Source organism: Rhinolophus ferrumequinum, chromosome 20, assembly GCF_004115265.2.
Source record: "Rhinolophus ferrumequinum isolate MPI-CBG mRhiFer1 chromosome 20, mRhiFer1_v1.p, whole genome shotgun sequence".
In the NCBI taxonomy this organism is placed as follows: Eukaryota; Metazoa; Chordata; class Mammalia; order Chiroptera; family Rhinolophidae; genus Rhinolophus; species Rhinolophus ferrumequinum.
The window spans coordinates 30,592,923-30,836,715 of record NC_046303.1 but is presented as its reverse complement, the minus strand read 5'-3'; the positions used below and the strand labels follow the sequence as shown (position 1 = coordinate 30,836,715).

At 39.4% G+C, this 243,793-nt stretch overlaps 1 protein-coding gene and 1 non-coding gene across 3 annotated transcripts; both read right to left on the bottom strand.

Annotated features, from left to right (window-relative positions):
* Positions 1 to 5,458: 5,458 nt before the first annotated feature.
* Positions 5,459 to 178,956, bottom strand: SLC25A13 (solute carrier family 25 member 13). 2 transcript variants are annotated; one of them, XM_033088547.1, is made up of 18 exons: positions 178,736 to 178,956; positions 152,099 to 152,152; positions 144,044 to 144,186; positions 110,379 to 110,494; positions 89,712 to 89,851; positions 73,603 to 73,749; positions 71,638 to 71,776; positions 70,794 to 70,887; positions 70,493 to 70,577; positions 66,970 to 67,057; positions 66,326 to 66,484; positions 54,097 to 54,149; positions 52,338 to 52,418; positions 34,095 to 34,235; positions 17,783 to 17,921; positions 7,067 to 7,225; positions 6,883 to 6,973; positions 5,459 to 6,601 (listed from the first exon to the last, which is right to left on the bottom strand). In XM_033088547.1, the coding sequence occupies exons 1-18, from the start codon at positions 178,931 to 178,933 to the stop codon at positions 6,415 to 6,417; spliced, it is 2,214 nt and encodes a 737-aa protein (XP_032944438.1). In that variant the 5' UTR covers positions 178,934 to 178,956; the 3' UTR covers positions 5,459 to 6,414. The 2 variants fall into 2 exon arrangements, with proteins under 2 accessions (XP_032944438.1, XP_032944440.1); XM_033088549.1 differs by having other exon boundaries at positions 66,970 to 67,054; positions 178,736 to 178,955.
* A 36,213-nt stretch (positions 178,957 to 215,169) lies between these two features.
* Positions 215,170 to 215,243, bottom strand: TRNAI-UAU (transfer RNA isoleucine (anticodon UAU)). Its single transcript has one exon. It is a non-coding gene; the product is annotated as a tRNA-Ile (tRNA).
* Positions 215,244 to 243,793: the final 28,550 nt, after the last annotated feature.

Genomic DNA, 243,793 nt, shown 5'->3' with positions numbered 1-243,793 from the left:
ACACCATGTTCAACTTCAAGTACCAAAAAGAGACAGATTGCTGGTTTCTCTACATTCATTCTCAAAGAGGCAAACTATTAAAGAAAAGCGAGAAATCACTTTACAAGTAGGGGTCCCAGGTAACTTGAAGTTCCAGGTCAAGTGTGAACTGCCTCTTCAATTAAGAAGAACAAATGCATGGGCTACATAGTGAGGCAGGACAAAGGCTGAGACTGAAAGTGTGAAAAAAAATCTCTATTTTCCACAGTAATAAAATTCAACAGACATCAGCAATGACTTCACTTCTGTTTTCGGAAGAAAAAAAGAATGCCTGTTTCAATTTTCCTCATCCCCAATTTTTCATTTTTCTGATTTTACTCGAACAGAGTGAAGGTCTCTTATAATACCAAACCTGGCCCGAATGAAGAGGTTATCATAAAAAGCAGCCACTTACATGGAGTGGCTAATTGTCAGGAGACATAAATTCTCAAATTGATAAAGCATGTCTCTCTACTTAGAACTTATGTAGGTAAATTCTGCTTCAAAACAGAAATTCACACTTTGAAATATATCACTCTTGAAAAGGAAATAGAACATGACATTTTTACATACATATACATAAAGAAAATGCTGTATATTTTTGGTGTGAATTAGTCAGTAATCTGCTTTCATTTATATAAGAATGGGGGAGAGGGCAGCAAAATGGGCAGCAATAGTAGATAACCTCTTCTTTAACTTTAGGGCTAGCAGGAAACTTGTTGGGAATAGAATAAGACTTTTCCACCATTAGTGGTGACAGAGATTTTATGTCTAAAAGTAATTCCAGCAAATCCCACATTCTGTAAACTGTCTCCATTCCCTCCAGACACACTTTGAGGCCAAATACCCATAGATATTTACTTTTAACTTGGTTTTCCATTATTTCCAACTTCTGTTGAAGAATGGCATTTTCTAATTATAGTAGAGATTTTAAAGATGGTCCAGTTCAGTTCGCATCATATCACGTTGCACGGTAACAGTTTGTAAATTTACCTCTGCTTTTTCCACATTACCTTTCAATTTCAAACCCGTGGGGCAAATGCTTCAAGTTTACCTTAATATTCTCTTTACCGACTTTAATAAGCTGTAAAATAGTTTAAGATGAACCTCAAAAGGCTTGTCAGGATTTACCTGGTCCTCAGGCTCTGGAATTCTCTGAGATAACAAATGCACTTACTGTGGTAAATAACCAGAGATCACCCTTTCCTTCTATTCTAAGCTGGAAATGATACATCTGATACTGAGAATTGGGGACAGTAAGAATTTCTGGGCATAGACTGTTATAAGAATTTTCTGTACTTTGTTGAGAAACCCTCACTGGGAAAGAACAGGGCTTAGGTGGCCATCAGACTTGGATTCAAATCCTAGCACCCTCAATTACTAGTAGCTGACAGACCATGAGCAAGATACGACCACTTAATCTCTCTGGGTCTTGGTTCCCTCATTTGTAGCACGGGGAAAAGAATAGTACAGCAGGTCCTTGAATAATGTTTCATTCAATGTCATTTCATTATAACATTGATAAGATGCCGTAGGAACTTAACTCTTGTTTTTATCAATTAGTCTGTGGTAAAATTTGTTTCATTATATGTCGTTCTGCTTAAAGTTGCCGAACCTATCGGTAATGTTAAGTGAGGACTTACTGTACCCACTTTAAGGGTTGTGGGGAAGATTTAATGAGATCATGCCTGGCATGTAATATCTCATATTTAATGAGTCCCGACTGGCCAAAGAACTCCAGGGTGGGGCAGAGCTACTTGCCCCTTTCTCATTTGAAAGCCGCCAATAAGAGACCAGAGCCAGAACTGGGATAAGTAGCAAAGGATGGTAGAGGAGGGTGATGAGGGATAAGGAAGAGTGCTTTAATCCGTCTTTTTTCATTAATTTGTACTTTCCTCTCCCCCACCATATAGGACAGACTGTAGTGTGCTTGCACAAGTCTGTTCTGAGAGCTTGAGTCCATTTTAAAATCACCTTAAGAACTGCTCCACTGCAAAATCAAGCATTCTCCAACGGGGCAGGAATCAAAGCGCAGTGGGCACTGGAGCCCTGGTGGCCAGACCAGTGTGTGGGGGTGTGTCTGTGACCTGGAGAAGCAGCCTCAGACAGGCACAATTAGTGTGTCTTCTTAACTTTCCTTCTAAAGTTATTCGAGGGGACTGTGGTTTTGCCTTGAGCAAAACCCCCTTAACAGCCAGGAATCTAAAAACAAACAATATTATTTTATTAGGTTACCCCAGCAGATGAAAGCAGAGTGTTCCATTTGGACGCTTTTGGAGTCAATTAATGCATTAGCTAAAAACAAACCCTTCTGAAAGAGAGTTCCTGGTGTCCTCCGCAGCTTCTAAAGCAAAGCTTGCCACTGTGCTTCTAAGGACACATAGGCAGTGAGAGGAACAGAGGGAATTAGTTGTAAATAATTAATAGTAAATAATTAGTTGTAAATAACTAATCGGAAAAACTATTTTAATCATATATCTTAACCCCAATGTAACACTGATCTCAAAGGATATGATTTTTTAAAGCTTTATTTTTAACCATGACCAGAAAATTTAAATACCATATAAGTTACATGACAGTTCCTGACTCAAAGTCACCAACTAATTAAAACCAATTTTAAATAACTGTAGTTGCTTTAATAAAAGATATATTTATGGCTTTTGAAAGTAACTGAATAATGCTTAAGATTGTGACTGTTTTCAGTTATGGTTTTAACGCAGCAGCAGAAAAGGCCTTGTAAAGAAGGAAAATAATAGAGATTGCTCATTGAAAAACAAAATTCTCCAAATTCCCATGCATGCATCCATCCATCCATCCATCCAGCCATCCTTCAAAATAGTAACGGAGAGCCCACTAAGTTTTAAAGACACAGTTCCTGCCCTCATGAAGCCCAGTCTAGGTTTTCAATATGAAGATTGCCACTGTTTTAAAAGAGAGAGGTGGCAATGCTTTTAGCTGCCTCAGACTTTAAAATGAAGCGGTGAACCCCGTGGTCTGCATAACATGGAAAGTAGAACTCTTTGGTGAGGGTTGAGTTATTCTCAAAAGGTAAAACAAAAGGCACACGCCTCTGTGGGCAGTACCCCCTTTTGTGGAAAGAACATTTCACTGCTCTTAACAGGGAACGTGTCTTTTAAAAATCTTTGGAAAAATCCACATCCTGAAATCATTTGATTACCCTGCATTTAAAATGAGATTTTGCTCAGTGGCAAAGACACAAATTCATCCCCACAAGTATGGCTTCTGCGGTAAAAGGCACATGACTTTTAGAGAGGGTTTATCTAAAAGGTTGATAAATGGGGCTACAGAACAGGATTCATCAAATTGCATTATTGGAGATTTCCCTCTCTCTACCTGAAGAATTCTAATGTGCCTTGCTGAATACCTAGCTGGAGGAGGTTACAAACAGTTTCAAGCACAATTTGTTCCCGTTTTTATTCCCTGCTTGCTGAGTTATGTGCTGTTAAACATTTCCAGAAGACTGTCAAAATGTAAGCATCCTGAGGTTTACATAGGCCACACCATTAAATAACATATAAGCACAAAATTTTAAACATTGTTTTCCAGCAATGGTAAATATTTTAGCTAAGTAAAAACTGAAGCTTGAAATGCAATAAGCATTTAAATTACTCCTTTTTGTGCCAGAATTCTTATTTTCCCCTGTGCAACCCTGGCTGCTGGGATTAAGGCGACCCCAGGGAGCTCAGCAAATGGTTGTGGGTTATGAGGTGTAGCATGAGCTTGGCGACAGCGTGCCACCCAGCCTCAAGAAACCCAGCCACGACTGGAACCCAAGAATCAGTGTGTTCACTTTGTGGTCAGCTTCACATTTTTTCCCCTCCTAGCAAAAAAAAAAAAAAAAAAAAAAAAAAAAGCTGCTACAAAAGTCAGGCCTCTCTCCCACCCCTCAAGCAATCACGAGGTGGAGCAAGGGCAGAGCTGAAAGACTCCAGGGCTGGCAGAGCAGAGGGGGATGGGTGGGCAGGCAAGTGTGTGGCAGTTACACGTCTTCCAGTTCCTCAGCGTTAAGGAGGGAAACGGCTGGCTGCACGAACAGCAGCCGCAGCACTGGCGACGTACTGTGCTGTCACTTCAGGAAGAAGGAAAACCCAGAACAAATTTGACGTGGTTTTCACCACAGGGTGATTGCAGTCCTGTTCAAGGATGTCACAGTCACGCCACCCACTGAGCAGAACTCCAGATGGAAATTAGACCTCTTTCAAAGTGTCTCAAATCGGGGCTGATCCCTGAACAGTATAAGCCAAGGATTTTAAAGAAACATAACCCTTTGGGCCTGTCTCCTTCTGCTTCTTAGTACTTCTGGTATCTCATTTACTAAGTGCCCTCACCTACAGATTAAGTCTAAGTGAAGCCAAGACGCTAGCCCACCAAACGTAACAGCTCTTAAAGAAGCAGACAGAGCAATGCACCATTCATGAGATTTTGCGTCAGTGTTTATCGCATGAAAATTTGATCTGTATAATTTCATGCAAGTGAAAAAAAGGAATGCAGAGATTTACACTCAGGGACTTTTCTCCACATTCAAAAGACCAAAGGTTTGAGTGCCTTATTATAACACCATCCACATTTCTAAGACCTATTTGGAGTTTTGTGACTGGTCTTTGAGGTTAAAATGTAAACATTGATCACTTATCACATTGAGTGGGAATAGGGGTGTGGAGGATGGGTAGAAGGAGGGGTTTTCTCTTGGTTTTGCCAAACCAAAACCATGGAGGGAGCCATGTAGGTATGTGTGCTGTTTCTGGGGAGGGTAACAAAGCTTTTCTTCACTTAAAAAAAAAAAAAATCAGACTTTGTGGATGGCACTGACTCCTCCCAATTTTTAACAGTAATTGAATGTCAACCTATCGATCCACAGCGAGACAGAGCTTGATAAATGGCTGTTATGTATGAGAATGTTCAATCTGACTACCAATAGATTAATCAGTAGTCTCTTCAGGAGCATGACTGTAGTCTAAGAAAACTAGCCCTAAATTCTGTTCTAGACTAGCTTCTCTCCCCAGACCATTATAGTGTTGGCCAAACATTACCAAATGTCAGATACAGTGGTATATGGTTTTGGTATGAGGAAGAGTCAGAGAAAATATAATTGCCATCATTTCATACCAGTTTTCATGCCCAATTTCCAGTGAAACTTTAATTCTTATGATAAGCAACTATAGACAGTGCTAGAGATGAAGAGAATGAAAGTGTTACTTTGCTAGGTTCTTTGCTTATTTATTTATCAATGGTTAAATGTAGTTTCTCTTAACTGTGAAAATGGCATACTGGCATACTGAAAATGATGGTACACATTACTTTAAAAGACCAAGATATATCCAGGCTGATATGAATAAAATCCCCCTCAAAACGAAACAGAGAGAGTCCAATAATGTCAATTATTCACCATGTGACATGCAAAGAAAAAAGAATTCAATAGCTTTAAAAATAGTTTATTTCCTCCTTCACAAACACACAAGCCTTCTGACCACTATGCAAGGGACCACAAATTAAATAGAAACTTACATTAGAACATATTTGTCTCACATGATTCAAGATAAAGTGGGTTTTCAAAGCAAATGGGTGCCAACTGAGGGGGATCAGGAGGGAATTAGCACAGATACCAGGCACAGGGGGCATGCGTTTTTCTAAAGTTTATTGAAATAGGCAGTAATCAGCACATGTGTGTCCTAGGGGCAGTTACCTAAAATTAGCACATCCAGAAGAGGTGCTAATAAACAACAAAATTCCAAGAGTACGCCCCTAACGTACAAAGACTTCTCATTCGTAGTCTTGGTACCAGTAACAGTATATGATTATTAAACATCTTCAATATGGTTTTCATTACAAACAAAACAAAAAACCACGTTTCACAAAAAAGCTCCATAATATAATCCAGAGGCACAATTAGTGCATGTTTAAAATCTGAAGCCGGGCTAGCTATTTCTGATCATGTTTTCATTGCTTCCAGTGCTTTTTACTTTTATAAAAATGTACCCAGTTTTCTACCAGTTTAAACATGTGGAATACTGTGCTCTGGACAGCATGACTGCCTTTCAGTAGCCTCTTTGGGATTATAATCCTACTCCAAGTAGAACAGCTCCAATTTCTATTCAGATGTGCTCTTTCTCCCTAATCCTGTGTTAACCAAATCGCAGCAAATGTCTGATACAACCCAAGGTTTGTGAGCAGAGCCCTAAAGAATAATTAACGAATACTTTTACAATGATCTGGTTAAGAAAACACAAAGAAAACGAATGATTTCACTTTATAAAAAGCCTGGACTTGAATTTCAACAAGATATAGACGTGCAAGGAATAAAATATTGCTTCAATCCAAAACGGGGCGTTCTCTCCCCATGTCACAACAGGGCTATGGCAACATCCCAGGTCCCTCCTAGGAGCCTCCAGTAGGACGTTTTGAGGTAGATGCTGACGGCTTGAAGAGAGGTAGGTAAAGTCCAAATTTGTTTTCAATCCCTGCGAACGTTGCAACTGCCAGTTTGTAGCCCCCAACGTGATCAGGGTTGGGAGCAGGCAGTGTGATCCGGGACTTAGGAACTGGCTCTGACCCCACGGGTTTCCTAAAAGAAGAAAACAGAGGGAGAATCTGAGGTTTGTTTTATTTTTTGTTTTAACTTGGTAAAAACAACATTCAACAACTGAAAATCTGTATCATCCAGGAGTTGTGGAATTCTAGTCAGTTGTATGTTTCCCTTGGAAATGGGTTTGATAACATGATTTGAATATTTTCCTGCATCTTCTCTTATTTCATCCTAGGGCATAGGCTGATGCACCTTTTTCCATGATGACTGAGTATGAGAAGCCGCTGACATTTAGCTGCAGGTTTAGCAATGATACTTACACTCCTCCAAAATCAACGTAGAACCACTGCTGTAGCAATTCATATGTCAGCAAAGTTACACCAAATTGGGGTGAGGATCGAAACACACGAGCTTCAAAAAAAATGGGGAAATAACAGATATAATTAGATTTTTAAAAGTTTACCTAATACCAAAGGTTTAGTTAAGGACAAATTATTTCCATACCCCCAGCTCCCTTCCAGAAAGCTTTTGGGCCTTCTTCCCGCAGTATCTTCCTAAAGCAGTCCATCACTCCGCTGTAAGTGGTTTGGCCGGCTCTGGCAGCCACCTGTAATCGAGTCTTGATAACATCAGCAGGGGTCACTAAAGATGCCGCCGGCATACCTGCAGGAAAGACAACACCAACGCAGTGCGGTCACATTCTCACTATATAAAAATAACTGTGCTTTGAACTACTGGCTGTGGAAAGAAAGTTAAGAATCCGACGAAACCAAATGCCTATTTCACTGTCCACTCTGGGAAGTACAGCCGGGACTACCTCGTCGGTAGTGACACACCTACACTCTTCACCTCTGCTTCCCCAAATCACCCGACCTCCATTTGTTATGCTTTTATTCTTTTCTTGAATGGTTTTAAGAAATTATTTATCAATAACCGTACTTCAAGTAGTTGAGAACAAACGGAGAAAGATTTTTTTTTTTTTTTTTTTTGCTTTCCTTCTGAAATCAGAAACCCGAAAAGTTATTAGCTCCGATTTTTCAGAGGTGAAGCTTGTTATGCGTTTCCTCTTCATGCTTTTCTGCGGCTGCTGGCAGTCCCAGGAGGTGCATTCTCGTACACATTCATCCACCCCCTATCCTCCAAACCCTAACCTCTCCAGTTACACCAGAAAAAGACTTTACTGATAGCTAAACAAACACTGTGTGTGAGTGCCTGTATGTGTGTGGGGGAGACCAGAGGGGAAGACTTCCACAGATAACACTTTAGGATTCCTTTTTCTTAAGACTGACATCTCCAGAAAAAAATATTTGACAGAATGTTTAAAATTTATACTGGCTGATAATCAATGAAAAGGGAACACCACCACCACCACCAACAAACCCTCCCAAAATTACCAATGGGAAATTTTTCTACAGTCATTTTATCCAAAATGGGGCAGCCCATGTTTAGATATTTTAAAAGCGAGACTGTACTCAGAAGACACTGTCTCTTATGGTTTTATTACTTTTCCATTATGAACCTATTCCAAACCAAATTGGTCAAATGCAGATGCATAAATCTCCTTTGCTTTTTTTAAGGCTTAATAATTCTGTAAGAATTTCTGTCCAAACCAACGTGGTCTGGCTCACAACTACATCTCATCCTTCTAACAGACAGCTTTAAAGTTACAGAGTGTGCATGTGTGTCTGGGGAAATGTGCATGGTACACGTTTGCATTTTTATTACTAAGCTGAATCTCTTCCACTTCCATCTTGACTGAGCTCCTCAAACATTCATCTTGAGTAACCATTTTTTATAAAACGCATCACATTTTTGCATGTGAAAAAGCTTCCTTTATATCCGCTGCTTCACTGGATAGGTCATACCGAATTTCCTATTAGCTTGGAGGAATTATTTTAACTTTGCGCCAGAAATTTATTCTCCAACAAAATGGAAGGAAACATGAAAAATGCTTAGAAACCCAGTGTTCACACCACCAATTTTGTTTTACTTCCTGGTTTAGAAAGAGTTTAGCAAGGCCGTGTGCTTTAGACATGTAATAAAATCCTCCTCACAAGAGTGGGCAGGCATGTCCAAGTGTGACTGTGAAAGACACACCAGCAGTAAAAGGGGTAAAAAGTTTCCTTTAGTTAGGGTAGTTTTCATAAATAGTTCATTATGAAAAAAGAGAGAAGTATGGGGTGGGGAAAGGAGGAATGATACTGATTAGTGGAATAAAAATGCCAAAAGAAATGTTTAAGATGTTTAGTAAGCTGTGTGGCAAAACTGGTGTGTGTGTGTGTGTGTGTGTGTGTGTGTGTGTGTTGAGGTGGGGAGACTATGGTAGCCTGTACAAGACTCTCATCCTCCCATCCCAGGTTCCCATCTCTCCTAACCAGACAGCTGTGAGGGTCTCAGGGAAACTGGACATCTCTGTAGACAGGGGATTTCTAGTGAACCCGGAGAACAGAAAACAGGCAGCTGGAAAGCAAGGTTGAGAAAGCAGCATCTACTGGGAAGAGCTTGGCCACCAGACATCTGTTGATTTTTGGGGCCAGGGTTGGCAAAGACTCTTGAGTGAATTTGCCTGGTCCCTACTGGCTTCCAAAAGGCTAAGACAACACTGATCAAGAGGTCAAGTTTTCTCTTCCCAAAGATGGGGTGGGAGGCTGGGGCAAGAGGCTAGGAAATGGAGGCTTCTTCTAGGTTCCTCAGGAGGGAGGGGACTGGCAGCCTACCTGACGCTTGGTGCTAGACAAGCTTGGGACCACCCCACTACCAGTGAGACAAGAACAATTTGGGGTGCTCTCCAGCCAACAAAAATGTCACTCTTTAAGGGGGTCCACCAACTAGAGAGTAGAAAAAGCAAGCATAACTGGCAAAGTACAACGTCAGGCGGGTCATTCTTAATTTTCATAAATATCCCGTTAATATTTGTAAAGACTGTGCTTCTCGGTTTATAGGTTGCACAGTTAATCTATTTATTTTGGATCAAGCTTAAGAATTTTATCTAACTTACCTATTTGCTGTATCAGCTTTTATAGAAGTGTAAAGATTCTCATTTAGCATAAGAATCATGTTCTTGTCTCACAGTTTTAAGTTTAGGTTTTATAAGACAATATTATGTTGACACTGTATAGAGGTTGATGACAATCTACCTTCTTAGTGAATTTTATCTTTTGTAAGTGTGAAATATGCCACTGTGCTTCTGAATGCTATTTTTAATCCCCAAATTCCATTTAGTCTGACATAATATCGCTAAACTTGCTTATTGTTGGTATTTGCCCGGTACATGTTTTTCAATCCATTCTCTTTCAATTTTTCTCTGTTTTCTCAAACTTCAGGTGACTAGATTTCCTTTCACAACTCGTCTAAAAATATCTCTTTTTTTATCAGGGGCATTGAATCCATTCAATCGTGGATGTTATTGTGGTTATTTCCGCTATCCTCTATTATGATTTTTGTTTTTTCTGTTTCTAGTTGTTTCCCTTTTGATCTCCACCTTTTCCTCACTATTTAAATATTTTATGCATTTATTACATAGGTGTAATATTTACAATGTGTACCATTCATTAACATTTACATCCTTCACCAGCAAGTTGAGGACTTCAGCACACTACTTTTGTCTTTCCTTTATCTGCCTCCCAACGACCTTCTTGTAAAAAAATACATGTATGACACAGCAGTTATTTCAACCTACTCTCAGGTTGAACTTTATTTGCTGTTTCATCTATCCTACATTTCCCTCTTAAGTTCATTTTTCATTTTGCCTCAGAGAGGTCTGAGGGGTAACCTTTGAGTCCTGGCACGGGAGAAAGTCACTTGAATTTGGCCCTCCCTCCCAAAATACTAGGTGTGTTTCAGAATGTAATCCAGGTTTAAAACACCCTCCCCTTGGCACTCTGAAGGTATTCAGTACTGCAGATGAGAAGTCAGTCTTTTATTACTGATTGTGTGTTGTCTCCCTTCCCTTATTACTTCTCCCGAAGGAACTCCTATTCAATGAATGTTAGGCCTCCTGGATCAATCCTACACGTCTCTAAAACTTTTTGATTTGTCATCTCTGTATTTCTGCTCGATATTCTAGAGTGCTGTTGGTTCCTCCCCCCAACCCCCATGATTTTATTTTCCAGATGTCTAGTTTGGTCTTTGATCATATCCATTCTATCATTCAGACCATCTATGGATTTTTAATTTTGGCAATCCTGTTATTAGTTTTCAAGAAAGCTTCTTTACTGATTGTTCCTTTAAAATCCGAGGACCCTAATTATAGTTCTTAAAAGTTCTTCTCTGTTCCGTGAATTGCCTGTTTTCTCTGTAATTCTTCTGTTTACTTACCTTATTGCTCCGTCTTGTCTTGTCTGAGGACCTCTGGCTGTCTATTGATATTGAAGTTCAAAGGACAGGCTGATTAGTGCTGTGGATGGCGTCTATCTTACCCTAGGCCAGGCTCACCCACAGGCTTCTCTCCTGAATGGGTGGGCTGTCTGAGGGCTTTCTGAGGTGGGTGAGGCCTGTTAACTGGATACGAGGGGCTAAGTTAGCTGGCGGAGTGCAGATCTCCAAATGTGAAATATGGAAGGCTTCATTCAGGAAGTAGAAGGAATTATTTTCTACCCAGCTTGTGAAAAGCAGCCATTAGTTTATTTTTTTTCTGCATCGGTGGTAAAGGCCTGCAATTACCTTAAGCCTTGCGCTACTTTCTTTCAGTCCCTTACAACTGCCCTCTCCTGGTAAGTAGTCCCTTTCTTTAGAACACAGCTCTGAGCTTTTAGCCTGGATTCAAGTGTTACCTAAACTCCTTATAAAAAAGAAGAGAGGACCAAGTCTGACCTTCCTGCAGTAAATGCAATTCTTTAACTCTTGTTAATGATTTACCCTAAAACCTCCATCCCTCCCCATCTCTAGGCGTTCTATTGCTCACTCAAAGGTTAAAATTCTCTGGTTCTGCTCTTAAATTAATAAAAGTAGTGTTTCCTGCCAGTGTTGTGGGCTGGAGCATCCTGCAGTCCAGTTTCAGAGTCAATATGAATATGGTTCTGTTTCCTGCTTTCTGAGGGCTGGTGCTAACATTTTCTAGTGCCAATAAGGAGTTTTTAAAAATGTATTTCCTGACATTTTAAGGTATTTGGGAGCCGAGGAGAGATGGTGAATGTGCCAGTCCATTCCCTTAATCCAACCTCTCCATTATATCATATTTTTAAGGATCTTAAGCTTTACGGCGACATAATTAACAAATATGTGCCAACAGTACTCTTCTATCTTAATTCTTGGAATACGTTTGTGAAAGCATCATGGTCAGTCACACACACATAATACTTCTATGTCTGTGATGTGAACAGCTTTTAAAGATATTCCTGAATTACAACTTAGTCTAAGCTAATTAATTCAAAGATAAGACAGTCACTATAGAATGACGTGTTCATCGTTCTGACAATTAAGACCATCTGGCATGATAGATCATTCTATAAAATTTGAGAAGTATTAGATATCCTTTATTTCATATTATCTATAATCCATATTGAAATGCTCTACATTAATTAAAAAGCAACATGTTAATCAGAAGGAATTAGAATTTGGTTTCTTAATTTCAGGCTCCTTCCTTCAGACCTACTGGGGTACTTTTTTGTCTTTTTTTAAAGATTTTATTGGGGGAGGGGAACAGGACTTTCTTGGGGAACAGTGTGTACTTCTGGGACTTTTCCATGTCAAGTTGTTGTCCTTTCAATCTTAGCTGTGGAAGGTGCAGCTCAGCTCCAGTTGCCGTTGTTAGTTGCAAGGGGTGCAGCCCACCATCCCTTACAGGAGTCAAACCGGCAACCTTGTGGTTGAGAGGATGCGTTCCAATCAACTGAGCCATCCAGGAGCTCAGCGGCAGCTCAGCTCAAGATGCCGTGTTCAATCTTAGTTGCAGGGGGCGCAGCCCTCCATCCCTTGCGGGAGTCGAGGAGACGAACTGGTAATTTTGTGGTTGAGAGCCCACGCTCCAACCAACTGAGCCATCTGGCCACCCGGGAGCTTAGGGGCAGCTCATTGACTTCATTCTAGTTGTGGAGGGCGCAGCTTGCTGGCCCATGTGGGAATCGAACTGGCAGCCCCGTTGCCCAGAGCTCATGCTCTAACCAACTGAGCCACCCGTCCACCCACACTGGGGTACTTTGGATCATGAACATAAATTCAAATATTGGTTAGTCTTACTCTACCCCTGTGAATTAATGCGGTAGATATTCCCAATATTTAAATATATTCCCAATTTATAAATAGATATATAAATCTTTAAAAACAGTATTTTCTAGGTTTTGAGATAGCAACAACCGTTAAAAAGTTGCATATTGCTAAAGTAATCTAACTTTAAATCAAATTTTTGGAAAAAGATAGTACTTACTGAATAACTGAAATTACTATCAAAACATAGAGAGCATAATCACATTCATTTAATTCCAGACCCATCTTATTTATAATAGGATTATTCAATAAAAAATATTCTGTGTATTCTGTATAAGAGACCAATTTATATATAAAATAAACAATTATATTTTATACAAAATGTGTTTTATATAAAATAATCATGAAGACATTTCTGTCTTATAATAAATAACTTAGTGGTCAACTACTATTCATTATAGCTTATTTTGAGATAAGCTTTTCTCCTTTCTCTTTCTCTCTTGGTTTTTTGTTTGGTTTTTTGATGGCTTAGGTGCATTTTATTGATTTTCTTTCAGAATTTGCTCCTATCTCTGAATGGAAACAAAGATCACTTTGGCTTTGGGATATGCTTCCTTGGATCCTGCACATACTCCATCTGTGCGTTCTCTCCACAGGAAATACTTTTGCTCTCACTGGTATTCACAAGAGAAATTGGGGGCAGGGGGATGACCTATCTTCCACCCTACAGCCCAAACAGGTGTGCATTTTTGTGCTCGCTGCCCTGCGTGATGCTGTAGCACATGGAACACTTCTGGATGAAAGTCTTCTTGCCCTTGTCCACACTGAAATCCGCAGTGTGGCCCAGCATGCCAGCGAAGTTCTACAGTTGGTGGCTGGTTGCCCTAATTCCTGCCATGGCACCTGCTTACCACTGGATACAGATTTCCATGTCCATCTTATAGCAAAATATGTTACTAATCTTTCTCATTAATTCGGATACATGTTAGGCATTTTAATTTGGATTTTCAGGTAAGCAATATCTGCAAATAATGATAGTTTCATTTCTTCTTATATTTTTTGCCTCTTACTTCTTTTCCTTATTTTACCACTCTGACAGGAAACTCCAAAATAAGGCTGAAAAACAAGGATGATAGACATCCTTGTTTTATCCCTACTGTTAATAAGAATGGTAGTTATGGCATTTGCCATTGGCTTCTAAGTATCTGTTATTAGATTAAGAAGGTAGTTGAGTTCTCATTACATAGTTTATACAGATTTGTGGAATATACAAGACCGTCAAGCTTTGCAGCTGATCTGCTCTTTGAAGAAAAAAAACCAATATGACAAAAAGTGTCTTCTGTTTTCCCACCTTACATGGAAGTGGAAGAATAAGCGGAAGATAAATGAAAGTAAATGTTCCATAGTAAGTGTGACAGCTAGCTCCCCAAATGGCCCTCAATGATCTTCACCTTCTGGTATTCACAGTTCTGCCCCTGTATCATCATCTCATGGCCTATAACACAGTGCTAATCACTGCAACCAATAAGACAGTGTGAAAATGCAGGAGTGTGACCTCCAAGGCCAGATAATGAAAGATATCGCAGCTACTGCTTTGCTTCTCTCTATCCCTCTCCCTTCCCTCCACACTACCTCCCACTCCCCCTCCTTTCTCACCTCCCTCCCCATCTCCCTTTCCTTCTCTCTTCTCCTCTCTCTCCTTCATTTTGCTCTGGGAGAAGCCAGCTGCTGGCATGAGGACATCCAAGGTGAACTAAGGAGAAATCATATGGCACGGAACTGAGGCCTCCTGCCAACGGCCAGGTGATTGAACCATCTTGAAAGTGCATCATCCAACTCCAGTCAAGCCTTCTAGTGACCTGGCTGACATCTTGACTGCAACCTCATGACAGACCTGGAACCCAGAGGCACTGATTAGCTGCTCCTGACCCACGGAAACTGTGAAATAATAAATGTTTGCTGTGTTATGCTGGTTAGTTTTGGTGTAATTTGTTAATGCATCAATAAATACCAAATATAGAAGGTATCTGGAAACCAATTCTAAAGACAATAGGGCTAAAAAAACAGCAGCATGGGGGATGTAAGCTAGCTAAGAATAGCTTTCTTTCAAGCTTTCTTTCAATAGCACACTTTCAAGAATAGTGTGGCAATGCCTTAAAAACAATCTTATTTTAAAATTTTTTTTCAGTTTGATCTTTTTTTTTTATTATTGTTTTTTAAATTTATTGGGGTGACAATTGTTAGTAAAATTACATAGATTTCAGGTGTGCAATTCTGTATCACATCATCTATAAATTACATTGTGTGTTCACCACCCAGAGTCAGTTCCCCTTCCATCACCATATATTTGATCCCCCTTACCCTCATCTCCCACCCCCCAACCCCCTTACCCTCTGGTAACCACTAAATTACGTTCCCCAGATTAATTTTCAAACCCCGTGGCCATCCTGTGGTCACCGACTGCCCTCCAATCCCCTCACCCTCCCCCCACCCCCATTATTTTTAAATTTTTTTAATCAGCAAACTCACTTAAGAGAATGTTTCTCCAAAATAGGGGGAAAGCCTTTAAGCACAAAGATATTTTTTTACACCATGTATTTAAATTTTTTTGAAAAAAAATTGTTATCTAAGATTGAAGATTAGATAAGTATTCAGCAATTAAAACTATGTTTGCAAAGTTTTAAATGATATCCAATAAAATTAATATTATTATCAAACATTTAAAAATACTTATGTGCCAGGTACCTTCTGGATCTTTATATCTATTAATTCAGTTAATCCCCATAATAATCTTGTGAGACAAAGACTATTCTTATCCTCATATATAGGAGGAACAAGTAGAGGATTAAATAACTTGTGCAGGTGACACAGTTCTAAGTGAACAAACTGGAATTTGAACCTGGGTAGTCTGACCCCACAGCCTATGCCATGAACCATTTTGCTGTGATGGCTAACAATGCTTCAGATATGATATTAAGTGAAAACCACATATGTGTAGTGTGATAGCAACTCTTAAAAACCATCAAGGGGGAGAAAATTAGTAAAAAATGTTAAAAAGTGTTAAATATCTTAAAGTCGTAGAATAATGGATAGTATTTCCTATTTACCCTTTCTGGTACTTTCCAAATATTTTATGATGTGCAAGATTATTTTCATAATCATAAAAAAATAGAAGAAAATAAACCTTAAAAGACAAAAACATCTACTCATAATTTTTATAACTCTGGTGGTAAGGATTACCTAGGAAACCCTTACCCAGAAATGAAATTACATCTGAGGAGTTATCTTCTCCAAAGGAAGAATGAAAGGCAATCATTTTTGTGGTGTGAAGAAAACAAAGCTTGGAGAGAGTCCTAGACTTTGATCTGAGTTCTAATACTTATCTTCTGATTTCATAATTGATTTTTGGAGTGATTAACAGACAGATTCTTTTGGATTCAATGAACTACTGCCTACCATTTACTAAATATTTACTCCATGCTCGGCCTTAAGTCCTCACACGGGCACTCTCACTAAGGCCATCACACTTTCTAGTCAGGACAGTTATCATCTCCATTTATAGCCGAGGAAACCAAGACGTAGGGGAAGTTAAGTGACTTGGCCAAAGTCACACACTACTAAGTGGTATGTTGATTCTTCCCATTAGGTCCTACCTTATTTCAAGTGAGTAATTTGAAACAAATTGTATTCTAACCTTTCGGTTCAAAAATATTATCATTTATACATATGTACATGACATATAAAAGCACAGGGAGTCAATAGCTAAATTGGCATTAAAACCAAGAATTTTTATATTCTAGTCTTGAAATCGTGATTTCCTGATATAGGTAGAGTGGTCTTATTGCGACTCATACGAGTATAGAGTTCCTGAGCAGCCAGGAATGTACAATCCAGCCTCATGTGCCAACATTAAAGAAAAAGAATTAATTAAGAATGAAAGAGAAGCTACCTTGGTTCCTTTCTCCAGGGGCTCCCCAGGCCACAGGCAGGACATGGGGCCCACAAAACAACAAGCAACTTCTCAAAGCAGGGGGTTGTTCTCAGGAGACTTAAGCCACATATCTGAGGAGAACAACACCTGTATCAAAACTGTTTGGACCCAGGCATCCCATGACTGCCTTAGGGTTTGTTAACTCATTAAATGTTTGTCACCACCTGGAGAGCTAATCCAGATTGTTCCGGCCTTTAGGATCTCTGGACAAGGAGGAGCATCAAAGAACAAACTGATTCCTGCTGTGGCTATAATCAAATTTCCTCTAGGGATTTATACTGGGATGTAGAAGCCAAGGTCCACATCTATTTTTTTTTTCTTCTATTGATATTTTCACTACTGTAACACTGAAAAAAAGATACCAGTCATTTCACTCTGGGATTTAATTAACACACACACCCAGTGCCTATAACCTTACACAGCAAGGAGGAATCAGGTTTCTAATAAGGACCAAGTTATTTTCGGTTGTTCTATATTTCTTTTCTCTAAAGCAGGGGTGTCCAAACTTTTTTCAACGTTTTTCACCCAGGGCCATATGCGGTAAAATACACAAACAGCCGGGCCACTCACTCGAGGTGAAGTACGTATTGCCTCACCTGGTTTATTTAAGTAAACGAAATATATTTTTGGAATTTGCTGCGGGCCAATTAACAATGGATTGGCCCGCGGGCCGCAGTTTTGACACCCCTGCTCTAAATGATAATAATTATCGCTTCAATTCTGGACAAGCTTTTATACACTATTTTCCTTAGACACCATGAAGGCACAGGCATTACAGATTTTTAATACTTTTCACTTAATAGTTCTCATCCTATGAAGTTAAACTATGGATTGGTATGGAACTTGAACTGGAATCCAACAATACCCGCAAGTGCACCAATTTTTACTGAGACTTTTCTGGAGTTACGAAATTAAACGAATAGTCTACTTTGCCAGCAGGAAGATTAATTTCTTTCCCTTTCTTTTCAGTAGCCCTTCAACGCCATCTATGGCCATCTCGTATGTGCCGTCAGAACTATCAGCGAAAACTCTCATGCGGGGCGTGGGGGTGGGGGTGGTAACAGAGCTCTGCGAGGGACACTCACCAGCTACGGCGCCAGCTAAGAGCAGGCTTCCAGGGCTAACCTGCCCATCTTCATTTGCAAAGGAAGCCTTCACATGAGCATAGCAGGGGAAGTAGATGGCCGAGAAAGGAATGTCCCGCAGAAAGCATGCTTTGGCACCCTGTCCATTTGAAAAGAAAAACCACATGAAACACATATCCCATTGAGAAGATCAAGCTTCTTTGGAACTTACCTCAGAACAAAATATTCCTGGAGAAGACTGAATTGTACTCCCAAGTTAAAAGAGAAAGGGGGAAAAAAAAATTACCCAAATTCTGCAAGTAATAAATCTGAATTTTCTTTTCAAAACGAAAACTAATTTTATTGTGTGGGTCAGGATGAGGGGGTAATTCTCATTTATTCTAATGGTAAGATTTCAATTAAAACGGTTTTGTTACGTTGCCTGCAATGTCCTTTAAAATCCCTACTGATGGCAGGTCACTGGCATTTCAAGGAGGATCTGTTCTCAGAAGATGGTCAGCAACAAGCAAGGTGCCTCTCCGTTTACACACTAGGAAGCAGACAAATTACATAGGTGGTGGGGGAAGGGATTTGTTTTTGAATTGTTTGAGACTCTGATGAAAGCGTTGGACCTTTTCCCAGACAAAAGTGACACATACGTAAAAAATTATATACCTTTCCTAGGGGTTCATGGGTCCCCTAATTTATTCACATACTTAACCCCACTGCCCAGGATTTATGGAACATTGATAAATGCCTGCTCTAAAGCCTTACAATATTTGCAATAATTCCTACACATTTAAGAGCTGTATGTAGAACAATTAACAACTAGAGCAGTATCTGCATCAGGTAATTTCTGGTGCCTCCAAGGGGAGGCCTTGAGAATTGACGCATGCCCAGAACCATGATGAAACAGTTAATCAACTAATGAAAACCACAGGACATGTATTGTGTTTTGGGAAGGCTGAATGGGAAGGAAGTCACCCCTTTTCGACACTTAATGATTTAATACCATTTCTTTTACATATTTCTTACACCCAAAAATTTCCACCAAATGCAGAGCTTTTTCAGAGAAAACAATGAATCCATCCAGATTCAACAGATGTAGCCACACCCAGTGACATTTATTGAGGGCCAGTGATGTTGGAGTTTGGGTTTTTTTTTGACTGATGCTAGGCTCCAATCTGTCAAACTTCCTTAACACTACACACCAGTTACTGTAACCTTTGCTTTTCTGACACCCTCTTTACACTCCTGACTCAAACTGAGTTTGTGAGTAACAAAAGCCTGAGTCCTTTCCATAGGAACTGCTATTAACCTAGGTCTCCTGTAACTTAATTCGTTGCCTTAAAGAAGTAACATAAGGAGGACTTTATGTTTAATCCTATTAAACTTCTTCCTAGTTTGGCCCATCCTTCCAACCAGAATAAAAGCTTGAGATCTGGATCCTGTCATGTTGCCTGTTCCTCAGTCAGCTCACCCAGGGATGTGTTCCGACGCCTCTGTCCACTGTGAGTACAGATATTTCAAGAGAAGGCGAGAGCCACATCATGTACTGCCAACCTGCCCACACTTCTGTATCTTGTCTACCCCAAATTGTTACATGCCTGACTGAGAAGAGGAACCACAAAAGCCACCGCACCCAAGTCCCTCATTTTCTATGCGAACAAATGGATGCCCAGGACAGTTAACCGGTTAACTGCATGCTTAGTAAGCGCCATGCTGTTGGCTTGCTCAGGTCCAGAGGCAGGTCCCAAACTCAGGACGCTCCAGTTCTTCCTCCCCCTCTCAGCTTTTCAAGGGGGAAAAGTACAGTCTAACTCCAGTGTCCATGTGTGGCATCCAATCTATTCCTTATGATTGTTTTTTAAAAAGTCATATATAATGCAGGTAGTTACATGTAAGGGTAACACTATCTTCCATTTGTTTCTCTACTTTTACTTCCTTTTCCTTAGGTTGCCTCCAAACTTTCCAGTTGAGTTTGGCCAGCCATTTGCCCACATATGGACTCTGTCCAGGCAATATCCATATTCGATACCAAGTACCAACTCAAATTAAGATCAATTAAATCTTCTTCATGTCGGTTTCTCCTAAGTATAGCAAAAAACATTGCCACGTTACCGACTGTCCAAATAAATCACTTTGGAGTAATTTTTAAGGCTGATTTAATTCCTTCACCAACAAATCTTGCTTCTTACTAAATCCGTTTTTACTTTTAACCTCATCACCCACATCTTCAGATGTTTAAGCTAAACTTCAGTCTGTATGCTCTGCTCATTTTTTTGCTGGTAATACTTCCTCTTTAAAATGTTTTTTTCCCCCTGGTTATAAAACATTAAGTGTTTATGATAGACAATACAGAAAAGTATTGAAAATTTAAATTGCTCTTGATTTTCACCAATCTGAATAACCACTACAACTACTATATACGTTTTGGAGCATTTCCTTCAACAGTGATATTAACAACCATTCCATAGTTGGGACCATGCTTCTGTGGCTCTGAGTTACACCTTTTCTTCTCCTAAAATTCATGGTATATGGTTGGTTTTTTGGGGGGTGTGTGTGTGTGTGTTGGGGGGGGTGGGCAGTATGGTCTAACACCTTCATTTCTTAGCCATATTGTCTAAATTTCCTTTCTATTTGTTATTTCGAAAACTCTTTTGCCATCTCTGATCTTGGCTGTCCTGTAGGTGAGGCCTGGTAATTCTCACAGCGTGGTAATGACTTAACTTTCCCACTTCCCTCGCCTCGGTCAGCTTGATTCCTCTCAGGTAAAGCTACTCAATGCCCCCATTCATCTGATCAATCAAGGCACAGCTATCACTCTGCATCTTCTTTGATGATTGCTACGCTGGGAACATCAACCTCTTAAATACCACCTCTTCATTCATGTAAACCCAAGTACCACCCTTTCCACTGAGGCTCCTTTACCGAGACGATAGGCAGGGAGTGGATTCCACACGGCTCCACCTTGTCTACACTTTTCTCAATGCGGTCCTGAGTTTTCTTCATGCTCTTCTATCTGCCTACGTCAGTATTGCCGATTTCAGACTGTAAGCAACCAGGGGCCAGGAACTACTACTGTCTGATTTAATTTAGAAAACACTTAGCAAAATCTTAGGCTGTCAGTTGGGGCCTAAGACATGTTTCTGGTGACAGTGATTTGGCTTTGCCAATTCACACAGAAAAAAACCACAACTGAAACGAGAAATGAGAGGCTTCGGAATACGCTGTCAGGTTTCTGCAAGGAAAACTAACTCATTTCTTGGAAAACTATACTAGAAACCAAAACCAAGCCTTTTGTTTTTCAAACAAAGATATATATAATTTACTGGGGATACAACAGAGCTTAGGAGGAAGTAGTGGATAATTTTGTACTAGAATGTTAACATTAAGAGAAAAAGGAGGCGAGAAAGACAGTAATTATCCTCTCTTATGCGATGTGGCTTCCATACGATCAGAAGGCCATGAGAAGATGTGATCTGAAATTACAAACATCCTTGTGACACAAAAAGAGTAAGGCCACATGAAGAAGCAACTGGGTCTTCCCAAGAAGGAACTCTCTCCCTTTTCCTGAACTCATGATAATCGTTCACGTGTCAGTGTGAGAACACGTGCCTAGAGAGGGGTGTGTGTGATGTGCTTTAAGAGATGTTTGAAAACAGCTCCAGACGACTGAGAAGAAAAATGCCATAATCAAAACACAAGAGAACAAACAAATAAAAAAGAACAAATCTAAGGAAAAGGTGGAGCTGCACTCACTGCGAAACATGAAAGGAAACTGGATAGGAATATGTTGTAGTCTTCCTACCAGGGATCAGACGATGCATAATAAAAATCAAGTAATTTACCCATACTACGGCAAATGTCAAGACTGTGTAATAAGTCTTAGGTTTCTGACTATATGAGAAAAAGGAAAAGTCAAGGCAGAAAGATAACAAGTGAACAGCCACGCTCTCTTCTCCACAGAAGCCAGCAAGTTAAAACACTTAAAAACTCAAATTTCCACTGATCCAGGTATGAAGAACCTCTGGTACAACCCTCCTCTCTATCTCTGCATAGCTGCGTGATGAGCACTGGGAGAAATCGAGCTCTGAATCTTCCTTACTTACCAAACGTACCAACCAAAGGCTACCTTCTTGTAGGGTTGAGAGGAGGGAGCAGGGGTTTAGGAATAAATGAGGTAATAACTGTGAGAGTCCCACGTATAGTGTATAAACGTAAGGGGCGGTCGGGACAAGGAGGTGCGTGTCTCCCTGTCTCTTCCGGTGCCTGCATCCTCCCACAGCCCAGCACCTGCTCAGTCATCTCCACGCAGCAAATCACACTCTCCGGAGTCATGAGGTGCCTCAAGCCTCTCTCACACACCAGGCATCAAAGCCCAATTTCCAAGGAAAGCTAACTTTGCAGAAGGCTGGAGAAAAAGGCACAGACTTATTAAATTTCCCTGGCCTCCTTTCCTTACCACTTCCTTCAGGTCTAAGGCACAAAGGCAGGTGCCAATTTGTAAGGCTGCCCCAGGCAATACCTGACCTGTTGCTCCCACACAATGAAAAAGGAAGCAGGATGTGAAAAAGGCTTTTAAAGTTCCAACAGTGAGAATGTTTCTCTCCCAGATTCCTTGATAAATCCTTCACTTTGTGGTGAACACCCATTCTCCAGGCCTACATCAAAATATAAACCTGTTTGACTTGAATTGTACGGGACTCATGTATAATTTTTACTAGGTGATCAGCCATTCCGAACAGGCAACTTCATAATAAAGGGAAACATTCTGTGTGGCCCAAGAGCCTGCGTCAGCAACACCAAAATAATTACTTTGGCCATTAAAAAATTAATACGTTACAAAATGTGTGCCACCTAAAATAAATCTTTGAATGTTCTCGTCCCATAACAAAACTCCCCACATTTTCCTGCCTTTCTCACTGGTTCTCTAAGCAGCCCTGTCGCCGACACTCTCTGGTTAGCCCTGAATTGCCTTGGTACACAGTAAAATCACTTGGGGGAAATTAATAAATGCAAAATGCAATCATCTAATCTCTTACTATTCATTAAAGCACTCTTTCTCCAAAGAGGGGAAATTACTGGTGTTTTTTTCCTTTTTAATAAAAGGCCCACTAATAACAGACAGGAACAATAAAAGGCATCTCAGGGGAGACCTATATGTAAATAAACTAGAATCAAAACTGAGATCTACTTTAATTATCGACTCTGGCTCCATTCCAATTCTGTATCATTCTGAAGTCTCTCTGTCATCATTCTATTTAAGGTCTAGGAAATCTTCTTTAAGGGTAGGCCTCACTTAACTTCAAGTTAATAGTCCACGATCGACACAAGCCAATTAGACAGGCTTGGAGACGCTGGCCACAGGATCACCATGGCAAAGGAATTATTTATTTTGCTTCTCATGGTTTTTTGGATGTGGACACTGTGTTGAAAGCCCAAGGGAGCTTTAATCAATTCATAAGTTGCTGGACTCATCCACTCAAATTTACTCTGGCAACTCTGTTTGGCATGAAACTGTCAAAAGATGTAACACAACAGGAATCATATCTTACACACACACACACACACACACACATCTCCAACGTCTTTTTTCCTTCTTTTAAAATTCTTCATCTCAGCTGGTATCACACCTGCCCAATAGATTTAAGGGGGGATAAAAAAAAAAACCAGTCCTGAAGGATGGTTGCTGATAAAGAAGTCAGGGCCAGGGCAGGTCTTTTCGCATGCTAATTCCTGCTTATTCTAGCTGTACCTGCAAACACAGCTCTAAACAGATGATTTCTAATACAGGGGAAGGTAATTACACTCACAAAGGCACCTCTGTGTCAGGGCCGGGCCCCAGGAGCCAGCAGGTCTGGGAGACGGAGGCTTAACAGAGACTCCTGCAGTGAATGCACATTGTCTAGCATGGGGGAAAATGCCAGACTGGGGGACCCTGCAGCCTTCAAGACAACAGTGGTGCACCTTGTCTGAGAATGTTATTTAATGCTTCTGGCACCTGTAGGCAGAGCCACCCCTCTTTTCCTAACTTACAGGTTTAGAATTTATTTGGCATGTATAATTGTATATTTTGATCCTGGAGCTACAAACAATGGGCAGCATGTCATGTCTTGATCCCTTAGCATTCCTCTTGGTTTCTCCCAAGCAAGTTAACCCTTGTATACACAGCCTGGCAGCACCTCTCCTGCCCAGTCAAGGGACAGGTAGGGCCACGTGGCTGGGGATTGAACAGGGAGCGTTTCAGTGTCTTGCTGAGAAGTATCACTGGTGCCAAGACCTGTTTGTTACGTGATTGTGTCATTGGTGTTAAAAACAAACCAGCCAACAACTGGAGGCTCGATACCAGTGACACTGAAATGACTTCAATGTGAATATAAAATATCAATGCCTACTATTTAGTCTGGGACTTTTAGGATATTGGTTTTTCCTTAATTTCATCACAATTCTATCAAAAGCATCTTAGCAACTCAAGGTTTTTTGGTAGGAAACGCCACTCCTGTGTCAATTCTAATTCTCTACTGTTCTACTAGTGTATGCAGCTTTGCCATCAACAATGCTCATTGGCCAATGGCCAGAAACCCTATAAAGAGAACTTAATGCCTTGTTGAGTAGATGCTCAAGCTGGCTTCCGCGACTCCTTCTCTTGACAAGTTTCTTTCAAAATGTGCAATATTATGCAGGCAATGCCCCTGACAGAATTCTTTTTTCCCTTTTCTCCTCAGTGGAGATCTCAAAGTCCAGGGAGAAAGAAAAAAGCTTTTTATTCCAATCTCCTTCAACACAATCAATGAAGGTCATTTCTCTGCAACATTCACCACTACGGCTGATGGGTTAGCTGAGCTGGGTACTGCCTTCGTGTTTCACCTTCCTGTGTGCAATTCTTCTTGAAGAGGATGACCTTTCAGAGAAGAAGCAGACTGCATTCAAAGAAGTAGTCCAAAGGTATCATCTGAAATACCAATCTCTATCTAAATTCTGCCACTCCACGTCAACAGCAGGACTGTAGGAGCAAAAATAGGCCTTGGAGTCAAGAGACCCGGGCTCAAATTATTGCTCTGCCACTTAGCTTTCTGATGGTGGGTAAAATTCTTAAAATCTCTGTCCCTCCAATTCCTCATCTCTAAAATGTAACATTTGTATCGACGTAAGAATTTAAACCCAATGATTAATATAAAGTACCTAATACAATGCCTAGCACAAGGATTTTTAATAAAGGGTGATGGTATAAAGGTAACTACTGCTATCAGTGAAAAGCACACTGTCCTGTTGGAACAGAAAATAGAAGTAGCTAATATAGTCTTTAAACAACTAGCATCTGGGGTGTGACTCCTACGTGCTTTCATACCTGAATCACGGTAGAGTTCTCCATTTATCAGGCGAGGCGCCAACCTTCTATTTGGTGGAAGACCTAATCCTATCAAATAAGCTTATACTTGTTTGCTAAATTGATCACACCCCACATGGGACTCTCTGGCTGTCACAAGACATATCTCCTTAACTTCATAGTCAAAAAACATTTCTTAAACTGGCCACCTTTTGAATGTGGACCTTGGTCACAATTAGAAACCAGAGAAACGTCAGGATAGATTAGTAGAAATATATCTGTCATATCTGGGCAATATATTCAGAGCACTAAGAACAGTAGATTAGTGGCAGCATTTTCAATACTTTTAAACACGAAGGACAGCATATTACACAAGTTTACACAAGTTAAAGTAGAAAAATGTTGTGTTCAAACTAATGGCTCAAGCACTTAGCAAAAAACAAAAGCAAAAGAAACAAACCAAGAAAACAGAACACTCGCTTGATAAAAATGTTGGCCTCTGGAAAGGTAGGATATCTGCAACACGGGGCTAGGAAACGAATGCTTTATTGTTACATACTCTTTTATATCCGAATTTTCTTCTCAAAACTATACTGCCTATTACAATTAATTTTTAATGTATGGCGCCAGAATATGTGGTGATAGTCTCTCACCATCCTCAACACCCATCAATTTGAGGGCAATGATACGGTACTCACGTTTGTAACTCTCGCACCTACTAGACTTAACCCTCAACAAATATTTGATGAATCAATGGAAGAATGACCACCACCACCACCAACAAAAAATATTAACCATTTTCTAAATTTTTAAAGAACCTTTTCTAGCCCCTTCCGCATACTCAACTCTTGGGGCATTGTTTTACGAAAACATTATTTTTCAAGATGTTCTCCTTCCCAAATCCAAAGTAGAATGCCTGACCTGAAGGGGCTTTTGACCACACAGCATCAGAAACGACCTAGGAGTGGGGCTGAGTGCTAGCAGCGAGGTATTTCTACATGAATCCATTAGTTGACATCCTATAATTTAAAATCAGTAACTGACACATCATGCATATTATGTGCTAAGTTCTATCCTACGTCCTTTACATGCATTATTTTAGTAAGCCCCACAACAGTCCTATGAATATACAGGTACTAGTACTATCTTTTTTCTGCAGATGATGCATTTGAAACATAGGGGCAGAAAGATTAAAAAAAAAAAAAAAAGTCCTTTCCTCCCCCTGACCCCCCGTTTTTCTTTTAATATAACCTTTAAGCAGAATACTACGGACAATATCACATGACTTCCGATATTTATCACAGGTTCATACCATACTAGATACAAAACCTGGACCCTTGAGGTACTTGATATACTCCTTAATTTCTAAAATTCTGCCTTTTAATAAGATAAAATGTCCAAAATGGTCATTTTATGGCAGATGTTTTTGACAAAGCTATCAGGAAGGCACAAAGTTATTTTGTAATGATCACACACAGACAGAATTTGGAGTGGCGACACGGCCCACCCATCCGGTTTTGACGCTGCTCTGCATAGCATCTGTGGTCTGCTCTGCTACTCCGGCTAATGTTAAGAGTTAGGAAAACAGAAGGGCCTTACTGCCTCTCAATGGATAAAAAATGTTTAATTTCTATAATTTAAAGAGTTGACATAAGAGGTAATGTAACATGTCCTTATTCTAAAAAAAAAAAAAAAAGCAAAATTGAGTTATTTTCTTATAATATCTAACATTTAAAAATAGCACTGGGTACTACAAGCAATTAGGCTAAACAGTAACTACCTGGACTAAGCTATCACATATTCATGGCGTCTAATGTCATCTCGATTCTTTTCATCTCCATTTCCCTAACACGTTCACTGTCAACAATGACACCAAACCTGCCAACCGCTCAATGTCAATGCTTAGCATATAACTTTGGTTTTAAACTTCCCTGAATTATCAGGCATGTATGTGCTCTCTCCTATCTAGCTCAACATATCTTTATGTGATAGCTCCCAATTACTTACAAGGTATGTGACCTTAGACAAATTACTTAAACCCATCAAGCCTTCCTTTCCTTGGAGGTGTCACTTGGAGCTAAAACAAAACAAAACAAAACAAAACAACAAAACTATCTGTCTCATAGGCTGTATATGGTAAGAATTAAATGGAGGGGCAGCTGGATGGCTCAGTTGGTTAGAGCAAGAACTCTCAACAGCAAGGTTGCCAGTTCAATTCTCACGTGGGATGGTGGGCTGCACCTCCTGCAACTAAAGATTGAAAACGGCGACTGGACTTGGAGCTGAGCTGCACCCTCCACAATTAGATTGAAGGACAATGACTTGGAGCTGATGGGCCCTGGAGAAACACACTGTTCCCCAACGTTCCCCAATAAAAATTAAAAAAAAAAAAAAAAAAAGAATTAAATGGAAAGCCAGGACTCTTGTTTCTAAGTCCGTCCTGAAAGTGCTAGCACCATATTCGATCTTGCTAGCTTCAGATGCTTCAAATCCTTCCATCTTCAGTGACTCTTTTTCTGCTCTGTATACAGACAGGCATGGTTCTCCCAACAAAATTAAAAGAATCAATAAATCTCTCAAGCTCCTTGCCCCAATACCATTACTGCGTGACTCTACCTTTTCTTCCAGTTGCTGTACTCTTTTCTTTTTTTTCTTTCACAGTAAAAGATAGTGGTTTGTGCCTGCTAATATTTTCTCATAAGGTTTCTATTTCTGCCATCTTACTTAAATTGATTTCTTAAAAATAATCACTGACTCCCATCTTTAAGTTCAAAGACTTTTTCTTGGCCTTTATCCCCCTTGATCTCTGCAGCATTTAATACCACTCATGTCTCCCTGTCCCCACTCTATCTCATCCCTCTACTAGCTCCCACACACTGTTCATTCCAGTTCTCCACCTGACAACTCCTTCTGCTTTTTCTCCACCTATACTTCTTCCTGCCACCGAAATGTGGGTGGTCTCTGAGTTCTCTCATTGGTGCCGCATCAGCTTGGAGACCTTACCCACTCTCATAGCTCCAGGCATGTGGACAACCCTTTAAAGAGCATCTATAGTCCCCATCCTACAAGGCCCTACTCCTTCATTCAACATTGGTAGAATAAGAAAAAAACACTGTACAGGGAGTCAGGAGACAGTCTCGGTCTCAGCCCTGCCCTGGCCTACCTAAGTCACCCAGTTAAATCTCACACGACTGCGAGGCTTCTATTCCTCAATTATAAAGGCAACGTCAGACAGAACGTCTTTTCGTGTTTCGTGCAGCTTCTCAAATATTATGAAATCTAAAATTTAAAGTAGTATCATCCACCAGAAATATGAGATTCCTCTTCCAATCTTCCTTTTCACCTTTTAATCACCTTTCAAGACGTTGCGAGACTAACTCTCAAACACCCTTCAAGTGTATCCCGCCTCTGCATCCCACCATCCTGGGCCAAGCATAGGTCAATGCCATCTCTCCTCTCCGCCCATTCCCAGCACAAATCCTCCTAAGTGGCCTCCCGGCCTTCAGTCCTGCTCTCCCGCAGGCCATTCTCCATTCTGAAGCTGAATTATCCTTTCCCAAACACCAAGCTGATCATGCCATGTGTCTTTGTCTCCCACCTGGTTGACTGCCATCTCCCTTCAGAAAGCCCCCCTGGTCTTCTTGCTATGAGTCAGCTCCACAGCCCTGAGCACCCTCTGCACCCCCCTCTGACAGCCCTTCTCAGCCACACCTGTGTTGTATTCCAAGGGTATGTCTACTTGTCTGACTGCCCCCATGAGATGATAAACGCCTTATAAAAACCATGCGTTACGGAGTTTTTTCGTATCCCCAGATCCCGGGGCAGAGCTTGCTGGGTAAGTTAGTAGATGCCTCTGAAACTGGAAAAGTAATCTGTCATACAATTAGCTCCTTTCTTTACAGTTGACTTCCAATACCGTGGTCTTCTTTGATCATTACTTGTCAATGCCCTCACTTTCTTTGCTCTAATAGTCTTGTGTATAGATTGGGAAGATGTGGCTTTTGCTCACTATTCACTGGCTCAACAAATACGTATCAAATGTCTAATTATGTGCCAGAAACTGTAACAAACAGTGTGAACAAGACAGGTCTCTAGTATCAAAATACACTCTAGATAAGGGAGATATACACACGGAGAGAAAAGTATTGGATGGTGATGGGTGCTACCGTGTTTCTCCAAAAATAAGACCTAGCCAGACCATCAGCTCTAATGAGTCTTTTGGAGCAAAACTTAATATAAGACCCGGTCTTATTTTAATATAATATAAGACTGGGTTTTATATAATATAATATAATATAATATAATATAATATAATATAATATAATATAATATGATATTAATATAATATACCAGGTCTTATTTTAATATAAGACTGGGTATAATATAATATAATACAATAATATAATACCGGGTCTCATATTAATTTTTGCTCCAAAAGACGCATTAGAGCTGATGGCCTAGCTAGGTCTTATTTTCGGGGAAACATGGTAGGTAAAGAATGGGAAGAGGGGATATGACAGTGAGGACATGGTTGTCTTTGTAAGCAGGCATCTGTGGAGCTAAGACGTGAGGGGAAGAGACTTTAGACAGACTGAAAAGCAAGAGGGAATGAGCTTGGAGTATCTGAAGAAAGGAGAGGCAGCCAGTGTATCCAGCAGAGCATAAGGTGGTACAAAATGGGGGGTGCAGGGGACAGGGCCAGCAGTGAAGGACTTGGGGTTCTGTTCTGAGTGCAGCAGGAAGCTGCTGGATGGTTTCTCACCAGGGAGACACAGTTTCTGTAGGGGCACACTAATTTCTCATTTCCTTTGGTTTCTGCTCAAATATCATCTGACCGGAGAGGTCTTCCCGGACCAACCCACTGAAATGTACCCCTTCCAATTCCATCCTGCCTTGGCCCTTCTCCATACCCTCACCCGACCTAGCCTTTCTTCTTCTTCAAGGTTTTTTTTTTAACACCACCTGATGTCATGTATTTTTTTTTTTTTTTTGATGGTTGGTTTTTTCTACCCACCAAACTGTGAGCAGGGACTTAGACTTCACAGCCATATCCTAAATGGCTAGAACAGGGCACACAGGCAGCTCTCAATAGAAGTGTATTGAGTGACTAAATTAATCTGATTTACATTTTAAATAGATCAATCAATCTGGCTGCTGTGGGAACAAAACAAGATTTGGGAGAGTCAAAAGTCAAAATAAAGAAACCCCATGAGGAGGCTTTCCCAGAGATCCAGATGAAAGTCAAATGTGGGAGAAGAAGGGTGAGAACTACCACTGTGGTGGTGGTAAAACCATACAATGTGCCTTGGTGTTAGAAAATTAGCATGGCACCATGTCCTCAAAGTATTGACTCCACAGTTGTTTTCTTCATGTGGGGCTATGAGCTTATAAAAAGAGATATTGTTTAAAGCTGCTACATCAAGACATTAGTCGTAAGTACTTATATGTTACCAAGATAAAATTGATAAACTGGTGTAATTTAACAAAATTCTATTAACACTAAAAAAATGCACATGCCCCTTGACCTAACAACTTCATTAGTAGGAATTTACCATTGGTGTATACTCACAAAAGTATGTCACAACATATGCAGGGATGTTCACCCTGTCATTGCTTGTCATATCCCCAACTACAAACAATATAAATACCCATCAGTAGTCAACTGCTTAAAAAAATTAAAAAAAAATTTATCACAGCTATTAAAATGAGGAAAGAGCTTTAAGATATATTGTGTGCTTAGAAAGATTCTATTTTTGTTAAAACAAGATATTGATATGGGTACAATTCGTGATATACAGAGAGAAAGAAAGGAAAGGGAGAGGAGAGAGATAAATATTGATCTTAGTAGAAAGTTTTTCTTTTCTTAAAAATATATTAAAAAAACATGTAGTGGTTATCCTTTGAAGAGAGAATGAAGCGGTAAGGGGTAAAGAGAGAATTTTACTTTCTTTCAGACATTTCTAAATGTTACCAAAAGAGGGGTCTTTGTTTACAGGGTTCACTATATCTGTTCTAAACTATTTCTAACCTCAGGAATGTGAAATGTTTACCACATCCACGTTTTCTTTTTTTTTTTCAGTTGTAAATGTATTTCTAAAGCAAGTATTCTAATTACCACTGGGAAGCTACAGAATAGTAGGGTATTTTGCAAGTCAATTCAGGAGAAAAATAGAAGACCACCAGGTTAAGTCCAATTTAGGTGAGGTTAAGCACTGCAGGCCTAAACACACAAGACAGAGCCAACTACTCCCCCTCCTGGGTCTGGCATTGTTATGTTAACAACAGCAAACAAAAGGACACAGGGAAGGAGAAGAAGATTACCTGTCCCAACTAAAACTAGGACAGCAGTCCTCTTTTTAAAGACCCACGTGGAGGGATGCATTTAAAAGTATTAGGTCACTTCAGGTCACTTGCATTTTTCTACTCAAGCAAGACAAGAAACAGTGAAAAGCTTTATTACTAAAAGGTGCTATCCGGAATCAAAAACAGAGTAAACTGCACAGCAATGCTAAAGCTGTGATGCCCCTAAAAGGATGGATCTTGAATTGCTAAAGTGATTTCTGACTATGAAGGGGTGGTTTAAGGTGGGTGATCTTGGAGTAGAGAAAGTCACAGGAAACCAAACCTGAGGCTGGAAGCTGGGATAATATAAATGAGAGTAAGCTAGGGAGGCAATAAAGACCAACCACACTGAACAGAGAGGTGAATTCTGCTGACTGAAGTCCAGGTTCACAGATCTCAGTGAATTTAGCGACGACACCAATGACCAGAAGAAAGCAGGGGACACCCAGGTCACGTTCTTGCAATGAACAGAAGTTTCCAGAAGCTCAAAGTGTTAGCGACTTCACTTGGTAATTACCAATGCACCCAAAGCAGCACCAAGCTCTGTGGAATGCCTCTGAACTAGATTAAACCACCAGGCTAGTAATTAAACTAACTTTATATGGGAGAGGTCTCTTGCTCAAACTTGAGCAATCCTGCTCATTTCAGGAAAGCAATTTTAGCACGAAAGTGGAAACAAGACACTTCTGAGCCTCAATTTCAGCTCAGATACTATCGTTGGCAGCTTCTATTCTCCGAACTATAAAATCAGGAGACCAGCGATTTCCAGGGGGTGTTAAAGGGGATTAAGATTATGAAATACTACGAAGATGAAAAGGACTAAGTCTCAGTCTTATATCATTTGCAGGTAGTTTAACAGTCTCTGTTTCTGTGTAGCAAACAAGTTTGTACCATTTTATCCATCTAGACATTTCAATAGCAGCCATAGCCATAGTACCTAAAAGTACCTAAATGTTTAGTACCAGACAACCTGTTGAAAGACTGCTTGGCATCTTGTCAAAATGACATGCTGCGACATCGTGTTCTAGTCTGCATGAGCCCCAGAATTTAGAAAAGCAGATGATTTTTCTTCCGATTGATCAACACGATCCCTCATGACAATACTGTTTATTTCTTACAGCTTGCATCATTGGTCAATGAAATAGCTAGAACATTGCGACCACTGCACAACCACAGAGTGAGCATTTTAAGAGCTGCTTTTAAAAATTAGATGTTGATTCCAAAACACCACAGATTCCTACATATAAGTCAAGGTTCTCCCCACCTTAAAACTAACCCCAGAAAAAAAGCATGTCACATAATATTTGATCCTTACAAAATCTCAGATCATGGGGTACTCTTCCAATCACTTGACCTTGAGAAGTACAGAGCACCATTTGGGAAAAGCAGATTTGCCTGAAACAACCTCAGTGACTACACTGGATGTTTACCAAAGTCACCTGCAAACGTTCAGTTAAAAAGAAAAGGGTGAAAATGTAGGAGAGGAGATCCTGGGGGTAGGATCTCACAAATGCTGTGTTGAATGTCAAAACAAGGCATTTCAAGTTCTCTTTAAAAAGCAATATGGTAAGTTGTTACATTATGGGACCAGTTATATCCATTCAGGGTGAACTGGGAGTAGGAAAAAAGAAAACGTCTGTCCTAATGCTATGTGTCCGTGGGATAAAACTTCCAAGGAAAATACTGCACCCAGAGTGCAAAGGTACTTCATTTTGCCAGCTTGGGATAAAAATGAAAATCATGTACTCTTGTAAAACCATGTAAATGGCTGATTCAAAACGTGGATTAAGTGATAATCAAGAAACTGATTCAAAATTCATATGGAGAATATGAGTACTTATTGATATTGTGTTTAGGAAAAACAGTATTAATTTTATATAATATGATTTTACATATTTATGTGTAAATAAACGAAAACTATTTTAAGTAGATATTTGACTTCTCCTATATCCCTAAATGTTTACGTATTCAAGTTGGCCATGAAATATTTTTTTAAAAATGTTCACATTGTAAGATGATGAACACCTTATGTTTAAGAAAGTCTTAGAGCCGGGCATATAAGAAGCTAATTCTAGTATATTCCATTATAACTTCCTTGGTAGAGGAGCATGAATAACAAATTTTAAGAATTTTTGAAAAGTTTGGTTTTGTAATCATTCTGAAAAACTACTTTCTAAATGAAAAAGGGTTAAGATTCCAAATAGGATGACAAAGCACACATATGGATAAGGCTGGGAGGTACAGGATCAGAAAATAAATTGTAGGCCTCTTCTTAAACTGAGCTCAGCACATCCTCCGACGGTGCCCTATGATCTCTGCATCTGTCTTTCCCGGAGGACAACATTGAGAATCAGGTTTTTGTATCGTAACCAATCCAAATAAAGCTCCAGCCAGAGGTGCTGCAAAGAGCTGTGCATGGAACAAGGCGAGAGGGCGCCAGTCACATCACAGTCACCCCTGATTTGTGGATTTCTAAGGCTGGTTTTTTGGCAGGTGGCAGGAAGGGGCACCTCCTTCTAAATGGCATGAAGATACAATAGGGGCTTCAGCAGAGCATCTACTCCAGGTGTAGAAACGCGAGGAACTGATTTCATGTTGGTGAGCAGTTACTAGTTTAGTAGATGAGCATACACTCAAATAAATGACCCAAGGGAAAGTTACCTTGTAGATGCCAAAGAACCCCAGGTCCCTTACGACAGAAAGAGCACTGACTCGGGGACCAGTGGTGATTTCCCCAGCCACCTGCAAACGGATCTTGACAATTTCCAAAGGATTTGTGAAAATCACCTGGGAGCCTCCTGCCTAAAAAGGAGAAAAAGAAAAGATTTAGTATCAAAGCAGGGTAATGGTAAGGTTGGGTTCAGGAAGAAATGAGTGATTATCCTCAATGAAGCTCAGAGTATCCTATTCTCAAGAGACTGTAGTTTCAATCCTTGTCCCATCGATTAAAACAGAGACTATGAGTTTAAATCAAAATACAGTCACTGCTTCGGAGATCTTGGGTAAAGAGACCCTACCGCCTTCATGCAGAGCTTGAAAGACGGCAAAACTAGAGACGACTTTGCCAAAAGCAGAAAGACTTCTGTTGGCCTTACCAATGTCCTCACACTAAAATGCCAAAGATACCCTGAAGCACAATCAACTGCCACCTAGGGCTCAAAGCTGAGGATACAAAGGCAGCAATAAAATGAAAATCAAACCCAATATATGGTGATGGAAAGAGAATTGACTCTCGGTGGCAAACATACAATGTGATGCATCACAGAATTGTACACCTGAAGTCTATGTAAGTTTACTAACAATTGTCACCCCAATAAACTTTCATTAAAAAAAAAAAAGAAAAAGAAAATCAAACAGTATCCAACTAAAGAGATCCAGATCTGCTTGTCAGAGTAGGAGAGCACAGGAAAGACAGAGCTTCTCCCATGATGGACTTCGTGATTCTGTCAATAGTTCAAAATTAACAGAAAGCATGTAAACTTAGGTGAAAGCTATTTTTATTTCTCTTAAAAACTCGAGTAGATCATCAAACACCATTTTCTGAAGTTAAATATTATTAGAATTTTATTTATGTATTACTGTGTATAGAAATACTCTTTTCATATAAGATAAATGTCAAAGTAGTAAAAATATGCATTAAATCAATTATGGCCCAAACTTTGAACAACGTGTGTTATTTCATTCCAGCAATGGCTGGGTGCCATACCTCCGAGATCATCAGTGGAAATCTTTCAAGTGCACTATAAGGGAAATTTTAAGCTAGCTATTTTGAAGCTAAGCCTATATTTATCATAAGCAATTACATTCTTTCTTACTGTACTTCAACTTGTTATTCCTTGTCACAAATATATTAAAATTTTTGTATCTTTCGAACTAAGATTGACACAGAATCTTCACTATGTAGTGATTGCACGAAACTGGACCACAGACATAGCAGTGACATTCTACAGCTTAGTAAATGCCATCACAGCAACAGGCTCAATTTGGGTCAAAAATCACACAAAACTACTTCTTGCTAGATACTTTGATCCTATTAACTAATGTATGCACCCTCACAAAATGGCCTGTACTACTGAAAACCAGGTACACAGATGGTCTTTGAAATGTCGTTTATAATACCTGGAAATAAAAATTAGAAATACGCAAATATCCAATGGTAAGAAATGGATTAAATGAATTGGAGTATGTTTGTGCAATGAGATTCTATGCTGCTAATAGAAATATTGTGGAAAAGGTTCAACATATACTATGAAGTAAAAACTCTCATATGTTTAAATGCATGTACACCTTTCCCTACTGTCCTTAAATCATGTGGAAGAGATACGCCAGTATAGTGCTTTTGAGGTAGTAGGATTACAAGGGGTTTATTTTCTTTTCTGCTGTATTTTTTAAAAAGTTCTTCTATATAGATCATGTGTTACTTCTATAAGTAAAAATAAATACTTCTGCCTAACTTATCTAATATACATAGCAATGCTAACCAAAAAAAAAAAGTTCACCCACTCTCTAAATCAAATTTTTTTCATTTTTATAAACTTGATACTTTATTCAAGACACACGTGTTCTTAAAAACAGACTGAGACTTTCCCTCATTCCACTCATTAAAACTGTTTAGAAGGCAGTAGTATTCCCGTGTCTAGATTGCCACCCCGACTACCTGTCCTTACCTGTTTCTACCATGTTTTGCCCATCCCCCATCTTAGGTGACTCAAAGGAGGCACCAAGTGGTACCATTATTAAAGGGCATAATTCTTATGTATAGAATTGCCATCTCATTCATTACCACATATCTATACTAATGTCTGTAAAAGTTAACATACAACACAATATAATAAGAACTTATACTCAACTCCCTAACTCCAAGCCAATCAATAGGTACCACTTCTTTTAGCACAGAAAAGTGAATTCTAACCACTAAGGACGATGCAAAAGTCAAATCCACTCCAGATAACTGCAGGGAACAGAAGCAGTGGGAAGAAAGAGTGTAGTGACACTAGGAAAAAATAATGATGTGCTCGTTACCTTTAGTGGGCTCAGAAAGAAAGAACCTACAGATTGAAAGCGGCACGTTGTAGAGGTGCTGAAGATGAATGGGACCTTTGGAGTCACGCTGGAAGAAAATGAGACTCCAAGGCACCAAGAGAAGATGCTTATCATCAGATGCACGGTGTCTGGGCATCACCACCACTTGATCACGGAGCGGCACACACTGCCTGCTGCTCTTCTGGCTCCTGGTCTATTATCCATTCACAGTACCTTACCCAGGTCCCTCCTTTGCAGAGATCAAAGACAGCCAAATCCGCGGACAGGAACACCTATTGTGCACGATGTCTTTGTGTCCCTCATCACTTGAGAGCTCTGGCTGTGTGAAGATACTGCTTTTTTGTGCAATTTTGTCACAAATCATTTCCCTATGACTTTCTGGGGTCTCAGGCAAGTAGGACAGGGGAAGATTGTCCATATTAGAACTGGCTCTGTGTGGCATATTACATTTACAGTGGTGACACTGACTCCTCTACAGGCTTCCTGGAATATTCTTTGTTACTAAAAATCTTAGTTACTACCCAGTATCTGGATCCATTTAAAGAGAAAGGCATACACCTATTGCAGACTCACTTCAGCTACCTGACCATTCATTCCTTTATTCACCAAATATTTTTAAGAAATCGTGTTCAAAGTTTGTCCTAAAAATTGCAAGGATACAAGATGAGTGAGAAAGCATTCTTGTTTTCAAGGAGCTTGAAAAGGAGTAGAGGTAACAGATATTTATTAAGCATTCATTATGGGCTATCAGGATATTGCTTTGCAGATATATATAGATATATAGATATATATCTATATATATATATCTTTTCAGTCCACTCAAGAGGTATTTTTCCAGATTTTACATAAGAGGAAATTGAGGCATAGAAAGATTAAAGCAACTGTTACAGGCTGAACTGTGCTCCACCAAAATTCATGTATTGAAGTACTAAACCTCAGTACCTCAGAACGTGACTGTATTTGGAGACAGGGCTTTCAAAGATGTAATTAAGGTAAAATGAGGTCATATGGCTGGGCCCTAATCCAATGTGACCAGTATCCTTATAACAAGAGGACACTGAGATAAAGACACGTATGTATAGGAGAAAAGACCGTGCGGAGGACACACGGAGAAGGTGGCCATCTTCAAGCCAAGGAGAGAGGCCTCAGAAGAAACCAACCCTGCTGACACCTTCATCTTGGGCTTCCCGCCTCCGGAAATGTGAGAAAATAAATTTATGTGGTTTAAGTCACCTAGTCTTTGCTTTTCCGTTATGGCAGTTCTAGAAAACTAATATAACAATTTATCCAGAGCTACAAGAAAGCAAGCAAAGGATTTTCTACTGAGTCCAACAAATATATGCCTTCTGAACGGAGAAAATGGCACACGAGAAAAGATAACTATATGATAAGAGTGAAGGTCCATACAAATTGCCATGGCAATTCAAAGGAGGACAAGATTTCTGCTGGCTGGGGCAATCTGGGGAGACAGTAAGGCATATAATAAGATAACACATCAGCTGGTGACTGAAGTGAGCTTACGATGACTATAGCCCAGCGAACCCTTTCTCCTCTTCTGGAAAAGTCAGAGACAGGCTTTGGTTGAGCATTTGTGATATAGCAGTCGCTGTGCTAACTCTTCAGACCTTATCTCCATTCCTCCAATGATGCTGACACAGGCTATCTTTCTGCCGTTCTGGAGGTGAGGAAATGAAAAGCACAGCATTCTGTCCAAAGCAGACAGAGTTTGAACCAGTCAGGCCTGATTCCTAACCCAGGCTCAGAACCATTAGGTTGACTTATAGAATGTCAAAAAGCCTATGCTTTGGAAAAGATTCATTTTCAGTTTTTTTCTTTCTTGTTTAAACAGAGTATCTGCCTGAATCATTGGTTAATCTGATCACAGACCAGAGCTGTCATGACTTGGACAGCCTCTGTCTAGAAGAGATAAATCAATGATTCAGAGACACTAAAGTACATCAAGAAATATGGAAGAGAGTTTTTTTTTACAGGTATAATATAGTTGACTTTCATCAGATGCATCAAATTTTTCTTTGTAGATCAGGCAATAAATCATAAGGAAGCCCCAGGACGCTAGGTGGTAAAATCTACAAATCACGCCAAATCGGAATCCTTGAGGAATAGTTCAGACTCAGACATGTATGACTAGTGACATTATTTTCAATTACACTCAGATGGGCTTACAAAATAATTACACTGGGGTGGGTTTTACCTAAATACAGCACAGTGGTTCCGGATGGGAGCAATTGAGTCACACAGACCCGGATTTTAATTCAGGCTTTATCATTTCTTTGTATGTGACCTCAGATAATTCCTCAAATTTACTAAGGCATAGATTTCTCCTTTGGACTGCAGAGATGACACCATTTCACAGACTCCCTGTGAGGACTACATGAAGCAATATGTGCCAACTGTCTAGAACAGTGCCTAACAGAACAATCGGGCGGGGGGGGGGGGTGGTACTGCTGGAAATCAGTATGGCACCCTGGTTGACAGCCTAGGCTTTGGCAAACGACTTCACCTACCCACTCTTAAACTTACCGCACCTGTAAAATGGGCACGCTTACATTACTGCTCTTCGTGATTTCAACAAATGTTGACTGTGAGCCAACTCTATAGCGGATGTATAGGAGTGAACAAGACCAGGACCCCCTCCCTCATGGAGCTGTTATTTATTGAATTATGTGAGGATTAAATGAAAACATGTACATAAAGCACTTATCCTAGTACATAGCATGCTGTATGCTCAATCGATGGCATTGATTACCATTAATAAACAGAAGACAGAACTCTGTTTAGGTGAATTTAGCTTACCAAACGCCTTTAAAGCCAGTAACACTTGAGTTTTCTTTCCCTTAAAACCTGCACATTAAACTTCCTTTCTGAGGAAAGCAGAGTTATACTGAAGATTGGCAGGAAGCAGCTATATCAGGTAAAAAAGAAAAAACGAAAGAAGAGGGTGTACCTAAGTGGTAATGGGTGATGCAGTAAAGCTCAACGCAGGCAGATGATTTTTATTTAAGTTCATTTAATTTTATTCACTTAAATGTAAGCTGACATTCAATAAACTATGGGTATTTTTAATTCTGAAATGTTTTTGTTACTGAGAAACGGTTAATCATGTCCTAGTGTAGGAGCTGGTAAAAATGACAACGGCCGGATAGGTAACTAGCATCGTTCACCTCACTGTGTTTGTGGGACTGGCCTCTGCTGTTCCATTCAGGTGTGACTGCCCCCAACACTGGCAAATCACTTTGGAAATGTGAACCACTGTCACAAAAGGAACGAAGAGAGGAGACAGAGGCTGAATTGGATGTGGGACAAAAGGTTCCCCACTGCTGGAAACGATGCACAGTGCGTGTTCTTCTGCCCAGGTGACTTGACTGCTAGAGGTGAAAGGCAACACAATTGCCCTTCGTGCTCAAGATCAACTTCGAATGTGGGGGGCTTTTCAAAGCTACCTCACGTGGATGTTGAATGCCTCATCTTGCTACCAATACAAATGAAAGTTCCCATCTCCATATGACATTTTTAGCTATTGTGATTCCTGTCTAAAGTCTGTGATCTTCCTAAATTCACCTGTGCATCCTGGAGGGCTGAGACTGACCAACCAAAAAGGAAAATGGGAATGTGGAGGCTACAACTATGTCCGCAGGAAGCCCAAGCACCAGGCTTCTCAAATGAATAGGGTTCTCTTGACACAAAGCATTGTCATTCTTTCCAAATGCTCCAATCTTTCACATGATATGGTCCTCGTGGTTCGAAATAAAACATAGGGTTTTTTTTTTTCTTCTAATACCTTCTCTCTGAAGTGGGCTACACAGACAGTCTACAAAGAACTTGAAATGTGGCTTCTATCACAGCTTTTGCTCAGGACCTAGATGCTTCTGTAAGCTTGTTTTCTTCTCGTTCTCACAATTTGCCACCCCAGTTCCTCTTGCCATGTTATACAATGATTTACTTCACTGTTAACACTTCTGATTTTACATAGGTAATTTTATTGTGGGAAATTATGTATCTATTTCTTTCTTAAAAACAATTTCAAGAAATGCAATATTTAGAAAGGCAACAATCCTAAATGTATGGCCTAAATTTCTTTAAGTACTGTCAGAACAGTGACCTTCACCATTACTGGACCACTTTAGGTCCAATAATGGTGAACAAGTAGGGTTTAAAGTTATGTGTCTTAACAAGGACTTGCCAAGGCTGTCTGCTCATTATTATAACCACAGGAAATAGGAACATAAAATATTATCTAAATACATGACCGAAAGGATCAATTCAGGAGCTCCAGTTCCTATTTCCGTACGAACCCTTTTCCTTCACCTCTTATGAACTAAACAAGTCTTTCTCCAATGTTTCTTTACTAAGTGGGATAGTATCCCCCGAACATTCTTTCTTGGGACCTGGGGAGTTGAGTCAAAAGAACCCACAAGATGAAAAAGCATACTTTCTCGTGATTCCCTTTCCCCCCTCAAATCATTCTAGGCAACCGTCTTGAGACTCTGCAGAGAATATTAACAATCTTGAATTAAAAATATTCAATTCCGTTATCAATCTTCTGTCCACAGAAAACATAGCAGTGTATTTTAACATTGTATAATTCCTGCTATATTTTAAACTAAAAGCATCAACTATAACTGTAATTTAATCACCTCCCTTTCATTTGAATTCACATGGAAGATACTTATAGCTACTTAAAAAATTAAGTGGTAAAATGTATATGAAGAATATGTATCTTGATATTTTAATTATGCTCAATTGAATGCACTTAGATTTAAAGTGCTTTTCACAAATGACATGTGCTAAGAATATCTAATTGCACACTGACATTCTAAAATGTGTGCTTACATGTGTCAAAAATAGATTAATATGAAGTTATAGAATATGACTTTTTTAAAAAACTAAAACCCAAATACATTATTTTGATTATTTGGACACAAATAAAATTGCAACTACAAAAAAAGTCTATACTAGTAAATGTCTAATGATTTACATTACATATAAAATGAATACTCAAGTGATGACAGTTTTTGATTTTTGAGTAAATTGGAAAATGAAGACTTCTTAAGAAATCTAGCTTCAACGTATTTCCCATTTATTCTCTTACTAATTCAATGTTAAAAGGAGATATGAAAATAATCTGTGTATAGTAGTACAGAAAGTACAGGTGTAAATAATCATCGTATATAAAGATCACAGGTACAAAACAGATATTCAGCAAATAGCAGTGGATGAACTGAAATAAAATGCAGGGCCAACAGCAGTTAACTGCTGTCCACAAGCACTAAAGACAGACACCAAACCACCTCACAGAGAAGCTAACAAACTTGAGGGAGCGTGAGGCCCAGAGGCCACTCACTTCATCCAGCTTCGAGTAGAAATTGTCAGACCCAGTGTCCTCACAAGAGGGGTCATCACTCTACTGCCATCAGAAATGAGTCCCCATTACAAGTTGAGAAAAAACCTGTATCTTCTCCCCTAGTATTATGGGCTAAATTGTGTCCCTCCAAAATTCGTGTTGAAGTCCTACCCTCGTATCTCCGAATGTGACTATATAGGGAGGCAGGACCTTTAAAGAGGTAATTTAAGGTAAAATGAGGTGATATGGGTAGGCCCTAATCTGATGTGATGGGAGTCCTTATCAAAGATTAGGATACAGCCCACACACAGGCTGAGGCGGGACTATGTGAGGACGGAGTGAGAAGATGACCATCTGCAAGCAAAGCAGAGAGGCTTCAGAAGAAAACCAAACCTGCAGATACCTTGCTCTTGGACTTCTGGCTTTCATAAGTGTGAGAAAACAAAATTCTGTTGTTTAAGCTATGCAGTCTTTGGTATTTTGTTATGGCAGCCCTAGCAAACTAATACACCTAGTTAGACTAATTCTACATCTCTAAACATAAAGCAATACAGCATTTTCTCCTTTGATTTGGTGTGTAAATTAAGCTCTTAAGTAAAACGTCTGTAACTAGATTTTTAAGAACGTTGAGAAGAGAATGGATTTTCACCACTTAATTGTTTTTGAGACAGATACCAAATTGAAATTTCCTATTCTTAATTTCTTAACTACATGGCAAGGCAGAAAAAGGCTGCACTGTTTACACGTTTTACAAATATTAAATTTCACATTTTCAACTTCATAGGGTTTTAATAGGCCTATAGCAGCCTGGCCAAGAAACCAAAGTAGAATCTGTCTGACTGACATTAAAAAGCAATTAAGTTACAGACCTGTCAAATATGTTCACATTGGGGTTCTGCCTGTTATACATGTCTATTTTGACTACTACTACCAGAACCATTTAATGATTTACAGACCCTCACTGTCTAAAGTACCTTAACTGTATGAAAGCTGTGACCTAATCTTTCTTCATATTTTTATATCATAACAAGCCCTTCCCCTATTTATTAGAAATCCAGAAGGATGTCCGGATATTTGAACTGTGTTGAGTCAAACGACTTTCAGACTTTCCCCAAAAAGGGTAAGAGAAGAACATAGAAAAGAGGCATTTACCTGGCTTAGTGTCCATCACAAGCTGGACTTTCCCCTAATAAGATGACGTTTCTGAGCCAACAAATGCAGTCCTTAGTGTCATCAGATATCTCTTTTATTTTTGCCCAGAGTCCAACTTGAAATCTAGAGAAAGAGCTTTTCACAGATGTTTGAAAGCAGCAGAATTCTTATTCCAGTGCCTTAATACCAACCCCCAGAAGCCTTTTTGGGCAAACTATGATGGAGGTGCCTCATGGGCTTCTCCTAAACTTCTAAATCTAGATATTGCCACGGTTAACATTTTTTGTTATTCATTCTCTCTCTCTCTCTCTCTCTCTCTGTCTCTCTCTCTCTCTCTCTCTCGTTACAAATGATGAGCCTACACTGACACATCTTATCATCCAACATCCATAGCTTAATTTAGGGTTCACTCTTGGTACCTTCTATGAGTTTGGACAAACGTATGATGACATATATCTATCATGATATCATATGGAATTCACTGTCCTATAAATCCTCTATGTTCTGCTTATTCATCTCTCCCCACCCTCCCAACTCCTGGCAACCACTGATCTTACTATTGTCTCCACAGTTCTGTCTTTTCCAGAATGTACTGCAGTTGGAACCATAGATTCTGCAGCCATTTCAGATGGGCTTCTTTCACTTAGGAATATGCATTTAAGGTTCCTCCATGTGTGTTCATGGCTTGATAGCTCATTTGTTTTTAGGGGGTCAATAATATTCCATTGGATATATCACAATTTATCCATTCATCTCCTGAAGGACATCTTGGTTTCTTCCAAGTTTTGCAGTTATAAATAAAGCTGCTAAAAATATCCTCATACGGGTTTTGTTGAAAACATAAAATTTTCAACTCCTTTGGGTAAACATCATGGAGTGCAATTGCTGATCTTACCATAAGAGTACGTTTAGTTTTGTAAGAAACCTCCAAACTTTATCTTCCAATGTGGCTGTACCATTTTGCATTCCTACATGCAGTTGTAAGAGTTTCTATTCCTCCTCATCCTGAGCAGCATTTGGTGTTGTCAGTGTTCTGGAATTTAGCCATTCTGATAAGTGTGTAGTGGTATCTCATTACTGTTAGTCGCTTTTTGTTTTGATTTCTTCGTTATTCTGACATGATAAATTCCCATGTTACCCATTCGATAAAATCTTTTCTACTAAAAAACATAGGTAATAACGAATAAGCTACACCAAATGCCCCAAGTTATCTCCATTCTCTTCTTAAAGTTCTACATGGGGGTCAGTTTATTTGCAATTCTTAGAATCGAAGCAAAATAAAATAAATAGGGAGCTTTTTAAAAGTTGGTTCCTTTACTGAGTAATCATGGAAAACCTTTCTTATGACACATTCTGGATCTGTACATATGCACACATGGTACAGCTATTCCTTCAAGTCCAGCAATTCCTTCAACCTGCTCCAGTCTGTGGAGTTAATGCCTTTACACTGGCTATCTATATCTAAGGTAACAGCAACACGGTAGACCAAACGACTACACTACCCTTACTGCCCTTATCACTAACACCTTCTGGTCAAGCCTTTATCCAGTCAAGAAACATTTTTAAGCCTCTCCCATATGTCGGACACAGTACTAGGCACACAGCCATAACAGTGAGACATGGGTCCTGTCCTAAGCCTTTTTAGATGTCTCAGTTTAGTAAACATTTACCCAAGGTTCCCAGGATGCAATCACCGATCAGCACGAAGTTTCATACGAGGAAGATCTCCTCAAGTGGAAAAACAGGACCATATTTAACAAAGACAATAGGTTATATCTAATGCCTGAAACAGTCCCTAAGCCTTGGAGCCAAGAGAGAAGACAGGAATAAATCATAAATGTAAATTGAGAAAACTTACAATATGAGAACTGAAGAACTATGGGTAGTTTATTTCACTTTATTTTGTACCTTACCTTTAATATGGTTATTTTTACATAATTAAACAAAATAAATAAATAAATAAATAAAAGTTACATGTCAATCATAGAAAATTTTGTGATATGATCTTGACGACAATATGTATGTTTGGTATAATTTTAAGTTTATAAAAATCTGGGGGGTGGCCGGATGGCCCCGTTGGTTAGAGCGCGAGCTCTCAACAACAAGGTTGCTGGTTCAATTCCTGCATGGGATGGTGGGTTGTGTCCCGCACCCCCACAACTAAGATTGAAAACTGCGACTGGACTTGGAACTGAGCTGCGCCCTCCACAACTAGATTGAAGAACAATGACTTGGAGCTGATGGGCCCTGGAGAAACACACTGTTCCCCAATATTCACCAATAAAAATTTAAAATTAAAAATCTGGAAATGAATAATATTGTAAATAATGTAAAGCTTATGAAAGCAAGGATGATTTAATTCACTTTAATCTTCTTATAAGTCTATTAAACTAGAAATTACCACTGATGAACAACCCCCCAGAACTTATAATATGGTCTCACATTGTTGGGTGTATGTAAAAAAATCTCCCAGAGAATATTCCAAATAATAACAAAATTTGATACAACATCACTAACCATTAGATTGTCATTAAACTACAAATGAATTATAAAGATGTAAGCATTACAAAAACAACCTGATTTCCATAGCATCAATATACATAATACATAATAATAAATTCTGGCTGCTTGCACAGAGACTTGCACAGAGGAATAAAAATTCTGCCTTAAGAAAACTGCATTGTGAGGCCACATCCACAGAAACCCTGGGAAGAAAAAGATCACAAAAGTAGGAATTAAATCCATTTCGGGCAGTCTGACTCACCAGTTCTTTCTGATTGTCAGAGCACACGTGTTCATTACATGAGGAAATTTTCTCCCTCGTTTTATATGATTGGGTCTGAAACTTCAATGGATTTCAAGCTCAATCATGAGGAATATGGCTTTGTGTATATTTTGTGACCAAAATACATACACTACTATTCAGGGGATACTTAACAGAATTCAAGCTAAAACCAAAATAGTATTAGAAGAGTTGGAACACATTTACAGACAGTTCAAACAAACGGATTTGTTAAGCGAACTTATTAATATTTACATGGGGTCATGACTCATGACTTTGGCATACAAAGATGAGGCTTGCCAAATTTACTCTTTCAATAATTAAATAAAATAAAACACTGTGAAATTTGAATTAGCGAGGGCTCACAATGAAAAAAGGCTGAAGTTCATACTATGTGAAGGTCAGATGATCAGCAACAACATGAAGGGAATTCTTGAAAAAGTCAACACCATGAGGAAACGAAGTAGATCTTCGAAGAAAAAATATGCACAGAACACTGACAACACCAAGTGCTGGCAAGGAGGTGGAGCAGCAGGAAATCTTACTTACTGCCAGTGGGAATGTAAAATGGTATTACCACTTTGGAAGGCAGTGTGCAGGTTTCTTACAAAACTAAACATACTCTTACCATAAGATCCAACAGTAGCACTCTTTAGTATTTACCAAAAGGAGGTGAAAACATTTGTTTTCAACAAAAACCAGCAGCTTTATTTATAATAGCCCGAACTTGGAAGAAACCAAGATGTCCTTCAGGTGAATGGATAAATAAACTGGTACCTCCTGACAAAGGAATATTATTGAATGCTAAAAAGATATGAACTACCTAGTCTTGAAAAAACATAGAAGAATCTTAAATGCGTATTACTAAGTGAAAGAAGCAAACCTGGAAAGGCTTTTTATTATATGATTCCAACTATAGAATATTCTGGGAAAGGCAAAACAATGGAGACAGTAAAAAGATGAATGGTTGCCAGGGGTGGGGGAGGGAGGGAGAGATGAATAGGCAGGCATAGAAGATTGATAGGACAGTGAAAATACTCTGTATTTCATGACAGATTTATGTCGTGACACATGTGTCCAAACCCATGGAATGTATGACACTATGAACGTACCCTAAGGTAATCTATGGACTTTGAGTGACTGTGATGTTTCAATGTAGGCTCATCAATTACAACAAATGCACCACTCTGAAGCGGGAATGTTCATCATCGGGGAGTTTATACATGTGTAGGGGCAGCAGTATGTGGGAAACCTCTGTATTTTTCTCGCAATATTTGGAACTTAAAATTGTTGCAAAAAAATAAAGTCTTAAAAAAACACACACACGCAGAGAGATGCAAAGTCACTGTGAGAGAGACCAAAAAGGCCAAGAGGAGAAAACAGAGAAAGCCACCAGTTCCCAGAGCTGCCTCAATTCTCAAGAGCCTTTGTTTTCATTTTATGCACACGCTCAGGGTAAACCTACACTTACGTTTTGCTACTTTAGTGAATTTCGGCCTCCTATAACCAAGAGCAATCTGGAGTAGGAATGGGTTCTAGAATCTACAACAGATCCTCAAAGAAGACATGGGATTAACTATGAAGCAGAGGGCAAGAAGGTCGTCCCTGTCCTATCACATTGCGTATGGACCTGCCGGTGGCAGTTTCTTTGCTCTTATTCTCATTGAGAGGTAGGGTCTAATTTCTCTCCTCTTGCATCTGGGCTGGTGTGAGTGGTTTAGTTGACCAACAGAATCCAGCAGAAGTCACATTCACAATTAAATCATAAGAAATCTTGCAGCTTCTACCCAGGAGTCTTAGAATATCTGTTTTGGGCAAGCTCCCTCTTAGAATTAAGCTGCCAAGGGTTGAAAAGCCCCAGCTACACAGAGAAGCCACAGCAGGTGCTTTGGACAACAGCCCCAGCTGCTCTAAGTCAAAAGTGAGCATCCCTGCCAGCCACAAATGTGAGCCATCTTGGACATCCATCCCAGTCCAGCCTTCAGATGACTCCAGCCTTGGCTGCTATCTGCTTATAACCACAGGAAGATCACAAGTGAGAAGTGTCCAGCTGAATCCGTCAGTCCACAGAACCATGAAATAATAAACTGCTGTTTGAAGCCACTAAATTTTAGGATGATTTTATGTAGCAATAGATACCAAAACACCTCTCCTCAATGATGGAGAAACACTGAAATCACTGCCATTAGGAAGGAGGGGAAGAGGATGGACAGTAAACCAGATAGGGAGTATGTGTGTTGGCAGTGGGGAGGGTTACAATTTTACATTTACTCAGTATTGGGCATGAGTTTAAATGGCCAGGCTGAAGAAATGACTTTAGTCTAGGAAAGAAACCACAAAGTTACAAAAACCTTGGTTAAATAAATACACAGTTCCAACTATATTTACATAAAATCCTATAAATCCACACTTCTATAACAGACATACTCACGGTATGCCACATTATAGACTTTGAAAATAATATTCCCATTTACTATTCTGACAAGTGAAGCATATGAGTTGCACTAATGGGAAAAAATGCAATGTGGAGGTCCTCTGAGTTGTTCCTCTGGCACTGGGTCAGACTAAGGCATCCAAAAGCAAACATTTATAGTGCTTAGGGATACACTCAGATGTAATGAAAAGTATAAAGACATGCATGGAAATGAAAAACACCAATTTTGGGATAGGGTTATCTCTTGGGAGATGAGAGAGCTAAAGGACAGGTACATGAAGACCCCCACCTGCATTTGTCAAGTTTGACATCATAAGGTAACTGTCAGGTACATGGGTATTTGTATCCTGTTGTTCTTCAAAATCATAAACATTAAGTGCAACTGAATGTGATGCAAAAAAAGATGAGTAACACAAACTTGTCTTAAAAATGATTATCTGATACATGGCTGCACAAACAGGCATAAAAATACCATGCATATGGGAATTACCACAATAATGGAAATATAGGTGACAATATTAGGGTCACACTGACTTTCAGGGGAGAGCAAGTAAGACTGTTCTTCATGCTGTGCTTTTTCTAATGGTGATATTCTCACCAATCCCTTTCAGCAGTGACATGAGCATATCAATTATTTTTCCCACTTAAAATGAATATAAACTCCAATAAGAATTAGATATATTTATACATATATACACACACAAATGTGCATATAGGTATCTCAATGGAAAAATACAGTGGGCCTATTATCAAAGGACCATTGTTCAAAAAGCATGTTCACCTATCTTTCCAAAAATTATTACAAAACACTATTATTTTTTATAGGTACAGAAGTACTTTTTAATAATATGAGCTTTATAAGACAGAGGTTCATACTTTTTTTCTGGTGAATATTATTTCATTTCTTTTCAATGTAGATTTTCATGCCAAATAAATTGATCATCATATTTATATCTTCCTTGAAACCAGTCATGGCACCATTTGTATTTTCTTATCTGATGACCTTAAGATCAAAGGATCACAAACTAAGGATCCCAGCCCCCTCAGGATTTCAACCCTCTATTCCACTAGATGCGTAGAAGACAGTTAATACACACTTATTTTGTTGAACTAGGGACTGCAACCTGTAGACCACATGGCATTCATTACACGTTATTTTTTTCTTAAGGTAACAGCAACACAGCAAGAACAATAATATACTCAGAGATAATATGTCAGTTTTTAAAGTCACTGGGAACCTAACTGGAAATGAGTAGTGGTGACAGGCCTCTGCTGTCACTGACAGTGATCGCCCATCACATCTCCTACAGGGGCTGAGTTTCTGACCCAAGAAGGGGAAGGACAGAACGAAACAGAAGGTATATGTATTTTGTGCAGAGACACCTGAGGGTCCAGATCCCTGTCAACACTCCTACAACTTCTAGCCTAATTACAAAGTGGAAAACCAACTTATGGAAAACACACACACACACAAGAACCTTTCAGACTTAGAATGTGTAGCCCCCAGTCTCGGCATCTAGTTTAGTCTTGAACTGTGCGAAATACATCACTACTGTTAAGTGTGAATCGATAAAAATGCTCAGAAAACTGAAACTGAATTTTTCACCTCTGAACTAAAACCAAATGTGCAAGAAATGAGTTGAAAAATAGTTAGATTTACCCTTGCACATGTGTCAATGAAACAGAAGAGTATTTTTTAATCTCTTCAGTTATAGAATTTTTTATTTAAAAATAAATTATTGAGCGGCATTAATTTTATTCCCTTTTTCTTCCAAAGTCTTCCACCAAATATTTTTGTTGTTTTTCTAAAAAAGTATAAAATAAAACAGACTATTAGTTTAGCTAAGTGCTACAAAGGTTATGAGACAAAGACCTTCCCGCATATTTTCCATTTTTGTAGAAAACAGATTACAAAACAGAAAAAGCCTTCTTCAAAGAAATGAGCAGCTTTGATTACAAGTGCAAAAGTCAGCCATGTGTACTAATTCTCAGTAATAATGAAGCAAGGTGAGCTCCCCAGGGACTTAAAAGTCAAAGCCTGGAAATGCTTGGGTGAACTAAGAAGGGGAACTACTCATGTGACACAACTTTTCAAAACCCTTTGTATTCCCAATTGGACAGACAAGGCTGTGGAACTCACAAGGACTTTCTAAGGTGTGTGACTGGCTCAGGTGATGGGGAAAACTCTGTCAAAGCCTGCAAAGAGAGATGCTGCTGCTATTAAAAAAAATACAATGAAAATGGACACATCCATTCCACCACTCGGAGATCTAAAGGGGCCTGGATTGTTGGCTACCTACAGGATTGCTTACCTGAAAAAGAAACTCTTACTTCTTAAAGCCATGACTGTAAAAGGAAAAAAAAAAAAGGCAAAACAGGAGACTTGAAACACTGAGGACCACTGTCTACCAGCCTCTGAGATGAAGGATGGCAAACCTCATTTCACAGATATTTTAAGTAGCTGTAAAGCCCAAGTGGCTCCAATTTTAAGCCTGTGTTTAGATCAGGTTTGAAAAAGGGCTGCACCTCTTTACAATAACTAGGCACCACTTCTGATGCCAGTCTGGGCTTTGTGTTTGAAATGGGCAACCACAGATGAGAAAACAAGACCACCTACAGTAGATGATACGTGCCACGACTGATCTCCTCGGCACCCAGACCCACGTGCAGGCAAAATGCTTTCATTAAAAAGAAAATAAACCTCAAGATTAATGCCAAAATCTTGAACAGTATCACATAATTAATTTCACATTTTAAATTCTTACACAGATAGATAATCATGCCTTTTCAGTAAGTTTAAAACCTGTCTTTTTTTAAAAAAAAAAAACAAACCCACCTGACCTACTGAAATGCCCTGATACCTTGGGCCCCTTGGAATACCCTGCAGGACAAGCTAGATGCAGTCTATGGATGTGCCTGTTTAAAATAAGAAATCTAGTTTCTCAAATGGAAACTGTAGCTTTTTTTAAATGAAGAGCAGTTTTTGCAACTCCTAATGTTCTTTTTTGATTATTACTGTGTGCCCTTTTTATTTAGGACATTAAAGCCTCCCCTTTTCATCCTGAATGCTCCTAAAGTTACAGGACAAGGGGATCCTACCTGGCCGTCTACGACAGGTCAGTGATCAAACAGAAAGACAGGCAGGCAGTAGCCCAATTCTGTCCACCTCTTAAGAATCACCAGGAGCTAGGACTTTACTCCTGCTAAATTCAAGGAACCCCCATTCATCGTTAGACAGGACAATAAGCCCTCTCCAAACAAAGGTTTAATATTTCCAGGTATTTGCCCAGCTTCTAAACTCAATGAATTTCAAGGAAAGATTATTTTATGAATACCATTGCCTGAACAGAACAAGCTAATTAAAAAAAGTGACCTCATCTCTCTTATAAGGAAAGAAACATAGGTGTAGATGGAAAATATACCAATATTGTATTGCCCTAGTGATCAAAGCCCGTTTATTTAACCAACCTTATCTTGAAGCACCATTCTTTGTATGAGTTTAATTTACTTAAAAAGTGTTTACATTCACATGAACAAACCTGTACATGAGATAAAACAAGACATGTTTTGCTGAGCTTAAGAACAAGATGCAGGTTGTTATCCATATAAAGAAATATTCATTCCAAGCGTTTTGACAATGCAGAGCGCACTCAGCCAGTTATGTCCCAGCATCCTTTTCCCAGAAGCACTGGGAAGCTTGAGGTGCTGCTGGCATTTGGGAGGTAAAGCAAAGCAGAGCTATGGCTGCTGACTTCAAACTACAAATTTTAGTGCCTGACCCAGCAAAGGGTGCCATGAAGAAAGAAGGTACTAAAAATTAACTTTAGAAAAAGTTAGCAAAGATTTTTCAAAGGCCAAATGCTTCTGCCACAAATGACATCTATTGCAGAACCAAATGCAAGCAAGGACGTTGAACAGGCATGTCTGAACAGGCAGTAAGAAAAGAAACATTTACCCTTCCACCTCAGGAATGGTTCTCCTGTCTAGGAAAAGCCGAGGTGCCCTAGTAGACGCTGCCTTTGCACCGGATCTGTGGTTGAACAGAAGCCTTAGTCCACACTTGTTTACCACAGTGGTGATATGTCTGTGAAACAAGTCTTGTCAATGAAGAGATCTGCAAAAGGTACTTACACAGCCTCCAGCAAGGATTTCTGCTGCAAGTGGGACCGAACCATCTTTGTGCATACATTTATCCCTCACAAAATCATTCACCTTGAAGAAAAATATTTATAGAAGCTGATGAAAAATATAAAGAAAGTCATTAAACACATATAAATATATATCTGTAAATGTTATTTTTTTCTGTCAGTTTATTAGAGTAATCACAAACTAAATAAATTAAAGATCTTAAAAGAGTTTGTTTGAGAAGTGCTCTCAATAGCACATATATAGTTTTCAAAAGGTTACAAGTATAGAAGGTGCCAAAAAAATGTATACACATTTTAAGAAAGGAAAAACCTATTAAAATTGTAGTACTCAATACATACAGATAACAAGAGATGAATACAAATTACGTTTGACTTCTGCAATTACAAGAGGTGCTCAAAGTGGTTACCATCAGCGTCTAGACACTTCTGATTACAGCAAACTACTGCTTGAGCAACGTTGACCAAAGTGTCCACTTGTATACATTTTTTGGCACCCCTAGTATATATTATATAGATATACATTCCTGACATTTCAGGGGGAAAAAATTAAAAGATAGATGGCTTACAAGCCTAAAATTCAAATATGTCCTGCAATTATAACAGTATAAAAAGAGAGACATACTGATAATAGAGACAAAATGAAAACGTACACTTTTATAACTTAAAAACTATCTTATAGGGTTTGATTAAAAATAACTTTCAAGTCTTCTAACAAGATTTAATCTAAAATAACACTCATCATTGAGATAAATTTGGCTGAGCGTATTTTTCAACTTAGTCAAAATTCAGCATCTAAAAATTTTCTCAAGGATTCTCAAAGAACATCAACAGCATTAATTAATTAATTAAGTATAATATTCTTAAAATGGTTATGTACTACAAGCAATTTTGAGAATCAATCATATATGTTTGGAAGATACAAGCCAGAAAAGATTAGCTGTCCCAAGTTCATATAATAAGATGGTAAAAGAAGAAAACCAGGTACCAAGACTACACAGCTCAACCTAAAAGTAGAGCTCAGCTTTCTGGGCTTCATGTCCTTGGTGATGTAAATGCGATGTCTCTCCATTCCACAAACACTGACTGAGTACCTACCATCTGCCAGGTGGGAGCCAGGCACTGGAGAAACCACCTGAAGGATCAGCTGCAACTAAAGCTCAGATCCCTCAACATACGGCTTTGGCAAATGCATAGAGAATATGCCCTAAGCATGGATTCTGCAAACAGCATGTGTAATTCAATGAAGGCATGCTTTGGAGTCAGAAAAGTCTGACTTTGAATTCCAGTTTTCCTCATCATAAATGGTGTGAACATAGGTAAATACTTAAACCTCACTTTCCTTATATGTTGACTATGGGTCAGACTTTACTGGAGATTAAAAGAATAATAGATAAGACATGTAAAGGACCTAACGTGGGCGGTATTGAAGGAAATGTAGCTGCTGCTGCCCCCACTACAACAATGATGGTGATGATGGTGGTGATGACGACAGTGGTGATGGTGGTGGTGGTGGTGGTGGTGGCGGCAATCACCAAAAATCTTGTTCAAATATATTATCTCATTTTTTGATGTTCAGTGTTAAATGGAGGGAAAATGCAAGCAGTGTGGGGTGGGTGTCCTGTGTTCAAATCAGTTAGCACCTCTGAGGGAACACAAAACTGCTGTTGCACATGAGAACATCTACTAGACTCTTGAGTATGTGCAAACTCTTTTAACAAGAAGCATCAACTCAAAAGACTTACTGTAAGTTTTATCGCCTTCTCTGGGGCAACTCCCAATAACTGTGGCAAAAGACCTAAAAAACAAGAAACAGTAGAAGTATATTAAATAAATTAGCATCAACTAAACAAATGAACAGCTCCATCTAAAAATCGGGGCAATCTTTGCTGCAATTTTATGCTATTACCTTTAATGAGAATATTCAAAATGGAATATTTAAGCACTAATGTCTAACAGCCATGGCAGGCCCAAGTAAATTCCCTCTCACATTATGGATTGTTCTCACCTTGGGCAAATCAACTGTATTAGTGATAATAGGAAATCTCATGATTCCATTGGCAAGTTTGCTCTTTTCCTTCCTGCCTCTCAAATAAGTGAACTTTAGTGAATATGTTATTTTTTGCTAACACTTTTCTCATCCTCCCTGCCCCCAAATGTCCATAGTTTGGCCATTCATTCGTGTAGCCACTATAACTTGGTGACAAGCACAAGGGAAACAAGGTTCTCGCTCTGTCCGGTGTCAGATGGAATGACGGGAAAGGCCTTTTTGAAGAAGTAACCACTGGGGAAATCTGCATTCCAGGACAGCGAACAGAGAGGGCAAAGAAAGCGGAGTAGAAACACCTTGGTAGAGATGAGGACACCTGTGGAGAGTAACGGGTTTGGGGCGGAAAGTGAGCAGCTCTGTTTTGCACATGGTGGGATGCGTGGGAATTAGTAAGAATCAGAGCACAAGGGGGAGGTGTGGCCTTTGATGGGAAAGGCAGTTACAACAGAAGTGGACCTACATATCCGAACTAAAAAAATGTTACCGTTTCCATTTGTTCTAAGAGAATAAAATCAAAGACAGGTGCTTTTTCTTGGAAACACACAGTAAGCTAACCCCAAGAATATATTGCATACATATAATCAGAATATATTGTTCTCTGTGGCATACTGCTGCCCTTGAGAGGGGCTTCACGGTGTTGTTCTGCATACATACAATTTTCTCATTCATCTATAGCAGAAGGTCCACTGGCAGCCTCTTCTGAGAAACCAGCCCTGCCCACACCATCTTCTTGCAGCCGCAGCCTGCGGCCCAAAGTCACTAGCTCTGGGATGGTATGTATCAGCCTACAGCAGTTTAAGTAAGTAGCACAAGGTTTCACACCCAGTTTGAGCTTATTATAAAGACAGACAGACAGATCAAGCGATCTGACAGCTCTGGGCCTCTTTCTCACATCACAGCAATCTGCTCCAGTTGGATGCTCCGCCCTTCAGACAGGACCCAAGCATCCATTCACCAAGCTCCCCACCATGCCCGAATGCTGACAGAACGATGAAGACAAGTGCCAGCTGTCATCCGTCATTTTTCTTGCTCTGTAGATAACCTCACAATAGAGGGATGTTTCTTTGTGCCTATGGCTCTCCAAAAAGAGGGAAACTAAGTAGAATAAGACAGTTTCATGTTTTAAGATAAATGAGAGAAAGGTCATTTTGTTGTGGAACTAAACGATGATGGGCAGGCTAATACTACTGAAAATTTTCTCAAAAACCAGCTAACATTACTTATTATGTATCAGGCACCATTTTAAGGACTTTACTAACTCATTTAATCCTCATAACCACCCTACAGAGAGGAAACTGAGGCACACAGAGATGAAGTAATTTGGATTAAATTATCCAGATGATAAATGGTGAGACTGGGATTCAAACCTAAGCCTTCAGACTCAAGAATCTATGCTTTTAGAGAACACTCACTTCTGTCCTGTGCCTAAAATGCAAACATGTATCTGCCTCTCGCACTCATACTCATAACCTGCCTGGATCCTATACACATTTGACTTTGCAACGTCTTCTCTAGGCAGCCAGATTTTGAGCCTGCTTCATCCCCAGGGCCACAGCTACCTGGACGAGGGGAAGACACCTAAAAGACTCACAGCCAATGAGTTCAGCAACCTGGGCCCTATGACCTAGTACTGAAAGGGGGAGCTGGCCAGGTCCTTCTCCCAGGAGCATGACAGAGTCCTTAGTTGATAAATCAATTTAACACAGAGGCACAAACTGAGACGATGCCATGTGGAGTGGGGAAAGCAGCCAGTTGAAGCCACGTGTGCGTGAATGCCATGAGGAAGGAGAAACCGTGAATATGAAAAGGAAGTGGGTTGGCGGAGAGAAGAGAATGTGGAGCAAATGGAGTGGAGACCCCAAAGGGAGAGGGCACACAGCCCATGAAAGGTGCACAGGTGGAAGAGCCAACCTTGACCTTCTTCTGGGCCCAGAGGCCAAGTTCCAATGAACCTTCCACCTTGGGTCCCTATGAGATCTCTGGCTTCTTTCTCTCGCACGTGAACTCTTATCAAAAGTTCCCCTGTGCTTCTGCTAACTTGAGTAGGGCTATGTTCTTTATAATCTGAACAAACCAAAGCAGCACAGAAAACGTGACTATGAAACCACCTGGGCAAAGCACGTGCTCTTATTCAAAGTAAGTGCTCTCTCCGCCTAAACTACACTCACTTATTAATCTCTTACTTGTACCATATGAGATAATGTGATAGCTACGGTATGACAAGAAAGGCTTTATTGTTACTTTGTGAAAGTGCAGCATTAATTTCTACTAGTAAAATGCACGGATTAAACGACATCTTAACATTCACAATTTCCATTTTACTCTCTGCATTCAGGTCAAGTGCCAAAATGTTTAAATATTTACTTGCTAGATGTATTTTTCTCATCACTAAATTGTATACCCAAACCACGGATGGGTTGAAAGCACTGTGATTTAAATGATCTCTTGTCTCTATAACTACCCTGTGACAGTCTTTTAAAAAGACTAATAAAAAACTGCCCACAGAGCCAAATGACTACAGTGGTAGATATAATCACTTCAGCCAGCCTTTTAAGCTACTGAGATTTGTCTTTCTCACTATAAATGTACTAATGCACTGTGAACAGCAAAAAACAAAAGGGAAAACCATGTATTTAAGACTAAACCTAGGACAGCAAATATTTATTTGTTCAGCAAACATTTAACAGATGCCTTTTTGTGCCTGGTAGTGGAAAGAACTGGGATGAACACAGTAAGATCTGTGCCGTCCCCTGGAGATAGTCTCAGTTTAGAACAAAAGGAAACCCTAAGTGTCTCTGTGTGCCTGAGACAGGGAACAAGCCACCTACACACAGAGTGGCGAGTACCATAGCCCAGGGACCTCAAAGTACTATGGGAACACAGTGGAGAGAACCACTTGTTCTACCTGCAGGAAGGAGAAAAGCATCAAAGAAGAGATACTTGACCTGGATCTTTAAGAATATGCAGAGACTCAGTGGGGATAAGAGACAGGACTTAGAATGGAGGGTAAGGTGGTCTGGGCAGAGGGAGTAGCGTGTGCAAAGGCACCAAAAATCTCAAGATCATGGCACCTTTAGGGCCGGGGCAAGATTACTGGAGGCTAGGGTTAGATCAGACTTTGACATAATTAACAGTACTGATAATGCCAACATCCAATCTTTGGGGGCACTTACTATACACCAAGCACTACTCTCTGTGCTTTATGTGGATCAAAACATTTAATCCACACAACAATAAATCAGTGCATGTTATTTTTGTCCCCATCAACAGATGAAGAAACTGAGGCAGACCTCAAGGAACCTGCCCAAGATTACTCAGCTGTCAGATGGGGTTGGGGTGGGGTTCAACCCAGGTGGTCTGGCTCTAGGGGTGCTCTTACCTGGTACACTGCACTATTTCTCCCCCAGGCCACACTAAAGAGCTTGGACAGAATTCTGTAGATGCATGGGGTGGGTAGCTTTTAAAGTAAAGTGTAAAATTTAAAAGTAAAAAGTTCTAGAGGCAGGTAAAGGATGGTAAAGGTAGAGACTCACGGCTGGCAGAGTAATTAGGAGGCTAAATGTAATATAATCAGAGGCCCCAAGTTTCATTATATTAATTTTTTTTTTTAATTGGGGAATATTGGGGAACAGTGTGTTTCTCCAGGGCCCATCAGCTCCAAGTCATTGTCCTTCAATCTAGTTGTGGAGGGCACAGCTCAGCTCAAAGTCCAGTCGCCATTTTCAATCTTTAGTTTCAGGGGACACAGCCCACCATCCCATGTGGGAATCAAACTGGCAACCCTGTTGTTTAGAGCTCGAGCTCTAACCAACTGAGCCATCCAGCTGCCTCTTTACCATATTAATTGAATAACTTCACCTCGATAAGAATAAAACCAAAGTACATATCCATTCCTATGACCTGGGCCGGTATTGGTACTCAGGGGGTAACAGGACAAGTACCATTCTTGTGGTGACTACCCTGGCTCAATAGGGAAACAAAGGTTGCTGTGGTTGACAATCTGAGTGCCACCACAGATGTGGGCCTGGATACCATTTATCCTGGGTATATGGCCTTGGGGAGAGGTCATGAGCTGTAGGACAATGAAAAGTCACAGAGGTGGGAACTTCAACAACCCTCCTGGTTCCTTGACTTGGGGGGGGGTGGGGAGGGGGGTGGCCTGGCTTAGTAATGCCTGTAACAGCCGGTCTTGTTAAGGCACTTCAACACCATCACACTGAAGTCTAAAGCACATATATGTTTGACATCTGGGTAACTAAGAAGAAAAATTAGGCTTCTAATATAAGATGTTTCTGTTGGATTCTGGAAATTCATTTTAACCATTAGAAACAGAGAATGGATGCGTGTGTTGTTTCTAACTTGTCAAAACAGCAGTCTATTTTCCAACTGCCCCATATGAAATTTATTAGTGTGGTTAGTTTTCTAATCTTCTCATTTTAGTTCAGCTCCATCAGCACATATGGCAATGCTTCCTTGGCAAACTTTACCAGAAGGCTGCTAATGCGAGAAAAGATTTACAGGGTACAATATTAATATAGTATTTTGTCTTCAAATTTCATGGGTTTGAGATATAAATCACACTATCCCCTTTGATTCCAGTCCCTTGTGCAGCCCAATGAGAACTGAGCTAGAAGTATGGGGACTAAGCCCTCATCAGGAACCTCCAACTCAGCTTCATAAAGCCCCCCAAAAGGAGCAGTGTGCTGGATCAGAGGGCTACTATGTTATTCTTTACTTAAAAACTTATTAGAAATATATTCTAGAATCTCAGAGTAGGGAGATGCTTTGAAAGAAACTCATTAACAAAGCTGGCCTAATTAAAACTATTCCTTTTCAATGGCTTGGCAGCAAAATAAATGGTTTGGAGCACAGGTTCTGGAGGTAGCCAGACCTGGGCTGGAATCCTAGGTCTGTATCTCCTTCATGCTGAATGATGGTGGGATGTTATTCTTTGAACTCTACGTTCCTCACTGGTAAACCAAGGATGCTAATTATGACTCACTGATTTATATTGTGGTAATTATATGAGTAAATGTATACAAAGAGCCAGACACTGTTCACAACCTATCCGATGTATTAGAAAATGTGATGTTTCTTTCTACCTATCTGTTCAAGGCACATCCTCTATTCTCTTCTTGCTTACAAGAGGCAACACAGCCTGAATAACGTTCACAGTCCAGAAGCAGGTAAAGAGTACAGATGGTCCCCGACTTATGATGGTTTGACTTTACTATGGTATGAAAATGACAACACTCAGTAGAAACTGACTAGGCTAAGCTCTGATGTGCCGTTGCTTAGGTGTGTATTCAATGCATTTTCGACTTACTGGTATTTTCAGTTTACGATGGGTTTATTGGACTATTAATGCCATCACAAGTCGAGGGGCACGTGTATAATGCTGTTCCTATGGCATTAGGCCCGTCCTTAGAAGAGCTTTCCCGAAGCAGTGAGGGCAACTCTCATCTGACGGTGTCTACTGGCCCCTTACTGTGGGCAACGATAAGAAAGCAGCACAGACATAACAACACACCTTCATCTATATTTTTAAGCTAACATGAAATGTTTTTGTTAAGGAATTAATTATTTCTCAACCTCTGATGCTAAGCAATTCTTTACAATGTAATTTCTCCTGAGCGGCAAAAGAGCCAGGTGGTGAAGAGCATGGAGTCTGGAGTCAGGCTGCTAAGTTTGAATTCTGACTCTGTTACTTATTAGCTGTGCAACTGTGGGCAAGTTATACCTACACTTTGTCCCTTAGTGTTCACATCTGTAAAATGGGGATAAACACAGAACCATCTCCACAGGGTGGCTTGAAGATGAAAGGAATTTACATGAAGCCCTCAGAACAGTGCCAAGCTCACAGTAAGTACCACAGAGTGCTTTGTTGTTGTCGTTTGTTTATTTTTGTCTTCCTTCATCAACATCACCATCATCACTATCCACCTCTTCCTTTATGGGAACTGGAATCTAGACAGGCTGAGCAGCAGCTTTTCCCAAGTCACTAACTATTTGGGGACTATGCAGAGGCACACAGAGGTGAACTCACTACCCTCAAACCAGGACTCTGTATCCCCTACTGCTCAGCTTTTCCCTCTTCACTCCTGTGGACTTACTGTTTCAACTTCCTTCTCTAATCCGAGGCACTTCTTCCGGCCAAGACGGTTCCAAAACCTCGCTCTGGGCCGGGCTCACGCTGGACTAGCACCCTGCACTGACGGGCTCTTTCACAAAACAAAAGGAGGGTGGCTCTGTGTGGGCATCCCCATCATGCCTCCACCCCTCTCCCTCCAGGTCCCGAATACCAGGCTTTTTAAAACACGACAGGCACCGCATGGCAGAGCCAAGCTGTAGGTTATGACCTGGTGAACAAGTGAGAGTCGGGGAATCCACTGGGCACGAGGCTCGGGGAACGCAGCGGGTCAGCAGCCAGGCTGATGGCCCAGCGACCAGTGTAACCACAGTGTGGCGGGTGCCCCAAGAGACCACGCTGGACAAGACGAGCAGGAGCGTAGATGGTGAGGGGCGACACCAGAGAAGAAACTCTGGAACTAAGGCAGCATTTCTGTTTTACGTCAGATAAAAACAAGCTCCGGAGTAGCCAGCCCAGCCCCGAGAAAGGGAGCTTCGAGCACCTAAAATAGGGGAGCAGGCATTCAGGGCAGAGACAAGCAGTAGTTTGGTCAGGGCAATTCATGCACAGGAGACCCCTGTCCTTATAGCTCGGGCCACATCCAGCACTTTTTGGGTTCTCTAGTTTCAACCCGGAGGCAACTCCTCCAGTGTTAAATTCTTACCCTCCTGACCTCACCATTGAGGGCACTACACTTGCCCCCATCCTCCCAGAGAGCCCCCCTTGCTTTCAACATCAGATTAACCTTCATTCTGAAGCTATCAGCACTCTGCGCGCCCTGCCTCACAGCTTTTATTCCTGCTCCTGTTTCCATGGCCTTCTCTCCTCACTTGTTCAGGCATTCTCTCCTCCCTCCTTCTTTTCCCATTTGTCTGTCTGCTTTTGACTCAGATTGCCCCGAGGCAGGAGGCATTTCCACCCTCTCAACTACACTATCCCCTTTCACAGCCCTCATTCAAGCCAGTTCTTCACCCCAAGGTGACTGACGGTACGTGGAGCTGGAGAAGGGGGGAGGGAGGCACAATGGCAGATATGAAGATTTAAATGCTTGTTTATGTGGGTTAAACGCTTTACTCAAAATGTCAAGAACCGTCTGTCATCTTAGCTATGGCTCAGGATGCTTTCGGGAGATGGAGCGGTAAAGTGTAAATTAATGATACTGATTAGGATCTAGAAAAAATTTAGTTCCTTCGGCTATTCCTCTCTTTGGGGGGTGGGGGGCTTTCTAGAAGTGACAATGATTGGGAAGAAGGATCACACCCTTTCCTTCAGTTTTTCCCTCTGGTATACGGCAACTTTCAGAGTCCTGGTTACTTGCTCTTCTACCTAAACTCTTTCCTTGGTGCTGAGGTTTAATCTAGTTCCCTTGTTTCAGTCTCAGCAACAGCAGTAGCAAGTTATAAATGATCATTCTTGGGAACTAATTCATTCGTTAATCTTCTCTTCTCCAGGCTACGTCTAGTTGCATCTTTCTGTCACCTTTCCCAATTTTCTAAGTTCATCATTGTTCTCATCCAGCCCTCTGAAGCGTCTGACAATTGTCCTACACACCTGATTTCAAGGTAGTGTTACTTTATCTCCTATTTTAATGCCCTGTGCTCAGTACAGTTCGCTCACAGAAGATTTCTGGAGGCTTGATTACCCAGCTCGTGGTCTGCCCAAATCTTTTGTTCATTTCTGTTTGGTCTCCTATCACCAAACATCTGCCTTTTGATCTTTTCACAGCTTAATAACCTCAAAGAAAATATGCAGAAATTGACCAAGAATACAAAACTTGAACCAACCCATTTTGCACTCATTAGAAGCTTCAGTGGACATGGATGGACACCCATGATTCAGTCAAATTCATGGATTCACTTGTTTGTTCCCAGATGCATGCCTTCTTAAGGTATGCCAAAGAGAGATGCAGAAACTCCACTTTATTTCAGTGCTGGAATTTTTAAATTAATTTTTATCCACAAGAATTATGCAAGAAGGAATCTCACTGTGGATCATATAATTTGGATACTCCCTTCTATAGAACCATTAACTACAAGAAGAGACTTAGCTTCAACTAGCTGTTGGACAAAACTTCCTTCTAGAATGCAAATGTATCAATAACTTCCTGAGATATCACTACAATATCCTCTAGATGTCACCTTGAGAACATTCCAGGATGGAAGATGACTGCTTTTACACCACACAGACAACCTGAAATAGACATATTTAAAACTTTATAAGCCTGGATCAATGGGCTTGTAAATAAAATTTTTTTTGCCAATTACCTCAAAGACAAAGTAATGCTTAAAATTAAGTTTAATTCATGAAATGATCTAATTTCTCTTTTTGGCAGATTATTTTATGGCTTCTCCCTCCAATAGAAATAAAAACCAAAACCTTCCGTTAAGAAGTTTTAGAAGTATTTCTCATGGATCCTAATTTCTCTTGTATCCATCTTTCTCCCCAAGGTCCTCCCCAAAACATTTTTCCAATTTCTAAGGCTACTCATCTGTTTACCTGTAGCATCTAAGGAAGGAGAGTGTAGCAAAGCTTAAAGACAGAAATTAGTTATTCTTGGAACGTTCAGAGCATTTAATTATGGATGATTACCCAATCAATTGTTTCTCTTTAATACGCCAAGTCTAGAGCAGGCCAATAACTGACTCATTTGGTCATGCGGTTCATTCAAACCAAATGAGCTGTCAGGTAATTCATTAAGGATTTTAAACACTTGACTGCATTAAATCAATCTGAAGACTGGGGAAGAAACAGAGGAAGAATTTTACAAGTAAATTCAGAGAGATCTGGATTAGCTCAGGTGTTATTTCCTTTAATACAGATAGACTTGGCTTGGAGGCCTGATTTTCAAAAATTATACAAAAACCTAGGAAAATCAACCACTTTCTTGTAAAGAATATAGTCTGCATTACAGAGAAGGTTTGCCGAGTCAGTCTCATAAGATTTCTAAGGGGATCTTTTCTAACAACCAAACTTTACCCTCCCTCTAAATAAGAGACTCCCAGAGACCACGAAACACAAAATATGAAGAATAAGACCTAACCAACCCGCAGTATTAAAATCACATGTGGCATCCTGCGGCACGAGATTTGATGTCTACTGAAGACCATCACTAACAATCCCTGCTGGGTTATGCATCTCCTTTGGACTAGAGGGCAGTGGTTCTAATGTGCTCCCAGATTACAAATGGATAACTTCCAGGACCATGTACTGACGCTGGCCACTGCCAGAGAAAGGAAACAGAAAAACAAATTGTGCTGGAGTGATGAAAGAGTTCTTTAAAAAGAACCTTCATTCTAGTAGTTCCTTGAGAACTTACTTCTCAAAACAGCTTCCCTTTAGGGATCTGTATTCTTTTTAGAAGAAGGAAAATGAGAGAGATGCTTATTAACTTTATAATAAGGATACATGGTGCAATCACCTTCTTTCAAGACCAATTGCCACTTCCCCCACCCCCAAAATACACATACAGATAATTATAAAATAAGGAAGAGACCTTACTTATGCAATATTCCTAAATTATACTTTTCAGGAAATATTAGCAATTATCTATGTCTTGATGCAGAAAATTACATATTAAGCAAAATTCCAGAGTAGGAAAAAATATGCTCAATATTTCAAAACATGTTTATAAATTAGAGATGTAGTCTGACACCCTCTCAAATATTGCTAGGTGAAGCATTACCAGCAGCAATTCTAAACTCTCAAAATTTAAATCGAGCAGTTTTCCTTGGGAATAATAACATTTTTAAACAATAAAAATTACATTTAATGCAAAATTTACAGTCAAAGGATCACACATAGGGTGTTTTGTATCTTGACTTTATAATCAAAGGTTAGAATACTGATTCTCAGAAATACTTTATGTCTTTTTGTTTCTATTATAATTTTTTGCTAGAAATGATGGTTCCCATTTTCAAGTGATCTCACTCTTGCCTAATGATAAACATTTACAAATATATAGTTACATACACTTATTAACTTATGATTATGTGCGAGGCACCAAAGGGAATTGGTCCGCAACCAATCAAGGCTAGGAATAAGTCATTTTTGAAGCAAGACAGTACAACATGTTTTTAAAACTCGAGCTGCCAATCATCTCTTTGCTCTCAAGATCCAAATTATAAAACAGAGCTAAACAATTTTACAGTAAATCTTTTGTTTTAAAATCATTTACTAGAAAAGATAAGAAATCAGGGAGAAAGGAACATAGGTGACTCCCAGAACTAATCTTCAATTCACACTCTACTTACCCTCATTCTCTGACAGAAAACCCCTTCGGGTTCAGGCACCCAAAACAGCTTAGATAAATGGCTATTTCTAAACCAGGGAAAGGGTAAGGAGCTGCCTCTTTGGTGTTCAAAGTGAGCCTCCATCTCTATCTAATAGGCCACTCACTCCCCCTTCCCTGAGGAGTTAAAATCAGTCACTCCCACCTCCAGATACAATAACTTCAACAGTTAAGAGTTTTGTGGGATGGCCCGTATTAGCTCAGCACTCAGGACTCAGGTACACTTTAAGCTATTCTGTCCACAGGGTCAAAAGGCCGGGTTGAGGAAAGAAATCCAGATGCAACCAAGAATCAAGACCTGCCAGGTGTGGTCCAAGAGGAAAGAGAAAGGACTCAAAATTAAAAACAAACCAGGTCAACATAAATACATTAAGGATATTCAGCAGGACAAAAGGTGTTTTTCACTATTCTCAAAGCACCCCCGTCATTTAATGCAACACCAAAGAAAGCCCATAAAAGCAGTTTGTGAAGCAACACCAAGGCTCAGACGTCTGTCCGACTTGAAGCGCAAGCCCTCTCTGCAGAAAACAACCCAGATGAACAGGTAAGGTGGTTGCCTTTACCTGAATCACCGAGAAGCAGGAACTGTGACATTAACCTTGTACTACTTGGGAGACATTTCATTTGCCAGGTTGGTTGTCACAGGAGGTAAAAGTATTTCAAATGGAAGGCAGTGACCCAGTAAGGGTCATCATCAATCACCTGGGGTCAAAGACCTTCCCAATTGTCAGAAGGGGCGAGGGGTGAGGGAACAGGGCAGGGAAAAGATCAAAAGGCCTTTGATGGGGTTATCTACTACACAATAGAACCTGCAAAATGGAACTTCTCTGGAGTTTGAAACCTCCTAGTTTCTAAGGTGAGAGATTTTAAGAATGGTGTTTTTTTTGTGTGTTTTTTTTTTTAACTTGGGTATTTAAGATGAAGATGAGTCAGCAGATGGCAGAAGAGGTCTAGAGGTACAGGTTTACCTGGCTGCAGTTCAAATCTGTCTCCGCTGAGCACTAAATACTGTTTTCTTCTAGAGCAAGCACTGGTAAGGGACAGGAGGGAAGACCCCACCAGCTTTGCAGTTGCCAAATGGCAAAGGGGCTCAGCTTGACCTGTATTGCAATACTGTATTTTAGCTGATGCAAACACACTAGCTTCTCTTCTCTTTGTAGAGAGCAATCACACAGAGAGATTGGGAAGTAAAGTCATGTCTCTTTAGGCCAATGTTAATGGGTCTGTGGGATTCTTTCTATGAGTGAGGAAAACTCACTGAAGATGCTTATAAACAATGATTTTAAGAAATAAAACGTACTACAGAGCAAAATAACCGGCTTTCAGGTTATGGGCTGTTTGGATTAGCTATGCCCTGCAGGCCTCCAGCCTACTGCCATTAGCATGGATAATTGAGAATCTGCTGTATTTCTGTTTTAAAGCCGTGTGTCTCTAATCCATTCAGATGGAAAAACCAAACCTCTGACTATTATTTCACCTTATAGGAACTTAGCACATGGCACTAACCTCTATACAGTCCAAAGAAGCCTTCGTAGCGTAGCACTTTCTTAAAACAGTCAAAGCTGTTTTTATACATAAGTTCTCCCACAAAAGAGCCAGTTGATCGTTGGTTCTGCATTCGAGTTTTTACAAGATCGATAGGATACACGGCAGTGGCTCCCACAGCTACAATGAAACAATACCAACATTTCACAAGGAATTAAGTTCCATCATGGAAAAGGGGGGAGGTGGTGAAGTCAAAGAGAAGACTGACAAGAGAAATAAACAAATTTTGCACGTACAGATTTTAAAACTGTACTAACTTTCTGTACTCCTAAACAATTGTGGAATTCCATTACTCTCCTGAAAAACAAGATGTCATAGACAGTTTTAAAAGGGCACATCACTACAGCCTAATCTCCTTGTTAACCTGTCTGTAGAAAGCTTATCTGCAGATAACAAGAGAAAAAAGCCACTTCTAAGACTATGCTCATGTGCCGGTATGGAAAAAGCAGTTCCCTTTGTTGTTGTCCCATCTCAAGTACGGACAGGTGACTGGCTTAGGGAAAGACTAGAGAAGTCTCTGTCCTTTTTAATATTTCAAGATGGAACATCAGAGAAAAAACAAGACAATAATAAAAATGAAAAATTTGAACTCATCCATGACTTACCTCCAGCAATAGAACCCAGACCAAATCTGTAGGCTGACTCTGCAACTTGTAGGAGAACTGGTCTAGATGAATCAACTGAGGCCTTCTTCTTTGCATGCACAGGAATTGGAGGACAGAAAGATAGGAGATAAAAAAGGAGACAGAACAAAAATGAGCATGTATCATTTTTAAAAATTACCCACTGGTTTCTAAATTTGTGATACAACTAAAATGCCAAAAAGGAAAGTAGAGTTAGATTCAGTAAGTTTTTATTAACAAAAAGTTATTATTGTTATTAATGTTTAAAGTCAAATTTGAACACAATGAAAGCCATTTTGTATCAGAAACAATGTTATGAACCTCTTTTCCAACGTTCAATTCTTATGAGTGATCGAAGAGATATAAATTTAAAAATAGTAATGAGACACCATTCTGCGTCAATCAAATTGATAGATTTTGGATATGTTTCTGTTTGTTTGTTTTTTTAACGGCAATACCTAGCCTGGCAAGAGTTGATAAAAAACAGAGCTTCTCAAACCTGGTACTTAATCAACCCTGGTGTTTAATCAAACCTGGTGTATAAATTGATGGGAAACTTGGTTAATATACACCCAAATCCTTAATATGTACATAACTTCTGACCCTGCAGTTCTACTCAGAAAAAGTTAGTCTAAAATATAATTGTGTATGTAAACATGGATCGAGCTATAAGAATGTTAAAAAGTGGTACTGTTTTATAAGAGCAAAAACTCTGAGAATAACCTCAATGTCTAATGAGAAAGGATCAGTTAAATGTAATGCTATAGCCTTAGAACAAAATAATACATCATAAAAATGATATAGTAAAAGAATATTTGCTATTAAAAATGTTCATAAGGTATTATAAGTGAAAATAGGTTAAAAAGAATATGGTAGGTAGGCAGGTATTCATGATATGATTCTCTTTACCTTTTTAAATACCTGAAATACTTCATAATTTTTAAAAAAATGTTAAAGACCACTGCAACATGTTATTTTTTATTAAAATTATTTGTGGGTGTATATATATATATATATATATATATGCATATAAAAATAATACTAACATTTTGGCTACCCTTCCACCAAAAGATATTCAAAATGTTTACTGTGGCTACAACTAGGTGGTTATATTATTGTTATTTTTTCCTCTTTTTTTGTCCATCTTTTCTAAATTCATATTTCAGGCCACTGAGGGGTTGCACCTCTCTGTCTATAGAGTTGTCACATGAGGGTGGCATATAGTAAATTTTTTCTTTTTTCAAAAAAAACCACGATAATTAAAATTGATGAACAATGAAAAGAATTACCAACCCCAGCTATCAACCCACTGAATTTTAGTTGTTGCCAACGTAACACAATTCTAATACAGTACGATAACTTGAAATCTCCTTCAGTCACTTCACTTAAAATAGCTTTATATAGAAATATGCATCTTTAAGCATATAAAACATTACTTTTGCAAATTGCATGGTGTGTTTCCAACTCTATCCCTGTATAGATAGATATCAATAGTAACTTCATTTTGACAGGTGCATCCATAAGTAAGGCACTATTTTATTCATATGGATACAAATGTGCAATACAAATGAACAAACAAAACAAAAGACTAACAGAAACAAAGAACAAACATGGTGGGCGTGGAGGGATGGGTGAAAAGATAAAGGGGAATATGGTCAATCACAGAGACGGACACAGTGTGGGGAGCACACTGTATGATATCTAAATATCGAATCACTATGTTGTACACCTGACACTAATATAATATTGTATGCAAACTATACTTTTAAAAAAAGGACCAAAAAAATGGAATACCGTACTTAGAAAGGTTCTAGCATAAAAATAACAAGTGCAAATACTTTAAAAATAATGGGAGGGAACCTACCACTATCACTAATTCTTCGTTTAAAAGATGAAATACAGGAACCCCCAGACCTTTATCTAACTTTTCTGAAGCTAGAAATGTAGCATGCTCATGAAATAAGAATGATTCCCGTTCCTGCATTCTTCTGTCAAGGATCAGTGTTAGCACTGGGCCTACCAGGTGGATGACCTCTGTTGCTTGAGTCTTTCAAAGTTGTCTGGCCCACTGGGGTTCACAGAGTAAAGAATATTCCAGGCAAGGCCACTGTGAATTGCTCTAAACCTCTAAGCAGCAGTCAGTCATTTCGCACTGTAAATCTCATCAACCTCCTCCTCTAACCCTTTCATGGCCAGTAATCAAAAAGCACCCATCACAAACTCTCATAAGCTTCAGAGGGCATAAAGGAAAAATTGTGGGATACTACTGGCAAAAAGAGAACAGGAGGGAACTTAAAAAACAACAACAAAAAAAGTCTCTGCGTTTTCCTAATCTCAAAATTTCTACAACAACTCGTAGCATAGACACTACTAGTAAGCAGCGTTTTGAAATCAAAGGGAAGGGAGAGCTTCCACCTCTGCACGTGATTACACAGTTCTCTCTCCTGCACTCGGGGAAATCGGCTTCCTCTTTTAACAACGGCCAGCTGGTTTTCCAGAGGTGCCTAGTTTAGGATTTACTGAGCACACACCCACCACTTTGAGTTACACGCTGCACACAAAACTCGCCGCTGCATTCGGGTGGGAAGGAGCTGAAAGGAGGGGTCCTGGCTTGAGGCCTGCCAGTCCTAAAAATGTTGCCCGCATCAACCCATTGTGGTCAAACTGGCGTCTCTGTACAGACCCAGAGCTCCAAGCCAAAAACGGTTAAGTCTCACAGGCTTCAGAGATGGCTTTGCCTTAAAGGAGGTATTTTTCTGAAACGACGCTTGTCTGTGAGTGGATTTATTTTACAAACATCATGTAAGGACAACCCATGCTATGAAGGCTTTGAGTCTCTACTCCTGATCTATAGAAAGTCGAGCAAGAGTTAAATTGAGGAGATCCCATGTCTTAAGTTTCTGACTCCCACAACTGCAAGAGATTGGTTTCTGTTAACCATAAAATAAAATTTAGCATTCCTCAAATTGTTTCCACATAACTTACGAATCCTTTCACAGAGAAAATAGGTCTAAAAGCCTTCAAACTATGATTCCAGACTAAACAAAATTATCTCATTTCGATATTCAGAAAAACGGAAGGCAAGGCAGTTAGGCACTGCACTGACGAAGTACCTCTCTGTGGAGCAAAGACGGCTTTCATTTAGCAACGTGCCACTTGCCTGGGACAGCAACACCAAAGCAGGACTCCGGCCCCACATCTCTCACCCGACATTTCGGGAAAAAGAAAGGCTCTTCTGCCTATTTTTGGAGGATTAGCCTTTCAATGCGTACAGGAAATCACCTCATCTTTGAAAAAAAACAAGCAAAAATGCCAACTATCTGTTACAAAGAACATCTCTAAGTCACTTCTCTTTCTGGCCTTTTGAAATTGCCTGGATTCTTGAGGCAAAATGGAAACATGGTAGGTCAGATACCAGTGCCAGAAAGGCGACTGCAAGTGAAAAGGGGTTTGGGGGTGCCCTACTAAAGAAACACCAGGAAGCAAGTTTGCTTTTTCTGCCCACCTGCCTCTGGGCCTCAGCCAAGTTGAAGGGAAGAGTTCCCTCTTCCAGAGGAGCAATTCGTTCAATGTCTGCTAAGGTCATACGTCTGGAAGGAAAACAAAACAAAACAAGCACAGACAACAAAATACAAGTTTATTACAATTTACATTACGGGATTTTAAAACATTTCCTTTTTTGTTCCCCATATTTCAGAGTCATCTTTAATTTGGCTTCTTTTTCCAGGTTTGCTGTACTCCTCCTACCCCCACCTCGTAACCTCCTTTTATTAAGCTAATTAAAAAAAAGAAAAAGGCCAACTTACCCCCGTGGTTCATATAAATCTGCTAACTGAAACAAGATGTCAACTTCCATGGGTGTAACCTGACCAAATTTCTGAGCTGCCAGAACAAACTCCTCTGTATGGAAAAAGAGTTAAAAAGGGAAAGATTCAAAAAGAAATAGCCACTAAATGTAGCATTAACTCAAGTCACTGGAATGAGTGAACATTACAAAATTTTATTATTATCAGTTGTAGAATTCAAGTCAATCCAAATAGGGTAAGAGCTTCCAAAGTTCTTTTGGAAAGAGTGTGCAGATGAGTTTCTCTAACATTGACTTTAAAAGCTTGATGTCATGTGAAGGCTTTGAATAAATGACTCGGGATATTATTCAAATTTCAGGTCAGGGAAAACTAGGAAGCAGATATAAAACTTCATATGCATAGGTCCCAGGAGGTTATATTAATAAAGTTGTGAAATTTCTAAGGGAATTCTCTGTTTTTAAAAAAAGAAAAAGAAACATTAAAATGCTAATATCTTGTTTCTAGATTGAAGATCAACTTAAATTGTCACCAGTATAAATTTATGGAATTCCTCACGTACGTTTGAAGGCCACTTTAGAGGCAGGTTCTAGCAAGATTTGAAAACATTTAAGAAACAGTACATGGTTCCCTCACTCAAGGACTATCAGGTTTATTTAAAACTTGCCAAAGATTGTTCTGTTTGCTTTTGTATGATCAAACAATGGAGAACACACATATACCCTAGAGTTAATATGTGTCAATGGAATACAACAATCTACAATACAACCTCTTGTTTGCCATCTTCACTCTAATAACAATACACCAAGACACTTGCAGGTAAGAATTCAGATTTATTCTCACTCACCCTTCGTCACCTCTACATCTTTCTTGTTGCCAGCCAGAGTGCTGTAGATCTTTCTAATGAGTTCCATGTTGTTAAGGAGCGAATTAAATCCGTTAAAATAGGAGAAACTGACTTGATGGGACGTAGTACCTCCAGCAGCCTCAAACAAGTTGAAAATAGGAGAGGGGAAAATAAAAATAAAGAATTTTTATAATGAAGAAGATTCAGACGTACATATATCAAATGCTAGTTTTGGAAGTAATCAGGACTGAATGACTAAGAAGAAACAGCCATAAGTATTTTTCTTTCACATTAAAAAAAAAGCTATAAATGATTTTTAGAAATAACTGCAACTAATCATGACCAGAACTTGTACTCTCCACATACAATCCTAGAAAACTAAATAAATACATGTGTAGGGTTATAACAGCAGGACCAGTAGTAATTTACAGAGTTCAAATTTCCATTGGAAATGTTTTATAAGTTTGTTTATTTCATCTAATGAGCAATTTTTAAAGGCTTATACATGCAAAACTATATTACACACACGTGTGTGCTTATACATGCAAAATTGTATTATACCAACACAAACACACTATGAAAAGTAGTCAATCTAACATTAATATCATGATTTGTCATGTTACTTATAACTAGCAATAAATAATCATTTAAGTACAGACTTTACATTGGTGGGATTTCTAGCAAACAAGCGTATTATGGTAAAATTATGGTATGTCATATGCTTTGACGGGAGTTAAGACTGGTCAGAATTCTGATAGTAGAAATTTGTAAGAAACCATATTTCTTCATAGGGGACAAGGGAAATAGACAGCATGTCCATTATGAATGGAACTTCAGTTTGGGGTTTCAAATTCTATCCTTCCCTAACAAGGCAAAATATTTTTATTAGGAAAGCAGTTCTTTATAAGGTAACAACCACATAAATCTTCACTCAGTAATCATTTAGAATAGCTGACATGAGAGTTTAGAATGGAGTAGGGAAGGGGGGCCAAGAAAAGGAGCTAGATTGGAAAGAATGGAAAAGGCCTTGTCAGAATGCCACATTTCCAAAAAGAGGCACCAGGGGAAAAAAAAAAAGGAAAAAATGAAAAGCTAGCCTAAGCTCCTGCCTATGGTAAGCATTGTGGGAAACCCAGATGATGGTGAAAACACTCAGAAAGTTTTCCCCCTGGGATGAACAAAAGGACAGTTACTATTGCATAAGGGTTCCCAAATCTGAGCAACCATCATCAGAATTATCTAGGAAGCTTTAGAAAGTAGATTCTAGGGCCTCAACACCTGTAGATGGTGCATCAGTAGGCCTGGGAGGAACCTTAGAACCTGGATTTTTTTATAATTATTCCTGTTGATTCTTAAGCTCCATGACCAAGGCTTGGGAACCACCACCACAGAATGTTATAGGACACCAGGGCCCAGGAGGTCAGCAGTGGCTGGACATCCACTAGGATGGAAGATCCGTGACACAGGAGAACAGGGCTCCCTCCACCCATCACTTGTGCCACTGTTGCCTCATCACATATGTTGAATGAACAAGTAAATCGAAGGTTTAAAGTTTCTGTTCTGCTGACCTCTTAAATATATCTGTGCACACGATTTTTTTTCTTAATTTATCACCTCAGAGAACGGAAAAAAAGCAAAGATTAGCATTTCGCATCCCTCAAAATGTAAAGCAAAATTAATACGCAATCCTAAATTTGTTTTTCTTTTTAAAATCAGTTAATGCATTTCTTTAAGGTATTCCATATTGTCCAGATAACAAATTAACCTACTCACTAAAATTAGCCAAAACACACTCTGTAAGTTTGGTAATATATGCAATCACATTAAGAAAATGTTAGTATTTTAAACAGAAAAAAGTACGTAATATCTAAGAATTGTTCTTATAATCCCTTATTTACTGAGCTCAGGTCAGATAGAATAAATTACTTCAGAATAAACAAACTTCAAGGAAAAGTTACAACTTACAGCTACTAGACATTCTTCTACAAAAGGTGTCAAGACATGGGGGCGGATGGTGACCATAATGTCTCGGAAGTCAATGGCTGTGACTTTTCCGGTCCTGGCATTGTCCCTTTGCACAAAGGCTTGCTTTGCATGCTCCAACTGGATTTCCTACAAATAAAGAAGGTAAAACAATTTGTTTCTTGGTTGCGACAAATAACGGCTCAATTTCAAATTAGGGTGAAGAAATATAGATCCCATCTTGGTTTAGCAAGCCCTGCCTGCTTGTTAAATAGCACCCCCAAGCTATTGTCTCCTTCTAAAGAGAGTACTTCACTCAGACCAGTAAACATGTCTTGGAAAAGTGCATTCCACCTTAAATTTCCTACTGGAAGACACCAAATCACTTCAACGCTTTGCTAGAGTCCGAGGACACCCAGAAAATAAAACCTAGAATGAAGTTTGGAAGGCTCAAAGATCTGGCCGAACCCTGTTTAGATGATGCTAATAACCAAAGGGAAACCACCTCCAGGGACATTACCTCTCTCCAGAGAAAAGAGGAAAATTTTTAATGGGAACCTGCTATGCAAACACGTGACATAACAACAGATTGGGAAGGGCGGTTCTCCTTTGGAATATGCTGTTCCTCTAACACTGGGGTTCCCGGTCTTGACACTATTGGTATTTTGGGCAGGTTAATAGGCCTTTGTTATGGGGGCTCTCCCACGCATACCCTACCCTCTAACTTCCCACTAGATGCCAGTATCCTCTTTCCAAGGCCATGACAATCAAAAGTGTCTCCAGAAAGGGCCATACTTTCCAATTGAGGACCAACGTTCCAGAATTAGGAATTGGATGGTATGCGGGTCAGTACATTGGACATGTTTTAATTCATATGACTTGAAAACATTTCTGTTGCTATTCCCAAAGGATAAGTGTATACACAAAATAAAATATAGCCTCCCATCAAAAGCCGTCGTGTACCATGTAGAAGCATTCTTTCTGCAGACAGCATTTTATTATCTTCTTCAGGAAACTATCCATTTCCCAAATGGGCCCTTAGAGCGGGATCTAATCTCTATGGAATTACAAAGCATCACTGATGTGGCTCTCAAGAACTTGAAGTTATTTAAATGAAAAGAAGTTTTATTAGATGATATTGAGGAATTACATTTCTTTTAACTTTGGTGAGATAATGACTTATAATTGTGTAAAAACTAATTGTTCTTATGACATACTACAAACTAAAGTATGGATGAAATGACACGAGTCTGATAATGCTTTCGAGTCTCTTATTCTCCCTTCTCTTCCCCCAGAAAGGTGGGGAGATGAAAGATGACTGATAAAGTATTTATAATAATTGAAACTGGATAATGGGAACATGGTGGATCATTATAGTTTTCTCTCTACCTTTGTGTAGTTTGAAAATGTCTACAATAAAAAAATTAAAAAGACAATACAATGTTAAGAATTAGACTTCCTATCATATTTAAAAGCTTCTTCTTAGTTATAGCATCTGCCAGTTTTGATCCGTCCTGTCCCTGCAGAAACTCTCTTCTGGGACCCTAATCTTTCTATTGCCTCTTTCATTCCCTCCTTAAATGAGAGGCATTTGTCAGCCCTCTGTCCTCAGGTCTTCTCACTCTACTCTTCTAAGCCAAGACCTCTCCACCCAAGACCTCAAAGATTTCTTAGAAGGCTTGACTCCCAGATCCAAATCTCTCCCTCTTATCTGCTGGACCAGAATTTCTAACTGCTTAAAGAATATATCCATGTGGGTATCTGTAAAACACATAAAATTACACATCACTAAACACACTATTATATGTCCCTCACTCAGCCCTCAAAACTGATCCCTCTCCTATGTTCAAAGCTTAATTATTGGCATGTTGTTTTTCTGGTCACCCAACCTAGAAATCTGTCAGTCTTAATTCTTCAAGCTTCCTTTCCCCCAGAGTAAACCAGCTACCAAATTATATCACTTGAACTTTTGAAAGTTCACTCATATGCATCTTATCCTTTTTCACTCCTAATGAACTGTTTCAAGCCCTCCTCAGAACGTGCCTGCATGTCTACCACTGGCCCAACTGTCAGTCTGGCGCTTCTCTCTGACCTCTGTAGTCCATCTTGCACACATCAACAGCTGCCTTTCACAATCTCAGATCTGACTTGCACCCTCTCTGCAGAAACCTTCTGTAGCCTTTCATCACCAAGACCCATCTCCGAAACAGAGTGCTCAAGACCCTACAAGGAGCTATTTTCAGCCTTGTCTCTAGCAGACCGCGTCCAGCCCTACCAGACCTTCCACACATCCAGGCCTTTGTCCACACTCTTCCCTCCACCTAGCAGCGACTGTAGCCTCTTCTCTAGCTCCTGAAGTCCTACCACTTTCTCCAGGCTCAGCTCAAATGCTACCTCCTAGGTAAATATAACGAGGCCTCCTAACGGAAAATAACGGATCACTTGGCCTCCTGCTTGAACTTCAATGATAAGACTTGTCTTATTCCATCTTACATTCCTGTCTTTCTCCCTAGGGAAAAGAGGGAAAAGAGACTGCTCTATTCATGCCAGTTGTGGTACAGGCAGGATGCTTTAGATATAGTAGGCACTCAATAAACCGTAGACATAATCATCAATGATAGGTATTCTAGTTCTCTGCACAAATGCCTCCAATTTAAGAGGAAGGAAGAAACCAACTGCTGAACACCCTATAGTGAAGAATGTCCACAGTGTGTATTCACCTGAAAGTAAATGAACACACTCCTTTGGATTGCCAGAGCCATCGCTAAAACTAGCCTAAGCCAAGATTACTGTCAAGAAGAGTAGAAGGTATGTTCATTTCTTTACCATTTCCCCTAGCTTATAACTCAAATAGTCTTAGGGATCTGAAACCATTTTATTAAAAATGGCATCACTCTTCCTGTCCACCCCACCTCCTCAGAAAGCAGAAAGCCAGGACACTAAGACCAAGCTTTCCAGATTGGCAGGGGAACGGACAACAAAGTGGGGGCTGACGTCCACACGGCAGGACACGGGGTACATTTGTAATGAAGATGGTGCCACCAAGCATTTCGGTGCTGACACTTCCACCAGTGAACATTTACTAGCAGGGATCACTTAACCATGGAACAAGAAAGCACTTTTTACCCTAATGATGAACAATTGAAGAATACGTTTCCAACAGCTCTTAAAGATTGGAGACGTCAGAAACTCTGTGGTAGACAAGAAGCAAGATCTATGTAGTTCTCTCAATATTAGGACAGAGTGGAAAACATTTAATTTACTGCTTCCCCAAACTGAAAAGTAGCTTACTAAAGATGTGGGCTCCCTTCTGAAAACATAATATGTCACAACTGTTTCTTGTTCTGGGGGAAGAAATTAAACTTACTCCAATCGATACAACCACCACGATAACAGCATTTAGTGAGCATACAGTCTGCGTCACACTGTTCTAAAGCACGTTATAATAATAAACACATTTAATGCTCACAGCAACCCTACCAGGTTGGTACAATGGTCCTCCCTTATCCAGAGGGGATGCATTCCAAGACCACCAGTGGATGCCTGAAACCATGGCTAGTACTGAACCCCATACATACTGTGGTTTTTTCCCAAATGCATACCTAGGATAAATTTTAATTTATAAATTAGGCACAGTATGAGATTAACAAAAATAACTAATAATAAAACACAATTATCACAATACACTGTAATAAAAGTTATGTGAATGTGGGGTGTGTGCGTGTCTCAAAATATCTTATTGTACTGTACTCGCTCTTCTTATGATGATGTGTGATAATGCCTTATTAAGTAGAGATCGTTCACATTTTCATTTAAAGGAAGCCCTTTACAGCTTCTCTTTGGCATGTCCAAACAGCCAGCATCTCTACGCTTGCATTTTAGGGCCATTATTAGGAAAATATGGGTTCCTTGAACACAAGCACTGCCATATTGTGACAGTCTGTCTGATGACCCCGACGCTTACTAAGTAACTAATAGGCAGGAATACAGTATGGCTACACTGGACAAAGGGACAATTCAGGTCCCACATGGAACAGACAGGAGAGGGACGGCATGAGATTTCATTACACTACTCGGAACAGCGCTCAATTTAAAACTTACAAATTGTTTATTTTTGGAATTTTCCATTTAATATTTTCATACTGTTGATCGTGGGTAACTGAAACCACAGAAAATGAAACCACGGATAAGGGGGGACAACTGTACTATTATTAACCTCACTGTAGTAGTTGAGGAAGCTAAGGTCTCACCGACAGGAAGCAGTAAAGCTAGAATTCAAACCCTCTTGTTCCACTTAATCATGGATCAAGAAAGCACTTTTCACCCTAATGATGAACAATTGAAGAATATGTTTCCAACAGCTCTTAAAGATTGGAGACGTTACAAACTCTGTGGTAGACAAGAAGCAAGATCTATGTAGTTCTCTAAATATTAGGATAGAGTGAAAAACATTTAATTTACTGCTTCCCCAAACTGAAAAGTAGCTCAGTTCCACCCCTCTGACAATGCTCCTAGTTCTTCACTGCATGGGGAGCCCTGATAATGCCGCTGTCAGGAATTTGATTACAAAATATATTTGACATCTAGGAGTCTTAATAGCTATGAAAAGATAAAAGTACAATGTGTTTTTAAATTATTCTCAATGCTCTAGATTTCTCTGTTGCCTATTTTCATGAGAAAATAAAATTCCTGAAACATTTTCATTAAGGCAAAAGTCTCCTATGCGCCCAGTGTCTGGATTATTCTCCCAACATCAGCAGAGACGAAGGAGGAGAGAAACCAAATCTAAAAGGCCTTCTCCTGCCCTTGCTTATTGCTTGCTTTCTCACAACCCAAGAGACTGAGGAGGAGAAAGACAAATAAGGAGCCGGTGGGAACTAACACACAGGTACTCTATAAATACTGAATTTGAGAATGAATGATCTTTGAAATAAATATCCAGGCTCAATACTTATGGCAGAGTGACTTAAAAACAAAGCTCTCCGTTGGCACCTCTAATGCTATTTAAGGAAAACCTAATATGTACCAAGACCCCAATAGTTCCTAGAACCTAGAGGCATAAAACTGGGACAGAGAACACTTGGCATGTATGCAATAAAGAATATGTAAGATAATTTGCTCATTTCCAAAATGAAAGGGACCAGAATGGATAAACTCATCATCTGTGCAGGTGAAGGAAGAATAGAAGAAGCAATAGTTCCATTCAAATATTTAAAGGTTAAAAGACTATTTGGTAAAAAAAAAAAAAAAAAAAAAAGAAGTTAGATGGCTCTTTATTTCTTAAAAATTTTTTTTAAAAAAATCAATGGAAAGAAAATACAGGGATCAAGTTTTAGCACAAAACAGACATATTTAACCTGTACAACTATTCAGAAATGAGAGGGGCTACCGTGCGAAGTAGTCCCCAGTCATTAGAATTACTGTATTTTGCCGTGTATAACATGCGCCCGTGTATAATGCGCACCCATGTTTTTGGCCCAAACTTTTAGGGAAAAAAATCTTTTTTTTAATTCAAATTTTTATTTGTTTACATTTAGGTACTTGTTTTTGTATTATGAAGGCATTTTAACAATTATTTTTAACATAGCACACAAAATTTTATGTAACAAATAATTACAAAACACAAGAACAGATATAAGGTACAAGACATTTTATGTACTGGTAACAAATTTACAATCTTTACGCACCATAGAAGGCCAAGAACTATTTCTCGTTGCAAATTCATCGTAAGTTTAACAAAACCGATTATCGTATTCCAGGGTATTATTTTGCATACGGATATTATTACTGATGTCTAGAGTTACAGTTTTAACTCATAAGCATAAATAAAAGAATTAAAAACATTTATATAGATACGGAATTAGTAGTGCCCATGCATAATGTACATCCTTATTTTTTCCCTCACAAATTTGGGCAAAAAAATGCATCATACACAGCAAAATACGGTATCGGTTCAACTACAAGCTAAAGAGTACATGTCAAGAAATTTATTTTATTTTATTTATTTTACTAGATGGCATTATGGAAGCAATATATTATGATGACAAAAATCTGAAGTTTGGAACAGGAATGAGCAGAGCTCAAATATCAGTCATGACACCCCTACCTGGGAGGGCTTAGGGGAGTGTGTTTGCATCTAAGAGTTCCAGCAACACCTACTATACAGGATTATGAAACCTAGATGTCATGCCTGACAGGCACTTAATAAATGGTAGCGTTGATTGTGCCAAGGTGAATGATTTACAAACAGATGAAGTCCTTTCCAATATAAGTTCTCTGAGTCTTTCAAAAAAATCACCTAGTAGGAATGGTGGTTCTACTGATTCATTTTGAACCCGACATAGGAATAGAGCGATGAAGACCAGATAGGGTGGGGAATAACAGTGATAGCTGACTGCTTAAACATTTACTCCAGGCCAGGGGCTATGCCAAGAACTTCAAAGACAGTATTTCATTTAAGCCTCTGTGAAGCACTGTTATCATGTTCATCTTACAGAGAGGCACCAGAAGCTCAGGGAGGTTAAGTAACTAGTTCAAAATCACACAGCTAGGAAGTGGCAGAGATGAGATCTATATCAAAGTCTTCTCTGATTCCAAAACTGAGATTTTTTTTTTAACCACTGACTTATCCTGCCTCGGGTAAAATCATAGTAAGAGGATCATAAGTAGATTTGGACAGATAACTGGAAAAGAGGTTTTAAGAAAAGTTTTGGTTATGATTTGTATGTAAAAATGGAGCAAGATATATCTCACCATGGATAATGGGCGAGAGAGAAGAATCTACCACAAAGGAAAACACGCGAGGGGAAAGAAATGAGGTGGTTAACATGATGAGAAACTTGGAGTGACATGAATTTAAGTTATAAACAAAGCTTAAGCCGTAAACAAAAGAAAGCTAGAAGTATAGATAGAAACGTCAATCTGGGAGATGGTGACAACAGGAGTTTAGGGAAAAACCCAGAAGGATAACGCTGACTGTAGTTAAGTGTGTGCTATGCTACAGGGACTGTTGTGTTTTCTTCATTTCTTTGAATCCTCCCGACAACCTTCTCAGGTGCCCCTTCTATCCCCTCCATTTTGCAGATGGACAAATAAGGTAAAGAGCAGCTGAGGGTCACGTGATGCTAAGAATGAAACTGGATATGCACGGGGGGGGGGGGGGGGGGTCTGACTCCAGAGCCGCAGTCTTAATCTGATGGACTGCCCGTTCCTTTTAGGGGGAGGCCTACCAAAAAACAGAAGGAAAAAAGTAACAGTTAAGAAATAGATGAGATCATCCCACACTACATAGAAAAAGCAGGCAGACGACAAAATGGAACTGATCCTGAAATAAGTGAGTACAGACAATAAAGCTGAGGGCCTGAGGACTTACGGGAAACCCAGAGAGCTGTGAAGATGGCACAGCTGTACAAAGCAAGCTCTTATGAGTGCCAGGCAAGGAGGTAATTGCTAAATGCTGCTGATGGAGACAGTAAGGACCAAAGAGAAGGGGCTCTCCTTCACCTGAGGCCAGAAGGTCCCTGAGCAAGGAACGGTACAGCTATCCCTAAGGCAGTTCTGCTCAAGCACGTAAAAGGATGTCCAGTTTCTCTTGAATATTTGCCAGTGAACTGTTTCTCTTCCCTCTATTCTGGTGCATGATGATTAACAGAATAGGCTTTTATTGCCACCGTTTCCAACTACTTCAACACATCCATTCAAATTGCTGTAGGGGAAAGAAAAATCAAACTCTTCAAAATTGCTAGCTGTACAGAAATAAACATATATAGGGGTTACACCACTTTAGATCTAACATTCACGCTTCTAATACTTCTAGGCCTGTCATTTCCTTAATAATCTCCAATTTTCAAGTGGGTATATTTTGAATGCAAAAATTCTCTCCACCTCTCTTCAGACATGCAAGTTTGTTTCAGCCTGAGAACAATTTATCAGGAACATAAAAAAATAGACCGATAGACCCTCAAAACAAGCAGCACATCCAAACGATTTATATTATGAACTCAAGAACACCAAAGAAGACCCCTGGCTAGTCTGCATTTTTATGTTTTGTCTAGTTTTGCAATTTAAAAGAAAATCTAAAAACTTTAGTAGAAGCAGGGAGTTATCAATAAGAGTGTGATTCAAAAGAATTACTTTTTTTAAAGGGTGATGGTAGAAGAATTCTGGGGAAAATGTAGGTAATTATTTATAAAAACAAGAAACAAAAGTGTATAAAGAAGGTATGCTTAAAAATATGGTATCACATTTAGCCCTATTTCAAACAAATTCTATATTACATCAAGTATCAGAACTTGCACACTATATAAGTACCCACTTCGTTTTCATAATTCTATGCTAATCTGAAGAAAAAAAATTCTAGTTAAAATAAAGACCCACGTGTTTTTAAACAGAGGAAAAACAGAACTAGTAATAGAGTAGGTAGAGGAATAAGTAGTTCCCATTCTTGATATTTTTCTGTGCTCCCCACATTCAGCCCAGGCAGCCAGACTTTCAGAGTTCGGGGTGAAATTTCATCCCCAGTTCACTGGGTGGGACCTTTAATTAAAACGGTCTTTAGGAGCAGTGTTGCATGTGGCACTGCAGGCACAGCAACACCTCGGCAGAAACCAAGTACAGAGCTTTTCCATCTCAATTTCCTGGCTCTTCTGATTTAATGTTAAACTTCACAGTGGGAAACAGCTGGGGAGATGCCATAGGGAGTGTTCATTTTTACAGGACGCTACTGTAAAAGCCTGCACGACGGCTGCTGAACAAAACAGCAAGCTGACTAACGCCATGGACACAACACCACCATGAATGCTGATTTCCTTCGCCCAGAGAGGAGCAAGTGCGATGTGAGTGGCCTGTCCTGCATCTAATGCTCCAAGTGACCAGGATATTACCACGGCTCTGGTCACCCACCACCGACCTGGCAATGGCTTCCTTTTGGACACAAAACATTAATCTCCTGGAAGAGCTGAGGGCAAACGTTAGCTACTTTTACTCTGTGTTTCATTCTGGGACATCACATGGTGCTGTATCGATGAAACAATATCAAAGCTGTATTGCAGATTCCATCTGGTCCGACTTGAAAGCAACATAAAAAGCACTCACATGTTAAAAATGCAAATATAATCAAGGTCTCTGGCTACTAAAGATCCATCGTCTGGATATAGATGGCCAGCTGGGGGACCATGGGGATGCACAAAAAGCTCGGGTTGCTCAATCCAAAGCAAGGATCTTATTAGTTGTCTACTAACCTGTTTAAACAATTGTGGCTTCGGCAAGTTCTACCAGAACACAAGTGATTGTTTTTTGGTTAATGCCAAAATGCTCTATCAGTTCCAAAGTTTGAGAATTTGATGTTGCCATGGTTGAAAGTTATGTTTTCTTTTGTTTAGTGGTGGTCGGGAACAATTTCTTTTTTTAGCACATAGGGCCTTTTGTGTTGCAAGTTTTGCCTTGTACCAGGATGCTCTGACAAATATAGTAGCAAACCGTAAGTGATGGTGACTATAAAGCCCAGACCAGAGCTGACAAGGAACAATGACTCTCTGGAGGGACACGTGGCAGCACCTGTGGCAGCAGAAGTCCAGGGCTCCATGCTCTAGGGATCAAAATTTGAACAACCAGTGTTCAATTTACACAGACAAAACCTGGGCTGATTTGTATGCCATGCTAACTTGTAAGCCAAAATGATGGTCAATTTGATTTAACAGAAAGAACCAGAATTGTTCAGTTGCATTATTAACATAAATGTGCTTTGGCATCCCACAGGGTTGTCATGGGGCCCTTGTGAGCTAACGACAGGGTCCTTGCCAATAGGAACGGTCAGTCTGGGACACCAGATAAAGCTCTGACTCCCAGGTTCTAGTCCCAGTTCCATCCACTATGATTCACCTCTATGGGTCATCCTCTTCTGACAAAAGGGCAACCTGAATGAAGTTATGGTAAAACACTCACACCTTTAGGAATAGCGCTCTCCATTAGGTCAGGTTAACTTCATTCTTAAATGCTATTTGATGAGAAGATACTACAAAGAATTTTTAGCTCCATTCCTTCCCAGGTCAGCTATTCTGTTTCTTGCCCAACTTATGGAACCCCAGCTTCCAAATCTGACCTTTCCACCAATTTAAAGCATTGCTGATTTCTTGATGATTCGTCTTCTTGGAGCAAGAGGATGACGGTCTCTGGAAACAAAAGAAATGTCGTGGTTCCATAAAATGGGGAACAGAATTCCTTGGAAATGCCCAAGTCTGCGGGGCCGTAAGTAGGGTTCCTAGAGCATCATCCTAACTCCAAGGAACTGAGGAGAGGAGGTGGAAACAGTCCAGCAACACACACGTGAAAGGCAACTGCAAGCTAAGCACCGCTCTGCAGCCCCTGATTAAGCCCCTGTCCTGTGCTCCCCCTCTCAGTACACCACCACCATCCCCCCACTTGCCCAAACCTAAAACCTAGGCATCAACCAAGAGTTCCGCATATCCTTATTTGTCCTCAGCCTCGTAAATCACCGAGCCTGGTCAGGCCTATCCCTTTAGCTTCTCCTGAACCCGTTTACTTTGGCTCATCACAGTTACCATCTAACCCACGCCATCACTGCTGCTGTCTGGGATTAGAAAGTGACCAACTGGTGGTCCTCTCCTCAGTCAGATCCCTTTCCTTTTGATTTTCCACACGATAGCCAGAGTAATCGTTCTGAAACAAATACTATCATGTTTGTCTCTCTGAGCTTCCCCATCAACCTAGAGATGAAGACCCGAAGACCAGTTTCTGTGCTTTTAAACAGTCAGGGTTTTGTATCTAGACCAGTGTTTCTCAATGTGTGGCCCTCGGACCACCTGGAACACCACAGTCCAGGATGTTTGTTTGAAAGGTGGTTTCTTAGGCCCCACACAGACCTACTGAATCAGATCCTTGCAGATTGCTTTCAGAAAAATTTTACACGACATTTGAAAAACACGGCTCGAGATTTAGGAAAATTAAAATCAACTTCGGTTCTCCCTGTCTCGTCTTGAACAAATCCAGAAAGCTTCCCCAAGCTTCTGTGTGCTCATCTTCCATACAGAAACAAGAGTAAGTGCTTCACACTGAAAGTGATTATAAGGACAAATACAAGTCAAAGCACTTTCTAAGCTGGAAAGTACTCTATGAGAAGTAGTTAACAGCAATTGTTTTCTAGTTAACAACTATATTGCATATGGTAGCAATCCTAGGCTTTTTCTATCTAGATATTGGAGCCACTAGAAATTCGTATGTGTAGATTATTTTTAAATTGTAATAATTATGAGTGAAATATAGACCTATGATTATGAAACATTACCAAAAAGTAAATGGAAACAACAGTAACACATACTCCTACCGAGAGCTGTTTTATTATCATACCTGGCAATTAATGGGTAAGGGTCAAGTATGCTAAATGTCCAGCAGTGCATGGCTGTACACCCCCATTCAGAAGCACAGCCCCTTCCAGAACAGAAAGTAACTGTTCAGAGTCTTGGCCCTGGAGACAGTGGTATATAGTGGAAACAGCATCATATTTTTGAATCATGCACGTCTGTGTAATCTTCTGGCAGAAGCTAAGCTCTAGAACGGTTTCTCTGTACTCTTTTGGGGTACTCCTTTGGCAGCCTAATGAAAGCCATGAGCATTTTCCCCAGACAAGTATCTGTAAATGCAAAATTTTACCCTAGAGTCTGTTTATTCTTTCGCATATAATAGGGGATAATGATAATTATCTCTCAGGGTATTGAGGAATGCTATTATCAGAAACAGAATATTGAAAAACCCTTTGTCAATTATAAAGATTGTTACTATTATTACTTTTTTTTTTTTTTTTTTAGAATAACTCTTAGTACTACTGACTCTACAGAAAAATTTGGCAGAAACATTTAAGAGACCTTTCACTCTATGCTCATAGTTACCTACAATGCCCACCAGATAAAAAAATGGGCAATGGATCTAAACAGACATGTCTCCAAAGAAGACATACCATAAGCACAGGAAAGATGCTTGACATCATTAGTCATTAGGGAAATGCAAATATAAATCACAAATGAGATACCACAATACAGCTTCTAAAGTGAAAGGCCTCAATTTCCTCATCTGTAAAATGGGGCCGTTAACTCGATGACCTGATGCTGGTCTCTGACCCTTTATGTTTGTACTTTAGATGGCAGCTCTAACCGTACTTTGAATGTTAGTTTCAGGTTTATACCTACCACAAGGGTTTATGCTACAAGAGAACAACCTCGAAGGGTGTACATTTTATACCTGTTTGTGGCTGCACCTTTTGAGCCGTCAGGTAAATAAACATCAGAACAGACCCTAGACTTGTACAATATAAGTGTCTCAAAAGTTGCATGAGGCCTCATGACAAATCCTGCATCCTCAGCAAACATTTGCTGAATTGGGTGGTTTGCTCCATGCAAGTAATAATCACAACAGAAGAAATACTTCCAAACACGGTAGAAAGTTCTACGTTAATACCATTCACGAATAGTTCCAGCAGATATAAAATAGGAACGTTCCTCCAAATTCTTTTCTAAATATACTGTTTTCAGTATGTTAAAATGCATTATTCAACTAGCCACCATAATATCAGAGCTTTGCTCTAGGAGCTGAGAGTAGAAGTATGTGGACAAGTTTATAGAATATTTTAAAATACACACACATACCCATATACAACACTGCATTCATATTCACAATACACAGCATCGCTCATGCAGTGAAGTGGAGATGACAGACCTGGGCATGAAAAGTAGCAGCAATACATGCAACAGTATTAATGATGGGGTAACCGGACTGTGGCTCCCCTCCCTCTGACATCCTTCCCTACCAACAGCAACAAGACTCTGGGAAGGAGGATTTGTTCTCCGCTACTTCCTTCATTACTACCAGTTAGATGCAAAGTGCAAACAAGGCACGTTTAGCTCTCAGGGTATTTCCTTGATTCCACACTTTATACATTTTATAACCAAAGCACAGAAAACAACATCCCAGCTCAGCACTCAAGGGAGGCCCCTGACCAGCACCAGCTCCATGGGTGACCAGCTGGTCCAGGTCATACAGACAAACATGGAAACACGTGAAGTCCCCACAGCCATGTGGCGGCTTATGACAAACTCACTCTTGCTTAGACAGCGTAAAACATTTATTACATGAAGAAAATAAAAATCTGACCTTGCAGACAACGGCACTGCCCACCAATCACAAACACATGTACATATAGAAGCAGAGGTAACACACAAGAGTGTGAGGCTTCAGTTGGCTGGAACCAATCTGAACTACTTTCTAGAACCTTCAGTGGGATCGAGCAATGTTTCTACATACTGCTCAGGCTCCCTGAAACCACAAGCATTTCTCAGCCGTCCCAAAGGCTGCTGTTCTTCAGTACGTGACAGGTAGCAGCATGCACAGTGGCAGTTCTTTCACATCTCAAGCAGCCGTGTCTGCTCTCATGACCTTGGCACTAGCCAGGGAGCTGGCGCCTGTGTTTCTGAGCCCTGCCCTAGAGCAGAAAGACGAGCAATGCTTGACAAAGCAAAAGTCTGACACATAGGATATTAAGTTCACTGATATCTTTAAGAAGTTCCCTGCATCCAGAAGAGAGTTCAAGCAGATGAAAAATCTGAATGGGGCTAGCCGGAGGAGGGGAATGACCCAATGGTGGACATCAAACGTGGTATTTCACTGGCCTTCACATAAAGTCCATCACAACACATCCATCAACTCCTTTAACTGTGAGCTTGGAGTGGGACACAGAAGAAAGGCCCTCACTGGGATAATTATGTGAGATAACCATTTTAATTTAGTAAAAGTTGAACGCTTACCTTTGGGCTACAAACTCAAAATCATCCCACGCAGGACACTGTGGGATGAGTCCGTTTACCGTCATAGAATGGAGTCAAATTCCAGTGGGTGCCCTACAAGTTGAAGCTGGAAACCTCATTAGTAATCTCTGAGTCATCTAACCTTCGACTCTGGCCTCTCTATACTCTATCTCGCTGAAGGCCTAGAAGCTGCGGTGAGTGGTTTAAAGCCCACTCAATTCAGTGTAATTGATACTTGCTTAAAGGAATCCACGATCAGCCTTACCACTGCTCACATCCTATTAAGACTAAAAGTTAATTAGGCTGCGTTCCATAAAGTTAATTTGAGGCATTTGTCTCAATAGCATTATTGTAATTATTCCTCATCAAAATGAATACCACCTCCTACTGTGCGCCAAGGTCTTGTGTCAACAACAGCAAAAATCTAACAACTCGACTTCCATTCTCCACCTGAGTTATGTAAGTGGGTTGACATGGAAGTGCAAATGGGGATTCATAGACATGCACGTGTTTTTAACGAATATTACCAAGTCAGGTTTTAGACATCTTGTTTTTAAGTTTCCAAAGGCCAGGAAAATAAAAGTAAACTAAACAGCATGACAGATTTCATACATCACAACAATGCCAGTAAAAGTCAAAAAGAGAAGCACCTATTCAAGTCCACCTATTACATATGCTGGTGTCTAGGAATGGACGCCACAAAACACTGGTTGAATGAGCACACCACAAGGCGTGTGTGGGTGTCTGTGGGGACAGAGCCAGGAGTGCAGTTTCCAGGTTCTCAACCTCACGTTGGAAGGTGCTGGCTCAGGTAGTAAATGGCCATCAACTGTAACTGGATGGCCATCAGCTGTGGCTAGTTGGCCGTCAGCTGTAACCAGTGAGCCACTGGCCACTAATATAACTGCCGTGGCTACGCTCGCAGAAAAATGGGGGCTAGCAAGAAGATGGTGGCTGAGCTAGCAAGAGCGGATTGCAGTTAGGACGGCGGGTTGCAGACAGTGTGGCTCCTGCTTCCTGTGTCTCCAACCCAGCCGTCAGCGAGAATATAGTCGTATGACTCCCCTATCTATGGCTCCGTGGGTGTTCCTTTTTGGCCTCACCATGTCCTGCGTTCTTATGTGAGGAGCGGGACCAGAGAACCCACATGACACCCTGCATGACAGTGTCCTGTGCACCTTCCACCTCTACCCCACAGCTGTGTTTCCAACCACTCCTCAGAAGGCTGGCAAGCCCTCGGGCACACAAGAGAAGCAGGGACATCAAGGTACCCATTAGGGACATCACTAGTATCAAAGAACAGAAGGAGGTTTCCCTGGCAAAGTTTTCCTCAAGACCCTAAATTTATATATAGCAATCTGATCCCCTAAACGACTCTTTTAAAATACATTTAATAAAATATAAAATGTAATTGTCAGAGAAACAAACCAAATGCATAAAAATTCAAAAGAGTGGTTTATCATATATACTTAACATATCACGTAGCTATTGGTCTCTAGGGGCTAAATGTTAATATCACAGTACAAACATGTTTAAAATTAAGCTTCAAGAGGAAAACTACACTGCAATCATATTTTGTTACTACTCTTCTCTTGGCATCATCAGTGGTTCAGTGACATGATCACAATAAGGGGGATGGGGAGAGAAAGGCAGGAAGGACCAGGCCGGGCACATCTACAAATGTCGGCAACTCCCACAGTCTAATCCTGGATACGGACAGCAAGTGCCCTTCCAACAGTGGCTGCACAGTAGAAGCACCTACGAAGCTTTAAATATCCCGATGCCCAGCCTGTCCATCCCCTCACCCACCCCGAAATCAAATCAAATCTACTGTAATCTCTAGGGGTGGGACCTAAGCGATAGTAGTTTGTAAAGCTCACCAGGTAATACCAATATGCAGCCAAGTTCCAGACTTGTGCCTCGTCTATGACAGGCCTCAGATTTAATGATTCCACTGTTAGATGCTGATGATGACATCTGTCCATTTCTCAGGGGGAAACAAAACTTGGGTAAACAGTAGTAGAACTAGTCATAAGCCAAGAGCACAAGTTTCAATTTTGCCCTTGAGGTACATGACTTTTGAGCAAATTACTCAATTTCCTGGGACCTCAATGTGTATTTCTTTTAAATGTAAAGAGGTTCTACATAATCTGTAAGAGCCCATTTAATCTTATGGTTTCTACACACTCTAATAGAGACATACCAAATGGAATCATTTGGCCCGGGTTAGAAAGTTTGAGGTAAATCAGGATCCCAGTTTTACTTATTTAATCTCTGTAACTTTTTAAGAGCTAGACCCACCAGCAAAAACTGAGTGAATTCCGCATACGTCAGGTGTCTCTTTCTTTCTTTTCCAAAATGCAGTTGCACAAATTCTGAATCCCAGTTAAATGGAATATGTTGATGAATTGTAGTCTGTTCAAAAACTTGCTTAACATCCTCTGAAAACAGAAGGAAACGAGGTTAATTAAAACAAAGCAAATCAGGTTCGTCCTTATAAAATGTTATGAAACGGACATTGCTACTTTCTTCTTATAAAAAGCAACTAATTCAACTTTTAAAACACACACAGATTACAAAACCATGGCAGAAATAAAAAGTCAGAATCCTCATGGAATCAGTCAAGAAATCAAATAATCCCACCAAATAAAATGAAGAAACACACACACACACACACACACCTAAAATGCAATAGGAAATCAAATCGAAGTAATAAGCCACATCTAATATCATCATGTCCTATGTTTTCTAGGCATAGGGGATGTAATTCAATCTTTAGTGGCATGAAAAACAGAGATACATACAGAAACACACATAACACTATACAAATCTTAAACATAGTCCTTTATGGAGTTATTGAAAAGTTTTTGAGGGTTTAGAAATCAGATAAATCTACAAGTCCATGTTCAACAGCATGAAGACTCTATTTGAGCTTTAGAAAGTTACATTATTTACCAAATCACACTTGAAAACAAAGGTGGTGGGAAGAAAACCCAGCTGCCCAATTCTTTAACTTCACACGACACACTTTGAGCTTGACAAAAGTTCTCAAATGGTCCAAATTACTCCATTTTAAGATGGGCTACCAAACGTGCTAGTACTGATTCTTCACCCCTTTGTAGCCTCTACCACAAAACTGTCAGAGGACTGACAGAAAACAACAATATGAAAAACCTTATTTTTCTAAAGCTTCATGTTTTTATTTACTAATCTCCTCCTCCCAAGAAAACTGTATGTTTGGAAGGTAGAGGAAACACAAATTATTATTATATTAATGAATTTTGTCCTGGTCTTCACATTGTTAAATACAGCCACCGTGTTGCCCCGAAAATAAGACCTAGCCGGACCATTAGCTTTAATGCGTCTTTTGGAGCAAAAGTTAATATTAGACCCGGGTCTAATATAAGACCCGGCCCTTATATTATATTAAAATAAGACCGGATCTTATATTAATTTTTGCTACAAAAGATGCATTAGAGCTGATGGTCCGGCTAGGTCTTATTTTCAGGGAAACACGGTACCAAGCCTGCTTATTTTTATGAGCAAACTGTGCTTCATACCTTGTTTTTTTTCCCCTTTGCGTCTATTTTAAAAGAGAAAAAATAAGTTCTTTAGTCCCCTAAAGGGTGCCAAAAATCCTGGCACATGTTTCCACTGTTTCCCCCAAATTTCCTACTTCCACCCCATTCCACCCACAAGTTTTTATTCCATGCTTTTAAAGTTTCCAGCAATTTTTAAAGTCTTGCCATGAAGAAACAGTAGTGCCGCCATCAGCATAAGGTTGGGTGTGTATGTGCACAGAGAAGGCAGTAAAAATCAGAATTATGCCAGGCATAAATTTTATAAAAGGTGGCAGAAAACCTCAGGCTGGCCCTAAGGAGGACAATAATAATAAAAAGTTTTAAAGTACAACCCTGAATGTATGAGAATTCATTCTATCTTCTCTACTTTCAGGAAAAAAAGAGACAGGATATTAAAAAAAAAAAAAAAGGGGGGAATCAAGAGTTAAGATTTAAAGAAAGGGAAAAAAAATAAGGAAAAGACTTCCAGAGGATCTGGGGAGAGTGGGGGGTTGTCCTCAGTGAAATGAATTAAATAGAAGGAGACGAGACGCTGCAAGTTTCCTTCGGCTCTAAAACGCTTGAGAAGAAATTACCAAACTGAAATTCAAGTAACTTGAGTTCAAATTCTACTAAATGGTGGCTAACACTCATAGGTACCATGTGTAAGCTGTTGTTCTCATGGCTATGATATGGGTAAGTCTTCAGTGGTGAAAAGAGGTATTAACCTAGATAATCTGTAGCTCCTTTCCAGTTCTCAATTTCTATAGCCCTATATTAAGCAGGCCCTATAGAGATTCAAGGAAGGTCACCACAATCTTCTAATCTTTATATAATTAGAAATGAGAAATGATGTTCAAATGAAAAAGTTGTGACCAAAAGGAAAAACAATTTTTCCCCACTAAAAATAAAATTTTACACTGTAATAAAATTTTAGAAAAATAATATACAAACAAGAATGGCTTTCTTGTCATGTTTCTGCCAAAGGTTCCAGTGAAATAAAGTTTTAATGTAATAATCATAGGATAGCTGTCAAAAAGGAGGTCCTTCCTTTTTTTGACCTCTCCTTCAATGTCCCATAGAAAATAAAAGAGGGTATTAAACCAAATATTGGCATGTAAAGCCAAGGCACGTATACATTTTAATATTTAAATGGTTTAAACTGTAAATTCATGTAAATTTAAGTTACTCAAAACTTAGTGAATGAATTTAAAATGTGCCTCACCCTAAACAACAATCTTATTTTTCCTATAATTAAAGTAACATTTACTGCTTATTAGACCTCTGACTTGAATTCAACACTGTGAATGTTCCATCCTATCCTAAGTCTAGAGCGTTTTCTACTATTCCACAGAGCTTGTTTCTCTTCTACAAATGCCTGTGTGAAGTACTGAAATCTAGTCTCACTCAAGTACAGAGCTATATGTGATCCCTAAGGCATATCTCAACTCTACAAATTGTCAATCCTACACACCTGTATAGGTAATGGTTATAAAAAGACGTCACTACAATACATATATATATGCAGATATGTGTGTCAGTACACATATTTGGTGTATATCTTTTCTTTCCACATAGATTATTAGCACCTTGAGAGCAAAGGCCATATATTTCACATCTGATTCTCCCAGTGTGGCCACACAGTGGAGGGCACAGAACAACCACTTACTAAGTAGTGGTTGAATTTAAATGAGTCAGAAAAGGTTTACAATAGTGTGACAGGTTAAGGACAGTGGTAACAAATCCTTTGAGGCACTATAGTTTTCATCTTCCTGAGAAGCTAGTTCAACAATTATTTCCTGAAATTTTAGTGTGCTGTGTAAGAATCATCAATCAGTCTTGCTACTGTGTTTCCCCCAAAATAAGACCTAGCTGGACAATCAGCTCTAATGCGTCTTTTGGAGCAAAAATTTATATAAGACCCGGTCTTATTTTACTATAATATAATGTAATAATAATATAATATAATATAATATAATATAATATAATATAATATAATATAATATAATATAATATAATACTGGGTCACATATTAATTTTTGCTCCAAAAGATGCATGAGAGCTGATTGTCTGGCTAGGGCTTATTTTCGGGGAAACACGGTAATGAAAGTCTCCAACCCCGCTCCCAGGCTCATTCAAGTCTACCGAGGGGCTGAAGAATCTGCATTTTAAGCAGCATCCCAAAGGTTTTTCTGATACATGGGTCCAGGATCTCATTTTGAAAAACATTTATCCTAAAGAGCTATGGAAGGGTTAGATTTACTCCGAGTTACTAATTTTTAACTTCCCATTGAAACAGACAAGCATATTAAAGGACGGAGGTAGGAAAGATTTTCCAGACCAGCCAAAGCAATGAAGTAATGTGTAAACGCAGGCCATGTGTAGAGGCAACAGGACACACAGGGCCATGTTGCACAAGCCAGCGGATGACATTCACTTCATGGCCCACGGGGCTGGGGCTCCTCGGAGTTGGACAGCTTACAAACTACATGATCCTGAGAATGTGGCCCCATTACCAGTTGTCAGCTGTTCTAACCTTCGGGCACTTGTAAGAATGCCAGTCCTTAGCGAGCCATCAAATTCTAAGTAGCACAACTTATGAGCATTGTGCTGTGTACTAGGCCCTGTGGGAAGTGGAAGGAGGGGTAGAAGACATGGTACTGTACCCAAGTCTAACCTACAAAAAATAACTGAAAACAGCTCCAAACAGTATACCATATTAAACGATAAAGTGCAGGCGTTCCTCGTGGTGAAGAAATAGAAGTGTAAAGAGGGAGGCACTTACAGAAGTGGGAGAAAAGAGTTTCTTGGAGAAGATAAACTTGATCAGGGCCCTGAAGGCTGTCGAGGATTTGTGCAGACAGATCTATGAGGGAGTTTTTCAGTGGAGAACAACAGCATGAGGAAGGGTTCATTTTTTTTAAATGAATTGAGGGTCCCATCAGAGCGCTTTGGACCAAAGCCACCTGGCGTCACTAAGACATGACAGATCCTGCTCCAGGCAGTTATAGATGTTGGTATCCATTGCCACCGTCAAATAATATTTTTAAACCCCAAGGACTTGGTGCTACATTTGTGATGAGGAAAATGTTGCTATGGGAAGTATAGTTAAGGGACCCTGCGGAAAAACAAAGACCTGGAGCTTTTTACACTTGGTACAATTTACACAAACTTTATTTTCTATAAATAAATTGTTTTATGTACTCAAATATCATAAAATTGCCAACAGAGGTTTATGTACTCAAATATTATAAGACTGCCAAGCCCTTCTAACTGGATAAAGCAAATAATATGCCAAGCGGGAAGGAGTATGATTGGTCAAGAGGAAGACTACCAACATTTCTACTCATTGTCATGGCTAATCAACTCCTAACAAATGAAAATATTAAATTTTGCCACTCTGGAAAACTCACACACTTTCTCCAAAAATATTTTATAGGTTCATAAGTCTTTGAATATTTCATCCTGCTCCAATAAGTCATTCTGGGGCACTCATTATCTAAAATAGTTGGCCTGTACATTTTCTTGTAGGTTCATGAATAGAAACAATATCTATAAGCCCACCAGTCACACTGGGTTCTGGGAATTTCCCCCTCACTTTGGAGGACACTGTAATATCACTTCAGGTTAATAAACTTTTCTCCTTTCAAGCAATACAAATAGCTTTCTCACTTAACAATTGATTGTTTAACAGATTGCTCCGTGCCTTGTGAGGCTATGAAAATCAGAAATTAAAAACCAAAGTGATTTTCAAATTCTGCTCTGTACTCTGGCTCCCACAGAAAATTCCATGAGCTTTACCATGAAAGACTCCAGGAATCAACCTTAGGGCAATGCTATCACTAAACCATTCCCTGACTTTCCAAACCAAACTTGTAGTCCTAGAGAGGAAAGAAGAAATCCAAAAAGTTCTAGGATTCTTGGTTACTTACCTCTTTCAGTGAAATTAAAAAAAAAATATATATATATATAATATATATATTATATATATATATGAAAACGGTCAGCTGGTGAGTTATAGTTTTTATACACACACACATACATAGGCATGACTTAGCAGATATTTCACTAACTTAAAAAGAATTAGAAGAAGGTCTCTCCTAGCCTAAAACACAAGTTCTTAAAATCTTACCCCCAGCTTGAGGTCCTCTAGGCAAAGAAACAAAACTGAATTAGCACTGGAATATGAATGAAGCACTAGATACGTATTTTGGATATTTAAAGTCATATTTTTTCATAGCTCACCCACTCCTCCTGAAAATAAAAACAAATTAGAATGCTTATCTCTTAAACTATAATTGTTACTTCAGCCTGTGCCAAATAAACTATATTTGGAAGGCCTATAGTTCCCATAATTTCACCAAATAATGATGATATTATTTAAAGCAAGACTTCACCAAATAAGCTCAAGAATCCTTCTAGTTTATTTGTGGGATTTTGCTTTCTCCAAAAATGTCTTCAGCCTAAAAGTCTGCTGTATTTTTCTTTTTAGATTACAAAAAGACAATAACAAAGTGGCAATTGTTTCTTTCCTAAATATAACTTCCAAGTCAACTAATTTTCCCTAAGCTAAAATTTCCTAGGCTACAGAGTATGGTTGTAGAGGAGAGAGTTGTCATTTTTTAAAAGCTGAGTTGCAGATGACATGGTCTTGTGTATAGACAGTCCTAAGGAATCCACTGGAAAACTATTAGAACTAATAATAAACGAGTCCAGCAAGGTTGAAGAACACAAGATCAAGACATAAAAATCAACTGTATTTCCATACACTGAAAATAAGCAACCTCCAAAAATGAAATTAAGAAACCAATTCCATTTATAATAGCCTCACAAAGAATAAACTACTTAGGGATAAACTTAACAAAAGGCATGCTAAGCCTGTACTCTAAAAACCATAAAACATTATTGGAAGAAATTAGTAAAGACCTAAATAAAAAGGACATTCCATGCTCATAGATTGGAAGACGTAACATTGTTAAGATGGCAATACTGCCCAAAGTGATCTAAAGGTTTAGCTGGCTTCTTTGCAGAAACTGACAAGCTGATCCTAAAATTCATGTGGAAATTCAAGGGACCCAGAATAGCCAAAACAATCTTGAAAAATAAAAACAAGGTTGTATTTAAACTTTACTACAAAACTACAGTAATCAAGACTGTGTGGTACTGGCATAAAGACAGACATATAGATAAATGGAACAGATTTTGGAGTCAAAAAATAAACCCTTACATTTGATTTTCAACAAGAGTGACAAGACAATTCAATAGGGAAAGATTTCAGTCTTTTGAACAAATTGTGCTGGGACAACTGGATACCCACATGTAAAAGAAAGAAGTTAGAACCCTACCTCATATCATATACAAAAAATGGAGCAAATACCTAAATATAAGAGCTAAAACTGTGATGCTCTCTGACAGGAAAATATAGGCAAAAATCTTTGTGACTCTGGATTAAAAAATGTTTTCATAGATACGACACCAAAAACACAAACAACAACAAAAAAACAATAGGTAAAACAGACTTCATTAAAATTTAAAACGTTTGTATTCCAATGGGTACCATCAACAAAGTGAATACAACAGAATGGGAGAAAAATTTTGCAAATCATCTCTGATAAAGGACTCTGCCATATACAAAAAGCTCTCGCAACTCAGTAAAAAAAGACACATTGCCCAATTTTAGAAATGGGCAAAGGAACTGAGTAAACATTTCTCCAAAAAAGACATACAAATGCCCAATAAATGCATGATAAGATGTCATTAAGGAAATGTAATTCAAAACCACAATGAGACACCACTTCACCTTCGCTAATAATAAGTGTTGGTGAGGATGTGAAAAAATTGAAACGCTCACACATGGCTTATGGGAATGTAAAATGGTGCAGTTACTTTGGAACAGGTTGGCAGTTCTTCAAAAAGTTAAATAAACGTAGTTACCATATAACCCAGCAATTCCACTCCTAGGTATATATCCAAGAAAAATGAAAACATATATCCACACAAAAGCTTGCACACAAATGTTCACAGCAGCATTACTCATAATAGCCAAAAAGTAGAAACAAACCAAATGTCCATTAATTGAAGGATGGATACACAAAACGTATATCCCTAACAATTTGGTACTATTCATCAGTAAAGAGGAATATAGTACTGTTACATGCTACAACATGGATGAACCTTGAAAACATCATAGTAAGGAGTCAGTCACAAAAGATTACATATCGTATGATTCCATTTATATGAAATGTCCAGAATAGGCAAGTCCATAGAGACAGAAAGTAGATTAGTGGTTGCTTAGGATTGAGGGAATGGGGGGAACGGGAGGGGAGAGTGAGAATTGCTAAGGTATGTGGTTTCTAGCTGGGGCGATGAAACTGTTCTAAAATTGACTGTGGAGATGGTTGCACAAATCTGTGAGTATCTGCGCACAAAAAACCAGCAAATTGTACTTTAAATGGCTATAATAAAGCTATTTTTTAAAGAAAACCTGGGACTGTCAGCTCCGCCTCTTACTAATGAGTGACATTAGGCAGATTACTTACTATGACTCAGTTCTCTCAATCTGTAAAATGAGAATAAAATATCTATCTTAGAGGGTTGATCTGGATCTAAGTTTGCCTACTACAATGTCCTCAACATAGTAGGTGGCCATTAAAATGGTAAAACTCCAAAATCTAAAGTCTTAATTATAATGAAAATTATCAGGGCACCAAATATTTACAAATGATGAAAAGAAGTGTCAGGCACTGTGATTTGGAAACATCACCGTTTACACATTCCTCGAAAAGCAATAATTCTCCTCAAATATTTAAAAATCCACCCTTCTCTTAGCTCATATATTAAAATTTTGAATGAAAAGTGATCAAAAACTAAGTAATTGTCTATTATGTTTCTGAAAGTATTGAAATTAACAAAGATTAAGAACCTCCACTCTTTACTTTGAAGATCTTTCAGATAACTAGAAATATTTAATTGGCAAATTACTTGCACATGCCATTAAGTGGTTAGACTGAATTTGTTTTTACAAATTCTGTGGGCTCTTATTCCTTAACCTCCACCACACTATAATCTGAAATCATCAAGGTCTTCACTTATGCAAATTTTAACTTTCTATGTTTTTGTTTCCATACAGAGTAAACTACATTAATGCGCTTTAATTTCCAAAAGATTCACTCTTGGAAGCTGCAAATCAACGAAAACAAGTTTCCCATTAAGATAAAAAAGGTTCATCAAGCTACATTATTTCAAACACTGAACCATAATGCTATCTCACTCATGGATCCTAAAAATGTCATCAATACAATACACACTAGCAGGATGTTTCCATCAAACCCGAACGCAATCCTTCTCGGAGGCAAAGGGAAAGATGATGAACAGTCACTGCACTTTATCTCTGCACAGCTTCACTGGGGTGCTTTTCCTAACGTGTGCTAAATCCTCACAGAAAGTTGCGGTTTCGCTCAAAGGGCAATAATATTCCACCCTGCTGATACGGTTAACAACAGCTTATATGGCCAACGTCTTTCAGGCAGGGAGCAAGACAAATTGTTGAATTCGTAAGTCAAATAACATAATGGACTAAGTGGATGCAGACCTACCTCTACTGCCACATGCTCCGATACCAAGGTTGCCATTTCAAACCCTTTTGACAAGTGCCTTTTGATATTAATCACAGTTAAGGGTCTGAAGAGGAAAGAAGTATTCTGGCTACAATTCATACTCGCTCAAGGAAGTGCTAGGGGGAAAATGGGTGCCATTAAAACAGAGTTAGTACAGAATAAGTACTTCACACATGCAACCCTTCTCATTAAAATGGAGTTTGCTATAAGCCCCTGTAAACTTTTTATTATCATTATTCTGAACATGTAGGTACAGTGGTGATACGTATCTTTCAAAAAATAAGCACATACAGACAGACCACACAGACAAGCTGAGCTGAATAGTATACTGAAGTCATATATGATGTTGGCATATGTAAAAATTAGGGCTAATTTAAAACCCTTCCAGTTTTGTACTTAGAGAAGGATGGGACGACCCTGATATGAGATCATGTGGCATGCTAGAAAAGAACATCATCTTTCTAGGAGGGCCGGAAGACAAAGCTGTGATTCCTACGAAACCAGTCACCTTCCTCTCTCTGGCCCTGTTTCCACATCCATGGAAGAAACCCATAAACTGTACCAGCCCTGGTTCAACGGCAGTGAGAACCCGGTGCCCCTGGAGGGCTTATTCAAAACACATTCCCAAGTCCCACGCCCAAAGATTCTGATACAGCAGATTTCAGACGCAGCCACGGAGTCCACAGTTATAATGAACACCCCCACGCTATTACAATGAGAACCCAGGGTCTGCCTTCTTGATAAGAATCCTTCCTATTGTAAAATCTGGTCGATTTATAAATCCTCAAGATTAATATACTATTGAAGTCTTTGTAGTGAACGTTGGTTAACCAAAAAAAAAGTTAATAAAGGCTGACAGATATTCAGCCTTCGAAAACAATCTTCTAGCACATGCATTATTTAAATCAACAGCAAGAGAGGCCAACCGAGATGTTTTCAATCTATCTGCTAGAAAAAGTTATTTTCAATTGGATAGAATAAATCATTAGCAGTCTTTCATAATATCAAAAGTAAGTCACTTAAAATGGTGTTTGGAGGCACAGAGCAGACTGTGGTCACTCTCCAGATGTGGAAGTTTGCTTTAATCATCTTTTTTGTTAATTATTGGTAAGAAAAAATTAGAACTTTCTTCACCACTAGAGAAGAATATAACCCAAAAATTCCAACGCTTTGAAATTTTTAAAGCAGTACAAAGAATCCTAATTTATTCTCTAAATGCAAGTATAATATCTACATTGTTTAGAAAACCAATTTCCTAAGCTGGTTTCCTTAGACGGATGTTATCAAAAATAATTTTCTTGCAAAAGCATTAACATACATTTAATAAACCTACATAAATGCTCTCAAGAGCAGAGGTACTACAAATGTACACCCACAGTGATCCCATATTAGTATAAAATTGTTTTATTTCAATTAAAATGTCTAACTATCCACCCTCCACATATACCTAAACTGCAATTTTCTCTGAGAACTTCCAGTACGTTCTTGATTTTATTTCCTTTATCGACCTATCAGAGCAAAAACTGCCTTGCAACTGTTGGAAGAAATCAGTCATTAGCAGCAAGATTACAGCAAATTTTCCAATTTAGAAAAATTGTATTTTTATCTCTTTCACACTGAAAAAATAATGGTATCATTTTACTATTTTTAAGTGAGCAATGTAGTTTAAAATAGTCAAATTTCACCAGTGCTCCAAGTTTTAGAATTTACTATTAGCTTTCTCTACTCCACACCTTCTTTTCTATTTACAAGTTCTTTCCTCCCTTCATCTTACACACACTTAAACATGCACAACAGGGGAAGAAGCCCCCAATTTGACCTCTCCACACCGACAGTCTTCTAAAGGAAGGTTAACTAAGCAGTGGCTTCACATGGCTATTGTGATTTACTCTCCAATTGACATTCTTCCACCTTCTCAATAGGCTTTTCACCCCCCACCCCATTTTTAAAATGGAGTAATGAAGTAGCAAAAAGTACAATATTTTAGCCATTTGAAGCATGGACGAGTCTCAAATTATCCCCCCAACTGGAAGTGTTCTCTGATACTACTATCTTTCAAAATTGAAGCCATTATGGTCAATCGTGCAAATCCGTATTTAGCTTTTCGTAAATAGTGGATTTTTGACCCAATGAACTGGAACAGCTTCTGAACAGTCTCTAGGATCTCGGGCAAGACACTCAATAAAAAAGCAGGCATGCCACAACTCTTATCAATGTGGAGGTTATTTACTTCCAAAACTCACACTGTTCTCATTCAATATTAGTATTCTCTATTGAAATGTGTGTAAAACAATATACTCAGGTCCAAAAATAATATAAACTAAAATCTACTTTAGGGCAATAAGTTTCTTTCACCAAAGTAACACATTATTTTTGTGAAATACCAAAATCAGAATCCATGTTAACCAAAAATTTTGCCCAAATAATGCTCCTTCTGACTCGTAACCATTTCCACCCTCAGTTATCTTTTTGAATATTTCATTTTCTAAGTGTCTTTACAAAGATAATAAAAAAATGACCTTCTTTCCAGGGAGCTTGAAATATTACGGCTAAAATTTTGTCCTCTTCTAGTCCAATACTTACATGCCTCTAGCTTTTTTATTTATTATTAAATGTGGGTGCTTACCTTCAAAACTTGTCATTTCCATACTTGAAACTTTCATCATTTTCTGCAACTTGAATCAAAATGACTGAAGTGTTGACTTATATTTCCTCATGTCCTCTAACCTGTCCATTTTCCCAAAGTATATTAAGTTCTTTTTCTACACAGTAGGTGTTCCTGGACAGAATCTAAATGTGAAACACAGAAAGGGTCCCTCCAAATACCAACATACATAGAATTAGCTACAGAAGGACATTATAAACTGCCTCACCAGTTCTGTAGATTTTGTTTAGGTTTCACACACAAAAGAAAGGTCCTATTCAAATGAATTTGACAAAGTTAAGTAGATTTATTTTTTTCTGCAAGACTTCTCAGAACTTTTAGGCTTTAAGACTGTCTACGAGGAGAATCCTTTTTCATACAACATTTACTAACATAAACAGGAAACACCACTTTAAAGTACCCACACTTACAATATGTGAAGATCAAAGGATAAGAGGCCACTGTAGTGTCCAATAAAAGAGCAAGACTAGACTAGTCTTGGATTACATAACTTTTGAATTCCAGGCCAAGTGACAGCTGATGCAGCAAGCCAGCCGAAGTCTATCCAAAGGTGGCATAGGATGTAGATTACTTAACAACTGAAGTTTTTAACAGCAATGCTGGAAAAGTCTTAAATAAGATACGTGTCCACTCGTTCAACTGTCCCTCTATGAAAAGCAGTTCTTATCTTTTGGTGGATCACTGACCTGTTTGAGATTTGCTAAAAGCAAATGCTCATGTAGACAAAATATTACTAACAACTGTGGCCCTTCAGGGACTCCCTGATAGCTCATCCAGAACCCCCGAGCTGAGAACCCGACTTCAAACTTCAATTGAAAACTGCATCCCTATACACACGACCACCACCACCACCGCACATACTCGTAGATAATGAATTGGGTGCATATGTTTACGTACTAAGAATGATAACTTTAAAATTGCATATAAAACATTTCATGAAATTTAATTCACTGTAATGAAGAAGATAAGTCAAAGGAAGAGAAAAACACGCAATGGCATTATGCAAACAAAACATTTTAGATTTCCACCTAAGGACATGCTGTGGTACAGAACATACTTTGCATTTTCAAGAGGTCCGATTGTGACTTTCACTAGACAAAAGTGAGATTCAGCTCCTCCACCACTATTGAGCTAGACTATTACTGTCATCTACTGCAGATACAACAACCGAAGAAGAATCAACAAGCAGGAATAGTTAATGTTAAACCAGTATCATGAAGACCCATCCGGTGGGTGCATTAAATATATCAGATCAATAGTGATTAAACACACACACACACACACTTACTTTCTTAAAGTTCGTAATGAAAATCCCTTAGCCTCCCAGAATCATCAAATAAGAAAGCTAGAAAATGAAAGTGTTCAGGAAACGACCATTCACAACCTATCTGCACTAACCTGCTCAGAGGCCACGTAGGTCCTTTAAATAAAAACCGTGACCTTGAGTTCCTCCACTCAGAACACAGGAGTGATTGTTGGCTGCTTCCCAGTGGTTCGGGAAAGGCTACACAATCATCACAGGCACATGTGCCTCCGGCCTTGCCCCACTCCAACTGACACAACAAAAGCATCTTTTCCAAACATTGTTTGGATTCTGTCCCTGTCCTCTAAAGAATTCTTCAGAACACCCAACTGCCATGCTTATCAAATAAAAACTCCTGCTCAGGATCTGTGGTGGGTGCTCCATCACACAGCACCCACTCCCCCCAGCGCCCATGTCTCAAAAGCTGCACATTTCAATCAAGGGCCCCCTTGACTACCCTGCACCTGCACAAAGACCCCTCCCTCCACCCGACCGCACCCCACCCCACCACTCTATGATTTGCCCCTCCACTCAGAATTCTGCTCACATCAAAAGATAAAGCTTCCTGGGTAATGCCCATGTCAAGTGCATTTCAGCAAATGACCGGGATGTCTGGGTAACCAAGGCAACTATATGTCTACTGAAAACTCTAATCCAGGTACATTCTTCCTTATAATGTACTTTCCACTATGGTCACATAAACAAAATCTTAACTAATGCTTTTGCTTATTGTTCTTTGTTTCTTTGTGAAAAATTAGTAATTCCCCCTAACACCTGATACAGACTGAAACCACTATGGATTAACTGGCACCTAATTGGATTATGCGGGAAGGGCCCAACTCACCGAGCATAACCACCACCAGAGGGAGGCAGTATGGCACAGTACTTGGCTGTCATCAGGCTGCTACCCTGGTTCTACCACAGGTGACTCCATGACTGTGGACAACTTACTTAACCTCCCCAAAGCCATTTTCCCATCAGAAAAATGAGAATTACGATGGTATGTATCTCCTAGGTTGTGAGAATTAAATAGTAAATAACATGTAAAGTGCTTAGCCGGGGTGGGTAGGGTGGGGGGAGCTATGTAATAAGAGATCAATAAACTTAAAGATAAAAATGAGGGTTACTTTCCTTCTCGCAAGAGATCATATAAAACCATGTCTCTGGAGCAGAACAAGCTCAGTACTACTACTGGGTCCTTCTTCCTTTCCTTTGACCCCTTTTCACCCCACAGCCAATCAGGGGCCAAGGTATAAAAATGGCTCATTCTCGGAATGGCTCTGGTGGGGTCCAGAGATATGAGGCCAGTCTAGGCCTCCATTACCCTCTGCCTAGACAGAATCTCCCAAGTCCCCATCACCTCCAGGCCCCCATAGTTCCAACTCTTGCTAAAAACACAGCCCGTATCATGTCATCTCATTGTTCAGACACTCCTCTGGGTCTGCTCAGATGATAGATAGCCTACAAGCTATCCTGACATCAAATATTAATATTTATGTATTTATTTATCTATTTATTTATTGTCTCTCTCCCTAAAATGCAGGTGTGCTTAAGAGGATTTTTTTTAGTCTTATTACTGTTGTTATCTTCAGTCTTACAACACAGTAAGCACTCAAGAGATATCCCTGTCTTTATTCATTCTTTTTATCTCACCCAGTTCAAACACCATCTATTTGCTGATGTCTATTACTATTTCCCCAATCCCCACCCATATATCTAAGTGCATATTTGACACTCTCACTTAGATAGCCAATAGACATCAAACTAAGGCATCCCAAGTGAGCTCCTATTCTCTGCCTCCTCCCACCCCCCACCAAGCCTGCAGTCCTCCCCATCTTGGCTGATAACTCCACCCTTCCAGTTGACCTGGCCAAAGGCTTTGGAATCATTCTCGCTTCCTCTCTCTCTTTCACAGCCCACACCCAATCCACCAGACAACCCTGTTGGTTCTGTTGGTTTTCTCTTCAAAGTACCCCTTACCTCACTCTGGTCCAAGCCTCTATGATCCCTCACCTGGGTTACTGCAATAGCCTGCTAGCTATTCCCTCTCTTTCTACTCTGGCCTTTCTGTCTGTTATTAAATAAGCTTTTATTTAAATACTTTAAAAAACCTTAAGGGAGTCAGAAATTCACACACACATAGGTGTACATAAAGGTACTGGAAATATTCAATGCATTCAAAATCACAGCAGGATTTTTGTGAAAATTAACAACTTATTCTAAAATTGTTTTGGTAATTCAAAGGGCCAAGAATACCCAAGATAACCTTAAGGAATAAAGTTGGAGGCCTTACCAGATATTACGATTCATTATAAAAGCTGTAGTACGGTAATCGAGATAGTATAGCATTGGTGCACAATAGACAATTATAAAAGAATCGAGTTTAGAAACAGACTCACACTTGATTATGACAGCAGTGTCACTATAGGGCAGGGGTGTCCAAACTTTTTTCAACGTTTTTCACCAAGGGCCGTATGCGGTAAAATACACAAACAGCCGGGCCACTCACTTGAGGTGAAGTACGTATTGCCTCACCTGGTTTATTTAAATAAACCAAATATATTTTTGGAATTTGCTGCGGGCCAATAAAAAATGGATCGCGGGCCACAGTCGGCCCACAGGCCGCAGTTTGGACACCCCTGCTATAGGGCAATAAAAAAGAGATCCTTTCAATAAATGATGCTGGGTGAACTACATCCCCATAGGGGACTGGGAAGGAATCTTTATCTCCACTACATGCAAGAATAAATAAACAAAAATCCCCACCAAATTCTAGAAAGACAAAAATCTAAATTTGAAAGCAAAACAATAAAAGATAACATAGGAAATAATCATCACGACCTTGGGGTAAGCAAAGATTTCTTAAACAGGACACAAAAAGCACTACCCATAAAAGAAAATGCCAATAATTTGTACTACATCAAAATGAAGAATTCATGTGCCTTAGGAGTCCATCGAGTGAGTGAAAGCGCAAGTCACAGAGTAAAGGTGTCTGTGTAATCTATAACCCACAATGGCCTTGCATCTAGAAAATGAGCATTACTAAAGAGGGATACTCAGACGGCCAACAATTATTTTTTAAAAGTTGTACAACTCATCAGTAATCAGGGAAACACAAATTAAAGCCACATAGATATCACTAAAATACAAGTGACTGATAATATTAAGCATTAGCAAAGATGTGAAATAATTGAAACTCTCATACCCTGCTGGTGTGAATGTACAGTGGTACGACCACTTTAGAAAACAGCTTGGTAATATCTACTGAAACTAAATAAACACATTTTGTATGACTCAGCAATCCTACTCCCAGAAATGCCTACATACACACACATACATACACACACACACAAAATATATATAAAAGCACATTATTTGCAGCAGTCCAAACTGGGAAACGGCACACAATGGAATACTAAACAGCAAAGAAAAAGTAAAACTATGACCAAAAATTGGATGAATCTCACAAATAAAATTTGAGCAAAAGAAGTCAGAATGAAAGCGTATATTCTGTATCATTCCATTTCATTAAGTTTAAAAACAAGCAAAACCGAAATGAGGGTGACAGATATGAGTTGTTATCATTTTGACTGGGGGGCAGTAACTGAGAAGAGAACTGTGGGTGGTGGTAGCTTCTCTTTTTTATCTCGCTGGGGACCAGACAAGTACATACTTGTGCAAAAATTCATCACGATGTGCACTTACGATTTGTGCGTTCTATTCTGCTGCATGTACGTTATACTGCAATAAAATATACTTAAAAACTTAAAAGTAAAGTACTACTATGATGGCTAACATCACTATCAGGCTAAAAATACAAATAAAAATATTTAGAACCGAATACTTTGCTCCACACATACAGACTTGCAAATTGTTAACTAGAATTTTCTATGTTTACTGATATCCTGTTATACACCTGTGAATATCTTAAAATGCATTTATAAATATCAAGTTATCAAAACAAGAAAACATGGTGAGAACAAGAATATCGGCGATACTGCCTTAAAGGAAACAACATAATGAACTGGTCAAAGGAAAAAAAACTGACCTAGTCAAGATCTTTTCATTGTAGTTAGCAAACACAGGGCAGGATCTAGACAATGAAAATATGGTAAACACAGCAAGGCCTCAGAGAAAACAGCGCAAGATTTCACTGAAATGTGACCCTTGATCATCTGCCCGTTGCCCCATCGGACTTTTGTGTGCTGTGCATGTAGGGATCAGTGTTAGCGGGAGCATGACCACTGCCGGCTTGTTGACAAACACTGGTGCTTACTGAGCTTAGTCAGAGAAACCCTACTTCAAACAAGCTCTTATGTGGAAACCCAATACGTAAACAGATGAAGAGTGTAACTGCTCTCCTCTGGATGAAATTCAAGGTGGGAGACATGGGGGATCTGCAGCCAGCCTTCCCTCCAGCCCACGGGAAGCCCCTGATGAACTTCCATATAATGAAAACACAATGCTCGCCCCATGACCCCAAAAGGACTGAGCCAATCTGAGAGGTAAAACGGAGCCCTTCCTGCTCTCTCACCACTCCATATGCTTAGCCCTGACAAAGATGCACATTCAGATGGCCTTCGGAAACAAAAAAGGCTCATTCTGGGGTGACAGATTTACAAGGAGCTGAGGAAGCAGCCAGAGGTAAGAGTGCCATTGTATCTACCTGAAATGGCCTCAGAAGGGCAGACAGCCAGGTCAGGTCACAGATTGGGATTCTCTTGACACTATGGGTCAGTGAGACCAGGATTGAATAGGTTGGTCCTCTTTTCTGCCCAACTTTTTTTTTTTTTTTTTTTTAATTTCTTCAACCCCATTATGAATTCCCTGGAAAACATACTAATTGCTAGGTTCTTCTAAAAGATACCTGCTGTTGAAACACTCCTTAGGCTGCCAGGGCTCCTCCACCATGACTGTGTTTACTTGGGCCAAAGCCTGCTACACAGCACCCACCTCCATTGGATGACTCTACCCTACATTATGAAAAATGTTAACAGTCAGCTATTATTTTGCAATTTGATGGTCATTTGCGTATCTTCATTGTACTACACTGATCTCTTTGCGTTTAATCCTAACTAGGGATTAAGAGCCCAGAAAAGCCCAGGCGACCTTATATGACACCCACGGGATGAGGGATACAGGACTCACCCTGCTTACGTTTCGTGAGGCAGGCAGACGCTGAAACAAACTACTGTGGAAGGCAGGGTATTGGGACAGGGGCTACACATTCTTCTACAATGGTCACATGTATGTAACTGATAAAGTGACTGGAATTTTAGCTCCTTGGAAGCCCCAATTGCTTACTTCAATCTCTTAATGCCTTCAGAGACGGGGCACTGTTCAATACAGAACAGATGGCAAGCAAATTACTGGTGAACTAGCCAGTGGTTAAACTGCAAGTTAAAAATACAGAAGGGAAAAAAGAGGCGGGTGGTAGTGAAGAGAGGGAAGAAGAGGAAGAGGAAGAAGAAAACCACCACCCTCCCTTGTTCTCTCAAGTACTTTCTTTTAGTAGTATTATTTTTATGAAGGCCTTTGTTTTCCAGACAGCACCTTTATATGTGGTAGATCTTTTAAGCCTTCCATTGTCCTATAAAGCAGGTTATTACCCTGATTTTATAAAGGAGGAAAAAAAGGCTAGCGAGTTGAAATGTCTTGCCTGCCCATTAACAAACCGCTAGTAAAAAGCAGAAACAGACTTCTCCTGCCGCTGCTCTTCTTTCTACAATTCACAGATAGCTCCGGTCTCCTACACCCTGTATCTTCACATGTTCTTTTCTTCCATCGACACTAACACACATGCCCGTCCCTGCACTGGTGCAAGTCTCTGGTTTCTTTCCTCCACCAGGCCAGTGGTGACGCTGGTGGCACCAACATCCCTTGACACTTCATGCCCATGAAGGGAAGATTGATCAGCGTCAAGTAAGACATGTGAAGACCAATCCTCAGTCCCCAATCTCTCCAACCCCGCTCTCCCTCAGAAAGGAGGAAGATGAGAGAGAACACACCTGTGATGAGCTCACTCAAACTTCCAGGCTTTTCTTTGTTCATCCCAAGGAAACGCTATCATAACATTTTCATCCAACTGGCTTCCACTAGGTCAATCAGCATCACCATGCGCTAGCTGCTCATTTATTACTGGAAGATTTTAATGGGGACTTTTTTGTTATTGGTGTTCCATTGAAAAGCTGTGGTTAGAGTGATGCTAAGAGGAATTAGGTGATGGAAAAGAAAAACAAAACAATTTATTCTAGGGATTTTAAAATATTAAATAATCCTCATGCAATGTTAATGGAAAGCATGTGAGTTTTTAGATTATATGAAACGAAACTAGACAAATATATGTGTTGTGCCTCTGCCCTGGCTGCTCTAGCCTTAAATAACTCATGTCAAATGAACATGGAATAATGGATGGGAGAAGGGGATAGCAGCTAGAATAAATCTATTATGGTCTCTTACCTATACTTTACGTAGTTATTATCTTTATTTCTGATATGGAAAAGGAAGACCTGAGAGGAGAGTTAACTTGACTCAGAGACGAAAGTGGAAGTACCTAAGTCTCTCCACATCCATTCCAGAACTATCCCAGAATAGATGGTGTGCTATTACACCATCTGCATTTTCCTCCATCTGTACGTTTCTCACAATCCATCTGGTAAGACAAGCCCAAAAGGTCCGAATAAATTGAAAACTAGGAATAAATACGCTTAAAATGGGCACATTAGCCATCTCCCCTGAGCACAGAACCCCTAGGCTCAAAAGGGCTCCGAAATTCTTCATGGGCAGTGCTGTCTATAGCAAGATCTCACGCACAGGCAACGTTTGCTGGACACTACACAGTCCCAGGGAAACGCAGGACTCTGTCAAATCTATCTGTGCAGTAGCCAGTTTCTTTTTAAAAAAGAACTTACCACAGCCCCACCGTTTCCTGGTCTTCCCTGTCTTGTAATACTTACAAGACCTCAGTGTTTTCTGCAGCTTTGTAGCTAATCTACATGAAGATGGTCTGCATTTCAAAATAAAGATGGCAGCAGCACACAGGCACTGCCAACCCAGCTACCAGGGAATGTGCTGTTTAGAAGAACAAGGTTCTTCATGTACCACTCACTCTGAATGACCATCTTGTGCAGAGCCTCTGACCGCAAGCGACTCCATGAGGACAAAGTAAGGACACAAAGTACTGGGTACATGAGTACCTTCGCTTCTTAGGTAGTTCTTTTTTTTTTTTTTTTTTTTTTAAATTTATTGGGGTGACAATTGTTAGTAAAATTACATAGATTTCAGGTGTGCAATTCTGTATCACATCATCCATAAATCACACTGTGTGTTCACCACCCAGAGTCAGCTCCCCTTCCATCACCATACATTTGATCCCCCTCACCCTCATCCCCCACCCCCCAACCCCTTTACCTTCTGGTAACCACCAAATTACGTTCCCCAGATTAATTTTCAAGCCCGTGGCCATCCTATGGTCACCGATTGTTAGGCAGTTCTTAACTTCCTCATTCTATCCATGGAAAGCACTACTGATTGTGAGGGGAAAGAACAGAAGTCATGTCTCGTTCTCGCAATTCTACAACTCTGTGGAAAGGCCATGCCACACCCTCGCTCACCTTAAAACTGAGCCAGAGTATCAGAACTACTAAGCCAGAAACTTATTTTTTCAGATACGGACACAGACTATAGCACGCAAACACTGTTATCTTTGTTAAAAGGGATATACTGTCTTCTCAAAAGCATTTCCATACGGTTCCTTACTGGAAAAGGAAAAAAATGCTCACATCATCCTGCTTTCTTAGGTGTGCACACACTCACACCCCTTACCAAAAGTAACTTCTCCTTTGCCAGTTTTGTCAAACAGCTGAAAGGCCACCATGAACAAAGCATCCGGGGCACACAGGACAGATTCAAACGCTACAAATTCTTGAAAGGATATTAATCTGCAACATAAAACAAGCACAAAGCATAAAGTCAGTAGCTTGTGGGAAATAAAAGCATACACAAATACGCACTAAGGAAAAAAACGTCACTGTCAAAAAACAAAATTCAAACATGAAACATTTACAAACACTTAGCATCTCCTTTTACCTATAGTGGACTGAAATAACAATGTACAGAATTCAGAAGACATGACAGGTTTGAGGACATGGTGACACATCAGAGGCATTATAATTTCAAATGGAACTGTTTTACTCAACAGATTATTTTTGTTTCAGGCATATTGTTGGATTCTAGAATTAAAGCTTAATACATGAGATGAAGATGTGACTGAGCAACAGCAAAATAGAGCAGCTGTTATTACCTTAATTCCTTTATAAACCATGTGAAAATGGTTGACACAGATTCATTCATTACTGATATCTACTGACCACATGTGGATTAAACTAGGGACGATGTTCCAAGTGGCAAATCAGACATGCAAAAAAGCTAGGGAGTGTATAAGGAACTGACATTGCCTGGACAGTAGGGTGCATAAAAGTGGGCACTGTGAAATAAGCTTAGACGTACAGGACCAGAAATGGGCTTGGTCTTTCTTCTCTAGGAAGCAAGGAGTGATTGAAAGTTTCTGAGCAAGGTCACGACATGATCAAATCTATCAGACAGGAAAAGCATGACAAGCCACAGATGCTTTGACTTTCAAAGAAGTAAACAAATCCACAAAAGCTCTCCTAGAGATGTCCTTCGCCACTGTTTTGGATTTTAAATGTCCAACTATTTCAGTGATATATTGAGATAGTCCAATTCTCTGGAGGATATAGGAGGAAGAAAACGGGAGTGTTTTCCTACGTTTCAGAGAGCACTTAATGACTTCTAAACATCTGATAGAACACATTTTTATACAAAGTAAGGGTTACAAAGTTCAATTAGCTGTTCCCAGAATATCACCTGATTCTAACAATGTCCCAAAGAAAGGAAAAACTCCTGGTGTGTTCAATGCACTATCCCTACGTCCTTCGCCACCCAAAACACATCCTTACAAATGCATGGGCACATTCAAGAAGAGCATGTGTTATACAAGAATACTTGCCCAGAACATTTTATCCCTTACTACACAGTATGTCTCACTGAGCATCTAAGTGCAAGTAAAACCAGGGGTAGGCAGATGAGAAGGGAAAATCTTAATCAAACATTCCTTGCTGGCCTCAGAGCTTACAACCTGTCAGGGGAGGGGAGGCAGTCATGTGCATGTATTCCCGCCGGCGTGCAAGAGGTAAGTGTCAAAATGGAAGGAATAAAGCACTAAGGGCCACAAAAGAAGGAGTGATTTATTTTGCCTAGAAGAACTGGGGAATGCTTCAGGGAGGTGTTGCCCTTAAATAAATTTTAAGTGGAAAAGATCTTAGAGAGCATCTACTTCAATCTCCTCGTTTTACCTTTGAGGAAACTAGAAGTTAATGACTTGTGTAAGGTGAAACAACTGGCTTCTGGCATTTTGGCCTCAACATCAGGAGTCCTGGTTTCCATGTGACTGAGACAGGAGTCCAGCTGATACAGGAAGAGGGAGAAAAGGGCAGAGAGAGGATATTCCAGACGGAAGAAAGAACAGAGCAAAGGACAGAGGTGCCAACCGCTGGGGTGTGCTGTGTTTAGAGAAGGACGTAGGTCATGAGGAGTAAGAGTGGCTGCAGCTGTCATGCCCGCCACCCGTGGAGGTTTATAAAGGCCCAGTTACAGGATCTTGACTTTCTCGTAGGCAGTGAGACGTCACTAAAGGTTTGGGGATTGATACATATCCAGTTCAGATCTTTGTTATAGAAAAGGAACTGATGTGGAAGATGAATTCAACAGAGGAAAAATGAGATGCGGAGAGGCAGCCTGACAACTAGGGACAGCAGAAGTCTAAACCAGAGCTAGAGCACCAGGACTTAAGAGAGAGGAAAGGCTAGAGAAATACAGTTGAGACAGGAATGACAAAACTTGGTAGCGACTGGATGTCAGAGGCTGAGGACCAGGAAATAAGCAAGTTACTCCCAAGACTTCTAACTTGGGCAACTGAGTGGGATGATACTAGCACCAAAAATAAAGAATTAAAAAAAGGGGGGAGATGGGGCGGCCGGGTGGCTTGGTTGGTTGGAGCGCGAGCTCTGGACAGCAGGGTTGCCGGTTCAATTCCCACATGTGCCAGTGAGCTGTGCCCTCCACAACGAGATTGAAGACGGCGAGCTGCTGCTGAGCTTCCAGAGGGGCGGCCGGATGGCTCAGTTGGCTAGAGCGTGGGCTCTTAACAGGGGTGGTTGCCAGTTCAATTCTCGCATGGGATGAATTGGCCCTGCAACTAAGGACTGGGGATGGCGACTGGACTTGGAGCTGGGCTGCACCCTCCACAGCTGGATTGAGGGACGGTGACTTGGAGCTGATGGGCCCTGGAGAAACACACTGTTCCCCAATATTCCCCAATAAAATTTACTAATAAAAAAAGGGGGGAAGAAAAAGAGAGAAGAAACTTGTGAGAGAGTAAGATCAATTCAACTGGGTTAAATTTGAGGCACCAATGGGACACTGAAGTATAGTGTCCAGCAGGAAACCAAAAGGACCAGTGTGAGTCCAGGACAGACGCTGACATGGGTTGACCTGTGTTCCTCCAAATCTTCATGTACCCCTAGTACCTCAGAATATGACCTTATTTGGAAATAGAGTTGTCATAAATATAATTGGTTAAGAGGAGCTCATAGTAGAGTGGGGACAGCATCTAGTCCAATATGACTAGAGCCCTTATCAAAAGAGGAAATTTGGACACAGATATGCATACAGGGAGGTCACGTGAAGATGAAGACAGAGGTCAGGGTGATGCTTCTATAAACCAAGGAACACCAAAGATGGCCAGCAAACCACCTAGGGAAGAGGGATGGAACAGATTCTCCCTTGCAGACCTCAGAAGAAGCTGATCTTGTTGACACCTTGATCTCAGCATCCAGAACTGTGAGACAATTCCTTCCTTCTTTCCCTCCTTCCTTCTTCCTTTTTTCCTTCTTTCCAAAGACACTTAGTTTGTGGTACTTTGCTACGATTGTAGCAAACTAATGCAGAGGCCAAGATTGGAAACACAGATCCAGGAGTTTTTAAACAAAGGCTACTTAAAGCTATAAATGAAACTGCCAGAAGCATTTCAATGAGAGATGCATATTCACCATTTTCTAAACTATGGAGTCAGGACAGAGGAGAAATGTGTTTCTGATTGTCTGCTTTTCTTCTTGCCACCACTCCTCTGGCCGCATGACCCACCCTGAGCCGGCACCAACCACCAAACAGCCACACTGCTCACCGATTTAACTCGCTGGCAGTTTGTCAAGGCACAAAACAATCATATTCGCTACATTATCCTGGCACAGACGTTAGGTTAGTTAAAAGTGAATCACACAGTCTACTATCTAAAAAACGGATGTTTTAAAAAAAATCTAATGATCTAAGTAAACAAAGGCTTCGATGCAATAAAAAGAGCATCTCATCTCTCTCGAAATGGTACAAGAAACCTGAAGGCTATCGATGTGTGTAAACAAATCCTCCTCTGGTGATGCCAACTGGTTTCCTAACCGTAACGGGCCAATGAATACGCTGGTATTTCAGGCATGTTATAGATATCACAAAAGTGTGTAATTTGGTAATCCTGTTAGATACGAGTACTGTACATCTATGTAGGAGGTATACGGAGGAACCATGAAATCACAATGTCCTACTGCTTATCAAGATCATTTTGGATTTTCCAGGTAATCTGACTAGAAGGCTATCAGAATAATTATACACTACTATATTCATTTACAGCATGGTACCTAAAATCGTTTATATATGTTTTTCGTATAAACAGTACTTCAGTCTTGCTTTACAGATTTAATGGGTATTAGCATAAATTACAACAAAGAATACGAGCTTCATCAAGTTCAGACCTGGTTGGTGAGCTCACTTAGTTCCTCTCTCCACCCTCTCCATTCCCTAACTTCTTTGACAATGTTAGATGCCCTTTAAAATAAGTCACACAGTTCTGATGAACTCTGTGTCAAGCATCTAAGGAAAAGTATTCAACCCTAATGCTCGCCTGCAGCACCTAACAGTGGGACATGAGTCATCTGACGCGGGAGGTGGAGGAAGGAGAGGCCACCAAGTGCAGTGGGGCTGCAGGGCCCACTCTGTGTTCTGGGCACAGCCAGTGCTAGGAATACACAGATGAAAGCACAGTCTCTGCTCCTCAAAACTGGTGGTCCAGGGAGCAGAGGGTGAGCCAGGAACAAGATGTGGAGGTTTGCTGGAGAGAGAACAAGTGCCATGGAAAGAAGGCATGCGGCTCACGTCCTAATGGTAGACAAAGGTCTGAAATTTTTAGTGACACAGTGAATTTGTGCTTCAGGCCGTTTAATCCAGCAGACGAGTGAAAAATGAACTGGAAGGAGAAGAGCCTAGAGTTGGGGAGATGTGTTGGTTGAATCCAGGAAGAGTTCAGGAAGGCCCAAGAAGAAAGATGGTCCCCTTATGACATGGGGATAAAAGCAAATAGTGCTATGAGCTCCAGAAGATAATCTGACAACACAGCAAGTGTTAAGAATACCTACACCCTTTGAAATCACAGTCCCACTTTTAGGAATTTATCCTAAAAAATAATGAATGTGTGCAAACTTTTTTAGTTACAGAGCTGTTAAGCATCAAAGTTGAGAAAGTGAAAAAGTGAAAACCACCTCAATATGCCACAATAGGTGACCGATTAAATAAAGGAATACTATCTGACACTAAAAATTGTGGTAAACAAATTCATGTCATTAAGTAAAGTATCAGTTACACAAATATTTGTATGAAGTGATCCCATTTTGTTAAAAATGGACAAAAATTAATATTTTACACACACACACAATTTGAAGGATGTACACCAAAGTATTTGCAGTGATTATCTCTCGGTAGTTACGTTATTAGAAATTCAAGTATTTTTTTCTTTTTACTTCCCATATTTTCTAATTTTTTCAATAATACACATAATGTATTATTTTTGTAATAAAAATAAAAATGTATGTGGAACAAAATAGCAAGGACCTAAACTTAGGTAATGACAGAAAGACTGAAGAAATAGGGGCATGGGGATTGAAAAAAGGGACCAATGATTGAAACAATCACACTACCTCTGCCTATCCAGGGTACATCACCTCCAGTGCTTCTCTTCCTCCCTGCTGTAGCTTACTCTCGCCCAGCAGTGGCTCATACCCCATGTGGTCCCTTTCATCTCCCGCCTGGCTTCGATCTCCAGGCCAACTCTGCGGCTCTGACAGTTTAAGCAACTACACATATGGATCCGATCTGTTCAGACTTCAGGAAGTTTGGATGTAGACAATGCACCATATCAAAACCCAATTACCACTTTTACTTAAGGTTCCTAACCACAAGAGTGCTTAGTAAAAATAACTTCTCCTTATACCCCTCTTCGTGTCTTATAACAGAAGCCAAACAATTGTCCAGGATTAACAGCAGAGATAAAAGTAGAATCTAACTCCAAAACCAGAGCTCTAACCACCAGACCACCCAAGTTCAAATATCTGTGAATGAAAAAAAAAAACGAAAAGAAAAAAATAACAGAACTGGTTTCTCCTGTGATCACCAGTTTATCAAAAGAGCTTTGGCCTGCATTATTTGAACATCTTTAACAGCTCTGGGGGTTTTCCAGCTCTTTCATCTCCCTCCCAATGTACCCTGCACCTATTATATACCAGGCAGCACGCTGGACAGTACGGGTGTCATGAAAATGACTCTGATTGATAGAATCTGTATCCTTCAGGAACTACACTCTAGTGGAGAAGGCAGGCAATGAGCACAAATGTACAAATATAAAGACAAGATGATTCCATAATTAGATAACTACAGTGTAGAAGATAAAATAGAGAAATGCATGAAACCAGTGTTCCTCAGAGAGCCTACTTAACTGGTCTAAGGAGGACCTGAGCAACCATTTGTTTTTTTCTTAAACTTCTGAAGTGATTCTACCATGCAGCCAAGCTTGAGAATGATGGGGATGGCAGAGAGGGAGCTGCTCTGCCTACGGTGGTCAGCGAATGCCTCTGCGAGGTGGCATTAAGATACAAACGATGAAAAGGAAGAAGCCCTGGGAAGTTCTGGAGGAAGGGTATTTGCGACAGAAGAAACCTCAGTGCAAGAGCCTGTCCTAAGTAAGGCAGGCCCACCTGGGCAAGGTCCATGAGGCAGGGAGGCACTGGAGTGGCCGGAGAAAGAGGAGGAGGGTAGCGGACAGGAAGAAGAGGATGAAGGAATGTGCAGGGCATGCAAGGCGGTGCGGGTTTTATTCCCAGCACACTTGGGAAACAGCCATTGTTGGAGGATGTAATGCAGGCGACTGAGTGACCTCATCAAATGAACACTCAGGACACTGCAGAGCATGGACTGCGGGGAGAAGCTCTGAGTCCAGACAGAAAGTGGCTGCTGGACAGGGGTTGTAGCAGGAGAGACATAAATGACAAGTGGTGGACTCCAGGATACATTTTCTAGAAAGTTAGTGCGGTGTGTCCTAGAAGACCCAGCACACAGCTTTTAAAGCCCAGGGGCAAGTGAGGCAGCAACTGGGGATGCAGAGTGGCCTGTGGCTGCTTGGCCTTTGGCCGCCAGAAGCACAGACTCGGAGGCCCTCAAGTTACTGAAGGTATGAAAACTACTAGCGAGGCAGGGGGTAAAGGAGTCATGAATAAAGATTTTGCTTAATATGCCAGTTGATGGTCAGTGAAAAAACAATCTAAGCCTCACTACCCCAATTATGTAAATTGCTCTTCACACAATCTAAAAAGGGAATTAATTATTACCTAATTTTATATTCTAAAAACCTTCAGTAGTAAGGTAGAAAGAGGCCCAAGTTCTAGTTTTTCCTTTGCCTAACTGACTGAATGGTCTTGCCCGGCAAGTTGGAGCAGACTTCCTTTCTTGATTATAAAAGGCACTCTCTCCAATGCCTGTCACTCTACACTCCCATTTTCTTCCATTTTCGGTTACAGGGAACCTCCCGTGCCCACTCTGGCTCCAGCACCCGCCTTGGCACTCCTGGGAGTGCATCTGTTCTGAGGCCAGCTGGGCTCCTCACTCAGGTTCAAATCTCACTACAGCTTTTGCCAAGAGCCTGTTTAAATTCATTGGCTCCAATGAAATCTGGCAGATTGAATATTGTTCAAACAAGTAGGCTACTGCCTGGCTTTAAAAACCTATTAAAGATTTTATTAGCAATTTTACTGTATTGTTATCATGAATTTAGCCTATAAATACCACCTCTGCATATATCACTGCCTCCATATTGCCAAAAGCAGATAAATATATAGGATCTCCTAATTGTGAACTTAACTCAGTAAGTGATACGCCTATACCTCCACATCCACCACCGTGTTTCCCTGAAAATAAAACCTAAGCGGAAAATAAGCCCTAGCATGATTTTTCAGGATGACATCCCCTGAACATAAGCCCTAAGGCGTCTTTTGGAGCAAAAATTAATATAAGTCTCGGTCTTATTTTCGGGGAAACACAGTATCTGTCCACCCCTTCATACTTCACTCCAAACAGCACTTGAACTGCCCAAGGTGACTGTGACAACTGGTGAGATTTTCTTCCTTATCAGAGGGAGCCAATATATTTTACCAGGTGTGATTCATCCCTTCTACTAACCGTTAATTTAATTACACCCTAGAAAATGTCTTTCACCTGTATATCCTCTGTTCCCTATTCCTCCTTCCCTTCCCTGTTAAATAATACTGCCCAATGACTTAGAAAAATTAGTTCTCTTGTCCCACCCCCGCCCCCAACTTTTAACCTTTGAGTCATAAAAAAGCGCTAATCATGGCCGATGCCCACAAAAGTGATACTGCATCGAGGAAAAGAACCACCACAGCTTTTTAAAACTAGAGACAAATCATACTCTCTTATATCCATAAGACTCTAGATAGATATCCTATTATTTCTTAAATACTACCTGCTACCATTTAAAAAAAGATCTCATCATATTACATTATCTTTCTTTTGTATAATTACCAAAATCGAAGGCAGAATTTTATAAACCAAACTCAACAGAAAATTCCACTACAGGTTGAAGCAATTTACATCCTGGTTAGAAAATAGAAAACTCAAGACAAAAAAAAGACTTGAGGCAGTAGTTTCCAGCAGACTCTGCCCAGCCGACCATCCTCTTACTTTAATAAATCTTCCTTCTGTATTTCTACCTGACTCCTGAATGCTTTCACGACCAGCGAGTGAGCGACAATGTGCATTACAAATATTCTGCATTATAATTACACCACGGGTTAAACAGCATGTTGAGCTCTATCCAAACTCTTGGTGTTTTGTTTTTTTTTTTTAAGAAAAAGTATACTAAGTTAAAAAAACAAATTATTTTAAATTGGGGATTGCCTTTAAAGGGGGAAAAGGTTGAAAAGGGGATAGGAAGACCATTGGCCAAAAAAATGGGAAATAATAGTTATAAATCATCAGAAAATCAACTTAAGCAAGCAAAGCAGATTTTTAAAATATAGGTTTCCTACAACGTCCCTTAATATTTAAATTAAGGATAGATAAGAAGGCTTTGAAGGGAACCAAGTTTTGCCATCCTTAGATGCCTTTTGGGATAATGATTTTACGCTGTTTATTAAAGAAACAAGGCTCAGAAAGAACCTTTGATCCTTCCGCCTTTTCCTGCCCGAGATTCTGACAGGAAAACCTTATGCCTTATGAAGGGAGCCTTGGCTTAACCACCGTAAGACTCTTCACCCCAGCATTAGTCAGGAAGACTCCAGGCCTGTTAGCTAGATACCCCGTGTCCCGTTGTTTCTAGGTTGCCCAACAAGAATTTCCCCGCCTTATGTTCCAGCTCTTCCTCAGCTACCTGTAAATCACCCATTCTCACTTCTGAAATCTAATCCTGCCCCCAGCATTTTCTCCTTTGTCCAAAAATGTCATATATAACAAATGTTGCCTCACTGCCTTTGGAATTTTCATGCTTATGAGAATTCTCCATGCACATGTATTAAAAATTTGATTTTCTCCTGTTAATCTATCTCTGTTAATTTGACTATTAACCCAGCTAGAAGAACTAAGAAGGTGGAAGGAAAAGTATTGATTTGTTTTTTTTTTAAGGCCCCACAGCTTCAACTTTATTAAAATTGCAAGTGTAGAAGAATAATGGGAAGATAAACTACAGATAAGAAATCAGTAACTGAAAAGACAGCAGGCACACAAATCTGTTAACTAGCATTTTTTAAGTGACCACTGTATACTGGCAGAGGTTAGTTGTTAGATTACCAGTAGATAACCGGGTACTTCAAACACTTCCAGTGGAGTGGACTGCCAAACCCTTTTTGTTTATCTGACTTCGATCTCCAGTTTGATCGTTCCCTTGGTTTAGAGCTGAAAAGCACAAAGAGTAACCTCCACTCAAGAGACATGGTGAGTACCAAAGGCACAGAACAGCCTGAGGAAGAGAATTTTTTCATTTATGTTTTTAGCATATGCTTATGCTACCTATGGGTGTTCATTGCTCAAATAGCACTTTAGAACACCAAAAATTGATTTGAGTTAAATGATTTTTTAAATTGAACACAATGCCTTTTTCAACATTTTTCTGAATCTCTGAAGCAAGGTAATGATGATTAAAATGCTATTTGAAAACAAAGAAAAGGCACCTAAGCACAGACACACAAAAAGTGACAAGAGCAAATGTGCTACTTTCTTGCATCTGCCAATGAGAAGTCCCCAGTTAGTTACTGTAGAAAAAAAAACAAAAGAGAGAGAGAAAGAATATGCATGAAATCAAGTTTTCCTGTTTCCTCTTCGGCAAACATTATCAATTACTCAGGAACATCTTAACATTTTCTTCCACTCGGTTATAAATCTTATGTTTTGGATACACACAAAAACCTTTTTTAATGCATTTGTAACCCAAGCCATTGGCAAAGCAAAAATTAAGTGCCTGAAATAGCCTTTATCATATTTTTGAAAATAAAATTATTCATGGTGTGGGCAAGAAGAAATAGAAGTACACAGGCTTGAGCCAGAATATCACACACACACAAAAACCCCAGCCAACATTAATATCTGCTGTGCCAGCTGAATTCAAATTAACCCAATTTTACATGTTAATTAAACCAGCTATTTTCTTCTTATTGTATTTTTCCTTCTTAAATAGTAGAGTCTACAAGTGATTCCCAACAGACTTGTTCCAACAACAATGACGTATTCATTTACTTCTATTATGACCATACAATACAGTTACTGAGCAGTAATTTTTCAGTCAATTACATGTGTGGTTCTTTATGCTTAAAGATGCTGAAATAATGTGTACTATAGAGCCATATGCCTGAATCTCTAGTCTGCCTGAGGCAGTTGCCCTGGTAACACATTTTTCTCTCTGGTTTAGCATAACCCTTCATTGAATATCATTAGGTGTCATTAAATAGCAAACATTAACATGAACTTCAATACACTACTTAGATAGAGTCGTTTTACCCACATAAACAAGTGCTCCATCATTTATAAAAAGCTTAAAATTGATTATGCTTTTCTGTATTTAAGACCATGAAAAAAAAAAACGTGCCCACGTGTTGATTCCAAATCGAATTTGCAGAAAATTTCTGTTATCCTAAGAGAACTCAGACCCAGTTTCAGGGGAAACCTTCTCATCGATTGGATCATATTAATCAATGTAAGCAAAAGAAGGTTAAGTTTTTAACTTTACTCAAAGTTGTAAAATAATTTCATCAATCGCATCTCAATCTGTTTTACCCTCTTTCCAAAGGGGGTGGGGTGGGTAGAGAGAAGACACTAGAAATAAATTTAACAAATAAGGTGTTTAAAAATCAAGGCACATAGTAATAAATAGAAAGTATGGGATACACCGTGAATTATGTAAAATGTCTTAAGTACTAAAAATATCATGAAGTGTTCCGTAGTTTAAATATGGCCATATATGGTTTATACAGGCTGCTCTAGAACAATGTCAGCATTAAGAGTAATGGCCATCCCCAATAATCTCGATCAACCCTCCATCCCATTCCACCCCAAACAAGCATCTATAGCTACGAAAAACAATGTGCTTGCTCTACAAACACAGTCTCAACACTTAGAGCACCCTCCACCTCCGCCTTCCCAACCAGATTACCACTCTTAAACCATAGATTTATAATTTTTCTGAGACACATCATAATTCCATGTAAGACTAAACTCTTAGCCTATAAGCAATTACAACTTGCCCTCTGTCATCTGCATTACAAAAGCTGTCCAAGTTTTCAGTGTCAAAGGACATGCACAAAAAGAAAATGAATCATCAAATGGCATGGCTATCTCCAACAGACTTTTTCACCTTTCCCATTACAGGAGAAAGGCAGGCTCCAAAAATCCTAGAAGTGGGGGTAGGGGAACTGACCAAGGTTCAGGAGGCAGCCCCAAATCTGTCCACGGACAGGCTAAGGGTAACTAAAAGAGAAAGCTCTGTTCAGAACAATGAGTTCTTGGTGATAGAGATACAAAGATGATGATAAACTGAGATGTTTTTTCTTCTTCCAACATCTGTTTCTTAATCCAAAGTAAGGCAGAAATGGCCACGCAAAATGGAGTGATTTAGCCTTGGGTACTATGCTCTTACCTCCCACTGCTCCACAAATATTCATGCAGCTGTTTGCAAAGGTGAATAAAATCTCAATCACCATGTTCAGTCCAGGGGCTGAGATGTGGTTGGCAAGTAAAAAATTATTTGGTATTAAATGTATATTCCATTTTGGTTTCAGCACTCTCCTTTAAAATGAGGTAACTTATGGGAAATAAACTGATAGCAGGGATACAACTTTAAGCAAAATATGTTCAACATATATTGGGGTCGGTATAGATTCACTCATATCTCTGATGTCTCCATGACAATTTGTGTTTTGAATGATTATCTAAGACACTGTAGAATTTCAAATAAAATTTTAAAAATTAAAACTAAATTGTACAAACTGTCATTAGTCTGAAAAGTAGCCTGTTAACTTAAGAAACATAATTAATGAGAACTGAAATAAAAAGTGATTTCTGCTTACAATATTCTGATTAAGTAGTGTTTCTGGATTTTACCCAAGATCCTCAATAAACAGAATGCTATTTCCATCCCTACCCCCAATATAGATTAATTAAAATGTTACTATATGAACATAATTTGCTTTTGCCTAAGAATTGGCACAAGATCTGATAAAGAACATAATTTTTCATATTTAATTATGTTTTACAATACAAATAATCGTGAACAAAATACAATGAATTCACCTATTAACACAGGCCACCCATGAATGTAGATTCTCATTAAAATAACTAAAAACATTTATTGTAACTGTCTGAGCCTGGTCTACTTAGGTAAATTTTATTTTACTGTTTGGAAGAACCTATATAAATGCTGAAAAACAGTTAAGGAAAGAAAAATTTTCTGTCCCAATTGATCCAACATGTTTTCCCATCCTATTCCACACTATCTCTGAATCCATTAGCAAGTCCTATTTCTAAAGTTCTCATAACAATACCAAGCATTTTTAAAAGCAAACAATTACAACACAGAACAGCAATTGTGATGAACAATCAAAATTAGAAACTGTTGGGAGTACTTCTATTTTTGCACAAGCAAATTAAGCTACAAGACTTTTGAGACTCTTGCTTTCTCTAGGTACAATTATTGCTAATTGTGGAAAAGCAACATCAGCGTTTAATGCTTTTTCCTTCAGTAAGTTGGTGACTGCTATACTTCCTGAAAAAAAAAACCTCTAGAAGAAAGCAATGACTAGGAAATCACACAGTGATACAACGAGAGAGGGTTCCAATATGAATTACATGTTCAGCCAAACCTTAGGTACTTTTCAAGGGGAGTTTTACCCAAATGGAAATGCAACACGTTTAGTGAATAGTAAAAATTATATGCTAAACTAATAACTGGAAGGATAATGTGAACTAAAATTTATTAAAAGAGAAGAGATATGGCTACTGTTCTTTAACTCCACAGCAGAAGTCTGTAACTCACCAGACCACAAGCAGAGATGAGAGAGGCAGAGGGGCAGTGTAGATGGAAATGCGTTGGCCTTCACAGGGTACTGAAGGGGAAGGTAAGGGGTCTCAAAAAGGAAAAAAAAAAAAAAAAGGATCAAGAAACTACTTCTATGGGTGGTTTTCTCAATATAAAAAATTGATTTTGTAAAAACGAGAAAGACCCCAGACTGGTGTGGTACCAGCCTATTTGGAGAGGATAAAAGTGAAGACAAAAAGACTTGCTGAAAGTTTCGACACCTGTTACAGAGAAAGACTGCAAAAAATGTTACAGTGTTCCTGGGGGAAGGTGACAACCAGGGATTTTAACATGTTGACTTTCAATTTGGAACCAAAAAGAGTCTGAGAATCTCATCCCGTCATCATCTCGATGATACTACCTCACCTACTCATAGCACTTAATGTACTCAATCCATTCAAATTCGTTCAACAAATACTGATGGGGACCTACTGTGTGCTAGCCACCGTCTTCTAGGATCTGCAGATTCAGCAGTAACAGAAGAGACAAAAATCCCTGTCTTCGCGGAGCTTACACTCAAGTGTGTGTGAGAAGGTCGAGTGGGAGACAATAAAACCTTTGTTACAAGAGAACCACAATGAGACACCCTACAGTAAAAGGGGGAAAGGAGTGTTGGGGGGGTACAATTTAAATGAGTGTGTTCAGGGAAAACCTCTCTACAAAGGAGTCACAGGAGCAAAGAAAGACCTTAAGGAGGTGAGAAGCTTTGGGGGGAAGAGAAAGTGCAAAAGCCCCGAGGTGACACAGCATGGTGTGCTCAAGAGGCAACAGGAAAACCAGTGGGGATGGAATAAAGCAGTGAAGGGAGAAGAATAGCAGGGGATGAAATGGGGTGAAGGGAAGGGAAGAGTGGGCACTGTTAACGCCGTGGTGGCCACAGGAAGGACTTTCGCTTTTACTTTGCGTGAAGTAAGAAACCATCATGGTTGTGAGCTCCAGAGTGAAACGATCTTTCTTAGGTTTTAACAGGATTACCTGGTTGCTATGCTGAACAGACCAAAAGGAAGACGACTAGGAGGGAGACTTGTTAAGAGGATATTACAATAACCAGACTGAGAGCTGGTCTTGCCTTGGACTATGGCAACAGCAGCAAAGAGGTAAGAAGTGGTTACACTCTGGATACAGAGTAACCAGAATGCTACAAATGGAATCAAAAAAAGACTAAATAGTGTCAAATGCAAGGTCTCCTTATTGGGGTTCAATTATTCACCAGGAGTGAATTAATGAGTTTTAGAATTTCTCTTCTTTCGGTGCTCATTTAATACAGTTTCATTTTTGAAAATCTACGCTTAGATGAACCTGTAGAGAAAATAAAAATGAAACACAACCCCAGTGGCAGTTACTCTGCGGCCCTGGGGCCGGTTTGAAGCATCCTCACCAGCAGCTGGTGCAGCGCCATCTTTTCTGGTGCAGGTCGATCATGGATGTTAGAAATCAAGCTGATGAGTCTTTTACTAAGAATCTCTTACAGGGATGCCACGGTCAGGGAGCCTCAACTCATTGGTCCTTCACAGATGACCACCGCAGTTAGGAACACAGAGTGGGAAACCTTCTTGATAGTGTGTCCCATGTGTCTTTATGAAACAAGACCAAGTAATTGAGCTTGCCTTGGAATTTATCTTTGGACCTTTTCTCATTTGGGGACTTGCCCCCAGACTTGTGCACTGGGTCTCTGTCTTTCTTGGCTGTCTCTGTTGGTCAACTTTTCCACATCTTGCTTTCTTGGATTGTCTATCTTGGGAACATGAAGCTTGAAGAGCAGCTGTTGCTACTGCCACCTTGCTACGAAATGGGACCAAAGGAGTTTCACGGTACTATGAGGATAAAGCCAACGAGATTTGATGAAAGATTAAATGTGAGGTATAAGAGAAAAAGAGGAAGCCAGGATGTCTCCAGAGCTTGGGGTCTGGGCAACTACAAGACGGAATGTCCTGAGAGAGCAAACAGGAAAGGAAAAAGGCTTTTGGAGAGAAGGATTGGGAGCTTAGTTTAGGACACTTGAGGTTTGAGAGGCTTATTAGATAAGCACATGGAGATCTCAAGGAAGCAGCTGCATGGATATGACTCTGGAGTTCAACAGGGAGGAGAGGGCTAGAGACACAAGGTGTAAGTGATGAAGTACTTTGAACCATGAGGTAAGATTGCCCAAGAAGTAGAAAAAACTAGAAGTCCAAGTACTGAGCCCTGAGGCTGGCAGATGAGGAAGAACCAGAAAACCGGGACTGAGAAAGAATAACCAGGGAGGTAGAGAAAAGCCCAAGACCATGGTGTACTGAAATTAAACAGTACTTCTAGAAAGTATGAGAGAGCAAATATCTTTCCTTTAGGTCTGATAAAATCATTGAATTTTGCTGTGGGGCTCTGTGAGATAACAGAGAAAAATATATATTGGTCTCTGTGTCAGTTCCTGGTGCAGATTTTTAAAAACGCTTATAATTTCCTAAGTGATAAGAGCATTTGCATCATCTTTTTTCCTATTTAGTCTCTGACCCCGGTTCCTGACACAGGGCTCCTGAATCCCTTGGTTTCCTGGGTGATATTAGCAGTGTCTTTGTTCTAATGAGGTGACTCTTGGTGGGAGCTGGTCACCAGAAAGACCAGGCAATGATTAGAAGTTTGGGATTTTTAGCCCCCCTGCATTCTCTGGAGAGAGGAGAGGGACTAGAAATGGATTCAATAATTGATCAGGCCTACATGATGAAGGCTTCATAAAAATTCTCAAAATACAGGGTTTGGGGAGCTCCCAGGTTGATGAACATGTGGAGGTTCTGAGAGTGGCCAGCGGGGAGCGGGCACGGAAGCTCTGCACCCCTCCCCCCATACCTTGCCCCATTCATCTCTTCCACCTGGATGTTCATCTGCATCCTTTATCATACCCGTTTATAATAAACTGGTAAAGAATAAGTAAACTGTTTTCCTGAGTTCTGTGAGCCACTCTAGGAAAGCAATGGAACTTGAGGAGAGGGTCGTGAAAACCTCCGATCTATAGTTGATGAGTAACAACCTGGACTTGTGATTGGCGTCTGAAGTGTGGTGGAGGTGGGGAGGGCAGTCTGGTGGGACTGAGCCCTTAACCCCTGGGATCTGATGCTGTCTCTAGTTTGACAGTGTCAGAACTGAGCTGCATTGTAGGACACCAAGCTGGTGTCACAGAATTGCTTGGCATACGGGGAAAAAAGCCCCACACATTTGGTGACCAGAAGAATCAGAAGTGAGGTGTTCCAGTGTGAGTCGTAAAGGAAACACACACAGAGCTTTTCCTTCTCAGCATCTGAACAAGAGCACACGCAGTAGAGCAGGCGAGGAAACCTGAGAGCGGATTCAAGCACAAACAGGGCAGAGACAAACTGCAGAGGGACGAAAGAGACAACACTCTTGAAGAGCTCTGCAGAAAGAACGAAGTGGAGCAGAGATGGAGGAGGAAGTAGAATCATGAAAAGTTCTTCTTAATATGCGAGAAATACTGGAAGGTTTGTGTGTTGCCAGGAAAGATCCGAGTAACGAGGAAGAGTGGGAGGTGAAGGAATGTTGGAACAATATTTGTGAGTAAAGTGAGAAGGGAAAGCTAAGGAAACTCTACCACAGATATTATTTCACTGGGTAACAACACACAAGTGTTCACAGAGCAAGTACTAACTCCGTTTAATCAGATGAGAAAACAGGCTCAGAAAGGTTAGGTCACTTGTCTAAGGTCCCAGAGCTTTTAGGAGATTTAGTAAGATGTGAATGTGTTTGTTTTTTTTCCAATTACAACCATGTTCCTTCCACTACATGCTCCCACTCAAACAACCTGTTCTGTCTGAGGGCAGCAGTTAGTTACCAGAAGATAATACTAAGATATATAACATGGAAGTGCTTTTTCTGTATGTGTGGACAAGGGAAAGGGAGGTAGATAGCCTCAGAAGTGTTTGGTGCAGGAAAGAGGGGAGAAAATAGAAGGAAGTAAGAGGATATCCTGAGTGTAATTCCAGTTCATCTAGTTCATTATGGTGAGAGCCCTAAGAAATGATCTGGGAAAATATCTTTATAACCCAAATAATGTAAGCCTGAAAAGCAACAGTCTGCAAACTTTCCCAGGGATTAGAATAAACTGGGGAAATGATTGAAAATGTGTATTCTTATACTATGCAGCCATAGAAAAGAATAAGGAAGATTTCTTTATATATTTATAGAGTGATCTTCAGGATATATAGTTAAGTGACAAAAGCAAGTTGGAGAAGGGACAGAAAGTTCTGAGGACTAATATTAGCATGTGCTGTGACAGTTAATTTTATATGTCAATTTGACTGGGATCTGGGATTAAACATTATTACATATGACAATGTATCCAGATTAAATATTATTTCTGGGTGTGTGTGAGGGTGTTTTTGGATGAGATGAGCATTTAAATGGGTAAACTGAGTAAAGCGGATGGCCCTCCCCAATGTGAGTAGGCGTTGTCTAATCCATTAAGGGCCCGAATAGAACAGAAAGGGGGAGAAAGAATCTGCGCGCTCTGCCTGACTGACCAAACTGGGACAAGGACATTCACCTTCTCTTGCCCTCAGACAGGGACTTATCCCCTTGGCTCCCCTGGTTCCCAGGCCTTTGGATTCAGACTGAATTATACCACCAGCTCTCCTGGGTCTCCAGCCTGAAGATGGCGCACAGGTGGACCTCTCAGCCCCCATAATCACAGGAGTCAATTCCTTATAATGACCCGTCCCTCTCTGCCCCATCTCCCCTCCCTCCGTCTCTGTATCGAGAACCCTGACGAAGACACACGCACATACTACATATATTCCCTCAGAGGAGTATATACTTAGTATAAAGAGAGTTTACATAGCTGCCTTTTGGGTATGAATGGGGAGAGAAATACGAACATGAATGTACATACATACCAATTTACCTATATTTAGGGGAGAAACATCGTGTGGAAGGAGAAGCCAAAAACTGAAGAAAACAAGAGTGAACTCTAAGGGAGAGAGAAGAGACAGGGTGAAGGGGATAGGCATTTTAAGCCAGACTTCTCTGAGGATACCTTGTTATACAAGGTCAGACAATGAAGTTCGCGAACTCATCCTAGAAAAAATGCTACATACCTCATTGCTGAATATCACTATGGTCACCTTCAAAGTACTCCCCTTGGGAAGCTATGCACTGATGCCAGCACCTAGTCCACTCTTCAAAGCAACTTTGGAACTCTTTTTCTGGAATGGCCATCAGAGCTGTCGTCGTATTACCTTGATGTCCTGAATCTCATCAAAATATCTTTCTTTCAATATTTCCTTTATCTTTGGATAAAGAAAGAAGTCATTGGGGGCCAGATCAGGTGAGTAGGGAGGGTCTTCCAATACAGTTATTTGTTTACTGGCTAAAAACTTCCACACCGATAGTACTTTGTGAGCTGGTACATTGTTGTGATGCAAGAGCCATGAATTGTTGGCGAAAAGTTCAGGTCATCTAACTTTTTCATGCGGCCTTTTCAGCACTTCCAAATAGTAAACTAGGTTAACTGTTTGTCCAGTTAGTACAAATTCATAATGAATAATCCCTCTGATATCAAAAAAGGTTAGCAACATTGTCGCAACAAGTTCACGAACTTAACTGTCAGACCTCATATAGTATTGACTTAGGAAACATGTTTTTACGTATTCAAAAATTAAGACTAAAAGAAAAAAAGCAGCCCCTAAAAACTGAAAACAAACTGAAACAAATGAACCTAATCATATATCAAGTTGTTGGCAAAACCACACAAAGAAATGAATTGCTTCAAATAATCTTAGAACACAATACTTTCACTGTATAAATTTACCGGGATCCATACTAATAAACACAAATAGAGCTGAAAAGAAATTTTAAACTTCATTCACCATCTAATTATTAACAGCAATACTGGTGTTATTATTTAAAATATATCCTACATCTTTTATATATGTAATTATGTGAATATTGCTAGTATATAAGACTTTCAATAAGAGTAAAGAGATAAACAGAAAAATCAAAGAAATAAAAATATTTTCAATTTAATTTTGTCAATTGTTTAACTTTGAATCAGAAATATCAATATGAACTGAAGACTTTTTTCCCCCCACTATCCACTGAAAAGATCTAAAAGCAATGACAACCCCAAAGTAAGGAGCACTCCTAACACTATGGTCTCTAAACACAACTGCCCATTAAATAAGGGTTCCAAAAAATAAGGGCTCCATGGAGGAGTGGATGGTTCTGGGTCTGGAGCAGGAGACACATAAAATAGCATACTGTTTTGCCAGAAAGCAAGTAACCTATCAAATATTAATGGATCCTATCAAAAAGGACTAAGGAGAAAATATAAAAGGGCTCCCACTGGCCAAAAATGAGATAAACACATTTGATTAAAACATGCCAAATGTATATTTAAAAAACATATGAGTTCACAATTCTCAATATAAAAAGGTTCCCATCCCACCCCCCCCCAAAAAAAAAACCCAACTCACTGGATCTCGAAAATTATTATAGCACCGACTCCTTATGCTGAAAATTGGCTCTCATTCAAGGCAGTAACTTCTGATTGACTCCTGTTTCCAACACAAACTTCTCCCAGGAAATCTAGACCCAGACATATAAGAGCCTACCTTTCAACTGCATGTTTAATAGGCACTTCAATATATATGTTTTAATTTAAGTATAGTTGGTATACAATACTATATTAGCTTCAGGTATACACTACAGTGATTTGACATTTATATACCTTACAATGTAATCAGCCCACTAATTCTAGTAATCATCTGTCACCGTGCAAACTTATCACAATATTATTGACTATATCCCCTTCACCATTTTCACCCATCACCCCACCTCGCTTCTTTCTGGCAACTGTTTGATCTGTTTCTATGAGTCTGTTTTTGTTTTGTTTGTTCATTTGCTTTTTTATTTTATTTTTTTTTAGATTCCACATGTAAGTGAAACATACGGTATTTGTGTTTCTCTGTCTGACTCATGTCACTTTGCATAATATCTTCTAGGTCCATCCATGCTGTCGCAAATGGCAAGAGTTCATTCTTGCCATTGCTGAGTAATATTCCATTGTGTATATGTACCACATCTTCTTGACCCATTCATAGGCACCTCTATATTAACAAACATATCGTATAACTTAGTTTTACTTCCAAACCTATTCCTCCCCCCAAGAATTTCCTCTGTTGCTTAGACTGCTCTTCTCCCACATCTCATATCCAATCTATCAAGAAAATCCCAAATCTGACCATTTCTTACCATGTTTGTAACTAGCTCTTTACTCCTGCCATCTTTTGCCTTTCTTTCACTTTTGCCCATTTCCTTTTATCCTCTACAAATTAGCCAGGATGATCCTTTCAAAATTTAACTCACGTCATGTCAGTCCATGCTAAAAACTCGCCAGTGACTTCTACACTTGGAATGAAATTCTGTAAAATCTTTAATAAGATATAATCTGGCCCCTGGAGACGTTTTTGGCTTCTTCCACTTTCCTGCTCATCAGTCTCTAGCCAAATTGGCCTCCTTGCTGCACTTAAACGTGGCAAGCACGTTGTCATCTCAGGCTCTACATCTGTTATTTCCTCCACCTAGAAAGCTCAACTCATAGAATCTCACAGGGCTCACTCTCTCACTGAGGTCTCTTCCCAAATGTCACATTTCAAAGGGGCCTTCCTCACCACCCTATCGACCAGGACATCCCAGAACCCACAGTCACTCACCATCCCCTTCCCTTGCTTTAGGAGATAGAGCTACCTGTCTCTATAGCATCCGTATCTATTGGTTTACATTGTTTATCTGCTATATAAAAACACAATGTGTACTGTTTTGTTTAGAACACCTGGCACATCGTTAGTGCCAATACACATTTGTTAAATGAATTAATCTGAAATTAACCTAAATTTTTCAAATATCAAGATTCTCTGTTTGTAACACAAGATCACTTTACCTTACCATATATCCTTTATTCCAGAGACTAAGTTATTCTACGATTTCTATGAAAGTTAAATAGTTATCTTCTTTCACCTCTTACTTTTCCAGACTGAAGATCCCAAAATCTTTACATCAGATTGCAATGGAAGCCTTACCCTCAAACACCTTCATTAAAGTCGAGAATTTCACTTTTTTAGAGGAAGTGACTCATTGACAATTATGCCACAATCAATGGGAAACTTAATAGGCACTAAATATCCTCACGTTTCACTTCAGGAATTCCTCACAACTTAGCACAAGACTTTTAATTTAAGCAACCGCCACATCCTGTGCCTATGACACTGACACTGTAGAGAAACAGATTTGCAAGTAGCCAGGAAACAGCTCACATTTGATTTCCTTTTCTTTAAAAGCTTAGACTTGAGTTTTAAACACCTACAGTGTAGATGAAGCAAGATCAGAAAACCAAACAAGGAAAGTGGGAGGGAACAGTATTTGCACATTTGAACATTTTCTGAGCACTTGCATGTGTTTGGAAGAGTGAAGAAGAAGGGTTGGCCCAGTAAAGGTAAGCATTCTGAGAACATGGTATGCAATGGTACCTCAAGGTTGAGTCTAATAGTAAAACAGAAAAAGTGTTCCGGAAACTATTTCTGGGTTTGGAAAAAAAAAAAAATGTCAGGACAATATTTCGTAAGTATGTGGGTGTGGATGGCAGTCGGGGTAGGTTTTGTGAAGGTTTTAGGTGCACCTTACGTTGGCCAAATAATTAATCTGAGTTTAAGAACCTTGCAAAAGGCATCAGAACTTTTAAACAAAGACATATGCACCGTTCTTGTGCAAAGCTCCATTTTTAATATTAATATTCTCAATACACAGAAAGTTCCGTGATAGAGCAGGTTGGGCATAAATCAAAAAGAACGAGGTCCAAATAATAGTTCCAGAATTTACTAGCTATATAATTTTGACTAGCTATATCATTATTTAAACTCTCTGATTCTGCACCTCCTTCTGTAACAGAGGGGTGAAAGTTCCTATTTTAAGGATTTGTTATGAGGATTAAATAAGAAAACGGGTGGAAATTTTAAGCAGTGGTTCTGGAACCCTCTATGTGCTCAGGAACTATTTGCTTACTTCATCCTTTAGTCTAACCACCTAGAAGGAAAAAAAAAATCAGTAGAGCCCCAATCCCACAAAATATTTTTCCTTTGAAAGTTCTTCAAGTAATAAAACTGCCCCTCCCCAGGCCTCTGCAAGTACCCTCTCCCCCAGCACACACACTCTGGAGCCCACTGGGGCTCATCCCATTGTGCCCTTTATCCTGTATACACTGACCTCCACCGGCGGCCAAGACCCCCTGGTGACCCTTTATCGCCCACATCTAATCCCCATGGAGCTATGCATTTTCCCAATTCTTTCTCCATTGTGCCTTCAAGATTTCACAGGTCATGATGAGCAAAATCTCACCCTCAATTCCTTTGCTAAAGAAAATCCCTTTCAGAGGAATCCTCTAACTACCCCTCCATGTTCTTGCTCTAACCACTACCTGGCTCTTCCTGGAGGTCAGTGCTTCCTCTGCAGCCACCTCTTGAGCAGCGAGGGGCTTTCCTCTGCAGTTCTGGGTTGCACTAGGCTTATGAGCAGGGTTGGTGTTCTCCTTCACCCCCAATGCATCTTCCAGGCCGTCCCCCAACTCTTTCGTCCTTACCCCCAATTCAAATACTCTCATCACTGACTATACCACTCAGCACCCCTCCTTATTTCTGTCACACACGAACTCCTCCTGATGTGTGTCGCTCCCCCACCACCCCACCATATGTTAGCTCCTGGCTCACTGATACACTCTTCAACCCCACTCCTACCTTAATTCTCAATGGTTTCAATATATTATACTTATCCTTCAATATACTAATCTTTCAAATACCTAGGGCTCCCAATTACTTGAACTCCTCTCTCCAATGATCTTTTCTCCACCCTTCCTCAGTCACCCACTCCCAAGGTCTAGAATTTTGCCATTACCAATAACCGCAATATGTCCTTATTCTCAATGTCATGCATCTCAATGTCTGGCCACTATCTTCCAGTCTTCCTGCTCACTCCTTCTTATACCCCAACTTCAACAATCTTTGACCACACTGAAACCTATAATTCAATAAGCCTACCACCTTTTCACTGCCTCCTACTCTAGTGTCCTCTCTTTGCCCCTTATCCATAGTTAAATCTGTAGTCAATCATTATAATTGCTCCCTTGCGTGTCTTTCACCTCCATGGAACTTCTACTCTGGATTATTCAACAGCCAATGCCCTCAACACTGGTTATAGCCAACATTTCCTACTCTATGCCCGGAGCTAAGCAGCTGAACTTGGCTGGAAAGCACACAGACACACTTACTGGTTTCTCTTTGAATTTCATGACCACACACCCTCAGGTGGGCACTGCAATGAGTCTTGCCTAACCAGGCTGTGCTCCCTTGTCTATTCACCGTCCCACTTCTAGGTGACTAGTTAGCATATTCTCCTCTCTCAAACTGCCAATACCTCAATCCGCATACTCCTCATCTATTTCCCAGAGTAAAACCACAGGATTCAGAAGAAAACGTCCCTCACATCCCACTGGATCTATACTGCATCTCTATCCTATACTCCACCTGCCCTTCCATTTTTCTAGCTCAGTATTTCTCAGACTTTTGCATTTCAGGATCCCTTTAGATGCTTACGAATTATTGAGCATCCCCAAGAGCTTTTATTTATGTAGATTATAGCTATCATATTTACTATGTAAAAAATTAAAACTGATAAATTTAAAATTTATTAATTCATTATAAAATGAACAAACCTATTACACAGCAATATAAATAACATTTCTATGAAAAATATAGTTTCTAAAATAAAACATAGCAAGGGAAAAAAGTAGTTTTATGTCTTTGCAAATCTCTTTCCCTTAATGGAAGACAGGTGCATTCAATCTATTGTAATGTGTTGTTTTGGTTGAAGGATATGAAGGATTTCAGCTTCACACAGATTCATAGTTATAGAAAAGGAAGTGGTATTTTAATAGCCTTTTTAGTTAATTGTGGATATTCTACGATACAACACCAAATCCCAACAACAGTTTCTGAAAGATTAGTAATGTGGAATCTGAAACTGTAGCGATGAACTTTTTCCCTTTCTGTTAGTACATTCAAATCCATGGGTCTGTCTTCTACTTGGAATAGATCTTTTACACATGCATGATTCTGTAACACCAGGTACTGGTCAACTGGAAAATACGTTTCCCTAAGTTATACAGATCTTCCAAATGTTGGCACATTTCATTACACAACATTTAAAAATCACATCATTAATATCACCACTAATTACATCAGAAAAATCTTTAAGTATTGGGAAGCTGTTACGTGACAATTTTCATTCGTTCAAATAAATTATTCTTTCAAATAAAAAAAGGTGTCCGGGGGCGGGGGTGGGGGGACAGCGGGGACTAGCTCAGGTAGCAACTCAAAACAACTGCTCAATTGCTTTCCCCCAGATAACCGTTAGAGGACAGTGAGCAGTTCATGTGTACTTTCCATTTCGTCACTCAGAATTGTAAAATGACATCTACTCAAGGGTGAGATTTAACAAAAATCATTATTTTTTACTGCTTCTTCAAGGCCATTATGAAGCAGAACTGGCATCATCATCATTATCACTATTGCTGTTACTGGAAATGTGTGGTGGTGAGGAAAATATTGACTGCTCATGCTGTTTGGCTTGGTGGCACTGCTTCATTAGAGTTAAGGCACCAGCAGTTTTACCCACCATTGCTTTTAGAATCATCAGTTCAAATACAACACAGTGAAAAAGGCAGAGCTCATCTTAACATGACCATGTAAACAGTTTTGACCGCACGGACTTCTTGAAAAGGTCTCCGAGAGTCCCGGGGGCCCACAGACCACACTTTGAGAACACCTGTTCTCGATGAACTCTCCACGTCCTCATAAGAGACCACCTCTCTCGCAGACAATACACTAGAATTGCTTCCTTTTCTCTCCTATAGTGTCAATTCTCCACTCTCTGAAGAGTCATTCCCATCAGCATACATGGTGCTTTATTTATCCACCTTTAAAAGACCTTCTTTCACCTTCCTTCCCCCTCCAGCTATGGCCCCATTTCTCACCTTCCCTTGACAGCAAAACTCTCCAAAAGAGGGTCTGTCTGGATTGGCATGTAGGAGAAGAAGGGGGAAGAGGAGGAGGGCTACCCGCACATATGAATGAGAAGTGAAATCAACACCTAGTCATTAATCAACCCTTTCTGGAATTAAAAAGAAAAATAAACCCAGGCACCTGACATTCCTAAAGGTTTTCTAATATACCAGCGACATAATACAAACCTTTTTAAGAATTCTTTTTAATTTACTCCTCGCAGACAGTGTCTAGCCACCACATTGCACGCACCCCCCTATGATTTCAGACATCAAATATTAACACAAAGTGAGTAATGCAAAAAGAAAGGGGGTTAATCAGACACTTTGAGAGAAAGAAAAACTAACACTGATTCAATGAGAGCTGCTAATGAGGCTTTTTGTTTTGGTAGATTAATTTGGGAGTCTGATGACTAAGAAGAAAATTTAAGCTTCTCAGGTGACTGATGGTGATTATTATCAAGTTTTTTTTTTTAAATAAAGAGATGCCTTTGCTTAATTCTACAGTTTATGAATTTCATGTGTTTAACCGAAATCTGCATCCACCCTACAAGCGTAGAAAACTTTCCTTATTACCAAATTGAAAGACCTCCTCTTATTGATTCTGCATTATAGTTGACCGGTGATGAGTATTTCAGACAGTGAGCTGCAGATGTTTAAATACATTACCCTAATACTCTTTAAGCATTGCCAATTGTAAACCTCATTAACTCCCAGCATGTGGCCAAGGCCTGGATTTCATCGAGACAGCCTCACAAAACGAAAACAGGTATATAAAAATGACTTTATCATCAACAACATTATATGCTCTTTCACCTTGTGAAGTATTTAAAAGGCCATATTTTTTTTTCTCAGAAGCATAAATAGCAACGATAGGAAAGGCAGAGAACACAACGCCATTTATATAGCCACACATTTTAAAAGCCTAGATTTCTTTTTTATCTTTTCTTCATCTACACCCTTATTCCTCCTGCCTCAAAATGGACATTATTCCAGGACTGGTTCTATGCACTCAGAACAGAAAGGAATTATCTGGGGATGCTGATTCCGTTGGTACCATTTTTATTCAACAAAAGGGTACTGATAAAGTAGAAAGTTGGACATGTCAGCTTGTCATTAAGTAATCAGAATTTCTGACATTTCCTTTTTGCCATAAAGAGGCAACTTTTGTTTTGCACGGAGTGCAAAGAGGTTCCCGTCCTTGAAATAGAAAAGGTGTATGTGGTAAATTCGCACGCGATCCTAGCAAACCGATTTGATGCCAGAGCCACCCAGCACTCGCTCCACAACCAGAGGGGGAGGGCCTGTAACAAGCAGCAAGCATCCTGAGCCCAGGAGGCCAGGCGCCCAACACCTCCAGCTTCTTGAGGCCCCATTTAGTCTCCCCAGGTGAGATCAGGTACTAGTGGAAACAGCCTTTAAACCTGAGACCTCTCTAATAAGACATCTGTTAATAACAAAAACAAACAACAAATAGAAACATGTTTGCAATACTCAAGGGGACACCCTCACACTTGTTTTCACCTTGTTCTTAGTACATAGCTGTGTGAACAATGTATAAAAGTTACACTTAGATGATACACAAAGAAAGCCTCATTCTTATTTTAAACAGACGTAATAATGAAAACCAAATCTGAGACACATCAAAAACCATACAAACAAATGCAACAGCAAGCAGACAATTCACACTGTGCAGCTAAGGTGATAGGGCCTGAGAAGCCTTAGACACCTCGCTCCTCCTCACCCCCAATCCCTCACCCCCAAGGACAAGCCCTCTTCACCCACGAGATCCAGCAAACATAAGACTTCCAGGCCTGGGCAACCAAAGTTTCTTCTCATCTCCCTCAAGGTACTTCACAAAATTAGTATATCCATCATTAAATTGACTAAAACAGTAAAATTCAGGGAAATCTAAGCCAACAGGCAGTTAGAAGGTAAGGGTGGGGACCCCTGAAATCAAAGAACATTAACCGTAAGTATGCTGTAGCACAGGAGAGTCGTGCCAATCCCCTGCCTCAAATTATCCTTGGATGGCTCTCCATTCTCTTAGGATAAAGACCCCTAATCCTTAATATAAGTAGAAGGTCCTACACAATCTGGCCACAGCCCACCTCTCCCACCACCATGCTCCAGACATGCCAGCTTCTGCATCTCAGCATGTGACTATGTCCTTTGCGACCACTGTTCCCTCTGTCTGCAGTGCTCTGTCCTTTGTCCCCAACTCCCCGTCATTCCCTTTCCTCAACTCCTACAGCTCAAATGTCACCGGGAAGTCTTTCCGGACCTTCCAGTAGGCATGAAGCCCCTTTCATTGTCCCTCACACCATACCTATCCTTCACAAGACTTAACACATCAATCCACATTTCTTTGTGGTTCTCTAACACCTGTCCACTCCACTAAATTAGAAGAGGGCACGCATCATGTTTGTGCAACTCACCAGTTATCCTCAACATACAGAACAGAGCAGGCAGAGAGGAAATGCTCAGCCAGCGGTGAATGACAGGCTGGACAACACCCTGCAAGAGGCATGGGGGGCTGACCAAGTCACGACCTCATAAAACATTCAATTAAAATCAGGAGTGCTCCGAAAAAACACGATCCCCTTTACCAAAAGTTCATGCAGTACACAGGTGTGTGACTTCCATGCCTAGAGTTCAGCCCAACCCTACACATAGGAGAAGCCTTCAGGAAGGAGCCGTACCCTCACAGAGACAGTTTGCAGCAGTGTGCAGGGGTTTCTGCCAAGAAAAATGCCCAGCCAAAAGCTACCACTGTTTGGGGGCATGAGACTGGTTGGTCTTTGTCCCCAATAAATTCTTTGCTATTGCAGGCTTTCTAATTCCCCAGAGAAAATAGCTATATGAGGGTATACATTTCCTATGGCTGCTTTAACACCTTACCACAAACTGCATGGCTTAACACAACAGAAATTCATTCTGTGTCAGTTCTGGGGACCAGAAGTCTGAAATCAAGGTGACAGCAGGGCCGGCTCCCTCCAAAGGGAGATTCTTTAGGGGAGAATTCTTCCTTCCAGCTCTTCCAGCTTCTGGTGGCCCCAGGTGTTCCCTGGCTTGTGGCCACATTACTCCAATCTCTACTGACTCCTGCTCTTCCCAGGGTTTGTGTCAAACATCTGACTCTTATAAGGATACTTGTGGTAGCATGTAAGGCACTGATAATTCCGGGCAATCTCTTCATCTCAAAATCCTTAATTTAATCTTACCTACAGAGACATGTTTTTCAAGTAAGGTCCCATTTCCAAATTCCAGAGATTACCGTGTTTCCCCGAAAATAAGACCTAGCCAGACAATCAGTTCTAATGCATCTTTTGGAGCAAAAATTAATATAAGACCTGGTCTTATATAAGATAATATATTATATTATATATTATATAATTATATTATAATATAATATAATAATATAATATAATTATAATTATAATATTATATAACTATATTAATATAATATAATATAATATAATATAATATAATATAATATAATATAATATATAATACCGGGTCTTATATTAATTTTTGCTCCAAAAGACGCATTAGAGCTGATTACCCGGGTAGGTCTTATTTTCGGGGAAACACGGTATGACTTGGTATCTTCAGGTCGCCATCACTCGGCCTACTACAATGAGTGACCTAGAATGTGAACTAGACCGTCTATTCTCCCAATACTCCACAGCTTTCATAACATAAGGCATAAAACCTTCTTAGTAGATTTGCCTAAGTTTAGTCAACAAACTGATGTGAAGCAGAGGCCAGACACTGGAGATATGAAAATACGCAGGACCTGGTTTGTACACTCAAGAAACCACAGCTAGTGGACATTAGTACCTACCTAAAAATGAGTAATTAATTCACTATGACCTCTGGGTCAGCACAACTGTCACTATTTTTACGTATGTGTAAAGTTGTCACTCGACACATAGCTTTTCAAATTTTAATCAAGTTATGCGCTAAACTCCTTCTGGCCACACAAGCTACGTGACTATGCCCCCTAAAGAGCGTAGCCAGACAATGAATGGGGCCCACACCAGTGCTTCTCCACTGTTCACCAGGTGTGTTGCGCTTTCGAGGGCCAAGATGGGGATTCTGACATGTATGTTTTTAAAGGAACAGTAGTTGATTTGGGACAATGATCTGTGACATGAACTTGACAAATGCTACGCTTCCAAAGAAAGGGAAAGGAAGAGGAACCGAAGGCATTCACAGTTTTACACTGAGAATAGATATATGGTTGTACCTGTTCGTGCAGGAAACCCTGAGGAGCTGTGTGTCAAAGTTAGGGTTAGGAAAAATGGCCCGTGAACATCAGATTGGCCGAGGCTCAAACACTCGCCCTTTGCTATGGCTACATAAGCGTAACCATTAGGTTGGTGCAAAAGTAATTGCGGTTTAAAAGGTTAAAAATAATTGCAAAAACCACAATTACTTTCGCACCAACCTAATACCTCGGAAGACTTCTTTGACTTGCTCAGTCCTTTTGGAAAGAATTACCACAATGCATGTGATGAGCTATAAAATAGTTCTATCCTTAGACGCAGGAATCTTTCTCTTCTAATTTCTTTCTAAGGAAGGAATTAAACGGAAGGGGGAAATGTCATATGCATGTGAAGATCCTCACTGCAGTATTACCTATTTAGAAAACTAGACACTGAAGTAACTCTACAAATGCATGATTTCATAAAGTATGGTACATTCATTTGATAGAAAATGATGAAGTTACTTAACACTGTTAATGTGAACAGCATATAAAAATATGAAAATTGATTGATACAGTCTGAAAGATTATAAAAGAGAATTACAATTAAAATGAATTCCGTTTACGAAAAATATCGATGCTGGTTAACAAAGCACGGAAGATATAGAAAGTTCAAAATATTTGTCTCAAGATGAGAAGACTGTGAGTGGTTGTTTTTCCCCTTTGAAACTGAGTTGTTCCCTGTTAATACTGTTTTCGGAACTGGAAAAAAATAAGTCAGCCAAACAGCAACAGATTGAGGCGGTCTAATATTTTCTCTGTCACAGTAAGACACTGAGAATACAGATAACACAAAACCTGAAAGAAAAAGTCAGGTTGAAGGGGATTACGAGATTATGAGAGGGCGCAGTTCAGAACATGGGAAAGGTCAAGATCGTTGGAGCCAGACAGGCCTGGGCACCTTTCGGCAGCAAACTGCTTGATCACTGAGAGCCTCAGTTGTCTCGTCTGCAAAACCAGGAAAACAAAGCCAACATTTCAAATGTGTTATAAGCTTTTGAAAAAATACATGTTATTTTATATTATGTTATAGGTGTAACCTTGTTTCATCTAATGAACTTACAGCTGTAATTTTGGAATGTATGTGTACAAAGAAAGAGGAAAAGCATGGCATGTGTGTTATTGGGGATGAGGAAGGAAAAGAAGGCAAAGTAGATCAGAAGAGATTACAATTATGTAAATTAATGCCCATAAATATATTAATGTAATTAGGAACCAAAATGCTCACTGAAAGAGAGAAGCGGATACAAAATAAGAGACAAAGAAAAAAATCCTGTAATGTTAAGTGGAAATAGGTGACGTCATTATGAACTTTTGATTTTTTTTTAAAGTGTATTTCCCCAGGTCTTTCCACCTGAAAGTCAGAGAAGCAGTAATACTCCAGTAACAATAAGCCAGTTGTCAGTTCTTTGTTTCTGAGCACTACTCCCAACTAAAAAGAACCAGGGCCTCTTAGAGAAAAGAGTGATTTCCAAGTCAGAGGCAGGAAAAATCCTAAGTGAGCCTAGAACATCTTATTTGCCAAACGCAAGGAGCACTCAAAGGCTAAGGATACAGGAGCCAGCTTGGAAATACACCCACTGACCACACTGGGACAACTTTATCATCTAAGGCAGTAACAGTAATAAATACATTGAATTTAAAATAAATAAACCCCTGAATTTATACTGATATAAAAGTTAAGGGATAAAGAAATGGGAACGGAGGTTAAGAAAGCTTTTCTTTACCAAAGAATGGTAGACAATAAATAGAGAAGATAGAATTTTAAACAGCACCAATTTTCAAATCCCAGTGTAATTACTGATTCAGGAAAGGATCATCACGGATACTAAAACGATAGGGTGAAAGGTTGCTGGGAAACAGGATATCCACACATTCTCAAAGCATTCTACCTACTAATTACAAAACAAACGGTCCCTACACAATGAAATATCGAGCGGACACCACCTTAGCCAAATGATCAAACTCAGCATCGTCCATGCTGGGACAACATGCTCCTGAGAAGCTACAATGGGCAGTACAGAATCTTTCCTAACCTGCACCCCCAAATTTAACAGGAATCCAGGCAGGCAGGAAGAAACGATCAGACAAGTCCAGAACATGGGACCTTCAACAAAATAACTGGGCCGGCATTTTAAAAGTCAATGTCATAAGAAAATAATAAAAGGCAAGGGTCTGTTCTAGATTAAAAGAGATATAACACCTAAATATAATACAAAAAACTTGACTGGATCCTGGATTAAAAAAAAAAAAAAGGCAATGAGGCATTTAAGGTGAGGAAGGGTGGAGAGATCTGGTATATTTGAATATGGACTGGTTATTAGATGATACCTGACATGATTTAATTCTCCTAAGTATGATAATGGTATGGTGGTTATGTAGGAGAATGTTGTTATTCTTAGAAGATAAATGCTGAAGTCTTATGATGTCTGCAATTTACAGTTAAGTAGTCCAGCCACAAAAGGAAGTTATGTGTGTGTGTGTGTGTGTGTGTGTGTGTGTGTGTGTGTATGTGTTTGTTTGCATGTAGAAAGTGTGCATGCAAAAAGAGAGCACAAAGGTAGAAAAAAATGTTAACAATTAGTCAATCTATGCAAAGGGCATATACTGGGTGTTCATTGTATTCTTCTTTTAATGTTTCTGTAGTTAAAAAAAATTTATACTATCAAGTAAGAAAAAAATTTGATCTTAAACATTGTGTCATATAATTTATATTGCACATGAGCTTGTTCATCCTTCCTCTGAATCATGAGCACAGAGGGTGTGGAAACAACCAAATTTTCTCAAAAAAACCTTTGCTATAATAAATCTTTGCTCCATCTAGCTCTTGCTTCAACAGTACTAATATGAAATATACCTCTCTCTCTCCCTGCACCACTCCAGGGAGGCCCTGTGAGAGAACAAAGGCCTACTCATACATGACATTATTTTCCTACCAAGCTAAGCCCCTGCCTTGGGGTGGAGATAGAAAATAGAAGGAACCCAAATAACTGCTACTGGAACAAAGAAAGAAGGCATAATCGAACAATCCTCCAGGATATTACAGGAAGTATAACTGCTAATTTCCTCCCTGTTCCCTTCCACTCTGCAAGGCCTTCACTTTAGAAGAGGTCATTTCCATGCAAGATGGGACAACAGGTGCATAAATAAGAAAAGGGAAGTGCTGGTAGTAACTGAGAGCATTCACAGTACATAGAGAGGTTGTATGTCAAACTGATGCATGTGGGAAAATCAGACACGTCACAAACAAAGAAAGTTCAGCGCTAGAGAATAGCACCCCGGAAGGGCAGGTAACTGCAATCTGTCACAGGGTGTGCTGGCAAGCTGCCAGCAACCACTGACCACACTGGGTCTACCACAGTTTATATAACGAAGGCCAGTTCCTGTAGATTATACGTGGCTACCAGGGGACACTGGTGTTCGTTATTAGCAAGAGTTTGGACCCAACACTCTCTCTTCATTGATAAATGCCAACAGCAATCTCACACAGCTTAGGGAAGACTCATCTTAAAAATGTAAACAGACTGAGAGGGGATAAAAAATCCAAAGGCATTTCACAAAATGTCCTATTTGATCTTAATGGTTCAGTCGCCCTCTTCCAGCTTGGGTATAACACCTTTCATGGGGATTTGGAATCATACTATTCTGCCTGTGACTCTGGCATTTAATCACGTTAGATTTAAAAGTTATCAGAGCAGAGAAACATTACACAAACGTTATGTTCTTAGAGCTATGTTGTACATGTACTCACAATTTGTACAGTTGCCTTGAAAAATAACCAATACACATACAAACACTCTGGAATATCTTCATACGACTACAATTGCTCTATGAAACTATAAATAGTTCTTTAAACAATGTCAAAAAATACACACATAGAATCCCAACTGTGAGAAGAATACTGAAGGAAATGTTACAGGTATTATTCCTAAAATAATGTATTAATTATAACAGGTAGAAAAAAATGCTCTTAAGATGTGGGGAGGTATTATATATGTAGTAACTTTATATTTATATTGAAACAGACTTTATATTCAAGCAACAGACAAGCTGTTTCAAACAAAAAAATTAAATGAGATAATTAAAAATAAACATACCCATCTTTGGTCTGATCCACCACACCACTTAAAAGTTCCACAGTCTTTGGATTAGGCTGGCTTTCTCCAAAAATGTTCAAATATCGAGTGACGAAGTCATTGGGGGACATGAAAAATTCACCATTTTTTTCAACGCTTGCATACTGTTTAAAAGAATAAAAGATTTTATTTTCAAAATTATATAATCATAACATTAATAACTGAAAAAGCTGAAAACATTCAAAGGATAAAATATCAGATATGCTCATATTCTCTTCACAAAGGCAGTTATTTCCCATTACTTAAAAGAAACACAAAACTTAAGTTTAACAAGTTTGACGTTTATACCCGAGCTTCTCAAGTGGGGACAGCTTAGCCTCACTGTCCAGCTTACAAAGAGCAACATCTCCTAAGAGCCAAGTGCATCTATGAGAATTAGCTGTCTCTCTATACAAACTGCTTTTCTGGAGTGGAGTTCTCTAGCTCTGAGCTTCCTCCATTTGTGTTTATTTTCCCCACAGGGGGCATCTGGCAGTGTCTGATAACAAGTTTGATTGTCATAACTTGGGGGGCAGTGATGCTACCAGCATCAAGTTGGTACAGGCCAGGGATGCTGCGAAACATCATACAAAGCACGGGCTTTCCCCTACAACAGAGTGCTCCCGCCCACAATGGCAATAGTGCTCAGGTGGAGAAACTCTGGGTTACAGAAATTTGGAAAGACAACTTAATGTCTTGTTCTTTAGCAATGACGTGGAGCTTTTATCAAAAGTAGCATTAATTATGAAGTCATGGATGAAAACAACCTAATTCTTTTGCCCTTTCCTGCTTCAAGGGCATCAATGATGCAAGAAAAGATAACAAACAGGATGAGCTGGAAAACGAACTATTAACCACATGGCTTCTTGTGGGATTTTATGGAAGCGGGTATGAAATGCTGCTCTAGCTAGTGCCCTCTCATCTTTAGAGCAGAAATGGTCAATAAGAACTAGGTGGCATACAACGCTTTTTCACAGCATTCCCCTAGGTCTTGCCTTTACTGCGAAACATTCCAGCTCACATAAGTGGGAACCTGCTAATTCCTGCTCCAAAGAACCCGAGACTGCGGGAAATGTGAGAAACCACTTGGGGGGTCATATGCAAGAGGTACGGTACCTCTTGATCCTGGGGACAGAACAGTGATTAGGGGAGATGGGGGTGGGCGGGAGGTGAGGACAATGAGCTACCCACAGAACAGGAATAGATGGGGGACAGGAACCAAAATGCCAGCCACCGTGATGGGGGAGCACAATGAAGTGAGGTACGATGACATCATCTCTACTCCCTCTGTAAACCCAGGCTTAAGCCCAATTAAAACTGTTTGAAAAAGTCACTTGTTATTTCTACATTTTAATTCTCCCGACGGATAAGCTCCTGCTTAGATGCTCAATAACAAGCTTTGGAGTCCCTCGGGCCTAGGCTACGCAGAGCTCTGCTTCTGCTTCATATTAGTTGTATGACCTCAGGTAAGTAACTAATACTTTCTGGGCCTCTGGCTCCTCACCTGTAAAATGGGGATAACAAAAGTACCTGCTTCATAAGGTTGATGCTAGAAATAAAGCAACAATCATGCAATATACTTAGCACTGCCCTACCCACAACAAGCAATTTATAAATGTTCTGTTATTACTGAGTTTTATGTAACATTTTTTAGCATAATATAAAAGAAAAGCTCCAAAATGGCCCAATAATCCTTCTGTTCTTCAATTAGCATTGAATTCGGTTTCTTGGAAATGTAGAAGAATTCTATTTTGATCTTCCTGAGGCAAAAGCAAGACTGAAATATAAAGAAAATGTCACCGCCAATTACAGTGACGCTATAATTTAGAATTACTCCTATGTTTGCTTATGGTAGTGAATAATTAATTTATTTTAAAACAACTTAACTCCTCTCTCACCAGTAGACATTTAGATTATTTCCAGTTTTTGGTATTTTTAAATAAAGCTAAGGGAACCAGCCTTATATACATTTGTCCAAATTCCCCGCAATTTTCGAACGCTAGTCTCCTGGAAGAGAAATTGTTGAGTCAAAGGAGAGGAACTTTAAGGCTCTTGCTACTTATTATCACACTGCTTTCCAGAAAATTGTACCAATTTACACTTCCCCCAACAGTGCGCGAATACACCCTTTCCCCACTTTGTCTATTATATTTGTTGCAAATATTTTTCCAGTTTGATACTTTAATATAATTGACGCTGTAGGTTTTTTCTCCTTTGTAATTTCTTCCATTACTTCTAAGTTTAGAAACTAGTCCTTCCTCATCTCAAGACTGAATATTCACCCACATGTTCTCATAGCTTTTTCTCAAGTATGTTTATTTTTTATCTTTATGTTTCAATACATCAACTGGTACATTGTTTTTGTCTGTGGTTGGAAGTAAGGATCCTCCAACTTGAGTGTTTTTCCACTTAATCTCTTGGTTGTCCCAGGACCACACCTTATAGCTACCACATCTTTCAAATGTTATTTAATCCTTCTTTGGGAATAGATTTTCTAAGTGACCTGAAGCCTCTCTCCTTTACGATTTCTGGAATTTTTTTTTTTTTTTTAAACAGGACTTTATTGAGGAACAGTATGTACTTCCAGGCCTGTTTTCCAAGTCAAGTTGTTGTCCCTTCAATCCTAGTTGTGGAAGGTGCCGTTCAGCTTCAAGTTGTTGTCCTTTCAGTCTTAGTTGTGTCGGGCACAGCTCAGCTCCAGGTCCAGTTACCAGTTGTTAGTTGCAGAGGGCACAGCCCACCATCCCTTGCAGGAGTTGAACTGGCAACCTTGTGGTTGAGAGCCTACTGGCCCATGTGGGAATCGAACCAGCAGCCTTCGGAGTTAGGAGCATGGAGCTCCAACCGCCTGAGCCACTGGGCCGGCCCCTACGATTTCTGGAATTTTGATATGATGAAGTATATACTTACAAAACAGGAAGGCTTTTAGGATTCCTTGCATGACCCAGTGTAATACAAGTTGTGACAGTTAATTTTATGTGTCAACCTGACTGGCCAAGGGATGCCCACATTAAACATTGCTTCTGGGTGTGCCTGTGAGGGTGTTTCGGGATGAGATGTGCATTCAAATCTAAGGACTCAGTAAAGTCGACTGCCTTCCCCAGAGTTGGATGGACATCACCCAATCCATAGAGGGCCTAACAGAACAAAAGGTGAAGGAAGGAGGAATTTGCCCCCTTTTTTCCTCCTCCATTGTTGAGCTGGGATGTAACTTCTTCAGCCCTTGAACTGAGATTTACATCATCAGCTTCCCTGATTCTCAGACCTTCAGACTGGGACTGACCATCCGTTTTCCTTAATCTCCAGTTTGCAGACATCATGGGACTCCTTAGCCTCTATAATGGATGGTGTGAGTCAATTCTTCATAATAAATCTGGAGGGATGGATGGATGGATAGATATAACTAGAGATGGAGAGATCTACTGGGATCGCTAGTTAATTCTCTTTATATGCATCTGCTTTTAAATTTTCATCAATGAATATGAACTGTTTTGTCATAAGAAAAAAGTTTTTCAAAAAAAGGAATGAAATCTTTTTCCAATTTTGCCTACAAAAATTTTAAAAATATGTATTATATGCTTTTGTTCATAAAGAATAATTACAAGAATCCAAGTGCAATTCATTAAATATTGCTACTACAATTTGTAATATGGCCTATTTCCCTCGTGCAGTTCCTTTACCAGTCTTGTTACCTTCCACGTCTACAGGCATTCAGCTACTTTGGGCTCCACACTTCTAAACAGTACATACCACCTCCTTTGCTCTCCCTTGAGCTAACGGTTTCCTCCTCAATTTCCCCATTCTCATTACTGGCAACCTCCCGGCACCCAGGCTACATATCCAGTAGTCATATTTATCTCCCGCTCTCTCTCACCATTATAAAAGATCAGTCATTTTTCATCTTATAGTCCTTCAAAATGTCTTTAACTTGCCCATTTTCCGTCCCCCCTGCTGCCACAACTCTAATCAAGTTATTAGGGCCTCACACCAGGATTACACCCAAGGCTGCCTAACTCGTGGCCTTGCTGCACCAATCAAATCTCAAACCTATCCTCCCTGTGTCACTGGATTACTCAGAAAACCTTCAATGGCTTCCTACTGTTTAGCAGAAAAGCCAAACTCCCAATTATCTTTCTAATTTTGTCACCCACACCCTGTAATACTTGGCAGACTCCTTGGCACACAGTTGAATTTAAATAAACATCTGAAGAACGAGCAAGAATCCTTCAACCTGAAGAAGCTGTTTGCTCGCAAGCCCATCTCCAGGTTCCCTCAGAGGCGTCCTCTTCCTCGGAACTCCCAGGCTGCTCTCCTCCGTGCCTCTCCAGCTCCCACTCATCCCACATCTCCTCAAGTCCCCTCACTAAGGAGCCTTCTCTGAGCACTCCCACGGTGGGTACTGCTCCTCCACTTCCTGTGGCACGGGCTTTAACCACACATGGGACCCTTGAGTACGCTGACTGACGTATCTTTTTTACCTGCCGCCGCCTGTAAATCTGGTCTCCTGTATAAAATCTGAATTCCTGTAACACATGGTCACTGTTTATACCTATTTTGCACGTCCCACTCACCACAAAGTTTCACGATGTTTTATTTAAACGGTAAGCACTCAATACACACCTGTTTAAATCAACATGAAGCAGTATCAAAAGCATGAGGCTGATAAAATATGCATGTCAACATTTAGGTTAGAAGCAACACTGACCACACCTAGACTTCAGCTTCCACATCCAGACAAAACGTTAGCCACCACTTATCTCAAGAACAGCTTACATAATAAATTTCAAACACCTCAGGCTAGAAATGTCTCACCAGATCCCACCCTACCTCGCATTCGTGGACCACTGCCCAAGACCCTACGCCCCAGCCCACTGCATACAGCTGGCACTCATAGCTCTGCTTTCTACATGCTGTTCCTTTGCCTGGAATGGTCTTCTTTTGCCCCATAACCCTCCTCCACCTTCTCCATTTGATAAATAAATACCTACTCGTCTTCGAGCACAGTTCAAACGTCCCCACTGTAACTTGAATGACCCTATTGGAAGATGGAATTAGTCCCCACATCATCTTGCTGCTGATTAATGCCATATAACGCTTCGCAACAATAGTTTTCTCGCTTTACACTTACACACACACAGTGAGATAGTTAAGGGCAGGAGCTGAGGTTTATACATCGTTATAAACCAACACCTAACACTGGCCAGTCAGGTTAACAGCTTCAAAAAAAGACAAAAAACAGAATTGATTTCAACAGAAGAACATAAAATAAGCCAGATTTGGGTCCACTTTCATCCTCTAGGACACCTCTTTCCTCATCTGTCTCGGTTCCACTGGCTGTCTTTGATCTCCACGGCTGCCAACTCCCTTGCTACCAGCCCCTCGGGTCCGAAGGGTACAATGACGCTTCTCTTCACCACCTCCAAGCTACAGATGAATCCCCTCACTAGTTTAACAGACAGGAGGATATGTATTAGGATGAAAAGTCAGGAAAAAGTCACAGAGCATCAGCAAAGGAGTCAGGTTTACAGAGTGCTTACGGCTGATCTGTACTTAACTACAAAGCCCAGCCACAGCGGAGACGTGCTTGGCACCGTCCCCATGGCGCCTCACCCCATTCTTCCTCCACCACAACACCGTCTGCGGTGGATGGTAAACAAGAGATCCTCCGCGTGCTGAGCCAAGGATTTGTGTCGGTACCACACTACCCAGGCCTGATGAGATCACACGAAACTTTGCCAGATCCACAATCCCTTCCAGAAACTGCTGATCACCATTTTCTTCAGGGTCGGTTCCCTCACATCATTCCCTCAGACTCTAAGTCACAGAACTCTCACTCAAAAGCCAGGTAGGCCTAGCCATCCCAAGGGATGACAACACTTCCTGATCTGGTCCCAAAGATTCCACTCCAGCCCACAGGCCCACTTACACAGAAACCCCACAGGGGGCGCCCCAGAGCTCTGCATGGAATGCCTACCCTACCTGGGTCTCCCTGACCAATCTGATTTGTCTCCAGTATAAATTTGCCTGCTATTGAGACATAGCAGCTGGAGGAGACATGTTGTCCCAAAGTCAGATCTTAACCTAGCCTCACCAGCTGCCACGTGGCCTCCAAAGGTGGACACAGCTTTTACCTAGAGCCTTTCCACTGGATCATGCCAGGCCAGTAAGTAAGTATCCAAGATGGGTCATCTATTGAGACACTCCAAGTTGTTCCCATTTCCCATCAAAGGATGCCGGCAACTACTACTGGTTTACAAAACAGAAATACATTTAACAGACAGGTCCTGAGTGCAAAGAATGATGATGACTTTGCCAGCTCAATTTAATGAACTTTATCCATTTCTCTAGGCTCTTTGGCAACCCACTCACATGCTCTTCTGCAAATAGTCTTCCAGAATTACATCATTAGAGTTCTACAACATGGACCTTAGATACACATACTACAAATGTCTGTGCTTCCTTCATACACACCTCACCTCAATCATGATGGGCCCAGAATGCCTAGCAATAAACACTTGTCTAGGTGAGACACAAAGCTTCTGTTTTCTGCACTTTTATTATTCAAAACCCTTTTCCACCTTAGACTCTCTATATTGCATTGTCCTTTTGGGGCCAAAAACAAATTTATGAACGAATTCTACTTTCTTATGTATAATCCAAACCTCCTTACAAATTTATCTTTTTCTCTTCTCCCCCAAAACTGCTCATATTTTTAACTATTTTCTTTTGGAGTCTTTGTCTCTTCTGTGCTTGAATTATTTAAAGCATATACTGAATCAATATTTAATGCAAATCAGGTGCTGGATACATTCCTATCAAGTTTCTTCATTGAATCTTTACAATTTTTTGTAACGTAGTGTGAAAATGTTCAAACATATACAAAGTAGAGACAATAGTATAATAAACCCAATATTCCATTTCCCAATTTCAAAAATTATCATCATATTGCCCATTCTTTTTTCCCAGTCCACCAAAACTGGATTATTTAAAACCAAATCTCAGACATCAGAATCTCCTCTGTAAATACTTTAGTGTGTATCTCTAAGAGAAGAAGGCCCTTTATCGTTCCCAGGATCAGAATACCATTACCCAGCCCAAAATTCAATTAATAACAATTAATATCAAATAATCCTGTCCGTGTTCAAATCCCCTGATTTCTCAACCTTTTTTTTTTAATAGTAACACATTTTGATGAGGAAAGTGATGCTCACAGAATTATTCACTTTCTAAGTCATATATTCGGTGCCCAGCAGAACATCAAGTTTCTCATTTGAAGCCTTGGTCCTCTTTATGTACAGCACAGCTGCCCTTTTTGTCATGTTTAGAAAAGGTCCACGTACATACTTTTTAAATTACCTTTACAAAAGCGGCCTTTTCTTTTTTGAGTACTTTGATTCCAGTTGAATAAAAGAAAAAAAAATGTTTGGAACCTGAAGTAGACTTTTCTTAGAGTATTAATCATTCACTGCTTAATATCACAAAGTAAGTGAAAGTACCAGAAACTAAGGGAAAATAAACTTGTATGGTGTCTGTTGTGATTTCATCTCTCTTATTCCTCATACTGAGGCCTCCACATCAGTTGTAATGAAATGATGATGGCAACAACCATGGGCTTTTACCAAGGAGAGAGGAGGACAGCCCTCTCGGGATGAAGGATTACTGAAATGTTCAGGAACAGCTCTAAACTTCTTAAGAGGAAAAGGATTGCCATCACCCCGCACAAGTCAACCCTGGAAAGGTAAATGGATTGCGGTACTTAATCCCCAGAAACTCCTTTTAATTAACTACCTGACACCATGTGAGATAAAAGAAACTAAAATGTAAACCATGTTGCCATCACAATCACCTACAAGTTTCTGATATGTTTTTTAAAATAGATAAATTTGTAAAGGATCTCTTTCATGAGTCTTAAGTAAAGATACTTTTTGGAATATTTAAAAACATATAACAATGAAATAAAGAGTTGCTTGAAAATAATCTTTAAAAGTTACAGAACACAAATCAAACAAGAAACAAAATAGACTCGTTTATACTGACCTTTAAAAATATTGTTCTAAGCTCAGTTGGATCTGCTCTCTTGGTTAAAGCCACCTATAAATAAACATAAAAGTGTTTATATTATTAGAACAAAGCTGAGAAATCAAGCTAACGACGGAAAGAAAATAAACTCTAGGTTAGAAATCAGTGGATTTCATTTTTGTACTTAAAGCACCAAATTTCCCCAGTGCATAAATTACTCCTTGGATTTTAAATTAGACGCCTTATGTGGCTTCTAGAACACTAACATTCTAGACAAGCAACCCGTAAAGCTCCCAATATGTATTCATTTATATATATATATATATATATATATATATATATATATATATATATGAATTTTTTTTTTCCAAAAAGAAGAAAAAAGTTGAAATGGATTTGTAACCATCTGGCATTTTAAAACTACACTCCAGAGTGACCCATACCCTTTCATAGGGAAATATTAAATATTAAAGTATAACTTGTTTAAATATGCAAGAGAACAGAATTCTTAAAGAAGTTAGTTAACTAGGGAAATCATATTAACAAACAGAAGGGAATTACTTCTCACAGTTCTACCACGAGCAGGCGTGAATGCCTAGCTATCTGGGCGTGCCAAGCAAAGTCTCCTCTCCCTGATTTTTAATTTAAGAAATCAGAAGTCTCCAAAGGTCCAACTATTATTCTCCACAATCTAGATATATAAGGGGCTATGGTTACTTTTCAAGAGCAAAATTTGACAGATTAGCTCAGAATAGGTGTTGTGCTTAATTCTCCAGCCCACAAAATCCAAAAACATCATTGGGGAAAAAAACAAGACAAACTTGAACATGGCTGCCCCAGGCCAACACAAAAGAGTCCTTATGTGGAACCAAACAGTGGGCTTATTCAGCATCCCATCACCCAATCCTGTTGGCAAAACCGTCATGAGACTGAATTCTCACCAAGCACAGCGTCACCCCATGATACAGCCAAGGAGGGGTTTCTGGAACCACCCCAATAGTGGAGCCATGTCGCTATCCACAGGGAGATTTATGCAAATTGTTCTAAATCCCTTCTGTGTGTTTGCAAAGGCTCTTCTGAGATCTTTGGACAATGGGTTCTCTGTCTCTAAATGTGTAACTGCCTGAGCTCCGTTGCCCACCACTGTCAGGAATAATTTTATTAACTAATCACTGGAATGGGAAAGGTACTCTTTTGAAACCTGTTGGTTGGTCACCTTGTTTCCCAGAGCAAGACTGATAACTCTTTTAATTTCAGCTGAGTACTTGTAACCACCAGTGCTATTTTTATCCGTTAAGAATTTGGTGACCTTTTAAAAATCCTGAATTAGTTAGTGTTCTTTTGCTGTTCAATTAAGGAGGAAAAAAATAGAATGTTAACCAACCTAAGATTGATGCTAGTATTGACCTGAAGGCTGCAGGAGAAGATTCCCTTTCAGGTCTATATTCTGAGAAAGATGGAGTAGGACAAATTCCTGGAGAAGACAGGAGAGCATACAAATGCCTCTACCCTCTTCTTTTAAGAGCAGAGAAATTCCCTTCAAGTTCCACATCTCAAGACAGTCGATAAGAAACATTTTTTTAAAAAGCATATGGTGACCCTCGGTACTTAGTTGGTTTTCCTTTTAAAAGCAAAGTTTCCACAAAGTGAACTATTCTTGCTCTGTCTGAATACCACATCCTTTAAAATCTAATTAATTCACTATGCCATGCACTTCATAAAGCTGTCCCTGGGCAATGCTCTTTCCGACTGAATTTCTCCTGCCCTAAATTCCCACAGCTTTCCTCTGCTTATTGATCCCAAAATGCACATTCAGTGCTCACCACCAGGGCTACACCTCTGTGAGAGAAAGAAACAAAAGCTTTTAACTCTCCCAGGGTCTCCCCCACAGGGGAAAACAATTTAGACAGTGACCCAACACTTGTAAGTCATGTTGCCTAAGGCGTATAGAACAGTTTATTGTTTTCAAAGCATGACTATCACCTCATTGGATCGTCACAGCAAATCTGAGACTCAAATGGAGCATATCATTGGCCCCATTTCCCAGAAGGGGAAAGCAAGGCTCAGAAAGGGTCAAATATTCCCTCAAAAGTCAGATTAAGCACCAATGTGTACTTACATTTCTAAGTGTTTGAGATCAGATCCCAAATCTTCCGTGCTTTACTGTGTCTTTCCACTGAGCCACATTACAGGCAACTTCAAAGTGACCTTCGTTATGTTAACAACCACTGACATAAAATAGTCCATGCCTAGAACTCGAGAATGTCCCAATTTCTCCTACCACCACCAGTTTGTTGTGTCCATCCAGTGCTGTGATTAAGAACATGGCTTTAGTGTCAGACCACTGTCCATCGGGGGCAGGCCTGACCTCTAGACTCACTAGCTATGTGACCTTGAGCTACTTTCTTGCCCCCTCAGCCTTACTTTCCTGATCTATAAGATGGAAAGTTCTGGATGGTTAGAGGGCTGATTGGAGCCAATTGCACCAAGTGCTCACACCAAAAACCCCACAACAGTTACGGGTACTCAATAAATGACACACACTATTTGTATTATTTACCCCAAGGGGTTTATATTCCACAATGCTTACTCCTAAAAACGGCTAAGTGATAAGTAACCTGGCTTATAACTTGAGAAGGTTGAAATCAGGAGGGGGGAGGGGGAAGCAAGTCATGGGTCTTCAAAAACATTCACCCACACACATGGAGGTCTTCCTAACAACTCCTCCTCTCTGCTATCCTAGCCCCATCCAAAGCCACTTCTTGAAAACAGACCCAAAGTTCCCGATACAGCACATGGTTAATGATCACTGTGAAATTTCCCCGAGGCCCGCTGAAACCTGTATTAGGTCCCAGGTACGTTCTATTGAAGCGCAGGTAACTATGGCTCAATAGGAGATAGATTCAGAAAAACTGCTACCAGCCTCCTGGGCCTCATCTACTCGTATTTCCCCAATGCTGTGCAGCCATTCAGAATTTCCATTTCTTCTTCTACCTCCCATTCTTATCTTCTTGTTTTGGTACCATTTGCAGTGAAGAATACTTACACGGACAGCTTCGTTAAAGTTACAATTAGAAGTGCCAGGGTTCTGAAGGTGTATTGAGATGAATTTAACCTGGTGGAAAAACCAATACCCGGGAAGTTCTATAAACTGGAAAGAGGGAACCAAAGAATGTAGCCTCCCTTTTTAAGATGAATCAGAACAGCACATACACTGTGAATGACTTGACAAAGCCTTAGTTCACTGGGCTTTAGAAGACGCATCAAACTTTAGATTGTTTTCAGAAGGCTGATTTTCGTTGTTATATGTATTTTCTCATATACCAATAGCATGTAAATATTTACAGCTACTATTCTTACAACCTAATTGCCTGATTTCATCATTACTCTTCTGAATTTGCATTTTTAAGAATAGATCCCACCATTACAACAAAATTTGTATATCAAGAATTTTAAATAAAGTAATTGGTTTTCAAACATAGTTAGGGAGTGGATCACCAAGAAAGAAAAGGGTTCTTGGCAGATGACTATGAAATATTACTATTTGCTACTTAAATCAATGCAACAGAGAATTTTATACCCAAGCAGGTAACATTCATACCCCATTAAACTTAAGGGGCAAGGGGGGGTGGGGATTAAAATTGGAAAAACTATGCATTATATGTGTTTTTCCATAAATTAAAGAGAAGTTTATTTTTATTTAAATTTATTATGGAATTTTCAGGTCAAGTCCATGAATCTATGTTCCACAGGGCAAAATTTGAGGTTCACTGAATACGTAAAATTTTTGGCAAAGCAAACATTAGATACAATAGTTTAAACAGGTTATCAATAGTATTTGCAAAACATATATACCAGCTAGGTACATCCTAGACATAAAAAAGAGCCAACAATAACACAACTTCAATGACCGGTTTTAAAAAGGGAGTAGCAGGAAGCATGGCAAGAAGAACCAGAAAGATATCTTTCAGGAAAAATTAATTTACTCTCATTTTGAGTTGTAGCAACAAAAGAAGGGAGACTGTCGTGCAGGGGACCCTGCTTGCTGTGCCATTTGTCATGCGGGGCATCAGGCGGGGCCTCTAGTCCCGCTCCCCACATAAGAATGCAGAATTTGGTGAGGCCAAAAAGGAGGCATAGATAGGGGAGTCATACCACTATAGTCTCACTGGAGGCTGGATCCACACGACCTGCAACCTGCTGTCCACTTCTCTGCCTGCCAACCAACTGACCGACTCATTAACACAGACACAGCAGTTATATCAGTGGCTAATTGGCTAACTGGTTACAGCTGATGGTCAATTAGCCACAGCTAATGGCCATCTACTACCTGAGTCAGCACCTCTCCACCTGAGCCCAAGAGCCTGGAAATTGCTCTCTGGGACTCTGTCCCCACAGAGACACTAGGAAAGATTTTTCTACATGTAGGTGTATTTTTAAAACGGGCTTTCTTACACAAGAACCAAGCTGCTGTGGTAGGCTTATTAACACATCACAATGGTAGAGACTTGTGTATTCCACATAGTTGATAGGTCTAACAGAGGGCAGTTAGGAAGAACCTAAGAAACCCTACATAAAACATGAGATAACTAACTTGAAGAAGGAAATGTAAAGAAAACAAAAGCTATCATTGTATATTGGACATCTCTAGAGATGCAAGACCATGATCTCCTTGAAGGTGTCTGAGTCCTCCACATCCCCAGCTCCGGCAAAAGGAAACGAAGCAGAAGCTCCAAAAATGTTGATTGAAGAACTCCTTCCAGGTGGGTAGAAATCAGATCTTTACAATGAAAATAAGTACCTCCCTTTAGACCAGTGTTTTCAAATTGTGGTCACTGGGCCAATAGCATCACCTGGAAACTTTTAGACAGTCCATTCTCACACCAGACCCCAGACCTACCAATCAGAAACTCTGGGGGTGGAGCCCAGCAGCCTATGATTTAACAAGTCCTTCAGCTGATCCTGGTCCTGTTAAAGTTTAAGAACCACAGCTTTAGCTAATGTCCCATTCTGCCTGATGAGGACCAAGGTTCTCAGCCCCAGCTGCACATTCAAGTCACTTGAGGGGCTTTTAAGTTTTATCAATGCCCAAGCCCTACCAAAGGCCAATTGAATTAAAATCTCTGAAATGGGCATCTTTAAAGCTCCCCATGAGATTATAATGTTTGGCTGAGTTGAGAACCACTAGGTTAGAAGCCAGGGTCCCAACCTCAGCTTCCTACTTCACCAACTGCACAACACAACCTTCACTCAGCAATACTTCCCCCATCAGCCTCCCAAACCCAAAAGATCTGAAAACGAAGACAAGTACAGGCTTACAGTGAAAATTTTACTGTCATGAAATAATTGTTTACCTTAGATATGAAATAAAAAGAAGAGACAGCTCCTCAAAAGCAGGCTGCTGTGGGGTGTGGAGGAGGGTGTGCACGTACACACATGCAAGTATACAGTGTGACAAGCAGTAAAAGGAGGGGGAGAAAGAAATGTTCCTACATGGTCTTCTGTACCTGATAATGAAAGTGTAGTAGGTGGACCAGAATCCCAATGGAAAGCACCGTTGGGTGTGACCTAACAACTGGGGTCCACCCTTCTTCCCAGTATCTTCCTGCACTGCAAAGAAGTTAAAAGTACACTTCCCAGACTCCCTTGCAGCTATGTGGTTTAGGTGCTAGCAGATGAAGGTAAGGGAGATTTGGAAGACAAAGTTTTGGAAGACACTGATTTGGAAGTTAGGGGCCATGTTCCTGCTGTTTCTGCCAGCAAGCACCAGTGTTGGGAGGGTCTGATTTTCCCATGGCAACCTCCTGTCCACGTCAGCATGGTTCTGAAATACTGCCCATTTGGCAGGAGGTTTCATGACTGCACAAGAGGCAACTGCTCCCTTGGTGGCCTGCTCTGCTGTGAGGCTCTGGAAGTCATTCCTGAGAGCTCAACCTGAAGTCTGTTTCTTCACCTTCCCAACAAATTCTGTAAGCCATTTAATACCCTGTAATAAATCTTCCTCTGCTTAAACCAGCTAGAGTGGATTCTGTTTTCTGCAAGTGAACCTTGACTGATACAATCAGTAATTACAAAAGAAAGTTTGGAATTCCCCAAAACCACTAAGTTACCATTAACTTGAGAGGAAGAAAGAAGTGTCTCATCAAATTTAAGAAAAAAAATTTTTATTGAATTCACTGAGTCACTCATTCTTCATCCTACAGTTTCCCTAAGTTCTAACACACGAAGAGCAGTAATTATGAAAAGTTACTAAAATATAAATTAGTACACAGACAAGATGTCATGTTAAGCATTCTTTGAACCACAACATTTTTGTGTAATCCACCCCCAAAAGTTCATAATCATTCAATAGTTGACATATAAAGCACCAAACATCACAAATGTTAACCAACTGGGTAATCACACAAGCAGGTCATTTCAGGGCCAATGGAGATGTTTATCAGAAGGATTTAGTAGGTTATGAAACGTGTTGGATTTAACTCTGTGCTATTGTAGACAAATCTTAAACAACTATAAAGCGATCATCATTAAAATTGTGATATTAAGAAGCAGAGTATAACAGTTAAGAAATAAATGGCGGTGTTTTAGCTGTGGGTTCTCTTATGCCAAAATAATTTTAAACACACTAATTTTAGACTTTATTATTGTTATTAAGCTAAAGCTAACATTCCAGTAGATGTTCCCAAGAGTAATAATTTGACAAGAGACAGTATGAGTCTTTCTGAAATAGACATTTTTCTTATATTTTTAACTCCTTATGGAGATAATAGAAGATGCTTGCTCACCCTGACATAAGCAGACATCACCAGCTTTAAAGATATGGGTACCAGTGTGCTGCTAACATGGTGACTTTGGACAAGTCAGTTAACATCTCTGAGTTTTACTTTCCTCATCTATAAAATGGAAAAAATGAGAAAATCTACTTATCTATTTCATAAAGTTATCTTAAGGACCAATTAGAATGAAGAAAAAGTACCTTGTGAATCCTAAAGTGATACATAATGTTGGTAATAATTACTATCTACTCTTAAAAAATATAAGCGGAGAACACAAGTATGTGATAGTTCTAATCCCAAATATGAATGGACGGCAAGAAGGTCCAGCATGTATTCAACTTAGAAATAAGCAACAAAAAAAAGATGACAGGCTAAGAATAAAAACAGTTTATTCAAATTCTATTGGGTTTACCTTGTTTGGGACTCTCTCTGCTTCCTGGGCTTGACTATCCATATCCTTTGCCAGGGTAGGGAAGTTTTCCATCATTATTTCTTCAAAAAGATTTTCAATTCCGTACTCTCTCTCTTTTCCTTCTGGTACCCCTATGATGTGCATGTTGGTACACCTGGTGTTTCCCAAACAAGATGCACCCAAAGAAACCCACACCAAGACACATCATAATTAAAAGGCCAAAAGTTAAAGACAAAGAAAGAATCTTAAAAGCAGCAGGAGAAAAGCAGTTAGTTACCTACAAAGAAGCTCTCATAAGACTGTCAGCTGATTTTTCAACAGAAACTTGGCAGGCCAGAAGGGATTGCCACAAAATATTCAAAGTGATGAAAAGCAGTGACGTACAACCAAGATTTCTCTACCCAGCAAAGCTATCATTTAGAAGAATAGAAGAACAGATAAAGAGCTTCCCAGACAAGAAAAAACTAGAGTTCATCAACACCAAACCAGTATTACAAGGAATCCTGGACTTCTTTAAGATAAAAATAAATAAATAAATGAATAAAATTAATAAAATGATAACTACATATCTATCCACAATTACGTCAATGTAAATGGGTTAAATGCTCCACTCGGAAGAGAGGGTGGCTGAATGGATAAGAAAACAAGACCCTCATATATGCTGCCTATAAGAGACTCACTTCATATCAAAAGACACACACAGATTCAAAGTAAAGAGATGGAAAAAAATATTTCATGAAAATGGAAACAAACCGAAAAATAGCTGGGGTAGCAAAACTTATACCAGACAAAGTAGACTTTAAAACAAAGGTTACGACAAGAGACAAAGAGGGACCTAGTAATCCCACCTCTGGGTATTTATATGAAGAAACTCAAAATGCTACTTTGAGGTGATGTGTGCATCCATATGTTCATTGCAGCATTATTTACAATAACCAAGATATGGAGTCAACCTGGGTTTCCCTGAATGAATAAAGACGAGGAGATAAATATACAGAGGGTGCCAAAAAAAGTATACATATTTTAAGATAGAAAAAACTGCATTACAAGTGTAATACTCGATATATATCAATAACAAAAGTTGATTATAAGTCACATTTGACTTCTGCAGTTACAAGAGGTGCTCAAAGTGGTTACCATCAGCATCCAGACACTTCTGATTACAGCAAACTACTGCTTGAGCAACGCTGACAAAGTGTCCACTTGTATACATTTTCTTGGCACCCCCGGGGTGTGTGTGTGTGTGTCTGTGTGTGTGTATATAAGCAAAATGGAATATTACTCAGCCATAAAAAAGAATGGAATCTTGCCATCTGCAGCAACATGGATGGACCTAGAGGATATTGTGCTGAGTGTAGTAAGTCAGACAAAAAAACACAAACATCATATGATTTCACTTATAAGTGCAATCTAAAGAACAGAATGAATAAACAAACAAAATAGAAACAAACTCAAAGATACAGAGAACACTTTGATGATTGCCAGATGGGACAGGGGTTAGGAATGGGTGAAAAAGGGGAAGGGATTAAGAAGTACAAATTGGCTGTTACACAGTAGTCATGTGGATGTAAAGTAAAGCATAGGAAATATAGTCAATAATATGGTAATAACTCTATATAGTGGCAGGTGGGTACTAGACTAGTCAGCGGGATCACTTCTTAAATTATATAAATTTCTACCACTATGCTGTACACCTGAAATATAAAATATTGAATGTCAATTGTAATTGGAAAATTTTAGAAGGGGTGAAAAAGACGAAGGGGAATAATAGATCCAAATTTCCAGATATAAAACAAGTCAGTCACGGGGATGTAATGTACAGCACAGGGAATACAGTCAATAATATTGTGATAGCGTGGTACGGTGTCAGATAGTTGCTGGACTTATCATTGTGATCACTTCTTTAGGTATATCAATGTTGAATAACTACAGTATACACCTGAAACTAATATACTGTGTTTCCCTAAAAATAAGATGGGGTCTTGTATCAATTTTTGCTCCAAAAGACGCATTAGGGCTTACGTTCAGGTGATGTCATCCTGAAAAATCATGCTAGGGCTTATTTTCGAGTTAGGTCTTATTTTCAGGAAAACACAGTAATATTGTATGTTAGCTATATTTTAATAAAAAAGTTTTTAAAATTAAAATTAAAAATAATTCTATTGATGATCACAGTCTTGTTAGAAACGCTGAAGAATCAGCTTGAGGCTAAGGTGCCACCAGTGATACCCAAAACTATTCCAGAATCACTTGGTGAGAAATCCACCTCAGCTCCCACAACAAAAGCAGACTGCCTGGGTTCCCTGCCAGGTGAGCTGCCACGGGAACTGCACACACAAGCTGCTTCATCACATTTCCCTCTTCTAAATCAAAGTCACATGTGAGCATCTAATTGGCAGAGTTAGGTCACGTGCTTGTGTCCAGGCTGCAAGGAAAGGTGGGAATTAAGTTCTGACCACGTCTGACAGGCAGGCTTTATACTGTAGAGACTTTCTCCAGTACAGGAAAGTTCTGCAAAAAATAATAAGGAGACCTCTGGTTTCCAGAGGTCCTAACAAGTAAAAAGCTACAACACTGAAAAATCGAGCAGTTTCCCTAGATCTGTCAGAGAAGTGAGGTGAGCAGGAAAACCACTGCCCCCAAAATTGAAGAGACAGAAAGGCAGACCTTGAGAACAACAACTTACCACAACAGAAACCCACGATCTGAAACCTCCGCAGGAATCAGTGTCAGAGGAAAACCTGAACTGCAAATGATGAATTGCTGAAGGCTCAAGTGTGGACAAGATGGAGATTTTAAAACTGTAGGGGGACCTAGACATAGGAGGTTACCCACACTTTTGTGAATTTTACCTCCTGGAACTCAAGCTGGTTATTCACTCACAGTGAATAATCGAAGAAAAACCTCCAGGTGGAGGAGAGGAAAGGGAACCATTTTGAAACACATCACAGCATTCTGTTCTTTCTACCTGTTCTGCCCTCAGGAGACACATTATGTCATAAAAGGCCAACCTTCTGAGATATTATCAAAGCCTAATTAACCAGAGGGAAGGGAAATACCTGACTCCAGCCACCCTCCCACCGAAGGAGAATGAACGAAAAACTGAGAAACACTTGGGAAGTGTCCTGTGCAGGGACACAGACTCTCTAACGGACTGAGACCTAATTAGAGGGTGTGGGGACAGAGCCGGGAGTGCAGTTTCCAGGCTCTCGGCCTCACGTGGAAAGGTGCTCACTCGGGTAGTAAATGGCCATCAACTGTGATTGGATGGCCATCAGCTGTGGCTAGTTGGCCATCAGCTGTTACCAGTGAGCCACTGGCCACTAATATAACTGCCGTGGCTACGCTAGCAGCAAATGGGGGCTAGCAAGAAGATGGTGGCTGAGCTAGCAAGAGCGGATTGCAGTTAGCACGGCTGATTGCAGCTAGCAAGTGAGGTTGGCTGGCAGAGAGAAGTGGAGGGCAGGTTGCAGCTAGTGTGGGTCCTGCTTCCTGTGTCTCCAACCCAGCCACCTGCGAGACTATAGTGATATGACTCCCCTATCTATGGCTCCATGGGTGTTCCTTTTGGGCCTCACCATGTTCCGCGTTCTTATGTGGGGAGCAGGAGCAGAGACCCCGCACGACACCCTGCATGACAGAAGGCTTGAGAACAACACTTTCTCTCCCTCTGCCTCCTATGGTCACATCACCAAGGGCCTCTCCACAGCAGTTCCTTTTACCCAGCATATCAGGTCTCTGCTATCAAGAAAAATTACAAGGCATACCAAAAGGCAAAAAACACAATTTGAAGAGACAGAGGAAGCACCAAACTCAGACACAAATATGGCAGGAATGTTGAAATTAGCAGACCAAGAACTTAAAACTATGATTAATATGCTAAGGCTCTAATGGATTAACTAGATGGCATGCAAGGACAGACTGGCAAGGTAAGCAGAAAGATAGTACTCTAAGAAACAGCCAAAAAGAAATGTGAGAGATCAAAAGCACTGTAACAGGAAGGACGAATGCCTGTAATGGGCTTATTAGCAGACCTGACACAACTGAGGAGAGACTCCCCGAGCTTAAAGTTATCTCAACAGAAATTTCCAAAACTGAAGAGCTAAGAGAAAAAAAGATTGGGGGAAAAAACACACAACAAAACGCAGAGCACAACACTAAAGACCTATTGGACAATCACAAAAGGTGTAACATACATATAATGGGACTACCAGAAGGAGAAGAGAGAACAGAAGGAATATTTGAAATAACGATGATTAAGAATTTCACCCAAATCCATGTCAGACATCAAACCACAGATCCAGAAAGATCAGAGAACACCAAGCAGGGTAATCAAAATCACTTTAAATGTTAATAGTCTGAATGTAACAATTAATTAAAAGGCAGAGATTGTCAGAATGCAACAAAAGACAAGACCCAACTATATGCAATCTATAAGAAATTCATTTTAAATATAAAGATGCATAGAGATTAAAAGTAAATGAATGGAGAAATGTACACACTAATGAAAGGAAAGCAGAGTAGTTATATTAATTTCAGACAACGACCGTTTTAAAACGAGGAAAATTATGAGAAATAAAGAGGGATTCTATATAAGGACAAAGAGGATTCTATATAAGGTCAATTCTCCAAGAAGAGGTAACGATCCTCAATGGAACAAAATAGAAATCCTAGAAATAAGACCTACATCAATATAGTCAACTGACCTTTTGACAAAAGAGCAAAGATAGTCTGTTCAACACATGGTGGTGGAACAACTGGACATCCACATGCAAAAAAATGATTCTAGACATAGACCTTTACACGCTTCACAAAGTGGATCACAGAACTCAATGTAAAACTCCTAGGAGGTAAGACAGGAGAAAACCTAGATGGACTTGGATTTGGCGATGACTCTTTCGATGTAACACCACAGGCATGAGCAATAAAAGAGAGAACTGACAAGCTAGACTTAATTAAAATAGAAGTTTCTGCTCTGTGAAAGAGAATGAAAAGATAAGCCAAAAACTGGGATAAAATACTATATGCAAAGGAATAGTCAAGACAGGACTGTCACCCAAAACACACAAAGAACTCTTAAAACTCAATAATAAGAGAACAAACAACCCAATTAAAAAGTGGGCCAAAGCTTAACAGAAACCTCACCAAAGAATATACAGAGAGAGCAAACAAGCATAGGAAAAGATGCTCCCCATCCTATGCCATCAGGGAATTACAAATTAAAACAACGAGATACCACTACACACCTATTAGAACGGCCAAAATCCTCAACACTGACACCACCAAATGCTGGTGAGACTGTGCAGCAAACGGGAACTCTCCTTCATTGCTGGAGGGAATGCAACATGGTACAGGCACTCGAGAAGACAGATGGCGGTTTCTTGCAAAACTAAACCCTTACCATACGATCCAGCATTTATGCTTCTTAGTATTTACCCAAAGGAGTTAAAAACATGTTCATACAAAAACCAGCACACAGATGTTTATAGCTACTTTATTCATAATCGTCAAGACTGTCTTTCAGTCAGTGAATGCGTACATAAACTATGGTTACCTCCAGACAATGGAATATTATTGAGCCCTAAAAGGATACGAGCTGTCAAGCCATGAAAAGACATGGAGGAAACTTAAATGCATGTTACTAAGTGAAAGAAGCCACTCTGAAAGGCTACATACAGTATGATTCCAACTATATGACAGTCTAGAAAAGGGAAAAAAATAAAATGATACTATAATGATGGACAGCGTCATTATAAAATGTATACAAACCCATAAAATGCACAACACCAAGAGTGAACCCTAATGGAAACCATGGACTTAGGGTAATAAGGATGTGTCAATGTAGGTTCATCAATTATAACAAATGTACCACTTTGATGGAGGGTGATGATAATGGGGGCGGTCATGCATGTGTGCCGGCAGGCGGTATACTGAATCTTCCTTTCAGTTTTGCTGTGAACCTAAAACTGATCAAAAACATAGTCTATTAAAACAACAAAACCAAAAAGATCACGGGTAGCGAGGGCCATCAAGATGAACCTGATTAGGCAGTCACTACACACACAACTGTATAAATCTCCCTTTCTAGACTCCTTGAAGAAGGTTGGAGTCTCTTCCTTTCTATTTGAGAAAACTGCACATCAAACAGGTTGATCTGGCCCAAGCCCAGGCCTTTCCCACAGGGCAACAACCCCAGCAGTCAGGTTGCCAGGGTTTCTCAATCTTGGCCCTGTTCACATTTTGAGTCACATCATTCTTTGTGGGAGGCGGCTGTCTGGTGCCTTGTAGGATGTTTAGCAACATCCCTGGACTCTACTCATGGATGCCAGGAGCAACCCCCGCTCCCAGATGTGACAACCAAAAATGTCTCCGGACATTGCCAAATATCCCCTGGGAGCAAAACTCCCCCACCTGCAGTTGAGAACCGCTGCTTTAGACGGTGCTGCTCCACCTGCTCTGCTCATTCATGCACCACAATAGCCTGGGGGAAGCCTATCATGTACCAGGCCCAGCGCCAGGCACTGAGGAGAAAACGCCAAATAAACCAGAGGTCCCGCCCCATGGGAGGAAAGACGGGCTTATCAACAAGTGAATGGTACAAAGTGTGTGCTGATCCGTACTAGTGTCACAAAGCAGAGCGGTGGCAGAACTAAGATCATAATTCTGCAGGAGTTGGGAGTCGCGGAGGCAAAGTCTTTGGAGCTGGATCACTTGTTATTGATTATAGCAATGAAGCCTGACCTGCTATCTGTTACTGGGCCCTTACGGCGATGCTAGGCATAGTGCTAAGAGCTTTACATCTGATCTCATTGAAACATCACTAAAACTCTTCCAGGTGAAGAGTCATTAATAACCCCATGTTTGAGATGAGGACACGGAGGCATTTTAGACACTTAGTCTTAAATGAGTAGTAGCAAATCACAGGGCCAAAAATAACCCTGGGAGCCAGGTCGCTTTGACACTAATTATGATACAAGAATTTGGCAGCAAAGATGGGGGACTTTAAACTATCCTGTGAATTGTGCTACTGGACAACACTGTAACTCAAAGTTATTTAAAACAAAGTCTTTTTGATTTGGCATTATGATACATACATGCCCAAGGTTCAGTAGAAGACAGATTTGCCTAATGCAGAATATTATTCTGCCTAATGCAGAATATGTGCTGAACTCAGTCTCAATTTTTTTTTTAAAGCATCAAGGTTACAGTATAATTAGGAAGCAGCTGCAATTCTAATTACTGCTTCCAACATAATTTGTTACATATTAGCAAGTGTCAAATTACTACTGCTCCTTAAATGAATAAAAACTGATTGTGCTGTTCTGAAGACTGGGATGTGTGTTCCTGGTGGGGAACAAAGGAATATAAAAAGTATATGACATATTTATAAAGTGCTGAAAGGTTCTACTTAGGAGATCACAAATTGCTGGAGCCCAGATAATGCCATAAACGTTAAAATGGCTTCTGGGAGAGAATAGCTAACTTAATAAATGCAGAGGAAAGCAGCAAATCAAAAGACAATAGAAAAGTTGCTTCCACTAAATAATACCTTACCTGTTCACAATTCTGCTGTACATCAACATCATATAACCGAAGAATAGTCAGGAACCCCGGGGAAGCCAAAAGAAAAAGGACAGGAGCCCTCTGCACAGCCAGATCTTTGTCCCACAGATTGTACAATTTCATTCGAATAAGCCCTCCTCCGCTCTCTCCCACAACCCGCGGACTCCTGACATGACTCTGAGCGACTTGTGTGTTTCAGATCCACAGCTCACCCTTCCATAAAGCTTTCTGTGTCCCAGGCCCAGCTCCGAGCTTTATAAGCAGGAGCACAGTGAACACCCCAATAGCCTTAGGAGGTAACTACACATGTGCCCCTATTGCTGATGAGGAAGTGGAGATACAGAAAGGTTGAGTAACTTTCGCAGAGCCAAATGTGAACAGAGTCCATGAGTTCAACCATACGTTATACAGGCTTTCAGAAGAAAAGGGGTTGAGAGAGCAAGAGAGCCTACAGATTAAAAGAAAATTAAGACATATCAACCAATTGCAATGCCTGAGCCTTATGTAGATGACAATTCAAGTAACTGTTTTTTAAAAATTATAAGGCAATAGGGGAAATGCGTAAAATGTGTACAGAAATTTGACGGTACTGGGAAAAAAAAATCACTGACATTTTTTTAGATGTGATGATATTTTCGTTATGCATTTTAAAAATCTGTGTTAGCGATACATCCTGATATTTACAGATACCGTGATACAATGTTGGGCATTTGCTTTGAAAAAAATGGGGGGATGGAAGGAGAGAGGGTGTGGCATAAGTGAAACAATATTGGCCACTAATAATTACTGAAACTGGCCAGATAGAGCATAAGGGTTTGTTATACTCTTCTATTTTTGCACATGATGGAAAATTTCCATAATGAGAAGTTTCAAAAATGCTGCTATTCTTTTAAGGCCTACATCAAATGGCAATTCCTCCAGGAAGATTTTCCAGATTCCCCTCGTAGACTGCTATTTGTACCTATTTTATGGAGTTTGCAATTTGACAAATTCTCACTATTGCTAATCATTCATATGACCTCCTATTTTCTTATCGATGTGTGTGTGTGTGTGTGTGTGTGTGTGTGTGTGTGTGTGAGTGAGAGAGAGAGAGAAAGCAAACACGAGAATAAGGATTGAATGAAAGTAGCACAACTTGGGATAGAATCTAGCAGTGCCTTGCTTCCCAGTGACTTGTATCCTTTCCATCTTCACAGTGGCCCGCTGATGGCTGACAGAGTCATCAGCGGACAGCTGAGCCCTACGGAGAGGCTCTCCTGGCTTTCTGAACTAATCAGATTTCCTCTTAAGAATGTGAACCAGCAGAGGGTCTGGCTGAGCTGGCAGCAGGTCCCACTGGCTGCTGATGTGGCATCAGTGAAGGTTCATGACCTCCTGTGTTTGAACAACAACAAAAATGAAACTGGCTCCCTACCTTTCATCCTATGTCAAAATAATTGCAGATAACCAAATTTAACGTTCAAAAAAAGAGAGAGCTAGAGAGACTTACGAAGAGTGCTGGAAAAACACAAGTGGTTTCTTATGTCATAAAAAGTGAGGAAGCTGTGTTTAAACATGACAGAGAACCCAGAATCCATACAACCCAGAAACTGTAAAGGAAAAGATTAATAAATGTAGAGCATTTTTTTTTAAGTCAAAAGTATGAACCAGTTAAACATCAAACAACGGCAACAAAATAGTGTGTAACAGGACAGAGGGCCAAGGTTCTTAATTTTAAAGTGTTCTTTAAAGAACAAATCGATGTGAAAAGGCAAATAACCCAGTAGAAAACGGGGGAAAGGTCAAGAGCAGGCTCTTCTCAAACGGCCGGTGGACACCCAAAATGGACTAACAGAAATCTCCAAGAAGCACCACAGAAAGAGACCCAAAGCTGAGCTTTTACTTCTGGAACTGAGATGAAAAGCAAAGCGAGAAAGTGGAGTCCTCCAACACAGCTGGAGTTGACAAAAGTCAACTTCATCCTGCAATAAAATAAGTGTGTGAATCCTCACAAGGAATGAATGTCCCTGCCTGCGGGCCTGGCAAAGTCAGATAAGAGACCTGATATGTCACCAGCCTTTCCTTTCGAGCCACCTCCACGACCCAGTTAGCTCGATTTAAAAGACCTATCAACCAAATGCCATGTGTGGACTGTGTCTGAATCTTGATTAGAACAAACCAACGGTAAAAACTATAAACTGAGGATATGGGTCTTAACATCCTTACAGGTGCTTCAGGGAATGGGGAAATAAAACCAAGACCTCTTTTCTTAAAATGGAAGGGAAGAACTAAATAAACAAAATGGGCCCACCAATTTAGAGAAATGACAAGAAACACTCCCGTCTCTGACAGCTCTAAGTTAAACAAACAAACCAGGCTTCCCTTTCTCCCTGCTACACTGTTGCCATAGCTTTATGGCCAGGAATTAGAACAGGGGTTGGATAAGTCCCATTCACAAACTGCTGTGAAACACACGAGAAGGGAGTGAGTGCACTCCAACCGCCAAGGTCAAGGACACATGGGCAGGCTGAAGAGATTAAACTCCATTCTGCAGGCAACATGAAGCTACACTGTGCAGCAAGGCAAATGAAAGAGGGCAGTGCAGTACAGTGGTTATGTGCATGGACTCTGGAGCTAGGGTGCCTCTGTTCAAATCACAGCTCTGCCACTCGTAAACTGTGTAACCTTGGACAAGTCACGTAATGTCTCTGCCTCACTGTATACATGAGTTTCCCCATCATGTATAATGAAGACGATAACAGCACTTACATGTCATAGGATTGGTATGAAGATTAAATTACTTCATGTACAAAGTGCCTAGAACAATGCCTGGCTTTCATAAGCGCTATATAAATGTAAGCTGCTGTTTTTATTGCTATTTGCATAGCTTTTCTGAGCCTTAAGTTTCTCTGTCAAAAGAGGTTACACCTTCCCTGCTACCTTGTAGGTGATTATAAAGATTAAATAATGAAGCTTGGGTCTTCACATTAGCTGGCTATTTTAATCCCTGTAGACTGAGTTCTTGAAAACAAGTCCAACAGCTTACCCATTTGGGGAAGCCCAGCACTAGCACAGGAGCTGGCAGATGGTTGGTATCAATAATACACTCGAATTCCTTTTTAAAAAACTGTGAAGTGCTCTACCCATGAACATAGTACTGCTATTAATGTGGCAAGAAGAGCCAGTCGTAGAAGCTTCCTTTGACAGTTCTGGGCTGAATGGAGTGAAGTAGTACAGGGAAGAGACCAAAAGGGAAGACCAGCTTGGAAGCTATGGCAACACTGCAGCTAAAAAGTAATGAGGACCTGAACATAAATTTTGGAAGAGACAGGACACACTTGCTCAGGGAAGCAGAAGGGTTTAACTGACCTATCTCTTTGCCCACATCCAAATTCCTGCCAATGATGTTCTCTCCTGGCTGCCCACAACAGGTACGTAGGAAATTAAGTTCCAGGCTGAGAGTGAGGAATGACCAAGAAGATCAATTCAATTCTAGGTAAGCAAAGTTGGACATATCTTGGAGACAGACAAGTTGAGATTTCCAACAAACAGCTGTAAACGCAAGGCCGGTGCTTGAGGCGCTAGCATGGAGCCATCACGCTTCGGATGGAAGAAGACCTCAGGCCGAGCCTTGGGGGACACCAACATTTCAGGGGGAAGCAGAAGGACCAAAAGAAGGCTGCAAAGGAGAATAAAGGCATAATATGAGAGTGAAGAGGCCCACCACGAGAGGGGATCAGGACAGCTGATAGGTGTTCCAGGAAAGAAGGGTTGTGATACAGGGTCCCGTGAGGCCAGAAATAAGGACAGGCCAACAGGTTTACAACTGAGTGACCTTTAGGAGAGAATGTCAAAAAAGAGACCAGGCATAAGTTCAATTTCAGGAACTTTAAGGAGAAGCAGGCAGTAAATTAACGGAGAAAAGTACAACCCCCTATATAACAAGCACACATTCCCTTAAATAATAATTCAGAGATGTTTTCCAAAACAATACTCTAGCCCCAAATGTGGAATCAAAATGAGCCTGAAGAATCCAAAAATGTATACTGAATTTTGTCACTGTGCATTTATTGTGCAAGAAGTTGAACTGACTGACGACAACCTATTCAAAAGGTGCTGCACCCTTGGTTTAGAAAGGCAGCTACATTTAATGACACAGTACCGAGAGTTCCAGACCAAGAGTCTTCAAACTTGAATGTGCATACAATCCCCTGGGGATCTAGTTTAAAACTGCAGACTCTTTGGCCTGGGGTGAGTCAAAAGATGCTGTGATTCTAACAAAAACTCCCAAGTAAAACCAGTGCTGCTGGTCCTGGGACCAGAAACTTCCAGTAACAAGGCTCCAAAACGACCACTCAGAGAATCTGATTATTGAAGCAGCTACACTGGCTAGCCATTCTTGTATTTCGTGGACCCTACGCTTAAGAAAAGCACACCATGTTTTGTTCAGGTAGGCCAAATAGCTATGTCCCCTGCTTTTCAGTTAGGTAGAAATGTCCCACCGTCTCCAACAAACATCTCTTAATATTCCCTCAGGACTTCATAATTCCCCACGTGCTTTCACACGTTATATTTCATCTGCTCATCCCAGATGTCAGAGATGGTCCCTGTTTTCCGTATGGTGATACTAAGCACCCAGAAAAGTTAGCATCAGTGAAGGCAGCGGGCCTACGGCCCAGGTTCTGATGCCTTCTAGGCAAGGGCTGTTTCACTAAACCAGAGCTGTGGATTAAAAAAAAATAAAAAGTTCTCAAAGCCCCTTCCCACAGGAGAGAGCAGTTGTGTGCTGACTGAGCAGTCGGGGGTCCTCTGCAGCTCAGCCTACAGCTGTGGCCTGGATCAGACATATGCACATCACATGTCTAACTCGGAGCAATTACCAAAGATGTACCTGGAGTCACAGGCCTGTTCAAATCAGACTTAGGATGGGGTTCAGGACACATGACCTCAAAATATAGCACCTCCGCGTATTGAATATCTTATGCTGAAGTAGTGTGAGAAAACAGCAGAAGCGGGAAGGTCATTTTGATCTTGACCCCAACCACCAGCACACGCTCCTTCCCGGAAACTAGTCATAAAACTCCCAGGTGAAAGGTCTCCCTCCCTGTATCGGGCGGAGAGAAGACATTCTTATCATCGGAGGTGGGGCACTGGGGGCTGAGAAATCTGTACAAACCAACCTTGTTAAACTAAACCTCGTCTTCTTCATTACTTCTTCACCACTTACTACCCCTAACCTAACTTTGTCTTATCAATTCTTCACCAATTTACTGTTTCTTTGTCCAAAAGGAATAAAAGCCTCCACTCTTCGTGGTCTTCATTCCCTTGTGAAGGCTCCCAGGTGTGTGCAAAAATTCAATAAAATCTGGTATGCTGTTTCTCCTGTTAAGTTGTTTTTGTCAGCTTAATTTTCAGACCCAGCCAAGGACCCTAGAAGGGTCGAGGGAAACTTTTTCCTCCCCTACACTTATTTATGTTTTCTAGACTTATAATTGTCCTACAAATTTTACTGCACAAGTCTGAAGCAAAAGATATTTTACCATAAAACAGTAAGTGTATCTTGAAATATCTGTCTCATATCAAGTCAACAGTTTTCATAGATAACATGTGGAAACTGCCTACATGTGGAAATCAAGACAAAGCTACCAGCCTAATAACAGTCATTAAATAGAGTGGTTTATTTAGGTTGAATTGCTAAGAATTTCAACACTGCCTACTTTGCTATGTTGTCAGCACCTAAAGTCAAAAGGAACCATCCAGACCTATTTTCGCTCATGCAACAGCACAGCAAATTTCCAAAGGAAATGGCAAGTATGAGCAACTCTATCTCTTAAACGTTTCCAATCAACAAACCAGACCACCACTCTACAAATCAGACACTGAGAATAATTCTGAGCTAACAGACCAAAGCCACCATTAACGGGGTCGGTTTGACCCAAAAACAAGGTCTGGTTAAACAGGTGTCGGGACAGAGCCAGGAGTGCAGTTTCCAGGCTCTTGCCCTCACATGGAAAGGTGCTCAGTCGGGTAGTAAATGGCCATCAACTGTGATTGGATGGCCATCAGCTGTGGCTAGTTGGCCATCAGCTGTAACCAGTGAGCCACGGGCCACTAATATAACTGCTGTGGCTACGCTAGCAGAAAAATGGGGGGCTAGCAAGAAGATGGTGGCTGAGCCTGCAAGCGGCGCAGTGAGGGTTGCGGATCGTGTGGCTCCTGTTTCCTGCGTCTCCAACCCAGTTGCCAGCGAGACTATAGTGATATGACTCCCCTATCTATGGCTCCGTGGGTGTTCCTTTTTGGCCTCACCATGTCCTGCGTTCTTATGTGGGGAGCGGGATCAGAGATCCCGCATGACGCCCCGCGTGACACAGGCCACAGAAAAGGTTTGTTCAAGTGCTGTTAAATATTTTGCTGAGGGCATTATGTCACTGTCACAAGGCACACTACTTACTCCCAAGCAGAACCAACATGTATCTGCAAACGCATACATCCCTCTGTTCTAAGAACCCACCAAAGGCAACCAAGGAAACATGGCAGGAAGGATAGGTGCTTATGAATCAGTAGAGTAGGAAGGGACCATGCTCAGTGGGCCTAATCCTCACAGATAGTGGAGAACACAGGAAGGAATAATTCCATTTAAGAGTTCATGGGACAAAAAGTCAAAGAAGCAGAAGGAGTCAGAACCCCCACCCCCCTTGCAATCTTATAGAAGACAACAATATCCAAAAAGACCTCCTCCCTGATTTTCTTACACTACACATTGACTTACAACGCTTCCCACCTCCCTGTTCTGTATTTACTAACCAACGCTTGTAAAGCTATGTGACCTCAGTTTGGTAGGAAACACACCAAATTAAGGTTGTCAGGGGAAAGGCTTCAAGGCCAGTTATTCTTTGCAAGTTTTCTCTCCTTAAACACCTACTCTGATCTGGAAAACCACTTCACAGGAGGAAAAAATGAGCTTTTAATCAATCTGGTGATAAAACCTATATTCTAGGATAATTACAAAACTGTATCAACTTGATGCCTAAGCACCAAGGTTATACAGGGCAGAAAGACTGAAAAGAAATTGTCAAGAAAGAAGAGAACTTGTAGGGACCCTTACACACCCTTCCTCTGAATTGACATACCAGGGATTTTCATTTATCTCACTGCATTCCTTCCTTATCCCAAGAAGGAACCATCAGAGGATCAACAGAAGCAACGAGTAGGATAACATCTAGAGCAGTGGTCTTAGAAGCACATTTGATTCACCTGGGGAGCTTTTAAATGCCTTGAGGCTCAGGCCACATTTTAGACCAATTAAATTAGAACAGCTGGGTAAGACCCAGGCAACAGCATTTTTATATGACCATAATATGCTGACAACCCCTGGCCTACAACAGTGCAGAAAGCAAAGGGATTTCAAGAGAATGTGGGCCACTTACAAGTTTTTCTAGGATACCATTTCGTCACTTGATAAAAGTGGACAGACCTGATGAGGGAGAAATGAAGATCATGTGTTATATAAAACCCAAGGCCTATCCACTGCCATCAATTTAAGAAACACTAAATCTAAACATCAGTGAAACCACAGACACATACCATCATCTGCGTAGCATAAAACCAACTCAAGAATTCCTTCCTGCCTAGCACAAAAACTGGTCTGCTCTATTCTATTACCAAATGCAAACTGGTCTGCTCTATTCTATTACCAAATGCAAACTGGTCTGCTCTATTCTATTACCAAATGCCCGGCAGGTTTTTACCATAAGGGAGAGGAAACCTTCAATCTGAAGAATATCCTTAAGAAACTCAATCACATTTGATCCTCAAAAACAAACCTCTGAAGAGGGTCTTGTTATAGATGAGAAATATGAAAAACATGGAGGTTAAGTATATAGCCCAAGTACTAAATAGTGAACATTTGGGTTAAAATTTTTACAAAGGGGATGTGATGGTGATGATAGTTGCACAACTCTGTGAAGACACAAAAAACACCATTGAATTGTATACTTTCAATGGGTGAGCTGTATGGTATATGAACTATATCTCAATAAAGCTGCTTAAAAAAGGTATATGATAATCTGTGGCCTGCACCATCTATTAGAAAAGCCACTCAACCAACTAACAATGCAGTGGAGCATATACCATCTGCCAGAGGATTCTACATATACAAAGTACTGGGCTGTGATGATCAGGAAATATGCATGTCCACCATTGATGGTGTGTGAACCCTCACATGCACCTTTGCAAACGGAACTCTTTTTAAGGCCTGGTTGGAGAGGAATTCAGAGCAGAGACTCTGAACACAGACTGGAAAGGTTCAGGTGCAGGCTGTATCGCTTACTCGCTGTACATCCTTAAGGAAATTACTTGATCTCTCTGGACTTCAGTTTAAAATGAGGACAAAACTAGAAGGCACCTACTTCTTGGTATTAGGAAAATTAACTGAGGATTATTTATAAAGCACTTGGGAAAGTGCCTGGCACACAGTAGGCACTATGTAAGTGGTTCTTAAATAAAAGTCTGGTTTACACTGAGGACCCTAATTTCCCCTCCTAAGCCATCTCCCCATTGCCCATATATTCTACCCTACACCATGCTAAACTACAAGGCAGGCAATATGGTAGACAGGGTAAGAGCATAGGCTCTGGAGCCAGACTGACTGGATTTGTGCCCCTGCTCCTTCACTTCCTAATGATCAGCTCTTAGGCCACTTACATCACCTGTTGGTGTCTCAGTCTTCACCTGTAAACCAGGGATGATACTATATACCTCATAGGACCGTTAGAGGCACTGAGTTAATAGTGAAAAGCATTTAGAACCAAGTCTCGATCACCTGTAAACCAGGGATGATACCATATACCTCATAGGACCGTTAGAGGCACTGAGTTAATAGTGAAAAGCATTTAGAACCAAGTCTCATATCTCATAAGCACTCCGTAATTGTTAGAAGCTCTTTGATTTGTTTTATTACCTGCTATCCCCTAACTGTGGTATGTGCTCTCAATTCTCTACCTTTCACTGCAATGGGTCTTGACTCTTCCCCCATCCATTCCTTCCTACAAAAGTAAGCAGGAGAGAAGGGAAGCTTTTTGAGTTCTTCTCGCAACACCAAGAGTTTTAGACCAATGTTACTTCATGAAAAAAAAGCAAATACCTCTTGCATCATTAAGTATTACTCTTCACATAGAAATCGAAACAAAAAGCAGAGTAAAGACTAGGTTCTCAGCCTTCCTATTTAATAAGAAGAGGGATATGAATAAGTAGTTACATTTGAGTACATGAAAGACCAAGGAAACTAATAAATGGACAAGAGATCAAGAAACTGCTAGTTGTGGCTAACTTCATCCAGAAACCAACAAATCCGCTTAAATATTCAAACAATTCACCACATTGAGTGCTGGCATGCACCTACAATGGTTGAGTTCAAGAATCTTGGACCAATTTCTTAGATACTCCAATGAAGTGAGCTTCTCTCCTAGTCAGGCTCCTAAGTTTTAAGAGGATGAGATTGTTAAGCCTCTGGCTCTGTGTTCAACATGGAATAATACTAAATGCATTCCAGAAAAAAAAGCAGAAAGCATGACCAGTAACTCGTGCTGCCCATCACTGACTAGCAGACAGAATTACCCCACAAATATAGTGACCAAAGGCAACTACGTAAATAAGGGGCACTCTTGCACTACAGGAGACCAGAACAGCTCACGTGGGGGCCTTTTAAGAGTACATTTACCGTATTGCCCTTGAGTTACAATGACGGATATGATAAGAAATGGCCTTAGGGAACCCACAGACATGTATTTGTGGTCATGAGGTAGTATGTAACACAGTTTGCTCACAGCATGTAAAAGGACGTAGGGAGAGGCTGCCCTCAGATAGCAGTACAAGGAAACCTCTCTCGTAAGTAACTTACCTCACTGATTGTTTCCTCTTTGCTTTGGCTACTAGAAAATTCAGTCACCTCTAACAAGTACATCTGTATTTTCTACTAACCTTAGTCCTGGCTTCATCTTACTTTCCCTTTATCCTGTTTTTCTCAACTACTCTGACTTGATTTTGATGTCCGGTTGGATTATAAATATATGTATATGTGACGTGAGCCATCAAACATCCTGAAAAGAGGCAAGTTTAAATAAATGAAAAAAAACAAAAACACAAGTTTCCAAAGAGTAAAAATGAAATGTGTCATCTTCCCTGACTCTCACTACTTGGCTAAAATTCAAATGCACTTATTGATATGATGTGACACTTTAATAAAAACACAACCAAAAAGTTAAACCTGCCTCCCTGTCACTTATCTTACTTCATACTAGTTAATCAGTCTCATATCCCAATTATATGCAGATTTCTCAATCTAGGTTGCTCAATTATTTTACATCCAAATTAAGTAAATTTATTTAGTTCATCTACAGATATAGAAAAATGACAGTAAAGTATGGGTATCTACTCCCACCTGAAAGAAGTCACCTGGAAGGAACTAATTCACACCAAACCATATACTCTGATTTCACCTAAATGTAATGCAAAGAAAAGATCAAGGGCTATTGCGCTTGAAAGGGTTAATGTGGCTTCCAAAATGACTCCCTGTGATCTTCTGAGAATCTTCATGAAACAGTTACATATACCTGTGTCTTCACACACAATACACCCACACACACCCACAGCCCACTCCTGTGGATGGAACTCAGAGTAACTACAGAAAAGAGAAAGGCCACTTAGGACACATAGTTTAAGAACATGAAGAATCCTGCAGATTTTGGGAGCCTGGAGAAACTTAAGTCATAGAACAGCATTTAAATGTATTTGTCTGCTTACAATTTCCATTGCAAATGTGATTAGTTTGCTTGAATAAACAGGAATATGATGTGTTGGCCATGTTTTCCTCCTGAGGGTTATCACAGAGTTTTGATTAAGGACAAATGTTTGAAATGTTGGGTATATTTAAGTTCACTGCACTTAAAATGAGCTAAGAAGTTGTATAGGCTTGATTAAAGGGCTGCCTTCATGAACTTAAAATTAAAAGCAATAAATTCCAATGATTCAAGTGATTGGGACTAAATATGGTATTCTGCCAGAAAAGTTGAAATGGAGTCCAAAGAGACTGAAATGGTGTCCAGGTTTCAAGAAATGGTGAAAGAGGAAAGGTCAAGCTGTCGGAGTTGCCTTTCCTCTGGGTTAGTGAATGATTCACATTACGCAGAATTCCTTTTAAGTAGAACTTCACAGGAGTTAGAGGCTCCCAGGACAATCTGTTTTGTCATTTCTAAAAAGAAGCCTCTCAAACGCTCAGAGGCCGGTATGTAAGTGTTGTCAGATGGGGAGAGTGGGGAGAAGGATGAGAAAGGTGGGGGTTGCGGGGTGGGGGGGGTCCTCTGAAGTTTGTCCGCAGACTCGCGCAGGCCAACTCTCCCAAGCCATCTCCAAAACGGAAGTCAAGGTGACTTCCTCACCCGCGGGAGGGCGGAGTCTTTGAAACCTAAGAGGATCAGGCTTCAGCCCCGGCTGTGCCCCCTGAAAGCAGCAGCCCGGGTCAACTACAACCGGGGTCAGGAGCAGGATCGCGCTGGGGTGGCCCAGGGGACCTACTGACCCCGGTCCCTCCCCCGCCCCAGGCGCACCGGCTTCTCCTCGCCGGCCTTGACTCAGCCCGCCTGGCGCCGATCAGGCACCGACTCCCAACCCGGGCCAAGTGGGAGGGTGCAGCCTGCAAAGTTTCTGCCGCAAGGTCGGGCCTCGGTCCCCGCACGGGCTGCCTGTCCTGCCCGGGAGTGGTGATCACCTCCCTCCTCCCGCTGCTGCAAGGTGGAACGGCTGCCCCGCGCCCCTTTCTATTTGCTTTCCCCGTTGCACCAACCGGGCACGTGAACGCCCGAGCCTCCAGCGCCTCCGGGCCGGATCCGGCCAGCGCGTTCCTCGGGGCAAAGGGCCGACGCTTACCTTGGCGGCCGCCATGCTTCGCTCCAGGTGCGGGCGGCTGCGGGATCCTCTCACCCGCGCGCTCGCACTGCAGGCCTGGAGGCTCACTTCCCGACCCGGCGGCGGCGGAGGCGGTGATACTGCCCGGCGGCGTGCGCGCCCGGCCTGCTTCCCCACGCCCTCCCGCCCGCGCGGGTCATGCGGGCGCCGCCAGCCCATTGGCTGGACCCAGCCCGGGCCGCTGCAGCGCGCGTGATCCACCCGGGCTCTGCCCTGCGGCTGGGGCGGGCCTGGGTCCGCCGGCGGCGGAGTGGACGCCGGCACGTGACCCAGGCTGAGCTGTCCAGCAGCGGCGACCTGCGGGGGCTGAGAAGCGGGAGGGGTGCCAGCCTGTCTCCTGGGGGCAGTTGGACCTCTAAGGGCTTCAGCTGGTACCAGGGGCTACTACAGGGTCCCCAAGACCCACAAGAGGTCACACAGCCTAGGAAAGTTGAGAACTACACTAGGTCACATGTTTAGCCAGCTTTTCCATGTCGGTTCCCTTTCAAGAAACTCCATTCTGCACTGTCATATAATGGATCCAAAAGCATTGACCAGTTGAAGGGAAGATAGCAAAGTCATGTCCCTGGCAATCCCACTTGTAGGTCAAATCTGGAAAACTAGATGTGCCAAACAGATGTATATAGTGCAGAACATAGATTTGTGAAGCTACATTCCAGACCTGCATATTAGGACGCTAGAGGTCAAAAGATCCACCTCCCCCCCGACCCCCCAAAAAATGCCCTACTACAATAAATAGGTGAAAATCTTAATGGAAAAATGAAATGTATCACCTCCAGAGATCTTATTCCTTTTCATCAGAATTTCATTTGTCTCTGCCATCAAAATTTATAATTAAGGCAATGGTGGTCAGGGAAAAGGGCTTTCAATATTTTGTGAATTATAAATATAACCTATCAGTGAAAGTGGGTTTTTTCACTAATCATTTTAATTAATCAACAATGAGTGAGTGCCTACTATGTGCCAGGCACTGTGCTAGATGCTAGGAATACCAACATGACTTGAAAGATGGTCCCAGTCCTTAAACAGCTTAAGGGCTACCCCCGAAGGAGGACATATAAATAGTTAACCTGCACTATGGGTACCTTGAGGACTGGGGCAGACTCTTAAAGGAGAGGATGCCTAAGCTAAATGCTATAAAATGGCTGTGCATTAGTCCAGTGAGGTGGAGGGAAAAGGTTTTCCAGCCAGAGAAAATGAGAAGTAGGAAGCCCAGAAATTGCCCACAGCAAGTTATGAAAGTGGTTGGTCGTGATAGGTAACTTGAGCGGTGGGACTAGAAGGAGAGAAGTCTGGACAGGCAGGTAGGGACTATGTCATGGAGGGTGTTGGGTGCCATGATGAAGGGTGTGCACCTTAACTAAAAGGCTTTAAGGCAGAAAGTACATAGCGTGACCAATTTATCATTTAGATAGATCAGTCTGCTTGCAGTGAGGAGGATGAGGCAAGACTGAACTATTGGAACACCCAGACAAGATAGGCTGGAACCTGACACTAAAGACGGGATAGGGCTAGACGAATACATAGGAGGCGAAATTAATCAGCCATGATACCTGATTATATGTGGGTGTGGGAGAGAGAAAGGAGTCATAGTGTCTTGCACATGTCTTGCACACGAGGATGTGGATGCTGGAAAGACGCCAGAGATCAATAATACACGAGTGTTTTGAAGTGTGTGTGTCTGTCTGTAAGGAGAGTGTATGTGTAATATACAAATTATGTTGTAAAAGCCAAATAAAGGAGCATTTCAAAAAAGAGCAATTGACTCTTAAGAGGTCTAACAAAGCCCCAAAAGACTCGAACGTGTTCCTAAGCAGAGGAAAATGATCAAGCAAAGAGTGAAAGAATAAAAACAAGCGCAAAATCAGGAGAATTGAGAGAGAAAAGGATACCAGTGGATGAGCCTAAAGCTTATGTGAAGGGATGACCCCAGTTGCTCCAAAGGGATTTAAAAGATGCAGAGAAAATACAACCTCATGTAACCAAGATCACATCATATACTGCATATTTATTTTTAAGAGCATCACAGAAGCTCACCTTTTATAGTATAAATGAACTTTAAAAAAATTTTAAAGGTAATAAAATACATATAAAATAAAATCTATCTAACCAATTATAACTGTATGGTTCAGTAGTATTAAGCACATTCACATCTGTTGGGCAACCAATCTCCAAACTCTTTTCATCTTGCAAAACTAAAACTCTGTGCCTCTTCAGCAACCACCCTCATTCCACCCTCCCCCTAGCCTTTGGCAACCACCATTCTACTTTCTGTCTCTGTAAATTTGACTACTCTAGGTACTTCATAAAAGTAGAATCATATAGTATTTGTCTTTTTGTAACTGGCTTATTTCATTTATTATAGCATAATGTCCTCAAGTTTCAACTATGTTGTAGCATGTGTCAGAATTTTAAGACTCTTTAAAACTGAATAATATTCCCTTACATTAAAAAAAAAATCAAGAATCTATTAGATTTTTTTTTTCTTGAAAACTTGGAAGACTCAGGAAATCTTAGTAATGATGAAAAAAATAACTCATCAACTTACCAACAGAGTTAGCCACTATTAACGTTTTACTGTACTTTCTTCAAGTCTTGATGTCTTTATGTGTGTATGTAGAGAGAGTCATATTTTTAAATTTAAATACAAGATTCATAATCTATGTACACATTTTTCTATGACTGCTCCACCACAGCTACCACAAATTTCGTGGCTTACAACAACAGAAATTAATCTCTTACAATTCTGGAGATCAGAATTCCACCATGGGACTGAAGGGGCTAAAATTAAGGTGCCAACGGGGCCATGCCATCTCCAGGAGAATTAAACAAGAACCTCTTTCTTTGCTTTTTCTAGGGGCTCGTGGCCCCTGCCTCCACCTTCAAAGCCAGTGTACATAGCATCTTCTCTTTGCCTCTGCTTCCCTGACATGTGACCTCCCTCTGATAAGGACACTTGTGATGCTGTTGAGGGTCCCCCGGATAATCCAAGAGACTCCAGATCCTTAACTTAATCACCTCTGCAAACTCTCTGCCCCGTAAGGTAAATTCGTAGGCTCTAGAGATTAGGGTGTGGGCAGCTTATGGGGTCCATTAGTCCACCTATCAAACCTACCTATCACGCTATGGATGCAAGTGTATCCACATACAAATGAAAGTGTATTTGAACTTACATTTGGAGTCAGACTCAGTTAATGAAGCTTCCTTCTTTATTCTAGAATTCCCCAAAATATGAAATTTTCAAAAAGTTAAACTGTCACGAGCCCTAAAACAAGAAAGATGTTCCTTGCCTTCCAGATGACTTGCAAACAATAGCATGACACGAAACATCAGCTAAGAGAAAGTATAATAAGCTGGCTGGACACCTGCCACTTTGTCTTGTCCTGACAGCTTTAGGTGCCCTTCTGATCAGTAAATTGTCTCATACTTGTTCCTCCTGTCTGTCCCCAGACTACCCTTTTCGCTCCCATTTCAAAGTACCTGGCAACTGAATTTCAACTGAAGAGGTCCTGTTTGGGTTGAATTGTGTCCCCCTAAAGTCCCAAAGCCCATTACCTCAGAGTGTGATTTATTTGGAAATTGAGATGTAATTAGTTAAAATGAGGTCGTACTGAAGTAGAGTGGGCTCTTAAGCCTCTATGGCTGGTGTCCTAATAAGAAGACACAGGGACATTCTGGGAGAATACCATGTATTAAAAAGGCAGAGATTAGAGTGATGTAGTTACAAGTCAAGAAACACCAAGGACCAACAACCACCACCAGAAGCTAAGAGGCAAGGAAGGATTCTACACAGAGTCTCAGGATGGCCCTTAGGACACCTTGATTTAGGACACACTTCTAGCCTCCAGAACTGTGGGAGAATACATTTCTGTTGTTTGAAGCCACCCAGTTTGTGATACTTTGTTATGGCACGCTGAGGAAACCAATACAAGCCTGAAAGCCACCTGTGTCTTGTAGCACCAGAGGCCAGCCTGGCTGGCTAGGAAAGCAGCTAACCCAAATCATGGGGAAAGCTAGCAAGCACACAGCCTGAGCATGGGCCCAATTTCTGGGAGTTCAGAAAAGTGGGCAGCATGTCCTGCTCTGAGCTTCCACCTTACCCAGAGCAGCTGTGTAGGTGCTCAACCCGGGGTAAATGCCCTTTGGCCATGCTTTTAAACTATCTGATTTTCTTTAGCTCCACGGAAAACAAACAAGCACATAAAAGGCACCACTACCACAACCGACATGCCCCCAGATTAGATTGCTGGAAAAGGTATCCAGCAAAAAAGCTTGCAGAGAATGTCATCCACATGTTGGAAACTGTACGCACATAACTATACATTGCAATACTGATCCCTTGCGTGGACTGCACTTTGCAAAAGTAATGCCAGGGCTGGTAAAGGACGTGTGTGACAGAGCAAAAGGAGAACCATGAAATAAGTAAATTAAGAGCTCTCAAGTTCCGACCTTGCCGCTGAGACTCAGCAACTCAAGGACACGGAGAGCCCTTCTGTGCAGTCATCTGTTTTCGGAATCCTGCGGAGTGTCAGATCAAGCACAATAAGGCTTCTCTGAGAGTGGGCTAAAGGTAGGTCAGAAATGAATATGACCTAGCTTCTTAATAGGTCCAAAGGAGAAAGCTATGTCAACATTTTTAGAGTTCAAAGGGAAGGAAGGCCAGGGAGAAAGTGAGTCGGGATAAGGAAACCTAAGACACTTTGAGAAGTATGATTGAAAACAAATCCCCAAAGCTTTGAGATGTTATGCTCTGAGAGCCAGGCCTTGAACAGCTAGGTTCTGAGAGCAGAGCAGGTACACACAAGCACATGAACACCTGCGCCCACCCTTAGCAGAACACAGGTGGACCCTCATTTTCACCAAGTATAAAATGTGTATTGAAAGTTACCCCAAAATGGAAGTGGGGATCATAATAGCAGCCACTAGAGGTCTACGGGGAAAAAAGAATCACAATTATTAACTTTATAATATAATTTGTGACAGTGTCCTGCTCAATAGCCAAATACCCCAATTCAGTGATGAATGATTAAATTCACAAGCACTCAGGTTATACAGAACATTGCAGGAGGCAAAGAAAACCTTTAAAACCTGACATAGCCACTGCAAATTTGAGGATGAATACCCATTTTGAATTTCAATGCGAGTCCCCAGGCTACAGTGGTGACTAGTGAAAGTGTCTTACATCGCTACCAGGGTGATAGATGGCACATAGTGCCCCAAAAAACTCTAAGCTGAAGGAGTTATGTGATTGCCGTATACTCCAAGAACAGAAAGGACTTTTAAGAACGATTGGGCAGGTAGCTGAGCATTATTCATGGGGTTATATACGTTATTTATACTACCACAGTGTCTGATTATCTCTGCCTCTGCCAACTCAGCCTCATATTCTCGTATTAAGCACGATGCCTGCCCTACATTGTAAGGACTAGACCCTGGCACAGAAGCAAATATGAAGAAGACATAGTCCTGGACCTCAGAGAAGTCACACATCTGTGATTCAGATCTTTGTTGAATGCCACCATCTTAGAGAAGTCTCCTGTCTCTGCTTCATTCACCTACTCCTTCATGATTTCATCCTACCCTTATCATCCCCTGGCATACATTTATTTATTTATCATCTGTCTCTCCCATTAAAATGAAAGTAGGGATGGCATCTTTTTTGGCTCATTGTCATATCCCAGTACCTGCAACACGACAAGGCACTCAGTAAATATTCACTTAATGTATGCATCAAAAACATAAACTCGTATCCCTACGGCACCAAGGCCAATAAAGACTGAGGACGGTTATGCTATAGTGGTCAATGAGTATAAGTTTACATCAAAGTCATCGTGATGATTTGGTTTCCTCCACAATTTTAAGGCTTATTCTGAATGTCCTATGTGGAGGTATTAGACCGGAGCAGTTTCCTTTCCCAATACCTTATTCCAGCTTCCCATTCATGAGAAAAATGTCTCTGGTTTCTTCTACAACACCAACAAGAGAAGTGGATAAATAACATAGAGCAAGATATTTTCAAGAGCTTCTAATGGTATAACAGATATGCAAACCATGCGGAAGCAAGGCTCATGGCTTATATCCTATGTATTACACAGATAGGCTGGGAACCCTGGTGTATTTGTTTCCTATTGCTGCTGCAACAAATTACCACAAACTTAGTGTTTAAAACAATATAAACTTATTATCTATAGTTCTGTCGTCCAAAATGGGTAAAATCAAGGTATCAGCAGGGCTGTGTTGCTTTCTGGAGGTTCGAGGAGAAAATCCGTTCTCTTGCTTGTTTCAGCTTCTAGAAGCCACCACATTCCTTGTCTCATGGCCCTCCTTCTCTATCTTCAAAGCCAGTAACAGTGGGTCCATTTCTTCTCATCTCACATCACTCTGATCACCTTCTTTGCCTTCCTCTTTTGTATGTAAGGACCTGTGTGATTAAATTAGGCTCACCCAGATAATCCAGGACAACCTTGCAATGGTAAGGTCAGTGGATTAGTATTAGTTTCCTAGGGTTGCCATAACTATGTACCACAGACTGGGTGGCTTAAACAACAGAAACTTCATTCCTCACAATTCTGGAGATCAAGGTGTCCGCAGGGTTAGTTTCTTCTGAGGCCTCTTTCCTTGGTTTGTAGATGGCTGTCTTCTGCCTTTGTCTTCCTATGGCTTCCCTGTGTGCATATCTGTGTTGTATCTTCTCTTCTTATAAAGACGCCAGTCATACTGGATTAGGACCCACCTTGATGACCTCATTTTAACTTAATTAGCTCTTTAAAGACACTGTGTCCAAATACAGTCCCATTCTGAGGTACTGGAGTTTAGTAGCTCAACATAGAAATTTTGAAGGGGACACAATTCAGCCCATAAAAATTAGCAACTTTAATTCCATCTGCTACGTTAATTTTCTTTTGCCGTGCAATGTAACATATTCACAGGTTCAAGGGATCAGGATTGTGGACATCTTTGAGGAGCCATCACTGCCTACCACACGTTGTTCTAAAAATGTTATCGCTAGTGTAGCAAATCTTAGAGAAATAGGAGTTCTTAGAGGAGACTATTTGGTAGCTTTAACCATAGTCCCATACGATCCCAGTAACGTAAAACTGACTGCTCAAGGAAATTACGTTGACAGTCTTTGAAGAGATTGAGCCCAGTTTCTATGGCCCAGAACCAGAATACCCATGGTCCTGCGCCAAGCCCAAGTCTGCGTTTATGAATGAGGATGAGGTCCCCTGAGCCCAGTAATACCACTCACTGCAGTGGCAAATCAAGCTTGGGCCACACTGGCCCCTCAGTACACTCAGGAGGGACACCTCAGAACAGGCCAGTGTCTGAAGGAGCAGCAGCCACTGATGAGTACAAGGTACTGTCCGACCCTGGCTATCTGTAGTATGGAGCATTTCGTCTAGTGAGGCAGTGTCTTTTGCAAGAATTCCTGTAACTCTTGATCAAGAGCTCCATAATTTTTTAATAATTAGATGCTCCACAGAACAATTTTACCAAAACTGGTTTAAGGAGACCTATGTGTTTATTAAAAAAACAAACAGAACAACAACAAAAAAAACTCTATGTAAATATTATTTCTCTCTTTTGCACTCTTTTGAACAGCTAATCAAGATGTAGAAAAAAAGAGAACTAGTTGCATTATGTAAATTCTAGCACTGGTTCTTCTTATCATTTCCCTATCAGTCTATCTCTCTGTTTGTCTAACCAGCTTCAGCTAATATGGTGAGTTAGAAATCAGATAGCGCTTTATTTGAGTTCCAGCTCCACCACTTATGGCTGTGCAACCTTTGGACAGTTGTTAACCTCTCTGAGCTTCAGTCTCCTGACCTAAAAAACAAATAAAAATACCCATTTTGCAAGGTTCCTATAATATTGAATTGAACGCACATAAATCATTTTGCACATAAGAATATGTAATAAATAATAATACTAGAATGAGAGGGTCAGAGCAGCTGTCCTCTGAGAGTCCTTCCGGCTCTAGTACGCTATGATTCTATTCTAGTGTTATACATTCTAGTATTCTATTACTCAGATGAAGACTACTTATGCTAGGCTTACTATCTCAGGATCTTTCCAAAGCAGGGAAACATGAGGGTGGGGAAGAATTTAAAAGAATTGGAAAATTTATTTTTGAAGCTAGAAATTTAAACTGCAGTAAGGCAGAGAACATTGAAGGACTTGAGTATTTAAGAACAACCTATCAGTGTTAGCGCTAGCTTTCCAATTTGAAGACATGGGGCCAGATTGTTTATGTCTGAACTAGTCTGTCAGTTGGACACAATCACAGTTCCAGCCTCAGGGCCACCAGTGTTTGCAGTTCTTCATCGTCATGCTCCTACCGCCTGAGTCCATTAGGGATCCGCTGCTGAAAACAGAGGCCAGTACAATTAACTTCCGAGGACTCTTGCAGATGCCAGAGCTAATTCATTTTAGGTCGTGCGGGTAGTGAGGCAAAGATCTTTAAACATTAAAATTTTTAATTAAAATGAAATTCTCCTCCCCAGGACTCAGTTGTTTTTTTCACCAATGAAAGAAGTACACTTAATTTTGAAAAGGCTCAATTAAGTACTAACATTCTATTTTCTTGTCCTGATTCATTGAGACAGACAGCCAGTCCATCAGCCAGCCAAGCTCAGACACAAGGTGGAATAAGAAACCACTTACTTTGCTGAGGGTGAGGAGGGCGGTGTGTGTTCAGGACAGTGATAGCCCCATACTTAAATTGCACACTGTCCTTTAATAAGGTGGCAGGTAGCTGACCTCCGCTTGATCCAGTCACCCATTCTGGCAAGATTCATAGGTCAGATAAGTGACAACCTACTCTGTGTGGTAGAATAACAAAAGGTACCTGATCTACCTCAATGTGTGTGTCACAATCTGTGACAAGCAATTTCCTCTCAAGCCACCGGTTAAGTGTAGATGGCAGTCCGGGTAGAGCCAACCCAAAAAGTCACCACGAGGCATTTACATTTCTGAATGGAACAGAAGTTGTGCAGGGAGAATCTCTCCAGAGCTTTGCCCTCTAATCCTGTAACCATGAGCTCCATATGGCTACTGAGCACGGGAGATGTGGCTTGTGTGAATTGAGATGTACTGGGAATATAAAATGCACGATGGATTGCAAAGATTTTTGGATGGAAGCAGATGTAAAATATCTCATTAAATATATTTTTTTATATTATGACATGTTGAAATAGCAATGTTTTAGACATGTTGGGTTAAATAAAATATTGCTAAAATTAATTTCACGTTTGTTTTCACATTTTTAATGTGGCTAGTAGAAAACGTTAAATGACTTAGTGGCTCCACTTATATTGCCATTGGATAGCACTGATTTAAAGCTAGAGTTACCTGTGTGTGCGCGTGCGCGTATAAAGAGGGTGCAGAAATTGAAGCAGCAAAGGGGGAGATTGGTGGAGGAGATGGGAATGAGTCAAGAACACATTTTGCCTTGTGTGTCACAAATTTGTACTCAGTTGTGCCATTAGGCAGCAAGCTAAGAGAAGTTCCACAATGTCAGGGCACTGGCTGGAGTCCCCAGGGGTAAAAATTCCAGGAATTTTCAGGATATGTGACTTCGCATAAGGATAGAGTATGACAAATTGGGAAAGAGATGCAGGATGGTATAGCACGCTGAGGAATCAAATCTTCACTCTACCGCCCCACATTACTTTGCAAAATGCACTTTCTCATTGGTGAAAAGAGTTATAAATGAAAAGGAGAAAAGCTTGAATGAGCCCCGCGGTGAATTAAGCAAAAAATTAGCTTTACTGTTAGTTATCTGGGAATAGGATTTTGATTTTATTGCTTAATTGATAATTTTTAAAAATTCTGGTTAGATTATAATGAATTTTGACAATGCAGAAGGCAATAAAGAAGAAAAATAAATATCATCCGTATTCCCCTAACCCAGTGATAACTGCTTTAATATTTTAAAGTAATTTTCTTTCAGTTGTTTTCTTTCTATGTATGAGTGTGTGCTATAACGATGAGTTATATTACTGGGATAACACAACTCGTGTATCTCACTATCTCACTTAACAATATATAACAAGCATTTTATCACGTCATTAAGTATTCCTGAAAAACAATTATGAATGACTACCTAAAATAATATCATAAAAATTTACCAATACCTCAACCATTCTCTAATGGGTGGGCATTTAAGTAATTTATAATTTTTATCTATCATAAGTAAAACATAATGAATACCTTTGTATACCTAATTTGTTCTAAGTTTCTAAGGAATATAGAAGAAGTTTATAAAAGCCATTATGGACAATGAAAGGAAATCAATGAGAGTTCATCCTCAGATTCTTTTTTTTTTTTTAAATAGAGGGAATCAGTTGAATAAACTCATTTTTAAAATTAGTTTCAGCTATACAAAACAACCACATAATTAGACATTGACACCTCTGAATCAACTCATTTTTAAGTTCTCTTCCTACTTTGAAATTTTATCTGACTCTTTAGGAAAACATTATTCTATTTTTTCATCTTGGGGTTTTGTTTTTTATTGATCATTAAAATACAGACAAGTATTTTCTAATTTTCTGTACAGTGGATGATTTAGAACATGCTTTGACTATTTTGATTTCCATATCACTTCCAGAAATATCTTCCCTTTGTACTGACTACAGACCAATTCTCTGTATCCTAAATTTCATTTTCGAAAGACTGGAACCACAAAGGCAAAATTTTATGTACATTAAAATAACTCATGAAAATAACTCATATTAAATATTAGACATGTTGAAATCTATTGTTAAGAACTGTAAAGGATCTGAGATGTTAGTCTACCTGCTGGCAAGTTTTGTGAATGCTGGCAGAAGACATGAGACTCCTGGGTCAGAGACAAAAGACAGTTTATTACTCAGTAATAGCAACAGCCAGAATATCAGCTTGGCTTCCCCAGGCTCCACTTTCCACAGGGTGACGCAAAGAGAGTGAAGTGATACCTGCACAACCACTGCAATGGGTTGCAGGAGAGGAACCCTGAGTTAGGGAACCTAAATATTTTATAAGGGACAGTAAGCATGCAGTTCTATGTCCAGGAGCATCCAAAGCTGTTAGTTATACAAATGTCCTGATAAAATAATTTGGAGCAGAGGCTATCAGAGCCTCTGCTCATAATATGTGCAAAAATGGAGAGACCTATGGAGAATTATCTTTAATATGATCATGAATATGGTATTAGGAACTGGAGTATATCTATGTATTTTACTCATGGGGCTGTTGTTATTTTCTTCAGGACCAACCTGAAGCCACTCTTTGCCTGGCATAATCCTTTCCACATTCCTTAGCCACAGAAGTTAATGTCTATGTTCATAAGCTGCAAAGTGTCCTATGGAGAGATTTATCAGTAGAGTTCTGTGCTCCCATCAGGATACAATAGCTATCATGTCCACTTCTATGAGTGCAGTCAGGGCAAATCGTCCCTGCTCTTTCAGCAAGACTGCAAATGTTTGTGAAACAGATTAAGAGGTCCACTCTCTCCTTCCTGGGGGATAGAATGCAATAACACCCAGAACCCCCATATGCTCTCTATAATAAACTACATCCATTGGATATGGCTGAAATGTCACTGATCACCAGAAACAGTCCAAAAACAGGTCTCATCCAAAAGAAGATTTTGTTGCTTAAGGGAAAAGTCTTCATAACGTTGACATGAATAAGTTATGAAAAGCCTTCACAACTGAAAGAGACATAATCATCATTCATGTATAACAGATTTGTTTATTCTGTAAAGATTCACTTCAGTTGATTAATTATCAGTATCTGCTGATGGTAGGGGTAACAAGGCTGCTCTGATGAGAGAATTATTGAAGTACATGCTTAGAATATTTATCACTGAGCACATATTGTATAAACTTAGCATATTTATTATGTTCTTTCTGGATGGGTTCTTTCTTCCCCAAAATAGATTAAACAGTACTGCCATGTTGTAGGCACTTTCCTGTCAAATGTGGTACTTTACTCTTTGTAAAAATTCACTGTTTTCTTAATATAATACCAATAGCCCCTAATGTAAATAAGTGTGACTTTGGAAGTGGTTCTTGTGTCTTTTTCAGTTTGGACAGAGTTACTCCAAAACAGAATGCAAATTGCTTCTCTAGCCACATAAAATTTGATATTCTGTCAAACAAATCCCAATAGTACAACTACTGTTTAAAGGAAAAGTGACAGTTCGTATAAATTAAAATTAAGCAGTTTAAATAAAAATTAAAAGTGAGAGCTGATTAAGTTTAAATTTAAATATTAAAATCTATATTCTTCAACATAATCTGTATGCAATGGTCCTCAAAGAAACTTTTTTCTTCTATTTATTGAACATGATAGTAAGAACTACTATTTATTGATTCCCTGCTATGTGTCATACACTTGGATGCTTTAGATATGCTTTCTCATTTAATATCCAATATCCTTGAAGCTGATATTATTATTATCTCCTTACCATATACTGTAAGAAAAGTAAGGCGTAAAGAGACTTGGTCAGTTGCCCAATGTCACTTAGCTTCTAGATGGCCATGTTGGGATTCAAATGGCTTGCTGTCTGCTTCCTGAGCCGGGGAATCTCAACTACCATGCTGGGTTGCTCTCCCTTCCTTAGGCAAGACAACTTTACTAGGAGTCAGAAGACCTTGGTTGTGATCCCAACTCCAATAATATTGTCTTTGTGACATTTTTACTTTTTCTGGGTCCCAATTTCCCCAAAGTTTCATCTCATCTCGTCTATCCCCACAGCTTCAATGTCTGACTCTCAAACCTTTATCTCTTTCTTTATCTCTCTTCCTGAGCTTCAGGCTCATAATAATTATTTATGTATTTGCCTTCTGGTCATTAATACTTTAATGTGTCTAAACTGGACACCATCCTTACCAGCCCCTCCCATACGATATCTGACTCAATGAATGGAACACGGGGGTCATCCTTTACTCTTCTCTTTCCCTCACATTTCACATCTATTCAATTACTATAGATTCAAGTGCTATAGACTGCATCATATAAATATCTCTTCTCTCAATCACCACTGTACTGTGGTAGTACAAGCATGATCACCTTTCCTAAGGAATTCTGATAATAATCTTTTAATCGGTCTCCCTAACTCCAGCCTCATTCTCTTCCATACCATTCTCCATCCTGCACCCAGAGTGAATCTTAAAAATCTAAACATCCTCAGGCCACTCCTTTACTCATAGTCTTCTAAAATCTCCTATTGTCCTTAAATAAATTCCCAAGACTTTAACAGTGCTTACTAGCTCTCGTCTACCACTTCAGCCTCATTTTTAGCCACTTTCTTCCTTGCAACTTCTGCTTTAGTCAAGCTGAACTAGTTTCAGTTTCTTAAACTATTTTCCCACTCTCTTCCCTTGGTTCTTCTCAAATTTTGTTCATCCCACCATGGGGAAGATGTTCCTCTATTTTTACTACTCTGTCACTTTTCTTTGAAGATGAGTGCCTTCTAATGCCACATGGGAAGGAGATAGCAGAGCTTCCATATCTGGTCCCATGCTTCCTGCTTCCTAGCATGATGGCTCAATTTTCAGGAACCTATAACGCCTACCCTGCTCAAAGGAACTGAGTCCTTTTATTCTCCCTCTCTACTGAACCTCTCAAATATTTGAAAATATAATTAGATCATAGCAAACATAGAAAAGAACCCTAAACATTTAAATAAGCAGAAAAATTGATCTCTAATTGATTTGGATGACTGATGATTTGTGGTTGAGTTGTAGTAAGCTCAGCAGTTGCCAGCAGGCCTAAGTCTCAAAGGATTCATAATATCAGGTGTTACCATAATCCTGACACACACGTACATATTAAATCATAGGCTACTATTGGCTTTATTGCCATGAAGCCTAGAAATTTATCATGCTTCTAGAACTTGTCAAAGACTCCCAGACGTCATGAAGCTTGATGTAGCCACATGGAGCTATATGAAGCCCCATTGTTTATGGATCACTTTCTCTGCCATTTTCTCCCTCTTGTGACTTTTTTCATCACGTTTTGGGCATCAGAAAATGCATTCAAAAGATTATAAACGGCAGTTGGTAATCAGTGCATAACAGCTTTCCGTGTATAATACAATCATTAGGTGTACATTAGACATTTGGCATAATGAGAATACTGTCACTGTAATAGAAGTCTGTCAAAGTACCAATGCCTCCTGCTTTGAAAATATACAGATCAATTTTGTGTCCCCTATTGATGGGGAACAGTGTCACAGTTATACGGCTTTACTCCATGACAAAGTTCAACTGGTTTTATTTATCAAATTTTGAAGGAAGATGGTATACATGCAAATACGTTAATACCAATTTGTCTTACACACTCTTTCACATCCTTCAATTTCCTCCTTACTGAAGCTGTAGTCTTGATGTCTTTAAGCTAAATTTGAGCATGATTTTAAGTCATGTCTATAGGTAATACTAGAGCATTAGTGAAATAAATTTTATGCTGTTGAATATTGGGCACGTCCCAATTAAAATTAAAACGCATTACTTATGAGAAATATCCAGGAAAGGCAACTCTATAGAGAAAAAAATTAATTAGTGGTTGCCTAGGGCTGGGGGTAAAAACAGGGAGTGACTGCAAATTGGTATGAAGGATCTTTTAGAGGTGATGAAAATGTTCTAAAATTGGATTTTAGTAATGGCTGTATGACTCTGTAAATTTGCTAAAAATCATTGATTTGCATATTTAAAATGACCTAATTTTATGGTATGTAAACCATAGCTCTGGTTTACATCCCAGAGCTTTAGCAACTTTTAAACAATCCAACTAAACTATAATGAACATTCTTACCCTCCTACCTTTGTGGTCCTCTGTACGTATATCCAGAGAACGAATTGTAAGCTATGGAATTGGTGCACCAAAGGGATATCTATTTAAATTTTTCGTAGAAACCACCAAATTGTCTTTCGAAATTAATTCACCAATTTACTCTCCTATTAACACTATTTCTTCACAAGGTTGCCAACACTTGATAATATTGTTTTAAAAGTATGAATGTTTCTGATCCTGTAGCAAAAAGCTTGTGGTAATTCTTTATATTTCTGGACTGTTTTAACCATTTTTATATCCTTATTGGCCATTTGTATTTCTTTGTGAATTACTTATAGCCTTTGTCCATTTTTAAAAAATGGGTTCCTTGTCATTTTCTTATGGACTTGTATAACCTTACATACTTATTAATTTTCTCCTACTGTAGCTACTGCAAATGTGTTTGTCCTAGTTCTGTGGTTGACAAACTACAGCCCATGAGCCAAATCCAACCCGCTGTTTGTTTTCTGTTTTTTACTTAAATTTTTATTTTGATATAATTATAGATTTGTATAAAATTACAAAGATAGTACAGAAGAAGCCGTGTACCCTTCAACCCAGTTTCCCCCAATGGTTACATTTTTACATAGTTACAATACAATATCAAAGCCAGAAAATTTATTTGCACTGTGTGTGTGTGTGTGTGTGTGTGTGTGTGCACCCATGTGCACCTTCTTACCACATGCGTAGATTCATGTAGTCACCACCTTAATCAAGACATAGAACTATTCCATAATCACAAAGATTTCCATCGTGGCACCCCTCTGTAGTCACAACCAGGCCTCTATCCCCAACCCCTAACCACTACTGAATTCTCCATCTTTGTAATTTTGTCATTTTGAGAATGTCACATAAATTGAATCATACAGTATGTGACTTTTGAGATTGACTCTTTCACTCAGCGTAACACTCTTGAAATCCATCCAAGTTGTTACATGTATCAAGATTTTTTTTCTTTTAGTAGCTGAGTAAGTGGTCCATGGTATGGAGGTACCTATCATCTATTTCCAAATGAGCTCAGCACATGATTTTTACATTTTTAAATGGTTGAAAAATCAAAAGACGAATAATATTTTGTGATACGTAAAAATCATATGGAAGGTAAATTTTCAGAGTCCATAAATAAAATGGAATTAAAACATAGCGACACCCATTTGTTTATGCATTGTCTAATCTATGGCTGCTTCCATGGCAGAGATGAGTAGTTGTGACAGTGATCACTGTTATGATGAGGGTATAAACCAGAGAGAGGTAGCCTCCCTTGACTTCTCCCAGTTAAGTTTTACCCACCTATCTTGCCACCCTTGTGCTTGGTTGGTTGGACTTCTTCCTGTAGTTCACTGTCTCAGAACCTTGTTTTTCTTTACTGATTGAGAGTCCTTGAGCCTCTTAAGTTCTCTACATTAAATAGTTTCAACCACAGCCTTTTTTCCCTTTATCTAAAGGATACAGAACTTATTGTGGAAATGCATGATTCTGGCATTTCAGGGCTCTATTCTGGCAGGAATTGCTTAGACAAAAGCGCAAAGCAACTATTGCATAGCATCACAGAGAGGCAGTATAGTGTAATGAAATCCGTGGATCTTGGGAAGGTTATTTAACCTGTATGACTATCAGCTTCCTAACTGTAAAATGAATATCATTATAACTATCTATGTTCCACAATATCTTTTTTTACTTTTCTTTCATGTAAATGAATTTCTGCTTTTTAGCTTGGCATGTGGCTAATAAAGCCTATATTTCCAGGGTAGATTTGGCCATGAGGCTAAGTTTTGGCAAACAGGCTATGAACAGAAGTGGTGTGTGTAAGAGGAGGGAATGCAATGGGGTGGAGAGAGTAACCCCCTGGGATGGCTGAGCAACAAGATAGAAAGTGCCTGGGTCCCAGAACCATTAACCTAATCCTGGAGCACCTACTTCTGGACTCTTACGTAAGAAATTTCTATCTCATTTAAGGACCACTATTTTGACTCTTCATTACATGAGATGGCCTTTAATTTAAACCGCACAGCCTGTCAGGGTTGCTGTGAGGAATATTTAAGAAACAATTAAAGCAGATACATATGTACCAGTGTGACTTACTTTTCCTTCTAACTTCATCACTCATTTCTGCTTTGACCAGAGTAACGTACAGAGCAATATAAAAAGGAGGTATTCAACAAATAGTTATGATGAATTGAACTGAATGTAGTACCTGACACAGGGACAGATTCCAGTCTTCCCATACACTAACACACTTGGCAAAATATATACCACGGTTTATATTTCTAAAAGAGGGAGGTTCACATTCATTCACACGCCTTGGTGGGAAAATCCCCACTGTTAAACAGCCTGAATTCTCTCACAAGGGTTTGAAGTTGGCTTCTGTTACCTTCTGAGAGCCCAGGAATTACCTACCACCTACCGTGCCTACTGAGGTTCCCGGTGAGTCTCAGCAGGCAAACGAGAAAGGCTTGGGGGAGGCTGTGCTGCGGTTAAGAGCAGCCATGGCCACTGCCCATCATAAATCACATGAGCTCTTCCAGGTGTCTATCCTTCCAAGCATGACTCCACAGCCCACTCTCCTTGAATTTCCCACCTCTCCAAAAGGAGAATGACCTTATCCCCGACTCCTGGATAGCTGTCATAACACGTGGCGAGAGATGCCGTATTTACTAAGCCCCTTCACTCAGTGGGAAGATTCGATTTTCTGAAAGACTCCAGCATATGAGGAGGTGACATATGATAACCCCCGTTTCTCAGCTCTGGGCTCAGGAATGCGCCTGCTACCTGATTTCCTTTTATTCAGGAAACGAAGGAGAGGAGACACGTATGCTTCCACATCAAACTAACCATTTAAACCCTCAAAGAATTAAGGGAATTGATCATTCTTAATTATTACCCCCACTAGCTGATGGGAATTCAGAATATGAGATTGAGTATTTTTGCGTGTCCAGTTAGATGGAAGAGAAATGAGACAAAGCATTTTTGTGTGTTAATAAAGAGAAAACCTGGCATATGTGTTTAACTTCACAACTTAACCTTTGGGAGGTTGAATCAGCTGCCTTTCCAATCAGTTTGGCAGTGAGGTGCTGGAAAGAAAACAGTGAAAGTCATATTGCGAAAGATCCAGTAGAAAATAAACAAAGAGGGATTTTATGCTGATGTACAGTGTTAAAAAAAAAAAAAAAAACCCACAGGCAAACAAAATTGCCCTAACAAATGTAGCTCATCCATCTTGACCACAAAGAAAGATTCATTGTGTCCTTATATTTTTGCCATCTTATGGTGCTCCCAAACCACATTTGTGTTTTTAGTTGGAGAGGCTCTTAACTAACCTCCAAAACCGTTTTTCTGGCTGGAGTCCATCCCTTGAAGGAAAATAGGCAAAGGGAAACCCTAGCTGACAGAATCTGGTTTGGCAAATCATTTTTGCACTGAGCAGAAACTCTGGATTTGGGAATGGAGAAAGTAGTGGGGAGATGTGGGAAGCAAAGATCTTCCAAATAAGATAACTCAACTCCAGAGAGGTTCCTGGTGAGAGAAGCTTAGCAAATCATCTAGTTTTATAAAAATTGCCTCTGAACATTGAGAAATGAATCAGACTCTAAGTTATCACTTAATGAACTATTATTTTGTGCCAGGCCTAACACTAAAGTCTCTTGTATATATTTTCTCATTTAATTTTTAAAAAAGCCCTTGTGGCATGCAGCTCATTGTCCCCATTTTACTGATGAGGAACTAAGGCTGGGAAAATTAAGTAATGACCCCAGGGTGACCTGGGTCACCAGGTAGTGGAGGAATAAGGATTCTTAACTAAATGGCCTGAGTCTAAAGCCAATGCCCTCCACCACTATTTTCACCATATTTTTCTTTTAAAACATGGACTTCCAAAACATTGCTTTTACATTTACATTTTAATTGCTTGAAAAGAATAATATTTTGGTTTTTAATTAAAGTTTATTGGGGTGACAATGGTTAGTAAAGTTATATAGGTTTCAAGTGTACAATTCTGTAATACATCATCTATAAATCCCATTGTGTGTTCACCACCCAGAGTCAGTTCTCCTTCCATCACCACATGTTTGCTCCTGTTTACCCTCATCTACCACCCCCTCCCCCATTACTCTCTGGTAACCGTGAAACTATTGGTCACTGTGTACCAAAATTAACACAAAATAGATCAAAGACCTAAACATAAGACCTGAAACAATAAACTGCATAGAAGAAAGCATAGTACTAAACTTAGGAAACTTGGGTTCAAAGAAGATTTTATTAATTTGACCTCAAAGGCAAGGGAAGGAAAAGCTAAAATAAATGAATGGGACTATATCAAACTAAAAAGCTTCTGCACAGCAAAAAAAAAAAGCATAGACAAAATAAAGAGGCAACCAACCGGATGTGAGATTTTTTGCAAACATCTCCGATAAGAGGCTAATATTCAAAATATATAAGGAACTCATACAACTCAACAAAAAAAACCCCCAAACAATCCAATTAAAAAATGGGCAGAGGACCCGAATAGACCGTTCTTCAAAGAAGACATACAGATGCCAATAGACATATGAAAAGATACTCAACATTGAAAACAACCTTAGAATCAATATTACATCATTACTCCATGTAATTAGATTGAGATCTGAGTGGCAGGGATTATACCTTTCTCCATCCCAACTCTTCCCATGTTGCTTGGTGCCTAGTAGATTCCTAAGAATGCATCAGAATGAATACCATGTTCGTGTTCTCTGGTGTCGTTGAATAATGTCAAACAATTTCAACAACCTCATTAGTAATTCATTCACTCACTATGACATGCAATGAGCTCTTTCTGAGGCTACACTGCTTCATCTTGTGGAGTTTATATTCCTGAGGGAGTGGCAAAGAATCAACCAATAAATCAACTGAACAACAGAATTTCAGGTAGAGAGAAGGATGAGAAAAAAATAATGTAGGTGATTTGGTGTATTAATTTCCTACTGCTGCTGTGTCAAATTATCACATATTTTATAGTTAAAACAGTGCAAGTTTATTATCACTTCGTTCTGGAGGTCAGAAAAGTACAAATTCAGTCTTGTTGGGCTAAAATCAGGGTGTTGCCAGGGCTATATTCTTTCTGGAGGCTTCAGCAGAGACTGTTTTTCTTTGCCTTTTCCTGCTTCCAGAAGCTGTCTGTGTTCCTTGGCTTACCGTTCCTCTTTCTATCTTTAAAACCAGAAGTTTAGCATCTTCAAATCCCTTCCCTGACTCAACTCTCTCCTGCCTCTGCTTACAAGGACATTCATGGTTACACTGGGTGCACTAAAAATTCTCCCAAGATAAATCTCTCCATCTCATAGTTTAATCATATCTGCAAAGTGCTTTTGACCACGTGAGGTAATGTAGTCACAGGTTTCAGAGATTTGGATGAGGACATCTTTGGGGAGTCATTAATATGCCTACCACATCAGATGAGGAGTGCCATAGCTTAGATGAACAGGGAAGACATCAACTTATCAACTCGGAGGTGACTATTCCTCTTCTATTTTGGATTTTAATCAGCTACAAGTCTCTTACCTTTCATGATCTTTTTTTTTTTTTTTTCCTGGTCTGGTGAGAGACAAATACAAATGTTTCAGTCAGTAACTGCAACAAGAGTGAAAAAAAGATATGGGATACTTAAGGATGAAAAACAAGGCCAGCAATTGGTTGCAAGCTTATTAACTTTGTCAACAGATTTCCTTACAAAATTTTCCTGCCCCTGACACATCCTCATGTTCATGAAAATAAATAAAATGGATTATCCACCATCTTTAAAGGAATATACATAAATCTCTTTCTCCTCTTCTTAGTTTAGCAAGTGTTTGGGTCATACGTTTGTTCAGGGGATCTAGAATTGAATTTGGGCAGCCATCTATAGCCTGTATCTCTAACAACTATGTTATTTATTTATTTTTATTATTCTTGTTGTTGTTCTCTATGTCACAGACTCTTTGGACCACCTCGCTTACTTGCATGGTTTCAATTAATACTTCTGTCTAAAGATCATCAGCCTGCAGAAAAGGAAGAGAATTACAAAAGGTTTCCATGAGAAAGTGACCCTAGACTCAAGTCTTTAAGAATAAGAAGGGATGAGGTAAAGGTAGAGGGGATAGCTGGTTATTTCAAATGGAGTGTTTTGATAACTCAAAGACCTTTTAGCTTCCATGAATCAGTCCCTGTTCCTGCCACAATTGTGTTGATTGATGTTTCATTTATAAATTATAATCATAAACTTTTATTGACAAGCTCTTTATTCACAACCCACACAAGGGACACACCTGGAGCACCCGACTCTGGTTACAAGGGAGATTGCACCACTGAGCCCCACAGGACACCTACTGCATAAGGCCACTCTACTAAGAACAGGAGGCATAGCTGCCCTACCTAATACATATACAGAAACACAGGGTGGCAGCCAAAATGGGGAGACAAAGAAACATGTCCCAAATGAAGGAATAGAACAAAGCTCCCGAAAAATAACTAAACAAAATGGAGACAAGCAATCTACAAAATGCAGAGTTCAAAACACTGGTTATAAGGATGCTCAATGATCTCAGGGAGAACTTCAACAAAGAGATAGGAAACATAAAAATGGACATAGGAAACATAAAAAAGAACCCGTCAAAAATCAAGAAACAATAACTGAAATGAAGACTACGTTAGAGGGAATCAACGGATTACGTAAACTAGAATATTGAATCAGTGACGTAGCATAAAAGACCCAAACAGAACAACAAAAAGAAAGAAAAATCCAAAAAAATGAGGATAGTTTAAGGGACCTCTGGGACAACATCAAGCATATCATTGTTCACATCTTAGAGGTACCAGAAGGTTAAGAGGAAGTGCTCAGATTTGAAAACCTGTTTGCAGAAATAATGATGGAAAACTTCCCTAAACTGGTGAGGGAAAGACATACAACCCCAGGAAGCGAAAGGTGAACCCAAAAATGCCCACACCAAGACACATCATAATTAAAATGCCAAAGGTTAGAGACAAAGGGAGAATCTTAAAAGCAGCAAGAGAAAAGCAGTTAGTTATCTACAAAGGAGCTCCCATAAGACTGTCAGTTGATTTCTCAACTGAAACTTTGAAGGTCAGAAGGGATTGGCATGAAATATTCAAAGTGAATATGACCTACAACCAAGATTTCTCTACCCTGCAAAGCTATCATTTACAACCCGAGGACAGATAAAGAGCTTTCCAGAAAAGAAAAAGCTAAAGGTGTTCATTACCACCAAACCAGTATTACAAGGAATGTTAGGAGGATTTAAGACAATAAATAAATAAATAAATAAATAAATAAATAAATAAATAAATAATCAATAAAATGCCAATAACTACACATTTATCAACAATTACTTTAAATTTAAATGGATTAAATGTTTCAATCAAAAGATAGTGTGGCTGAATGGATAAAAAAACAAGACCCTCACATACGATGCCTACAAGAGACTCACTTCAGATCTAAGGACACACACAGACTGAAAGTAAAGCGATGGAAAAAAGATATTTCATGAAAATAAAAATGGAAAAAAAAAAAAACCCAAAGAAACAGCTAGGGTAGCAATACTTATACCAGACAAAATAGACTTTAAAACAAAGGCTATAACAAGTGACAAAGAAGGATCCAGTAATCCCACTTCTGGATGAGTATCTGAAGAAACTCAAAACACTATTTCGAGGGGATATGTACATCCATATGTTTATTGCAGCACTGTTTACAGTGGCCAAGATGTAGAGGCAGCTTAGGTATCCTTCAAGCAATGAATGGATAAAGAGGAGGTGGGGCATACAAGGTCAGACAATTAAGCTTGAAAACTCGTTCTAGAAAAAGTACTATATACTGTGTTTCCCCGAAAATAAGACAATCAGCTTTAATGCATCTTTTGGAGCAAAAATTAATGTAAGACCTGGTCTTATTTTACTATAACACTCAGTCTTTATAATAATATGAAATGATATGATATGATATGATATGATATGATATATATAATATAATACCGGGTCTTATATTAATTTTTGCTCCAAAAGATGCATTAGAGCTGATTGTCAGGCTAGGTCTTATTTTCGGGGAAACAGGTTACCTTATTGCTGAATATCATTATGGTCACCTTCTAAATACTCCCCTTGGGAAACTATGCACCGATATCAGCACCTTCAAAGCAGTTTTGGAACTCTTTCTGGAATGGCCATCACAGCTGCTGTCATCGTATTACACTTGATGTCTTGAATGCCATCAAAATGTCTTCCTTTCAATATTTCCTTTATCTTCAGGTAAAGAAAGGAGTCATTGGGGGTCAGATCAGGTGAGTAGGGTGGGTGTTCCAATACAGTTATTTGTTTACTGGCTAAAAACTCCCTCTCAGACAGTGCCGTGTGAGCTGGTGCATTGTCGTGATGCAGGAGCCATGTTTTATTGGCGAAAAATTCAGGTCGTCTCACTTTTTCACACAGCTTTTTCAGCACTTCCAAATAGTAAACTTGGTTAACTGTTTGTCCAGTTGGTACAAATTCATAATGAATAATTTCTTGGATATCAAGAAAAGTTAGCAACATCTTCGGGAACTTAATTGTCTGATCTCCTATATACAATGGAATGTTGCTCAGCCATGGAAGGGAAGGGGTTCTTGTCATCCGCAGTAGCATGGATGGGCCTGAAGGGCATTGTGCTAGTGGAGTATGTCAGACAGAAAAAAACTGATGCAGTGTGATTTTGTTTATATGTGGACTCTAAAGAACAAAATAAAGAAACAAACTCATAGATACAGAGAACATTTTGATGGGTGCCAAATGAGAGGGGGGTTGAGGAGGTAGGGGAAAAGATTAAGAAGTACAAACTGGTAGTTACAAAATAATTATGGGGATGCAAAGTAAAGCATAGGGGATACAGTCAATAATATGGTAATAACTATGTATATAGTGCCAGGTGGGTACTAGACTAGTCAGTGGGATCACTTTTAAGTAAAATAAATGTCTAACCACTATGCTGTACACCTGAAATTAATATAAAATAATATTGAATGCCAACTGTAATCGAAAAATTTTTAAAAGTGGAGAAAAATTTGAAGGGGAATAAGAAGTTAAAATTTCCTGGTATAAAACAAATAAGTCATGGGGATGTAATGTACAGCATAAGGAATATTGTCAATAATATTGTGATAGTGTGGTACAGTGTCAGATGGTTGCTGGACCTATCATGGTGATCACTTCTTTAGGTAAATAAATGTTAAATAACTATGGTGTACAGCTGAAAACAATACAATATTGTATGTTAGTATATTTTAATAAAAATCTTTAAAAAATACATTTTAAATCATTTAAATAATTTTCAAATCAAAAAAATACATTTAAATCAGTAAGTCATAAAGATTTGATATATAGCCTAGGGAATATCATCAGTAATATCATAATAAGCTTAAGAAAAGAAATACTATTTGCTAATATGATGTAATGAAAAACGATCAAAGTTTTTTAATTAACTACTTTTTATTGAAATGGCAATTCATACTCACGATTTTTAAAAAGCAGGCAATTATCATCACCAGTTTTTTGTGTATCCTTACAGAGAATGTATGCAAACAGGTATATGCCATTTGTTTACATTTGGGAATATACTATACACTATGTTTTCTTCTTTCTTTTTTCACTTGGTAAAATATTTTAGAGATCATTTCCCATTAGCACATAAATCTTTTTTAAACATCTGTATCATATCTTTCTGTATGAATTGATTTTAATCTAACCTCCCCAACCGCTTTTGTATGTATTGAGGTCGTTTCTAGTCCTTGTTAGTATTATAAACAATGTCACAATGAGCATGTATTTTTGCACACTTATGTAAGTATATCTGTAGAAGAAATTCCTAAAAGAGGAATATGTGTTTTCACCAATTTACACACCAGTGATGTATAAGAGTCAGACTTGCCATTTTTAAGACATTATCCAGAGAATATATCCACAAACGAGTAACTCTAAAAACATTTAATCGACTCGTAGAAAGACACAAATGTTGAATGAACTGTCTTTGTATGAAAACCATCCCTATTTTTATTTCACTACTTCATCTGGTGAGTCCAACCAGTTGACATTATCACAGAATGCTTTGTTCATGATTTACAAAGTGATTTCATTCATTCTGAGGGTTTATGGATATTTCATAGACTTTCACATAGGAGAATAAATGGTTGTTAGAAACAACAGAATAAATATCACCATAAAGAATTGATGAGAAAAAAGAGGGTAGTTTGAAAAATGATAGATCTCAAATGTCCCCCGCATTTACTTCAATGCTCATCTCTCATTCACATTACCTTATTTTTTTAAAAAAATGTTTTATGAGTTCTTTGTGAAATACTGAAGGTTACTGGATGTATGACTTGTTTTTCAAATCAAATGTTTCTTTAAAATTCAACAAATTTCGACTGAGTTTTAATTAAGCAGAGAAGCATTCAGAACTCATTTTTAAACATGCATGATAATTAGAGAACATCAAAGAATATTATTACATTTAAACAGTAAACAACTGTAAATGATTTAACAAATTCCAAATGTATTTCACAGTACAGAATACTGAAGCTTGTTTTTACTAAGCAAGTAAAGATTAAGCTAATGATTCCTCAATCCCTCTTCTCAAAAATTAGTTTCACCAAAGGCTGCATCTATCATTGTAAGGGTCAGAGTTCATGGAATTTTGGAGCTGAGAGAGACCTTAGGCATCTTTCCATTCACCAGCAGATAAGGAAATTGACTTGGCCAATGTCATATTTGGTTATTAACAGGCTGAACTAGGACACAGGTCATCTGGCTCTCCATCTATATAATTTCTACTACATTTTGCTGTATCTGTGTTAGAATGTGTAAAAGCACTCAGAATACTATCTAACAAGTTTTCTGTGGGATATTATGTTTTTAAATCAACATTTAATTTTTTTTTACACTGAGAATCACTGTAATACACAAATAATAAGAATACAACAATGAATGGCAGGTGAGGAAACTCTCTCTCTCTCTCTCTCTCTCCCTCTCCCTCCCCACCCGCCCTCCCCCCATGCTCTGGCGGGGGGAGGGGGGGGAAGCACAAACCCATGATTAGAAATAGCACAAGGGCAAGAATAGGAAACCTGCTAGGGTTGATTAGCCTTTTCCCCCTGGGTTTCTTAGGAGTGGTGGCATGTCTGTTTCATTTTGTCATTGTTACCCTAAGATCTACCACATTTTAATTACAATTATAATCCTTTATAGTTGTCTTGTCTTTACAGGTTTTAGAACATTTCTCCACTACTGTATTTGATCCTCACAGTAAATTGTGAGGGAGATGCTATCTCCAATTCTAATTAAGCAACCCATAGCTAAGAGAGGGTAACTTGCCCAAAGCCTCACAGCCAGAAAGTTGTAGAAGTGGAATTAAAACCTCAATGAGTTGCTCATAATATTAATCAACGTGAATTCCCCAAATTCCAAATATTTAGTTTTTTGGGAATTCTGAGATCACTTTAGAAAGAAGATCCTTCATGGAAGTTTGGGTAACTTAAATGTCCAAATTACAGCATGCTTTCTTGGAAAAGAAAAATAGTAGCACCCAAAAATTCCATGGAAGTGCTTGTGGCTGTTAGTGAACTGTGAGGATGGGATTTTGCTAGAAGCATGAAACCACACTCAGCTTTGAGTTCTTCAGTTTGTTTGTTCCATTCCTTGTCATGGGGATAAGGAAACTTGAAAATAAAGTATCACTGAAATTAAATGGGTCTGGAAAGAAGTTTACCAAAATGTTACCAGTCTCTGGGTGGCTGGATTACAAGTTAATTTTATTTTATTTTTCTGCATTTTCCACATTTATAAAATAATGTTACTTTGATAATCAGAAATTATATAATTTATCTATAGCTATATATAATTTCCAACCTATTCAAAAGGGAAATTCAAACTTTCTTAAGCTAGATACTTGGATAAACAGATACTTGGAACCTCTCCCAACAAATGAACATCCTTTAAAAAAAAAAATCAATCATGAGGATGCTAAAGAATTCATTCAGGCATTTATTCATTCTTCTAACAAATATTTATTGAGCACCTACAATGTGCCATGCATATTTAAGCATTGGAAATACAACACTAAACAAGACATAAAAAATGCTTGCTTTCATGGACCTTCCATTTTCGAGAGGGAGACGGACCAAAAAGAAAAACCAAGATGATATAATAGAGTATGTTAAATGGTGCTAACTAATTAGAAGAAAAATAAAGCAGAGAAGAAAAATGGAGTACTTGGGGTGTGGACATTTTAGATGGGGTATTCAGGGAAGGTGTCACTGAGAAGGTGACATAAAAGAGGTGAGTTAGTGAGCCTGATGTGATAAGTTTCTGAAGGAAGAGAAATACAAACACAGACAGCCGCAAGTACAAGGGCATGCTTAGCAGGGTGTAGAAACAGCAAGGTAGCCAGAGAGTCTGGAAGACCAGGAGCAACAGGGAGAAGAGTAGGAGATACCATCAGCAGGAAAGGAATATGATCTGACTTGTGTTTCAGGATCACATTGGCTATTGTGGTAAAGATAGATTGAAGGCAAGCAAAGGCAGAAGCAGGGAAAATAGATTGGGGGACCATTATATACCTAGGCAAGTGGAATTGGTGGGTTAAACTAGGATGACAGGAATGGAGGTGGTGAGAAGTAGATAGCTCCTGATATGTTTTGAAGATGGGGCCAAACTTAGTTGACTTGTCAGAAACTACGGAAACCTTGGTTAAAGTGATATTTGAAAAGTAATGTAATATGTTAGCTATATTTTAATAAAAATCTTAAAAGAAAACACATATTCTAATATGTAGTCCATATTCCGATATTTGTAGACTTTCTCAGGCAACATACAGATATATATTTTCCAAAATACAAATACACTTAGATCATTGCTTACTCTGGGTTAAAATTTAACATATTTTCACTTTTTCTCTTTCTATTTATAACATGTAAGTGGATATTTTTATAAATAAAGGTCTAAATAATAAACAACATATAAACTATCACCAAAGAAAACAACAATTTTTAAATTGAGGAAAAATAATGACTCTGAAATGGTAAAAGCAGATTATGTCTTATATTTACCAAGATAATTCTATGGGATGATTTTTATAACTATTAAAATATTTAAAAACAATAATACCTACATATGTATACACACTAATAGAGATAATTTTTATTAATAGAAGTCATTGTGGTTGACACCCCAACATCAATTTTATTCCAGATCATTCATCTATGTCAATCATGAAAATTCCAACTCACTAGCCAGTGATTGGTTCAGAAATAGGCATTTGACACAATTCTAGCCAATGAGGTATAAGGTGCCTTTTGCGGCAGTGCATCAGGGAGCTACCCTGCTACTAAGACAAAGCTAAAATAAAGATGCTTTTCCTTCTTGCTTTTGCTACTTCATGTCTCAATATAAGTCCTAGAACTACTACCTCTTGTTACAGCAAGAACTACCATTTTCAAGAGTTAAAGGTGGAAAAATTTGAGTCTTTGATTACATAATTGGGCTGCTGAATCAACCTACTATGAAGTGTATTGTATCCATTAATTCTATATTTGGATGGACTAGGTTAAGCCTATCCTGCTAAGTAACAAACAACCTCCAAATCCCAGTAGCTTAAACTAAAAATATTTAATTCTTGCTCATATTTACATATGCGTTATTGGTCAGCAGGGTCCTGTTCTCAATGTCTTCTTCACTAAGAGATGTAGTCTCAGGGAGTTTCCTTTATTTCGAATGTTCCCCACCCGGCAAGCAAATGAGACCATGGTAAATAGTGTACGAGCATTTAAAGGCTTTTACTTGGAAGTGATGCATGCAACTTTTGCTCAGATTTCCTTATCCAAAGCAACAAACATAGCCATCTCTAACCTAAAGGCGGGTGGGGTGAAACATTTCTACCATGTGCCCAGAAAGGGAGAAGAAGTTAATGACAAGTCAAATGGATGAGAAATATTTGTAAGTATATATAGAACAATAATAAAAAAGTTAATAGGGTGGGTCTAATACATATATACATACACATATAAATTGCAAAACCTGTACCATGAAACTAGAAAATATTTTCAGTTGCTTTCTGAATATACACCAGAAAGTAACTATGTGCCAGGTCATTTAAAACAAATAACAAACTCCAAAAGGTAGAAACAATACAGCCAACATTACATGATACAATGACATAAAATTATAAACTACAAACTAATTTATGAAAAACAATTCTTATTGCCTAAAATCTAAAAAGTTCTCTGTTAAGTAACTTCTATGTTAACAAAGAAATCCAAACTAAAATCACAGAATTTCTACAAAAGCACAATAATTAGAACACTAACTATCCAGACATATGGAATAGAGCTACAGCAGACTTTAGAGAAAAATTCAATAGCTTTAAATAATTTTGTTAGAAGAATCTGAAGAGTGAATAACTAATAAAGTTTTAGCACCTGGCTGAAAAAGAAAAAAAAGATGAAGCAAAGCAAGTGGAAGGAATTAATAACAAAATAGTGATTTAGAACAGAAAATATAGAGCTAATAAATAAATATTAAAAGTTCTTTAAAATACTAAAATAGATAAAACACTAGGCAAGTTAATCCAAAAAGGACAAAAATAAATAAATAAAAGAAGAAATGATAATAAGGAAATAATGACAAAAACAGAAGAAATTGAAAGAAAAATAAGAGAACACTTCACTCAGAAATGTGAAAGTATATTTGAAAACCTGCATGAACAAAATGACTTTTATCTAGGAAAATATAATATACCAAAACTGATATCAGAAGACATAGAAAAATCTAAACAAAATTATGTCCTTAGAAGAAATAGAGAAAATTAATAAAGAAAAGATCCAGATCCATTTGATTCTATGGAAAATTATTCCAAAACTTTGAAGAGAATACAATACCAATTCTATTTAGATAGCCACAGCATTAAAAACAGTAGTATTCCAAATTATTTTTATGAAGTAAATTATATTGACTCCAAAATCTGACAGATTGTAAAAAAAAGCAAAAAAAAAAAAAAGGGGGGGGGGGCCTGAAGACCAATTTCACTTATAAATATTAATACTAAACTCCAAAATAAACTCTAGCAATAAAATTTAAGATGAAAGCATCATTGGCAAGGGGCGTTTCCCCCATTAATCAATGATACTTCTATATCAAGAAATCATTTAATGGAAAGAACTAATTAGAAGAATGACATAATCATCTCCATAAATGATGAACAGAAACTGACAAAATTTAGTAACAATTTTTGACGAAAACACTCAAATAATAATAGATGAATATATCCTTAACATGCTATAAATGTACGTTTCAGCCCAAGAGCCAGCATCAGGATTAGTGGGAAACACTGGAGTCATTCCCCTGAAGTCAGGAAGAACTGACTTTAAAAAGTCAGCTCTCCTTTGCCATTTTCGTATAACTTTGTAATAGAGTTAATAGTGTAATCAAATGACAAAGCTTAAAATTTGGAAAGGAAGAGGTACAATACCCATCAACACAAGAACTGATAAATAACATTTATCTTTGAATATCTTTGAATATCTGCACAAATGAATCTTTGAATATCTGCACAAATGAATACTATACAGCAGTATAAGTGGATGGATTACTGCTGTACAAGTCTTTATAACTAAATTTCCAAAACAGCAACAACAAAAACAGAAAAATGCATGTGGTATGATTCTGTCTATACAAACATCAAAATGGATAAAACTAGTGTTAGCTGGTGAAACTATATATTACAGAAAATGAATAATTAGCACAAAATTCAGCATAGTGCTTACTTTCAGGGCGCATGATGAGGGAGGTGATTTAGATGGGGCACACGGGGATTTTCTATGTGTGCTGAAAATGTCCTCGTTCTTAAGCTGTGTGGTCAACGTACAGGTTTTCATTTGCTATTCTTTAAACTCTACATTCATCATATACCCTTTACATATGGCATTTTCACAATAAAACTAAACTTAAGCTTTGATATTGTGCTTGTAATTAAAATAGAACTTATATTGAATATTGGTATGTTTGGTCAAAATAATGTTTGGTCAAAATATTCAAAATGTCAAAATAATGAGGAAAGCAACACATGTGTACCTTGGGTTCAGGAAAGACTTATGCTGGCACCAGTGCAAAGAGAATTTAGCCATGAAAAGAATGGTGACGGCCATTTCAGATTCCCAAGAGTTGAGTCATCAGCAGGGAAAGGAGGATTTTAAAAAAGCTAGACGGAAATATTAAAGATGAAACAAGTTAGGATAAAAAATATTCTTGTTAGAGAATAAGAATCGGTAAAGCTATTGAGAATTATGGAGAACTCTTAAAAATAATACCACTAACACACCTAAAATATTAACTATAATTCATCCAGTCAATGGTCAAATTTCTAATTGTCTCATAAATGTAATAAATGTTTTTAAAAAGCAGTCAAATAAGAATCTGATACAATTTAACATACTGCAATTTATTGGTATATTTTTTAAATCTCTTTCAACCTACAGGTTGAAATTACTATTTATTTATTAAAGAAGCACAGAGTGTTTTTTTCTTTACTTACCCACAATCTGTTTTTGTCAATAGCATCCTCATGGTATTATTTGACATGTTTCTCTGTCATATATAGTTCTTGTAAATTAGTATATTGATCTAGAGAGTTTTTTCCTAGAGCCTCAGCATCACTGGGGAACTTGCTAGAAATGCAAATTATTGAACCTTCCCCTAGGCCTATCAAATCAGAAACTCCGTGGTTTAACCAGCCTTCCAGGTGATTCTGATTCTGCTGATGTTTGAAAACAGCTGACTAAGAGGTTTAGTCAGATATAGGTCTGATATTTTTTATCAAGGATCACTTTATAATTGTGGTGTGTTCTTTTAAAACGCAAAAAAATATCTGATTATTTTAGCTTTTATGGCCAATGATGCTAAGTGCTCAGATCTACAAGTATATTAGAAATTACACAATGGAGATGTTCTAATTCTGTCATTCCTTCTTCATTTATTACCTGAAATATTTCTAAAACGAGAAACAGCCCACATCTACTATTTTGTAACTCAGTGTCCGTAAACAATTTCAAATCCACTGGAAAGTTGAAAGAATAGTACAATGAAAGCTCATATACCCTTGTCCTGGATTCATCAATTGTTAACATTTTGCAACATTTGCTTTTACCTCTCTCTCTGTGTACACTCACGTATCTATCTGTATGTATATTTGGAAGCAACTTGACACTTTACCCTTAAATACTTCAGCATGTATTTCCTAAGGATGAAGATATTCTCCCACAAAACCACCCAAGAAATTTAATATTGATTTAATAATATCTAATAAAGAGTCCATATTCAAATTTCTCCAATTGTCCCAAAAATATCCTTTATTTCAGTTATTTTTTTATTTAAGATCCAATCAAATGTTATATATTACGTATGGTTATTATGTCTCTTCAGTTTCCTTTAATTAGTCTAGAATAGTCTCCTTTTCTTTTTGTTTTTCATGGCATTAACATTTTTGAAGGGTCAGACCCAATAACTATGGGTATGTAATTGAGAATGTAACTGTGAAGACAATTCATTAAAAAAAAAAATCAAGTTGTAAATAGCTTAAATTCTAACCAATTATTTTAGAGAATGTTCCATAGTCTAGATTTGCTTGTTTTCTTGTAATTATGGTCAGGGTAAATATTTGGTGACAACACTTTATAGGTTATGCTACATACTTCTCATAGCATCACATCGAGAAGCATTGCATGACAATTTGTCCCATTGCTAGGAATACTACGTTTGATCTCTTGGTTAAGGTGGTAACTGCCAGATTTTTCTATTGTGAAAGAAGGAGTGTTCAGTTTCTTAGTTTATTTAACTTAACAACATGGAACGACAGTACTTAAAGTGACCTGTCATTATCATAAAATGGATTTAAAATCTAGCCTATAACTTTCCAAACAGCATTAATCTACACAGAACATGCCCTACTCTATTTTTCTAAGCCATCAGGAAACTCGTTCAGGAAAACTTTTCTTAGCAAAAAATGCCTCAGCTGAAATTTTTTGTTGTTCTTTTATCGCCATTAATCATATGTTCAATAATATGAATGCTTACAGTCTATTTTCTAAAAAATTTGCAAGAAGATTAAGTTATTTCAGGCTGTCAAAGTAAAAGAGAAAAATAATTTTTACTAATAAGGTCACAGATTATATATATACATATATATATGTATATATAGATATATACATATATATATGTATATATAGATATATACATATATATAGTGACTATATATATGTATATATATATATAACCAAAAACATGTATACACATTTTAAGAAAGGAAAAAACTGTATTAAAATTGTAATATTCAATATACCGATAACAAAAGATGAATATTAAGTCATGTGTATACATTTTTTGGCACCCCTGGTATGTATGTATGTGTGTGTGTGTGTGTGTGTGATGTGTGTATATATACATATATATATATATATACACATATCTATGTAGATAGATATGTGTATATATATGTATATATGTGTGTGTGTGTGTATATTAGTAGATTTCCAGCTTTTGGAGGAAATAACTTCTCTCTTCTTGAATTCTCAATATTCACAACCAAAATTCTTTCCTTTACTTTGTATATGTTTCAAGTAATTTTTGTTATGACTAGTAAGGAGGACTAGTGCTGTGCATATTGTTGTAATTCGTACTGTGAAATGACTTCCTTATTCTACATGGAGCTTTGGAGAGGGTCCCTGTTCTTACATCACTTTGATGTTGGAGGGCCATTCTCTGCCTGATTTATTAATTACATCATTTCAGATGGAAGTTTGTTTTGACTTCCAGTTCTGTCCTACTTTTTCCTTCGTGCTTTTTCCTTCCTCATCTTTCCCTCTTCAGCCTTATTTGAGTGTCCTGCTTGTGTGTGTGTGTGTGCTAGTACACATGCCTCCTCACAGTAATGAAGAGAATGACTGCCTTCCCACTGAATTACCTGCCAAAAATGTTTTGCATTAATTATATGTGACTTGATAACCTTAATTTGCAACTATTTCTGTTAACGTCACATGTACTACAAGGTATGAGGCTTCCTTATAACACTGAAAATTATAGTTTGCCGTAATTAATTTATACGGACTTAATATAAGCAGCGATTATATGTATAAGTAACTTTAGCTCACCCTTTTGTGGCATGGGACGGTCTTGAGGATAGCCAGTGCTGTCAAGGTCCAACACCAAAGTCAGATCTTCTAATTAGGGACTCATTTCTCCAGGCTTTTAGGATACGTCCTTCTTCTCTTTTCTACTGCACTGTAGTCTATACAACCCCATCCTGTGGTCTTTCCAGTTTCTTGCAAGTTTGTCGGCAGGCATTTGAAATTACTAGCAAAATTATTTTTTATTTAAAGATATCAGGCCAGTCTTTTCAAATAGAGTGTAATATTTGGCTCACAATACTATTTTTCATGCCCCATCACACTTTTATACATGGCAATGGAGAAAGGAAATGTAGCAGGAAATGATTTGGGCCAAAACTTCTGTGGGACAGCCGTGGGAGAACTCAGAAGCAGTTCGCTGGGACTTTGCACCCAGCGTCCTTGGCTGTTTGACAGAGGTAGACAGGGGACCCTAGATTTAACGTGATCTCAAGAGACTGTGAGAATGGGACCTTCCTGGTCTGGGAGTCTCAGCATCTTGGCACTGAGTCCATAACAGGTTTCTGTCGCCCCTGAGACCATCTCATTCTTAGAAGTCACTCCCTCTCTCCACAGGGAGGCTGCCCTCCCTTCCTCCAGCTGACCTTGCCCTTGCGGTGGTCTTGAGCTACACAGAACTCCAGAATATTTGCTTAGCTGCCTTGGGTCTACTTGCCCAAGAGATGGAGCCCCGCAGAGAAACCACGGGACAATTTTATCCAATAGAATATCTTGGCTCTGCAGGGCGGTAAACAAACTTGAGTTCTGTGAATGTGAGTAGCATAACTTTTTTTATGTTCTGAATTTTGTTAAATATGCGTATTTATAAGCCTATTTACTTTTCTTGACTTCCTATTTATTTATCTCTCTGAAATGAATGCTGACCATCAGTTGAGTCACTTTTTTAAAAGGAGCCAAAGACCTTGAAAAATATTTCATTCTTAGCAGTCTCTCAAACTTTTTTTTTTCTTTTTTGGTTAAATGTCTTTCACAATGCGCTATAAAAATAAAAAGTCACCACTGTCTCCTGGAATATGCCAACACATTGCTGTTGTTTTATTTTTCCTTTTTGGCCAATTTAAAGTCATTACTTATGATTAAAAAAAGGCATTATTTTAGCGCAGAAGAAAAATATAGCATCAACAAACAAAAATGCAGCACAAAAGAACTCATTCCTTTGTTTATATTTTGAAATTTAGTTTTCTCTACGGAAAGGACAGCCTGACATTGGCATATTAACACGACTGCAAAAAAAGACATTAAAAAACAGATCTTTATTATCAACACTTGACTTTTTTTGTAGAACATAAAAATTGTGTATAACAAAAAATAATCCTTCAGATTCATTTATTTGGTCCTCAATATACCTGAGAGAGAGAGAAAGAGAGAATCCTGTATGTTTTATCAAGTTTGTCCACTATACACGAAATGTAAAAATAGTTCCACGCCATGATTTAAAAAACAAGAGGCAAATTTATAGGGTGAAAAGATATGTCCATTTATGGGTCACATTTTAAACTACAAAGTAATAAAATTACCAGTGTGTGGTCTATTTTTAAGCCCATAAATGGAATTTAGGTTGTAAGTAAGGGGCAGATAATGAAGATAGGTGAGCAACCTTTCGTCTGGGTTTCTGAATGATCACCATGCAGCAGAATTACCAACTGGCAATACTCAGTTCAGGCTGGCACACGATTGCGAAGTGAACTTATTTGTTTCTTTAAGACACTAAGATTTATTGGAGGCAGGTCTCTTCGATGCAGCAATTCAGCCTTACCCTCACTAACACAAACGTGTATATGTGCCTACAGTATGTGGGATGCAAAGTAATTGGATAACAGCATTACAAGCTCATCTTGCGACAGGAATATTTAAATGTTACTCAACAGGAAGCATCATGGTGTCCATGCTTTTGCACGTTAAAGGAATTTCAAGTAGGAAGTAATTCCTCCACAACAAACATGAATTTAGACCTTCCTTTCCCATTGATGGATAGTGAAGATGATAATGGTGATGAGACTGAAGATTCAGACAGCTCAGGCTAGACATACTGAAGCCCGCAACAGAACAGTGTGAGCAGTAATAAGTGGCCAGAAGAACCACTCTAGGTGTCACAAGGTCCTGAGAGTGGAGAAAATAAAAATATTTATCAGAATACACTGTGGTATATACTGTCTAGTTCAGTAAGATTTATATAGTTTGCTTTGCAGAATGTGAGTTTGGTCAAAAAGCATTTTATTATCTTCAGAAAGCCTATATTCTGTAAGATTTTATATATATATATATACATGTTATATACATATATGAGTATATCTTCCTATAGATACAATACCTTTTTGGTTTTTTTTTTAAGGAAGGCGCAGCTCACAGTGGCCGATGCGGGGATCCAACCGGCAAGCTTGGTATTATAAGCACCATGCTCTAACCAACTGAGCTAACCGGCCACCCATGTATGCAATACCTTTTCACTCCTAAATTACTTCATTGTCTTTGGAGTGTGATGCCAAGTGAGGGTTACAAAAACAGCAGCATCTTTAACAAAGTTCTCTTTTAACCTGGTTTATTTCATATGAAGGTAAACTTAGAATCATTGCTCTTTTAGTTGCAGAAAGGACTAGATTATCTGGAGTACTGCCTTCCTCCCTTTTCGATTATAGATGAAGAAACTAAGGCAGGTGGGAGGAGGGCAGTTTGTCCAGGTCTCCCAGTGCGCCACGGTAGAAGCGAGGCAAGATAAGCCTCTGTGTGTGTTCCAGAGCTGGATCTATGTATAGATAAAGAAGGTAGCTGCCAGTGTGCTATAACGTGAAATCATCTTGAAGAGCCAATATTCTCCGAACATTTTGCCAGGATAGCTGAAGTATCTGCTCTTAATGAGACACATGCACCACCCAAGAAAGAGGTCACATTAAACAGTAACCTGCTGATAACACACCCACATATAGAAAGCTTTGTCAGGTTAGCTCTGTAATGCTGAGGAAGAATAGCACATAGGAAAGATAAGTTTTGATGGTGGGGTGGCAATGCTAAGAATTGTTCAGTGTCTGGAGTAAAAATGGAAGTATCTTTGAAACTAATTATGTCAAATGGGTAAGATTTTGTAAGGTTCTGTACCCCTGGAAGTTGGGGGCCCCCAAACAGAGTAGCACTGATAAAAGAAGAATGAAATGGCAACATGCCAATTACACAGTAATGCTTAGAGAAAGGTTTTTATACAACCGAACGACTATTACCGTTGGTATAAATGTGTTTTCTGCATTACTTGTTGAACATCACATGAGGGGAGGGTGTGAGGTTAATCGTGGCTTATGGCACTTGTGAATCCAATGTATTCACTTAGATAAGACTTACGCGTTTATGAAACGTTTGAACATGGTATCTTAAATAATCCTTTCAATAACGTCCTAAGTAAATTTGTAATTATACTTCTTTGTGCTGCATTGATTAATTGATTTACTAAGCCAACTAACTTTTGAATACCTATCATGTGCCAGGTTAGACATACCATGAAGAACAAAAGAAACAAATATCTCTGCCCTTGGGAACCAGAGGCAGGCATGGGAGCCCTCTTGTTTATAACTTTGGGCTTATTAACTGCCTGGAACTCAAAAACATCAAGACATTTGAAAACAGCTTGGTGGGAATGACTTCCTTTTAAAGGACTATCTGAAGACTAGTCAGGAGCATATATCATTTAAGTAGATCTGGAAAGCTTCATATTTAGAGGAAGTGGATGTGGGAAATGCCAACAAAGCTGAGGTCTTGAATTCAATTCTGTCCAAACTAAGATTATTACCCTTGAAACAGATTTGTTGCAATATGGTTTAATTCATATGCCAGTACTAATAATCTCTGATAGTTCCCTATTTCAGTTTTATTATTATTACCAAACTTCAGTTACCATTCAGGAGCTAGTGTTACACCATAGGATTATTCCTAAAGCCAAACTGAAGGTCTTCAGACACACGAGACCTAGGAATGTGAAAAGCCAACCCCAGCATCCCGGAATGAAGTAAACCCACAACTGAGCTCAGATTTGCAAAACCCAGCAAGCAGAGTAGACAGTCCAGATGGGGAGCAGGCCAAACACATCTCCCAGACCTGCAAAGAAACCAGCCATCATCTGCCAGCAGAGAGAGGCTTTGCTTAAATGGGGCAGCAAGCAAACAATCAGAAGCTCCTCAGCTCAGCAAGACCTAAATAAACAAACAAAAAACTCTATCCCTAACTACACAGCTAAAGTTCCAGGGTGACCTACTTACTGAACAAAATGCGGTTCCTAGGGCAGCCCACTTTAGTAATAGTTTAACACCAATGGGCTTCAGTTTTCACCAAGACTCAGTCACTCCTGGTAGCTGATATTAGACTTAATGTGGTACCTGAGAGGCCTGGAAGAATTAATGTCACTGCCTCAGTGATGGTTAGGGATTGACAAGTGCCACCTGAGCACATACGAACAGTTTCTCAAAGAGGAAAGCAAGATGTCCCATTGTGAGTGTCGGTTTTGGTTGCCTTGCCTTTTTCCTTCATTTCCTTCATTTGGCTCAAGGGTTCTTGGAGTGTGTATGTGTGTGTGTGTGTGTGTGTGTGTATGTGTGTGTTTGTGTGTGTGTATGATGTGCCATGGACCCCCTTGCAGTCTTATGAAGCATATGGAACCTTTTTCAAAACAATCATTCTTCATTCATAAAATAAAACAGCACTGTAAAGCTAACCAAATAAGACGAAATACAGTTATCTAAATATTAAAATAAAAGCAAATTCATGATATTATATGTGTATACAACAAGATCTAGGGTAGAGCTATAAATTGGCATAATTTCAAAGTGGAGATGAGCTTAGAAGATATTTTGAGATGCTGCAACACTGTAATGTAGTATGAAAACATTTGTTATTTCCATGGGTGATAGTTACAGGTCTTAATACTACTGTGATCTGTTGTTGATATTCATAAATTAGGAGATGTAAATTTCTATTAGAAGTTAGTAAAAATAAAACATATAATTTGTTTTCTGTTATTTAATATAAAGAGAGATAGGTAGATAAAAGATATGTAAATTATATTATATAAATAAAAAGAAAGAGAATATATTTTTTTCCCTATTCAGGTTCACAGATTCTCTAATGCTTTCCTGGACTCCAGCTGAAGAACTGCTGGTTAATTACTCAAGTCCTTTCTTCACCTTCGACTAGAGGTTGCAAAGTAGCAGCCTATGAGCCCAATCTGGTCCACAGATGTTCACAGTGCTGACAGTGTAAAAGAATCAAGAGTTGACAGTTTAAAACTTTTGATATTTTATATATAAATATCGAGATCTGCAGTTTCGCTTGAAAATCTGGAATATCTGACGATACTAGGCTAAATACGACTTGGCTATTCACTGACCTTGTGATGGGGAGATTATCCTGGATTATCTGGGTGGACCCAACATAATCACAAGCATCTTTAAATGTGGAAAAAAGGGGCAGAAAATAGAGACTAGACAGATGGTAGTGAGAATGACTATGCCTGACGCTGCTTGCTTTGGAGTTGGAGAAACGGGGCTACAAGCCAAGGAATGCAAGTGACACCTAGAAGCTGAAAAAGGCACTGAAACAGATTTTCCCCCAGCGCCTCCAGAAGGAACCAGCCCCACCAACACCTTGATTTGAGCTTGGTGAGACCCATTTTCGACTTCTGACCCCCAGCGAGGTAAGATAATAGAATCCTGATGTTTTACGCTACTAAGTTTCGATAACATGTTAGAGTCGTAAGTGGAAACTAATACAAGTGCCTACTATGAGCAGTCACTGTTACAGGAAACACATTGAAGTTATCTATTTAGGTCCTTCCTCACCACACGACTGTAAGCTTCTTGCGGTCAAGCACTATGTCATAGAGTCAGCACCTACAAAGTGCCTAATAAAAAGAAGCACTTAAAACATACTTGTGGAATTCCACAGAATGAATGTTTCTTAAATCCATGTATCCTATTGATTTGTATGATGATTAGTTGGTTGATGGTGGTTTAACCCTGTTTGCTTTTTGCTTTCAGACCATATAACTATAATCCCAGTCAGGTGTTCTTAAAGATGGAAGGGACTTCAAACTACGAAGTACTTTTTAAACTTGAACAAACTTCTTTCTGTAATAATTCTCTCTAAAGTAACCTGATTTTCAGTATTACACTGGGGCACTCGCCATTTCAAGTTGGTGACCATTTTTTACTGGAAAAGGATTATTTCTTATCTATAGCCAAAATTTGCTTTGTTCTTACTACTTTCAAGGTCCTAGTTAAGCTAAGTTAAGCTTAGCTTAGTTAAGGCAAGCCCTCTAGAGCAACCAAGAATAATTTGAATCTTGTTGTCTAAACACTACAACAAATAGACTGTTATCTCCCTTGAGCTGTACACCATGCTCCATGTAGCCTGAGTTAGTTTTGTAGGGAGAGGAGAGCAACCTATTAATTCATACTTGGCTTGTAGTCAACTAAATCCTGTTTTTATTACATGCTAAATTGGGTTTTCTCAATCCTACACTTCTACCATTGATTATTTGAGCACAAAGCACAAAATTCATCTATTGTCTTTCAATATTATTATATTCATATTTTTACTTTCTTTTAGCCTAAGGAACTAATCTAGAATTGAGATTCTGTCATGTAAAGTATCAACAGTTTCCTTTCAATTAAATTCAATAAACATTTATTGAGCAATTACTTAGTGCCTACCATTGCACTAAATGCACTGGGTCATCTGCAAAATTAATAGCATATGTTGCTACCCAAGTAATTATGAATTTGATGAACAGGATGGGGTTGAGACTAGAACCCTTCATACAAAATGTCAGTGATTCATTGATCAACACCCTCTGGGTATTGTCAGATTTGAATCATGCTAACCACACAACCTCATCCAGTTTCCATTTCTTCACCTTGTTTCTTATACTGAAATTTTAAAAACCTTTTTGAAATCCAGGCACACAATATTGCTCTTATTCAATATATGTCATAGGTTTTAACAAGGAAATGCATTTAGGTTTGGTACTTGGATGTCTCTTAGCACCTAGCCCCAAGCGACATATGTTAGATCATATGTACCCTCTTTTCCCCCCTTTCTACTCCTTCCTTAGCTAGATTTCAAACAAATAGAAAAACAGCAAATAAGGTCTGAAAATATCAGAAAATAAAATCTAATTTGACTGGAAATTCCATGTTTCTTTTCAAAGAAGAGAAAGTTCGGGGCTTAAGATACTGACAACAGAAATAAAATGATTGATAGAAAAGGATATCTAAGTGGGATTTCTGAGAAAGATAAGTGAAGTAGCACTACTAGTTTTACTTTGTAATTTTCCAAGCAACCCCGAAGGATTTAGGCAGAGAGCACAGCGGAGGGCAACACAGCATGGAGGGATTTGTATGGAGTTGTCTTAGCAACAAAGACCTTTTGCTGCCTGACTCAGCCAGGCAGGAAAGTGAGAGCAGCTTTGAGGAATGTGCTGAACTTTGCAAGAGGTTGGTTTCCTGCTCTTGGGAAAGTTAAATTACAATTTCCTCAATGTATGTGATATTCTTATTCCTAAGCCTTTGGTTTAAAAAATTGGCTTGAGCAATGTTCTGACAAACAAGGGGTGGTAAGAGACCTTAATGACATAACCAGCAGTTCAAACGTAAGTGCTTTCTTCCAGCTCTCAAAAGCAAGCCTTAGGTACAAAGATACATATGGGCCCACCTGGCTTTGGCTGCCGAGCTGCAATGGAATGTTGACGGCTCTGCCTTCAGTCCACCCACCATGTACCTCTGTCTTCTAGCTGCTGGAGTGATTCTTTTAAAATGAAAATCTGCTCTTTGTTTAAGATGCTTTGATGACTCCCATGGTCTTTAGGATAAGAGGGAAACTTCTCCAGTGATATATAAGGACTTAGAAGGTGTGGCTCATATCTCCTCTATGGTCACTCCCTGCTTTTATCCCTTCTCTATTTCAGGCCTCCAGAACTACTGGCGTTTCTTGATTCCACCAAAGTCCCTCTTGCTACATTTACCTGCTGCTTTCTCTGCTTGGGGTGCCCTCGCTATGCCTCCATTTGGTCTTTTAGATCTCAAAGTCATCATTCACTTCTTCCAGAAGTCTTCCCCAACTTTTCTCCCTTCCCTGACCCCCCCACATTGTGGAGATAGTGGCCACATATGGCATTACTTTGTAATAATGATTTTAGAAAACAAAGAAAATACCTATTGAAATGCCTGGAGGGTTGCACAGGATTCATAAAATTTCTATCCATCATAGCAATTTATGCTAATGAAAAGTTCATTAGATACTCTCACAATGAATTAACTAGATCAGAGTGTGTCGGTTGTCTGCTCCTTTATTACACAGGGAGCAAAGACAACATAGCTGGTGCTGTCCTCCTCCTTCATCTGGGAGGGCTGCACATGCATCTTCACTTTGTGGTTCTTTATCACCTGTACACTTAGCATGTATGCACTTTTCTCTGTGTATGTTATATTTTGATAACTAAGTTTATTAGAGAAACAAACTCCATGGAGGGCTGATCAGCTGAAAGTAAAAACTAAAGGGTTAACTCGTGAGCACAAAGAATAAATATATGCAAAGTATGCAAGGGAAGATAAGAGATCTGGATTAGATATCTGCAAATTCCAAAGTCTGTTTAGTGATGCATAATTCCCCTGGGTCAGTCTGAGGAATAAAATAGAGATAAATGAAGGAAATCCTCAAGTAAATGACAAAGGAAATAGTACCTGAAAAAAGAAATGAGCTCTCAGATTCAAAGGTAACACTATGTGCAAAACAGGATGAGACAACCTCACAAATTCACACAAAAATTATGACATTTTGGCACATTAAAGATAAAAAATGCAAAAGCTACTGTAGAGTATCAAAACAGAAAACCCACAGATTTCTCACCTGCAATACTGGATGAGAAAAGACAATGAAGCCAAATCTTCAGTGTATTGAAGGAAAAGAACTTCTGAGTCTAGAATTAAGCTTTAGCCATAGTTAATGAGGGTTTCAAGCATCCTAGGTGCAGGGCACATCCAATAGCCTACTTGTAAGAGCTTTCTCTCTTGCTGGTAGAGCCCTGTTTTCCTGAGGTCTACGTCCTTCCTCCATGTGATTCAAGGATGAGTCAAAACAAACACTGGATGAGGCAAAACAAATTCTGTTGCACATCCCAGGAACTCTCCTCCTGTTCCCTTAGAAAACCAAGCAACACACTGGCTCAGTGAGGAGAACTATAAGGTCTCTAGCTGAAGCTGGAGCTGAAAAGGAAACTCCTCCAGGAAGCCTGTCCTACTTCCACATATTCTCCCTAGCAAGACCACTGCCCTGACTGAAAACTCCTGTTGCTACAGAATTGGTTAAGTATCCCTGCCCTGCCCTAGCTTCTTCATACATGCTAAAGCAGCACAGGCACGAGCTCGCTGACTCACGGCACTACCCACGGTGCATCCTGCTTTGCCTGGTTCAAGCACAACTTTCTGTGAGGACTAAGTGCATCCTGGGTAGTCCTTCCTACACATGTTGTCCAACAAACCAGATGTGATACATGTCCCAAGTCGATAATGGTGTTTGTCCCCACCTTTTTTGGCCCAACAATGGTAAAGCTTAGTCTATGCCAATCATAGTAATCCCATTCTCCTTGACAGTGATTGATATGAAAGACCTGAGTGACTCAGTCCTGGCCAATTACATGTGAGAAGTAGGCTGGTGGGGGAATTTATGTGAAAGGTCTCCTTTCCTTTCAAGAGATCGAGGGGACAAGGCAGAGTCCTCTTCCCTTGAACACTGTCACGTTTGCCTGTGATTCCTGGGATTGTGGCAGCTAGTGCCAAGACGGGAGTTAATCCCAGAGCAGAAGAGAAAGGTACAGGATGACAGAGTGGGATGATAAGACCCTTTCCGTTATATGAAATCTCTGTGTGTGCAGCTGCCCTATCTCAGGACTTGTTGGTGAGATAATGTAATTCCTTTATTTTTAAAACCATTTGAGTAGGGATTTTTTGCTTACAGCCAAAAGTTTCCAAATTGACACTTAACAAAAACTTTACCATCCACAGACCCTCTCAGAGAGAGTTTACTCCCGAAAGAAGAAATGGGAATTCAAGAAGAAGCAACAAGATACAATAACAACGATGAGCAAGGGAAGGAGTGAAACTTAATGCAAAGCATAAAGAAGAATGAACGTAAAACACATATTTGCAAGCAGTTAACTATAATCCCCAGCAGAACTACATCAGTGCTAAATCGGTTTATGAGAATGTGCTGTGGGAGAAATAAAGAAATTATTCTGGGAGTTTAAAGAAAACTACACAGAGGAGGCAGCATGCAAGCTAGGCTTTGAAGTGTGTGTGGGATTTTAGGGCAGGAAGGGGCTGAAGAGCAGTTTAGTTCTCAGGAACACGGCGAAACACATGGAAAGCTGGGGCCTCAGCGAGTGGTGAACAGATATTAATTGCTGTTCTGAGACGTCTCAAGTCCAAAGTGCTCTTCTGCCTGCAATATGCTTCAGAAATAAAACAGAAAATCTTATCACGTCTTTGGTACCAAAATGGAGGACAGACATACATTTTAGTGTGGCAATTCTGGTTTCTGTGTATCCAGAAAAATAACAATGGTGGAAAGGGTCAAAGAAAGGGCGCCTGAAAGCATCTGAAGGGCACAGGCACTTCTAGGAATATGATGATAGACAGGAAATGAGGGGTTTTCTGACCTTACTGACAAGAAAAGCAAGAAGGCGTTTTGAGAGACTTGCTAAATCTCAAAGGAGTGTGGAAAGGGTAAGTATGAAGTATTTTCACCAAAGAGGTTTTTATTCTAATGGGGTTAGTGAACTAATGGCTGAAAAGCCTATTGAATTAAAAGTAAAAACAAAACAAAACAAAAACAAACAAGAAAACCAAAATCTGTGTCATTCCCCCAGTTCTGCTGTGTATTAGCTGTGTAACTTTGGTCTATCAATAAATCTTCGATGTACTTCAGTGACATCAAAGATAACATGTCACCTCCCTGATCTACCTTACAGGATTTTCCTGAGAATCTGAGCAGATAATACAAGTGATAAGTGATGGAGAAAAATTTTAGACTCTATGGAGGTATAGATGGAATTTGCTCTAATTTTAGAACATATTTTGAAATGCGGCAAGACTGGCTACTCAGGAGAGATGACCTTGGAACAGTAACACGTTGGAGAGTGGAAAGCTCAGTTTCCGGGGTGATTTGTGGTACAGAATGCAGGAAGTCACTGAGTTTGGTTCAGGCAAACTGCTAGAACATTGTGGGCATTGAACCAAATTGGAGGTGGGGTTGGAGACACATACAGAATGGAATTAATAGATTTTTTTAATAGTATGGGAGCTATGCCAAGACTTACAGCTTTGGTCAGGAGGCTGCAATTAGGGGTGAATTTAGAAGGAAAAAATGAAATGGAGGAAAGAACCTGAAACTTTTTTGAAGCTGTAAGGACATAATTTGTATGTTCCACCCCAGAGGTTCCACCGTGCCACAGTAACATTGTTTATCTACTTTTCCATGTTTATGAAGCTTGGCAAAAGTGGATGGAGTTCTGAATAGAAAGGAAAAAGATAAGATCTCAGGCCCATGGCATGGGCAAGGACATGAGAAAATCACTCAAAAAACTGCAACCGTGGAAGGATCCTCCCTGCCTGATTTGTCCCTGGAGCCTTTCTCTCTCCAGATCCCATTCTGGAAATGGGCATATAAACGCACTTGGGAATTCTTAGAGGCACTTAGTATTTTCTGCTGGCTTCCCATGTCCGAAAACACTACCTCTGGGGTATTTAAAAACAATGTGAGTATTTTTAAAATTTATTTTCAATTACAGTTGACATACAATATTATATTAGTTTCAGGTGTACAAAATACTGATTAGACATTTAATACTATGTGAAGTGATCACCCTGATAAGTTTAGACCCATCTGACATCATACATAGTTATTACAACATAATTGACTGTATTACCTATGCTGTACTTTACTTCTCTGTGACTATTTATATAACTGGCAATTTGTGCTTCTTAATCCCTTTCACCTTTTCACCCATACCCCCACACCTACTCCCATCTGACAACCATCAATTTGTTCTCTGTATCTATGAGTTTGTCTCTGTTTTGTTTGTTCGTTTGTTTTGTTTTTTAGATTCTACATATAAGTGAAATCATATGGTATTTGTTTACTCTGTCTGACTTACTTCACATGGAATAATACCCTCTAGATCCATCCATGTTGTCGCAAATGGTAACATTTCATTTTTTTTATGGTTGAGTAATATTCCATTGTAAATATATACCACCTCTTTTTTATCCCTTCATCTATTGATAGACACTTAGGTTGCCTCCATATCCTGGCTATTGTAAATAATGCTTCAATGAACATAGGGGTGAATATATCTTTTCAAATTATTGTTTTTGGATTTCTTCAGATAAATACCCATAAGCAGAATTACTGGGTCATAAGGCAGTTCTATTTTTAGTTTTGTGAGGAATCTTCAAACTGTTTTCCATAGTGGCTGCACCAATTTACAATCATACCAACAATGCATGAGGGTTCCCTTTTCTCTACAACCTCACCAACACTTGTTTGTTAATTTATTGATGATAAATTAACATGTGACATGTATGACGTGACATCTCATCATAGTTTTGATTTTCATTTCCCTGATGATTAGTGATGTTGAGCATCTTTTCATATATCTATTAGCCACCTGTATGACCTCTTTGGAGAAATGTCTGTTCAGGTCCTCTGCCCATTTTTTAATCAGATTGTTTCTTTTTGTGGTGCTAAGTTGTATGAATTCCTCATATACTCATATTTTGGGTATTAACCCCTTCCTAGCCACAACAGTCAGACAAGAAAAAGAAATAAAAGGCATACAAATTGGAAAGGAAGAATTAAAACTTATTTGCAGATAACATGATTCCACTAAAGATTTCACTAAAAAACTATGAGAACTAATAAATAAATTCTGTGAAGTTTTAGGATACCAAATTAATATTCAGAAATCAGTTTCATTTTTATTCACCAATATTAAACAATTATAATGAGAAATTAAGAAAACAATCCCATTAATAACTGCATCAAGAAGAATAAAAGGCCTAGGCATAAATTTAAGCAAGGAGGTAAAAACCTATACTTGGAAAATGATAAGATACTGAAGAAAGAAATTGAAGAACATACAAATAAATGGAAGCATATATCGTGTTCAAGAACAGGAAGAATTAACATTGTTAAAATATTCGTACTACCCAAAGCAATCTATAGATTCAATGCAATCCTTATTAAAATACCAATGGAATTTTTCACAGAACTACAACAAATAATCCTAAAATTCATATGGAACCACAAAAGATGTTAAATAGCCAATGCAACCATGAGAAAGAACAAAGTTGGAGGTAATATGCTACCTGATATCTACAAGGCTATAGTAGTCAAAACAGCATGGTACTGGCATAAAAACAGACCTAAGGATCCCTGGAACAGAATAGAGAGCCCAGGAATAAACCCATGCCTATATGGTCAATTGATCTGAATGATGAAGGAGGCAAAAATATACAATGAGGTAAAAAATGTATCTTCAATAGATGGTGTTGGGAAAACTGGACAGATACATGCAAAAACATGAAACTAATCCATTTATATTATATACAAAAATAAACTCAAAATGGATTAAAGACTTAAATGTAAGACCTGAAACCATAAAACTCCTAGAAGAAAACAGGTAATAAACCCTTTGACATAGCAACATTTTTTTTGGATATACCTCCTCAGGCAAAGGAAACAAAATAAAAAATAAACAAATGGGACGACATCAAACTAAATAGTTTTTGCACAGGGAAGGAAACTATCAACAAAACAAAAAAGACAACCTACTGAATGGGAGAAGATATTCGCCAATGTGAGTTTGTTTTTTGATTGTTACACCGATGGGGTGCCATTAAAAACATTTACTGGGCAAACGTTAGGGATGTTAATATCATTCAAGTATGGGATAGTCCTGTACAATGAAGAATTGTTCTGTACCCCATATGACTTTCAAACATCCAACTAGACAGTAATAAATCTAGACAAATGTATGTATTATTTGAACTGAAAATCTAACTCCAATACATACAAGCACAATGTATTTATTACAGTTTTAATGCACCCTAAATTTTGTAGGAATAAAATTTTATACTTTGTTCAGAATTTTTTTTTTTTTGAGTTGTTCATTGTTTTGGAAATTTGCATAATTGTTGGAAAATTGCAACATTGCTCAAGGGATTTAGTTGTCTGTATAATACATTTATCTTGGTTTATATTTGTAGTAATTGAATTCAGAGTGATTCTTCATCTAACTGCCAGCTTCTGACTACTTCATTATGTCTTTCAATGCAGTTATTCTTAAGCAAATTGGGATATGTATTACTGTAATACATACTATTTTATTAAAAATAATTTTATTTTTATTTTTAATTTGTGTCATGCTTAAGGCATTATCTTGTCTTCAAAAAAGTAATGCGTGTATATAGGTTATATTGCCTATGAATTTCATTTTAAGATTTTAAAGGGGTCTTAACAAAATATTTGTGAAGAGGCGGCATTAAGCCCATTAGGGTTGAGAAATATTAGACTAAAAGTGATTAAAAAGGGAGAAGTTGTAAATATGGGTTGTGTGAAATGCCCATTGCCTACACATTGTACCCCTCTGTAATTTAACTGAAGGAAAGTTACAAAATATCTTCAGGTCAAGAAACACCCCCATCCCCCCCCAAAAAAATGCTTTGGATTCTAACCATAAGTGGCTCAATGTGACATTTCCTCCATTTCATTTTTCCTCAATGTGACAATGTTAAGATTTCCAGTCCTTTGATTTTAAGACAGGATTTTGTTAGTACAGTATCAGAAGATCTGAAAGAAAGACAAAAACAATACCCAGAATGTCTTTGGGGTTCTCAGGTAACAGGGAAAGACTTTCAAGTGTTCAGAAGCAAACCCAGGTAAGAATAAAGACCTCTGCTTTCCTCTAGGAAGAGTTGACAAGCTCCTGAGAGTAAAGGCTGCAAATAAGGAGAAAATAGATCAAAATTCTGATTCTTTCCAGGTAAAAGCTTACCTTTTTTCAGAAATGAAATTTTGATACATGCTACAACATAGGTGGACCTTGAAACACAATATGCTCGGTGAAATAAATTAGACATGGAAGAACAAATATTGTACGATTCCAACTTATATGAAATAATGAGATTAGTCAAATTCATAGAGAAAGAAAGTAGAATAATGATTACCAGGGGCTGAGGGGAGGGGGAAATAGGGAGTTATTATTTAATGCGTACTTAATTTATTATTTAATTATTTAATTGGAAGTGATTTAAAAGAAGTTTTGGGTATGGACAGTGGTGCTGGTTACACAACATTGTGAATGTATTTAGTGCCGCTAAATTGTACACCTACAAATGGTTAAAATGATGAATACTATGTTGTGTATATATTTTTACCACAATAAGAAAATTAAATTTAAAAAAGTCTGCCTTTTAAAAAAAAAGTTCAACCTCTAAACACAATATTATTCCTAGAGTGTGTAGATTTTTAAACCTTTATGCCTTCCTAGTCACATGATTTTTTTCTAACTCTACATTAAACCATAAACACCATTTTAGTAGGTGGGGTGGGGTGGGGGCTGGAGAACAAGAAAGTCCTGTGAAGGCAGCTTTCACATCGTTGTTTACTCTCAGATCTTCAAATGCCGCTTTTAAAATAAAGCAGAAAAGATGACTGTTTGACATATATTGAAGATTTATCATGCTCCAAATACATTTTAATGAATGCAAAAGGCCTTAAACTCCTTTTCTTGAGCTGTCTTGCCTGCTACTCCCTTTGAAAGCAGTTTCATTTCTGTGAGAAGTAAGAGGCTGAGTCTTGGGCTTGCTGACACGATCATACACATAACCATTTCCTTTCAGCAGAAATAAAAAAGGTCATAAAAAATACGGTAATCTGCTCCAATATCTAATTTGGGGGTTTGGTTTGGTTTTCTCATTTTTTTAAAAACAGAATAGTTTTCTAAAAATTATTTTTCCAGATACTTTTTCATATGATCTTTCATCCCAAGAGCAGATTTTCACCCTACAGACAGAGAATCAAGAAGACACAAGCTAAACAGGGCCCATAAGCTCTGCTACTAGATTTGTAAGGTGGAGGGCCAGGCTGATTTGTCCTCCCTACTTTCGCTTTGTAGGGCGTCAGTCTCTTGATGCCCATCTGTGACTTCAGTCAGGCTTCCACGGGCCACATTATATTTTTAATTCTCTTATTTTCTGCTTTGAGTGAGATAGATTTGTTACACTGTGAATGAAAAATGTATATCTATGTACATACCTATATGTAAATATATATATATACAACTATGTATAAATGTATATCTATATGTACCTATGCATAAATGTATATATTAATATACCCACCTATGAATTTCTATATATACTTATACATAAATGCATATCTGTATGTGTATATATGTATACACAAATATCTATCTATCTATCTATCTATCTATCTATCTATCTACAAAACATTAGCCAGAGATGTAATAGCTCTTTGTTCTGCTAGTTGAGCTGCCAGGTGGGACCATTAATATGTGTGGAGGGACAGACTGGCTTGTGCTGAGTACTACACAGAACTGCCGACCTGGGCATTTCCATCACATGTCAGAGGCCAACCAAAGCAGTATCAGCCCTCCAGATCACCTGAGTAGAGCAATAGTAACTTCAAACGAAACAAAACAAAACAAAACAAAACAAAACAAAACAAAAAAAACCCCCATGCTTTCTTGAGGATATCAAAGTTCTTTTTTTTCTTTTTTTAATTTTATGCGTAAGGCAAATAATAGAGTCTTTGTGTTTTATCAGAAAAGTTAATGAAGTTTACTTCTTTAGAACCTGGAGTGAATAGTAAACAAAAATTATGTTGTCACTCTCCCTGGAGTACATCCAGCGCTGTCACATTAAGCAAACTTATTTCTTCTCATGGGAACACAGAGCTTGATGGCTCGTACAGAAAGAGTTGAAGAATAGAGTTGAATAATATGGTGCGTTTGGAGCCATGTGTGATGGGAGAGACAAGCAGAATCAGTTATTATTCTAAGTGTTTGCAATTTTAAGACCCTTTGGAGAAACTGACTTGGGGCCACTCTGTCTGTTAGCAGGACTTTGTTCTGAAATGTATTGGAATAGCGTTAGCCCTCAAGTCTCTCGCAGGCAGAGGGCAAGCGACTGGTCACTCAAGCACGTGTGGCCAGTACATCCCCGGGGGCCAGTACTAAATTTTGAGCAGACTTGGGGGAATCTCACCTGACCACATGGTAGGCCTGGACTGAACAGGTTTAACAGAAGCACAGGGAGGAGAGGAGAGCACCCTAACGACTCACCCCCCTCCTTCTCCGATTGCCTTATCTCTGCTGCGGAGTGTTTCTGCTGAAAACTTTTGGGAGCGAAGTCGCCCCAAGCACAACGTCTAACTACCAACAGAAGGAGAGGGCATGGAGCGGGCTGGTGGAAAACCCCAACCCAGAGTGTGGAAAGTTGTCCCCAATGTGGCAACAGGTCTGTGGGAGTAAACAATTTAGTTCATTTTGAGGAAGAAATATTTATGATCAAACATGACAGGTATAAAATGCTGGGAGAAAAACTTTATGGGCTGTGAGAAAAAGAGGGAAAGTTTATCCATGGGCCGGTCCCGCTGCTCAGGGTGTTAAAAGCCTTTCTCCCGTCTGTGGTCTTTGGCAGGAGACAGTCACTGGCAGGAGACCTGCTGGTTGTATTGCTCTCTCCTGGTCCCCAGTAAAGTTGCTCTGGACTCTGGCTGGCGCCCTGTTGGATCGTCACCTCTGACTTCATTTCAAGTGGCATGTGGGGTGTAGATGGCGGGAGCGCTGGGTTCTCTTGTGGTCAAGGAGCATTTAAAAGAGCAGTAGAAGGAACAGCCACGTCAAGGCCTGGCTTGTCCATGACACATATCTTTGCCAGGAACCACGGGACGCCGACCCTAGTACAAGGAAGGCCACATGGAGAAGCTGGCAAAGGAACCGGCCATCGGCGGGGCAAGGGAAGCAGCTTCTGTGGGTTTTGAAGTAACCACATGCCAGTGTTACACAATGTGATACGATGGGGGTGGGGGGTGGGGAGGGAGTAGTCTCTCTTGCTCTTCCAAGTGAAGATAATATTTCTTCGAAAAATTAATAAAAAATAAGTTTTTCAGTGTGAAAAATGATCTGGAGAGCTTTGCCCATTAGCTGATGAAATAAATGGCATATGAGTGTTTGAAAGGGAAATGGATAAATGGCAGTTTCACTCAGCTCCCTCCGAACACTGAGACAGACAAGCTTGTTTCATCCTGGTCAGGAGTGTGTGGTTTGATGGTCAGAGGACGGGCGAGGGAGTCAGAAAGTCTGGCTTGCATTCCCAGCTTTGCCGCTGACTCACTGGGTGAACTTGACCAATGGTTGCACCCTCTGCGTCCCCATCCAGAAAACGGGGATTTAATGACAGTCCCCAGAAAGGAATGTTTGAGCAGTTCCTAGCTACGTGGGGTTAGATATGTTGAGGTCCTAAGCAGATGAAGAAGGCAAGAACTCCAAATTTAATTTTCTTGCACCGGGAAGCATGGTTGAGAGATTTTAGAAACAATTGGGGTTGAGAACCCGATAAATCCCCATAACTGTCAGAGGTAACTTTTGATAAATGGTTTTAAAAACTCTCAACTCTCCAAAGCCGCCCGTCACCTTCCAAAGTTTCATGCTATTGGACCCTGGGAATTTATTTGAAAACAACTTAAAATTAAATTCCATGGCACTGAGTCATTGCCTGCCAGCCACTAAATACTAAGATGAAAATGTCTTGTGACATTTAACACAATGGCTGTTCAAAGGTCTTACATTAGATATTTTAAAGCCTTTAATATTTTGGTTTGCTGCTTCTGTAAGAATCTTAATAATTTGAAACACTGTTAATTATTTTTCAGCCAGAAAACTAACCACCTCATATTTGGGACAAGGACACTCCTCTTTCACAGGGTCTGATATTTTTGCTTGTCCCTTAGAGATTCTTTCACGTGAGGAGCTGTGGAAACAGTAACCAGCAGAACAAATGTCAGGAAACCCGCATTTTGGTCCTGGCATTTCCTTTCTGGCAAATAAGTAATTTAGTTCCTGTAGACATCAGTTTCCCTGTTTGTAAAATGAGGGTGTGTCTCACAGCTTGTTGCTATTGTTAATTGTTGCCACAGAACCCTTCTTTCAAAAGAAACACTACGCATCATTCCAGGATGAAAAAGATGGAGGAGGGACACCGCCCCAATGTCCTCTGCTGACAAGCCAGGTCAGCAACTTTGTGAAACCCAGCATGAATGCCCCTGGCTAGAGTCCTTCAAGTGCAGTCTGTGAGAGTGTGTGGGTGAGAAGAGGGAAGAGGAATTGGGCGTGTTTACAACCAAGCAATGTGGGTTAGTGATGACTGCTGAATTCAGAGATGCCTATTTTTGGTTTTGGTCCAGTCATTAAAAATAGAAGGTCTTAAAAGTTTGGATGAAAGCCACTTGGTAGGGCTCCTTTTGATGTGCCCTTGGCCTGTACCCATGTCCAGCCCATGTAGTTAACAGTTACTCTTAGTTAACTATAACACCCCAGTCCTTAATCACTCTTGATACATAGAATTGACTGTATTTTGTGCATAGAATTTTTTTCCTCACATGAAGGGTTTCCTTTGAGGAAAACAAACCTTAGTAAAATATTTTCTGTTGTTAAAGAGCTACTTTTACCCCCCAAAGTGAAATTAGCTTTTAAAACTGTGAAAGATATACATACTGGAATGTGTGTGTGTGTGTGTGTGTGTGTGTGTATCATATAAAGTAGAAGAGTGAATACCTGTGATCCCAGGTACAACTGCTGGTTACCTAGCTGTTAACATTTTGACATATTTCTTTGCAGGCTTTTTCCATGCACACACTCTCTTATATGTATCATGTAAAACACTTTTTGAAAAAAAAAAAAAGGCCTCATACATTTTTTTATGCAACTATAGACATCCTGAATATGCATGTACCCTGAATATATATACATACACACACACACATATTTCACTGTCTATAGAGATAGACAGACTTCATCATTTTCAGTGCTTATATAGTGTTATAATTTGTGAATCTATCATCCATTGAGGAACATTTAATTTTCCCAATTTTTCACTTTCATAAACAACAACGTCATAAACATCTTTGTACATGTATTTTAGTGTATGTGTCCACTTGTTTCTATTGAATATATTTATTAAAGTGGAACTGAAACTGTACACACACTTGTGGTTTTAATTTTGGCCATCAAAAAAGTTGGTACAACCTATATTAGTAAAATGCACTTTCTGGTATGGAAATACTGAACGATGCTTGTATATTACTAGAAAACAGAATGGCACTGTTTCTTGGAAATGCTTTTTTATTCACGTTAAAATACATGGTCTTTGTTGGTAAAGGACCAAAGTGAATGTTCCAAAGGAGTAATAATTGGCCAGGAGGTTTCATTAGGAAAAAATATATTGTTAGATAATCATATGATTGGATTTTCATCTGGAATAGTGGGTTTCTAAAGCTAAGGACTATTTTGAAACTCAAGGATATGGATCTTTTATCCTTGCTCATCAGTAATAATTCCCTCCCTCCTTTTATTTTTTAAAATTTTTACATAACCCATTTTTTAAAAATGATGATTAGATACAGACAAAAGTAGGGTGGAATTGATGGATAGCAGCAAAACTTTTAACTGGGAAGCAATTATACCACAACCTATCCCTCTCGTAAGTAAGAATAGGCTCAAGAATGGCTTGCCCCTGAAGATGAAATTAGATCGTTTCAGACCATCGTTTTGATTTTACTGAACCACTTAAGGAAGAAGTACTATTATTTTATTATTATTATTTTTTGCTATGAATTGACCTACTGCACTGCCCAGTGCTGGCCTGTCACTCATGGTGACAATATAAACAAAAGATCCATTATAATCTCTAGAAAGTTAAAGTTGTGGGCAGGAATCAGTATAGATGATAGAATTCCTTTCTATGCCAGTCTCTGTAACTCCAGTTCAGGAGAAAAACCTATTCAATGACAAATGCGAGAGTTACCTTCAGCAAAACTGCTCTCCTATGTAATAAACACTGTTCAAGATATGTAGAATCTACATATGACTGGAGAATTTTATTTCTATTATAGAAACGCTATTGTCATTATTTTAAAATTTCACATCATTTTTTCAGAAATTAGAAATATAAACCGAGGGCTTCTGGTTAAATTTGAAACTTGTGACTCTTAATGAGAGAAGTTAGTGAAAGAATTAGTTAACAGCTATCCACAAATATGCAAATCACCCATCAATCTCTCCTGAATAAACAGAAAGGACAACAGATAAAGGCTAAAAAGGCACTCTGTGATTGTAATTTACTATATCACTATGAGTTATATTAACAAATTTAATGAAAAGTTGAAGAGTATGGCTCATTTGCACCAACCCATCAATCTGGAATTGCTTATAATGGAAAAGAAATGTTTATAAGTGGAATTAGATGCCGTCTTCAAGAATACAGGTGCTGTTACAAAGAGGAGGCTGATTAATTGATGCTCTCATCCCTATTCTACCTCCTCTCACGGCCCTTTGCCCCCAGAACACAGGTTTAAATTTAATCTGGAGCTTTAAACTAGAAGTTAGAAACTTTTTTGATGATGCATATATTTTAACTACTGCAATGGGACAATAAAACAAGACATAAAATTAATTTGCCTGGACAAACTTTAATAATAAGGTTGATATAATGGGTCTGGATTGGTGTGGCTTTTAAAAGAAAGGAATGAATGAGGGGATTCCCTAAAACATTTTCAGTCCCTTGAGTCTGTACCATACTTTGGGCTTTGCCTCATCTGAGTGTTAGGAAACCCTGGACAAATAATCCCTACAGAGGAGAAAGTTTGTTCTAATAAAGAATAGATGGTTCAGATATTTATTTTCCTAACATCTCCAGAGAGGTATTCTGCCTCAGGATTAACATCACTTATTTTCTCTTCCTGATGATATTATTGTGGCCTACTTGATTTTAAAGACTTGGTTATATATTTTTATGCACATATTCATTAATACTAGAAAACAAAAAAGATATAGTCATACCAAGTAGTTCTACTGAAGGTAATCTGAGTTTTCTTTGTTTTCTAATCTGTTGGCCAGAGACGGCCATCTGCATGAATTAAAAAAGCAGCCACTGACAATAATAATTGGTTGAGGGACATAAATCCAACACCCCCAGCCCTTTATGCTCTGTGTATATGTCAAATTTTGTGACGATCTTAACTTTAGGATCATTCTTGAATAGCCTTTTTCAGGACCCAAGAGTCTGTATTTATATGGGAGAAGAAACAGAATACCTGGGTAATGTAGCAGCCTGGTTCATTTATATGGCTATCCCAATATTCCACTTAGCAGAGTACAGGGCTCAGAGGGGAACTGAAGGAAAGGACAAGAAATGAAAGAAAGTTAATAGAGAAAATGTGGGAACCCAGATTCCTGCCCAGTCCTAGTCCTGGATGCCCACAGAATGGCTTGAGGACATTGGGTCTTACTTATCCCTTCTGCCGAGTAAAAGGTCTGGTGCTGAATGAATGAATATGTGGATGTCAAGGTGAGAGAGTATTTAATAAGTGTTGATGGTAGACGCAGCCTTATAAAACTGACCGTAGATGTATGGGGATAGTGTGGATGCATAGGGTACAACATTTAATTTTTTTAAGGGCAACTCTCAAGACCTGGCATTTGTTTTGGGAACAGTTGCCCATAACAGTGGCCTCTACCAGGACCTGCTAAGTAAAAATGGCTGGATTCTCTTTCATGGATTTCCATTCTGTACACTAGCCCACAGCACCAGCCAAGTTTTCCTCAGGGCCATTGCACAGGACACCAAAGAATTCAGTCCTCTGTCCAGCAGACGGTGCTATTGTTCTCTGACCTTGCTGAGAGGACATCAGTGTTTGTCACAGTGGTTCATCCCAGGTTTTCATAATAAAAATGTTCTCAGATATTTGGACAAGGACTTTTTTTTTTCCAAACAAGATGCAAAAATATCTCTTCTCATTGGGCCCATCCCTCAGGTCTTTTCAAAGCAGCAGAGGGGGGAAAAAGAAAGACTTAGAAAATATTCACAATATTCAAAATATTTTTCACAACCATCCCCAAACTTTCTGGGGTGGTGTCCTGACACCTTTGGCTGCATTAAGCAGCTGGGGACGAGGAGGAGGCAATGGTGGTCAAGTAACCTCCAACACTCAACCGCCATCCTGTTTCGGTTGAAGGCCCCAAGTAACACACTTGGTGGGAGGCCTGGGCTGAGCAGGATGGGTCTTCCTCCCAGGGAGCCGCAGAGAACACAAGGCCATTGTCAGGTAAAGTTCAAGGGCTGCTGCAGCAGGCTTGGTCAGCAGCTGTCCCCAAATGCCCACTGCCAGGGAGTCCACAGAGCAGCACTGGCTGTGACCTCAAAAGGAAGCTGCCACCCTGGCCTGGGGTCAAATTGTGTGTGGTGACAGGGAAAGGAATGTGGACTTTGGCTGCGTGAGGAGAGGAAATATGGGAACCCAGGAGAAAAGCCACCTTGGTTTGTTGAAGATTGACCACCAGCTAGGGAGGGCAACGTTTCTTGTCCCTGCAAGATGTGGTTTAGGAAGCCCCAATCTGTTAGCTGCTTTGAGAAGTCTCACTCAGCTAATAAAATGAGCTCGTTAGTGGGGGATAGAATTAACTATTGGGTCAAATCCATTGAGAGTACAGGCATAGCAAAGGAAGAAGTCATTTCACAAGCACACAGGTTTCCCCTTGACTTGGCTTGTTGTAAAACTAATTTGCAACTAGGAATTACAGAAAACCCTCAAATGGGAGAATTACTTAGCAAATGTCTTAATTACAGCTGTGAATGGTGGAAAGCAGTTGGATTAGGGACAGGAGTGTCTGGGTTTGAACCAAGTGTTTTCCATTTTTTAGTTCTGATGGATTGGAGTAAATCACAAAAATCTGAATTTCAGATTCATTCTTATAAAATGAGGATAATCATTCCTGTCCTATCTATCTTATACCTTCCATATGGTGAGGGGTGCATACGGAAAAACTGTCAATTCTAAAATTCCATACAAGTGCAAAGATTTATATTTACTAGAGATCAGATCCTTTTCCCACTTCCAAAATACAGAAGTTTGACACATAGTAAGTACTAAAACACACAGACCAAACAAACAAAAAACCATGCAGTGTTTTAGCAAACATGGTGATGGAATGATTTCACATTGCAACAAACAAGGGGACATTCCCAGTCCTGTACAGTTGGGGTTCCAAAGACCAGCTAGGTTCATGTTATTGTGAAGCTCTGCATTCAGAAATCTTCAACACTGAGCTTTTTCATAACTTAGTCCATTGCTTCTTAGCTGATTAACACAGACATAAACCAGAAAAGACTGCTCTGTGACCTTAAAAGGTTGAACAAATAATACTCCATCCAGGTTCTAATTACCCAAGAGATATAACAAAGACAAATGTAAGACCTTTGTAATAACCCCTGAATGCTTATATGAAACTGTTCACGTCAAACTGATTTCTATAGAGTAAAAATAAAAAGGAATTAAAATATTATATAGTATTTGTAGTATGAGGTAGAATCTAAAAAACATAATTCAACTTCTATAACTGATGGAAATGCTCTCGGAATAGAGAAAAAAAAAAAAACAGGAAAAAATTGCATTGTTAAAGACTTTAAGTCCTGCAGAAAGTCCCCCAAAGTGAGCTGCCTTAAATCCTTTTTATAACAAGACAGGATGTAAATCAATGCAGATATACACACATTAAAATCTATCCAAAATTCTTTCCTGCACCTATTTTTAGACTATTTCTACCTGGCCAATGGGAATACAGAATTAGAAAAACTGACTGGTGAAATAAATTCACATAAGGGAACCAAATAATCACTCAGGCCAACAACTGAAGACAAACATTAAAACAAGTTTTTTGTTTGTTTGTTTTTGTGCGTCTTCTGTTCCAGTAATCCTCTCTCTCTCATAATAGTTGTGTTAAGGGCTTATCTTTCACACCTCTTTGTTTGACATGTCCTTAGCATACTCGGCATAACTGAAATGGCCACTGGGATCAGGAATGCAAGGGAATTCTGATTTGAAAACTATAGGAACTATTTAAAAACCTGTTAAATCACTGAATTTAATTGAACTTCCAAATAAATATCTAGGATTAGAAAAAGATTTAATTAAATTTAGATTCAGCAGCATGATGAACTGTATTAATGCAGGCATTTAAATGAATGGAAAATGTGTAGAATGTAAGGAAGAGTTAGTAGAATTCAAAATATGATGGCACATTACCTGAAATATATATATATATATATATATATATATATATATATATATATGGAAGGTAAAATGTAATAAGAAAAATGTGTGGATTGTGGTCATGCGTTTGCTAATAACTTATTAATTTTAATACTATTTAGGAATTGCTTTTAAAAACATTGCTTTTTTCATTTTAAAAAAACGGTTGTTAAGACTACCATTTTGATCTCCATAAAAAAGAAAAATCGAGGACTTCTTTTATGTTCAATTTAGTGCAGATTTTTTATTTTCTGGTACACTCTGAAAGATTTTGTATTCATGCTGTTTAATGTTTTTCTCTGGATGACATCCAAAGTTCTGGTGCTGCCCTCCTAAGAGCAATGTTGCCTGAATTTAACAACTATTTAATCTACTCTTGAGTAAATACTTTTCTTTACTAAGCTCTTAAGAGGTACATATGAAATAACTAGTTTAGTAATAAGCATCATGATATCTTTCCATTTCGTTTTTAAAAATTAATTTGGCATTTCCAAAACACACGGTGGAAAGTGCTGATGGTATAAGAAAAGAGAAACCAGAGCACTGGCGAAAGATGTTCTTCTGATGGACAAAGTTGCTCTTATGTTCCTGAAAATCCTTCAGTTTCAGATTCAGTCAACATGCGGTGAGAGCCTCTGAACCACAACAGGTACTGAAGCAGACCCACTTGAGGCGTTCTCACTCAACTTCCCTCAGACTCTATGTCACAGAATTACTGCCTCCATTCTACACAGGGACACCGAGGCTCAGAGTTCAGTGATTGGCAAAAGTCACAAAGCTGGTGAGAGGCTGGATGTGAACCCTAATAGTCTGATGTCAGAGTGAGGGCTCTATCACAACTTGCTCTAATATATTGAATTTGACAAGTTCTGCTTTTTTATATAATTTCTTTTGTTTTTTTTTCCTTTTAAATTTAACTCATATCCCATAGCATTATCACATCTTAAAAAAAAATATGAGAGTAAATATGAGAAAGGCAAAATATTAAAAAATAGAAGATAGGACTAGAAAATGAGGTAACTAAGATGGTAATGTAATCACGGAGGACTCTAATAAAGTGATTTGATTCTTAAATCAAGGTATGCTGGGGTAAATGTAGTATCACCTGACCCACAGGTTGTAGATTAGTTTCTTTCTGATCAACAGAAGCCTGGACATGATCTCTTACCTCTGCCAGTTATTGAAGGACTCTAGGCTGACCGATCAAAAACGAGGATACCTGTCTAAAGTAGGGAAAATGTTACTGCCCAAGTACCTTTTCACTTGATGGTGTTTCTTAGAGCCAGGAGGACTGAGGCTCTTCTTGGTTCAGTGGCTCAGCGCTTTGTACAGGCATGAGAATAGGAAGAGTATTCAAGGAAGCAAGCCAAATCAATAAAAACAGGAACTAATATATCAGTAGGACTTATTTTCTTTAGAAGAGACTGTTTGGAATGGAGGAATAAGAAAACACCACAGAGGACAGAGGACCAGTAAGTAGGATACGTGGATTTTAGGCCTGGGTCTTTCACTAAAGAGCGGGATGAGTTTGGGCAAAAAACATCACCATTTTGGGCTTCCATTTTTCATATGTAAAATGAAGAAATTGAGTTACATGGTCTAATCTCTCTCCCAACTCTCATCTCTCTCTTTAATGTGTGTTTTGCCAGGAGTTTCTAATGTGCCAGTAGATCCAAAGATTCAGAACTGAGGTAAAACTAAAACCTTTACTCACTGGGCATTTCAAAGCTCTGGGGAAAAGAAAATACCTCTCCTTCAAACACTGATGGGCATTTTTTCTCCATCCATGATAATCCCGGTTTAACTGGATCTTAAGTGACATTTTTGAGACAATTGAAAATTTTATGAACTTTCCCTCAATATGGTCAAGACATGCTTAAAATAAATACATATTACAGAGCTGGAGAAATAAAAGACAACTAGTAAAATGGGACCTGCTATAGATAAGACTGGACTGAAGTCAAGCAGAAATCCTTGGAAGAAGATATAGGTGTGAGTGGAAACCAGAGAAAGAGTCATTGATGTACTAAACAAACCGGATGCTTATGAAATTCAAGACTTTGGGCCGGTTAGTTAAGACATAATATTTGACTACAGATACTGTCTTCAAGGGCTTTTAAATTCAGAAGTGGCAGTAAAATATATATAAATAACAATAATACAAGGTATGAAACATTGTTGGATTAGAAACAGAGGTAGAAACGAGAGTGCTACTGTGATTGCAATGATGAAGGCACAATACTTGGTGATCAAAAATGTCAGGAAATGAAATTTAAACCAAAAGTGCAATAAAAGCTGAAAGGAAGCCAGGTGAAGGAGCTGAAGGACAGACCCAACTGTAAACCAGAGAGTAAATGTACTAAGTCTGGGCCACTTACAACTACTTGGGATCCAACCCAGAGCAAAGGCAGAATTTCAGGACTCTCTGATCTTCCTGGGCACCGCGGATCCAGCCTGCCATCCTTGAATCCCGAATCGTACCCTGAGTGGATGCAGAGCTTCTGTTTTGATATCATCTGGCTATTGTGGTCATGTGGGCATATTGTGGTTTTATGAATGAAAGTTCAGTAAAGTTTGCAGTGATATATGGAATTGATTAAAAGTTTAGAGTTGTCAGTCAGATTCTAATATACCTAAGGATTAGGTTTAAAGGAAGACTTCCTTTTCCACGGTTGTCTAAAGATGGAGCCAGCTGCAGGGTGATATCATAGTAAGAACCCAGGACTCAGAGTCGAGTCCCAGCTGCAGACCTCAATCAATGTTAAGACTTGGGCACATTGCTTATCACTTTGAGCCTTAGTTTCCTTATCTGTAAAATGGGATTTACAGAACCTGCTCTGTCTACCCTACTGGATTTTTATGAGAACAAAATTAAATGAGGTCACATTTAAGTTAATAATTTCCTCTTTCTTGGCAGGAGGTATGAGTTTTGGGCATCTTTATCTCTTTAACCCTTAACCCATAATGTAGCACATATCAAGCACTTGATAAATTATGTCCCATTGTGTTGCCCTTTAAATAAGCCACACTGGGCACTTGCCATTCCTTTGTTTTTATGAGTATGGATTTGACTGCCCCAGTGACCATTTATCCCTTCGGTCTATCACACCTGATCAAGGTGAGTCTCTCTGATGAAGTACAGTACAGTCTTCCTCAGCTGTAACCATTGATGGTTGCATTATATCAGGCCATTTTCCTGTGCTCTCCATTCATCAATACACACACACACACACGCACACACAGTGTCATTTGTCATAAAAGGATTTGCTATTCAGAAACCGAGGGTCTGTTCTGTGTTAGCTAACAATTATCCACCATGGGACAGCTTAGAACACAGCTCAGAGGAAAATCATGTGGTACATGACTTGTTTTATTTTCCTCATGCCATCCTGTGCAGCTCTGCATTGCTTTATCTGGGCTATGGAAATCGTTTTGAGTGTGAGTGGTCAGAATCAAGCAGTGTTCTTTCACTTCATCAAATCTGGCACATTTTCTCTCTGGGCAAATCCAATGGACATTTTGCAGACCTGCTAATCTCTGGAAGACTGAAGTTTTTAGAAGGCTGCTCTTCATACTTAGGGGTAAATGGCAAGGGAAGGAAATGTTTGCTACTGTTTGGGTTGTGTTTTCTTAGCTTGGCAAAGAATAATAACTTAATGGGATTGATTAATGACTCACTCACAGGAGACACAGTTCAGTAGTTTGGGCTGAATGAGGCTGAGTGCCTATTTTGCTTTTTACTCTCTCAAGATTTTTAGCAATTGTAAAGTATCTACTTCCCCAGTTTACTCTTGGGAGTAGATTATACTGAGAAGAAACGTGCTGTGAGTAGAACTCAATGTACTTTCTCTGCGACTCTCTGGGGAATCTCACCTTCAAGAAAATGGTATGTCTGATTGCATAGAGATAGTGGGGTTGAGCATTTAAACTCTCTTGAAATAGCTTTCTGAAAGGCTATCATGTGGTTTTATGAGATTTGTGTCTAGAACATTTCATTAGGGAAGTTTAGACTGTCAGACTGACTTGGTGGAAAAGTCAGCACCTTAGCGAGAAGATAAAAATCAGGGTGTGAGTGCCCAGAAGTTTGGTACCACTCACTGAACCTTGGGACACTGTCATGGTGGTCAGGTGTGTTTCTATCAACCTTCCCAGAGCCCCTTTCTAGCTAAGGTGCCAGTGCCTTAAGAGTAGGAACTAGATCTTATCCATGTTTTGGCTCCTCTGTTGATAGTGCTTCAATATGTCAGCTGTTGGAAGTGTTTTCCTTATTAATTTAGACATTTATGCGGCAACCAATAAACGTGTTCTAGGTAACAAGTCTATGAATGTGAGCCCAATCAAGCTCCTACCTTCATGGGGCTTGTTTTCTAATGATGGAGAAAGCAACCCACGAATAATCAAATAAATATTCAATGTTGTATGAAGTTGCTATGAGTGCTATGAGAAAAAAATGAAGCAGATTAAAGACATAGAGAGTCACAAGAGTACTGTTTTAGATCAGACAGCCAGGAAAGGTCATTCAGAGGTAGTGACGTTTGAGCAGAGTCCTGAACGGAGAAAGGAAGGGAGCCATGGCGATGGGTATCTAGAAAAAGTGCTTTCCAGATGGACAGAGCCAGTACAAAAGCAGTATGGGATTGTAGTTAAGAAATTGGTCTCTAGAGTTTGGTTGGCTAGGTTCAAATCCTGGCTCTGCCATTTATATCTCCGCATGAAATAATCATGATGATAATAGTTGATGTTTATGAAGTACTTACCATGAGTCAGTTAAAATGCTAAATCTTTTACGTGAGATCTTGTTGAATTCTCACACCAACCTGACAAAATCAGTACTATTATGAATTTCACTCTACCAACAAGGAAATGAAGCAAAAAGAGGTTAGTGAATGTTGGAGCCAGGATTCAATCTGAGGAGTTTGACTAAAGAGCCAGTAGTTTTAACACAAAATAAAATGTGGGATGAGCATAGCCAGATGTGGGAAAATTGGGAAATTTGCTCTTTGTAACTTCTCCCTCTTCTGCCAATGAACTGTTGTCTTCCAACACTGTCTAGGGGCTTCTGAGGTGGTTTGGGAGGGTGTACCCATATGCATTACTACCTGTTTTTCTGGACTTTCCCCCACAGAAATCATTCCTGATTCCCAACCCTTGGGGAACAGCCATTTTGGTCTAACTGTCAAACTAAGCTTAGCAAAAGTGCCCCTGGGAATTGTAATTTAGTAGAAATAGTAGGAAATGATAAGTCCTGGCTCTGCAAGTAACCAGCTGTATGACTTAGGTCAAGCCACTGGCTCTCTGAGCCTCAGTTTCTTCCTACACAAAATGAATTGATACTATTTCTACTGTCTACCACATCTAATATTAAATATATTTTTCCTATGCAAATCAAATGAAGTCATACATGGTGGAGTAAAATATAAAATAAATGTAAGCTCTATTTGAGGAGAGCATGTTATAAATAGGCATACATATCCTATGATATTTAATTTCTTGATTATTAGATTTTATTACTTTGACAAACTTTTGGCTCTGTTTTATAGTTCTGTTTCTG

Excerpts from the sequence above, each read along its gene's own strand:
- SLC25A13 (XM_033088547.1), bottom strand. The coding sequence starts at position 178,933 with ATGGGCTGGCGGCGCCCGCATGACCCGCGCGGGCGGGAGGGCGTGGGG. Across the intron at positions 70,888-71,637 it reads AGATGTAGAGGTGACGAAGG|AGGAGTTTGTTCTGGCAGCT; the intron begins GTGAGTGAGAAT and ends TTTTCCATACAG. Across the intron at positions 34,236-52,337 it reads AAATCCTTGCTGGAGGCTGT|GCAGGAGGCTCCCAGGTGAT; the intron begins GTAAGTACCTTT and ends TCTCCTTTTTAG.